Source organism: Cyrtonyx montezumae, unplaced genomic scaffold (genome assembly GCF_038088225.1).
Source record: "Cyrtonyx montezumae isolate F1298 unplaced genomic scaffold, pur_monq_1.0 scaffold_30, whole genome shotgun sequence".
NCBI lineage: Eukaryota > Metazoa > Chordata > Aves > Galliformes > Odontophoridae > Cyrtonyx > Cyrtonyx montezumae.
The window spans coordinates 10,368,950-10,610,443 of record NW_027072035.1 but is presented as its reverse complement, the minus strand read 5'-3'; the positions used below and the strand labels follow the sequence as shown (position 1 = coordinate 10,610,443).

At 40.6% G+C, this 241,494-nt stretch overlaps 2 protein-coding genes and 1 long non-coding RNA gene across 4 annotated transcripts; 2 read left to right on the top strand and 1 right to left on the bottom strand.

The window, feature by feature from the left end:
• Positions 1 to 6,662: 6,662 nt before the first annotated feature.
• LOC136053533 (uncharacterized) lies at positions 6,663 to 235,889 on the bottom strand. Its single transcript, XR_010622656.1, has 2 exons — positions 235,718 to 235,889; positions 6,663 to 7,536 (listed from the first exon to the last, which is right to left on the bottom strand). It is a non-coding gene; the product is annotated as an uncharacterized LOC136053533 (long non-coding RNA).
• Positions 50,700 to 81,510, top strand: YTHDC2 (YTH N6-methyladenosine RNA binding protein C2). The gene is made up of 26 exons (XM_065744258.1): positions 50,700 to 50,774; positions 52,209 to 52,311; positions 54,007 to 54,163; positions 55,673 to 55,780; positions 56,389 to 56,537; positions 57,628 to 57,763; positions 58,111 to 58,237; positions 59,252 to 59,317; positions 60,608 to 60,786; positions 60,963 to 61,059; positions 61,148 to 61,232; positions 61,337 to 61,417; positions 62,125 to 62,207; positions 63,261 to 63,366; positions 63,476 to 63,595; positions 63,913 to 64,185; positions 64,638 to 64,764; positions 65,297 to 65,502; positions 66,024 to 66,201; positions 71,484 to 71,629; positions 72,221 to 72,504; positions 72,940 to 73,114; positions 74,181 to 74,384; positions 78,439 to 78,621; positions 80,094 to 80,197; positions 80,335 to 81,510. Exons 2-25 carry the CDS (start codon positions 52,261 to 52,263, stop codon positions 80,181 to 80,183), a joined length of 3,411 nt encoding a protein of 1,136 aa, XP_065600330.1. The 5' UTR covers positions 50,700 to 50,774; positions 52,209 to 52,260; the 3' UTR covers positions 80,184 to 80,197; positions 80,335 to 81,510.
• Positions 117,800 to 187,840, top strand: SHB (SH2 domain containing adaptor protein B). Of its 2 annotated transcripts, none has more exons than XM_065744268.1 (6): positions 117,800 to 118,489; positions 139,219 to 139,336; positions 159,177 to 159,392; positions 166,332 to 166,500; positions 170,846 to 170,965; positions 184,831 to 187,840. In XM_065744268.1, exons 1-6 carry the CDS (start codon positions 117,932 to 117,934, stop codon positions 185,012 to 185,014), a joined length of 1,365 nt encoding a protein of 454 aa, XP_065600340.1. In that variant the 5' UTR covers positions 117,800 to 117,931; the 3' UTR covers positions 185,015 to 187,840. The 2 variants fall into 2 exon arrangements, with proteins under 2 accessions (XP_065600340.1, XP_065600339.1); XM_065744267.1 differs by lacking the exon at positions 184,831 to 187,840 and adding an exon at positions 171,521 to 171,629 and having other exon boundaries at positions 117,815 to 118,489.
• Positions 235,890 to 241,494: the final 5,605 nt, after the last annotated feature.

Here is a 241,494-nt window from a genome sequence, read left to right as displayed (position 1 = left end):
GTAAGCAAAACATGGGTTTTGTATTTGTATAAAAGGGGAGAAGTAAGAAGTTCTCTCATCTTTATTGTAAATGAGGGTTCATAGAAGCTCACCATTATTAACCATATCTACAGGTCAACAGAGAACAAGTAGAAAAGCTGGTAAGACAAAACTGGCTGTGACTAGAGCTGCAGGTTAATCTTTTTGCCACAGTGGAATGCATTAATGTTGCTTTAGCAGACTAATCCTAGGTCTCATGTTCATCTTAATGTTGGCAAGCAGGTAATATTAACTCTATATTCTGTACAGATACGTGCAGTGACGACAGCCCAGTGTACAAGATAAGCTGCTTTCCATCTCAGACAACAGAATAAAAACAAAAATGTTGGGAAAAGTGAAAAGACAATGGCTCTTGCATCAGGACCAGAGATCTCTTAACTACATCAAACAAAAAGAGATGCATAAACAGCTTCTTAGAAGTAGAAAAGTTGAGGAGAACAGTATACAATGTACCTGCAACTAAGTTATATTCCAAGGTTTGATTTTCAGCACCTATGCCATCGAAACATCTACTTAAACACTCTAAGATACCTCTTTCTTATAGCACCTGGTTGGTATGTACTTGTTCCCATTATACAATCACAATTGCAGAACTATGTTAAAACCCATCATTCTGTGCACTTCATCTTCTTCTATACTTGTAAAGAATATTGTTCAACTGTTTCATAAAAGATCCAGTTAAAAGCATCACCAAAAATACCTACTAAAAAGCTGCTTGAACACACATACCTTGTGCTGAAACTCATCACTCTGGGCTGATAGAAGTTGTATAAAGATTCAAACAGAACAAAATAACAACAAAACAAAACAAAAAGAAACCTCAGGATAGAGTTGTTAGAAGGGGGATATAACATTTATCATCTAACATGCAGAAGGTAATGGTGTTAATATGCTACGGAGAGGAATTTTCAAGAAAGTATATCATTTGTTTTTGCTCAGCTGTATATTAAGATCCAGTAACTACATATTAAAATAGATGATTCCTGACAGATCTAACCTATAAGCTCAATTTTTAACTTGAAAAAGGTTAAACTGAGCACTACTAGAAGGATACAGAAGCCAGGATTCTATGAACATGTTGCATAATCCTATTTCACTTACGCCTGCTTCAAACAAACAAACTCTATTACAATGCATGCTCGAGATCAAAGATAAACAGCTTCTACATTCCCAAACATTAAAAATGTCCATCAAACAAAGCTGCCTGGCCTTCTGACAAGCCTAAATCTACATTCCCATAATCACTTTTTATTTTAATGGCATTCTCAGATGTTATGTTTAGCTTGGTGGAACAGAAACAACATCCACCTTGGAAGCAAAGGCACAAAAGGCGTGGTTATCTTAGGCACAGAGCTTTTATGAAAAGCAGGCTCCATTGTCTCCATGACCAAAATACTGTTCAACTTCAAGCTTCCCTAGATTCCAGATGAATTCATAATTACCCTTTATTTTTATGCTAACACATTTTATCAGAATAAAACAAAATTGTAATAACAGTTGCATATAGGATGCAAAACATGAATATTTTTAAAGAGAGGCAGGGCAGAGATCCATCCCGTTACTTAGTACTATGCATCAGTACCCAAATAGAGAATACATTCCCTGACAAAATAACCTGAGAAAAGTCAATCTGGACGCAACTAATTTAACTGTTTTATCCAGCAAAGCACATACAGCAGTGAACAAATTCTCTGAAACACAAGGAATGTAGGTGTTTCTCATCCAATTTAGTCTCATGAAAAGGCACTAGAAGGGCATTATTCTTCCATTCAGATAGATGTTCTTTGAGAAAAAAGGATACCTGACATATTGATGTCTGAAATTCCCTGGACGCAAGTGAAGGGGTAGGGAAGCTGAAGGAAATGAGCTTTCCAAACTGAGGAACATGTATGCTTAATTTAAAAACAAGGATAACTTGGAAAAGAACAAAAAGGAGAAGACTTCACCAGGAAAGGATGTATAAATGAGTTACCAATCTGTAAAAGCTTTAGAAATGAAACGGTACACTTAACAGTATGGTCTCATTAACTGGGATGTGAAACTAAAGTAATTTATAAACCGGATGTGAAATTACTTCTCGTGGTACAGGTATGTCTTCAAAGTTCCTTGACACTTCTCCTTGAAAAAAGAAAATTCCCAAAAGAAATACCTGAATAAATGCAATAAAGCATTTAATTTAAGCTGATGGCTACACATAAAACAAGTGAGAAAATGTTTCACCATTAGGATTGCTGTAAAAGTAGATCCTGACTAAATAAAAAAGGCTCTCAAGTCACACATCTCTGCTGCAAAGTCCTCTTTTCTCCCTCACCTACAGAAGTAATTCTGCATTCTTTGGCAACTTTCCTGTACTTTAAAGCGTTAATTTGTAAAGATATGTCCACAAGATTAGTTCAAAAGTGACAATAATGAAGCTTAACAAAAGTACAGTGCACATACAAAGGTTTACAGCTAGGGGATGGTGCAGGGGAGAACTCCATGGTCTTTTAAGTAGTAACATTTTTACTCAATGCTATCACTCTCTTAAGCTGTGCCAAATAAAAAACTGATAAAGAGAAGCAGATTCCTGTTACCAGTCGATAGTCATAGCATAACAGTAAGGAAAATCATTTAGTTACATAGGCACATCTTCTGCTCGATGCATAATATAAGACATCATGTCATAAAGGCATTGCAAGGAATCATTTAATGCTCAATAACATGACAGCAGTATTGAATTTACATGCAGATCACTTAATTTACATTTTACATGCATTTCACAAGCATACAAATGGCTATTTGTGATATAGAATGAAAAAAATAATGAAGAATGAAATAAATAATCAAGTAGATATCCAGAACTGCACTACAGTCTGAAAGGAATATAACACGCAATGACAATCTTAAATATGATGATGTTCTACAGACAAATGATTGTAATTATTTCAGGTTTGCCTAACTATGACACAGATCTTGCAGGTAGGAAAGGAAAAGCCACCTGTCCCTGAAAAAATTAATACCAATTTAAGCAATGTTATCACTCAGCATAAGCTATGTAAAGTAAAAAGAACAACTTTCTCAAAGCAATTGCTCTAGCTGTCATAACTTACAGCTCAATGATCCTGATGTAGAATTAGCAATGTGAACAACTACTGAGTCTGACAAAGAATAAAATCCATTTGCAGAACACAGTACCTTCTGAAGACAGAGACATTAGGTTCTCATCTGCTAGTGATCATGCTGAGACAGTAATGTCAATACAATTACGTATAGCTTTGCTATGAATATTCACAGTATGCCCAAAGGTGTGAAATTATACCATCATGGCAAATCAAACCATCCCAGTTGGTTTCACTTATGTAAATGCAGCTATTTGGGATAACAAATACATTCATCTTACCAACACTGATCTTCTGCGACAGAAACAAAACACTAAGCACACAGAAATGCATGAGCACTTGTACGTATACATTCAACACAAAGAAAAAATGTACCAAATTTATCTGTTTTCATCGTGCACAGGGGACAACACAGAAAGAGAAATGAACATCTCCAAACCGTATTCCTTCAGCTTATTAAAATCCACTGGAACTCTAAATATCAAACGTGTATCATATTGAAATGTTGCCCCCTATGAAATTTCCTGGGAACAACACTTTATCCCTTTGACATTAGACATCTGGACTCTTAGAGGTCTTTTCCAACCTTGGTGATCCTATGATTCTAAGATCTCCTGCAACGAAGTGCTGCTCCTCCTGATAGCAGCACAGGAAACAAATCAGGACTGCATGGCTTCGAGCAATTGATCAGACATGATACCACCAGATCAGTTATTTCTCTAGTTACAGAACTATCCACGCCAGTGATTCTCATTCAACTTTGCAGATTCAAATACAAACAAGAAACGAATTGGTAAACACACACTCTTTTGACAGAAATAATTTGAAATGCTTGATTTCTTTGCAATCCATGAAATATACTTAAGTTTGTATCTGAGCGCAATTAAAAAGGAGCTCATAGATGACTGGAAGACATATGAGGATTCTTGTGAAAAGTAACTGCAGTAGTATTTAACCTAATGGCATACACAGGTACATCATTAGTAATTGGTGATGGGTCATGTGAAAGGTAAACCTGTTAGTCATAAAAATTGGTCACCAGGTAAAAAACATAAAGAGAAATGTGTTCTTACTATTCAGGTGTAACAAAGATGAATCTGAAAAAACCTGAAAGTTAGACATCCTATAAAAACAACAGAATAAATTATTCAGGTAAGCTGAATGGGAATATGTGCTAATAATCCAAAACACTGCAAAATGAAAAGAAATGAAAAGATATAAACAAATACAATTAAGATAAGCTTTGAAATTCTATTTTTTTATTTCAATCTCTCTTTTGGAGGAAAAGGGTTAATGCTGCTGAGCAGTTATACTTTTACAAAGCTCAGCAGAGCTGTATTCGGTCTTTAAAAAACGCATTTAAAAATTCACCTTGTAAAAACTAAGCAAAGTGACAGCGGACTATTGTTCACTTAGCTTTTGTAAATGGAAAACTTTAATATGCCCTTTGTATTTAATGAAGAGTATCGTCTATGCTTTATGAGTGCACAAAGAATTTATTTAGCCCTACTGAGTAGTTTTAAATTGAAAGGATTTAAGTAACAAGAAGAAGTGCTTCAGCAGGGGAAACACTTAAGTTGTTGAGAGAAAAAAAGCCTACAATCTCTAACCAGAAAGCATCCACATTCAGAGACATAATTTTTTTCAGAGCTCCAACTCTAAACAGCTACAAATAAATGTAAAAAAAATTCCCTTCAAGAGAGTGTCCATATGGCCTGTGTAGATGCACTGGGGAGAAGTTGAACTATCTAGTAGTGTTCATAAGAGCAGGATGACACATAAAGGCTCTGCTCTGCTTCTTCATAATCATTCTGAAGATTAAAAATCTCTGACTAACTTTAGGAGCATTTAAAACACCTGACAGTAGTACCTATACATCATCTGTTCTAAAATTGTTGCTCTTCTATAACACACTTTTACAAACAGAAATACCATCAACTGCCAAGCAGCAGAAAAGCAGTTACTAAAGACCCATTAGAGATATTTTAAGTAACCCTAGTTAGAGTACAAAGCAGTTTGTGCAGCTCCAGAACAAATAAAAAGGTTCCCTAGATTAAACCCACAAAAATGTGAAAGTTGAAATATGTGAATTCTGAAAATGAATATAAGAGAGCTGTGAAGTTTGTCACTGTGTTACATAAAGTAGGTAAAACAATTTGAGAAAAAGGAACTAACCATAACAAATAACATCTCTAAGGCAATGCGCCCCTCATTACAAGTATAAATTCAGACTGCAGGAAACAAGCCTGTCATTATTCATAGTGTAAATTAAATAAATTGATATAGTGAAAAAGAGTAAATATTCTCTCAATTTTCAATCATCCCTCTTCATTGTAATAAACCCAAAGCAAAAATTTGCATGTGACTCGTGACACCAGCAGGAGTCAAAAGGAGATGCTGTGAACACTGTATTCAGCTACATATAAATGAGAGGTGTCTGATTGTACTGTAGTTTCAAAGACCACAGAAAGAATATTAAAAAACATAAGTGTGACAGATCCTTCCTGAAAACAAAGAATAGGTGCCTCTCAAAACCATAGCATAGAAGGAATTAAGAGATGGCAATAAAGAGCAAGCTATTGAATTTGGAGAACTTCATTTCTTCTGAGCCTTCACATTTTTATAGTTAAAGTATCCGTCTGTCAGAGAAATGCAGTACTGCAGAATCATAGGATTATTAAGGTTGGAAAAGACCCCTAAGATCATCTGATCCAATCCCCAACTCATCTCCACTATGCTCACTAATGATGTCCTTCAATGCCATATCCACATGGCTCTTGTGCTCCTCCAGGGACTATGACACCACCAACTTCCCTAGGCAGCCCATTCCAATGCCTGACCACTCTTCTGGAGAAGAAATTTTTCCTAACATCCAACCTGAACCTCCCGTGGCACAATGTAAGATCATTCTCTCTAGTCCTATCTCTAGTTATGCAAAAGAAGAGGCCAACATCCACCATACCACAACCTCCTTTCAGGTGGTTGTATAGAGTGATAAGGTCTTCCCTGGGCCTATGAAGCTATGGAAATATGTATAACTGAGCACTGATTAATTATATTCCTTAGACCGACACTTGCATCTTTTTAATGAACAGTCTCAAGTACATCTTTCAGTGAGGTGAAGTACTAATTTTACCAGGAAGTATAGTTTCATTTTAATTTAGAGGTATTATCATGCAAACCAGAGAATAGGGAAAAATAGAGCTGAGAAAGACATTAAAAAAAAAAGTGCCTCATAATTTAGAAACCATTCAGAAATCCATTTCAGTAGTTTAGACCACACTTCTATATTTGATTATTACAATGCTATTCAAGTCAGGGTCAAATGCATTACTAGAGATGTATGACATGTACTATTCCTCCAAAATCTACTGCTCTGTTAAAGCAGGTATAAAATTGACTGGATATTATTGTTCTCAAATGAATCCAGATTGCCTCTCTTAGTCAGAATTGTGCACATCTCCAGAAACATATCAGGATGTATAAACAGTACTACCAGCTGGGCCAGATTTTCTATCTTATTCCTTTTATGAATCATGTGTCTGCTTTTTCTGCTTTCTACAGATTTCATATGTTTCTGTCCAGTTTTCATTAACCAGTTTACAATTAACTACAACTGATCCTATGCTTTTATGCTCTAGGAAGCATAGGACATGATTCCATTAACTGTCAACATCCCTGAATTTTTTTTTTGTCTTTTAGGTATATCTGAATGTCTACAAAATATTGTCGATATCTGAACATCTACAATAGCTCCTCTCAGTTTAATGCTGTCACTGGCAGGAATGGGTAGGAAGTTTTCACACGTGCCTCTTCTTTTGTTAAACTGCATCAATTAAGAAGTTGAACTTGGCTCCTCACTGACTATTATCCTTTTTAAATCAATTGTATGAGATCTGGAAATATTATTCACCACCACTTGCTAAAATCACATCAACTTTCTTGAAAATGAAATGCACCAGAAGCCTGACATTGTTTCCATGACAGTTCAAAGGCTGAATTAATACACTTTCTTACAGAATAACAAGAAAAAATAATCTACAGAACTTGAGAGGAAAAATGTACTTACAGTGTTGGCAAGTTCCAAGTAACTTCCTCCAACAGAGCTGATATAATTTGAGGCCTGAGCTAGAAGCTTCTGCAGAGAAGCTTGTTTATTCACACTGCTTCCACCATTCTCCAGTATCTTCTGTAGTGTAAAATTACTCTGGAGGTCTGGACTCTGAAGGTCCCTTGCTCCTGAACCATACTCCCAGCTTTCTCTGGCTCCTGAGAAGGCACCTAAAAATGAAGAAGTTAAAAACTGTTCTAGTATGGACTATGTATAGAGAAGAATCAGCCAGCTTGCCTTCCCAGAAAGAAAACAAGCAAACAGCTCTTCCACCTCATCTTACATATGCTGACAGTACTAGAGAGCACAGAATATACGCTGTATCACACGATCCAGAAGAAAAAAATGAAAGCATCTGGCAAGCAATATTCAGTAAAGGGTAAAAAAAAAAAAAAAAAAGGTAAATAGTGGAATTTACAATAGCTATGGACCATAGAATGAAGAAGTGTCAGCAACTCTGTCATGTTTAAAAACAGCATTAGAGAACAAAAGAGAAAAAATATAATTCTTAATTTTTAATAGAATAACAACACAAAATATAAATACTCTATTTGCACAGTCAATGACCTTGTTATGTTAGCACTACCTTCTTATTATTCCAGGCTTACCTGTTACATTTCATGTCACAAGACATTTCATTAATAATCAGTGCGAGACAATGATCATGTATCTAGTGACAAACAATGAATGCTTAAGAGAATCTTAAAATGGCTTGGGTTGCAAGTGACCTTTAAGACCATCTAGTTTCAGCCACCCCGCTATAGCCAAGGACACCTCCCACTAGACTAGACTGCTTACAGCCCCATCCAGCCTGGACCTAAGTGCAATGAGGGAGGGAGCATCCACAACCTCTCTGGTCAACCTGTTCCAGTGTCTCACCATCCTCACAGTAAAGAATTTCTTCCTAAAATCCAGTCTAAATCTACCCCCTTCCAGTTTAAAACCAATTCCCATTGTACCGTCACTACCTGCCCTTCTAAAAAGTCCCTCCCTGGCTTCCCTGTAGGCTCCCTTCAGGCACTAGAAGGCTGATGTAAAACAACATGAAACAAAGAAAGAATTAGACTTTATGCTAATATAATTAACATGATTCATTATCACAGGTGCAGGTAACAATAACAAATAAATTCAATTACTGTTACATTGAAAGTATGCAAATACTCTAAATTATTTAGCTACATTTGGCAAGATGTCCAACACAGCTGAACTGAGACACCGTTACCAATAGCTCATTACAAGTACAGTGCTACACTTCTCTGCCCTCTTGTGGCTATTGTACACAGTATAGCAGAAAAGTCTGCAACTAACAGAACAGATGCCTCAAGAGCCTGAGTGAGTCAGGGAATCAGTTCTGTTATCTCCAAGGTACGAATACAGGAGACAGACATCAAATTGACAGCATGTTGTATCACACTTGTTTTTACTGAGGTAAATATGGCAATAACAGAGTATGTGCACTGTAAATTTCTGTTAGTTAAAGGACAATGACCTGATGAAGAGCTCTCATATTCAGTGAATTAACATTATTAGCACTGTCGAAGATCCCAATGGCATTCATGTATCACACTGCCTGCAACTGAATACCCTGATGGATAAGGCTCATAGGAACAACAAATATATATATACATATATTTTGTATATATATGTATGTATATATTTACAGTATCATTACTGTAATTTTAACCCATTTTTCTTAACAGCTTAAACCTGTACTCCTGACTCAAAAGATCAACTCCAAAAACTGTATTCTATCTTACTCAGGATTCAGTAGGTTTGATGCCTCACCAACTGCAAAGCTCTCAGTAATGTCACACACAGCTGTGTTCTGGCACTGGCATCAATTCAGTGTGCCGATCTCAAAGCAAATGGCATTCTTTCTCCTAAAAATTAGTATTTTATGTATAGAACTAGTCTCATACATGTCAATGGAGAACCAGGAGTCTACTAAGACTACAGCAATGCTTTTTTGGTTTGGTGAAGAATGACTTTATCAGACGATGGTGGTGGACCTACAGCTCTTCCGCTCACAGAGTAAAGTATCAAGATATTACGAACCTGAAGGATCCAGTATATCAGGAAATGTGACATGTTGTGAGATTATTCTGAAACAGCTTCTCCAACATGTCTAGTTTGCAAATGATAAACATGAAGATAGGTGCCAATGTTTCCAGACACCAGTGGTGTGCCCCAGGGCTCAGTACTGGGGCTGCTTCTATTTAACATCTTTACTAACAGTCTTCCACTTCCATTTCATATTCAAAATTCTGACCAACTTACCAAATCTTTCTCTATTCAAAAAGTATTGTCTACCTTCCAGCACTCCCTCCCAATGTGGTGTCATCTGTAAACTTACTGAGGGTGCATTCAGTTCCCTCATCAAGATCATCAATAAAGATGTTGCCAGTATCCAGTCCACTGGGACATCCCCTGTTAGCCAGGGCTGAGGAAGGATGATGCAGAGCGATTTGGCAACCACATCCACCAACTGTCTCAGCAGTCTAGGATGCAATCCATGTGGCCCCATGGACTTGTGACCATGCAGCCTTCAGAGCAGGTCCGAAACCATCTCATCATGGATTAAGCAGGACTTATTCTGTTCCCCATCCCTATCTTCCTGTGCAGGGGGCTGTGCGCCCAGGCAGCATTAAAGACTGAGAAAAAGAAAGCATTAAGTACCTCCACCTCGTCCTCATCCTTGGCCTCTGTGTTCCCCTCTGCATCCTATAAGGTATGGAGATTCTCCTTACCCTTCCTCTTACAGTTGATGTATTTATAGAAATATTTATTGTTATCTTCCACCTTAGTGGCCAAGTTCAGTTCCAGCCGGGCTTTGGCCTTTCTAACTTTCTCCATGCGCAGCTTCACTACATATTTGTAATTCTCTTTAAGTTGCTTGCCCCTCTCTTCCAAAGACCATAAACTTTCCTTTTGTTCCTGAGCTCTAGAACTAGTTCAGGTCCTGTAACATTTTCACTTTCTACCACTGCATTTTTTCAGATCAGCACAAAATCTCATTTCAGGGTCACAGCAGTATCCTCAACATTAAAAAAACTCAGAATTCTGTCCTTCTATAATCACTGTAAGATATAACAACAGGGTAAACATGGGAAATAATTAATAGTACGTTTTAAGAAATAAAATTGCTCACGACTTAACTTTCACTCTCAGCTCCTCAAGTAATGCTAGCATCTCTTTCTTCAGCCTTCAGGTTTTTATTTTTTTCCTACTGTATTACATGTTTTTCTAAGCAGATCTTTACCAAGTATAAAAACTATCCAAGATGTCAATAATGAAACTGAATGCCTACTAGGAGAATTTGAAAGATAACAGAAATATTAAGCCCATTTGTGGAGTAATGTATTCCAAAGTTTCAGAGCAGCTGTTTTCTTTGCTTCATTCTATATTCATCAGATTCAGTTCAAATCGGGTTAACTCACAGTTGAAGAACTGACTGACAGTTTTAAGAATGGCAACATTAATTTTCCCCTTTTAATGTCCATGCAGAACACATGCAAATGGAAATGCCTTCTGTGGCTGCTCAATGATCAGAAACAACCAGTTTTTTATTAATGGTAGATTATTTGGTTAATGATTTCTTTTTTATAAGAAAAAGTTACATATACTCTGTTGCTTTGCACAAAGGTAGTTAATATAAGTATATAAAATCAACTCTATGTGACCTGTTAGGCCAAACTGATATCAAAGAATAAGTACATATGTGTTTTTATGTATGTACTTACATTATAATATATACATATGTACTTATACTTTGGCCTAACAGGTAGTCATGGCTGTTTCAGATAAAAAGACCAATGGTAAAATTCCATTTATTAAATCTCAAGAAGAATCTGCAGCACACCTTCAAGATGTTAGCTCTGTAGCTTTTAACTAAATGTAGCATAACTAAGTGTAGTCACTGCACCAGTTTCATAAAACCACTCTGTTGGCAATAACATGAAACACAGAATTAACGCAAAGTAGAAATGAGCCACTCTTACCTATAAGGTTAATTTGAGGCAGAAATTCTGTTTCACCTTTGATTTATTTTTAGGTTTGATCCATAATTACCATATCAGATTTTCAGTAAAGAGAACAGAGGCTATGTTCATTAGGCTATTAATTCATATGACTATGAATTAATTACTGATGACTAACCAACAGCTAAGGATTGTGGACTCTAGTATTTATAACTATTATCGAGAATATGAAATTATATCAGTAAGTATACGCAGCTCACAGTGGGACAGGAAATTCTACACTTGTCTAAAGAACAAGTTTACTAATAAACATTAATAAATAAATACAATAAATATGAACAAATATTTCTTATTCACCCTCACAAAACAACAAGTACTAGAAATAGGTCATCTTTATCATGAAAAAAAAAGAAAAAAACAGGAAATTGCAGATTACCTGGAAAGAGGTAGCAAATGTGTGCAAAATCTAATTCCAGCTTTTACTTAAAACATGTAAAACTATTAACATCTAACAACCTGACAGAAGCCACAGCTGTTCAAGTCATTTCCTGCTCTAGATCATGAGAGGCATAGGTCAGCTATACTACAGGGGCTCCTTTGACAAGCAATTCATTTTCATCTCTGGACACACTATTCACACAGACTTAATATAACTGTGGCTTTTCAGTCTCTTTAACTGGAACAGTTCCCACAAATCTGGTCAGTAGCTGACGTTCTTCCTGAATTTCCTACGGAAGTGTTATATTAAAAAGTCATGTTAGAATACAATCATTGCAAGTCTCCAGCAGCATTTTCAGAAGTTATTCATATTTAACGATTTTTAAGCAATGTTCAAAGAACATTAAACTAACGAAGTTCACATTCAGTTTCATCTAGGTTATCACTTGCAAATTAAAGCACCCACTGACTTTAATAGTGTGAGTACTGTAATAACGATGTAAGAGAATGTATCCATATGCTGTCCAGTTACTGCAGATTCTTAAAAGACTCTGCAAGAGTCAATGCAGGATGAGTACAGAAACCATAAAGTCTCCAGAGGCTTCATCAGCACAAAGCAGAAAAGAACAAGGCAGGAAATTTGAAATAATTCAAGACATACTTTTAAAGAATACATATGAAGAAAAATATTCATTCATTCAACAACTTTAAAACGTATTAAATTATTTTCATACCACCAGAAGACGCTAGAAAATAGGAAAAAAGGAGCAGAGACTGAACTGGGTGCATTACCAGATTTGAATGCTTGTCATACGAGTTTGGGACAGCCATTACTAAGATTTCTTTTTGGCATACGTTATGAGACTGTAATAATACAAACCTTGGTAAAATTTAGGCCTAATCTTTTAATTACTGTAAATCGTAATTGAGCGAATCTGTTCAAGAAACAAGGATTTAAAACCCAAGTTGACAGTAAATGTCTAGCAGACAAATAGTGGACAGCAAACACAGAAAATGGAGCAGCAACAGCACTAAAAAACAACCAGTATAAGCAAGGAGGTAAAGATAATTTAACATATGAGCTAAGGAATACACACCATCCTAATCAAATAAAAAAGATATTTGGGGTCATCTTGATTTTGAGGTGGTGTCTGATAAAGCTGCTGGAGGCGATTTAAGAAAGAAATATGATGAGATTTAATAAAAGCAAGTGTAGAGCCTTGAATCTGGGAGGGAATGTATCAATTCGGATTGGGGGATGACCTAATGGACAGGAGGCTGTGCTGGGAAGGATCTGGGTATCCTGATGGCCACAAGCCAGCAGCATGCCCTGGAGGCCAAGAAGGCCAAGGGCATCCTGCAGTGCATTAAAAGGAGGGTAGTCAGCAGGTTAAGGAAGGTGATCCTAAGAACCAACACACACAGCTTCCTGTTCTTGGAAGCTGACTACTGCAAATGAATTAAAGGTCAGTAACATGAAGACCCAGAATAATGAGAAACAAACTGTTCAGAAATATATGTGAAGTATCTGAGGATAAAAAAAGAACAAAACGCATTTCTAACTTAATTTAGGACACATACAAAAAAAAAAGACAACTGAAATCAACAGAAAGCAAGGCTATGTTTTTTTTTTTGCTGTTCACAGGACTGTGTTTAGCCAAAACATCAAAATGAATACAATTAGTTGCTACAACTTGAGCTTGCCATAATTTAAGTTTCCTTTCAAACACTGTTGTGGTTTGAAACATCGCACAGATAAGTTTGATTTTTACCTTTAAGACACATGTTTAACTCATTTAAGCGAGAAGCCAAATCCATTAAAATGCAAAATCTGTGATGAAAAATGCATCTTCACATTCTGGCACAAATTTTCTCTTTGAACCCACAATAGGTTTGAATTCCTTTTGCAAATTGTTTAACTTTTTTAGCAACCTAGTCACCTTCCTTCGGAAACATAAATGAAGTCCCCTTAATCAGCATCCATACTTTTAAGGAAGTCCTGGATTGGCAATAATTCAGTTCCTTGGGCTATATGAAATTCACAGCTTTGCTGACTGTTTGCATGACATTATCCATGCAGTGACATTTCCGCATACGCTGCAATGCCAGGGGCAATTGCATCATCTTCTATTAATTTTGTAAGTCCCACTTTTTTACCAGTCACTTCCAGGGCGCCATCAGTAGCAACTACCAGATATCAGGAGAAATTGTATCTGCCACACTTTCCAAACACTGCTTAATAAATTCAGCATCAGTCAACGGTTTTGATTGTTTTGCAGTCAGATTTTCTACCATGTAACTACGTTTTAAAATAGAGTCCGTTGAGTTTCAATTTTAAAAGATTTTGTTGAGATCAACTTTTTTGTCTTTACAAAGCATTCACTGATATACACTGAATTTGTTAGTATGTTTCTGCATGTAATGTCATTTCAGATTGTTATCTTTGAAAGCTGACTTGCTTCTTTTTTTCTAACAAGAGGCACAAGCACATGCTACACAAAATACATGTGGGGTTTGATGAGAGTGAATGTGTGTGACAGATGTGAGAGGAAAACTCAGCACTCCCCTGCAGCCTTGCTTACCCATTTCCAGCCCAGAATGTACTGATAGCACAAAGCTGTTAGGTAGTTGTGAGCAATGGGTGAGTGCGTAGGGACAGGCTGCTTGGCAGGGCTGAGCCACCACTGTGATGGCATGAGGTGGGGGGAGCTGCCGTACAGCTCTGCTGGGGTGCACGTGGCCCACAGGACTGCAAGATAGAAATATAACCACAACTCTTGTCTTTTCAGGAAAGGTTGTCATCTTGAGTAACTGGCTTTTAGAAGAGGATATTCTTCACACATTTGTAAACACCTCAAATGACACGGATGCAACAGTTATGACAACACTTTAACATATGACAAATTTATGCCAAAGCATGTTCTGAAAACTCTACGGAGAAAATTCTGATGCCAAAAAGAACTGGTAGCAACAACCTCAGAGTTTATTGCGCGTTAAACATCAGCAGGACATTTAGAAGACATACCTACCTAAACTGTTATTGCTGCTAGTTGGCCAGGAAGCTATCCTATCTCTTAACTTTTTCTTTTTACAAGAGTCATCAGATTTCACAGAAAGCTCTACTTCCTCCTTCCTGATTTCTTGCACCAGTTGCATGCGACACTGACTAAAATCCTGGAAGGAAATTTTTCCATTTTCATCTGCTCCCAGCTGGTGCATGATCTCAGCGACAGACTCCTCCATATTCAGCTGGCGGCACATCATCAGCAAGTCATTCCTAAGGATATTTTTAGAGAGAAAATGAGGGTAAGGGAGGGAGAAAAGTGCAAGAAAGATTGGAAAAATGGGAACGGAGAAGAAAAAACAAGAACAATTTAGTTCAGAAGGAATACTGTGTCTAATTTTGAAATACATAAATATACAGACATTTAAACCCAATAAGACAACTACTGTTTTCTATCAATCTATGACCTGAAGTTGCAAAGAAATCTTAAGAAAAAAACCGTCAGTGAGACCATGGAAAAGCAGAAAGATTTCTCCTTGAGGATTAATCTTTACTTTCAACACCTCCACTACCCAGAGACACAAATGGGAGCTGAATCATGTTGCTGATCTTGAGACTAAGGTGACATAGTAAGAAATTAAATCATCATATTTCAGCTGGATCAGTGGCAGCTCTGATTTCCATTTTATTCAGGATAAGCCAAGGAAATCTTTTCAGCTGCTAAACAGCAGCTAAGTTAAAGAGGAGAAAGATATTAAGGGACAAAGAAAAGAGTATTTGGAATAACTATTTTTAAGACTGCCTCCAAATATTATGACTGCAAAATGCTCTCAAGATGTTTGCTTCGTCTAACTGTTAAAGGAAACTCAAATCAGAGAGGAGGGCAGCACTACACAAAACACTCTGACACTAAGTGTGAGCAGCTAAAAGACAACTGCAAACAAGTCAATGGGGTAGATACTGAAAGCATACAATATACTTACAAATGTGCTGTTAGGATAAATAAAAATAAATACATACAAACAAGGAACAAACCGCCAGCAACACTATGGTCAATATTATTTTCTATTTTGTGTGAAGAATGAAAGAATCTCAAGAACACACTGTAGGCTTAACTTGAAGTTAAACACCCTCAGCAGAACATGTTCTATTTGTTCCTCATTATAAAATTGCATTAAGAATATGTTTGCTGGAAGAATTTTCCATAGAAGCAGTTGGTAGAAACCACAGTATGAATTCAAAGTTGATGACTAAATGAAGACAAATAAGTGGACTTATCAGACAAACATCTGACATTCTCTAACAATGGCCTTCAGAAAATGGAGGCTCTTTTTGAAGAGATGGACATATTATCCTTTCTTAAAATGTAAACCACAAAAAAAGCCACTACCATTCTTGTGCAAACACAACTTACTCAGCAAGCTTGAATCACTTTCCTGAGCATTCCCTGCTACAACTTCTCCAGCAACTGAAGGAAGACATATATATGTCAAATAACAATTGCATTCTACATGAAATGTGAGTGACAATCCAGATCTCAATTAGCTGCCCTTCACTATCAAAAACTTGGTGCCTCATTCTCTCCATTTTCAAAGGTTAAAAAAAATTACTACTTTGGCAGTTTCACCTTTTGCTATTTCTTTCCTTTCATCATTTTCTTAAATACTTTTTGTTTTAGATTGTGAAAAGTTCCTGCACGAACTGCTTCATTAAAGACATTTAATGCAATTGCCTGTAATATGTCAGCGCCTGTCTATTCTACAGACCAAAGCCATTTGCTGGGTGGAACATGGCAAGAGCATCCCCAAAAGATTTTTTGGCAGAGATTTTTACAGTGAAAGCGAACCGTAAAAACAACACAACAACAAACGCTATGAGCATGTATTTTAGCATATATTGCCACGTAGAACAATAAATTATTATAAGACAATTAAATTACGTGCACCAACCCTAAGTGACTTGGATTTTTAGTTAAAATTTTGGTCAGTTTTGTTCTTAGCATTTAACCTGGACAATGAATAAATAAGTAAATAAATAACAACTACCATGGCTCTTTTCCTTTATTTTAAACATTAGGATAACAATACAAACCAATCTCACAAGGATGTTGCAAAGAAAGATGACCAAGCATTTTCACAGGGGATACAACTAAGCTATGTCTGTATTAAAAATTTAAACCAGAGCTAGCCTGAATTCAGATGCCAACAGCTGAACCTGAAGTTAACCTCCAACTTTAACATCAGTGGTGATGTGGTGGCATTGACACAACTGTTTTAGCCACCTCTTCAATTATAGTAACAAATATATTAATAGACATTTATAAAGGAACTTTTCATGCACTTCAGACTATATGTTCTCTTAGACCAAATAAGGGGTTGTGCCCCTCATGGACAGAGTTCGGGGACGGTTTGGACAATGCTCTCAGAAGTACAGCTTGAATTTTGAGGTCAAGAGCTGGATTCGATGGTCCTTATGGGTACATTCCAACTTGAAATTATTCTGACTCTATAGTATCAGCTCCTAAAATGCTTTTACGGTAATTATGCAAGGAAACAATTTATCTTTGCTTATGCAACCTGCAGTTGCACAAGTGAGTTTGAAGATTAGAAGTCAAAAGCAAAGATTATCTTCTTAGAGGCAGACAAAGCTTAAAAAAAAAAAAAACAGAAGAAAATCTGTTCCATGCGTTTGCGTTATGATCTGCTTCTGAACATGTTCACACGTTCTGTAGACAGACAGATCTATCTTAATTATTAATTTTGAAAAGACTGATTTGGAAATGTCTCTCCAATAGAGTATTCGTAACATCTTTGGGAAGTGAAGCAATAAGAAGCTTTCAGTATAAAAAATATACTGGAGTTAGATGACTTTTTCCTCTGGTAATGATATATTTGATTATTTTTCTGGTGTAGCCATGAATTTTCAAAGCCTCCTCTGCTGGACATCTACCAGACTGCTGTGTTTCTAGGCCTCACACAGTGCCCCAACAGCCCTGACTCCCTCCCATGGAATTACACCAGTTCACAAGCACTGTCTTTTCTGTGAGCAACTGTGCACAAGCGACCCTGGAAACACTCCAAGAATTTTTTTCCCCCTTAAGATTCATGTCTGCTATTCACCTGCTACCAGAGACTACTTACCTAAAATACCTGATCTTGCTTTTCAGTTAAGGAACTACGGGCTCTAGCAACAAAGAAAACCCTCATTTAAACAGCTGCTGCCATGTTACTAAGAATATGAACAGAAGTCCCTCAGTTCAACTGAGCATACAATGTTAGGAGTTCAGCCTCTGCAGATTTCAGATGTCACTGCCCTCATGCAGGAGGAAAACAATGAAGAAGGATCAGCCTCTTCACATAGTTTAGGAACACTCTAATCCAAGAATTTCATCTTGTGGGATTTGGTTAGCAAAGGCAACAGTAATACTAAATTCCCAAAATGCACTGCACACAGAATTCAAAGGTTGATGCTATTTGAGATCACACTTAAAAGTAGGCTTCATGCAAAATAAAAATGTACTTTTTGCCTTATTTTCTTCATCAATCTTTAGACGTAGGTCAAACAAATACTTATGCAATATACCTCACTTATTCCTGCAAACAAAAGGTTTCTTGCCATTCACAGATGTTTTCTGCCCTGAAAATCAGCTTCCTACCAGGTGAGACATAGCTCTCTACTCTGAAATTCAGTTTTTCTAGTCATCTTTACTGTCCATCACTCAGTACCCAAAGTAGCCTGTCTCCAGCTTCCTTTGCTCTGTTTCTGCTTTCCCACACCAAGAAGCAAGAGTTGTAGAAGCTGTCTTTGTCAAAAGAGGTAATCCCACTCCACCAGATGTCTACCCAGAGCTTCTTCCGTGCTCTTCTACTAAGGCTGTCTCATCAGGCAGCTAAAACAGCATAGAACTGATCATGGTAGCAAGAGTATTTTTTTTTACTTAGTTCCACGTAGCAGTTTACTAGAAGAAAGAAAGCCAGCACCACTCCCTTCAGAGGTGAAGTAGTCCCTTGATTACCAGTATCATCAGACAGTTGCCTCATTTCCTTAACCTACAATTCGGTGTCCAACCAGAGGAGTCAAATGCATCTTCACCTGCAGAACCTGGAGCAGCTCCTTTACGTCTGAAGATCCTCAGCTGACACAGCAATTCCGTCAAATTGACCAACACACGAACCTAACACAAATCCATTTTTTAGACCTTTCCAAGATAGGACAGTGGTTGGCAACCTTGCCTGTGGCAGAAGAGTTGGAACTACAGGATCTTCAAGGCCCTCTTAACCATTCTGTAATTACAACAGCTGCCTTCCAGTTCACTTGTTATATTGACAGAAAACAAACAAGTAAACAAACAAAAACAGATAAAAATCTCAACCTCATTCTTACAACTACAAATATCCAACTGATAGAATTATAGTATCACACAGAGACTGCAGCATTTTGGGTGTAAAGTAAGAGACAAGAGCCACCAACAATTGTAAAACAAAGTAAGTCTTCAGTAAGATCCTCCAGAAGGTTCACGGAGGGTCAACTGAAGTTCAGAGAGGTATCAGAGTAACCTCTATCAGAATTTTAGATGGAAAAAGAACTGGCTAGATAGCATCACTTGAAGCAGGTTGTATGAAATACTCATTTCTTAATCTGTGCCTAAAGAAGTAGGTCATTACAACTACAAAGCCTTCCAACACATACAGACCACAAAGAGAATGCTCCAAGCCTCTCAGGTCTACAAGAACACAGAACAGCATACAAAACCTAAACAGTGAGTAGCAGACAGATCAGGTGCCTTTCAGCTTACACAGCCTTTAAAAGGAGCAAAACTTCTTAAGCAGATTTGCCATGGTATTTGCTAACCTTTCTAAACAACTGCACAGCTCTCCAGTTGCTCAAATGAGAAAAACTCCTATCTTAGTGTCACAAACTCAGAAATGAGAGAGAACGAAGGAGCACAGCACTGAGCACATCATGCCAGCATTTTTTAAGGAGAGAACTTACTAATCTGTGCACGAGAAGCACAGTAACACTTTAAACTATTTTAAAGAACAACTAACTATTCCTGTATTTTCAAACATGGTTTATTCTCCTAGGCTGGGCAGAGGGCAGGGTACCAGAGCATGCAGTTGGTGATAGAAAATCAAGTGGAAAGAGAAACTTCAGAAGGAGAAAAAGGAGATATGGCAGTTTGGCGGGAAGAACTAAGTCCTGCTGAAGGAAATGGGATGAAAAGGCAAAGGAAAGCATGAAGTGCTGGTCAACTGAATGAGCTTTATGCTATTAAAACGTCACCCTACAGCAATACAACAGATAATGACACCTTGGAAGGACGGCAAAGAAAACTTTGGAACAAGTATACCTGTATCATTCATAACAGATGGGAATCTAAGCTGCTGTGAGAGCCTCCACAACCTTGCACATCACAGTCCTCCCCTGCAAGATTTTTTAACCTAAAACTTCCCAGCAGCAATTGAGTACATTACTTCAGAAAGGAAGCTAACAGTTTGTTTCCTTTAAAACCATCACCTGATGTCCTGTCTTCTGTTGAATAAACAACTGTAGTTTCTGCATGTCCAGTCAATGCAATGAACTTTTTGGTCTCTAATTGATCAACAACTTGATGAATGATGACATGTAAAACTAGACACACACCAAAAGCACATACTGAAGAAAACAACAAACAACCCACTCATACGAAAATGAGCAGAAAAGTTTAAAGCAAAAGTCATTTGTTTTAACAGGATCATATCACTAATTCAGATTTAATTAAGCTTACTCATTATCTTATCATCTGGATCATTAATTGTTAACAGTACTGATATGCCCTAGGCCATCCTTCCAATTCCAATTTGATACAATCTTCTGTGTGTAAAACACACTATTGGCATCTGATGACTCTGGATCCGTTGGGAGTCATAAAACACCAAAAGATAGAATGCATCTGCTGTTGAATGCCTTCTACTGAAGGATACTCTAGCATCCTTTCACTATTAACTGTTCCTACTAGATTTTTATAAAGCTCAAATGGGTTCTAAACAGATCTATACTCAGCCACTTACAGCCTATATTCAGACCGATCCCTATCTCAACATAATTTTAAAGAAAAAACTATATTTTGTCTTTCCCTAGTTTCTGTTACTTTTACCTATTGGAAGATCTCAGCAAAGAAAATATCAACACACAAAATAATTCTGAGACCGTATTTAAGAACCTTGCATCACATTTTTTCAGGTAAAACTAATTGAAACATAAATCCAAGTACTCTCTTTTTTATTTCCCCATTACAGAATGAGTTGCAGGGCCCACTGAAGGTCACCTAGTCCAACTCCCCTGTAGTGAACAGGGTCACCTACATCTCAGCCAGGTGCTCAGAGTCCCATCCAGCCAGACCTTGGATGTCTGCAGAGAAGAGGCATACACCACCTCTGTGGGCAACCTGAGAAATGCAGAAAGGACACGCACTGTCCAGAGCAGGGCACCACAGACAGATAATATCTTGTCAGCATGTTAAAATTATTTCTGTTCCAATAAGTTTTGTCAACTATAATACACTTTGGTAACTTTTTCTGTGAGTCTGGCAGATGGCTGCAGATGACACCTTACAAGGTATTAAGTATCAGGCCTATCTGCAAGATGTGGTGAAGAAAATCCTTTAGTATGCAATTCCTCAGCCTTACTTTAGGAGCATCCCTCATATTACTTATGTTGACTGTTGAGCTATTCAGAAAAGACTTCTAACATCTGCCACACAACCTACATCCTTGTGCTGGAAAAAGGACACTGTAAGTAATATATCTACCTAAAAGAGACTCTGAAATTATTCTGTGGTTGCACTAAATTACAGAGCAAGATAAAATTTTTCTTGAGATTATACTCTAATATTTTGGGGAAGACAATACCAGGAACTGCATAGAATATGTTGAAGAATTATCTGTTTGTAAAAGAACATATGACCAGTAGCTCAGCACAAGCTCAAAAATGGAGTAGCAGTTTGTATGTGGGCACAGAAATACACCTAAAATTTCTTATTCCTAACTTTGATTGACAAAACTGAAGTAAGCAGCAACGTTCACCATTTTTACATTTCACGGGTCAGTCCCTGGGCCCATCCCAAGGACTCAGGGTTAGGGAAGGCCCAGGACACATGGCATCCCAGAGCAGGTTGAGGGAACTGCCTTTGCTTAGCTTTGAGAAGGCTCATGGAGGACCACTCACATGTATTAAAGGCATTTAAGTTTCTGAAGAAGATGTTACCTAGTTCAATTCCTGTAAAAACCTGCATTTTCATTTGGTTTCACTTTCATTACTGACAACCATAAAAGCTACAGTATTAATCTTAAAGACAAAGCAAAAATTATTATTATTATTTAAAGGCAGCACATATTCTACTCTGTATCTTCCCCAGTGCATCAAACCTCTGAAGCTGAATACAGTTTTAATCACAGTATCAGATTCTGAAGCTTCTCAAACAAAATAAAAGCTTAACAAATCAATACAATTAGTGTTATTTATTTATTTATTTATCCATTCCATTTAACAGCTTTTTGTCAACACCACCACAATCCAGCTATGGCTGCACACAAAGTTTTGCTCTGAACACTTTAAGGCTGCTTTCTGCTCCCATTGAGGCTGATCCAACTAATGCTGAGTGTTCAAAATCCCATCTTAATCATGAACTCCTTTGCATGTATTTTTATTTGTAGAAGTATTTGTCTTGTTGAAGTATCAAAAAGTTGCCAAGCACTTGAATGATGTTAAAAAAATAACAGTTCCTACTTGTCCCATAAAGACAAAAATAACTACAAACTAGTAAGTTAGAACTCCTGTGTTTTCCTAATACTTTTTTGTACAGGATGTTGCAAAACTTCAGTCTGCACTGCATCAAACACAGTGCGTGGAGACTGACAGAGGCACTTCATGCGCAATCATTCAGATTTTTCTTTGTTATAACTATCAACAGAATACACTTAAAGAAGTACACACTCATATCACCCTAGCCATTTGGAAGAAAAATAACCAGTACGTTAGGTGAGAGCTGGAAAATTAGAGTCATCCTCCTCTGATGCACAATAAAGCATTTACACAGCTGAGACACCATATAACTTCATTAAGAAATGCAAACAGCTCTTTTCCTCATGCAATACGAACTAAGTAAACACAGGTACAAAATGTCTGCCTTTGGTTCAAGAAGAAAAATCTCTTCCCTTACCATTTAGAAATAGGAAAGAAAAATATCTTGTAAACAAACTACTACACGTGGATGACTTCAAAAGCTTCAGCCCTGTAAGAAAATCTGAAGGGATACTAGATTTAAAAGATACAACAACTTACAACAAACAACAGCTAAAAACCTACAAATTTAAACCCTCCTGTACTGAAAATAAAGTTCTGAAGAGGCTCAAACAAGTAAGAGGCTATAAATCAGCTGCACTCTTTGACAAAGAAGACAATTTTACAGTGTTTTTCATCGACTTCAACAGATGCCCAGGCATTTATTGTAGTGTTTAACTGGCTGTAAAGGGCACGTCTTGTATGCAGAAGTCAACCTACTATTTGAATGGGGGCTTCAAGGAAAGCAACAAAGATTCTGCTGCCCTCAGACTGAAAACACTACGATTTCCACCAGTAAAAGATAGTCCACAGAAGAATGGCATTAAGTTTAATGCAAAATAAGTTTAATTCACTTAAAGTCAGTAAATTTAAAGAAATTGCAATTACCAAACACTGACTGCAAACAATGATAAAAACTATGCTCTGTGTTCACAGAGACACGCTGTGCTAATGAACCAGAAGGAACCTTCTGCAAGACTGTGGTGGCACATAGTATAAACATACCCTCAAAATCATTGAGCAAGTCTGCTTGCGCGTACCCATTGTCATAGATCACAAGAGAAACAGACAGACTAAAGCAAGGAGCACGTCACGTTTATTCTGGCTAAACAAGTCCAGAAGAGCAGGTGACTTTTACTTGCGTAAGAAAAATGACTTGTTAAATATTCACTCACTACTTTCTCTGAAATATGGAAATTTAAGGGGAGACAGTAACGTATGACACTGTGTCCTGGTCAAAGTGATGGCAATTTTGCATTGAAGGAACTAATCCCTTCTGAAGCAAGATGCTAGGAAGTCTCAACAACAGACCTACTACATCCAAAAGGGCTTCCTACTACTATCTTCTGGGCTGTATTTCTGTTTGCTGCTGAAATTAGTGTTCCTCCTCAGATGTGCCCCAGAATTCTCAATGCTCTCAACAGTGTAGCTCAACCAACACTCAGATACACTTACTGTGAAATACACATAATACTAAGGTTATGTAAATGAAAGTTAGAAAATGTTAAGAAAAGTTCAACAGAAAGCTGAGTGGTTTGTATCACAGAAGCATCTCTCAACTGTCCATATGAAGCACAATGACAAAGCTCTCACAGTAAGTGCTATAAAAGACACATACACAAAACTCAATAGAGTTTACATTAAAGAAAAGCATCAAATTGCAGATGAGAGAACATGATGAGAGGAGGCAGCTCGTGCTTGAAGTGAACATAAGTTTTCTGACATCAGAATAATTTCCATGAGGACAGTAAACAAATGTAAAGACAAGTGATCTTAATATAGTGGTTGGAAGGCATACATTTTCTTTGTTTACATTTCAGAGCCACAACTGTCAAAATAATTACTAGTTCAGGGGGGAAAAAAAAGAGTGTTTGGGGAGCTGTTTAGATAAAAGATATCATGACCCCTAGGTTTTATTTCTAAAGTGACTGCCAGCTGTTAGAGATTCTCAGCAACTTTCTGGTTCCAAAGAGACAACAGAGGGGACTGAAGTTTACTTAGCCTTTCTGTAGGGGTCACACTCTCAGGTTTCAGGTTAGATGACAAACTCAAAAATTCCCTCACTCTGACTCAGCTCTCTGTAGAGGCTCAGTCACTGCATCTAGCACAGGTTTCAGTGTGAAAATGCAAGTTACCATCACCTTTTAATAGCTCTTACAGTTGGAAACCCCAATGTTTTTTAAATCACTGAGCAAGGGACCTCAGTGGGGCCTTCTAGTACTAGAAGGAAGCTAATAAACAGGTAGGGGAGAGCTTTTTTACAGTCGTGCACTGACAGAGCGGGGTTTGGGGGGGGGGGGAAGGGGGAAGTGGGAAGGGGAGAGGGGAACGGCTTTAAACTGAAAGAGTGAAGACTTAGCTGTTAGGAGGAAGTTGTTTACTCGGAGGGTGGTGAAGTGAAGCACAGGCTGACCAAAGAAACTGTAGATGCCCCATCCCTGGAGGTGCCCAAGGCCAGGCTGGATGAGGCCATGGGCAGCCTGATTTGGTGGGTGGCAGTAGTCGGAATTTGGGCTCCTTCAAATACAAGCCATTCTATGACTCTATGGGATAGCAGAGGACTAGTTCCAGAAGTATCCTTACAAAGTGCCCAACAATGATCAACACATGCTGCCAATAATCCCAGACTTTTGAACATTTCACTACAGCTTACACCCAGCCACCTACTGAAACTGTATGAACTCAGCACTACCCAAAGAAATGTATCAGCTCGGGTAAGAGCTTTGAAACTAACACAAGACCAGTGCGGGAACTTACATGAAGCCGCAAAGCGAGACTATTGGTAAAAACAGGGAAACGAGGTAGCCTGGAAAGGCACCCGCGAAGGACATATACCGAGCGCTCAACAGAAACGTCACGACCGCTCGCAGCTCTATCTGTGCTCACAAAACCACCTGCTCGCTGACGGCTGAGGCGCACGAGTTTCGCAGCCCCAACCTCAGCAGCCGCCGCTGTGTCGCTCCCGCAGCCCCGAGCAGGGCAGCTCCCAGGCGCGGCCGAGCCCACGGCCACGCGGGGACGGCGGAGGAGCTCGCCCACCGCCCTCGGGAGGCAGCGAGCTGCCGGCGGGGAGCAGGGGGCGGTCTGGGTCCGGCCTGGCGCCGAGGACGCTCGCCCCGCCGCCTCCCACCGCTCCGCAAAGTTGCGAGAAGTTGAGGTGGCACTTTGCGAGGCGGCTGTCCGCCGCTACCTGCTGATGAAGCCGTCCCCGTCGCCGTCGCACGTCTGGAAAAGGCGCCTCATCCTCTCCTCCTCGCCAGTGCTGGAGGTATCGCTGCTGCTGCTCCCGGCGCCGCTCACCTCTGCTGCGGCAGCTGCCGCCATCATGCTCACGGCTCCGGAGGAGGAGGCACGGCCGCCTCGAGCTCCCGACGTTCCCGATTCCGCCGCGCCTGCAAAGCGAGGGCGGCGGCACAAAGCCGACGCGGGAGAGGGAGGGGGGGAGGTGGGAAACGAGGGGGGGGGGGGGGCAGGGAGCCCCGGGGCGCGGCCCCGCTGCACGCCGACCGCCGCGCGCTCCCGACCCTGCGCGCTCCTTCCGCGCTCCCACGGAACACGGGCGCGTGCCCGCGGGGGGCAGGGGCAACGCGGCCCCGCCGAAGCACCGCCCCCGGCCCGGCCGGCACACAGCGGGAGCGGCGGGGAAGGTGCCCGGCTGGAGGGGGCTTCCCTTCTCCTGCCTCCTTCCACCGGGTTCTGCCCCACTGCCGAAAGTCGCGGTGGTCTGTGAGCCGAGTGGGCGGCCTTGAGAAGTGAATGTCTGCCCTGTTCGTTAGGATTATGCGCTGCCCTGGGGACCAACAAGTGCTGTGAAAAAACTGGTCCTGGGGTGGGTAGTGTAATTTTATAGGATCACGGAATATTTCAAGATGGAAGCGACCCCGAGGATCACTGGAGTTCGACCACTGGCTCCACGCAGCACCGTCCTGTATTCAGTCTCCATGTCTGGAAGCACTGCTCAGATACTTCCAGAACTGCAGAACTCAAGGCCGTGCCCGCTGCCCTTGGGCAGTGATGGTGAAGAGCCTTCCCCCAGTTCCCCCAACCTGATGCAGCTCCATGCTGTTCCCTTGGGTCCTGTCCATGCCCTTCTGCTCTCAGTGAGAGCCTGCCCTCAGCTCCTTTGCTGTGCGCTGAGCAAACCCAGAGACCTCAGATGCTCCTCACACATTGTCCTTCAGACACACTTCCCCAGCTCCATGTCCCTTCTTTGGACACTCTTAATAGCTTTATGTCTTTCTTAGACCGTTACTCCCAAACCTGCACCCAGTTCTTGTGCTGCACAGCAGTGAAGACATCAAGGCCCTGGAGTAGGCAGCAAAGCTGATAAGGGGTCTGGAGCACAGCACTTAGGAAGAGTGGCTGAGGGAGCTGGGATTGTTCAGTCTGGAGGAGGCTCAGGTTTGGCCTTATTGCTCTGTGTAACTAACTGAAGGGAGGTTTGCAGTGAGCTGTGTTTTGGCTTTTTCTCTCATGTAACTAGTGATAGGACTAGAGGGAATGGCTTCAAGCTGCACCAAGGGACGTTCAGGCTGGATGTTAGGAAATAGTACTACTCAAAAAAGTTGTCAGGCACCAGAATGTGCTGCCCGGGGAGGTGGTGGAGACAACAACCCTGGAGGTGTAAAGGAGCATTTAGCCCTTGTGTTGAGGGACATGGTTTAGTGAGAACTACTGGTGATAGGTGGACTGTTGGACTGCATGATCTTGTAGGTTGTTTCCAGCCTTGGTGATTCTGTGAATGCTGTTGCCAATTGCCCAGCCCTCCAGTTTGACAAGATCTCTTTGTCATCAAGATGTCATAAGAGAGTCAGTAGCTCATCCCAAGTTAGTGTTATCCACAAACCTACTTAGTGTGCCTTCAAGTCCTGCGTCCAAGTCAATTACTGGACGTAAAATTTCTGTTCTGCCCTTGCTATTTGCTGTCACAAGACAGGCCCAGCTCCGTACTTCGTTAGTGACACAGCTTTGTTTGACTTTGGCCAGCCTGTAAACACTGAGGCTAGATGTACTACAGTAAAACATGGTGTTTTCAGCACCGCTGTGTTCACGCATTTGGTTTGGTGGGGTGTTGAACAACAGGTGGGAGCATTCTGGCTCTGTCTGACACATGCAAATCCTTTCCACTCATCTCATTTTACGTGTAAAGGAGGTGGTTTGTTTTTCTGCTCCAACAATCAATCGGACAGGCCTCAGTGCCCTGATCCTTAGAAAAAAAACCTCCAATTTTTCAAACTTATTCTTTGCATAGACCACTCCTAATGTTTTTGCATCCTTTGCACTTAAAAAAAAAAATTTCTTTACAGAATTATTGTCACCATATTAAAAATCCTTTTCATCTCACATATACAGAATAGCTTCTTCATCTTCTTGAATATTTTTAGCACTCCTTTTGATGCCTAAGTAAGTTTTAATTGGTCCTTTTTTTTCTTACTCATGTAAAAAGAACTGCTGCATCAACATTACATACAAGGGCAATGTTATCTTTTATCCCTGGAAATAGGTATTTTGAAGCAGTCTGGAACAGCATTTGCTTATTTCCCAGTAGCATTACATCTCCCAGTTGTGATTCTTGTGATTAATAAGGTCAGCTAAGTCTTCTATTTTTATGTGAGTGAAAAACAATTCTTGTCATTAAGGGCATGCTTTTCTTTCACACTTTGAAATGCCATTTTGCGGTCTTTAAAAACATTCCTTTCTTCACTGACAGTGGCTTGTGAATAAGGAAAGTCAGCAAAGCTGTCAAACTCCTCACACGGTTCCTTTCAAGTATAATGACTTAGGGCAGTAGTTCCACTGCTATTATGTTGTACCTTAAGGAAGTCATTGCAAGGGAGAGTGGTGTAGCTACAACTACTTTCTAAGCACAAACATGAATGCACTCACTGTCACATTCTCATTATCTGAGATTTTCCAGTTTCTGTTGCTCGCGTGGGCCTCACTGGATGACCAGAACACCTGGATATTCAGCCAAGCTTCTGTCCAATACATTTCTATACTCCTCCAGGGGAATGAAAGAAGGAAATATTGCAAGTATCCTCTTTCTTTCAGCTGGTAGGATGTACTTGGTAGTTGGGCCCTGGACAGCAAGATTCTGCCTAAGCCTCAACCAATAAATGACAATGGAGCAAGGAAGACAAGCAGCTTTATGATTAATGTGTTTGGATTTTTTTTTAATTTTTAATTTTTTTTTTTAATCTGTGGCAGCACTTCAGGCCACATTTATAAACTCAGTTCTTTTTAAGAATTACCGATTTATTACTTAGGCATAAAATGACGACAGAAAAATGCTGTGCAGGAATGCCAGGTTTGGCACACTTGGATCAGATATCCCAAAACCTTTACAATTTCTGATTTCTTTGTGTTTGATGTACCATTACCTCTGCCAAATGAAGAAAAGACACCAAATTATGAGATGACAGTAAATGTAACATGCTAGGAATGTATTATAAATATTAAGAGAACAATTCCATTTTAAAACAGTGAATAAAAGATAACCATGCAATGGTCCAAACAACATGTTTGTTGAAACTGCTACTCTGTTGAGCTTCCATGTGCCTATTTTGTAGGCATGTGGTTTGGCTAATATTTCACAATTTCAATTTTTTTCCTGTTATCCTATATAGGATGTATATGTTGTCTGTATATATATGCAGAACATCCCAGAATACACAACTGCTGTGTCACAACCGCTCAGCACACTCTGCTGCTGACCAACAATGCTTTCTCACTGTGCTCTCCTATATACACATAGTGATATAAAATACATAATACCACACAAGAAATACCAGCTTTTTCATAAATGTTTACTGTGCAGAAAAAAAACAAAAACAAATACATTCCAGCAGTGAATGCTCACAATGGCAAGCTGAATAGTTCATCATCCCTTGGTCTACACCTCAAGCTGATTATTCTGGAGTTGAGTCTGGGTGCTTTTGAAGACCAGCACACCTTTGCAGACAAGCTGAGGTACAGCTGGAAGGCCTGTGGAAAGAAGAGTTGGGAGCAATAGGTGCTCTCTAGGGGACAAGGGGAGGGCCAGGGTCTGTTCCATCACCGTAGCTAGCACCAGGGCATCCAGGGGCATCAGAGCAGCCACAAAAGCCCAGTTGGGACATGGTCCATTGGGTGAGCTCAGTGGGCAGGCCCCATAGCCAGGCAGGACTGTGGGGAGCTGGAGCCCAGCCTAGTTGCAGCCTCACTAGAGCAGGAGCTGATGGTCCTGGTATGGAGGTGGGGCCTGATCAGGTCCAGGATACCCAAGTGGGTCAGGCAGAGCTGTTTGAGTCCTCAGGCCCTGACATTATCTCACCAAGAGGACACAATAAAATAATGTATGGGGGTTGTTCATGTGCTTTGCAGGTATTTAGGTCTGTCTGAAAAATGTATATTAGCTTTTACAGTCAGCAGTCAGTTCCATATCATATGGCTTTGCACATATACATACCACATTACTAAGATGACGATGACGTCTGGGCACCTTAGCAAAATATGTCCCTGCCAATAACCTATGTAACAGCTAAGCAAACATTTTTCCCAGGTAAACCTGTATAACAGCTAAGCAAACATTTTTCCCAGGTAAACCTCTTTTTTTTTTTTTTTTTTAATTAGAGAGCAATAATATAAACTGTTTATCTATCAACTTCAATACAAATGTATTGACCAAATATGGGACCTGAACTACAGGTAGCATATGATCGTTGGGCTAGGGAGCACCACTCCATGGAACATCATGACCATCAGAGATCTCTTACAAAACCCAATATTAACACAGCACATGCTTAATATTCATTTTTAATACGTATATCAATTATCAGAATAGGTGAGCGCTTTGCAGACGTTGTACAAATATTCACACGATGAATGTGTATAATCTGTGTGCTTTCAATTCTGCATGTGCATACTAGGAGTGACCCCCTGTGCACCCAGTGCTGCCATAAGCCATGTCAGCTTTCTAACCTATCATTCAGGTTGGTGCATTTTATTCCCAGATTTCAGTGACGGTACAACTAACAGAATGTGGTTGAACACTGAATTTTCTTCAAAAATTGAAACAGGAGACACTGATAAAGCACTCAACATATTACTCCATGATATGTTCATAGAAGTAATCTATAGTTCAGAGTGATTTACTTAGGACAAAAAAAAATATGTAATCATTATAACTTTCTGTGTAAAGAAACTATGAATGTTTATTTGCTTGTTTGTTGTCTGGCTGGCTTTTTGAGCATGTATTTTACCATAAATACCTTCAGATTGTAAAACTGTTCGTTAGGAACTGAGTGTTTTTAGCTCTGGATACAACAGCTGTGTCACTGTAGCATTGCATCTCCTCATATCCTGAGTTGGGTCAAGTGTGGCATCGTGGTCATGCAACTGCACTGCTTTCTATGATAATACTTCTTTTTTATGCTTTCAGTCAGTGCAGATATACCAGCTGAGGTCAATACTAATTCCTCAGTACGCTCAATAGAAAAGTGGAACTTCACCTTCTACATTCATATTGTTATTCTGAGTATTTTATAAAGAAAAAATAAAATAAAATAAAATAAAATAAAATAAAATAAAATAAAATAAAATAAAATAAAATAAAATAAAATAAAATAAAATAAAATAAAATAAAATAAAATAAAATAAATAAAATAATGCTGTGGATCCTAAATGAAATGCAACTTAAATAAAGCCAAATGACTCAGAAAGAGGAGGTGAACAGGGGTTCATAGGTTCATAAGGTTGGAAAGGACCTACAAGATCACCTAGTCCAACCATCCTCCTGTCACTATCCCTACCCAACTACTAAATCAAATCCCTTAGCACCTCATCTAAACGCTTCTTGAACAGCGCTAGGGATGGTGCCTCAACCACCTCCCTAGGCAGGCCATTCCAGTGCCTGACCACTCTTTCAGAGAAAAAATGTTTCCTCAGATCTAATCTAAATCTTCCCTGGCGCAACTTGTGGCCATTCCCTCTCGTCCTGTCGTTATTTATCAGGGAGAAGAGGCCCACCCCCTCCTCACCACAACCCCCCTTCAGGAAGTGGTAGAGTGCAATAAGGTCTCCTCTGAGCCTCCTCTTCTCCAGACTAAACAATCCCAGCTCCCTCAGCCGCTCCTCATAAGACTTGTGCTCCAGACCCCTCACCAGTTTTGTTGCCCTTCTCTGAACACGCTCCAGGGCCTCAATGTCCTTCTTGTAGTGAGGGGCCCAAAACTGAACACAGTACTCGAGGTGCAGCCGTACCAGAGCTGAGTACAGGGGGATGATCACCTCCCTGCTCCTGCTGGCTACACTATTTCTAATACAGGCCAGGATGCTGTTGGCCTTCTTGGCCACCTGGGCACACTACCGGCTCATGTTGAGCCGAGCATCAACCAACACCCCCAGGTCCTTTTCCTCTCTACATTCTCCAAGCCATTCTGCCCCAAGCCTATAGCATTGCATGGGGTTATTGTGGCCAAAGTGCAGGACCCAGCACTTGGTCTTATTGAACCTCATCCCATTGAGCTCAGCCCAGCTGTTCAGCCTATCCAAATCCCTCTGAAGGGCCTCCCTACCCTCAGGCAGTTTGACACATCCTCCCAACTTGGTGTCATCTGCAAACTTACTGAGGGTACACTCAATCCCCTCGTCTAGGTCATCAATAAAGATATTAAACAACATGGGCCCCAATACTGACCCTTGGGGGACACCACTCGTAACAGGACGCCAGCTGGACTTAACTCCATGAACCACTACCCTCTGGGCACGGCCCTCCAGCCAGTTCTCCACCCAGAGAAGAGTGAACCTGTCCACACCACGGGCTGCCAGTTTCCTCAGGAGTATACTGTGGGAGACCGTGTCGAAGGCCTTGCTGAAGTCCAGGTAGACTAGATCAACAGCCTTTCCCTCATCTACCTGTCTGGTCACCCAGTCATAGAAGGAGATGAGGTTGGACAAGCATGACCTGTCCCCGGTGAACCCGTGCTGGCTGGGTCTGATCCCTTTATTGCCATGCACGTGTCGTGTGATTTCCCTCAAGATAATCTGCTCCATAACTTTCCCTGATACCGAGGTCAGGCTGACAGGCCTGTAGTTCCCCGGGTCTTCCTTACGGCCGTTCTTGTAGATGGGAGTCACATCGGCAAGCCTCCAATCTTGTGGGAGACATGATAGGGGGACATTGTAGGGGACATTATAGGATTGTCCTGAAACTCCTTTGGTTTCCAGGTCTTAAATTGGAGCAGCAATTTAGTTTTGGCAGGCAGATACAATTTCTGTGCATGTATAAGGTGAACTAAATCATTCAGTGCTATTACAAACTCAGATGTAAGTGGTTGAGCGAGCATCTTCAACAACATAGATTGCAAAGGCTTGTCACCTTATTTACATTATAGCCAATTAACTTGAATGTGAGCAGATGATATCACCCTATCTCTGAAGTCTCCTGCAATCCTTGTCCTGAAACCACTTTTGACAACTTGTTTTGGCAGTGAATGACAGCAGAATAATAAAAAAAAAAAATAACAATAGTAACTTGTAGAAGAGTGGCAATGAATCAAAACATTGTTTCCATGAATTTCTTAGAGAAATCCATGATGAGTTGCATTTTTTAGAGTCCACTGATACACATTTTGATTTAAATTTCTCCTTGATCTATGCTTTTTATGGCTCTCCTTTATCTAATAAGGAGTAAGTTCAAGATGCAGCCTTTCTATTCAGTTGAATTCTAATAAGATTTCTACGTCCTACTCTGATGCCTGTTTTCATTAAACTCTGTGGAATTTGGCATCTCAGACTTCTACCCCCTCTTGTGGTTTTGTGGTTTTGGTGGTGGTATTCCACATCAGAACATGATGCAAGCAGTTAAGGAGTTAAGGCTGTGTTGGGGAGAGGCAGAGGGTTGGAGTTCCAGACCATTGGGCAGCCGCATGGCCACCAATGGTGCAGTTTTTTCCTCCCTCTCTGCCTTCTTTTTTTTTTCGTTTTGTCCCTTGTCACAGACAACACCGTGACACCCCCTCACTCAGTTTTCATGTAAACTCACAAAGAGTTTCAAACATTGTTTGAGGAAAGACTAGAAGCAGACAGGTAGAAACAAATATTTATCTACACACAGATTGACAGGACACTGGTTTAACTGATGGACACACTTTCTCCCTTAATTAATTAACTGATTAAAACAGGGGATAAGGGCAATGGAAAAGACAGATGAACAAGAAATGCACAGTACATTGTACAAGGAGTAATAGTGACAGATTTACCTTGGAAGTCCACCAGGTGCCCACCATGCCACTTTCCCACTTGGACTCCTCAAACAACAGGTAGAAAATATGGAGTAAAAACTCGTGGTAAGAACAAACAGAACACTCACTAATTACCATCATGGGCAATGGGGATGTTGAGTTTAGTTAGTTGCCAATTAATGAGAGTAAGTCAGTGAGGACTGAAGTCAAACCAAAGATCTCATCCGCACACCCTATTCTTCCCAGGCTTAGCTTCAATTTCAGTCTCAGTTCTACCTTTTCTTGGACTGAATAGTGCAGGGAGTAGGAACAGTGGCTGCAGTCAGTCCATAGCACTTCGTTTCTGCCGCTCCTCCATGGTCACTCTCCATCCCTGCTCCGTGTTGGTCCCTCCTGCGCAATCTCTGTCTCCCGAACTGATTCTGAAGCTGCAGCTCTCCCAGCACTGCTCCAAAAGAGCTCTGTACCACGGGTCCCCTCTCCAGGCTCTTGCTCCACATGGGTCCCCACCAATGGCATCCTCCAGGCTTCATCCCCTGATGTACTGTGGGCTCCTCTGTGGCTGCACAGGGAGATCTGCCCCATACGGTGCCCACGTGCTGCAGGCAGACAGCCTGCTCCTCCACGGGCCTCTCCTGTGCTGCAGGGCACTGCAGCTGTGCCCCTGGAGCTCCTCCTGCCCTCCTCCTGCACTGACCTCGGTGCCCGTAGGGCCTCTTCTCACCCGTCTCCCCCAGCTGCTGTTGTGCAGAAATTTTCCAACTCTTAAATCTGCTCTCCTGGAGCACATCCAGTATTATCCATGGTTTGGTTCTGGCAGCAGTGGGTCCCTTCTGGAGTAGCTGGAACTGGCTCTGCTCTGACACGCTTGCCATGTAAACCTCATACTATAGAATAGATGGGAAGAAGGCAAAGCTCTCAAAACAGCAATAGAAATTACAGAGGATTATTAGTGTATACCATTTTGTGCAGTAAAGCATCAGAGGTCAAATTTCAGCAAATCATTTCTTAAACAAACATTTCTGATAATAATTTCAATTAGGCATACTGTCCTAAATATCTATAACAACATGACTCATTTTAATGGGACAATTAATTATGGCAACAGCCAATATCCATCTGGTTACACATTTTCTATGCTTAAAATAGAAATGTATCACTATTAAAATAGAAATGTATCACTGAGGTACCTATCAACCACAATAGCCCCTGCCCCCCAGCCAGGTGGGGAAAAGGGATAATAAAGTGTATTGGACTGTGTGGATTCGATGGCCTGACACATCAGAAGCACAAAAATATAAGGCACTGGTGGACACTGGTGCACAGTGCACTCTAATGCCTTTGAGTTATAAAAGGACAGAACTGATCCATATCTCTGGAGTGACTGGGGGCTCTCAGGAATTGTCTGTGTTGGAGGCAGAAATAAGCCTCACTGGTAATGACTGGCAGAAGCATCCTATAGTGACTGGACAGGGGGCTCCATGCATACTCGGTATAGACTATCTCACAAGGGGGCACTTTAAGGATCCCAAGGGGTATCAATGGACTTTTGGAATAGCTGCTGTGGACACAGACAACATTAAGCAGCTATCTGTTTTACCTGGCCTGTCAGAAGATCCGTCTGTTGTGGGGTTGCTACAAGTGGAGGAGCAACAGGTACCAATTGCTACAAAAACAGTGCACAGATGGCAGTACCGCACCAACAGGGATTCCTTGCTCCCCATTCATAACTTCATTTGTCAGCTAGAGAGCCAGGGAGTGATCAGCAAAACTCACTCACCTTTTAACAGCCCCATATGGCTGGTGCGTAAAGCCAGTGGAGAGTGGAGGCTGACGGTAGATTACCGTGGCCTGAATGAAGTCACACCCCCACTGAGTGCTGCTGTGCCAGGTATGTTGGAGCTGCAATATGAACTGGAGTCAAAAGCAGCCAAGTGGTATGCCACCACTGACATTGCTAATGCCTTCTTTTCAATTCCTCTGGCCACAGAATGCAGGCCGCAGTTTGCCTTCACCTGGAGGGGCATTCAGTACACCTGGAACTGTTTGTCCCAGAGGTGGAAGCACAGCCCAACCATTTGCCATGGGTTGGTCCAAACTGCATTGGAACAGGGCGGTGCTCCTGAGCACTTACAATACATTGATGATATCATTGTGTGGGGCAATACAGCAGGGGAAGTTTTTGAGAAAGGAGAGAGAATAATCCAGATCCTTCTGCAAGCTGGCTTTGCTATCAAGCAAAGTGAAAGGGCCTGCACAGGAAATTCAGTTCCCAGGTATAAAGTGGCAAGATGGACGTCGTCACATCCCTACAGATGTGATTAACAAAATCACTGCCATGTCTCCACCCACCAGTAAGACAGAGCCCCAAGCTTTTTTGGGTGTAGTGGGCTTTTGGAGAATGCATGTTCCAAACTACAGTCTCATTGTGAGCCCTCTCTATCGGGTGACGCAGAAGAATGATTTTGTGTGGGGCCCTGAGCAGCAGCAGGCTTTTGAGCAAATTAAGCAGGAGATAGCCCGTGCCGTGGCCCTGGGGCCAGTGCGGACGGGACAGGATGTAAATAACATCCTCTTCACTGCTGCTGAGAAGGAAGGTCCCACTTGGAGTTTGTGGCAAAGAGCTCCTGGAGACACCCAAGGCCGACCCCTTGGATTCTGGAGTCGGGCGTACAGGGGTCTGAGGAGCACTACACTCCAACTGAGAAGGAGATCTTAGCCGCGTACGAGGGGGTTCGAGCTGCTTCCGAAGTAATCGGTACTGAAACGCAGCTCCTCCTGGCACCTTGACTGCCAGTGCTGAGCTGGATGTTCAAAGGAAAGGTTCCCTCCACCCATCATGTTACTGATGCCACTTGGAGTAAGTGGATTGCGCTGATTACACAGTGAGCTCGGATGGGGAACCTCAGTCATCCAGGAATCCTAGAAGTGATCATGGACTGGCCTGAAGGTAAAAAGTTTGGAACAACACCAGCAGAGGAGGTATCATGTGCCAAAGAGGCCCCACCATATAATGAACTACCAGACAATGAAAAGAGATATGCCCTGTTCACAGATGGATCCTGTTGCATCGTGGGTAAGCACCGCAGATGGAAATCTGCTGTGTGGAGCCCCACACGACGAGTTGCTGAGGCCACTGAAGGAAAAGGAGAATCAAGTCAATTTGCAGAGGTAAAGGCTGTCCAGCTGGCCTTAGATATTGCTGAACGAGAGAGGTGGCCAGTGCTTTATGACTCATGGACGATGGCAAATGCTTTATGGGGGTGGTTACAGCAATGGGAACAAAATGACTGGCAGCCTATTTGGGCTGCTGAACTGTGGAAAAACATTGCTGCCCGAATAAAGAATATGGTTGTAAAGGTGCGCCATGTAGATGCTCATGTTCCTAAGAGCCAGGCAACTGAAGAACAACAAAATAACCATCAGGTAGATCGAGCTGCCAAAGTTAAGGTGGCTCAAGTAGACTTGGACTGGCAACGTAAGAGTGAATTATTTTTAGCTCGATGGGCCCATGAGACCTCGGGCCATCAAGGAAGAGATGCAACATATAAGTGGACTAGAGACTGAGGGGTGGACTTAACTATGGATGCCATTGCACAGGTTATCCATGACTGTGATACATGTGCCGCAATTAAACAAGCCAAGAGGATGAAACCTCTTTGGGGGGAAGGGAGATGGCAAAAGTATAAATATGGGGAAGCGTGGCAGGTTGATCAACAAAACCTGGTCGGTCAACACTCGAGGATCCATCAATCATGATGGTCCTGCCCTATCCAGCTCTCTACCTACTATAGAGGGAGATAAGGTCCCTGTAGTACATGTGAAGAACATGTTGGGAAAAGCAGTTTGGGTCCTTCCAGCTTCTGGAGAGGGAAAAACTCTCTGTAGAACTGTCTTTGCTCAGGGACCTGGTTCCACATGGTGGGTGATGCAGAAGAATGGGGATGTTCAGTGTGTATCACAATGGAATTTGATGTTGGGGGAGTGCAGTTGGTAATTCCATGTATATACATATATACATATATGTTGTGTGTGTGTGTATTTAATTCATGTTAATCATTGTTCTTCTATATATATCAAACATGATGTAGTGATGTGGAATAAGGGGTGGAATGTCATGGTTCTATGGTTTTTGGTACTGGTATTCCACATCATAACATCATGTAGTGCATTTAGAGTTAAAGAGTTAATGCTCCAGCTCCGTGGATCATCGATAGTTCCAGGTATACCTGTCTCAGAAGAGAAGAAGAACTACACTCCCCAGAGGACTTTGCGATGCTTTGTGTTCTTACGTGTTTCTGCTCAGAGGGAAAGATAAAAACTGTCTGCGGTCACGGGACGCTCTCTTTCCTTTGGGATGGACTCAGCAGTGGGTGCTCGCTGCCGTCCGCCTTCAGCATTAGCGTAAGGCCTTCGGTTTATCGGACACTCTCTCTTGCTCATTTTATTTGATTTATTAGCTTTAATTCCTATTATATTGTATTATATTGTGTTATTCTGCTTTCCGATGTCTTATTTAGTAAATTAGCTTTCCTCCTCAGATCGTTGCCACTCTTTTGTTTCTAGGCCCATCTCCCTTTTCCCTTTTCCCTTTCCCCCTTCCTCTTTCCTGGGGCATGGGTCCGTGGGTCCCCTGCACCAATTGTCACGGAACCGGGCCGAACCTGCCCATAAACCGTTGACAGCCATTTTTTCTAATAAAGGATTTAAATCCTTTTCTCTTTCACTAGCTTGAGCTTATAGGCTGATATTAGATCACCAGCAATCCTGGCATCATTTCTTTCAAGAGAGATGTCTTAACAATACTAACCACTAATATTTAAATATATATATAACAGAGAAAGACTGTAACTATTGTGACACAAAACATACATATAGCGCGTAAGCAATAACTTTATTTTGCAGTTGAATAGAGAGAGGATGTTCAGACTAGTGAAAACAAGACAGCAGATACTGCTACATAATAGAAGTGCTTCTGAGGAGGGCAAAATGAGAAGGCATAATTTTGTTTGAGCATGCAGATGGGTTTTAGCATAAAGATCTGCTTCCTCAGTGAGTCCCATTAAAAACAAACAACACAAAATAAATTAACAGGCATTCAGACATATGGTTTAGAAGGAAATAATTCTTATTTGAGGAATATTTGCTTTTTCTAAGCACTATCCAGAACTTATTTCTGAGGCTAACTGTGGAAGGAGATTTAAAAAAAAAAAGTCTTAAAAGTTCATAATTTTAATTTTAAGAGAATCCACAGCTAATATTTGTTGTTGTTGTTGTTTGTTTATTTTTAAGTATAATAAGGAAAATATATAAACTTCCATGTTTAAGAACCTAGACAGAATAACATTTTAAAAAGTGTTGTGTCTACATTTAGTATTGGTGTAAGGTCAAGCTAGGATGCCAGCCTGGGTGAAAAGCTACCTGAATCCAGATGAGCATTTCCTTCTCTCATAGGCACAGACCTTTCTGTAAAGATCCTTTCTTACAAGCCTGAGAGGAGAAAACATAATGGAAAGGTGGCCCTGTGTCTTGGATCACATTGCTCAGTGAGTAATATTCATGGAGAAGCAAGTATGATAAAATGACAGATTACTTCTAAAGTGAAGGGAGACTGTCAAAACTACACTTTGCAGTTACTGTGTCTCCTAGCCTATACAGAGATAAACTACAGAGGTGAAAACAGTGGTGATATCTATGTGGCACTGGGCTCCTTTTCTTATATGGTAAAACAGATGAAGCATTACACACTTAATGTATGCATAAATAAATAACATACACGTATTCACACACAAGTCATAACAAATTTATTTATTTATTTATTTTTCTCCCCACCCCTCAAGAATCCCTTTATCATCTGCTTTGATACTTAATTTGACTTCTCTGTTCTAGCTACCTCTTGAATGGAAACCATTTACAACACATTTGATTTTGTGCCTTCAAAATTCACAATGATTTATTGAAGATAATCATAATAAAAAATATGTTAAATTCTCACTAAAAAACCAACCAAAATTCAAGACTGTTAAATCTCATATAATAATTATTCTCACCCTGCAGATGCACATGTTCATTAATGAAGGGAAGATTGTGCTTCTGAGAATGCATGCTGTATGCTGCACCTCTGCTGCTGTGAAAAATCAGCCTCCTAAGTACCAGTAAGCACGATGCATTTCACCACATGCTTGTACCTTCTGTCCCTAGGTAGGTTGCCAGGCACACCCTGTGACACACTGATACAGACATGTTTGAGTACCCCCAGCTCCAGTGAGTATGCCCTGCTCACCCTGTCCAGAGTTGCTGCTTGCATGCAGGCCAGAGCTGGAGGGCAGCCTCAGGGTAGTCCACAAACATTTTTAGTGGTTTCAGAAGCGCATTTGCTGTTTTTGAGGAAGAGTCCAGTATGCACAGGATTTGAGCTTAAGGCACAGTTATGTTTTCAATCTATTTTCATGTACTCAGGTATCAACCACCTAAATATAATCAGCTATCAGTAAAGTCTTTATCCTGCTTTGCTGTAGTCTACTGTGTTCAGTAGATTTTGTAACCTAAATCCTGACTCCAGTTTGTATCAGAATTCTGGGGAGAATAACTGCCTGCATTTTTTTAGGCATATTTATAATGAAAACAAGGAGATAGTCTAAATCATGCTCAGTGCACCAGCACTCCACTCATCTTCACAATGTGTTGGGACACTATTAGTTCACTGAGTTAAGGTTTCCTTTATTTCACTAACTTTTTATGAATTCAGGTCTTAAACACATGGAGACAAATTAAACTCTAGCGTAATGCCACCAACATAACTACAATAGCTCTGAATTCAAGCTGCACTCCTTAAAATGCAGATTTATTTCCCTAGTTTTTACCCACAAGCTGTTAGCCTGTTTGTGGGTGTTTCTCAGAGGCAGCTCTTTGTAGTCCGTCCACTTCTTAAGATAGACGGAAACTTCCTCACCCCTCTTGCCCTGTCTATCCATTCTAAAAAGCTTGTAGCTTGCAGTCATAGTATTCCAGTTCTGTGATTCATTGCACCATGTTTCTTTGATAGCATTTTAGGTAATAACTTTAGGTGATTGCTTCCATCTCCCCCTGCCTTTTTCCCCATTGCTTACCAGTGGAAGGAAAGACCAATAATGGTAATTATTTCCAAGACCTTTAGAGAAGTCATGGCTGTCAGGTGAAGACCCTGCTGAGTGGAAAAAGAGAAACATTTTTAGAAAGGGTAGATAAGAAGACCCAAGAAGCAACAGGCTGGTAAGCATCACCTCTGTGCCTGGGAAGATCATGGAACTGGTGCTCCTGGATGCTCTGCCAAGATGAGGAGTTATTCTGTGACAAGCAGCATAGCTTCACCAAGGCCAGATCATAGCTGACCAATCTTGTACCCTTCTACAATGGAGCAGAGAAGGGAAGAACAACTGTTGTAATTTACTTGGGCTTCTGCAAGGCCTTTGACAAGGTCCCAAGACACATCCTTAGCCCTTAGTTGGAGAGAGATGAATTTGATGGGACAACTCACAGTTTCCTGATCATGGGAAGGTCTACATGACACCAGGTCTGCTGGAATGCACCTTTCTCAGAAAGGGAAAAGGATTTTTGTACTGGAGTTAGCAGGACTGATCAAGAGGGCTTTAAACTAGATTTGAAGAGGGAAAGAGATAAAACCTGGCCCCGTAGTTACAAACTATGGGATGACTCATCATAATCAGAGGGAATATCTGCTAGTGAGTTCCTTCAGCCTGCTCCACAAGGTGCTGGGTACAGCGAAGCACATCTGAAATGCTCCAACACCGATGCACACAGCAAGAGGAACAAGCAAGAAGAGCTAAAAGCCTTGGCTCAGACCCAGAGCCATGACAGCATTGAGGTGAAATCTGGTGGGATGAGTCTGATGACTGATTCGGAAGAAGCGGGCAGGAGAGGTGCAGGGCTGGCACTGAAGTGATGGAGGGGCTGGAGTGTACAGGTTCTTCTGAGTAGAGGCACTGGGGGCACCTTGCAGTGGCTTTCCAGTGAAAGCCACTGATACCCTGAACTGAAGGGGTAAAAAAGCCATGACAAGGGGGTCTACAGGAATGCTGGGGAGGGACTTTTTTTAGAAGAGCATTAGTGATAGGATGAGGGGAAACACTTCTTTCCCATTTTAACAAGATAGATTGCGTTGCTCAGTTTCAGAGAAGTATCGGTGCTGACAGCCCTTGGTAACACATCCCCCGCACCACATACCAGTGCACCTTTACTCCTGAAGGAGCACCTCAGACATTCTGCTCTCCCCGTCAACAAGCTCGCAGTGCTAGTGCACGTTGGGCGCCTCCAGGGGCCCAGCCAAAAGCCACCAGCGGCCTTTGCACGGTCTGAGGGAGGGTCCTCAGGGACAGAAAAGAGACACAGCACTGACAGGACGCGCAGCTCCCGCGCTCAAGCTGGGGGGCGGAACAGCTGCTCGGGCGCTTCCCGCCTCGCGCACCAACGTAACGGCTCCACCCGCGCTGGCGGCGTATCGGCGGCCGGCGGCGCTGCGTGCCATTTTTCCACCGTCGTCGTGCTCGCGTCGGCTCCTAGCGTCTCCCAGGCTCGTCTCCGCAGGCCATGTTCTTTAACAGCAGCGAATTCGCGCAGCAGCCTGACGCCCGCTCCTCCGCCTCCGCTTTCCCCTCCGCCGCTTCCTTTTCCACGCCTGCTTTCCCGTCCGTCGTTCCCTACTCTACCACGGGCCGCTGCCGCCGCAAGCCGCCGAAGGGCGTCTGTGTCGAAGAGCACTTCGAGATCGCGTTGAATCTGGCCCTGGAGCGATTTTTGTGTAGCGATGACCAAGGTGGGGCAGCTGCAGGGCAGGGGGTGGCCGCGGGGCGCGGGCCCAGGACACAGGGCTGTGGGGATCCTTTACGTCGTGCCCATCTGCCGCGGTGCTGCGGTGGGAAGTGGGGGTGGGTGGTTGGAGGCGGGGGGAGGTAGAGAGCGGGCTCTCCGCTGGGGGACGAAAACACGAGGGGCTCCGGGAGCTTGTGACTTTGAGTAGCACGTGTTTGTTTTCCTCCTTATCTTTGCAGAGGTGTCATTCCCTTCGTGTTTCACTTCTAACCACAGAGCCTTCGCTCACCGACTGTGTCAGTCATTTGGTTTGATATCAGAAAGTAAAGGGTGAGTTGGCATCTGCTTTTGCTTGCAGCAAATGTGTGGAAACTTAGCTATACGATGCTACCTGTAATCTGGTGTATCCTCCATTATATAGGAAGTAGTAAGTCTGGAAGGAAGTATGCAGTAAATATCTTAGACAGAGTACAAAGTTAACGAAACTCATGGCGTGCTTTCTTTGGGGTGCCTTGTCCTGTTACTGTATTGCAGATTTCACGAGTCCATAATGCCTTCACCCAGGGGCTGCTCTGTGTCTTCAGAGTTTTGAATAGAGCCAGACTACGTTTTAGATAAAATGCAGCATAGAACAGTCCTCCAAAATAGAAGAAGAGGCTCATAGGAAGACGTTAGAGTGTGTTTTTTTTTTTTGTTCCCTCTCCTTTTGTCCTCTGTGATCCTTTGAAACGAATTGATATTTGTTGACTCCATGAGTTTATATGTAAAAGCTGAAAATCTAATTGCTAGAGAAGTTAAGGCAGAAAAGCAATAGAAAAGGGAAAGATACAGGAAGAACCTGTGTAGGTAGAATAGCATATCTGACGTCCATGTGTGCAAACTGTTGTGAAACCATGGTATTGTTGGCCGTTACTTGCTTTTGTGGTGTTGCATGATCCTTCTTCAAGGAGTACAAAATGCTGATTCTTGGAGTTATGTCAGGTTGAACAGACTTAACTTTTGGAAGATTAATTTATTGCTAATTAGTAAGACAGTGAGGCAGTGAGAACTAAAACTAGAAGTTGTTTTCCCTTACCTCAGTCTTCCCAGACTCAACTTCAGTGTTGGTCTCAATTCTTCCTTTTCACCACAAGCAAATCATGAATAGAGAATAAAGGCTGCTTTGCCTCTGCTACTACTTCATGGTTGCTCACTGCTGCTTCATACGGGGTCCCTCCCATTGGGTTGCCATCCTTACTAAGCTGATCCTGTGTAGCCTTTCCTAGGCTGCAGCTCCTCAAGCATGTAGGCTCATTCTTGGACTTCCAGAGGATGGGCTTTGGACTGTTCAGGTCACTGGTAGGGAGGATCCTTGGGATTCAGTCCCAAAGGACAAAGGAGTTCCGGGCAGGCTGGTTGATCCTGGAGAAGGAAGTCATAAGTGAGCAGGAACAGGCTGCAAGATGAGCCAGCGGGGAGGAAGACTTTTCCTGAGGCTCCAGGAGAAAAAAAGAGTCTGCCTCCTGTGGAAGAAGGGAAGGGCAACTCTGGGAGAGTACAAAGAAGTTGTTAGGATGTGCAGGGAGAAAACTAGAAAGGTGAAATCCCAGCTTGAACTCATATTTGCCATTGGGGTGAAAGAGAACAAAACAACTTCTTTACAGATACATTGAGGAGGGCTAAGGAGAAATATCTGTCCTTTACTGGATGCAGAAGGGAATGTGAGGGTAAGGAAAGGATTGAGGTTCTTAATCTCTTCTTTTTATCTTTGTATAAGTCAGAACAGTTATCCACATGGTACTGCACTCTCTGACCTGAAAGTCTCTGTTGAGGAACAGAATAAATTCTCCACAATTCAGGTGGCTAGTTAGAGACCAGCTATTCTACCTGGACTATTGAAAGTCCATGAGGCTGGATGGGATCCACCTGAGGGAGCTGACAGAGGTGATTGCCAAGCTGCTTTCCATCATCTGTCAGTGTTCCTGGTCAACCAAATTGGTCCCAGAGGACTGGAAGCTTGCCAGCGTGACTCTCATGTACAAGAAGTGCTGCAAGGAGGATCAGACCATTTAGTGTGACTCAGTGCCAGGAAAGGAGATGGAGCAGATTGTATGCCATGTGTGGGACAGCTGAGAGATCAGGCCTATCCATCTTGGGTTCATGAAAGGCATATCTTTGTCTGATCTGATCTCCTTTTATGATTGAGTGACCCACTTGGTGAGTGAGAGAAAAGCTGTTGATGTAGTTTGCCTAGGCTTCAGCGAAGTGTTTTATATGGTATTCTTCTTCCCTCAGTATTCTTGTGGAGAACATGGGCAGGTACACTCTACTGGGTAAAGAACTGTCTGGATGGCCGGGCTCAGAGCGTGGTAAACGGAGTTAAATCCAGCTGACAACCGGTCATGAGTGGTGTTCCCTAGGGGTTGGTACTGGGATGTGTCCTATTTGGTGTCTTTGTTGTTGACGTGGATGAGGGCATTGAATGCACCCTCAGTATGTTTGCAGGTAACACCAGATAGGGTGTGAGTGTTGATCTGCCTGGGAGTAGGAAGGCCCTACAGAGGGATCTGGATAGGCTGGAGAGCTGGGCTGAAGTTTGTGGGATGTAGATCAAGTGCTGGGTCCTGCAGGCAGCGCTACAGGGTTGGGGCAGAGTGGCTGGAAGGCTCTGAGGAGGTAACAGATCTGGGGGTACTGGTTGATGCTTGGCTGAACATGAGCCAGCAGTATGTCCAGGTGATGAAGAAAACCAATGGCGTCCTGGCTTGTATCAGGATGTCAGCAGGATGTCAGCGGGAGCAGGGAAGTGATTGTCCCCCTGTAACCAGCACTGGTGAGGCTACGCCTTGTGTTCAGTTTTGAGCCCCTTGCTACAAGAAAGACAAGGAGGCACTGGAACATCTTCAGAGAAGGGCATTGAGGCTGGTGAGGGATCTGGAGTATAAGTCTTAAGAGGAAAGTCTGAGAGAGCTGGAATTGTGCAGTCCGGAGAAGGGGAGGCTCAAGGGAGATGTTGTCATTCCCTACAACTGCCTGAAGGGAGATTGTGGTGAGGTGGAGTTTGGCCTCTTCTCTCACGTAACCAGTGATAGGAGTAGAGGGAGTAGCCTCAAATTGTGCCAGGTAGTTTCAGTTTGGATGTTAGGAAAACAACTTCCCTGAAAAAGTGGTCAGGTGCTGGATTGTGCTGCCCATGGAGGTGGTGGAGTCACTGGTTTTGGAGGTGGTCAAGAGACATTTAAGTGTTGTATTGAAGGACATGACTTAGTGGGAAATACTGGTGATAGGTAGGTGGTTGGACTGAATGATTTTGGAGGTCTTTCCCAACCTTGGTGATTCTATGGTTCTGTGAGTTGGTTGCACATAGCTCAGCTGCAGACTGCAGGAGACAGTGGAATGCTGTGAGGTGAGGGCGCAGTGCAGTGCTGACTGCTTGTACTGCCACAAACACTCAGCTGAATTGAAATCTCTGTGTGTTGTGTGCTGTATGTGATTGTGCCAGTTAGCGAATGAAACTCAGTGATTTCAGATTTCAGCCTGCCTACCTGTGTTTCTGCATGGCTGTGAAGATGCACATTTTCTTATTAAGCAGATATGTAAATTTTCTTATTTAATTATTCAAATTAAACTTGTGTTATTTCATGAAATAAGTTAAGATGTTCACTGCAGAAGTATCTGGAGTACTTGTGCAGTGCTGACAGCTTCTGTAATTTTCAAGAGGCTCACAAAAAGTGTGAAATAATTTGTAATACGTTTTTATTTAGTTTTGTGATATGTATTTGATGTCTCTTTCTGCTGTCCCTGACCACGTGGGGGCAGTAATAATCACCTAAACAAGCGTGTGTCAGTTTGCTAATCCAGTCGTACTGAGGGTGGATTAACAGTGGGCACACATACCTGCGTTTATTCACTTCTCAGAATTAGTAAATTTGCTGAATTGTTTATGTAGCAGATACTTTATGTGAATGTACATCTAAAACACAAGTGAAATACAAGGAAGAAAACTGTATATTTCAAAAGCTTAAGCTTAATACCTGTTTCAAATTAGAAATAATTTCAAAACTAGTTTCATGTTTCTGTTACTCTTTTTTGTTTTAATGAAAATAGTGTGTGTAATAAAAAAGGCACAGAACAATCCTCTTCTCTCAGTGCAGCCCAGGCAAGCTAGAAGACTAGACATACATATTCCTGAACATGAGAGGAATGGCATGGGGTTACGTATGGAGGTTACACTGGTGAGGATGGAGTTACTGTTTGCCACAGCCATGTTGTGCTCTGCTCCTCATGTTGTGGCTGGCACAGGATTGGCCTGTGCTGCTGCTGGGCTGTTCTGGCAGCTCACAGTCTCTCTCCAGTGTGCCCAAAGCCTGCAGGCTGAGGGGGGGTAGCAGGGGGTGCAAAGAGGTCAACAGGACATGGAGGGGTTTTTGGGGAGGGCTTGCAGTGCATATTAAGGCCCTGCTGTCCAAGATGTGGCCAGACATGGCTTGCTGATGTAAAGTAGAGGATGTGTGTTTTCTCTCTTGGCTTTTCTTCTAATTAAATATCCCTCTTGTTCTTTTGAGTATGGAGAGTGAGAGCAATTTAGATTGAGAGAGGAAGAGAGTGGTGAGCTTTAACTTGCCATCAGTGTGAAACCACTGCAGATGCCTTTTATATTTACTGGATGTTAAGTTACTTAAAAAAAATGTTTTTCTGAATGTGTTTAAGGCTGCTTGTTGCTCTCTGCTCAGTGATTTTATTTTTAACCTCTAAGTCTCTTACATGCTTCTGTAAATCAGTTCTGTGTGATACCTCTCAGTATTGATCGATACAGTGATTGATGGGGCTTGCTATCCTATAGAAAGTGAATATAGTGTTCAGCATTTAAGAGAAAGTGAGAACAGTGCTATGTTATGGAGGCTGTGAGGTTGTGCTGCGCATAGGTATCCCAATTGCAGTATGGTGCACTGACTTATGGTAGTAGTGAGTAGTTCTGATGTTGCATACTGGGAACCCTTCTCTTAGATGTGTCGTAATGCAGAAGATACTGTTTGGAAATTTCTGTTCATCATGTTTTACTTGGTACTAATCTGACAGCTGTTTTGAAACACTTGTAGTCGAAGATCTTTACATAGAGGTGAATAAATTACTTACATATTTTTTTCTCTTTCAGAAAAGGATCAAAACGATACCTAACTGTCAGGAAAAAGGATGGATCGGAAGTAATTCATTCAGAGATGACTTGTTGTTTGACTTCCAGAACGAAACAGGCTATTTGCAATTTAATTTATAGGTTACCTCTCACAAAGAGAGAACAAATAGAACTTCTGCCAAGGACTCAGCGAAGAAATGCGTGTATTATTGAAACTGGTATGTGCTGTGTTTGAGTATCAATACTGCTTAGGAAAGAAAACCACAGAAGATAACAAACACCAACCCAACCGTACTGATTTCCACCTCACTTTGACTACCAGCTGGTGAGCTTCCAGCCCAGATGAAGCTGCTAATTTTTTTTCATCTTTAATTCTTATTATAGCATGTTTTCAAACTGGTTTCACAAGGAAGTGTAACTTAGGCATTCATACCGCTCGTATTTTTGTCTTGCCTATGCCAGGTTACATCTGAATATAGCTAGTTCAACATAAATCTACTTGAAAGGACATTTTTCATATGGGGGAGATTCAACATATCCTGTAAGGTGGTGCTGAAGAGAAAGATGCTTGTCAAGGTCACTGTAAGAACACTGTGAGAATATAAGGCTGTTTGTTCTGCTTATAGAAATACATGTTCTTGATAAAATACGAGGTTTCTGTTTCTTTCATCTTTTAGCAGTAGGCATGATCCCTCAGAGCTTACTGTCCAGACTTCTTGATTTCCAGAGCATGAAAGAGTTCATTTGAAGACATACTTGTGATGCACTATTTGCTTAAATGTAATGCTTTGAATAAGATGTTGCCTTAACTGTTTGGTATAAAGGTTTCCTTGTGTTTCCATGCAGAAAGATTGGTGCATTGCACAGGAAACATTTCTACCAGTGTTCTTGTTTTCACTGAGTATTTCAGGTTCATGACGGTTCACACTCTGAGTGCTTCCTTTTCTAGTTCTCTTCATATGGTTTCAATTCTCCAGTAGATTACTTCTTCAGGTTTTTAGGTCTTTTAAACTATTAGGCTATGTCTCTCTTGGTAAGGCAGTACTTCTTGAAATTAAATATATACACCTGTTAATCGCGTTATGTATATGTCATTGAATTTGCAACAAACTTTTCATTCTTAAAAAAAGAAAGGGATTTTAGAATAGCATTTGTGTGCCTGACTTTGAAATAGTTCCGAAGGCTTGCAGCTTCTCTGAATACTTAACCCTTGCTTTCTAGTATGTGGTATTGTGCTGTATAGACCTAGGGGTCTACGTCAGTCTTACAGACTAGAACATCATGTAAAATAAGACCTTCTGAGATGAGGTAATAGAAGATGAAGGACAGTGTGAAAGAGCAGATATGAATCACAGTAAAGTTTTGGCTTTTTTTTTTCCTTAACTCTTAACAGAATTTTAAGGAGTTGAAAGGGAGCTCTGGAGGTCATGTAGTCTAACACTGCTTGTAAAGCACCCCACTTTTTAATCCACCCTGTGACACCATTGGCCTTGTTGGCCACAGGGACAATCTACTGGCTTATGGTTGACTTGTCCACCAGGACACATCCCTGTCCTCTGCAGATCTTCTTTCCAGCATTTATGCTCCTGACTTGTACTGGTGCATACAGTCGTGCTTCCCCAGGTACAGGACTCCACACTTGCCTATGTTGAGCTTAAGGTTCCTTTCTGCCCAACTTTCCAGCATGTCCAGGTCAGCACAGCCTTCTGGCGTGTAAGCCGTATGAAGCTTTGCATCATCAGACTTGCTAAGAGTGTGTTTTATCACTTTATCCAGAACATTAATAAAAGGCATTGAACAAGATCCAGGATCCCCCATAGCTGTACTGAGAAAACTCTCATTTTCCAGTTTGAGATATCTTGAGTTCTGTTTAAAACTCTACAGTGAATATTTCTAGGCAAACTGTGGATGTGTAAATGTGGTCAAAAGACAAGAAAATAAACCAGTGTTTTTTTCTTTTGTTGTTGTTTGGCTTTTTTTTACTTTCTGTTTCTCCTTTTGTTTCTCTTTTAGGGCTTTTTTTTTTTTTTTAACTCAGAGTAGTGCAATGGGGAAGTCTGGTTTTGTTCATAATATGTTGGGAAGTAGTAATTCCTTTGAACAATACTTATTTCAAACAGCATAACAGAGCACTACTATGAATGTTTCTTTTGAATATATGATGGGTTCACCTGTTTATCTGTAGGGGGTAAATACCAAGTCAGGAATGTTCATTTTTGTGTGTGATAGTTAAATGATGCTTTAATTACTTAATTTTGTAGCAATTCCTTTGTACCTATAGGTAAATTGTCATGTGTTCTCTACAGAAAACAAAGAAGCAGTGGAGAGTTTTGGACAGCTTGGCTATGGTATTCCTCAAGTCCCACTGGAAAGGGGGAAGTCAGAGTATGACTCTTTTAGGCAATCATTGCCTGTTTTTGAAAAGGAGGAGGAAATTATCAAAATAATAAAGGAAAATAAAGTTGCTCTCATTATAGGAGAGACTGGATCAGGAAAAACTACTCAAGTATGTTTTTTAATAAGAAAAGTAAAAGATGTTAGTGTTTATATGAAATTAATGTGATCTTAGAAAATGTTTATGTAACAAGGGTTTTCATGATGCTAATTTTTAGACTTTTGATTCCCTATATAGTAAGGTGATGTATTTCAAATGTGAAGAAGCAATTAATACACAAAGCCAGCAGATACTTATTAAAAAATGTAAAAGATTCTGCATAATCTTCTGATTAATACTAGCTTTTAATTAAAATAATTTGAAGTATTTAATATAGTGGAGCTATTATTGTGTTTGTTGGTTTTTTTTTCTTCTAAAGCTAGTTTTTGTTTTATTGTCAGGAGTAGAATATTGTGAAATGAAAGTTTTGCAATCTGTATAATATTGAGATAGAATTAAGTTGCTTTGCTGTTTTAAAATTAACAAACACCTATAACTTCATCAGACTACCAAGTACTCAGAAACTTTTTTTTTTCTCACAGATTCCTCAGTTCATTCTTGATGACTGTTACAAAAATGGAATTCCCTGTCGTATATTTTGCGCCCAGCCAAGACATTTGGCAGTTATTGCCATGGCTGAAAGAGTGGCAGCAGAAAGAAGAGAACAGGTTGGCCAGATTGTTGGTTATCAGATCCGATTAGAAAGCAGGTACTAACAACATATTGTTAAGGCAGCTGATCTTGTGTTCGTATGTATGTTAAAGCTACAGGATTTTGGGGTTTACAACATAGAAAACGGGATAAATTATAGGTAGGATATGTTGCTTCAGGCAATTGAATATTTGCAGGTGACAGATTTTCTTCCACAAGTTGCAGTATAAAATAGTATGCTTTCTTCTGTAAATGAGTCAGAGGCATATTCATTTGATTTCTACTTGTGGGGAGAGAGAAATCTCTTGTATTGTTTTCAGATCAACTATACGTTTTCCTCTCCTTTTTTCTCCCCACTCATAGATTGAAAAGTTCCATAAGCTTTTACAATATTTAAGGGAACTAGAGTGCTTTAACAGGAACTTTATGGTGACAGTTTGTAGCAGCTGTTAACACAAAGGGTATGTCTGGCTCTGTTGCATATATGAATGAAGATAACACACAGGTAATGAAAATAAAGAAGAATTTGAGTATGTCTATGAAAGCTTTGAAGCCTAATAAGAGCTCTAAAGAGCTAGAGTAGGGAGTATCACGGTAGCTGAATAAGAACGAACTATGGGCCGGATCAAGATAGAGCTATTGGAGGCAGTGTGGAAAGTCTTCCTAAAGAAGGAGTAAATAAGGTTCTTGAGAGAGAGATCAGTGTTTACGACACTGGTTTAAAAGAATAAAATAAAATAATAATTAAAAAAACCCCAATAATACAAGTGTCACATTGTTTTGATCTTACTGAGTGTTAGATAGCAGTCCTGATTTCCAGAAGAGGCTACTGAAGAGTAATCCATCTTGGATATGTGCCTTAAAAATTCAGTAGGAAGTAAGAGAATTTTTGAAAGGAGGGATGAATTCTAAACTTGGAAAGTGTGTGATACGTGTGCTTTCAGGAAAAGAACTGTGGAATATGATAATAAAGAAGTTTTGAGAACTGTCAGTACTGGAGAAGGTAGTGGCAATAACTGATTCTACTTGCACATCTAATTCCCACGGTTTCTAAAACAGTAGCTTTTAACATATTGTGAAACTCTTCAAGGAAAAATTGATGCATTTGGAAAGGATCAACTGATTTTAGGCACGTGCAAATAATACTGTCCCAAGTACATGCTGAGAAACTGAAAACTATTTCTGTAAAGTAATCTCTGAGAGTCTTCCATACTGAGGCTCTCAAAGATTTTTAATTGCTGATATATTTATTTAAACATGAATTCAGTTTCTGAAGTGTTGGAATATAAGCACTGGAATTCTGTAGGTGTTCTCTGCCAGTAAAGGTAGTATAAAGACATACAGTATGGTTGAATTACTTGGTGAGATAACTATAATCTGATTCTAGTTCTGGTGGGTAGCTCTTCAATCCTTTAGTTTTTCTTAAGCAATGAGAAGGTAAAATGCATCTGAATAGTGCAAGTCTGACGTACCTTTACGAACTGTTCAATAGGACTTCTCCAAGGACACTGTTAACGTTTTGCACTAATGACATACTACTTCACATGCTGATGGCAGGAGAGAGTGCTCTATCAACAGTAACACATGTTATTGTGGTAAGAATTCTGCTGTATTTCTTGTGAAGTTTGTTTTCTTAACTAACTAAGCATATGAAGTATTTTTGTTTGGGCTGCATCTGGAAAAACATTTTTTCCTTACTTACTGAGTTTTTACTCTTTGAATGTGTACTCTGGTAAAATTATATTTATGCTTGTGATAGCATTACATTCTGGGATGACGAAGCAGTTGTGAAGGACAGAGGTGTAGACATTTCCTCAGGTGTTTCTTTTTTTGTCCAAAAGCAGGGAAGCTTTAGGCATATGTGTATATGATTCATTGTGAGTCTGTCAGAATTTCTTATATCATGTACTTACTTTTGTAGGACCAGCGTAACAGTCCACTTGTTAGCACAAAGGCTTTCAAAATAAGTAGTCTAATTCCTGTCATGGAGACTAAGAACACGGTGGAACTAGAGTATATAATCACCTTGAAAAATTTTTCCACTGCTGAAAACATAAAAATCAAAATAATTCTAAGAGCTCGCCCGTTTGCTGAGAAGTGTAAGAATATTCCATGTTCTTGCTTTCGCCTTTGTCAGCGGTTTGTGGGCAGTTTCGGCCTGGTTCTGCAGCAATTGGTGCGGAGGACTCACGCCCCAGGAAAGAGGAAGGGAGAAAGGGAAAAGGGAGATGGGCCTAGAAACAAAACAGTGGCAACAATCTGAGGAGGAAAGCTAATTTACTAAATAAGACATCGGAAAGCAGAATAACACAATATAATAGAATATAATTGGAATTAGAGCTAATAAATCAAATAAAATGAGCAAGAGAGAGTGTCCGATAAACCGAAGGCCTTACGCTAATGCTGAAGGCGGACGGCAGCGAGCACCCACTGCTGAGTCCATCCCAAAGGAAAGAGAGTGTCCCATGACCGCAGACAGTTTTTATCTTTCCCTCTGAGCGGAAACACGTAAGAACGCAAAGCATCGCAAAGTCCTCTGGGGAATGGAGTTCTTCTCTTCTGAGACAGGCATATCCATAACCATAGATGATCCACGGAGCTGGAGTACCAACTCCTCAACTCCCAACACACCACACAATGCCACGATGTTGAATATCAATAATAGAATAGAAATTGCAAAACCATGACAACCTTAAAAAGTGTTTGGCTTCCTGCTTGATAAATTCATAATGTGAAAGGAAACAAAACACCAAATAAATAATTGCTTCAATCTTTCATATGCTTTAACTGATGTTAAGCTTTGTACATGACTTAATGGACCTAAGGAACTAAATTTATTTTATCATGTGATATTATATATTCCTTTAAGTGCTTCAACTCTGAAGAGTTTATTAAAATAAGATTTGTGGAAACTGTGGTTCCTGTCAATATCTTGGAGATTATAATTGTTCAAAGAATTAGAAATTTCAGAAATGTACTTCTTAGAATCATAGGATGGTTTTGGTTGGGAGAGACCTTGAAGATCATCTAGGATCAGTCAGCCTCTGAAGTCAAGTTATCTCATTCCTTATCTGTTAACAGCACAGACTGCTCTAGTATCTTTCTGAAACTTCAGAAGTTTTTTATGTGAATACTTTTTTCTTTTTTTTCAAAGTGCTTAGTTAAGGTAAGTTGGAATTCTGTGTTTTAATGCATCTTCAGTGTATCTATGAAAAAATAAGTTTTTAGTTTTGAAAAAGTTCATATTTGTGAATGTTTATCTGTTGGTTTCTTTTTTCCTCTTGTTTTAGGATGAAGTACATGAGAGGGATAGACTGAGTGATTTCTTGTTAATAAAACTGAGAGATATATTGCAAAACTACACTGATTTAAAGCTGATCATTTCTAGTGCTGCTCTCGATACAGATCTCTTTATTCAGTATTTTGGAAGTTGCCCAGTGATACACAGTAAGTATTTGTGAACTCTTAAATTAGAGTATACCTGTATACCACTGTAAATACCACTTAATCTGATCAGGGTGATGTGAACACTGCGTGGAAATTAGAAAAATGCTTGTTCTTGTTGCTTATTTTAATTTTACAGTTGTAGGGTTTTTTCTTTTTTTTCTTTTTTTTTGACATGTTTGTAACTATTTGAGAATGATGTGTTCTGTTGCTAGAAACTTTTTAAGTGCCTTGTCTCCTGATATTGAGCTCAAGAAAAGAAGTTATTAATGTACTGAATTCCAATATGAGAAAATCAGTACCTTAAGACCTTCGGGTCTGCAAGAGAGTGATAAACATTAACTAATTCTAGTAAGTGTTAGTTTTTCAGGCCTCAGAGGTTGCTGTTTGTTACTGGATAAAACACTGGTGATTGTACTTAGTCGTTTCAGAAATACAGACTCAGGCAGTTTGCTTTTTTCATATTTTAATTATGTGATTATTTTTCAAAGGAAATTGTCAACTGTTAATCCAGGTAAAATTTGAGAAAAGATGTGATATTTTATGTTCAGGCTTAATAATTTATAGTTAGATTTCATTCAAGTATTAGAAGTTACCTTTATTTTAATAATTGATTTGACTGATCTTTAACAAACATAAGGTGTAGATTTTTTTTGTGGTTGTTTTCTTTTTTTTTTTTCCCCACATTTCTGGCTTGCAGGTCTCCTACATGAGTGACCTGCTTCTTTTGACTTTTCAGCAATGATGTCTTAAGTATTACACGTCAGTATATATAAGTAATTTTTCCTAAAGAAGAGGGAGGCTCGGGGTAGTTTAAACTCATCTATAACAAATGTCTACTTTAGGGACCAGAAATCTAGATAATTTTTATTCCTGTGAAAAAAGATTCTGTCACATCTGTTAGAATGATTTAGAAAACAGTGATATTGAAAAAGAAATTTGAATAGATTCTTAGGAGATAAAGACCATTTGCAGTTTCTGGCTTGTCAGTCCTTATTTGGCAGAGTAGGCCTGAAGTAAGTGAAGAAACTCAGTTCATCTCATGTACTCGTCTTGAGCAGAGCATTTTTATACAAAATGGCAAACTTCTTGTGGAGTATTGCATTAACAGTATTATGTTATGTTTGTAATCCAGGTGGCAGTCTTACACAGTGGATTCTTTAAACAAAAATACTACTTTCTCATTTTGATAAGACTTTAATGTATAGACTGTCAAACATTGGAGTTCTTCCCATAATGCGTAGGTAACATTGAAGAGGTTTATGATAAACAATGTGCATAACTGACATTTCCCTTTTAAATCATGTTTTTGTTTTGTGGCTCAGCAGTCTTGAGAAGGCATACTCTCAGATATTCTTACAAGATTTTTTTAAGGAAGGTAATTCCTTGAACTATTTTCTTTTAACTTTTTAATTTATTTTTTTTTATATTTACAAAAGTCATTTCTTAATTAAGAATTGTCAGTGGAACTAGGGGATATCTTAACACGTCGAGAGTTGTCTGTGCTTGCAGTAAAAGGAAGACCATTTGAAGTTAAAGAGATGTTTTTGGAGGACATTTTACGAAGCACTGGATATATAAACAAAAAGATGGTAAAATACATGAAGGAGAAACAGCGAGGTTGGTATACTTCTTGGTTGTGAGAGTGGGCAATGAGGCTCACTGAGTATTTGAACAACTAAATAGGATGATTCTGTATTTAAAATCTGGAATGATAAGTGAGACATGATAATGACAAGTACCTTTAAACTTGTAACGTTCACGTTATTGAAGTCGATCGATTTAAAAAAAAAAAAAAAAAAAAAGGCATGCTTTTTGTTTTCAGTTGATAAACATTTTGTTAATATCATGGCATAGATTTGGATGTTATTCTGTGTGTTGCCTCCATGGAAAAAATACAGAACAAGATGATACGATGTGTTGACATAGAGATACAGATTAAATTGCAGCCATTAAACAGTGCAGGATTTTGTACATCTTGCACAGAAACAGTTCCTGTTAGTAGCACCTGGATGGTGCTTCTTACTGTGCTCTTAGAGCAGACATTTGCAGTCATGCACTTCGTGTGCCCTTACAGAATTTATATTGGACTGGTACCAACTTCTTGATTCAGTAAAATAAAATGCTATAGGTAAACTTGTGATTTGAAGTAACTATTTTTGTAACTGAAAGCAGTAGATGATTAAAGTGATCATAAGACTGTTCTGAAAATATTTTACACCTTCTAGAAGAAGAACAGCGAAGTGCTCTTACTGAGTGGTGCTCTGCTGGGGAAAACAGCAGCAGCCCACAGTCAAGGAGAAAAAAGTCTGTTGCAAGTGTATCTGAAGAAAATAATGTGCTGGGTAGCAGCGGTGAAACAGTATTTGATAATCTGGTAAGCTTTTCCTTTGTTGGAAGAAATGTTACAGATTTATGTAGTTAACCTTTTAAAAACTGTTTTCTAAAGATATTGGGAAAAGATGGTTTGAGACCATCTAAGAATTCTGCGTGTGCACAGGTCTGTGGTATCTGGTAAGGTGCATGTGAAGGTACTGAGGAAACTGGAAATTGCTGAGCATCATCTTTGACATGCCATGACAGTCTTGTGAAGTTCTCAGTGACTCAGCCTTTTCTCTCATGTGGGTAGTGATAGGACTAGAGGGAATGGCTTCAAGCTGTGCCTGGGGAGATTCAGGCTGGATGTTAGGAAATACTGCTACTCTGAAAGAGTGGTCAGGCACTGACTGACCTGTCCAGGGAGGAGATGGTGGAAGCACCGACCCTGGAGGTGTTCAGGGTACATTTGGACACTGTGTTGAGAGACATGGTTTAGTGAGAACTATTGGTGATGGATGAGTGGTTGGACTTGGATGATCTTACAGGTCTTTTCCAAACTTGGTGATTCTGTGACTGGACAAGAGGAAACATAACTCCCATTATTAAAAAGATAAAGAAGAAAGGTGTGTGGAACCACAGGCCACTCCTGTGCCTGATAAGATCATAGAACATATCCTTCTGTAAACTGCTATAGCATATGAAAAACAGATTACTAGCGTCAGTCAGCATGTATTCTCTAAGGGCATGAGGGTGAATCATGGGTATGTGAAGTGGATTAATTGGATGCTCAGAATAGGGATTGTCTGGATTATTGAATTCAGATAGTTACAGTCAGTGACTTGACCTTCAGGTGCAGACCAGTGATGAGTACTGACCCTCAGGGGCCTGTATTGGGGCTGGTATTATTTGTAACCATGTATGTTAATGTTAAGCGCATTTCAGCAAGTTTGTGGGTGGGTGGCACAAAGCTGAGTGATGCAGTCGACATGCTCGAGTGAAGGTACCATAAATGCATTAACTGATAACTTAATTCTGTATTTCTAGTTGTTTAAAAACTAGATTTCTTAGTACCTCATCTGTGAGAATGAAGGCAAAAGAACTTCTTGAAGAGATTCATCGTTTTAATCTTGTTCTTTTTTTCTCTTCAGGTTGAAAAAGATTCAGGTTGTCCTGAACCATGGCTAATAGAAGAAATGGATTTGTGTCTCTCTAACATCTGGTTGCATAAAGATACTGATTCCTTTGCTCAGGTGTTCCATTTAATTTTAACCAAAAACGTCAGTGGTAAGTTGCTTTTGTTCATCTTGTTACATAAGGAAAAAAGAAATCACAAAGTGATTTTTCTATGACTTTCTATCTTTTTTTTTAAGTGTTAATTTCTATTTCTTATGTTTGCCTTTTTGAACAGTCAGTATGTTGAATAGTTAATGAATTGAGTACTTGTTACTGTTCTTGTTGGGAAGTATTGACAGAGAGGTTAATGCTATTTTACAGACATTATACGTTCATGTGAATTGACTGTTAGGTGAAGAAACAAAATTTTGTTGGTCAAGATTTTGAAGGCATATTTGTGTTTTGTTTAGATTAAAAAAATGTGTATTTAGTTTTTGCTGATGTGTTTTGCTTCTCAGTTGATTATAGGCATAGTGAAACCAGTGCAACTGCACTAATGATTGCTTCAGGGAGAGGCTTTACAAGTCAAGTAGAGCAACTGATCCGTATGGGAGCAAACATCCACTGCAAATCACCCAATGGCTGGTAAAATAAAAACAGATTTTGAGAAACTTATTTCCAAGTATAAAAATGAGAACTTGGGAGATGTAACAGAATTAATTTCCTGATTTATCAGAATGCTGTAGGAGGTAGCAAGTTTTAATAGTCCAAGTAATTTAGAATTTATTTCATCAGATTATTTTCCATGAATTCTACATTAATTCTCAAGCAGTCTTAAAAATTGGTTGTATGCTTCTACTTTCAAGGATGCTGATGTAATGTATGATTAGGAAAAGATGAGGATCTTTCTTGAAAGACTTAGACTATAAATGCTTGATTATTCAAATCTATATGACAGTGAACTGTGCAGACTTTTAAATGATATACTGTGGGGTGAAGGTCTTTGCAATGTATGGCTGCAGGTATGTCATAGCATGTATGAAAATCCCTGTTAATATCTAAAAGTTCAGATTTTTTTGACCATGAGTTTATCTTGGGAAAACAGGGAGCTACTGTAAATCATAATGTGTAGTGTGGAAGGATAAGAGTTAGGATTCCAGGTGTCTGTTATTTGGAGAACCAGAGAGGTAATGCAGTTTGAAAGGAAAGCAGAATGCTTTGCTTTGTGAAGAGAGTGGTTCTTGTAAAGTATTAAAAAGCTCAGCATCTTCACATGTTTTGGAGAAAAACATCTGGAGCATGAATTCTCAAGATGATTTAAAGGAGTTAATAAATGAACCTAAAAAAGGCACGGCTTAGGTGTGTGCATTGTTTTTTGAAGGAATGATGCATTCTTCTTCCTCTTGGTGTGTTTGCATGTACTGCTGTGAAGAGGTAGTGTTCATACTTGGTAAAGATTTGCAGCCATTTAAAAATCATGTAGCTATTTATTACTTTTTTTTTTTTGCATTTGGGAAGATTGAGATCTAGCAGTAATGGCACTACTTAAATGGTAATGATAGAACAGTGCAGTGTGTCATCTGTCATCTTGCATGAGGTGCTGACCTTCCATATCTTTTGAAGAGATAAATAGTAAAGACTATTATGCAATTCTTTCAGGATGGCTTTAGACTGGGCTAAGCACTTTGGACAGACAGAGGTTGTTGACCTGTTGGAATCTTATGGGTAAGCTGTGACTGCTTTTCTAAAACAGTTGTTTAGCATGCTATGTGGACATCTGTGTCTTGCCACCTTTTAGTCAGAATGATTTTTAGTTAGAACAATTTGGAAGTGTATTTTAAAAATATATATATGTTCAACATTATAGTGATTTTTTTTTCTATACAGCTCCTATGATAAATGTGGTGTACGAACCTTTTTCTATCATTAGCATTTGTTGCCCTATGTCAGAGATTTCTGAATCTAGTCAGGATGTGGCCATGGTAACTTATATAGGTCACACTGAAAGAAATGCCTCCTACTTATTTCTGTGGAATAGAAATGGGAATATGGAATAGAGATAGGAAGAGCTCAAAAACACTGTCTGATAGAGCAAGTTCTTAGCTACAAAAGCACTATTCTTTCTGCATAATAACCATTATTAGCTGGTTCATGTGAATGGGCTGATCAAGATACTCCTCTTTTTGAGGTGTGGTGGCTATGAATGGTTATCCAGAACCTGGCTCTTTTTTTATTTATTTACTTTTTACATCACTATAGCCACTGCTGAAATGCACCACCGACTGCCTCACTTTACTGTAAACACCCACTGTTTGATTTTCATCAATGTTCAGCAAGCCAGTGGGTGCCAGTTTTTCTTCACCAAATAATTCAGTATCACAACCTTGGATCAGGTGCCATTTTGTCTTTCTTTCTTCTGCCGTCTGACTTCTGCCATCAAGACTTTCTTTCTTCTGCCATCTGCTATGCAGCAGCAGAATATAATGGAATATTGATGGTGATGTTCAACCTCTGCTGCTGTACTACCGACATATGCCTCTGATGACACTGGCCAACATAATAAAATTGGAGGCTTTTCTTTTGGAGCAGCCCTTGTATATGCAGGAGATACTGATTCTGTTCTGTGTTTTCAAAATAGTCATCTGAAATGAAAGTAGTGCAAATCTATAGTGTTTTCTTTTGTGTTCTTGATTCAGTATATACCTACATTAAAGTAACTCTGTAGAAGTAACATACAGCCAGGGCATTCAAGAACTGATGGTAGGGAAGTGTTTGGGAAGTACTCTTAATGTATATTTCATGTTTTTCTCAGTTTTGCTTGTGGTCATGTTTTGATGGAGTGCAGGGAAGTTAACAGCTCAAATGAATAATATTGTGAATTTGATATTCTACTGCAGTTCGGACTTAAAATTTGGTTTCACGTAATTTTCATAGTTTTGATCTAAACTTGAAATGATAGCTGAATATAAACCTGAAGGAAACAACCTTAACTCTGGATGGACTTGTATGTTGTAGTGCTTCAGTGGAATTTGGAAATCTGACTGGGAGTTCCCTGGTCCTAACAAGTGATAATGACCTTGGAGCAAAGGACCAAGAATTGTTGAAAGCTTATCAGTACAGTTTGGATGATGAAGAGGTGGATCTGGACTTGATTATGCACTTACTTTATGATATATGCAATAGTTCTGATGAGGGTAGGTATATGTACGCAGTCCCCCATATTGCTGAAGATTCAACTTCTGATTGTTTTTTTCAGTTTTACCAAAAAAGGAAGACTTTCTGGGTAGTAGTATGCGTGGTACTAAGTTGTACTTTTGTATATTTGAAGTGAGTGTCTGGTTTAATGTTGTAAATTAATTTTCTTTTTTAGGAGCAATTTTAATATTTCTTCCTGGATATGATGAAATTATTAGGTTGAGGAACTGTATTACTTTTGATAACGAGAGATTTGTTGGTAATGCCCACAGGTAAAACTTCTAGTTTCAGTGATTGTCTTAAGGTTTTTATTTTTTTTCCTTTAAATACATTTAAAAATTACTCTTTGCTTTATATTAGATACCAAGTGTTCGCGCTTCATTCAAATATGCAGACTCTGGATCAGGAGAGTGTGCTTAAAACTCCACCTGGCATCCGCAAAATAGTAAGTATCGGATGACTTCTTCAGATATTAATCAGTGTAGTCTTTCCTTTTGCAGTTACTATAGTGTTGGTTTGTGTTTGTGTTGTTTTTTTTTTTACTTGCAGATTCTTTCCACTAATGTTGCAGAAACCAGTATAACAATCAGTGATGTTGTATTTGTTATTGATTCGGGAAAGATGAAAGAGGTATGACTGGGCTAAACTTTCTTCGGGAAGTAAACTTCTAAGATTATTTTATAATACTAACACAAAGCTGAAATTTTTGAGTAGTAGTCATTTTTTATTAGCAATCTGAAAACCTGGTATATGTAAAGTAACAAAACTTGCTAAAAAGTTTCAATAGCCCTTTATGACAAATCATAAAGATGAAAAAAAATGTTTTATGACAGCCAGCTGTATAGAAACATTGGAAAAGCCATTGCAGAATATGAAATTAACTCTGCATTTCTGTTTGTATTTTTAAAAAAGTCCATTACTTTAGGCCCTCAACTTCTGGAGAGTTAGAAAATACTGGGAGTTCCCTATGTTGTTTTATGTATCTGGACTGATGTAGGAAGGCAAGGACATGATTTCCAAGTGAGGAAATAAGCAAAGCTTAATTGTGTGTAATAACGTATTTTTTGCTTTCTTTGATAGTGCTAATTGCAACTCATCATTTATTGACTTAACCTAGAAAGTTTCTGATTTAGAAAACTGTGTAGCACAAAGATATTGCTGAAGAGGTAGCATAAATTCACCTACAACAAAGTACCTGAACATAAGTTTTTGCTAGGAGGTATTGTTGTTTAGTATTATTTTTAAGAGAGCATCTGTTGATGATCTAAGTCATTAGTATTTCTTCTTCCATGTACCCTACTAAATCTTGTTTTTATTTCCTCGCTTTTCTTTTCTAGAAGTCTTTTGATGCACTGAGTTGTGTTACAGTGTTAAAAACTGTGTGGATTTCAAAAGCCAGTGCTATGCAGAGAAGGGGGAGGTAAATACTTCATACTTGCAAACATCCAGCAGCCTGTACATGAGATAAAGTACAAAACGTAAGAGGAGAAGTGCTGGATATTGTAATTACTCTACTCTGGTATAGTGTTTGACAATGTCCAGTACTGATTCTTTGCGGAAAAAGCAAAGATTGGCATATACTTCCTTAGACTAACTTCCCAACAGAAATGTGATCTGGGAATTTCCCAAAGCCTTATGGTAGGTTTGTTTTCTCTCTTTGAAAATATTTGTTAGCCTTTCACCCATGTAACGCCAGCACCCACTAGACCCTATAGATTTTATACAGCTTACCTTTCTGTGGGAAAAGGGCTGCCTGTTGCCAGTTTTTTGTGCTGCTTCATCACTCTATTAGAGACATTGAGCAGTAACTCCTGTATCACTTTCTCCAAAGAATTCCTGACTTTTGCTCTTCCCAGTGCTGGGTGAGAGCTAAGTGCAACTAATAACAGTGTTTGCTGCTACACTACTGGTATTAGTCTGCAGGAATCTCAGTGTGCTTGTGAGTGTTTGCTGTTTGTCCCTTCACTCAGTTGTTCAGTCCTGATTCTAATTTTTCTCCTGAATTGACTCCCATTTACTTGGGGCGTATTGTAGGGGTCTCTCCTATATTCATTTCTGAGATGAAAAAATGAATATTTTCCTTGTAGCAAAAACAATGTGATCTGGATTGACCTTGGGTTAGCAAAACAGACAAACAAAAAACACTTAAGAGGTTTAGGGAGCACTTACCTTACTTATATTTTTGTTTCTCCAAATCGTTCAGTGTTAGGGTAAAATTATAATAAATTCCTGTCATGTCAAAAGTAGTTCATGTTCTAGAAGCCTCTTGCTTCATATGTGGGATTTAGGCTAAATGACAGTCTTTTTCTTGCATATGCTTCTGTTCTATATTTGTGTATATATATGTGGGATGTTTTTGCATGTGTATGTATGTTTTGTGGGGGAGTTGTTACTTTTTTGTGTGAATGCGCATTTTTTCTTTATTTTAAACAAAGATGTTGTAATTAACACCTTCCTGTATTTTATATTCAAGAGCTGGGCGCTGTCAGCCTGGAGTCTGTTTCCATCTCTTCAGCAGGATCCAATTTCAGAATATGTTGGAATTTCAGACTCCAGAACTTGGAAGAATGCCACTTCAGGCATGTGTTGTCTTATAAATTACAGCTTTAATATATTAACATCGAACCATGTTAGCAATTACAGTGTTTTCTTGTTCAATCTTAATGTTTTTTAATTCTTAATTTGTAGGAGCTTTGTTTACACACAAAACTGCTGGCTCCAGTTGAGTGCCCAGTTGCTGACTTTCTCAAGAAAGCTCCCAATCCTCCACCGGCTTTTATTGTGACGAATGCATTACAAATGCTCAAGGTCAGCATATGTACAGTTTAGATGGAAATGTATTTGTTTCTATGTATTTGGTGTGGTAATGTATTATTGAGTTTCATGTTTCTTGAGACCATTTAGTTACTTAAGGATGCTTTGTGTTTTTGGCTGTATTCATTTTTGTAATGCTCTCATGTTAAAGGAAAAGAATGCTTAAAAATGTGGTCTCAAACTTCATACGGAGTTTGACTTACATTCTTAGTAGTCAGAACAAGGCTATTTCATGTCTTGTTTTCACATCCTTTCTATTTTTGCTGTAAATTATTTTTATTTATACTCTCCTCTCCCCCATTTATTATCAGAAAATAGATGCCATGGATGTTTGGGAAGACCTCACTGAACTTGGTTATCATCTTGCTAAATTAGATGTGGAGCCACACCTTGGTAAAATGGTGCTGTGTGCCATTGTTTTGAAGTGCCTGGATCCTGTTCTCACTATTGCTAGCGCTCTTGCATATCGAGACCCTTTTGTACTACCTGCTCTGGCCTCTCAAAAGTGTGCAGCTGTGGTGTACAGGAAAGAATTAGCTGAAGGAACATTTAGTGACCATATGGTGCTTCTCAGGGCTTTCCAGGTATTACTTTGTCTTCAGAAGGGTACTAATTGCTGTTAAATAATAATAGCTTATGTACTGAAGTAAATGATATACTTGTAACATTGGATATAAAATGATTGAGTAGAACAAGCCCTTAGAGAATAAAGGTTCTTCTTGTGTAGTAGCTTTCCTGTATATTGATCTCGTTAGTAACATAAGGAAACATGGTTTTCAGCTTTTCACTTTATATTTTCTAACCTAAACTCTGTTATCATTTTAGTAGGATAGAAAACAATTTGAAGATACACTACGTTAATTTAGAGAACTGGGTAAACAAAATTTAGTACTTGACTAGAGAAATGGTTTGATACATTTCAGTTTGTGAATTGTTTTTGGCCTCATTTTATCAGCACAAATATCACTGTTCTTAAGTGCAATTTCTTGTCTTCAGATTTGCCTGTAGATTTGTTTAACTGAAAAATGCTTTGTAGGCATGGCAGAAGGCACAGAGAGATGGCTGGGAGAGGGACTTTTGTGAAAGGAGCTTTCTCTCTCAAGCTGCAATGGAAATCATCCTAGGAATGAGAGCACAGCTACTTGGTCAGCTTAGAGCTTTAGGTAAGTAGCTCAGATTTTTTTACCATAACCTGAATTCAGCCTAGTGTATATAGATAGAGTGTATATAGATTGCTACAACACTAATATTCATTAATGTTTTTCTTTCCTATTCTGAAATGGACGCATACATTCTAAGCATGGTGAAGATGCTAGAGTGAGGAATTGTGGCTGGTAACAGAATCAGATGCTAATCTAAGTGAAAATAGCGGAAATACCCTTATAGGTCCACATTCCACTGGCTTTCATAATAAATGTGATGACTTTCATATGTGAAATGTTGCCTTGGATTTTTGTCCTACGGCTGTATTTCTGTTTGAGATGCCTTCGTTGTAAGAATGAAATGCATTTTGTGTTAGTATAAAACATCAATAAATATTTCAGTCAGGTTTTTTTTTTTTTGTGCTATTAAGGTTGGCAATGTGAAAAATGCAGCAAATACATAGTTTAATTCACATTTTTCTTTAAATTCCTTTTCATGAACAAAAATATGAATATACAGTGTAATGTATTTTTTTCTTTTTGTCCTCTACAGGGTTTATTGTAGCCAGAGGAGGAGGTGCTCATATTCGAGATGTTAATGCTAACTCTGAAAACTGGGCTGTCGTTAAAGCTGCTATAGTGGCTGGAATGTATCCCAATCTAGTGCATGTGGACAGGAAAAAGCTGATTTTGACAGGACCGAAAGAGAAAGTGCAGTTTCATCCTACATCTGTTCTTAGTCAGGCTCAGTATGAAATGGTAAAATCTGTTACTATTTTTTGTGAACTGCAGATTCAGAGATATTCTGTCAAACTTAGGAAAGTTTTAGAAATGTCTATCTAAATTTGTCAGTACTTTCAAGAAACTTTCATGTGTCTGTTTTTAGACACTGTGTTTTTTAGAAAATATTCTTCCTGCCAGGTGATAAAATAAAGTCCTGGTTTAATTACAGGATATTTTTTCACCAGAAGTTAATACACTTAACCTTCCAGGTGGAGCAAGATAATACGGCATTAAAAAACCACCCTACTTAGGAGCTAGTTTTAGAGATGCAGTAATCTCTGATCATAGCAGCAAGAAGTTCTGCTGTAATGCTTTTTAGATGCATGGGGAAAAAACATTTAGCTTCAAAGATAATAGAATGTTCTTCTGAAGTATGATTGAGTTTTGCTGTGTATCTGTTTGCATATTTAAATGTATAAAATGATAAATATCTTTATATTTATTTTAGTTACTAATAGAAGTTAAAACAGCCTAGTCTCTCAATTGCTCTTGTGCAGATTCCGCCATCAAATGGGCAAGCTGCAGCTCTTCAGGCACTCCCTACTGACTGGCTTGTATATGACGAAATGACAAGAGCTCACAGGATAGCAAATATCAGATGTTGTTCAGTTGTAACACCTGTCACTGTGGCACTCTTTTGTGGACCAGCTAGGTTACCACCTAATGCTTTGCAAGGTATTTGAGGTTTTGGATTTGGAATGTTTCAGTTCGATACGTAGTAATATGTGACATAAAAGGCTTAAGCATTTCACAAGGTTGGACTAGATGATCTTGTAGGTCCTTTCCAACCTTATGAACCTATGAACAAGAATATGTAATACATGTGTTAGTGAGTTCTTAAAGCTACAGAGCTTTACAGTGCCTGTAATTAATGAAGAATAGTTTTCTGGCTCTGTAAGTGGTGTCTCTGTAAATTTTCTGAATCTGTAAGATTTTAAAAGAACGGTAAGTGCTACATCTTGATTAATTGGAATGTAACTTTTTAGGAACTTAATTCTTCAGTGTACTGTCAGAAATGACCACCATCCTGACCTTATATTCTGCTGTAGGTAAAGATTATGAAACAAGGATTGGGTTCTTTGTTGTTAGCCTACAGAGCTGTGCTCATTAAGAAAAGAAAGAGTTGATTTCTTTGCTGATGTTAATTGATCACACCTCAGAAACTCCAGTTCCCCTATTATGCATTATTTCCATCAGTTGTCACCCTTTCTGAAGAATTACTTTTTTTTTTTTCAAGTATTGTTTCATCTACCCCATGTTTGTAACTTGACTTGTAACTGATTACATGGGTACTGTCCACACATTAAGCTGAAGTCTCAGGCCTCCCTGATACAATGCTGTTGAAGAATAACAAAGATCTTCTCACTGCTCTATCATTTAAGAAAACATACCATATGAACCACTTCACTGGACAGAAGCAGGTTTGCTTTCATTTGTCTGTGATCAGTTAACCAGAAAAGATTTTGAACACAGGCACTGTTAAGTTTTAGATAATATTTGAGTAATTACTTCTAAGTTACGCTAGTCTGAGAGCAGTTCAGTGCCATGTTGTGTTATGAAAGGTAGAGAAGTAGGCTTACAGAATATTTTTCTCTAAGATTTGAAGGCTTATGATGTAAATGGGGAAGCAGTGGAGGAACGATGCCACTCTAGGGAGCAATGGGGAGAAAGCCTCAGATTTGTCTCATAGGTTTTTGGGAGGCCTCCTCCAAGAAGGTAATGTGGCCAAAAGCCCAGCTGAAGTTCCTCTGTACCAATGTATACAGCATTGTATAAGCAGGAGGAATTGGAAATGGTGGTGCAATTGGAAAACTGTGATCTTCCTGCTACCACAGAAACATGGTGAGATGACTCACATAACTGGAATGCTATGACTGGGGGCTCTAAGCTTTTTAGAAATGAATGACAAGGTAGGAGAGGTGGGGGAGTTTCCTTCTATGTTAAAAAGTAGATAGATTGTGAAGAGCTGCCTTTGAGATACAGTCATAAAGAGATTGAGAGCTTGTGTGTTAAAATTAGGGACTGGACAAGTAAAACACCATCGGTGGCTGGGGTCTGCTGCAGGCCATCTCTGATCAGGGGAGCCTGTTCACAAGGGTTTCTTACTTCAGCCTCAAGAGGCATTGTGCTCACAGGCTCTCATCCTGTTTGGGAGAGATTTCAACCACCCAGATATCTGTTGGGGAAGTAACACAGCAAGCTGCACATGATCCAGGAGATACTAGATTGTTGATAGCTTTCTGGGTCCAGGTATTGGGTAGGCCCACCAGAGGTGTGAAAGCCTGGACCACAGTGACTGTGTCCTGGTCAAGTCTGTGATCTTGAGGAACGTGGGCCTGCTAAAGGGCAGATTTTTCTGAAAGGAGATGTTAAGGCACATAGGGAGATGATCTGACACAGCCAGCGCAGCTTCCCCAAGGGCAGATTGTACGTAACCAGTCTGGTGGCCTTCTGTAGTGGACTGACCGCATTGGTGGACAATGGAAGGGCAGCTAATGTAGTCTACCTGGACTTGTGCAAGGCCTCTGGCAAGATTGCATACCACATCCTCATTTGTAAATTGAAGAGATATGGATATGATGTCTGAACTATTAGGTGAATAAAGAATTAGTTAGATGGTTGTAACCAGAGGATTACTGTCAGTGGCTCTGTGTCCAGGTGGAGGCTGTTGATGAATGGTGTCCTCCAGGGGTCTATCTTGGAGCTGGTGCACTGACTCTGGGATTGGGTCAGATTTAGTAATGACATCAAGCTGAGTGGTGGAGCTGACACAGCAGAAGGAAGGAATGCCGTCCAGAGGGACCTGGACAGGCTTGGAAACTGGGCATAAAAGAACCTCATGATGTTTAACAAGGCCAGGTGCAAGATGTTGCAGTCCTAGATATGAGTACAGACAGGGAGAAGAACTCATGGGGAACAGACCTGCAGAGAAGACCTTTGGTGTTTTGATGGACCAAAAGCTGGATGTGATCCAGCAGTCTGCTCTTGCAGCCCTTAAGGCCAACAGTATCCTGGGCTGCATCAAAAGAGGGGTAGCCAGCAGGGTGTGAGGTAGGTGATTGTACCCCTCTACTCTGCTCCTGTGAGGTCTTATCTGGAGAACTGTGTCTGAGCTTGGGGCCTCAGTACAGGAAGGATGCAGAGCTGTTGGTGTGGGTCCAGAGGAGGGCAACAGAAATGATCAAAGGACTGAAGCAGCTATTCTGTAAAGAAAAGTTTAGGAAGTTAGGCTTGTTTAGCCTGGAGAAGAGAAGGCTCTAGGGACACCTCGTTGTGCCCTTCCAGAGCTTGAGGGGTGCTTATAAGCAGGAGGGGACCAACTTTTTGTGCTGTCCAGTGGTGATAAAACAAGAAACAATGTCTTTAAACTGGAAGAGAGATCTAGGTTAGATGTTGGGAGGAAGTATTTTTCACTCAGATAGTGTTGTGGCTCCGGGGACGGGTTGCCCAGAGAAGCTGTGGATGCTTCATTGCAGGAGGCATTAGGGTCAGGTTGGATGGGGCAGCCTGATGGTGGTTGGCAGCCTTGGACCACTGTAGGGGATTTGGAACTAGATGAGCATTAATGTCCCTTCCAACCTAAGCCATTCTATGATAACTACTCATTGTTACCTGAACTAAATAAGATTAAATAAATAAGATTAGACAGCTACTTTATACTTTGATAATAATTAATTCTCCATTACTTTGTTAGTTTATTTCTAGTTAATTAAAAACAAACTAGCAAGAAATATAGATTCTGTAGTGGCCCAGGTGAGTTTGCTTCTTGCTGCTAGTTCTGCTTCCTTTGGTGTAACCACCCTCATAGGACAGTTGCCACCACCCAGGAGTCAGTGTGGAGGCAGAGCTCTGTCCTGTCGTTCAGCAGTGTCTGAAGCCAGTTGGATGCCCCCCTCATTTCTGCTATTTGGCTTCATTCACCTTTTAAGTTCTGCAGCTCGTTTTGCAGGATTCCATACAGCAGCTTTCCACTTCTGATGCTTTCCCACAATGTGACTGGACTCATCAGTGAACAAAGCATATTTCTTCTTACTTCGTGGCATTTTATTGTATGGTGGAGCCTCTTGGCACATCACCTCCTTTTCTGACAATAGTCTGAAATCTTTGCCTTCCAGCTAGTCCTTAATCACTTCTAAGATTCCTAGATGACTGGAATTCCTGATTTGAGCTTGTGTTTCATGCAGCCCACTTAACTCCATGTAGCATCAGTTGCATGAAGAGACACTATTGAACATCCAATCTAACACAGACAGTCAGGATGCCAGAGGGGTGCTGTGCTTGAAGTGGTTGCACTTCCAAAGCAGCTTTGACCCCTTCGTATGCTGCATAAAAAAAACATGATTTTCCTAACTTGAAAATCTGACACTGTTTTAATCCCCTGAGTTAGTTTACGAGAAATGCTATGGGTGGCTGGGTATGACTACTGCTTTCTAGAAAGAAGACTCTAATTGGGTAGGCTTTGATAGACAGGATTAACAAGGTGGATCTGGACGTGATATGATACAAAATTAGCTTCTTTACAAACCCTAAGATGGTGGACATAACCAGAGGTACGCATCTAGTATATCCTACTCTTTCCCCAGATAAATAACAAGCTTTAGAAATGATTGGAAGCTTTTCTGAACTATGTCTGTGGTAGTTGTCCCTAGATTGTAGAAGATGTTTCTCTGTTTCTGCTCTCTTTTTCTTGCTCCCCTCCTCCTGCCCCTCAACAGTACTTAAAACTTACGTGGTAAATCCAGGAGCAAAAATCAGTCTTGCTAACTGTTGAAGGCAGGACCAACATGGGCGAACCACTTCAGGGTGACAGTAAGCGTTTTATTTGGACTCAAAAGAACTTGACTGAGATGCTGGGAATTGCAGTACTGTGCACAGAGGACACTTTGATATAGTAGTTCTTTGTTGGATGAATGGTGTAAAATTCTGAGAATTAGTTACAGCTTTTTTAAGTAATCTTTCTGTAATAATCAATATTGATTTTTCTGTTAGAAAGGCAGGACAGTATTGTTACATTATTTAAATTCATATATACAAACAGATTGATATCCTAAAATTGTATTTGCATAGTCCTGACTCTCACAAATTATGATCAAGTATAATTAGCAATGGAGTAAGAAATGCAAATATTACGAAATGTCTAATGTCAATATTGGCACTAAAAAGTGTAGTATGTATACTTTTTTCCTCTACAGACCACTTTATTTGACAGTTTGAGTCAGTTTATTTGAACTAAATAACAGTTTAGAAAACAGTATGACAAAATTGTTTGATTGCTTCTAGCAGGAATATACATTTCAAATATTAGAAGATATATTCGACTTTTAATGGCAATTAGCAAGAAGTAACTGAAAGTACAAAAAAAATTGTTTGTTTTCATTTCAGTTCAATGCTATAGGAAAAGAAGTTAATCTGTTTTCCTGCCTGTTCCTTAGAATTTCTAATTTGAATCAGAATAAGAGTCTATTTTAAGCTTTCTTGTCTTGCTCCTTGCCCATTACCCTTAGAAAATAGTTCTTTAATAGAAACTAGGAGTCACTTCTAGAAATAAGAATCTAACTTAATAGTGCATATATAAACACAGTGATATCTATTTATACTTACTTAGATCTGCTGTTGTACCAGGAAGTAAAGGATAGAGTAGTGCGTGGTTTTGCAAAGAGCTTCAGGCCAAAAGTTTGTGTGGTAGCCTTCGTCAGTATTGAACTGTTATGTGGCTTGAGTCATGAATGCAGGTGCTTACATAGCAGCAGGACCCGTAGGAATTCTGGGTACTGGGGTTCTACTGAAGCAGAAACACAGATGGGTGGACTCGACACTTGAGATGTATAAGCAAACAGCAAGTGAATGTCATTTTAAAATGTCTCTTTGAAAAGTAACAGTGTTTGATTTTGAAGGAAAATTGTGTTATTTCATGAATGTGTTCTTGACTAGTTTACATCTAAGTGATGATTGTACAGAAACGTTAATGTTTTTTTTTTATATGTTTAATTCAGGAAATAAGGAATCCAATGATGATGACAGTGATAGTGAGATAGAGGACAACATATATAATAAGGCACTACTGAAGCTAGATGAATGGCTCCATTTCAAACTGGACCCTGATGTAAGTAGTGCGTAGAGAGGCTCAGACTATTTTTAGAAGTTGGAGTTATTTATGGATTATGAAGCACTCAGAACATTCAGATTCAGCAGTAATGCTGTCTCTTACAAAAGTGTCCAAAACTGTTTAGAGACAATATGGAAATTAAATTATGGTCTTCTAAAATATGTTTTTTGAATTGGTCTGCATAAGAAGTTGATACCCCTCAGAAATTAAACTCTTCCTTAAAAATCATGTAATGCTTTCTTTCCTCTCTTCTGTCTGTTTCAATACACTTAATACATATATGACGTAAAAAAAAAAGTGAAAAATAATTTCGGAGTTTACTGTGTAATTCTGAATTTCTTACAGTGCTGTTCAAATAAAAAAGTGCTAATGATGACTTCAAAGCACCTTTTTTCTTCCATTTATAATAACTTAGCAGCTTTCATTAAGTCTTTTTTTCCTGCTTAGCTGGTGGATTAATATTGCCCTTTGGCTTGCTCTCTGTTCATTCTAGAATACCAGATGCTGCCTGATAAGGCACCATACCTGTGTGATTTAACTTCCATTATTGTTTAATAATTTACATTATTGTTTAATAATCCATTACAGGTTGCTGGTATGCTGATGCAACTCAGACTGAAATGGCATAGCTTACTTTTGCACCGTATGCGAGCTCCTTCTAAGCCATGGTCTCGAGCTGATGAAGTAACTTTAAGTACAGTTGTATCAGTTCTGAGTACTGAAGAACAGCTTGCAGGTTTGCTGCAGCCTACAGGAGTTGGTCAGAAGCCAAGGCCTGTTTCTTATAATGCACTTCCTTCAGCACCTACCTGGAGATCAGCCAACAGCTCAGCAGAAGCTGAATTATTTGATGGGTCCTCTAATGCTGAAAAGTAAGCTTCTGAAAACTTACAGAAAACATAGGGTTCTTTTAGCTATAAAAGCTCCAATTGAATTTTCCCTAGTGATTAAAAAGGGAAAAAAAGTATATATAGACAGATGAGAGAACTGGTGCGTTTCTGTATTGCTTTGTAGCTATGATTTAACTGATAAGTATTGCATGTGTATTCCCACTGTATGACGGAGCAGTCAAGAATGTTCATGAACTGTGATCACAGACAGGAAGTAGTATAAGAGGTTTGACCTTTGCGTTCTAAACTGTTGCACGATGAGTGTGTGTTTCTTAGATTTAAAGTGCTTGATATAGTTTGTAATTTCTGTAATGTGTATAGTTATGTGATACACTGATGTACATACGAAAATATTTCTGCCACTACTTGTCAAATTCTTGTATGTTAACACCACTTAGTACCTGTGTCTACTTCTAGAGTTCTAAGGAAGTCTGCACCTCCAGCATTTCATCAGCCATGGAAATCCAAAGAAAAAAATACTTTGCCCTCCAAAAGGACATCAGATAACAAGTCAGGTCAATCATCAGTGAAACCTGTGGACAGCAGTTGCTGTCCTAACCCATGTGCTAGTCCTTCTCTGGTGTCTGGAAAGGTAGTTTTGTTAAGTTTTACCTACACTAATATAAACAGAATTTCAGAAGTAAATTCACTGATACATTTCAACAACTGCTTTGCATTGCATAGATAAATTAAGATCCTTGTGTTTTGATTTCTAACAGCTGCATAACTTACTTATTTTGGGGGCTTAAAACCTAGGCTAAGTATCCTCATTATTCTAGTTAAATACAGTTAAAGTGTTATTTGTATACTGCTGAAGTCAAGTCTGCAAAATAGGAAAGCTGTGGTAAAGCTATCCAAAGTAGGATAGCTTTTTTAAACTATATATAATAAGCTGAGAATGTGTTCTAGATCATTCTCTGAACTAGTACATAATAGAGATCAGAGAATTTTATAATATAAATCTGCATTTTTTGTTCTTGCTTTGATTTCTGCCTCCTTCTGTTTCTGTTATAGCATACATCAAGATACTGATCTTTTCTTGTTTGTTTTTGTTGTTGTTACCTGCTTTATTTTTACTGGTTTTTTTACCTGCTTTCCTTTTACTGTTTTTTTTTTCTTTTAATGACAATCTCTTTAAGAAAGTACGTGTTTTTTATTGAGGCTGCTGCAGTAATTCTCCCAGTATGCTTAAATAGTAAGCCAAAGTATAATAATAAACCAATTGCTAAGAAGAAAACCTATTCCTCTAGACGTTGACACAATGGCATTGGAGGGTTTAATAATCTTTAAGTCTATAGAATTTTAATCAGAGAGAGACTGTGTTCCCTGAAGTACTTCAGGCAGCAGTCAAGAGGATTCATTTCTAGAAGGACACGCTCAAGGTGTGTCAAACTGCAAAGAATTATAGTTAATCACTAGACTATATTGTCACGTTGTGCCTTGCTTATTTGCTGTTTCTCATGAATAATTGGGTCAGGAAGTGGTTCAAAAATGTTAAATAGTTCTGAAATGCATTTAAAAACCAATCCATATAGAACTAACTCAGTTGTAAGTTTGTAGTACAGTCTGGGGGTGGAGAACAGCAATACAATCAAAAGATTTGTCTTCATGTAGTAAAAGCTGAAAATTAAATCTTGTTCATTACTTAATTTTTCCAGGATTGTGAAACTCCTCCACCAAGACTGAATATGCCAGTTCGGTACTTTATAATGAAGTGCAGGACTTGGCAGAACCTTCATGCTTCTCAGCAGAAAGGTGTATGGTCTACTACACCAAGTAATGAACAAAAACTAAATAGAGCTTTTTGTGAGAGCAGCTTGGTTTACTTAATATTTTCTGTTCAAAGATCTGGATGTTTTCAGGTGAGTCCCTACTTAATACCAGTTCTTAGGAGAGTGCAGCTGATGACTATAGTGTGAAGATTTTTGCTTAGGATGTTTGACTTTCTAGTTAGTGAAGTGTAAAAGCAAATTAATATGATGGCTAAGGAAAGAGTTCTTTGTTTTTCTACGTAATGTGCCTTCTCAGGCAACTCACTTTGTCACTCAAATAATGAAGACTGAATTGCGTTCAGACATCTTCTGTCAGATTATTTTTAATGAATTAATTTTGTTAATGACAGTGGCAGATCTGGGAGACTCACAAATGTCTTCATGACAGACTTGAATAAAATCTGCCTTAGCAGTAATTTCTAAAATGTGGGAGACTACGAAGTTGTATTACAGTTCTTGAACAGCTTTGTCTTGACTTCACAAATCTTTAGGTCAGAGAACGTGGCCCTTGTGACCTGTAAAGAATATGCTGTAATGTAAATTCTAGTTTAGAAAGATACTTCTTAACGTAGTGCCTGATTGGAAGTTAAAGACCTGACCTCACTAAGTAAAGCTGTGTGTTAGCTGCACTGTAAAAAGGGCTAAACTCAACTGTCCCAGGTTGCAAAAGCTTAGTTTATCTTTTTTTACATAAAACTATTTATAAAAGTTAGTCTAATGAACAAGTCTAAATAAATGCAGCTGTCTTGGTGATGCCATGTGAGGATTTGGCAAATGCAGGCGTACCACTGGGAAGAAATTTTGGCACATTGTTTGGCACTGAAAGCGATCTGTTGTCTTGGTGCTCTCCAAAAAGGAAATGGAAAAAAAGATATACTGAAATCTGGAGTGTAGGTGGTTGATGATGTTGCCTTGCCTCCAGTTTTCACAATATGCTGAACATTGAGAATGTGAGACATTTGCTATTAATGTTTCCTTGCATCAGGGCTCTCTTTAATTTCCACCTTTTTTTTTTTTTTAATTTCCATTCCATGTACTGATTTTCATTTAAGTCTGCCTTGAGCTAAATGTGTCTCAGTTGTGTGCCTGCTGACCTAACGCTGGTAGATAAGCTCCAATGTACAGCTCTCTCACTCTCCCTCCTCAGGGAACATAGGGAGACAAACGTAACTTATTGTTTGTTACTGACAGAGTAGTACAGGGAGGACTAAAAGCAAACTAAAATCTCCACCTTACCTGCTGTCATCTGACTCTTCCCCCTGAGCACTGCAGGTTCATTCTCTTCCCCTGCTGTACGTGGGGTTCCTCTCACAGGATTATGTCCTTCCTAAGCTGGTCCTGAGTGAGTTTCCCACAGGCTGCAGCTTTCCAGGCACTGTGCTGACATGGTTCCCTGCCATGGGGCCCATCCTTGGGAGAGCAGTGCTCTATCATCAGGCCTCACAGGCAGCAGTGTGGAAGAAGAAACCTGCAGAATGTGTGAAAATGAATCTGGCCACTTGGGAGGAATGTAAGAATATCATCAGGGTATCCATGGATGCAGCGAGAAAGGCTAAGGCCCACTTGGAGTTAAATTTAGTGAGGGAGGTCAAGGAAAACAAGAAGGGCTTCCTTAAGTATGTAAATATCAGAGGGATGACAAGATTTGAAAATGTGAATGATGTGAGTGCCCTGGTAACAGAGAACACTGAGAAGGCAGTCAATGAATGCCTTCTTTGCACCTGCCTTTTGTCCTCGTCATTCCCAGATCCTGGAGCTGAGAGGGAGCTTAGAGAAAGGAGGAATTCCCCCTTGTCAGGGAGGTTCTGGACAGAGATCATTGAGGGGGACTCCGTGCACACAAATGCACATGTCCAATTGGGATGCTCCCATGAGTTCTAAGGGAGCTGGCAGCAGTGACTGCTCAGCCACTCTATGATCTTTGAAAGGTCTTGGAGAATGGGAGAGGTGTATGTGGAATGGAAGAAAAACAGTGTTAGTCCATCTTCAAAAAGGGACAAGGAGAAAGAGCTGGGAAACTACAGCTTGACCTCTGTACTGGGGAAGGTCATGGAGCAGATAATCTTGAGTGCAGTTGCACAGCAAATGCACAACAAGGAGGGGTCAGGCCTAGTCAGCATGGGTTCATGAATGGCAGATCCCACTTGACCAGCCTTGTCTTGAGGGCTGTGAACATAGTCTGCTCAGACTTTTGTAAAGCCTTTGATCTATTTGTCAAAATATTCTCCTGGAGAAGTCAGCAACCCATGGCTTGAACAGATGTACTGTCTTGGCTGGCTAAAAACCTGTCTGGATGGCTGGGTACAGAGGGTGGAGGTGAATGGAGTTGAATCCTCCTGGTTACTAGTCAGTTGTATTCTGCGGGGGTTACTGTTGGGGCTGGCTGTGTTTAATGTCTTTGTTGATGCACTGGGTGAGAGGATTGAGTAATCCCTTAGTAAGTTTGCAAATTATATCAAGTTGGGAGGAAATGTTGATCTGCCTGAGTGTAGGAAAAGCCCTACAGGGGGGATCTGGATGGGCTGAGTCAGAGGGCTGAGGCCAGCTGAATAACCTTGTAATTAGATAAGTGCCGAGTCCTGCATTTTGATTACATCTGGAGTTCTGTGTCCACTTCTGGGCTCCTTGGTTCAAGAAAGGCAGCTGACTTCTAGAGAGCATCCAACAGATGGACACAAAAATGATGTGCCTGGAGCATCTCTCACATGAGGAAAGACAGAGACCTGAGATACCAGCCCAGAGAGGATTGAGGAGGGATCTTAGTGCTTAAAAGTATCTAAAGTGTGGGTGTTAAGTAGATGGGGGCCAGGCCCTTTTTGTTGGTGCCCAGTAACAGGGCAAGGGGTGATGGGCACAAGGTGGAACACAGGAAGTCCTTTCTGAACATGAGAAAAAGCTTCTCTGCTCGAAGGGTGACAGAACACTAGAATGAGCTGTCCAGAGAGGTTGTGCACTCTTCTCTAGGGATGTTCAGAATTCTCCTGGATGCTTTCCTGTGTAATCTACTCTAGGGAACCTGCTTTAGTAGGAGAGTTGGACTAAATGATTTTCGGAGGTCCTTTCCAACCTCTATGAATCTGATTCATGGCCCTTTCTTGGGTTTCAGGGAGCTGCTGTGCCATGCCTGGAGTGCCCTCCCCTTCTTTTGCGCAGATCTCAGTACCAGCAGGGCCATTTTTTTTTTCCCATTTATCACTCTCCTCTCCCAGCTGCTGTTGTGCTGTAGTGTTCCCCCTCTTAAATCTGATCTTCTCAGAGCACAGCCAGTGTCTCCCATGGCTCAGCCCTGGCAGCAGCATATCTCTTTTGGAGCAGCTGGAGCTGGTTCTGCTCTGACATGGGGCACTGCTGGGCTCTGCTCGCAGAAGCTTCCGTGTTCCCTGCTGCCAGAATCCTTCCAGGTAAATACAATTCAGTGTCTTAAAGCAGTAGTGTATGCTGGTAACTCAGTGGTCCAAGAAGAGCAGAGCATCATGACTTGCAGAAAAAATGCCAGAATAGATGAGCTTGGATGTGTTTTTTTTGTTGTTGTTCTTGTTGTTGTTTTGACTTCTGTTTGTTTTTGCAGGGGTGAGATAATTAGGGGTGTCCTGCTTAAATAGCTTGGAAGAAATCTTCTATTTATGTTTTCTTTCTTATCCTATCTGAATGATTGTTTTATTTTTGGAATTTACTCCCACTTCTTTGGAGGAGAAGAAAACTAAAGCAGCTCGGACTTCTGTCTTTGACAAACGGGTATCTTCTATGTGAAAATTCAGCAGAGAAGGTGGGAATGAAAATGCAAAAACATCTACAGTGAGCAGAATAGCTAATGGACTGTTAGGTAACAGTGTTAGTCTTGATCAGATACACAGAAGTGCTTTTACAGCATATTTACAACTTCTTACAAAGCTGAGTCCTTCGGTGGCAATCATGACTGATACGAGACTTTTCTCAGATTTTAGAAAGCATCTTAGATCAAGAAAAATGGAAGATAATTTTCTAGATGTAAACATTTTAAACATCCAGCTTCTTGAGGGAGAGTGTGAGAATCACCCTAAAACTAATTCGAATGTTTAGTTTCAGGTCCAATCATGATTTAATTCTAAGGTGAGTCACTGTTCTTTGACTGTGTTTTTCCTTCGTGTTTCGATTTCTGTTCCAGGGATTTGGTAGAATGTCTTCAGAGATAAAATATGAGCAAAATCAGTGCTTGGGATCTACTGGTTTAGAAGGTGTATTTAAGGTGGAATGGATCCGAAAAGAGAGCATTCCTTTCTATTTCACACGCCATTTGCTGAACCCTTGGAATGACAATAAGAAAGTACAGATAAGCAGAGATGGCCAGGTAACGTTACTGTCATATGGAGTATTATAGAGTATTCTTCACTTGATAGAACTGTTTTTATTCTACCTTCTTTAGAATTCATGTCTTTCAGCTGTCCTCATGTGTCTGTTAATCTGAATTTCAGTTCATCAGTGCATGCTGCACATTATGCTAATGCGTTGCGTATGTTGAATTAGTAGATATTTTGGTGTAAAAAAAGGAAAAGGAACTCTTACTTCGAAGAGGTCTGCACTGCAACTTCAGAGCAGTAAGACTAAGTTATGTCTTAGAAGCTGAGTCATTATTGCTTCAGTGCGAATGGTATTTATGCTTTTAACAGTACTGTGTACTCTACACAGAAAGTCTTTGCAAAATTACCTTATTCCTTCCTATATCGTATTTACTGTTAGAATTTAGATCTTAAAATTTGTCTGTAATAACTGTTAACACTTCAGAGAATTGAGCTGTTGTTAGTGTAGAGAGTCTTTGTATATTCATCCATTCTTTGAAAGTGACATAACCTTTGGATTTGAGCTAGAACACTTTTTCTGAAATTGCTTCATTTTCTGAGTAGGTTCAAATGCCCTTGTGAAATCAAAGCAGTTTCCAGTATGCATTCAAAAAAGTGCAGAGCTGGATGCTTCCAGAAATAAAAGCTTTCAGTAGTTTGTAATTTTGCCTCTGGAACTCTTCAAACTTTTTTTCCAAGATAGTCTCCAAGTAAGGATTCAGAACCATAACTTTGAGTTTCTATTGAAGACTAAAGTAAATCTTGAGACAGAATGAAGTTTAGTATGGTTCTCCAACCTGTTAAAGCCAAAAGCAGCTACAAAAAGCTGGAAGAGAACAGACACAGGGACAGAACTACACGCTCTGGTAGTTTGTGTCCACCCAGTCCTCTCTACAAAGGTAGCAAAATTCTGTTCTGAGCATTAACTTATTTTGTCGTCTTAATGCTTCCTACAATGTCTCCAATTATTAAGACTAAGGAAAGTAACATACCGGAAGCACTTGACAGTGTTGGATTTTACCTGTACTTCAGTAGAAAATAGTAATTCAGACCTGATGAGTCTTCAGGATCTTTACACAACTGACATCTGTTTCTGTCCATGATTCTATGAAGAGCCACTCGTTTGCCATCACATTTTACTGAATTAAGCTTAAAATCTAGAGAGAAATAATCTTTCTAAAGCTAAGAGAGGCACAAGGTATCTGATTCATACATTCTTGTGTATAGTGGTGGTTTGTTCAGTTAGAATGAAACTGACATCTCACTGTGGATGGAAAAAAGCTCAGACAGACTGAGCTGACCTTTCAGTCCTATTTAAAACAAACAAAAAACCTGTGCAGAAAGTTCTCATATATCTCTCAATAGCAAAAAGAATGAGCTCTTTCAGAAGAACTGAAAGAACTTACCTTTATTTGCCTTGTTACGGGTAGTTTCTTTGTGTTCAATACAGTACAAATTTCTCTAATTCTCTGCTTATTTCTAGGAGCTAGAACCGCAAGTTGGAGAGCAGTTGCTACAGCTCTGGTGTCATATTCATTCTGCAGGAAAAACCTTCACTGACAGTGTAAAGTAATAAAGTAAGAGAAGGTGTTTAATATATTTCTTGCTTTTTGTGATAGAGGAAAAGCTGTGTATATGCAGTATATCTGTGCAGCATTTGTCTGTGCAGCTTGTTAAGAAATAAGTAGTTAGTAAACGTTATTTTCTTGCTTTTTTCTTCCAAGCCCTGGTTGTCAAAATATTGCTTAGAACCAGCAATGTGCCTACAATATGAAGATGAGGAAGGAGATGATGCAGCAAGCTCCGAAAGTGTTAGTGATGCTGCGCAGCTAGCAGTGGAAGAGTAAAAGGAAGTTGATGTTACCATAACACTGTTCACCAGCCTGGTTTCAAGTGATTTTTTTTCTAAAGTAAGATATTCAATGTGCAGTTAATTTTTGGGAATGTGGTTTCAAAACTAAATTTGGAACTGTACACCATGGACTGGATTTTAAGTAGCTCAGTAAGTACAGTTTAAACTGTTTAAGTACACAGTTACATTCAAAGCTTTTTCAACATGTGGTAAATAAACCAATGTAATATTAATTAGTCTTGGCAGGTTGCTGAAATGAAACGAATTTCACTTACTGAAATGAATACAAGATTCCATTAAGTATCAGTTGAAATTCAATGTTACAAACCAGTATGTATTCAGACAAACAATTGAGTAGTTGGATAAAGTAGAAGTTCATTTAAATTAAATAAAGGGAGCGTGACACTGCTTTGAGAGAGGACTTGTTCAGTGTCTGCTCTTAGTTTCTTGTTCTATGCCTTTTAAAGATGAGCATAGTTTAGTGTTCTCAATTGCTTGGTAGTAAGTGTATTTCTAATAGGGCAATAACGTGGGCATTCTTAGAAGATAATTTTGGTTCATTTGAAAACAAAAAAACAAACCAAAGTTTGCCAGTATAGCTTTCTTTGTTTTACTGATCTTCTCTGTACAGGTTAACTTGTTTTCTAAGATTGTTGTAAATTCAGTCTGTTTGCTGTCAGCACAGTGTTTGTAGTTGAATAAACCCAGAGACTTTTCTGCCTCTGAGCCTGCTCTTACGTTCTTGATATTTACTGAGTGTTCATGCAGAGTTCAGAATACTCCATTCATTCTTGCTTGCTGTGTAGTCTGCTGTGCACACCCAATTAGTTTTGACTTCAGAAATCTAACTGGATCCTTGTAAAGCTAGTATTGTCTGACAGGGTTTTTCTGGAGACACATACATGATGAGGCTCATGCCACGTTCTACGGTATTACCGTGCTGCAGCGTGCTAAACAAGGTGGACTTGTATTCCCTTGTATAGTGTTTTGGAGCCCTGTGCACACCAGGATTAGAACTGGACAGGCAGCAGGGATGTGACTGGTCAGCAAACCACAGTATTGCCACTTTTGGCATGACAGTAAAAATGGCAGTCTGGACAGGGAGTTTGACATTTGTTTGGAAGTCATTTGTCCAGAGAAGAGGCCATTTCTTGCTTTCCGCCTGCCTGATAGCCACGGTCATGCAAGTCTTCATGTGCACAGCTATTAAAACATGCCCATTCTTAGTGCATCACTGCACTTCCCTGTCTTTAGCACACAGATAATTTTACTACTGATCTGTATTTATTCCTGTGCTATTATTTAGAGAGAGTTGTTTGTCTGTAAAGATTTTGGTCTATATATGTTACCATAATCCTGGGACTTGTCAAAGCTGCTTTAAGGCATTGCAGTCCCAGCCCACAGTGATGGTACCGGGTTTTTTTTGTTTGTATTTCCCACTTCACATCCTTTGTTGTGGGTTCCCTATTGTGATGAATAGTTTACATGAGAAATTACATGAGAAATTTATTTAAACATTAGCCAAATGGGGAGGTAGGATATCATAGCTGTTTTTCTCAGCTGCAAGCATGGTTGACTGTATAATCTTTCATTACTTAATAATTACTGTTTAGAATAGGACTTAAATTCTGGAAAGGTTGGTAATTACTTCATCAGAGAGCACTATCCAAATACTTCCAGAACTCTTGATGCTTGGGACCCTGCCCTCTGCCCTGGTTGGACAGTTACATGCCCACTGTCCTCAGGAACCTTCCTGTAACAGCCCCTGACCCTTGATGCATCTCCACACCGTTCCTTTGCGTCCTGTTGCTGTCTCCAGAAAGCAGAGCTCAGCACTGTCTCCCTTGCTGTCAGTATATACACATAAATAGATTTACATGTTCAGGCTAAAATGAGAAATAGATGGGCTTGTTTACATTTGAATTATAAAGTATCAACATATGTGGAACTCCTTAGTATAATAAAAGCCTTAAAACTGAGACTGTCCAAGTATGTGGTAGGGTACTGAGATAAGTGTCAGAAAGAATCTGTGTACCAGAATTAAAAAGCATTTTTACAACCTTAATCCTCACTTTAGGACTCTTAAGTCAACCAAGTGGATAAGACTTCCAGAGACTCTTCAACCCTTTTGGATTTCACACAGTAATTAAAGTGAAGGAAACAAGGCTGGGGAATAAAGTATAGGTTTAAGGAATTTTCATCACTTAACACAAATCTAGCAAACAATTTAAAGTGTGCTTCTGTGAGAAGCATGTTCTTGTATTAAATGAAGTTTCTGACTTGTGTGAAAAGATGAAAGTGTGAAAAGTTCAAGGGGAATGATTTGCTAATACTAAAAATTTATAGAGCAGATACATTAAAATTAATAGTCTAATTATAAGTATTAGGATCATAGCAAATGTGAGGAAATGAAGTATCCGATCAAAAGCTTGAAACAGGAGCAGACCAAATTGTTAAGAGCAGCTGAAATTCCATTTTTTTCCGGCAAGATACTAAAATACTTTAGGCTTTTAAGCAGTCTTTTTACTTACATGTGGGAGCACTTGAGGCCATGTAATGTATACTGGTAGTATACTTATTTCTCATAGTCTTACGTCAGCTTTATTTCCCTGCAGCAGGATGATTTGCTGGTGGACAGACTTAGCAAACTTATTTACAGCCTCCTTCTAATTCCTAAGTGTTCATGTTGTCATGCTGAAAGTCTGGTGATAACAGTGCAAGATGCTTTTATTTATTTATTTTTACGAAGAACTCAGGGTAAAGAAGAATGTCTGTTGTTGGCTTTCACAAAGATCCAACATGTCGGAGTTATTCATTGTGTGCTCAATAGCTGAGTTTGTGCAAAGGAGTGTGTCACAGAGTTACTAAGATGAATTGAATAATGATTCATGTGGAATATTGTCTACCTTGTTAATTCAGTATCATCTTTGCTTCTTGCCAGAACTGAGCAGATCTGTCTCTGCTGAGCAAGAGATAAGGACAATTTACGTCCATTCAGAGAAGGGCTGTTGAGAATCCAGCCTTACCCATTCCTGGCTGGACCCACAGTGGTGAAGGACACTGCAGCAGGGAAGGAGCCCTGCACAGGCGGTCTGTGCCCTGAGCCCCTTGTTCCCCTGCTCTCACATTGCCTTGTCCTGTGACCCCAGTCCTATCCTTTCCTCCTGAGAGTCCCCGGGGCTCAGCTGGCAATCACAGGGACAGCTGTGTGCATAGGCGAGCTGGAAAGAACGGAAGCTTCCCCACTGCAGCATGTGATCTTGCTGTTCAAGGCCCCATTCCAGGTCTCTAGAGCAGGTATACTTAGGGATCATCCCTTTGTCCTGGAAATGGAGATTCCCCATGGGGAAAAGTTCACCACATCCCAGTCTTCCACCCATAGACCCTGCTGTCCACCTAGCACTGGAGAGAGACCAGATGTCTATAGCATGACCTGCCTGCTGACTGTAGTTTCTGTTGTTCCTGGTGGAAAAGAAACCACAGTGTCTCAGAACTCCACCCTCAGTTTAAAGTCCTCAACTCTTGTGTCCTCGACTTTACAGGTAGCCAGAATCTCCCAGGGAGAGATGTGGTGATGAGGTGGGAGTCGGCCTCTTCTCCCACATAACTTGTGACAGATCTAGAGGGAATGGCCTCAAGTTGCACCAGGCAAGATTCAGGTTGGGTGTTAGCAAATACTTCCAGAGAGGGAGTGGTCAGGCACTGGAAAGGGCCACCCAGGGAGGTGTGGGAGTCACTGTCCCTGGAGGTGTTCAAGGAACATTTGGATGTTGTACTGAGGGACATAGTTTGGTGGGAAATGTGGGTAATAGGTGGATGGTTGGTTGGTCTTTTCCAACCTTGGTGACTCTATATTCTGCCATTCCATACCTCATCCAAAAGAGAAAATCACAAATGGCAATATGTTGATGTTGCATTGGATAGTACTGCTGGCAAACAAGTAATAGAGGAAGGTGAAGGTGGCGCACAAGCCAGTTATCCTAGAAAAGCACAACATGGAGCAAAAATTGTGTGTAGATTCTTACACTGTGTGGGCTGGTGCCACACAGTGGCTCAATGAGTGGGAAGTCCTGAACTGGGAATGGATCCCCAGTTTGGAGGAAGAAGGACTGGCAATTTTCAGTAGTTGTAGCCAGGAAAATACCTTATAGGATGGGGTAGGTAAAAGCCCATGCTAAGGATAATCAGCCAGCTGCAAAATAGAATCAAAGGTTCTATTACCAACTGTTACCACATATGGAGCTGAAACAGACTTAAAAAATGAATGGAGTTGGGACAGTACTAACACTCCAAGCTCGAGGAAGTGCAGGAAGAGAAACAAAGGTAGGGAGCCAGATAGTCAGTGGGTCTGCCCATCAGAAGGCAACTCAAGTGCCTGCAAATAGGCTCAAATTAAAAAATAAATAAAAGTCATGCCACGGAAACATTGGTCTCTTGGTACAGTTCTACTTTGGTACGACCTGTTTTTGTAGTTTGCCTCTGGGCTCACCATGACGTGGGACTATCATTTAATTTTAAAATAAGCACTGTGGAATACAGAAAACGCCCTGCCTACATTCACTTCTCCCAGTAATCCCAAGGTTGTAAGCGATAAAAAAGCTCTGTCCCCATATATTAATGAGATTGGACGGTATGCTACAGACCAACAACAGGTGTCCTGTCTTCCTCTTAGAAGTGAAGCGTGCAGTTCTTTAGTCTCGTTCCACAACAGCATCTCCTCAACTAGAATGTGACTTCAGTCTCCCCTTGTAGAGAAGGCTGTAAGCCCTTCATGAAAAGGCCCTAGGATCCTAGTGTGCCCGGGCAAAGTTCCTGTAGTGCAGGAAGCTGTCCTGGATCCACTCTGCCTTTGATTGCATTTATACTGGAGTACAGCCTGCAGAAAGAGTGGCAGCCCAACACCCTGCTGCAGTGGGTTGAACGCAGGAATACAGCAGTCTCATCTGCAACTTAGAATCTCTGGAAGGTAAATATCTGGAAATAAATAATGCTAACACTGCTTAGGTATTTTGCAAGTGTTTCTCAGTGCATCCTGAAATACCAGCTGCAAGATTCTGTTAAATACACCTGACTTGTTCCCACTTGAAAGAACAATTACAGCATATACTTTGCAGATGTGACAATACACAGGCATTAAGGAACCTGCAAAAGAAGCTGAGCGCATACAGAGGGATGTTTTAATTGTCAGACTTGGTTTCCAGCAAATAGGGATTATAGATCTCCTGAACTAAAGTTACAGTTTTATTTTCAGCTCAGTCAGTGCTGAAATGGGAAACTGGCTGCAAATGCATGTTGAATTACAGTGAGTTCTGAGATGGGTTTGATTTGTGCCGGATTTATCCGGAGGCTTTTTGCATTTGTGGAACGTTTTTGTTCTTCTTCCCGTGACCCTGAGACAGAGGAGTGTTTCTTGATGGTGCAGGTAGTTCCAGGAAACACCAAGGCCATAACAGCAGACAAGTTTTGTGTAAGCTCAAATGACAGGCCCGTAAACCAGCGCCTTCTTGGTACTGAGACACGATTTGTTCCGTTGTCGACCAGCAGGTGGAAGCAAGCAATGGCACATGCATCTGCATAACTGTAGCACCAGCCAAATGTAATCATTCTGTCTGTAATCAGGAGAGGAAATGACGCCACCGCGCAGGGCTCTTTGTTCTTCAGGTGCTTTCTGCTGCGTATTTCCATTAACCATTTCTGAGCGAATCTCTCTGTTGCTTTCTATACGACCTGCTCTGCTTTCTTCTTTTCTGTTTGCCTTTTCATTAGCTGCAAAAATGAAGAGCAGCAACAGCTTTAACCTGCTTCCCTCTCTAGCAGCTCAAGATAGGTGTCCATCAGCATGAGGAATCGCATGTGTAAGTACGGTGTGGAAGGTTGGACTTGGTGATACTGGAGGTCTTTTCCAACACAGATGATTCTATTGTGTGTGCATGTGTCTGCAGATGAGATGACGGCAGCAGTTAGCTTCTGAAGGGGCTAGGGTAGTCCCAGCCTCCTGGACAGACTGTAGGGATGGAGTTAAATTCCTTCATTGAAGTCTGTGTGGTACTGCTTTAGATTCCTGACCAAAACTGCACTCACAATACACCAATGTTCTGTCTGTTGTCAAACTGTGCTTGCACAGTGTCGCAGCCTTCTCTGTTTCTCAGCCTGCTCACTGCAGCAAAGTATCTGGGGATGAGCAAGGAGGGAACACTTGGCAGAATTAAACCATCCAAAGAGATACTCTATATCATATAGCGTCATGCGCAGTAATAAATCTGGAGGGGAATTTTTCCTGTGGACAGGGTTGTTCTTAACAGCCACACTCATACATGTATTAGTTCAATGATAAGGCTCAAGTATAACGTAAGACATTCTGGAATTATTTATCAGTTTGTGGAGAGCGTGATGAGATGGTGCCTCCTTGTGGCCCCACGTCTTGCAGACTTAGCAACAGGCCATCTGACGATCACAGTACTTCTTGAAAAGCCTACCAATTCCCATTGAGTTTTTCCAAGAGCATAACAAAAAAATAAAAATTAAAAAAAAAAATTGCATGTGACATGATGAAGTCCCATTGTTACAAAACCTTTGCAAGTAGCTTAGAAATAACGGATACAACAGATGTCTTTAGATGATATTTTGAGCTTTCACTTTAACCGTATTTAACAGTTCCAGCTCAGTGATGACAAGTTGAAGGCTATATCACTTTCTAGCTGTTAATAAACAGGAAAATTTCCCAGCTTTTTCCTTAAAAAGCCTAAAAACCATCTTGTTTCTCCAAGTTGGAGATTGGGACATGGTTGGGAGGAGGAGGATGCAACTAACCAGAAGGGGCAAGGAAGCTCTGGGAAACAAGCTGTCTGCTTCGGCTGCAAGAGGCCTCACACTCACACATTCTTGTCCTGATGGGGAATTTCAGCCACCGAGAAAACAACATGGCAAGCTGCAAGCAACCCAGGAGACTCATGGATATGTGGAGGATAACTTCCTGGTCCAAGTATTAGACAAACTGACCAGAAGAAAAGTGTTTCTGGGCCTGGTGCTCACGTTAATCATAACATTAATGAGTTTAAGACTGGAGGGACCTCGGGCTGTGGCAACTATGCCTTTGTTGAGCTTGTGATCTTGAGGAATATGGGCCTGGCAAAGGCACAAAATTCCAGGAGAGCAAAATTCCAGCTCTTTAAGGAATTGCTGAATGAGTTCTCCTGGGAAACTGACCGTAAGGACAAAGGAGCAGAGCAGAGCTGTGAGCTCTTTAAGATACCTTTCTGAGTGCACAGGAGCCCTCCATCCTCCAGCAGAAGAAATCAAGCAGAGGAGACAGGAAACCAGGATGGCTGAGCAAGGACTGCTGGTCAAACTGAGGGAAAAAAGGGCCTGAAGGTGGTTTTCAAGTTTAACAAAACTGTGAAAAATATTTTCTGAACTTGAGAAGAAATATAAATCCTTGAGGAAAAAAAAAACATAATGACATAGCTAGCAGTTTTTAATTCCCCAGGAACATTGTATGGAGCAGACACCATTCCTGCATGGCCACTGGACTGAAACAGAGATGTAAAATATTATCATGTAGGTAAAAGCATACCAGAATAACTGCAGTAGTACACAATCAGGTTTATGAACCATCAAGTGGCTCTGGAGGAAACTCTTCTTTTGAGGTGATATCGTATCAAAAGTACATGGGAGTGTGACACATTTCAATCAGTTAAGGGGATCCAGTGGGAAGAACATTCTGCAAGTAACCTGGAGCTTTCTGCTCCATCCCTGCGCTAGCCAACACAGGCACTCGTTCTTGTCTTAGATCCCCTCAATGCTGGTGTGTGGTTATAGTTTGTGGCAGGTCTGTAATTGTGAGTTAAACAACGTGGGTTCATACAGACAGGGAGACTGAAGCCTGCAGCATGTTTTTTTACTCTGAGTGTGACTGAAATTTGCATAGGTTCCAGTGCTGGGGTTCAGGCTGCAGTAGATGGGTCTTTTCCTTTCACTAAAGCAATAAGACAGAATGAGTTCACAGTCTCAACTTGGCAAATCCAGCTCCTTTGATAAGCTAATGTGTTTAAGGCTTTTTCTCACATACTAGGGATAAAGAATAGTTTTAACACAAAATCAGGCATTCGCAAAGGTTTGGCACTGCAGGTGCATTTGTAACATCAGGCTCTTAATTCATATCCTGTCTTATTCTGTGGCCAAAGTAAATAGCTTGCTAATCATCACTGTCTGTCTGCTGGTTCTTCATCTCTTCCATAACACAGAATCACTTCTCTTGTATGAACAGTACCAACACAATGTAGGAGCCACATTTCACTGCAAGAGACTTCCAATATTATCCACAGCAATTGAAAGAGAGGTACTCTGTTTCTCTTACTCTCCACTTCTCCCCTGAAAAGGTGGTTGCAGGTTGTCAAAGAACAATAGTTCTTCAGTGGTTACAAAACGTCAGAAGAGGGGGAACACCTCAGTGTCAGAAATTGATAACTTAATGCACCATGGTCAGCCAGCTTCAGATAAATTCTCAGAATAAGTAGCACATATAGGCCTCTAGAGGAAATGCGGTAGTTGAGCATCCATTCTCGACCTCAGCTGTATGACATCTTGTCCTGTGAATAGTTGGATATGAAAAACAGAAACAGTCACAGGAGTAGTGACTGCAGTTGAGGACTCCCCTCTAGTGTTAGCTTCTCAAACACTAGAATTTGGAATTAAGAGTCACAGAATCATTACGGTTGGAAATGACAGCTATGATCATCCAGTTCAACCATTCACCTACCACCAATATTGCCCACTAAACCGTGTCCCCAAGTACTGTATCTACCTTTTTGTCAAAAATTCCCAGGGACAGTGACTCTACCACTGCCCTGGGCAGCTTCTGTACCTAAGTGCTCTTTCTGAGAAGAAATTCTTCCTAATATGGCACCTAAACATTGCCTCGGCACAACTTCAGGCCAACCTCCCACCTCAGCACAGCCTTGCTTTAAGCAGCTGTAGAGAGCAGTAAAATCTCCCTTGAGCCTCCTCTTCTCCAGACTAAACAATCCCATCCCCCTCAGCTGTTCCTCATAAGACTTGTGCTCCAGAACCCTCACAGCTTTGTTGCCCTTCTCTGAACATGCTCCAGGACCTCAAAGTCTTTCTTATAGTTTCTTATAGCCTAAGACTGAACACAGTTTATGCCACTTTATTTATGCTTTCTTGCTTTCTCTAGATAGCAGAGAATGTATTTTTAAAGAAAAGAGGGTAAATTGGAAAGTAGTGTAGCTTTGCTCATAATTACTGTTGATAATTAACATTTCAGTTACTGTAATTTAGAGTTCATTTGTTTAACATAACTGCAGTACCCTGTGCTGTTTTAAGTTTCAATATTTCAGGATTTAGTAACAGTGCTTTGTGGATATCCATGGCAACATTTCTAGTTAGCAGGAGTTGAAATCCCCCACACTTACTTCCTCTCTTAGACCTCATTAACTGAGGGGCTTCCAGGCTCCATGCTGCGCCTCAGTAGGTCCTGATGTCTCGCAGTAAGGCCTGCAAGCTGTTGCCATCTCTTACAGTTTCTTCCCACTTGCAGCAGCAAGAGGGATGGGTGGTGAACGAGCATACCAACAGAGCTCCTTAATACTGTTTTCTCCCGATGCAGCACAGCACACAGAGATCCTATGCTATGCCTGATTCAGTTCTGAAGGATCCATGCTATAGGACATTTTCCTCCTGACCTGTCATTTTCAGAGTGAACTGCTGTATCCAAAGTACTGTCATAACACAGTAAGAATTTTAGCTTATCTAAATACTCTTATGGCCATCAGCAAAAGATAGAATCATAGGATTGTTTGAGTTGGAAGGGACCATTAAAGGCCATCTGTTTCAGCTCCCCTGCAATGAACAGGGATGTGTACAGCCCAATTGTGTTGCTCAGCGCCTTCTCCAACCTTACCTTGAACGTCTCCAGGGTTGGGGCAAGCACCATGTCTCTGGGCAGCCTGTTCCAGTACAAGTTTGCTACGCCAGGGAGTCAAAACTGTGAGCTGCTGATCTAAGCACCCTCGTATTACACGCAGAGCTTCCTCATGAATTCATTTCCATTTGAAACAATGTCTAAAAAGAAAGCAAGCAAAAAGAAACCAGGCTTCGCCAACTTGCAAGCAGGAAGGTGTCAGGAGAGATGTAATGGAGTAGTTTCAATTAGTTACACGTTCTCACAGTTAAGATGGCTTGTCTTCAACTTCTAATTGATAATTGTCTTCTAATTTCCACTATTTCAGCTTCCATATGTTCTCCTTTTGATTTGGTCTTTAGGATAAAGACAAAGTCCAGCTATCTTGGTGGCAGAGAAAGTGATTTCTGGCTCTCCAAAAAAGACCCATTTTCCACATAAATAAAAAGCAATCCGAATAAGTTGAATGTTGCTCTGTCTCACATCCACTTCCAAGTTCTGCTCAGGTCATGCAGAACAACATAAGTGACAAACTGAGCCCTATAGCTAAGACCAGTTAAGTTCTCTGGGCTTATTAATTATCTATTTATTTCGCTGTGATCTGACAGAACTTCACAAGTTAGCATACAAAATATATTTTCCAAGATAGTTTAAATGAGAAAACAAACAAACAAACAAACAAAAAAGCAAATAAACAAACTTGTATTGTTGAAATTATGATCACACTGTGATAAGGCCTACAAAAAACCATAGTTTTAGTTTAAATGGCTTTAGTCCATAAGAAACTGTTACATATTCTACTGAAATGTGATTACTGTTGCTGCTGCTGTCTTTGCCTTGTAATTGTGTGATATATTAAGCTTCACAAATATCAAGATGAGGTATTTTCTTTTAGTATTCTTTCTATCTCAATGCTTTTCTTTCTCAGTGGAAAGTTCACTGACATAACAGAACCAGAAATTTACTAAATTATCTATATAGTTAAAAAATATATATCTACTTTCAAATCACTCTTTTCCCTGGCACATATGATGGGAAAGAAGCAGCTAAGAAGACAACCTCAGAAAGTTTAACTTTGTGGCAGTTCTCTATCTAGTATACCAACTGGTCTTTTTTGCTTTGTACCTGCCTAGCATGAGCAGAGAAACCACATGCTTTTGGCAGACCAGTTTTTGTCAGTCATGTACCCTGTGCTGTCTGCTGTCTGGGTGAGATCATCTGACAAATTGTTTAAACTGATTTTTTTCTGTGGATTCATTTGTAACTGAGGTGAGGGGAATGTAGATCTGGGACTTTAATTTTTGATTGTACCTACAGTAATAGTCTTTATAAAGTATAGTTTTGTCTTTTAATATGATTGTCCTTTAAGCATGGGTCATTCAGGTCGCCAGTGTGAATCAGTGTGCTAGAAAAATTAAGATGAATATGTAGAAAAATAAAAATCAGTCTGTTTCTTTGTAACAGAGGAAAACACAATTCAAAGGTGCTTTAAACATATTAATTTATCTGTAGCAATATTTATTCAGATTCTTTCATATTTTTGTTCTTAAATCCAACTACTTTGACAAGGTTTGCTGTGCTAGAGGTATAAGGGGACTGCGTTATGTATTAAATTCTTCTGCTGTAATCTTGTGTCTGCACTATGACAAGTATTATAATCTTTGACATACTTCATTTACCTCGAAAAGCAGAAGGGAAGTGCCAGAGCAAACACACAGTTTCATATAACATGATACATAGAAACATTAGCGATGATGTTTGTTAACTGTGACTTACAAGTGAACAGAATTACTTCTCTTGAACACTGCTATGCACTCTTTGAAAATTATCAGTAAACATTTTGTAACGTATTTATTTTCACTGATCTAATAGAGTATATCAGTGAAGCTCCCAAACAAACACTGAACATTTCTGACAGCAGAACATCTTTCTCCTTAAATGTATGCATCTCTGGTCGCTACAGAAAGCAAGTATCTTCAGGCATCATCATGTGTGACTTTGCTGCATTTCAGCTACTGCAGATTAATAATTCTATGGAGGGAAAACTACGAAAAAAAGGAGATAAGTGCTGAGAGCTGCACAGGGAGCATTTAGGCAGAAGTGGGAAGAGATGGCGTATTCCACAGACATCAGATTCCCCATACTATCTTAGCTCAGGTTGTTACTTATAAATGAGACACACAGTCCTTCCTGCTATTGCTAGCCTGTCTTCCACTCTGCCTAGATTTAGAAAAAGATAAAGCAGACTTCAGAGAGGAACAGAGTCTGGACTTGAACGTGGTCGTGTCTTCACAGCCTCTACCAGCTCTATAGGCAAGCCAACCCACAGTAGAACTGCTTTCTAGGGAAAGCATTTCTTACAAATGGGCTTTAAAATGAATCCTGCATGACTAACCTCATGTCCCATGCTTGGGACACGCCATGTTACTCTGAAATAAGCGATGACAAGATCTTCATTTGCATTTTCTGATAGCTATGTTGCCATCATTATGCCTGGGCTTGCTAAAAGATGGAGTCCAATCCCATCCAAGCTTAGAATCTATTTTCACTGCATGCTCTGAAACCTGCTGTCCAGATGTTCAACAGAGGAGGCTGTCAGCCTTGGAATGTCTCTTTTGGCAAGACAGTGCAACCATCCATTAAGCCATGCTTACCATGAAGTTAAATTCCCTGAGGAAGCTGGCAGAAGGTTTGGAAAGGATGCTTTGGTTCTGCAGTGCAACCTGTCACATTCAGTGCTGAAGAAGCCTGAAGTTGCTGTGCAGGTCTCAGGCTAAGCTGTAAGTAGAGCTGTCATCTTTAAACAAGATAATAAAGAAAATACTAGAGGGATAAAGTGGCCAGTCCAGAATGAACCTGGTTGAGAGAAGGAGAGAAATTCAACAAGCTTTTGCAAGATATAGGAAGGTTCTCTCATACTGTACATCTCGTGTACAGTTAATATTATCTCTCACCCTGAGCAGCCACATGAGGTGAGTGTCTTATGCCAGGACAGATGTCTTTGCCATCTCAAATACCACCACTGCATAAGCAAATGGAGAAAGTTGCAGCACTCAGAAGTGGCCTAGCTGGTGAGCTCTGGAGACTCCTGATTCAGCCTCGCAGTAATCTTCTCACTGGCTTACATATTTAATAAAACTGGGACATAACTGGTTTAGGTCCATCATGACATCCTCTGTCATGATGGACCTAAACCAGAAATTCCCATTCCCGCGGCTTTGTGTTGCAGAAGCAGTGGAGAGGTAACTTTTACCTATGATAAGTCTTTGCTAAAGAAAGTGCCAGTCTGGGGCAGAGGAAAGTATAGGAGAAGGAAGAGAACTTCTGTCAGCTGAGATGATACTCATGGACTTGCTCACTACAGTCCACTTCTGTGAAGATACACTGGCAGTAGCAAGATATTTGCTCTCTCCTTCTACCTGGATCTGTTTTCATTTACTAGAATATTTGGTACAACATGACTCATGAGATGAGCAAAGACCGAGGAATGAGAACACCCAGACCTCGCAGCTCCACACGCCCATGCAGTCAAAAAAATGTGATAGATTAATCCATGTAAGGAGATTTTCAGTCAGGAAGGAGCAGTGCTGCTCTTCTCCATGCTTCCACACGTGATGTACGACAGAACAACTTCAGAATTCCTAGTCCACAGTGAGGCTGGCAGATGCACTTTCTCCAGGACAGCAACTTCTTATTCCATATTGATGGTATGAGTCCTTGGAGCTGTTGCTGATTCATGCTTCAGATGCAGATCTTTGCAATGCATGACAATGATAATGAATGCTATTGATGGACTCTGGTGGGACAGAAATAAAAATCCTTTGTGCACCGAGAAATACAATCTGCCCAAAAATAGATGAAGCTATAGATGTAGATATCTATTTCATAGTTCTTTCGTCTGGAGTAGTCCAGATATTTCTGATTAATACCCATCAGCAAGGATCCACCTTCAAGAGAGGAGTCAGACTGTGTGGCAAAAGTGTCTGGGGGATTTCTTTTCACATCGCTTTTTGCTGGTCTGGGGTTTTCGTAATGAGAATGGCCAGGACCATATCTTGAAGCAGCTAAACAGCTGAGGGCACTATGGCCTCTGTTTGGAAGGTCATCCCTGGTTTGTGAAAGACAAGGCAGCTGTCATCCCAAAGGGGACATGTTTGCTCTTTGATTTCACATTGCTAAGTAGGATAACAAAAGTTTGTGGGTTGCTTGGAAATGGATAATGAGACAGGATGTCAAAAGGCCTCTTTTCCCACAGGTAATCTGTTTATAAGTACATTAAAATCAAATTATATATTTCGTAAAACAAGCATGAAAATACACAGACTGCAGACAGACTTCATATATTATTTGCCTGATAACTCTTCTCAGAATAAGGTAAAAAATGGACCTACTTTTTAAAAAGGCATCTCACTACATTCTATCATAATCAGCTGTGACCAATTAAATACAAACTGAGCATTTTTTAAGAGAAGACCCTGTAAGCTTTCACAAAGGATGCTGGCCTTTCCTATTCTGAAATGCATTTAAGAGGTGAATTAGTAGTACATGTACTTCTCCAAACAGTAGCAGTCAAAGTTCATGCCCTGTCTTTGGCATACAAATAAGTAAAACTTTTACAGAATTCTTCTGTTGTTTATCAGAACTGAATGTCATGGATATCATTTTCTGCATTTGTGTTGAAGACAAGAGAAACAGCATTATCAAAAAGTTCAGGATGAGAAGCATCATGGTCTCTTAAGAAACCATGTCATTCAGTTAGGCTCTGTTACATTCTGTGTAGGCTATGTCATTAACAATTTTAGCAACAATTTCCTTTCCCCACATAATACTTGGGATGCAATCTGAGAGATAAGTATTAACTCTGCTATTTCAGTTGGGATGGTACCTTTGGTTTATGTGCAGTTTGTTTTTCAGAGATGGCCAAGGGTGTGGGAACAACTAAATGTTGTGAAAGCATATTTTCTACTTGCTCTTCCTAAGGTCCTGAAATCCATCCCAAAGAATGCAGCAAGCACAAGCAGAACTCTATAGGATGATTCTCTAGTCCTAGTATCATAAGAAAACAAACAAACAAACAAGCAAAAGCCAGAATACCCTAAAGCTAGCTTTTAATTAGGAAGACATGGGAGGGAGAGTATGACCAGCAGTAAAGAGATGAAGTGGTGGACCTGATAGCCAAGCAAAGGAGCAAAGAATGTGGGGTGATGTAAACAGGTAGAACTTTAAAGTCAGTAAAACAAAGTTGAATGGGACGCACTTGAGGCAATATACGCATAAATAAGGAAGTGGTTGCCAAGCGCCATTTTGGGAAAAAACTCCTGCCTTTTCTGGGAAATCAACATCAGTGTGTGCCTCTCTGAAGTTTCTGTACATTAATGCATGTGGTACAGGAAATAAATAATAGAAGGAGTTAGAAGGAGTAAAGAAAGGAGAATTTAGAAGTTTTTGTGCAGCCACAGGGTTGTAATGTCTTTGGGTTTTCTCAAAAGTACATGTGGATATCTCACATGCCTTGGAGAAATACAACAAATGGATAAAAATAATAAAGTCATAGAATCACCAAGGTTGGAAAAGACCTCCAAGGTCAACCAGTCCAATCATCAATCTATCACCAATAGTTCTCTCTAAATCACGTCCCTCAGTACAACACATAAATGTTTCTTGAACACCTCCAGGGATGGTGAGTCTATCACATCCCTGGGCAGCCCATTCAGAGCCTGACCACACTCTCAGACAAGAAGTTTCTCCTAATGCCCAACCTGAATCTCCCCCGGAGCAACCTGAGGCCATTCTTTCTCATCCTATTGCTAGTTACATGGGAGAAGTGATTGACCCCCACCTCAGCACAACCTCCTTTCAGGTGGTTGTAGAGTAGTCATCCCTGAGCCTCCTCTCCTCCAGATTAAGTAATAACAGTTCCCTCAGTCTCTCTTCTTAAGATGTGCTCCAAACCCCTCGCCAGCTTCGTTGCCCTTCTCTGAACATGCTCCAGGGCCTCAATGTCTTTCTTATAGTGAGGGGCCCAAAACTGAACAGAGTATTCAAGTTGCGGCCTCACCAGGGCTGATTACAGAGGAATGATTACTATTTCTGATACAAGCCAGGATGCCATTGGCCTTCTTGGCTGCTTGGGCATGCTGACAGCTCATGTGAAGCCAAGTGTTGGCCAACACCCTGAGGTCCATTTCTTCTATACTGTCTTCTAGCCACTCTGCTCCAGGCCCATAGAGTTTCTGTGGGTTGTTGTGATGAAAGCATAGAATCCAGCATTTGGTCTTGTGTCTCGTTGAACTTCATCCATTGGCCTCAGTCCAGCTATCCAGCCTGTCCATATTGTTCTGTAGGGCCTTCCTACTCCCAGGCAGACTGACACTTCCTGCCAACTTGTGTAATCAGCAGACATACTGAGGGTGCACTCAGCACCTTCATCCAGGTCATCAATAAAGATACTGAACAGGACAGGCCTCAGTATTGACCCGAGGGAGACACCACTCTTGACCAGTCACCAGCTCCATTCACCACCACCCTCTGGGCCTGGCCATCCAGACAGCTCTTTATCCAGCAAAAGTTGTACTTGCCCAAGCCACAGGCTGCCAGCTTTTCCAGGAGAATACCGCGGGAGACAGTTTCAAATGCTTTGCTGAAGTCTAGGTAGACTATGTCAACAGAATATGTCATTCACCAGGCAAGTCACTTGATTATACAAGATCTGGATGGTCAAGCAGATACTGCCTTTCATGAACCCATGCTAGCTGGGCCTGACCCCTGGTTGTCCTGCACATGCTGTGTTATCTCCCTCAAGATGATCTGCTCCATAAACTTACCTAGCGCTGAGGTTAGGCTGACAGGCCTGTAGTTCCCTGGAGGCTCCTTATGATCCATTGATGTTGACAAGATGTTTACATCTCTTTCTTTCTGACCGCATCATTTCCTAGTACCAAACAGTTCCTGTATTAAATCACATGCCATCTCTGCAAAAATCACTGTATATTTCTTTTGCACATCAGAATGAATAATCAAGATGGCTGAGCAGCAATAACACTAGACAGTGCACATTCTCTCATCTTAAACAGACCTTCAAAGCACAAAATAGTTGTAGAAGGAGGGAACAAAGATGCACAGCTCAGGACATGACACAATTTCATTTACACACACTGCACAGTTCCTTTGGTTTCAGATTGTTCACAACGTATAAATCAGAGTCATAGCTACATGTGCACATGGGAAGGAGATCAACAGAGAATAGTTATCTGCTCCCTGATGAGTTCTGAACAGAAGCAAATGGTGTACCTCTAATGAAAGTGAGACATGGAAGAGGGAAGCCAACAGCTGAGAGAATGGTGTCTGTAGCTACAGGAAATATCTGCTCAGGAAAGAATACTTACGGAAGTGACCAAAATCTTTGGTTTATCATGCAGAAAATTCCCCAGATTTAGGAAAAAGGAGATTAAAAAGGGCTCTGCTAGACTCTTCCAAATCCTGGGATGCTCCCAAACTTTTCTGTCCCATCCACCATTGTGGTTATCAAGGAAAAGCACAAAGAGTAATATAAAAAATTGGTTGACTCCCAGACATGTAACAGGGTGATTCATAACAACAAAGCTCTCCAACCAGAACCAATGGGAATTCACTGTTCTACCAAGTAGCCACAGGAGCCAAAGGGCTTCTAAATAAAGATGAAAAGAACCTTTTCTCTGCCTTACAGATAGATAGATAGATTTTGCTAATTTCCTTTCTAAATGTGGATCCTAACATATACATTTGTAATAATTAAACAACCTAATGATTTAAACTTTGCTCACAAAAATCCTTTCTTCTGCACAATTATGCTGGAAAGCATAATTCATATCAAAAGTTGCAGTGGAACTTCTGCATATCTATATTAGATATTTTCTTTACTCTTTGTAGCCAAATTGATCCCTAGATCCGTTGAATCACAGAACAGTTTGGGTTGAAAGTGACCTCTGGAGATCATCCAGTCCAACCCTCCTGCCATGGGCAGGGACATCTTTCATGAAATTAAGTTATTCAAAGCCCCATCCAATCTGTCCCTGAACACCTCTAGTAAGAGTGTATCCATGGTTTTTCTTGCTGACCTTTTTACTGCCTCAGTACTGTCAATGTAAAATAAATATTTATCTAAAGTAAATCTACCCTCTTTTCATTTTAAATCATTAGTCCTCATCCTGTGTTTATAGATTCTCGTAAAACTGCCTCACTATCTTTGTTACAAGCTCCCCTGATGTATTAAAAAGCTGCAACAAGGCCCCCACAGCCTTCTTCAAGCTAAACAAGCCCAGATCCCTCATCCTCACAGAAGAGGTGCTCCAGCCATCTGATCATCTTTGTGGACTGCCTCTGGACCCACTCCAACAGTTCCAAGTCCCAGGCCTTGCCACCATACTCCACGTGGTGCTTCAAGAGGGCAGAATGAAGGGAGAGCATCAGCTCCCTCAGCTTGCTTGACACTCCCCTTTCTGATGTTATTCTAGCCTGCAAGTGCACATTGCTGGCTCATATACTATATTTCATCCATGTGCCCTCAATTACTTCCATACCAATACTTCCCTCAATGAGTTTATCACCCAGCCTATACTGATACTGGGTACTGCCCCTACCCAGGTTCAAATGCCCAGTGTGTTGCAATCTTGAGATCTCTTAAAGATCCACTTTGCAAGAAACAAACCACCAGCCCAACAGTCTCTAACTCATTAGTTTCTGGTGCTGAAGTCCCTGCCATTGTGAGTCAATTCATCTGGATAGACAAGACCACCCCGCCTCAGCTTCATCGGGAGTAATAAGGTGCATTCAACATTGTTCAAGAAATGTAATTTTTATTAATTTTTACTCTCTAGAAGCAAAAAGGATGGAAAAGAGATTCAGCTACAAGTCATATTTTTGGCCAGTAAAATTATTTAAATTCTTTTTGAAGACCAAATGCAGGAAATCCTTAAATAGGTGTACCTGCTCATTCTGAGTCTATTTATGCCCTTATCTGTGTAGACAAAGTGGAGATACCTTTGTTGTACTGAAGTGCAAGCACATTCAGACAACTTTCAGATGCACATACTTGAAATTCAGTTTTGCTAATTGACAGATCAAGAATAAATAGGAAGTACCGGATTTTGGATTAGAGAGGGGAAAAATCAAGTGTAACATTGCTCCAGTACAGATAAATCAGGAGACAAACACTCAGAAACTTCCATTTGAATCTGTTTCCCTCTGAGGTCACTCTTTTAGTCTGAAAATGTAATTTCCCTCTCCATGAATAACAATGTGCAAGGGAGAATCTCAACAGAGTGAGTCCAATTCATTGCTTTCTGTGGCCTCAATATTCTACAGGATATGAAAATGCTCTAGTTAAGTAGTGTTGACTATTTTCACAAGTTCAAAAAGGAGAGGAATGATGTTGTTTTACCTATTTCATTTGTCCCTCCCACCCCAGTCTTTACAACACACATGTCTCTTCCAGGCCTCAGTATGGCTGGAAAAAAAAAAACAAACCAACAAACAAAAAAACCCCCCAACAACCTAAGAACAAAACAAACAAACAAAAAAAAAACAACAAAATGTGATCTGTTTCAACTACTTTGAATTCTCCTGCCACTCTGCAGACCTACAGGGTAAAGCAGATGTTTGTGTCTAAAGAAATCTAGAGGTCAGCTGCCACAGTCCCTGAGGAAGGATACAAATTACACAGTGCATGTAAAAGGGTTCGCGCTGGGAACTCTGGACCACTGTGGGATCAAGGTATGGCATTTGGCTTTGATGTCTACCAAAGGACAAGTGACAAAACCATCTGAAGACACACGTATCTCAGACAGAAGGAATACATTGCAAATGTACAAATACTTCGCCCTCTACATAGATATGTTCCAGGTAGCAAGTTCTCTATTGCTTTGACATTCAAATTCCTGTTAAGACTCTCCTAGCATGCAAGAATTACAAAGATCAGACAGGGTGTTAAGGCAATCTCTTATCTGACACTGAACATTTTCAGCTTCCATTGAGGGAAGTGAATCATCCTGCTTTTATGCATAATGGCAATGATCTGTAGTGACCCTGGATATTTTGACAACTCTGCCTTAAGGAAATACCTTTTTATGTGTTCCATCAAAGTCATACCTGTATTAACCATATACCTGGAAACACTTCACTGTGACTATGGACCAGAGGGAACAGCTATGGGAAATGAAGGCTGAGGAGATGTCTCTGCAGTTGGGATAAAGAACCATAGTCCTCATTCTGCATCCTCGCAGTTGCTTCAGGACTGGGTGACATCACAAGCATCACAACAGCTTGGACAAAGGACATAAGCTCTATCTGTCTTCTTCCAAAATCCAGTAGTCTTCTACTCTGTGTTATGCTTCTGAGAGGCAGGAATGCAACTTGAAGGACCCTGTCACTCAAGTCAGAAAGCCTGTATTCTGCCTACTCCAGATGACTGTGACTTGTCCCTGCATGCAAATCAAGTTCTAATAGATAGTTGTTGAGTTGTTCCTAGTCTTGCTTCAGATTAAGTTTAAAAGTGAGTTAAAAGTTTAAAAGGTTAAAATTTCAGGAGTAATTTCATCCTTCTGAAGGATGTTTCATAATGAAACAGGCAGGCTACATGGCAAATCTGTCACTTGGTGAAGATGAAATTCAAACTGTAATTGTTCAGCAGCATTAACTTGTGACCAGCAGATGATCAGGCACAGAGAACAAGAAGGCCTGGCTGCAGGGTGAGTTAAACTGATGGGGAGTAGCAATGCTGGGACAGAACAGCTCCAAGCAAGGAGTGAAGTTTCCCTTGCTGCTAAGATGAAAAATGACACATCTCTGTCCTATGGAGGTCATGCACTCAAAGCCACTTTTGGGCAGCAGAGCTGGTCTGGACGGATGTTGTGTCTGTGTCCATGTTCATGACTGATGCTGGGGAAAGCACATATAAGGGATCAGCTCATGGCATATCTTTGCAGATTCAATGCATTGCTCAATAAATGTCATTATACTAAAGCAAAAATGTATCTAAATCTTTAAGGAGTACAATAAAAATTTCCCAGTAGTTTGGACTCCGAAATGGGATTGCTGCAGTTTTGTAAGGGCTCCAAAACTGGAAGGATTGGGCTCTGAAAGCTTGTCACTTTCACCTAAACCATGGTGGCCACTTGCAAATTGACCTCAATCAGATGTCTAAACATTGTCATTCTGAGTGTGTCATCTTACGTTCTCAGGATGGTTAGATGCCTGTTTTTGTAGATAGTCAGGAGTGACTGTTGAAAAAAAAACAAAAAACCAACAACAGAAAAAAAACAAGCTACTGATATAACTAATTCATCTGTGTAATATTCCTGTAACAACACTATATAGCATTTCCCTAACACAATTTCCAGAAAAATTCATGCAGCTCTTAAAAATAAAATGTCATTATGCCTATCACTTTCCCTCCAGTGGGACTGCAAAGATGAAAAACTTATCTTTGACTGCATGGAAGTTAAAGGTGCTTAACTTATGCCTTTTAAAGAATCTCTATTCAAGCTGCTTCTTGTATATTTCATGAATGGGAAACACTACGTACCTGGACACTTCAGGCATGCTTCTCAAAATCTTTGACATTTGGTTTTCAAGCCAAAACCAGACAGATAAGTCTTGTAAAATACGAGTTTTAATTAAATACACAAAGACACTCCATACATCTGCAAGGAGCTTTTTCAGAACACATCACTGAAGTGTATTACTCTAAGACTGGAGACAGATCTGCTTGAAGGTATACCTGTGAAAACAAACTTTGGCTGCATTGCAAGGGATGTTATTAGGTGTTTGTAATTACTAATACTTCAGTAAAGTGTGAGGGTGTGTTCTGCTGGCTCTGTGCTTCCTGGAGTTAAAGGATCACATCACCTAAAGACACAACACAGTGTGTGTCACCTGTGACAGCAGAGATGAATGATCTGTATGAACTTCCTTTGATCAAACCTCGACAACAATACAACCTACAACTCTGCAAACAGACTTCGATGACCCTATTGATATCACCATAATCTGTTGATGTGATTGTTTATGGAAACCGTAGCTTTGTTTGCTCTAGGGTTATGCATTGTGTTTTTATTGTTACTGATCATAAACTCACCTGTCAGAATTTTTATATGATCGTATCTCAAGAATGAAGGATTATGAGGATATATGGCTCATAAACCTGTTGATTTGACACTTAATACATTAAGATATTCTTTTCCCTGGCACCTCAGTGCATTCAAAATTCTTTTGTAATGATTTGCACAACTTACTCAATGTAATAAATGAAACACAAAATGCTCTGTGCAAAATCTACCTCTTGCTTGATAAACAGGCTTCCACTAGTTTGCTCGAGCATTTTCTCCGCTCTTAATAGTATCAGAGCTAGAGATGGGTTAACACTGTTTCAGGCTTATTTAGGCAATGAAACAAGAACCTGAAGAAACCCTGAAAAACAAAGTTAGATTACCTCAAGGTGTATGTGTATTAGTTCATAGCACTTGCTGCAAATATGGAGATCATGATCAGAGAATAGAAATGGACACACATAAAATCTGAGGTAAACTTCAAACGCTGTATTAAATATCTTTAAAAAAAGGGTTTTGTTTTTTTGTTGAAGAGACCAGAAATAGAAGGACTGTTAAGAAAAAACTCTTAAGATAGCACTGAAGTGTTCTTAGTTGGGATTATTAACTTTGGAGATCATATATATGTATATGTTCACTTGATTTTGTCTTGTAGCAAACTGGTATAAGAAAGTATAAGTGAGATACAGTGCAATTAAAGGCAATGATGCTGATTATATTAAGGGATAAGGAAGAAGAAAATGAAGAAGTGCTTGGACTAATGACTGTAAGTGATTATTAGATCTAGTGTCAAGAACTCATGATGGGATAGCATGTACCACATGGCGATCAGTCCTCGATTTCCAGGACTCGTGAGCAGGGTCTCTGTAGCCCTTTTGCCATACTCTAGATATTTAGAGATGGTGTGAAATTGAATGATACTCTCTTCCTGACACCATAGGTCAGTGTAGGAAAGCAACTGGCTGAATACACAAGATTACAATGAGAGAGATCTCTTTGGTACTTGTATTCAATGGAAGCATAAGCAGTCGGTCTATGTTATAATCAGTAGAGAATTCATGGCAATTAAGAATCATAATGCCTGTTCCATACTTTGACATAAGCAGGTTCATGGAACACAGATCCTTGGATCTCTTAAATAATAACCATCTGGACTCAGAATTGTGAATTCAAAGAACATTAACCTCTGACACTATAACTAATGATCTGAGTCAGAGTAAAAGGCAAAGTGGTATTTCATAATGAAAAGAATTCTAAAAAGGTAATTAACAAATTGGTTATCGTGTTTAAGGTTCTCCCAAGTTACTGTCTTGGAAGACAAATACACCTGTATTACTTCCTGTTCATTTTGGCGGCAAGAGTTGTCCCTCAAAGCAGGATTCAGTTACTGGAGACTCACCCAGAACATGACACTTTTTCTATGAGTCAGAGTAGGGAGGCCTGTGCTGGAAACCTCTGTGGGAAACCAGAATCCACCCCCATTCTGTAAACCTCTAAAAACTCCCTTTGTTCCTGATACTAAGTAGAGACAAGGTCAGCTACTACTGCTGTGCAATTAGACCTTTTGGGTATGCAGTCAGTCAGCTTTGTAGTGGCCTGAGAGCACAAGACTTTTGCCGTAGAAAAAGACAAACAAAAAAAACCACAAAAATCAGTCTGAATACTGTGGCCAGAGGGACTTTTCAGAGACACACAGTAGGGCTATGATTTTGGGATTCCAGGTCTGCCTCCTGCTCCCTTGTCCCTGCTCCCTCATCTGATGCAGCGTGGCCTTCTGCAACGTCCATCATCCATGTTCATCTTTGTTTGGGGAGGGTGAATGGAGAGAAACCAGGATGCCTTTTTTGGTTAGAGGGAACAGGTAAACTAAAATGAAATAATTTGTAAATTAGCCATGGCATTTAAAATATATGTTTAGTGGTATTGTGTTTAAAATAAACAGTAACAACATGTGGCAAATCTGGGTTAAATACCCTGCATTGAGACCAATATAAAAATGTTCTGACTCGAGGTATAGGAGTAAATTATTAAAGGAACAGAGTTTTTCTTCTTGTACTGCAGCATACATACAAGTCACTGAACAATTTCCTTCCCTGGAATATGAATTTCAGGTGTTTGCAATGGATGTGTTTATGTTTTCTTTGAAGGAATTTAAATATTGCAGAATGTCTTGGTACAGTCTGGTTACAGACCATTCTCCTCTTTTGTACAAGCTGAAGTAGAAAGATACTTTGCTAAATATAAGCATAGGAAAATGTTGACACTGAGAAGTAACACCAACTTAGTGCAGATTTCTGTTCCTGCAAGTCTGGGAAAGATGACAGAGAAGTTGTGAATCATGAACTGAAGAAAGGCTTGAAGAACAGCACTTTGACATCAGTGGATGTTTCTCCCAGTGACTAAAAACACAGACAGTATCTACAGTATCACAGGCCACTGCCAGTCAGAACTTGTTCACCCCTCAGAAGATCACCTGGCCACACAAATGCATTGCAAATCCCTGTCAGTACAAAGGAAGTACTAGGTCAATATCAGTAGAAATGATACCCTTCCTCCTTAGATCCACAATGAGGAAGAAATCAACAACAAAGTCTGCATGCCTGTCTCCTGCCAGGTCTACAGGCAAATGCGTAACCAACATAAAAATTAAACTGGAGAATCTGTAATTGTCTTTCTGTGGTTACTGAAATTACATGCAAGTGTGATGGCACAAGACCTCTTGAAGTCATTAATCCATCCTTCTACTTGAAGAGAGGTAGTGCTAAAATAAGGAGCAATAACTGAATATGCCACTTGCATTGTAATGTTGAGTAATGCTAGAATTAAAGTTTCGTGCAGAAACTTAATTTAACTACTTTCTTATAGGTGTTATAATTCAGCCTTTAATTGCAGAATTTTATTGTGTTTCCATAGAACTCAGACTCAATTACTGCACCAGCTGGATGGAGTGCATGTTGGGAGCCCATGCTCACTATTTACATCCTTTCTTGTTCCCAGCATGGAACAAGGCTTCATCTTGTACCTGCTGTACAGTCCAGCTCCAAAGACAAGATTATAGAATGTCTTTACATTATTCCTTTTTGTCCAAGTAGTTGCTGCTTGTGTATTTCAGAAGCATCTATACATAATTACTTGTGCAATTGCTGAGACTGAATTCAGCATGCTACACTATCTACTTCAACTTTTTAGAGGATTGTAAATGTTTATGGGTGGATGTGTTCATTTCCTGGAGTCTCTGGATTTAAACTCTGCCTCTTTAGCTCCTTGGAGCATTATTAAAGCAATACATAGAATCGCAGAACCATAAGAGTTGGAAAGGACCTCTGGAGGTCACCCAGTCCAACATCCCTGCTAAAGCAATTGGTCAAGACATGTTAAACTCTTCTTGTTCAGAACTTTTTATGTTTCTGTTCTAACTCCCTGCTGATAAGCTTATACTGAAAAAAAAACCCAGTAAAAATGGGTTATTAATAATTTATGAAGAGAATTTTCCTGACATTCTTATTGGAGAATGTAGAGACTCCTATAAAGTGTTTTTTTTTCTTCATCATTATATTGAAAAAGTAATTAGGTATTCTAAGCCTAATGTGTAAAAGGGTCAAAAGCAATGGAGAATTTTTTTTTTAATTTAATTTTTCACATTGATTCAAATTGTCACTTCTACACATTCTAAAAACAATGTGTGGAACCATTTAAACAAGATGTGTTTCCCCATTAACAAAGCAGTTTATACCATAAAATAGAAACAGGGAGAAGTAGGGGAATATTTCACTAATTCCTTTTTTTTGTTGTCAGAATTCTTTGAAAATCCACTTCAATGTTTTTAAAATTACACCTTCTGAACAATGAACCTAAAGCAGTGCATCAGTACCACTGCCAATAGGATGCACAAAGGACAACCACAGAACAGGATGTTTTGCAGGTGAAAGAAAAGCTACTTTTATGTTAAAATTGTTCCTTTCTCTTCACAGTGAAATGAATTTTTTAGCACACATGATCCCAAGTCAAATTAGAAAACTCCACCTTGTTGCTAAATCTAAATGCAAATTTTCCATCTAGATACTTCATGAATATTCAAAAATAGCCATTTTCTTCCAAGTCTGTTTTTTCCATTCTAGTCCTCTGTGAAATGTGATAGTTTCTTCCCTGATTGACCATGGTTTGTCATACCCTAAGGCTAGATATAGCCAAGGCAGACATGGTATGGCCAGCATAGGCAGGATTGCCAGCTTTGGTAGATAACAGATGTTTATCCATCACAGAGACAGTGAAACAGGACTTCTCTGCCTACACTGCATGCCACTTTAAAAATAATCAGAAAGAGTTTTTTAATACTGAGCATCTGACTAACCTTCAGTGAACTGCCTAAATCCAAGTTACGAAATTTAGCTTGTTGCTGAATGAAGTTGTGTTGTTAATGAAACCGTGTCATCCTATCCGGGGAAGTCAGTGGTTCCTGATGATCTGAAACGTGCTTGGATGGAATTAATTTGCTGCTTTTCTCTTTTCCCTACCAAAATCTTGCATGGATGCCTGTTTTTCCACAGTTTCAGATCCGTGTCCACTCAGGTCTTTCTTGTGATTCTACAGATCTTTCCAGTCATAACTGACAATAAAATCTGAGAATCCCCTTTCCCAGTTCATATCAAATTATTGACTTAGATAACCTGTGACTTGAACCTTATCTTCTATCAGTACAGGCAGGACAGGCTCAAGATTTGTGATTTTCAAGAGGAATAAGCATCACTGAGAGAATTTCACATTTTGTTGAACCATCTTCAAACTAAGTCATCTTATGTGTGAATCTGAGTCTGGTTTTACACTCTTTACTGATTTGCTCACAAACTATTAGAATCACATTTTATTTGCCTCAGTGATCCCCTCTCTTCTTTCTCATCTACCCACAGTCTCCCCATTGGGCCCAAACAGCCACCAGTATGCTCAAATATTTACTTAATTCACAGATACTACAGGTACTTGACAGAATCTGAGTGCTGTGCAGAAGCAGAACATCTGAAAGGTATAAACAAACACAGTCTACACACTTCACTGAAATTTAAAACCTTCTGCCAGTACCAACAGAGTAAGATTCTTCCAAATTGCTGTTCAATTTCTGTGGTCAATCAACAAACGAAAGCTCTGTATTTTCCCACTTTGCAATGGATGTGGAGTGAGTTTTCTGCCACTTAATTCTTACTATTCCTGAGGTACAGAGGAATTATTTCTCTAGCATTGTTTTCTATATGACAGCAGCTTTCCTAATGCTGTCAGCCATAGAGCATCTGGCCTTTTGCATTTTCCCAGTGCGTTATTAAGAGTGCTTTATTTCTGCTGAAAAGAGCCACCTCTTCCACAGGGCTTTGAACTCTTGATAGGATCTTGTGTCAGTGTGTTATCTAATACACCTTTCCAGAAAGTATGCATTTTCCACTGTGCTAGTTATCTTCATGCGTAATATTCAATCTTTCAGGATGGTTACAAAGTCATAAACAAGTCAAACATGATCTGTTGATCTTTGATTTCTCTGTCTTTTTGCTCTATTCTGTTAATGCACATTTCCACGTGATACCACCCTTTGGCAAGGTACAGAGAGCCTTTCAGAAAACATTGTATTCTAAGAGTTAATGATCTTGATCACGTCATGATTGCTCTAATGGCCCTTAAACTTAAGAGTGAGTAACAAGGTAGTCATCATAAGAGAACCTGTGCTGGTTAACGTTATAAAAGAGATAACACTCAAGATCTGTGGTTTTGTATTTTTACAGAAGATAAAAGATACAATGGTATGGGAAGGGGAAGGAACATCTCCAGGACAGAACTTGCACAGCATGCCTTGGGAAAATCCATTTGGGATCTGTCCAATGCCACATGAAAGCAAGGCTCCCAGCATCTGAAAGGACTTAAGATTGACTCACTATTTATTGTTCTCTTTTTATGCCATCTTATTAAAACTGCTGTTTTATTACTCCATTTTTTTTTGTTTACCCTTCATTATTAATGTACAGAAAGAACCATGCACTGTGCCTGCTGCCCCACTTTCTCAGTGTAAAGCATCTAGCTCATATTGTATTTCTGCTCCTGTGCTAGCCACTGTTCTGCTGAAGGAAAACTTTGGTGAGGATATAGCACAAAGAATGTGTGTTACATTTTGTTTTGTACTTGCTCTACATGTGGCAAAAATAAAACCTCTTTCGGCCATTGTTGTCACAATACATGTAAGTTCATATAATGTGATTAATTCTAAGCCTCATATTAGCACTCAATCCCACTGTCTTCAGACAATGTCAGAAAAGTCAAAATTCAGATCCCTTGCTAGTCCAGTGTAGCACTAAGTGAGAACGGGGCTCTGTATATCAGTCTTCCAAGAACACTGCAGAAATGTAGGCTGTTAAGTCAGCAAGTCTTATATTTACATTTTGCTGAAGAAAAGCACAGTGAAAGTGAGAAGGGTGGAATTTCATGTCTGATGCTTCAAAATACTCAGTAATATCTATCAAAATCAGTGTGTATCTCCATGCAAAGTAATGTTAGCAATTCAGACTGAACTGTCCTTTCTAGGATGGATTTTATATAAATATATATTTCTATACTCTGTAACTCTTGAACTGTATCTGTCAATTCATTGTGAAAAGACAGCAACAGCTGTTCTTTGAGTTTTAGTGCAGTTAAAGGTCTGAAATGACTCTCAGCTACTCATAAGTGGTGACAATCTATTACTTCCCACTCCTGCTATCTTAAGGTTCTCTTTTCAACTATAGAGATCCTTCAGTGGGTCTACTTCACATTTGGCTGGAAGTAAATGGACTTGCCTTATTTAACCTTATTAACCATTTGATAGCAAAACTTGCACACCAGTGACTGGGGAAGATATGTTCTCTCCCTGCAAAGGTGAGCAACACAACGCTCTGTAACATAAGGAGCAATAGTACCTATACACTTTTGCTTTCTCTAGTTCCCTTGCTGCTTGACTAGGGCAGGCACTGTTAACTGTAAACAAAAGACTCTGGGTTTTACTCAGTGCTCTTCCTGAAGAACCAGAAATTCCTGGCAGTGAATGCTAGAATCCCATGTTCTTGTATTCCATAACTGGTCTTTTGAGGTAAATGCTGTGGTTAATAACCAGTTGGTGTTGTTTTAGACCACAAGAAAATCTCACTGAGTTGATTGCATCTCAAATTTGATTTCATTAAGATTGGTGCTTCTATAAGCTGAATGGTCTGATGCTGGTTTAATAGTCTTTATTTCCTAAAGCATGTAAAAACCTGTCCATATAATATGGTTTTAGAATCATAGAATTGTTTGAGCTGGGAAGCACCTTCACAGGTTACCTAATTCACCTTCCCTGCAATGAACAGTGAAATCTACAGCTAGCTCAGGTTTCTCAGAGCCCATCCAGCCTGAATATGTCCAGGGATGGGGTATCCACCACCTCTCTGGACAACCTGTCCCAGTGCCTCATCACACCTATTGTAAGAAATGTCTTCCTTATCTCCACTTTAAATTTTCCCTTCTTTTGTTTGAAAGCATATCCCCTTGTTCTATCACAACAGACCCTGCTATAGAGTCTGTCCCCTTCCTTTTGATAGCTTTCCTTTAGATACTGACAGGCTGCTATCAGGTCTCCTTGGAGCTTTCTCTTCTCCAGCTTCAACAGCCCCAGGTTTCTCAGCCTGTCCTCACAGTGGAGGTATTCCATCTCTGGGATCATTTTTGTGGCCTTCCTCTGGATGTGCTCCAAGAGGTTCGCATGTCTTCTGTATTGAGGACTCCATATCTGGAAGATGTTCTCCAAGTGAGTTCTCACCAATGCAGAGGAGAGGGGCAGGATCACTTCCCTTGTCCTCCTGGCCACACTTCTTTTGATGCAGTCCAGGGTATGGCTGGAATTCTGGGTTGCAAGGGCACATCGCTGGCTTATGTCCAGCTTCCATCCACCAGTACCATCAGGTCCTTTTTAGTAGGGCTGTGCTCTATTCTCATAAACACCATCTTACACTGATGGTGGGAGTTTCTGTGATACAGATGTAGACCTTGTACTTTGATTTCTTGAACCTCAGGAGGTTCAACTCAACTCTCTTCTTGAGCCTCTCTAAGTCTCTCTGGATTGCATCCCATCTCCTGGGTGTGTCAGCTATACCACATAGCCTGACATCATCTGTAAACTTGCTGAGGGTGCATTCTGTCCCTCTGTCAGTGTCAATTATGAAGAGCTAAATAGTGCTGGTCCCAGTGCTGACCATCATCATCTGGGTAATACCTCATAATCAGCTCCCCATCCATCCTGTCCAATCCAAGTCTTTCCAGTTTGGAGAGAAGATCTTATGGGGGACCATGTCAAAGGCATTACTGAAGTCCAGATAGATGTATCAGTGGCTCTTCCCTTGTGCACTGATGCATGTACACCATCACAAAAAGCAACAAGTTTGGAAAGTCAGGACCTGCCCTTGGTGAAGTCATGCTGATTATCCCATGTCATGTCCCTCTCTTCCATGTGCCTTAGCATAGCTAAGATCTTCCCCAGCACAGAGGTAAGGCAGACATCATTCTTTTCATCATTCACTTGTGCTGATGAGAAACAGGTCCAGTACTATATATCCCCTGGAGAGCCTGTGTATTACCTGGTTCAGGAAGTTGTCCTTGACACATTCCATAAGCCTCCTGGATCACCTACAGGTCACTATAATGCTTTTCCAGCAGATGCAAGGTAGTTGAAGTCCACCAGTAGGAACAGAGCCTGCAGATGTCATGCCTCCTGTAGCTGGAGGAAAAAGGCTTCATCAACAGGCTCCTCTTGATCAGGTGGCCTGTAGTAGATCCCAACCACAAGGCTCCCCTTGTTGTCTCTGTCTCTCTCACTCATGGGGTTTTGATATGCTCACGGCCATTCTCCAGAGATAGCTCTTTGCTATTAATTCCTCCCTTGATGTTGAGGGCAATGCCTCCTGTCCTTGTTCCTTGCCTGTCCCTTCTGAACAGCTTGTAGCCATTAATTGCTACATTGCATTAATGAGAATCATCCCACTAGTCTCAGAAACATCACGGTTTTCCAATAGCATAGTCCTTCCAACACCTCCTGTTTGTTTCTCAAGCTGCATGCATTGGTATAGAAGCATTTTAGCTGGACAGATGATTTCATCACCTTCACAGAGGGTAAATTCTTGACTCCTTTGAAGTGTTTACCTTTAGTCTCCCTGTTGCCTTCATCGTCATAAGATGCAGCATGTTGAGGGCCGTGCTATCACCTTGTTCCTCTAACATAGCTACACTACCCCACACCTTGTCATGGGCAGTCTTGCCATCACCTTCCCCCTTCAAATCTGTTTTAAAGCCCTGTCAGTGAGCCCTGGATCAGAATTATTTTCCCTATTTGTTCAGTACAGGCTGCACATGAGCAAGTTGCTGACTTCCCTGGATCAGACCTTGCTTCTTCACATGGTCGTTGGAAGAATTCTGTTCCACCAACTGGGCAGTCTGGCCTTGTGCAGTGGCCTTTTGTTGGAAGAACACTGATTAACCTAGTGAATTTATTGCTGTAACATGTTTTGTCCTGTTTCTTCAGGTTTACTGTCACGTTTTCCTTCCTCCTATGGTGGTACTGCAAACTGTTTTGATCACTTAATAGTCTAAATTTATATTCTTTTCTTTAATCTTAGCAGCACATTTTGACCTCTGAATTCTTTCTCTTCCTTTGTTCTCCCCATGGCTTCTCATTTGTATCATTGCATCAGATTACCATGGCTCCACTGCCCCTTTTATGTTGTGAGGGAATAGCTCTTATTATTACTATCCTTCCCTCCAAAAACACTGGAGGCTGATGACTACAATTCATTCCATAACATACAATTCATAAACCATGCATATGAATGAGAAAATTAACCTACTTAATATTACTATATACATTTTCTAACAAAAATGAGAGTTAACTAAAAAAATGATGAATACGAAGTACAGACAAGAATATCTATCATTAAAACATTTCAGTTCAAACAATTCATATGCCACAACGAAAATCTGTATTTTGGTGTTAGTGATCACTCTGCCTCTGCAATACTCTACTAGATGTTGTCAGAACTAATGTTGTCAGAATTTAGTAGTAAACACATCTGTAGTGGTTTAGAGTCTCAGCTGATGTCATGGAGTGTTAGTGTTCAATCTGTGCAGAAACCATACACCCTTGTTTAGAATGGGAGATGTCAACAAATCTTGTTTCCTTTGCCTCCTTTTTTCTCTTTCATTTCTTTTTTCTTTTTTTTTTTTTTTCCCCCGAAGAGTTGTAAGGGAGAGGGCGAAGCTCAAGGCAGAGCAGCGTGGAAGAATGGAGACTATTCTTTTCTTGCCTTAGCCTAGACTGATATGTATTATGTAAGGCATACAGAGGAAATAATCAAAATACATCATAGCTGTTTTATCCTAGAACTAAAGCCTGGAAAAACAGTAGTTAGCAATTTTGAGCTACTATTTAGTTCTTGTTTCTTTCTGTCATCGGAAGGGTACACTGTACCCTTCAGATACAGCAAAGTCTGAACCTTGTCATTCCTACTGTGGTATGAGCAGAAGCCTTTTTCAGATGAATGCTGCATGGGAAAGCCAGTATACCAAGGCAAAACAAGGTCCCATTTGCATTGTAAGCACAAAAGTGCTCCAGTAGAGATGATGTACTGGCTTTTGTAGTTCACCGGACTGCTGAGAGTTCTGGTTTGAAAACAATATGATTAGGAACAGCAAAGTATCTTCAAAACTTGAAATGTATCACTTCAATATGAACATACACAGAGCCCTTGGATAAATTTAAGAAGAAGATTAGGGAAGTGAAGCCATGCCTCACTACTGTTAGAATTCAATGAAAATGTGAAACTGATAGATAGAGCATGACCTGACTTTAGGATATAGTTAGGATTTCAAAAGGCTCCTGATACTGTTTCTCGCAAGAGTCTTATCAGAGAATTGAAGAAATGAAAGACTAATAGCAAAATCCTGTGAGAGATTAAAAACTGGTTAAGAGATTGGAAATGAAGGAACAAACGGCCAATGACTGCTTCTGAAGAACATTAGCAAGAGAATGACTGTGGGACCCATGTTAAGATTGCTGATGTTTGCTAATAATAACTGGGAATGGAGTCTGAATTCTGAGCTGGTAAAAAATACATATGACTTAAATATATGTAGGTTTCTTACAGATAGTGAAGACTTGGAGAATCTGTCAAGAGGTTCTAAGAAAACTCTTCTAAGAGTTTAGTAAGAAGCACTGACAAAACACATATAGACAACTGCAAAGCAGCAAACAACGGGAAGACTGTGGAGTGGTACAACAGCTTTGAGTTCAGAATGAATAACAATCTCAGTAGAGCAGCCATCAAACATATCCATCAGGAAAATCCTCCTGTTGTGCCAGCAGAGGCTTTCAGGTCAGAACATGTTTTGTCTTATGCAGCACAGGAGCACGGGAGCTGGAGAGTATGTAGAAAGGAGAGCAGATTCATGGATGCACTGAATAATTTTGGTTGGACAGAATCTTCTGAACTCAGGTCCAAACTCCCAGTGAAAGACAGGCCAGCATAAATCTGCATGTTCAGGGCCTTGTCCAGCTGAGATCTGAGCTACACACTGTGGAGATCACAGTGCCACTTTGGGCCCCCGCAGTAGTGCCTAACTTTTCATCACTAGTAGAAAGTCCCTTTACTGCCATAAAGATACGAAAAGCACTGAGCCTCAAAGCAGAAACCAGAAATTCTGAGATTATAGCACATTGCAACACAAAGCAGGGAAAAAAATCCTTGCAACAAAATGACTGCATATCTAGCTGAGCCAGCCAATGCTCAGCCTCACAGGCTGAATGAAGATCCCAGGCAGATTTTACAATCCATTAAGAACTTTCTGCTGCTGCAGCTACATCTCTGTCAGACCTAACCATTTTCTGATGAGTTGCTGGTGTTGGAAAGCTCAATTCCTATGATCTAGACTGCCTACATCCAGAGCAAACCTATGATGCAGCCCACATTGTTACCCAGGGCCAGAAATCCTCAGAATGCTTGCAAATGCACAATGTCCTGTTGCTAGCTGGTGTTATGAGTAGTTCTCTCTACAGGGCACCTGTAAGTGACAGAAAAACTTCAAAATCTGACCTTATCCATAAGACAAAAGAAAAGATCATTGGACATGAACTGCACTACCTTTTGGGAGGAAAGAGGTTATCAGAAAGGAAAAATATGAGAGGAAAAGCAACTCCATTCCAGCACGAGCACTCCCACCTACGCAGAAGTGAACTACTTGCTGTAGGTGGTCACTTTGGAAAGCAGAAAAATCAGATTTTCACGCTTAGACACATACAGGAAGGAAAATAGTTAGAATTTTGATAGGCTGTGGGTCACAAACTAATCTGGAATCATTACATACCTGTGATGTAATATGCACAATTAAGAGAAATCTGAAAGCATTATGGATACTACACACCCCTTCTGAAGTATGCAACATTAGCCATCAAGAAAGAAGCATATCAATAAGGAGAACATTTTCTGTTTTACAATGGCATTTCTTAATGTGTTGAATGCTTGTGATTTTGCCTAGCCCAAAGCTGCAAAAAATGGAATAATTTCTACTTTCCATCCCTTCTGTGAGAATTTGTTTGAAGAGCTAATCAATACAGAAAAATGTTGGACTTGTTTTCTTAGAGAATGGTGAAATTATACATGGCAAGACTGTTTGCATGTTTATTAATCCAGAAAGTTATTTGCTATGTATGGCACTTGTTCTTTTTCCTCTTTATCTTAATTTGAAATGCAATTAAAATATACAGCAAGACTTATTACACATGGAAACCAGACACGTGAGGGGAAATGAATGTTTTGTAAATTCCCAAGATGTTGCTCCTTAACTTCACAATTTAACTAAATAAATATAATTAGCAGTGTGCACACTCAGCACAAATGCAAAATAATATACGCTTGCATGTAATAATATATATGTATCAAATGCCAGCTCTTCTTTTGGTCTTGTTGGCAATAAGAATCTCAGTATTACTCATTCTCTAAGTAGGAACAAATTACAAACCTCTCCTAGTGCTTCTACTTCAAGAGATGAAGAGCTAAACAGGATCAGAACTACTGACACTTCTTTCCCACATCTGGCATAAAAAAAAAAAAAAAAAAAAAAAAAACCAAAGCAAAAAACAAAAATGTCAGAAACTAACCAGCCATAATTCATAACTCCATTCCAAGCTCTGAAGGGATGAAGCCTGGTTCCACCACAGATCCACATGACATAGAGCAGCAATTAGTAGTGCTGCAGGAGCAACTGCATGAGCATGGGCCTGGAAAGCAGCCAGGGGTGCTGTGGTCCTTACAGGCTCAGGATGGTGCCAGCTGGAGGCTGGTATGTTCAACAAGGGATAGAAAATTAATCTCATTTTTCTGCTATGCTATCTTGCAGATTCTTCTATTTTCATTTATGCCAGTTAGCACCCAGTTTGGGGTTGTTCGGCGCTTACCCAGGCTCCCTGACTTTCCTATATTCACATATTGATGAGATTCAAAGGTAGATAAATTAAGTGTGCCGCTGGAGTATTAGGAAAGCTGCCCTGCATTGGTAGCATTTTGCTCACCTATCTGTCTGCAAAGGTTAAGTTTAAAATGCAGTTCTTCATACATCCATAAGAGATGGCTATGGGACTAAGCTTGGGGTACTCTCAGGGCTTTCCTGCCTTTCCCATCCCCCCTTCTGGAGTCAAATTCTTGGTGGAAAGACTGGTAGAACAGGAATTAGGGAGTAATTAGGAAGCTAGTGTTCTAAACAGTGAGGTCCTTGGAGTTTCAAAGAAATTGAAGCTCATCTCCCTTCTGGACAGAAACTCACACTTGCCTAAGGGCCATTCCTAGAAATAGCGGTTCTGGGAGACTCGCAGACCTCTGAAGTTCCCTGGCTGTAACTAGGTAAGAAGCTGGACACCTTTCAGGGTTCATTCCAGTCAGGAAGGCTGCTCTACGAAAATCTACGGTCATTTTAACCCTGTGTTGACAATGGAGGAGCTCTGCTCTCAGGAAGTCACTATACAACATTCAGTCTAGGTGATCAAACCCAATAAATTTTCTGACATTCAAAAGAGAATGAGACTTCTCATACTGTGTGAATGTGTCAAGAATAAGGTTAAAATGGCCCACAAAACCAGAGGAAAAAGTTCATGTGAAAATCCAATCCATCTCTAATATAGTTGTGAACACAACTGACTTTGTTCTGCCTTCAGAAATCATGACTGGATGCGGATATGCCAAATGTATTATGGGTATGATTCTGAGGTTGGACTTTAATAATGCAAAAATGCAATTACTACACAGATGACTTGTAATCCCAGGCAGATAGAGTTTTCTCTTTCTCCTGCTTTATGGATATTAAGTACAAGATAAAAAGAGGGCCAGTGACTAACAGCAATAGTGTAGAACATGACATCATCTCCCTGCATAAAACTGTCTTTCCCAACTTTGGAAGGGGCTCTAGTTTCAAGCCACTCTTCTGTGCAGAATGCAAGTTAAGACCTCTGTGCTAAGTACTTGTCCACGGTTCCCCATTAGACTGGGAAGGTCTTCCTCAGAGCTTTGTCCTCTGTCAAAAGAAAAGAAATCCTGAGCTGCAGACCCTGCATTCATGGGCTCAGTAAAGCAACAAGGAGGTGGTTCCCCACATCAAAGTATAGGTCTGAAAACCCTGTCATAAATTTGATCTGAGTTGAAGAGATGATAATGGTGATCCTAGGAGGAAAAGAACAAACTTCTTAGTGCTTGTGTTGGTGGTCTGAATCCTGGCTGATGGAAGCCTCACAAAGATGTAATTAGTGGGGACTTGACCATTTTGTAAGCTGAATCATTTCTCCTCAGGAAGAGTGGTGAGGCTGCGGCAGAGGCTGTCCGGGGAGGAGGCGGGGTCCCGTCCCAGGAGATGCTCAAGAGCCGTGTGGATGCGGCACCGAGGGACGTGGTAAGCAGGCAGGGCGGGGACGGGCTGACGGCTGGACTCGGTGCTCTTAGAGGTGTTCTCCTCAATATTTCCATGCCTCTATAACCCTTACGAGTCCCTTCCAAACGGGAATATTCTCCAGTAACAGCGAACGCCGGAAGCTGCGCCTGTCCCACCCGCCGCTGCGTCGACACAGCGCCGCGACCGCGCCCCTCCCACGGTGTCGGGCCGCCCCGCCCCGCCCCTTCCCCGCTGCCCCGCCCCGCGCAGCCGCGTCCCTCGCCGCGCTGCGTGCTGAGGTCAGGCCGGGCCGCGGTGTAGGTGCGGCGGCGGTGCTCGCGAGGGCGGCTGCGTCCTGCGGGGAGCCGGGGCGACTCGGTGGCGGGGAAGCCGCCGGTGCGCGGAGCGGGGCGACCGGCCCGCCCCGCCGCCCAGCTGCTCCATGCGGGCGGCGGCGAGCGGGGCCGGCGCGCAAGGCGGCGGGGGTAGCTCTAGACGCTGAGGGGCCGCGCCCGGAGGGGACGATGGCTAAATGGCTGAATAAGTACTTCAGCCTGGGCAACAACAAGACCAAGAGCCCCCCGCAGCCTCCGCGGCCCGACTACAGGGAGAAGCGCAACGGTGCCGGCGGCGCGCCCCGCCCCGACGGGCCGCCGCACCTCCACCGCCACCAGCACCACACTTCGCCCGGCTTCCCGCACCGCCACCTGCGCGACGACACCAGCGAGCTGCTCCGCGCCTACCGCGCGCAGAAGGACCGCGACTTCGAGGACCCCTACAGCGGGCCCGGCTCCTCCTTGCGCAAGCTGCGCGCCCTGTGCCGGCCCGAGCCCTGCGCGCTCGACGAACCGAGCCCGGCCGCTCCCCGCGCCTTCTCCTCTGCCTCGTGCGGTGCCGCCGCTTCCGCGCCCGCCAGTTCCCCGCTGCTCGCCCGCAGCCAGAGCGAGCGGCGGCCCGGCACGCCGCCCGAGGTGCGATACATCTCCCCCCGGCACCGCTTGATCCGCGTGGAGATCGGCGACGGCGGCAAGTTCGGCCGCGGCGGCGAGCAGCTGGCGGCCTCCGCACCCGCCAGAGAGAAGGTGAGCGCCGGGCCCGGCCCTGCCCTCCGGGGCCGGCTGTGGGAATGGGGCCGGGGAGGCGTTCGTCTCAGTGGAGGAGGCCTTTGTGCGTGGTGCAGATCGTTGCGTGCAGGGCTGGCACCTCGGTGGTGGTGCCCGCGGATGCCTACCCCGCTGAAAAGCGCTGGGGCATGTCATGGAGCTTCAAGAGTCACTAAGGTTCTTACTAATATCCAGCCTGAAACCTGTCTTCTGCTGGTGCTCCGGTTTGTCTCAGAGTAGGTGTGTTGTGGAGGAACGTGGAGTGTGTTGCCTGTTCCTTGTATGTGCTATGATTACAATTGCACTGTATCAGCTCAGCTCCTGGGGTGACAAGGTGACAACAGGCCTGAGCCAAGGGCATGTGAGGGCTGCTTGGTCTACTGGTGCTGCAGTGTGAGTAGCAGGGAGTGTGCCTAGTGTGGTGGTGGTGGTTTTTGCTTTCTCTTCTCCTGCAGTCACTCTGGAGCCCCTTGACAGTTTTGTGCAGGACAGACTGTGTACCAGCACTGTGCTTGCTTCGGTGTGTGGGGACTGATAGTCGGTCAGAGCAGGGTACAGGCTGTTCTACGGTCTGTTTGAGAAGCAACTGTGTATTGGAAGGGGTTTTCTTTGTGTTAATAATCCTCTGCAAATCTGCGTACTTCAGTGCTTGCTACAGGCTTTGGCTGTAAGTGCTGAAGGAGACATGCTCTGCAGGGCGATATTTACTCATCAACCTTCTTACATCTGTATTTAGCATATGCGTACAGGAAGAATTTATATCAAAACAACGGTGTCCTTCTTGCTTTTACTGGAAAAATTGTCATTCTCTAACCACTTCACCTCCTTGCTCAGTGCTGAAGGTGACGTTGTTTAAAGTCCTGTGTTACAACAGCACAGTGCTTCCCTACACATCTGTGTCTCCAGCCAACAGCCAAAGCAAGCTCTGCAGCCACTGGCTTGGCTGAAAATGATCTCCTGTCTTTTAGTGGTGGTTCTCTACAAATATTTACAAAAACACTGTAGAAGCAGTGCTGGGAAGGTTCCAGGCTCAGGAACTCGGGTCACAGGGGGGGAGGCTTAGCAGAGACTACAGCTGCTTTTACTTTAAGTTTGCTTTTGTGTGTGTGTGTTGGAAATCAGCTTTTCTGCAGAGTAATAGTCTCATCACAGGAATTCTAAGCATGTGCTGAGCTTATCAGTTTAAATGAACTGTGAGTGCGTGTTTCAAGTATGAAGCAGGGTTGAACTGAGTGGCAACGCATTTTCATGACAACTTGATATATTGTATCCTGTCCAGGTGGAATTCCCAATATATCAGCTTGTCATGATAATGACAAGAGATTAAAACACTAGCATTTAATACACAGTCTGTCATTTTACACGTAGCTCCTGACGGGAAACAACTTCTTTCTCGGAAGTGAATCATCATTAAAGTTACAGTCTCAGTGTATTCACTCCTCTGTCAATTACCTGTGTTCTGACCAAGTGCTCTCAGGCAAATACTTTCAACAGCCTCATGCTGTAGGGAAAATAACTGCTTAGGGCAAAATGATTCCAAGTGCAACTGCTGTTTTCTAACATAGGACAGGATTTATTACTGTTAATATTTTAAGCCCACTGACACAATTTGCAAAATGGAAATGATATCTGTTTCAAGTAACCCTCCTTGCTAGCTTCTGTTATTATAAGTGTGTGCTGCTGGTTCTAAAATTCACTTTGAATGAGCAGCCTGCACTTTTGTAATATAGGATATTTCCCCAGAAGTACAGAATACTCATGCTACAACCATATTCCTTCTGGTTTTGAGAGAGAGAGAAGTATACATGACAAGCAGGAAGCCTTCTCTTTCTGAAGAGGAGGGTGTGCTTATCCTCACCTTGCTGTAAGTTTTTTCTCGTGTTCCAATGGAACTTCCTGTGTTGGTGTTTGTGCTCATAGACCTTTGTCCTGTCACTGGAATGAAAAGAGCCTGCCCCCCATTGGCTTGACTCTTGTCCACTAGATATTGATAAACATTGATAGATGCCCTCTCAGTCTTCTCCAGACTGAACAGTCCCAGGTTTCTTGGCCTTTCCTCAGAAGTAGCCTTCCATTGGATGGACTCTCTCTAGAAGTTCCCCGTCTCAAACTAGGGAGCTCAGAACTGGACACAGTACTCCAGGCTCACAGGGCAGAGTAGAGCAGGAGGATCTCTTCCCTTGACCTGCTGGTTGTATTCTTTGTAATGCACCTCAGGACACCATTGGCCTTCTTGGCCACAGGGGCACACTGCTGGCTGATGGGCAACCTGTTGTCCACAGGGACGCCCAGGTCCTTTTCTACAGAGTTCCTAATCTGTACTGATGCGTGGAGTTGTTTCTTGCAGTCTGTGAGACTCTGCACTTGTCCTTGCTAAAGCTCATGAGATTCCTTTCTACCCAACTCACCTGTGTGTCAAGGTCTTGTTGAATGGTAACACAGTCTTCTTGCCTGTCAGTCACTCCTCCCAGCTTTGTTTAATCAGCAAACTTGCTGAGGGTGCATTCTTTCCCTTCATCCTGGTCATTGTTGAAGATATTGAACAAGACAGAACACAGTACTGACCCCTGGGAAACACTGCTACTTACAGGCCTGCAGCCAGACCGTGTGCTACTGATTACAGCCTTCTGAACTCTAGCAGTTATCCAGTTCTCAGTCTACCTCACTGTCCACTCATCTATCTCATACTTCCTAAGTTTATCTTACAAGAGTGTTATGGGAGACAGTGTTCAATGCACTGCTGAATTCAACATACACAACATCTGGTGCTCTCCCATTATCCACACAGATAGCTGTGGCTACCTATTTGGTCAAGCATGATTTCCCCTTTGCGAATCTGTGTTGACTACTCCTGACAACCTCCCTTTCTTCCTCTTGCTTGGAGATGGTATCCAGGACAAGCTGTTCATCACTTTCCCAGGGTTGGAGGTGAGGCTGACTGGCCTGTATTTTCCCTGGTCATCCTTCTTGCTCTTTTTGAAGACTGGAATGATAATGGCTTCCCCCAGTACTTGGGCAAATCTCTGTTACCTTCCAAAGATAATAGAAAGTGGCTTAAGTCACTTCTTAACTCCCTCAGCACTTGTGTATGCATCCTGTTGGAGTTCATGGATTTGTACGTGTTGAGTTTTCCTAGATGACCTATGACCAGATTCTCCTTGACCAAGGGGAGTAGCATAGCTTAAGGATGTGTGTTACGAATGAAAGAAAATAAAATTGATATATAGGTCTTTTATCACAGAAGGATATTAGAGTGTAATAATCCAGGAGTGTTCATTGAAGTCTTGTGGTCTGTTCCAGCACTTCTAATCTTTGTTTTATTCTTTTTGAATATATGACAATAATGCTGTGCTTTCTTTTACAGAGAACTATAGTTTCCCACATATTCAGTGAGTGGTTTTTCAAGCTTTGTTTCTGATACCTAGTTAGAACTGCTGTGTGTTAAACTTGTGAGAGATACTGGAATGGGGATCTAGGAAGGTACCTCTTCAGTGTGGTTACATGTAAAGGACAAATGATAAAGTGTAAATAACAGCAGACTAGATAGTACAAATTCCCAGGAAAATGATAGACCAGATAATCTGGGTAGCAGAGGAGATGCATACTAAAAGTATTGGGAGGCCTGCCTGCATCTGGCAAGATTGCAAACAGGTTGGGAAAGTAACTGCAGAGATGTAACTCATTTGGGGTTCAAGTGCCTTTGATAAGCATAGGTAAGAATGCTGACCAAAGTCAGATTGGTAGCAGACCATGCACCTGCAATAGTGAGCAATCTTCACAAGAAATGCGGACGGGAGGCAGTCATCGTTGGCAGGTATCTTTGAAGTCAAATGGTTTGTGGACTTCTTTACATAGGTAGTACAGTCAGGCAGGTTTGGGGGCTTTAGCATCAACGAGTACCTGAAAGCAAGGGAGATCAGACTAGGTTATAATCTGTGGCAGATTCATCTCAGTTCCTCCAGTATGGGTGATAAGAAATGTCTGGCCTCCATCTTCATTGCAGGCTGGGGAGAAGTTGAATACTTAGTTCTTCTGCAGCAGAAAAATGTGCTTAGGTGAGTTGGAATGGTGTGTCCACATTCAGGAGCTGCTAGGTTTGCCCATCTGTGCAAGAACAGAAGTGAGACTCTGCTTGCCATCAGCTCAGTGGACAAACCTGTTAGTGAGGAGTGAGCTGAAGTCCTCCTGAGTTACTCTTTTCTGGTGTAAATCCATGAAATTAGTAATAGATAAGGGTATAAAAGGTTGTTCTGTGTATTTTCTTACCTAAATACTTTCCTATCTGACTTTGAAACTCAAGAACTATTCAGATAGCAGCTGCATTACACTCTGTTTCAATAAGTTCTTAGTGCTTAAGAGCTGGAGTTGCCATGTACTTGGCTTGTAAAATATGATTATTTTATAATAATGAGCAACTCTCTGAATGCTGCAGAGACAGAACTGTGTAGCAGATCTTGATAGTGTGTGTAGGGGACTTTGCAAATTGCAAGACCCATTTGTGCAGAAGTGGGTATAACTGATCCTCTAGAAAATAGCTCTGCCTCTGTGGAGTTGATCTTGCGAGAGAGCCTGTAAATGTTGTGTGGCAGCAGCAGTCAGGCAGGAAACCATTCAAGACAGTGTAGCTATTGACTTGATTTCCAGAAGTCTGAAGGCTTACGTGAATCCTGCATTTGTGTAGGAAGGGAAAACTTAGTTTCCATGGAATTTACCTCAGAAGTGTGTGGTATGGAGATTGAATGCTAGCTAAGTGTGAGGGCTAAAGCCGTATTTTGCGTCAAAGAGATGCCTTTCTTACATTGCATTAGGCTGTGGAAATGCTGTTTGAGCTTTCCAATATTAACATATGTGCATGATTAAAACCTCTTAGAAAATGTTGAGATGTTTGTCTTATTTTTGTATGCAGAAGGTCTAAGCTGTCTTTGGTCTTGCAATTGGGAACAAGTCAGCTGTATTTAACAGTGTCTTACAGCTGGTATTTCAAGATACCTAAGCAGCGTTAGGGTTATTTGTTTCCACGTATATACTTTCTAGAGCTTCTGAGTTACTGGTGAGACCTTGCTGTATTCCAGTGTTTAATCCATTGCAGCAGGCTGTCAGGCTGCCATTCTTTCCAACTGGCTGTGCTCTGAAACATACCTTCTCTCTTTAATGCAGTATGTGTTGCCATATGGCTCTGACTTGAAGCCACAGGTCTGGAAGAGAAGATAGCAGTGGCTGCTGGTCTTTGCGAACCTTCAAGAGTGGCTTGTGCAAGCCCATACAAACTGTATTGTTTTCCACACATCTCATGATACTATTATGGCAGTAAGCAGTAAGACTCTGCTAGAGATATATTCTTCCAGAAACATGAGCATCATGATCAAGGGATTATCAAAGTCTTATGGTAAGATACTTAGTTGTTATCTGAACCTGTAGAGTGCTAGAAATGTTAAGTCTGTTCCAAGTGTTGTGGTAGCCTGTTTGGTTAGAAGTAGCCCTGGCTTCTCGGTTGCATTGCACAGCTGAGAACCATCTCAGCTCTGGAAATGATCCACATTTTCATCTCTTGGACAAAGAGAGCTGAAGCAGAAAAAGGCTAAGCTGAAGGGAGCTTGAAGCTGTTGGAAACGTGGAGGTGGGAGAAGGGTGTGGTGATTTTCTGAAAGAGTGTGTTATGTATACCTTTTCAGCGTTAACTGCAAACTTGATTCAAACAAAATAGCTGACTTGCCCTTTTTCTGAACCCCTTACTGAATCATTTACTGGAAGACTGTACCTGTATGTGTTCCCTGTGGCCTCATTCTGAAAAAGGCTAATGTTACAGCAGCGGACCTTTGTCCAGTTTTCACCCCCCTACTGTGCAACCTCAGTATTAAATGTTTATGAGCCATGCTTACCTGATGCCCAGAAAGCAGAAACACATGCCTGCAGTGCTCTTCTGTGTGTGCTCTCCCTTGCTTCATAAGGGAGCATGCAAGACTCGTGTGTATGCTGGAATGTTATTCCAAGTTCATTATGTCTGTTCTACCTGGAGATAGTGGCTCTGAGTTGTCACAGAATCATGTGCTTAATTTCTGCACTCATGAAAAGAGGCAAACTGCTTATTCCTTTTGGACTGAGAGGATGAGGCAGAATGTTAATTATGAGGTTGAGGCTACGTTCTAGGCAAAAACTCAGGACAAAATTGTTTTCTAAACCTGCTTGTGTCTATTTTTCCTAGAATTGTCCAGTGTAAGCTTTTTGATTACATCTTTAGTCACAGACAGTTCTGTCTTGATGTTATGTGCCTATGCTCTTGCCAGACAACAGGAATTAGCCTGTGTGCTTTTCTGTTCCTCCAGACTGTGTCCTGTGGCCTGAGAGGTGGTCAGTATGTGTTCTGGAGCAGTTAATGTCTGGTGCTTTAATTTTTGTTTCCCCATCTATATTCAAAGTCACATTTTTCAAATGGTTACCAAAATATGTGAGGTTGGCACCAGGGCCTCATCCTTTATTGCAGGAAACAGAATTATAGAACATATTTGGTTGGAAGGAATATCTGAAGAGCAACCTGTCCAACAGTTCTCCTGCTGTGGCTCTGTCCTCTTTGCACCCTCCCTTTGTAGGTATACATACACTGATATTCCCTGAGCCTTCTCTCTTCCAGGCTGAACAGTTACTTAGTCTTCTTAGTGGCCCTTTGCTGGTCTCTCTTCAGTATGTCCATGACTGTTCTCTACTGGAGAGCCTGGCTGGACACAGTTCTTCAGGAGTGGCCTTATCAGGGATGAGTGGAAAGGAGAGCTCGTTTCCCTTGTCCTTTTGGTAGTTGCTTCTTGCAGCCCAGGGTGTTATTAGCCTTCTGTGTGTCAAGGACTCTTTGCTGGTTGATATTCAACTTCATGTCCTTCAAGATGCCCAGGTTCTTCCCTGCCAAGCCTTTCTTCACGTGTGTGCCTCTAGGCGGGTCTTGGTGCCTGGAGCTGTTCCTTCCCAAGGGTGAGGCTCTGAGCATCTTCTTCTTGAACTTGATGTTCTTCCATTCAGCTCATTTCTCCAGCCTGTTGATGTCCCTCTGGATGGCAGCACAACTCTCTAGTATGCTGGCCTCTCCTCCCAGTTGAATCTGCAGACTTGCTGAGGATATACTGCCCTATCATCCAGATCATTAATGGAAATATTAGACAGAACTGAACCCCACATTGACCCCCACCTTATGGCCATACTTAGTGACCCATAGCTAGGGTGTAATACTACTGATCACCATTGTCTAGGCTTGACCATTCACTCCAATGTTAGCTCATCCATTTCTTCATCAGCTTCTTCATGAGAGTCTTACTGAAGGCAGTCTCAGAGGTCTTACTGAAGTTTAGGCACTTTTCTCCTCATTTACGTTACAAGCCAGTCATTTTGTCTTCTTGACCGTAGTGTTTTATTTCTAGCTGGAAAAAAAAAAAAAAAGCCAGTAGAACCACTCACAGCTGCTGTGGCCTGCGAGTACTTAGGATGCTTTCTCTGGAGGGATGGAAGCCCGTGTAATGTGAATAACTTGTTAATCTTTAACTCTTTAAAAAATAGCTGTGGTCTGTTTGGCATGAGTGAAAAATACCTGCTAAACTGCTTTGTTTTCTGTAGCCAAATCCCAGACTTTGAAGTCAAACAGTAATGCTTGCATTTTCCCCATGTGATTTTGCAGAAATACCTGAAATTGGATTGCCAGTGACTACAGTAATCTCAAAGGTATTAAACCATTCCATGGGCTTCATGCATGGGAGGGGAGTGATGGTGACCATTGAGGAGCTTCAGCCAATTATTATGTGCAGTTATCAAGGACTGTGCACTAAATGCTGCTGAGGGGCTACAAAGAGGAGCATCTTTGAAAGATTACTAAGATCTCTGCTCTTCTGAGATGTTTCAGGATGTATTTTTTATTCTTGCATGATTTTTGTTTTTTTGAGGTTATTTTTCTACTTTTTTTAAAAATAGAATGACTCTTCAAAGGAAAGTCACAGTAAGTGTGCCTGACATAGTTTTAAAGATCCAACATGCACTGTCTGAATGAGATATGAATGGCCCAGAGATGTGTTACCTACTCTTGAGTGTAGTTTCTATGCTTTGACATTGTAGAGATTGGTAAGTGTTGCACTACAGTAGATTGTTCCTCAAGTGATGTTTTAGTGTCCCTTTAAGTCAAGTAGAAAGCATTTGTCCCGCTTGCTTCTCTCTTGCCTGCCATCCTGAGATGTCTGTGTTAAATAAATAACCTGGTTAGCCACAGTGCTTGATACAATTGTCCAGTGGTCAGTGTAAAACTTGAAATTCATTTGAGAAGCTGTGCTGTGGCTAACAGACATGAAGAAGCAATGCAGAGTTACTGAGACTGCAGCAGCAGTGAAGAAGGCAAGCTGGATAATTTGCCAAATCCTGAAGAAAAATTTTGTATCGGGAGGATTAGGCAAATAATTTAGAGGTGGATAAGGATTGAAAGCTATGAGCTACCATATGCTCCAGGATCATGGTTAAATAGTTGAGATCTGCCCCGAGTACTTACTGCATTATGTCTTGGGAAGAAAACATTGTCCCCAGGGCACTGGACAAACACTTCTAATTTTTTCCACCCACACTCTTGTCATGAAGCTCAAATGGAAAATTCTAGTGGGAGAGTTAGAGAGGTCTTTGGCTGTAGGCTGCACCTCCTGCACAATCCAACACTGGAAATGAATGGATGACTGATCTGGCCTGTTCATCATTGTGATGCTAAGTGTATTGAAAGGTAAATTGATGAGTCTCGTAGTCTGGGTTGGCTGAAGTGCAAGTACACAGGTGTTGTTGAAATGTTTCCAGCTGGCTTTCAAAGGGTGATGGAGAGCTTTGGAGGAAACACAGGTGCTGCTGAGTTAGACTTGCTTCACTGTGCTGTTCTAAAAGGGTTCTTTGGATACTGAACAGTGAAATGATACATAAGGCAATACCGGATTTACAGTTATTTATTGAAGGAATAAAAGACTAGTTTTACCAGTAATAATTGAAGAGCACAATCAGATAACAAGTAGGAAAAGTAAAACATTAAGCAATTGCTAAAGCTCAGGTTGATGAGATCTCTCACCTTGGGAGACTAGCAGCCAAATCAGGCTGTATGTGAGGCATACCAGCTTCACGCATGTCCGTCAGGACATGTCCTTTGCTGGTAGCCCTTCCAGTCCAGCCACCGATGGACCACAGTGAGTGATCTCTCTAACCAAATATTCATTGTTTGTTCAGACAGGGAGACCTTTTTGCTCATTGGTTAATTCTGTAATCTATTTCTACCAAGAGAATGAACGTACTGCTTTGAGAGTCTGCCTTGGTTCAGGTTGCTGCACCCAGTTTAAACGGAACAGTGTGATCTGTAAAGAGGAATGAGAAGGCAAATGTGAGGGTGTAAGCAGATTCCGTTGGCACCGGAGTTTGCCGCCATCACTGTGTTACTGAGAAAACTGGAGGAGAGGGTGGCAGCACATGGGGCATTATTGTTCACTGTTTGGCACGAAGTTTGGAGGAGCTTTATGGCAGCGGGCCACTGTTGCTGGCTTGTGATGTGTTGTGTGATCTAGTCTGTTGGAGGAGCATAGCTCCTTATGCTGGAGGAAAGGTGCAGAGGGCCACAGGCTGCTGTGATGGCAGATGGCTGTGAGGTGAGAGGCTTTGCTTGGGAAGTGGCTGTCTGCATGCAAGGCAGAATGGTGTGACAGGGTCCTGGCTGTGTTTCCTTGGCAAGGTGTTTGCTTGGAGCTACGCCTGGACTTCTGCAAGCCATCGGGAGGGCCCAGCTCCTTCTCTGCTACAGAAAGAAAAGCCCTGCAGTCCTTCTGCAGCTCAGAGGGTTGCTGCCACGCACCAGGAAAGGGTCGAGAGGTGAGCCTAAAAACAAAACAGCAACAATCTGGAGAATAACTGATTTACTAAATAAGATATTGGAATGTAAAATAACACAATATAATACAATATAATTGGACCTGAAACTAATAAATCAAATAAAGTGAGAGAGAGTGTCCAAAACTGAAGGCCTTATGCTAAAGCTGAAGGCAAGACAGCTAGGAAGCTCCACTGCTGAGATGACCAGCAAAAGGAAGCAGTCTCGGGACTCACATGCAGTTTTATCTTTTCCTCTGAGTGGTAAACAGGAATGCAAAGTCCTCTGGGGTATGTAGTTCTCTTCCGAGAGCCAGGTACCTGGAAATTTGGCAGTCCACAAAACTGGAGCATTAACTTTTTGACTCCCAGATCCTCACACGCTGTTATGATGTGGAATACCGATAACAAAAAAATCATAAAGCCGTGACAATTTGTTAATTCTTATTCTATCTTGTTGCCAGCCGCTTGCCATCTTGCTGTTCCTAAGATGTCTCCTTACTCTTCTTATTGTATTGTCATGCTGATTGTCTCCAAGGCCTCTTCCATTCTGTCCAAAGGATGCACAGGAAGGGGAGTGTGTGTGGGGGGTTGTGTGTCAGGTCTTCAGTCAGGCAAGTTCCAACTTGCCTTCACTTCCTTGGGCATGTTATGCAACAAAATATTCCATTATATTCATACTGGCTAAATTTAAAGTGTTACTAGCTATACCTGTATATTGCTAATTATTTTGCAATCTTCTAATTTCTGTGATGTTAGATTGCAGCAGAGACCATGAAATACAGTGCTTACTCTTATGCAGGAAAAACATTCTATTTCCACAGTTAGCGTCTTACTTTGGCTGCATAAAGCCACCACTTAATTTTTCTGTCTGGTGATTGCCGTGATGATGTGCGCTGAAAAAGCCAGCTGGGGGAGAGAGTGAAGAAACTTACTGCTGATGGATATCTTTGCTAATTCAGTAGTGATGACTTTGACTTCATCCTAGAAGTTGACTAATGCATGGAGACAGAAGAGGAAGCTACATGCTGTAAATGCAGTGCCTTGCTCTCCCACTCTCTGTAGATCTCTCTTGGCAGACAGGGGGTCCTGAAACATTCCCTAGAAGTTCACTTTCCTTCTGTTCCAAGCCTTAGCTTACCAAAAATTTTAGAGGAATGAATAATGTTAATAAGAACGATGAGAGCTGTCCCTGTGGTTACACTTCTGTCATTGTGCTTGTAATGTGAGATTAGTAACTCTATTGAAGCTGATCAAATTAATAAATGTAGCAGTCAAGGAGAAGGCTAGCTGTTTGACTTCAAACTGTAGTAATGCAGTTTGCATACGACTAAATGCGTCTAGTAGATAGTGAAAGAAAATCTTCCAGAAAGAAAATCTTTCCAAAATGAGAGCAGAGCAGGAACTGGGGGCACATGTCTAGAACAGTGCATCAGAGTAGTGCTTCCGCTCCTTCCATCTTCAAGGAAAAAAACATCTGTGAATGGAATCCAAATACATACATAGTAACATCGTCTGCTGCATCCATCTTATGTCTGATCTAAAACTGTTGCTGCAGTCTGTCAATTACTCTTGTATTCTTCATTTGTTTTGTCTGAAATGTAGGTTTCCATGTGACAAGTATTAAAATAATGTGTAGTGTTTTGATATTTAAAAAGAGGCTCAAGGGAGACTTGCTGTTCTCTACAACTTACTGAAGGGACACTGTGGAGAGATGGGAAGCAGCCTTTTCTCACAGGCAGCAGTGTCAGGGAGTATATTTAAGCTACACTAGAGGTTCAGGTTGGATATTGGGAAAAACTTCTCAGAGAGAGTGATGAGGCACTGGCACAGGCTGCCAAGTGAGGTGGTGGAGTCACTGTTCCTGGAGGTGTTGAAGACCTCAGGTGAATGAGGCACTGAGGGACGGTGGTTAGTGGGCATTGTGGGGATGGGCTAACAGTTGGACTCGGTGATCTTTGAGATCTTTTTCAACCAAAATGATTCTATGATTCTGTCATAGATACATATATGTAAACGTGATGTGTATTATATAGCTACAATCACTGTGTGTTATTTTGTGTGCATACATGTACGTTCTGCATAGAAAGAGGTTATGGAACTTCCATCCTTAGAACATTTTAAAACTTGTAGGCAGTATCCTGTACAGTGAGCCTATGTTTTGAGCAGGATATTGATTTGTCTTCTAAGTTCTCCTAGAACACAAGTCTTTGTTCTTGTGTCTAAGTCAGATGTTCAAAAACTGCCCTGCATTCTGAGTACTGCCAGCATGTTAATGTAGCATATTCCTGAAAGAAGAGTAGTGTAGGATCTAAGATAAGGCTCTGTCAAGGTGAAATGTTTTCCCCATTCTGCAGCTGAGTCTTGGCGGCAGGTAGATGTAGACTACACCAACTTTGGTCTCTTTCTTGTGCAGAACAAAAAGGAGTGAATAGGGCTTTGTTCAAATCAAGTGTGTACAGTTGGGCATGGCTAGGTGAGTCACTAGGGGAGAACGGTATTGTGAGGATACCAAAGCAGGGCAAGAAGGAAAGAATTGTGATTGCTTCTGTTGATTGTCTTCTGAACTTCCAGGTGGGTGTGTGCAGGAGTTAAGTACATGTTGAGCGTCCCAGTATTTCCGCACTAACATCCACTGAGGCAACAGCATTTCACAACTCTGTTTCTACAGTTAAGCCACCATAAGTCCAGTATCCTTAGTGTTGTCTGGCAGCACAGATACTATCTTTGGTCTTCTCTTAGGCTGCTTAGATAAGGAAAGAGGTCTGCAGTACAGTTACTTGCACATGCAGCTTTAGGGAAACTTGCAGATGGCTATGACTGTTCTGTAATGCGGTGCCTGTCCTACCCCTAGATGCAGAGCTGTGGTGACTATTGCATGGAACAAAGATTAGGGTTTGAAATTTTTATTATTTTTTTTCTTCTTTGCTACATTGTGTCAGTGCAGCTGTATCCTCTCTGAGTGTCAGGCACTGCTGTCACAGTGGTGAAGAAATGCAAGACCTGATAGCTGAAAAGGTGCATGATGGGATCTCGTGACACAGGAGAGGGACTGCAGTCCGCATCTCCCTGGATATGTCTCTCTTTCCATAGATGTTTCAGCAGAACAGTCCATTAACGTGGAAATGGATGTAAGCTGTGATTTTATGACAGCTGCACACATTGTGCATGAAATGTGGAAAATTCTTATTTAAGAATCCTCATAACAGTAGTGTATGATATATAAGTTTATTTTGCTTCTATTCTGTGTGGGATTTTTTTTTTTAGGATTTTTCTTTTACCTGATATTCTAAAGGAAGCAAGACACGTTAAGCTTTGTCTGTCCACCCTTAGTATCTTCTGGATCTATTGGTTGATACTGGAAGCTGTATTTTCAAATTTAAAATAGAGAATGGCTGAAGGTGGAACCCTTTCCCTACTGAAGGGGAAGCAGATAGAACTCTTAAGCTTTTAGCAGCAGTTTTTGGGCCTGTGATGCCCTGTATGAAGTAGAGACATATGCCATATGAGCAGCCTGGTGTAGTTGGAAGGTGGATGGCAGAGGGTTGGAACTAGGTGATCTGTCTTTAGAGTCCCTTCCAACCCAGCCATGCTGTGATCCTGTATGAGGGAACTGCAGGCACTGCAGTGTACTGAAGGCATAGAGAAAAAATATGAGCAGACAAGAAGGTGAGCTGTTGTTAATATCTCAGATTGTTAGTGGTTGGGTTCTGTTAGCATGAGGTGGAGGCTAATGCATTTGCTTAAGATTTGGAAATTGCAAACAGCTGTTTCCTGTGAGAACAGAGCCTTACAGATACCAGTAAGTGTTATTAAACACTTTTTTCAATGCCTTACCCACTGTCTAAGGGTATCTGTCAAATTACTCTCTGTCTAGATTACTGTCACAGTAATTTAGGAGCTACCTTCCTGAATTTGAGCTTCAGTTACATTTTTAATCAAGAAATGCATTTCCCTTGAGAGATCATAGCTATGAATAAGGCCTTTGACCTCTTTCAGGGGCAGAGTTGAGAAAGGTCTTTCCAGTGTGTAAGATGAAGATTAGAAGAAATCACCCTGTACATACACAGCACCATCTGTGGAGCATTCTCCTGGAATCATGGCCTGAATTTCTGATTCCTCAGAGCAATATTCAGAATCCTTCTTTACTGTTCCTGATCTAAAGTCCAGGATGGAGGAGATCCATCTGCTGTCCCTTCTTGGAATTTGACTCCAGATAAATCAACGTGTGTATAAATTTTCCAAGTCTGTGAGCTTTATTATGGAAAATAAATAAATAAATAAGCAGTATGGAAGCCATGGGGAGGATTACTTGAGTATATTCTTGACATTGGTGCTTTTTAGAAGAAAAAATAAATGTAAGTTCTTTGTTAGTTTGGAGAACAAATCTGGATAAAATTTTAAGTATACAGGCTGAAGTCCTAGGTCTCAACAGAGACCTTTCTGATGTGTAATTGCCTTGGGCATTATATGCAAGTATTATTTTTAGGGAAACGTCTGTTTGGGATATGTTTGGGATGTGAGACCTGGAAATCTCTTTAGGACGAAGAGAAATCTGGTTATGTCAAAAATATCACATGATAGTTAAAAGAAGCAAACAAACAGCAAAGCAGCATGTAGTACAGAGTGATTTCTACTGTGCCTAATAACTGGTCTTTTGTGACTAAGTTCTCAGAGAAGATGAATTTTCATTGCATTCTGTTAAGGGTGTTAACTGTGGTGTTCTCTGATGCAACGTGAGTGGGCTCATTGTAAATGAGAGCTCCTTCAGTAGCTGCTGCCAGCTGCATGTTCTTGTCTGTGATATTAGTAGCCTTAATTGCCAGTCACAAAAGCTGAAAAAGACAGGCTGTGCAGTCTGTCATTTTTCTGGCGGGGGATTTAATTACAAAACAACGGTGAATTTCCCCCCCAAAAGGATCTTTAGTAGTAAGTCTCCGAAGGTTTGGCTACCACAGGAGGTTTTTAGTGTTTTTAATGAGATAAGGATATCTGCAAAATCGTGCATTAGGCCTGTTCTTTGTTTTCTTCCACTGATTTCTTATGCAAGTCATGCTTTTTCTGTATACAAAAATGCAATTAAACTTGCGTGTAACTTAATGACATATGTAGGACTTGCATAGTGTTGTAAGACTGTGGGTGAGAAAGACAATGACGCTTGCAGCTTAGTTAATATACAATAGGATTAAAACTGAATTTCAACTTGTATTTTAATTTTGAGTTTTGTTCTTGAAAACATCTTGTATTTGCTAATTGGCTTCTTAACTGGTGCTGTTGCTTGGAATTTGCTTACCTAGCAACTGAGCCATGCTCATTTTCTTTTGCCTTTTAAAAGACTACCTGCCCCGGAGAATTCCTGGGAGCATTCCCTAATTTCTTGTTGATGTTTTTGATCTAGTAAGTTCAAATATAAGATTCACTTAATTTTATATAATTGGGTTCTATTTATATTTTAGAGTTTCTCTTGCTTGTATTTATTCATACCTTGAGTGTTACTGGATCTGCATAGTAGGAAATGATATTTCTTGTTCTTCTTTTCCTGTTGAGGAATTCTTGAATGTGTCTTGGATTTCCTTCATATGATTTATATTCATTTGTTCTAGTTGGATTTCTTTCTGAGATATTATTGGCTGTGCTTCTGGATTTTCTTTTTCAGTTTACTTTTTTTTTCCTCCTATAACCATTCCTCCAAAAACAACACTGATGCACTTTCATTGGAAAGAAATACTAATGCAATCATGTAAGTTCATGTATGTGTAAATGGATTACTTAGCAAGAGCACTCAGTGGAAAAGTAGTTTATTTGAAAAATTGAAAGACAAAGCTTTTTTTTCTTTGTTTTGTTTGTTTTTTCTTGGACAGGTCAGTAAGATGGGTTTTGTGGGTGTCTGTACCTCTTTGGTCTGCCTGCTCAGTTAAGTGATGGGATTGTACTTTGACAAATTCTATCGAGGTTTCAGAATCTGCAGTTTAATGGGCTCAGAGTTGGAGCTTGTTCACTGCATAGTGTCTGGTATACAGACTTCACAGATCCTTTAGTGACAGGCTTTGGGTAGTGACAGACTCAGCCCAGTTCTACATTGTGCTGTTAAAATTCATGGTCTTCCTTTGTGGTGGAGGAGCCAGTCCCTAGTGTATCAGGGTCCAAGCTGTTATACTGCAAACATAATTTCCGTTTTAAAGACAAAGATTGTGTACTGAGTTAAGTTTGAAGTTCATCAGAGATCCTGAATTATGCTGTACGGATGGGATCCCACCCTTTGGTTTGAGTAGTTGTGATAATTGCCAGAGTTCCTCCTTGTGCACAGAGCTCTGAGCCTCCAGAATGGTGAGGATTCACAGTGCTCACAGCATGTACAGATTCTTTTCACTAGGGAAACCTGGTTAGACTTTCAGCCACTGATACAGTTAATGATTCTGCTGGCATTGATTTGGGAAAACCGGAAAGTGTTGAGACAGATGAGTACCTGCAAAATAAGGCGCATGCCTGAGGATCTCCTGTTGCTGTCAGGTGTGTGTTGAAATGCTTCTACCTTCTATTCTGGGTGAGAATATAGTTTTATTGAGGTTTTTAAGTGTGTTTCTTTTTCTGTGAACTTTAGCTTGAAGATGGAGCAGAAAGTTTTTGCTTTAACTCTGTAGAAGAAAGGTGATGGTGCTGGCTTTGTGACTTGGGGCTGGATGAGCCAACATGTAGTGGGTTTGGAAAGTGGTCACCCAAACCAGTTCACTCAGGGTCCTAGCTGCTGTAGTTTATCACCCCTTTCCCACAGTACTTGGAATTTGTTTGCTCATCCTGTGTCTTGTTTCCACAGTTGAAACCCCTGGGAGAAGTGACACCCGTCCTTATGATGCAGTAGTGTCAGTGTGAACGTGTTTCAGGGCAGAAATGTGATGGGGTAGCAAAATGGATGCTATTCAGAAGTCTTGTTATTTTTGTGACTCAAAGGAAGTTTTTGTAGCTCTGGCTTACAATGTCATACCTTTATTCATACCTTTATTGATGCAGGTAGTGACAACAGTCAGAATAGCTTGGGCACTTGAGGCAAAGTGAAATGTATGTCAACAGCTTCATTGTGTCACATGCTGGAACAGGTGTGCTTTGATTTCTGCAACAGACCTGACTGTATAGGGAAACATAAATTCAAGTTATTTTAATTTCTGTTCAGAATGGCAGCTCAGATACATTTTTATAAGCCACTGAAATCTGTGTTTAAGGTGGGCCTTTGGCTTGGTGAGTTGTGTGTTTCTGTTTTTTTGTTTGGTTGGTTGCCTGCAAATTGTTCTTAACCACATTTTGCAAGATACATGGGAATTAAGGCTTTCTGTATTTGAGAAGAGCTGGAAATCTGACAGTGACATGACTGTCTATTGACAATAGGGTGACTTAAAACTTGCATCTTCAGCGAGTCTGGCAAGAAGAGTCAGAAGGCTGCAGCTCTCATGGTTTGTTACGTATATTCTTGTTCAACATCACTGCACATTTTCACTGGGGACATGAGATGTCTAACTTTTGCTGTGTGGTGCTAGGATAATCTGTGCACCAAAGTGGACTAGTCTGCTGGTTGTAATAGGCAGAGATCTTAACTTCTCCCTGTTTTTCTTGACTGTGGATTGTGTATCTAAAGTGGAATCATCAAAATTTTTCTGTAGTTCATGGTTTCACCATTGAACAATATGGAGCTTAGGTTAATTCTTGGTATATGCAACAAACTGAGACATTTGGAATCCTCATGGCTGCCTAATGCCATCTGACAAAGGGAAGAGGCAAGTTATCGGTGTCCCACTGAGATCAGACCCTGTGTGGGAATGCCCTGCCTATCTTTTTGCTTATAGAACTCCAGTGTGTTGCCGCTTCCCTGTGTCTGTGGCAGGTAGAAAAGGTACAGCATCAACTTGTGAGTATCTGGACCAGTTGATACTTCTGGGAGAAGTGTCTTGGTAGCTGATGGCTGGCATCCGTTCTCTTTTCTCTCCTGTCACTGTTCCTCAGTCACTAACATGAAGGATCAATCTGGAAGCCAGTCCAACAAGTTTAGCCACTTGCCTTGGAAGTGCACTTACCACAGATGTGGATGTGTGTGTGTGTGTGTGTGTGTGTAGGTCACAGGCCCTGTGCTGGCTTTGGTCCCTGAACCACAGAAAACAAATGATAGACTGGGACCACTTTGATGGGCAGTAGAAAGGTTGGGAGAGAAACCCATGCCATGGCTGTCTCCATTTGAAACACTGATGAATATCAGTGAATATGGAGGCACTTGATTATTGTATGGAAGGGCCTCTTCCCACATACCTGTGCTGCGTAGGATGGCAGCATCTTCCCTGCATAGCATAGAGATTATTCAGATCATGGTCTGCAGAGCTTCACTGCACAGTAAGGGGTATCCGTGGTGAACGCTAGCTGGTAAACAAAACTTGCATGATGGGCTGAAAAGAGACTGGCATTATAATGGAGCTAGCAAATACATTAATTTTTTATAGAAGTGTAAAATTGGTAGCTGTTGGCAAGTGTGGAAAAAAAAAATGTTGTTATTGGTCAGCTGCCTTATCTAGGCTGAGAATTTGTACATTTTAATATAAATGGAAACTGTAACAGTCACATAGAAAACTTCCTTACAGCTCCTGTCTGTAGAGAGTTACCTTTAAAAAAGAGAAGCACAGATGCGCAGCTTGAGGATGGGGAAGCAGACTGCTATTCCTGTGCTTTAGAGCAAGGTGGAAATTTGTTTGTGTTTTTCTGGGGGGCCTTTTGAAGAGGAGTTTGCTCAATCTGATAATTGTTATAGGTGATCTGGTTGAAAATGTGGTTTTAATTTGCTGTACACAATTGCTTAGTGCTTTGATGATATTATTCCTCAGGATGGGAGGAGTTACGCTGCTGTTCAAGCTAGAGGAGATTTTCACACTGGGGAATATGGTAGCAGATGTATTTCTAGCCTAAGCCTGATTTGGGACAGATTCATGGATACTGTATTAATAGTAAAAATATATATATAATAATGAAATAATGTGGATTTGGTCTTTTTTATTTTTTACAAATCTTCTAATTGTTAGAAAGCAGATTTTGTTTTGTTAGATCTCTTCTGAATCCCAAGTTATTTTCTGAAGTCTTTGTGTTCACATTAGGTATCGTGAGCTCTTGACTGCTACCATTATGCTTAAAGCAAATCAGTCTTGATTTTTACCTCATTTGACAGCATTTTGTCTGTATAATTTTCCTTTTTCCTAATTTGCCAAAAATATACTGGGAGAAATATCAATTAAATGTCTGTAAGACTGCTTTTGCTTCGCATTTTGATATAGTTATGCTAAGGATGGGCAGATATTGCATGTTGACATTTGTAATAGGAGAGCAGCAGGGAGCCCATACTACAATCAGCTCTTGACAGGATTGCATCAGAAGCGTAAATGAATGGGCATTTCAGCTGCAGGGCTTTTAGAGATAAACCTCGCCTTTTGAGGAGCAGAAATTAGTGCTGCATGATGCACATTGTTGCCTTTGTCTTAAGTCTGTGCAGCAGCTGACAGGTCTCTGATTTGCAGCTGATTTGCTGCTTGGGCATATGTCGCTGATGATGGGGGGAGGGGGCTTTTCTCCTTGGGGTTTTGCAACAATGAGACCATCATTTTGGTTCCTACCAGAGAGATAACAATTTTTTCCTCCCTCTATTACCTTGTCAGTTTGGTGCTTTCATCAAACAGATTTCCAAGCCCTTTCAACTCTGAGTGGTGGAAAACACACTTGATTTCTAATTGAAATGTCAGTCCAAGACTGTTTGGTAACCCAGCTGTTAGCCTGTAACTGGAGGACAGCTAAGCCTTGCTCTGACATTTATGCCTTTCTGGTCAGTGATAATAAATGCATCTTCAAAAATCTCCCGCTGGGACATGCGTGAAAATGGTGTTTTTATTCGATCTGGTGGGATATTCTGGCAGGAGGAGTTAGAACAGATGCAGCTTCAGTCTCGGAGCTGGCAGTGAACCTCTAGTTCTTTGTTTAAAAAATTGGAACTGTTGGCATAGCAGTCTGCTTTCTGTCCCAGTGTTACTGGTCTTAAAGATGTAAAACTGGTGGGACAGGAGGAGTCATGGTGGAAAAATCCCTCTGAAGGAGAGCTCCATTCAGGACAGAATTCTTCAGGCTTCCTGTGCTCTGAACGGGAGACAGGGCAGGGTGGGATGCATCTCAACAAAGCCCTTGCACGGTTCTGTGGGGTTCTGGCACTGAGTGCCAGAAACCTGCTGCTGCTTTCTCAGCTTCAGACTCCTTTTCCTGTCCTGATGTACACCTGCATGCTCTACTATAACTCCCATATGAAGGTTTCTTTCATTGCTCCTATGTCGGCTTCTGGAAACCAGTACTGTCTCAGTGCCTTCAGTAACAGAGAGGAATAATTCCTATCAGCAGAAAAGCTGTTCAGCAATATTATTAATTGTACCTTATCAAGCTAAAAAAACAGTGGCAGTGAAGTACATGCAGGTGAAACTATGTTTTTGTTGCACCAAATATTAGCGAAAATCTCTGTTAAGAATGCACTGGATTGTATATGCTGAGTGGTTAGATCCTTCTGGTTTGCCCATCCCAATTATTCTGTATCTTCTGCTAATTAGAATACTTTTGACACGCATCTTGTTTCTATGAGGTCTCTGAGAAGAAAAGAAGCAAGTGTATTTCACCACCATTTAGTCAATGATCCACAGCAGTTCTGACCTCTGATCAAAGGTTCAGAGGACTCTGAAGATGGCATATGATGCAACTGTATGAAACTTAAGATTTTTTGCTGTTAAGATGTTACTGCATTCTGGTTTGCATGTCTGGCTTGGGATTCTAGTAACATTTACTTTGCTGTCCTTTAGGTCTTGATAGCTGATGACTATTCAGATCCATTTGATGCCAAAAGTGAATTGAACAATATGGTAAAAGGGGAGAACACTGGCTATATGGAACCATATGAAGCACAGAGAATAATGACAGGTAAGAAAAGAAAATTGCATGTGAGATTTAACTGCATGGCAGTTCACTGGGATGTTACAACTGCTGTGAAACCAAAATGTCTTGTGACGTGCAAAACTGTTTTGTTTCTGAAAGTGTCAGCTAGTCAACAGTAACTGCTGTGAAAGCTTTTCATGTGCTTGCACCTGCCTTGATATCTAAAAGTAGTACTCTGGAGCTGGCTGTCAAATATAGATGGTTTGTACTGTCGTGAAGTGAAATGAAAAAGTGCTGTAGGAATTTGGAGCTATCCCTTTGTCCTCTCATCGTGCCTGTTTTTTTTATGCATGTTTCTCTGATATGATCTGCATCCATCCTGTTCGTTGGCTGTGCAGTCTGAAAACTTCTGAGGTCGGCAGACATAACTTTTTTTTTTAACTTAAGATGATTTGACTTAGTACATACCTTTGTACAGATTGGTTGAGTGTTTCTCGTATTTCTACTGCAGGTCTTTCTACTGTCATTGTGAGGTAAAAGTCACACCTGTGCCCTGATGGATGAGTTCATTATACGCTTTCCTTTTCTGTTGGACAGCTTCTATTTTGAGCCCTCACGAAAGATTAACCCATGGGGAAAGATGAGAGTGTTAGATGTAGATAGCCTTTTTTTTCATGCAGATATTCCTATTTTTCCCTTCTTAAATAGGATTTCTGTTGAGGATTTCTCAGGAAATTTCTTGTGGACTGTATTGTTTGAAGGTTTTCTGTATCTGATAGAGGGATGGGGCAGTCTTAGTCCTTGTTGTACATCTGTTTGTTCTAGCTGAGCAATCTCAGAAAAACAAATTGGTTCTGATGATTTCTTGCTGCTTCCACAGCAGTGTTATCAACAATACTGTCTTCTCAAATTTGCGATTTTGTTGATTGGAGGAAAGCAAGCCCTGTGCCAAAGTTTGTGAAGATTTGGAAGAAAAGCTTGACCTGAGGCTTAGGCAGAGCATGCTGAGAACCAATTCATGTTTGTAGTAAGTTATCTCACGGCAGCCATTCATATCTGGTGGCCCAAGCTGTTACTTGCAAATGTATGTCACACCCATACAGAGACTGGGAGAAAATCCCTGGGAATCTAGTTTCTGTGTGCTTAAAGTGTGGTTGCATATTTGCCATGTCCCTGTTCTGTCTTGGGATTTGTTGCTCTAATGTAAATAGAAATGTATCAAGTAGGTTCTACAGTCTAAGAATCTGACATACTGTACCCTGAATGGAGTAGGATTCTGCCTGCTATTGTGCATGCCTGGAAACAAGTACAGATAGCCAAGATGTTCTGATTTCTAAGGATTCTGAGTAGAGTTTGGACTAGAGAGAGAAGTTACCTGCTAAAAAGATACTAGCCTTACTAATACTACCTGAATAACCTCATCCCAGCAAGATGTAGATGAAGACCTGAAGATAAGAGAAGAAACGATCTAAGATAACATCACTGAGTGGAATTCCTTGTAAAGCTGCTACCCCAGATGCTTATTTGCTTCCAGGCTGACAGCTAAATAACTGTTCCCTCTGCAATAGCAGTATAAAACCTTTCTGTTCCCTTGCAATGGCTGGACTGTCTCTCCACAGACACTGTACATTTCCACTATTTTCTTATGCTTTCTAAAAAAAAAAGAAAACTATGCTTTCACTGCTTAGTTTTCCCTTAGCATCAGTTGAGAGCTGTCTTCTACTGTAATTATGAGTCCCATTGTAGGAAGAGGTGAAGGGGACTGTGCTTAGATAGCAAGTACTGTTGTTTGGATCAGACCTGGGAGATGATTCGTGGTTAGGAGGGAGTTCCCCAGAGGAACTGTGGCTGCAGCTGCTGCATTTCAGCAGGAGTGAGTGACTGAGACCCTGCTGGGCCAGTGCAGTAATGCCAGAGACATCTAGTTTTTTTGGATGTCATCCATTCTTCTCAGGCCGCGATGGGGAGATTTAAAAGTCTCAGGTGAGTATCTTCTCCTATCAGTCTTTACTGGTTGTCAAATGATAGAGAGTTCTGTTTATTTTCCATAGTAATCTTGTACCTAACTGAAGAGAAATTTGGGTGACTTTTTTTCCCTATCAAGATTCTGTATGTTTGTATCACCATGTGAGCTTCCCTGTAGGGAGCTGGAAAGGGATAGTGGCTTTCCTCCATCTCCTGATGACTACATGTGGTGACTCAGCTCTTCCAGGTATCTGTACTTCTCGGGGGAATTAGTCAGCTCTTCAGACCATATGCAACACTTCCAACCAAATGCCAAATCAAGGCAACACAGCTATCTTTTTGTTGGACTACAGAGCACATAAAAAGCTCACACTGTATGGGTAATTTAGATCATTGCTTAGATGGAGTTTGTACTTAGATCAGCCTTTTAAGGTATGATAAGTAATGACGGCAACAATGACAATTGACAAGAATGAGACAAAAGGGCAGCAGATGCAGTTTATTTAATTTACTGTTTGGCTTTGAAGGGAGCTTCTTACCTCCAGTGTATGATTCTTGAGTATTCAGTGCCTGACATGACAAGTGCTGTCATATAAAAAAAACCAGCATATTTTAACAACTCTAAAACTGAGGATAGTTCTTCTCAAACTGATTGGGAACCAATTTATCCAGAATGTGTGGGGTTCTTTTTGCTAGAGAGTAAGAAGTATTATCAGAGAATGGAAGGCTGTGTAAAAGCACACTTGGAGAAGTGTGTTGGCAGCTGAAAACTACTGTCCTTTCCAGATCAGGAGCAGGTTTTAGTCTGCACCTGAGTAGGAAGTGAAGGAAGATTTGAGCAAGCAAAACCTTTGAGCATGGATCTTGGTTTGGAATTTGAGGAAAGCATCAAGTGCATCAGTGCTCTCATTTCTTAGAGGTCTTAAAAGGGCCTCAGGTCTGTGCTCTCCTTAGCAATTTGAATGTGCTCCTTGTTTTTACTTTGCTTTTTCAGACATTGCTTAGTACTGGTCCAGGGGCTTCAGTCCCTGCCTAGGGCTCTGGCCTCTCTCATGCATCTGCCCCAGGGAGATGGAGTAGACAGGGAAGAAAACTCACCTCTTGTATTTCAGACTGCTAAAGATTACGATGGGTGGCATTTCTGAAAATAGTCACCTTTTTCTGAGATGTAACTTGCCTTGTATTCCAAGTGGAGAAAATGCTATGTTGTGAACAGGCTTTATAGAAGCCCATCACAGTGCAACTGGTAAAATACACAACGGGTCTATCTTCTTTGGAGGGATTCCAGGCCAGGTTGGATGGGGTACTGGGCAGCTTGATCCAGCGCATATCAACCCTCCCCACAGCAGAGGACTGGGGCAAGATAACCTAATGGCTTAGGTCCAACCTAAGCCATTCTGTGATTCAGATAGGGATAATTTCAGAGGCAACTCAAGGTTATTTCAGGAAAATTAAAAGCAGAGGTTTGATACTGGGGAGTAGGAATTTCAGTAGTGTATTTCTTGTAAGAGGATACTTGCACAGTTGTCATGGAACCGGGTGTGTTGGATCTTGTAGGTAGGATATGCTGACTCACCAGATGTGTGGAAGTGTCAATGTGCATGCTTTTGAGTCAGTCCTGAATCAGCACAGTAGTATGCTGCCAATATCCCTTGAATACTGGAAGTTGTAATTAAGTTCCAGAAGGACTTCTGCATGTCATCTGAAAGGACTGTGTCCTTCCCCATGCAGGTGCAATGTCTACAATACAGGTTGACTAGATCAACTTCTGTATATACTCTAGGAATAGCTGACAGCTACAGGAGACAGTTGTGTATGCTAGACCTAAAGATCTGGAAAGGCTTTCCAAGAATGCTGTAGAGCATTTGGTTCAGTTGCCTGTTGTCATCTTACAATCTTGCCTGTGTTTTTTAACATGTTCTTCAAGCTGGGTGATGGTACATCTATACCATCAGTAAATCTTCGCAGGTGAACATAAACTAAGGCCAGCTCTAGACAGGGAAGGACAGAGTCTCCATCCAGAGATGTGCAAATTGCACCAACAGTTAGCTGCTTTTGATGTTAAACAAGAATAGCAGGAATACTAAAGAGGATTTCAAGTAAAAATTCACTGCTTTGTCCACAGGCTCAGAGCATTAGCATCCTCCTCCCTCTCTTTTTTCTGTAAATTTGTTGTCCTGTTTCTATTCATGGCATTCTGACTATGCATCAGAAGAACAGTGAGCAAGTTTGACTTTTCTGACACACAGGGTTTTTGTGTTTTGGGTCTTTCCCTAGCTGCAGAAAGCATACAGCCAGTTCTAGAACAGAAAACGCCTTTGTACACTTCATTGCTTTTTTTTTTTTAGGTACTGCAGTAAAAGTCCATGCGTGAATCATGGCAGCACCTCCAATGCATGACAGACAACCTAGGAAGAGCAAGTTCATCTGTGTTAACTGAGAGCTCCCCATGGGCATGCTGGGAGCAGTAGGACTGTCTTCCTTCAGGCTATCACAGAAATGCTGGGAATGTACAGAAAACAGCATTCCCATGAACCTGCATCTACTTCAGAAGGCCCTGAATGTCAGTTTCCCTTGTAACTAAAGAGGCTGGGTTTTTTTTGTTCAGACATGTAGCTTCATCTGAATAGTCACTACAGTGCATTGGTGGTGAGTCAGGTCTTGTAAAATCCTTCTTCCTTTACCAGGTTGCCTCTGGCATGTTGTTTGCTGGCGCCAAGTTTCCAGCTGCAATTAATGCAAGAAAGAACAGTGATAATTGCTTTGATAAATATTAGCCTGGATATAGTAGTGTGTATAGCATGAAATGTTCAGAATCTGTCCTGTTCAAGGTGGCTGAACTGAATAAACCAACCCGTGATCTTTCAGCACTGTAATGACCCCGCAGTTTAAGATTTGCTATATTTGCATTTGCTTGAATACTAGAAATAACTCTAGCCAGCATATAAGAGTTAGTATGCCTATCCATTAAGCTTTACTGTTTATGTAGTTTTGAAAAAAAATCGAGTTTGTTCTCTTGCATCTACATTTGTTTGTGCTGCAGTTGTAGATTCTGCTTGAAGGTTTAACATTGTTCTTTTCATAGCTAGAAGTTGGCACCACATTGGAATTTAATCCATCACTGACCCATCTTATATAGTATTGTGGATTCCTCGCTAGGACTTGCATGTGTATTGTTCTGTTGCCAAATGGAGTGACTGCATGCTGGTTGTTCTGGCACAGCAAGATTTGTTTCCTCAAGTACAGGGTGGGAAAAAGTGCAAGATAACTTCACTCTTGAAATTTGATGTGTATGTTCTCTCAGCTCTTCTTTTGCAGTGGTATCAGGTGAAGTTTGAAGTTCAGTAGCATACAAACAAAACTTGACTAGTAACAAGACGGTTTTATTTATGTTAGCCCTGTAAAGGACCACACTGGAAATATTAAGAGAACTAAAGTTAGATACCTCCTGTGCTTCAGAATCTATTTAAAGCTGTTTCTTTCTTTGTTAGAAATATCCTAACTATCCCATTGTTATTTTGTAGTTGAGAGCAATACAAAAGTAGATTTCTTTTTTTTCCACTAGGCCTGATGTGAGTGAGTTGAGGCAGGACAGAAATAATGCTGGGGCTGCTTTGATCTAAGTCTTTACTTCCTCTCTGAGCAAAGCAGCAAATCTCACATGTGATGTGAAACTACATCACTGCAGATGTGTGATCAGTGGCCACTATGAACACTTTGCACTCGCTGGTGACTGTGAGGAGATAAAGCAAGAAATTCTTAAATTGGAAGGGAATGCAGTGCATTGTGGTTGCTATAATTAGCTGAATAACGGGGTGGAAACCAGCTGTACATAAAATGAATAGCAGCATTTCTCTATATTTAACTCTATCTCCTTCTCTTAAATTTAAAGCATTCTCCCTAATGTTTAACATGGTGTTGGCTTGCTGCTTAGGGTAGTGCATACTGGCTTACAAATATTGAAAATAAGAAGTCTCCTTCATATTCTCTGCAGCTGAGTAAATGTAAAATACATGTTTTGGCCTTTCCCTAAAAAGTAAATCTTCCCCCCCCCCCCCCCCCCAGTCTTGGTTTGGAATTGGAAAGACAGGTCTTGCTTATTGACACACCATTCATTGGTTTTAAAGGCAAGAGCTCAGCACTGGAGTCAGAATTGCAAAGTTACCAATTACTGTGGTAATTTCTGGCTGCTAATGTAGACCAGAGAATGTTAAGCTGATGCACAGAATTCTGTTGTCTTATCTTTGGTAGAAAAATATTCTATGCGAAATGGGTTTAAGCTAAGGCTGAAATATTTTTTTTTCTTCTTCTGTTCATAAAACTTTAATCTTCATAGGACTAGATGTAACCTGGAAATGGACTAAATGGTAAAATTTGAATCACAAGTTTTACTTCAGAGATGTTAATTGTTCTGGGTAAATGTTTTGGTGGGGGGTTCTGTCATTCTCATCAAGATGACTTTTTTACTTTTGAAGTAAAAATGAATTTCTATCCTTATCTCAGCTGACAGTGCTGAAGAAAAATGTACCACTGGAAGTCCTTTGTATTTGTTTATTTATTGTTAACTGGTGAAGGTTTCTGTTCTCTGAAGTACTTCACAATAATTTTCATATATTCTTTTTCCAATTACTGTTTTTCCACTACATTATACTGAAATGGTAAGCTAGTTCAAAGTAAAACATGTTGATACAGTAAGTAGTGGTACAGCAGGTGGTGAAACAAAAGCAGTACTGAAAGGAGAAAGATGCCTCTTCAACTGCAGTATTTCGTCTAGCTTGCTGGATAGAATTTTTTTTTTTGCCTGCTGGCTTTTCAGTTGAACTCGGAAAGTCACAAAACATGAGTGAAATCTTAAGTAAATGGAATCTGTTGCTGAAATCAGCTGTTAAATTGATAGCTGCAGTTTCTTCTGCATCTTTTTAGGCTTGGGTTTTTTTTAGTCCAAAACAGAGGAGATTTTCTTATCTTTAAAAGTAAATCAAGATTGAAAATTCAGACAGTTCTGTCTGCTTGTTAGAGGCTGAACATCTTTCCTTATCAATTTGCCGGCCTTTTTCTATGACACAACAGTGTCATGAAATAAAGCTGCAATAGGAACTGGTCAAAAACTCAGCTTTTGTGCTCTGTGCATTTTATGTAGATTGACAGCGCAACAAAGAGCATCTTACTTTCTCTGGTTTCTGGCTGTGAAGCATTCTTGAAAGGTGTCTTTTGAAGGATCTTAAGTTCCTATACAAACTCAGCTGTTTGTTGACTTTATGCTTGCTGATGTGATTTGAGGCTGTTCTCTGCAGAAGCAGCCTGCCCTTTCTAGTAGGGGCAGCTAAGCCTCTTCTGGTTTTGGTCTGTGCTGATGTGCTGATTTGTTTCTGTTGTGCTTCCACAAAGAGCTAGTAAATGGTGTGGTATGCTTATGCTTTGTGTGTGACCGTGATGTGTTACTATGTGACTGGATTTCTTGAGCTGTATCAATGTATTCAAAAAGAACATGGAAGAATTCAAGTTTGCATTGAGGTTTTTTTTTGTTCTGCCTTGCTCATTGTCATGAATTACTGGAAAGGAGTTGAGTTTGCACACAGCTTGGCATCTTGAAGCAGGATGTAGGTATGCAAAACACTTGCTCTTGTAATTAAGAACAAACCAGGCAAACTGCGGGGAAATAAGGCTTGCCTTTCGGAATTCTGGACTTGTTCTGAATTCTGCATTCATTTTCTGTGAAGTAGGTAACTTTGAAAGATGTGTGAAAAAGCACTGGATATTGCAGCTCTATAGCGGTAGTTCTCCTTCCTGTGGTTTGTCAAAGTGTTGCACTTGTCTAGAACTAGCTGCAAGGCAGTTAAGTGTGATGGCAGAGCTGAGCCCTCTTAAGTTTTCCCAATGTCCTGGAGGCCGCTGGTAGGCAAGAAAATGTCTGTGTTGCTGTCTCAATTAAAATGAAAAGAGATGAAGAAGAGAAGGGAAGAAAAATATCTTTCAGATCTACCATTGCTTTTGTGTATCCTATCTGCTCCTTTCCCTAGGCTGTACCGCTGAGAAAACTTGGATTTATAGTGGAATAAGTAGATCAACAGACAGCTCATCCTAATCTCTCTTTTAAGTATCCTTGTGTGTCTTTCTTTAAAAGCAGAACATAGCACCCAGAAACAAACACAAGTTTTTGCATACTGGAAAACAAGTGAACTGGAGAAAACATCAGAAAGTGTTGACTCAGTAATATGCAGCAGGATCCTGGCTGGAATGTGTTTTAAAATATGGCATTTTCTGACTTGACCTCAGTGGAAAATACCAGATGTTGCTCTTTATGATTTGTGGTGCTTCTGTTGCAAGGAGGGACGAAAATTGATTAATGTTGTTTATATGACAGTAGTTTGGTTCTCCTAAGAATAGAGTCTGTTCTTAATGATGCTTTACTGAATGCTAGCCAGATTTATTTGCTGTTGTTCGATATTTGTGCAAGTACAAATGCTCTTGGATAATAATGTGGAAGACTGTATGTCTTAGTGTTTTGTCAATAGCTACAGACATTCATACAGAGCATGTCAGGTTCTGTACTGTTGCATGCAAGTGTCACCCCAAGGGGAAAAAAGCAATGCTGCATTACTAACAGATTTCTTTGTAAGAAGGCTTTCAACTAAAAATCATCATCTAATCATGGTTTGTCTGAGTAGCCTAGCAACTACAGTAAAGTTGCAAACAGCTGCAAGGTATTGAACCAAGAGTGCCTGGACAGTTCTGTGTAAAGCACTTGAAGCTTATAAATGCTGGGGACTGGTTGCACTTCCCATCCATCTCTTGCTGACTTGATGAGTGGAAGAATCATAGACCAAGGAGGTCTGTGAAATTTTTTTCTCAGTAATTTCAGTGTTCACATCCCTTTCACTTTTCTATGCTAGCAAGTCATCTGTCTTCCACTTCATTCAAGGCCTTTAATTGCAATAGACAAAAATCTGTGATGGAATATGGGAACAATTCTACCTCATGTGGAGGTAGTATTCTAAGTCAAACTGTCTGCAGAACTGAACAGCAAATCTAGCCCTTCCTTCATGGTGTGCATTAATGGCTGTTACTGTACGCACATGCACGACTGTGGTGGAGATTGAGCTTACTAAATCTACAGCCTTAACATTTTGAGCTGTATCTGATGGCTTGTACTTCCAACAGATGATGCGTCATCTTTTATTACAACTCCTTGGGTACTGATCAGAACTCTTGAATTGTACTGGTAGCTCAATTTGAATGACAGGACAAGGACTTGCAGCTAGGATGATATTCTCCTTGGAAAAGCAAACAAAGTGGGCAAAACTGTTTCTGTGCCTGATCCATGTGTTTTGCAGTTTTCAGGATTGGAAATAATAACTGGCAAACAGTCACTGTGGCTTTTTCTTGCAGTGAATAGGAAAAAAATAAGCAGTTTAGGAGGTTATGGATGACTTGAGTTCTGATAGTGCTTGTTATTGCTAGAATCCTCATCAGAAGGAGAGATCTCTTGGTTTGGATATAACTTCCAAAGCTTTGATTTCTTTTTGTTTTAATGCTTTTTTTTTAATGAAAAATTACTAACAAGGAGGACATAATTTTAATTGGATGTTAGTCATCTGAGAAGATTCAGGCTGTGTATTTGAGCTTTCAGTTTTGTTTTTTAATCACAACTAGCACAATTGTTTATAAGGAGGATATTTTGTTGGGAAAAAAAAGTGCAGTTCACATTTCAGTGTAGCTTTTGACTGTGTAGCCACCTGTCTTTGGAAGTAATCAACTCCAGGTGTTCTTAAGCAGAAAGAATTCTCCCTACACCGTATTCTCTACAGCTAATGTTGGCAGATGGCTAAAATAAAATGAGAACATACTTCATCATTCTGGGAGCAACCCTTGTCTGGCTTTTGTTAAACCAGAGATGGCAGCCGTTTTAGTTAAGTGCCTTAGTTACTGCCTTAGTCTGCCATGTATTTTATTCTTGTGAACAATTTTGTCCTCATTCTGTATCACTGGGCATTCAGGTTCACAAGGAGGTCTCTGTCTTTCACAGAGTTCCCTGAGTAAGGCTAAGTTTAAAGTTATTTACATCTAGGGAAGCTGTCAGGGAACAAGTTACATATTTTGTCATGAATTTAATTATTTTTTTTTTTCATGTGTGGATATCCAAGTGCAGGGTTCTGTACCTGGATCCAGGCAATCCCAGGCACAAATACAGGCCGAGTGCAGAATGGAGAGCAGCCCTGTGAAGAAGGACTTGAGAGTTCTGGTGGATTGAAAGCTGGACATGAGCCAGCAGTGTGTGTCTGCAGCTTGGAAGGCCAACAGTATCCTGGGCTGCATCAACAGGATGGCAGCAGAGAGAGGGAGGGGATTGTCCTGCTCTGCTCTGCCCTTTGAGGCATCATCTGGAGTACTGCATCCAGGCCTGTGTCCCCCTGAACAGGAAAGACGTGGAGCTGTTGGAGTGGGTCCAGAGGCAGCCACAAATATGATGAGAGGGCTGGAGCATCTCTGCTGCAAAGAAATGATGAAAGAACTGGGCTACCTATTCAGCTTGGAAAATGGAAGGCTGTGGGGAGCCCTGAGAGTGTATGTAAAGGAGCCAGCTGAAAAGCCAGAGAAGGACTTTGTGAAGTCATGTAGTGATAGGTTGCCCAGAGAAGTGGATGCCCCATTTCTGGAAGCATTCATGGCCAGGTTGGATGGGGGGCCCTGGGCAGACTAACCTAGTAGGTGGCAACCCTAGCCCCCAGCAGAAAGTTGGCACTGGATGATCTTTAAGATCCCTTACAACCCAAGCCATTCTGTGATTCCATGATCCCTTGCAAAATCACCTGGAATGTATAAATGTAGATAGGTATTTATAACCACATTTATAACCACTAAAAAGTGTATTGCTCAGTCTCATTCTATGTTTTGAGTAAACTGTCTGCCCATCAAAGTCTCTATTGATGAGTTTCAAGAAAATATCTTAGTTCAATAAAGCTCATTGCTTTCATATATATTATGAATGGATCTTCCTTCCACTCCACATTTCTCTCAAGGTGATTTCTGACAGGGGGAAATCCTCTCTGTGGGGATAGAGGGTGGGGAGTCGTGAGCATTAGTTGCAGCCATGAGTATAATAGCTGATCTAAGTTCAGGAAATTATAGGCATGTTTGCTGAGACATTCTCTGTCCTCATACTGGGCTGTGTTAGTGTTTTTTAAATAGCCACTGCACTGGTATCAAAATTTCATTCAGTGAATTGGTTATATTTGTGCTGATTGTTTTTTGGGGGAGGATACTGTCATTTTTTTCGTGAAATAGTGAGAATCATTGTGCTAGTGGGTGTATATGAGAATACCAGTGCTCTGTTCCCAAGAGGGCTTACATTGCTACTTGACACAGGAGATGCATCCTCTCATGTGTGGCTTGAAGTTTCTGAGTATGGAATGGCAATCTGAGTTTTGATTTAAGCAGTCTCTGTTTTGCTTTATTGCCACTTGAATTGTCCCATTTAGCTTTATGGAACAGTGATCCTTAATTCCTGCAGTTCAGTGGTTCTGATCAGAAAAGGTCAGTAAATCTTACAAACACAAATGTAATGCTGTGATGCAGCTGGCTGTAGCAACATCCAGAGCTGACTGTTGACCAAGCACCAGTAAATGAAGAGAAACTTATAGTTTTCTTTTTATTCCCTCTTCCAAAAAATGTAAAAAAAACATCCTTTCTTCTCTATGAGGTCTTTCTGAGAAGAGCATATGTAATGAGTAACTGCCTAAGCTACATCAAAGTATCTCTTATACAAACAAAGTCTGCAGAATTTGAGTTTTACAGTGTCAGAAATAACATTAAATCACTTCTCATTTAAAAGAAAATTTTAGGTTTGGGAGGAGGACTTAAGAGAATAAATTCCTGCCTTCAGAGAACTGAAGAAATTAAACTTCTGCCACTTTATCTGCTGTAAGAGAAATATGACTCCAAAAGCAGTTTCATGTCCTTTGGAAACAGTACTGCTGTTCTTACAGTCCACCAGGATTTAGTTGTCTTAGGTGTTTTGTCTTTTAATCAGTATCCCTCTACTGCCTTGGATACCCTCAGAAGAAAAACATGTCCTTTGTGCCATCTTTGGCAGGGTATGTTTTGCTATTTTATTTCAATGCATACCTTCTGTGAAAGATAGGAATCTGTTCTGTTGCTTGTTTATTGATACTTAATCATAAAGGGACTTCTTCCCTCCTTCCTTGCTCTGATGGCAGTTAGGCTCTTTATCATAACTGCTGGAATGAAAAGTTGCTTTGTTTTGTCGGATAATGAGTCATACATGGAGTTCAGTAGGGTTTCCTAGTGTAGGCTGTTTCAAGCCATTACTTTTCACATCAGTAGATTATGCCAATCTTTCAAACCAAGACTGGCCAGTAAAGGTCTGTTCATTCCTGGAAAGTGGCTCACTTCTGAGTCACTTGGCTTGCCTTTAGACAGGAAAAGGAGGGAAGATGTTGCAATATCCAGCTTTTCCTGCAGGGTTTTCTGGAATGGTGATAGTTGGGAGGTGGTTGCTGTAGTCTTAAGTAGAACTGCCCTTACTGTATTGGGATGTTGTTGATGTTCTGTTCTGTCCAATAGCTGGAGACATCTGGCTGGACCTGGAAGCACAGCAGAAAGCAGTTTGCATTCTGGTGTTTTGAGGTGAGGAAATTTGAGCAGAGGTCAATTTTAGCTTACGTTGTGAATAGACTGCTGAGATGATGAGAACTCAACAGCATGAGCTCTGAAGTGTTTCCAGATGATCTTACTGAGGTAGGTGTGAAAAGAAATATTTATGGTGAGGCTTGAAAAAAAGAGGCCTGCTGGCCTGTTCATGGAGAAGGAAAGGAAACATTAGTGAGAGCAAACCTTCTCATGTCAGCATGATCTTTGCATTAGATCTGATGCCTCTGGGAAAATGGCAAGTTATTGGTTGATGTGTTGCCTAGTGTAAACATATGCCCAATGCATACAGCTCTGTAACCTCCAGTGAGGTTGCATGCCAGGTGAGTAGCTTTCCATTGGGAAACTCAAAAGAAGTGTGGAGAGGACGTAAGTTTAGCCCAGTACAGTAAGAACTGTTCCCTTATGATGAAAAGAGAGGGACTTCAGATCAGGCATGGCTTTCTATGTACAGATCTGTCCCTCTGTGCACAGATCTGGCCCTGATGTGACCTTTACCTGCCAGAGACAGTCATACTTTTAAGATAATGTCAGATTAAATGCATCAGATATTCATCAGTACCCTCATTGAGAGCTTGAGACTTCTCAAGTTTCTTTCTGCTCCCATTGATAACTTCAATTTTTAGTGGCGGGGGAGAATACAAGTGGTACAAGTGGCTATTGTATTCAAACAGGCTTGAGTTATGTATTCAGGTACTATTATTTTAAGTGTGATGATCTTTCATTAATTCCAGGCTTGTTGATAGAAACCAGTGTGGTACAGCAGGTCCTCCAATCCTCCAAACACCGAACAAGTTGGTATTATGGAGCTTTTGAGTATAAAAAATTTGAATCCACATTTTAAAATATGTCCTCTTCCTAACTCCTCTCTGACTATCCTAGCTGAAGACAGGTTAGCCTTTTCCCCAACTACTCTAACGTTCCCTTGCTTTATAGGTCATTGTGTTTCTACACTGAAAGAACAAGATGTAAAGATTGGACTCTAACTAATTATTGTTGTTTGCTTTTAATTAAAGTTTCAGACTATTTTGGTGAATAAATGTTTTTGGTTTTTTTTTCTGTATGCCTTGAAAACTGGAAGCCAGAAAGATCTGTAATTTCCAGATGTAATTGCTACAATGCTAAGGCCCCTGCCACTGGAGTTACTTAGAAGATTTAAGTCTTGCAAATCTACTAAGCATCACAGCAGTATTACCTCTATGTTGGTTGTGATTTATGTTGTGTAGTTGGTGGCAAGTTGCTCTCTTCATGTGTGTGAGCAGGAAGCCAAATCTTGGTCACTGAGATTAAAGCTATTTAAATGCTGACATTTGGGAAGAGTGGAGCAGCTATCCAGAAAAGACCTGAGTTCAGTGACAGGGAGAGATAAATATTTAAATATCTTGTATGGAACAGAGCTGTTTACAGAAAGTTCCATACCGCTCCAGCACAATGTTTAAATATTTAATTATGTATATTAAGTAAATGAACTTAATATACTGCTATGTTTACTTCGCATGGCTTGGTATCTGATAAAAGTTACGTGCATTCATGAATGACTTTGAAAAATCATTGTGCTTTCATTCAACTGACAGCTGTTGGTTGTGGTACAGAGTATTGCATAGTATTGTTACCTTTGGAATAAGACAATGCTCTATCCACCAGTCTGATCTGCATGGATCTCAGTACTGTTGAATGGAGATGGGTGCAACTATAAGTGCTGGGCAGAGTCCCTGCAACAGCTTTATGTTTTTGTCCTGCTCTCAGGCTTATCAAGTACAGGGGATGATGACAGCCATGGTACTTTGCTTAAAAGTCAGTACCTGTTCAGAAGCTGGCCCTGAGTGTCAATGCCATTTCCAGCATGCTGCCTTCATTGTCAGGTCTGGCATACCAGGGTAGGACTTCAGTAGAGCACCAAGGAGCCATTTGGGCTGTTATTTTAAATACTACATCAGTCTTAAAATCTTTAGCTGAAGTGGAGAAGGATCTGTTCTATTGTATTTACAGCTGATATTTACGGATCAGTGCACTGTAATCTGACATACTAGTGAGACAGAACAGCCTTATTGTACTGCAGTTGTTCAGTCTACAAGTCAGTGTGTCTGTATCTAATTACACTGTCTCTTTCTTAAAAAACATGAAGGAATTACTTTCTGTTATCAGAAAGATAAGAAAACTCACATCTGTGTTATCTCAGATGCTGTGAAGTCCTAGCATATATATAAAAAAAAAAGTGGCTCACATGGAACTGTAGGGTTGAAAAAATTGGGAGACTCATCTGGTTTACTGCTTTGCCTCTTTCAGGCTAGAACTAGGTTTAGGTCAGTATGAGAATTTTGGCCAAAGCCCAGAATTCTGTGTGCTAATGCCGTTTCTGTCCTCTTTTTAAATAGCCCTAATGGTCTGCAGGGATGTTACTAATCTTACTGAGCAGGAGCCTTCGTTTTTGCATATTGGATGTAGGCAGTCAAGATGTTTCTACTTCAGTGCAGGAATGTGATGCTTTTCTGCCATCTCTTTTCAGTCTGCCCAACAGTTTTTAGCTCACTGCCTTTTGCAACACAAGAAAACAAAAATTTTTTCCCACATGCTTTATTTCATGGAACTTTCTCCTTACTCAACTGTTGCAGATGGCCTCCTATGCTTTGCTTTTATGTTGCATCCTGATAAATGTTACAAAGTGGTGAAATGGTGTATCAGGTTGCTTTGTGTTTAGTACTGCCTAATGACACAAGCACGCTTGGGTCAGGAAAATAGTTGTGTTATTATTGTCAGAAATTCTTATTTTAAGACTGACTGCTGCAAAATTCTTTCTCCTCTTATTAGTAGGCACTTTAGTTTGAGATGCAAGAAGTAGCCATTGGCTTCTGTATACTGTAGGAGAATCTGGTGGTTCTGTTGTGTCCGCCTTGGACAGAGACCTTAGGTTCTCATATTTTGTAAACAAGTAGTACTGCCTTCAGAATTCACTTTTGTTGTCTGCATAGATATTTTCTTGATAGCATATCCCAATTCTTTCCAAGGTCACCTCAGGAATACTGCACATCAGTGAGTAATGCTTTTGATTTAAAATTTTAGATTTACAGTTGCTGCTGGAAAGGTTACCATGAGGCTATCTATAAGTCCAGTGGAGCTCAAGGTCTACTCTGAATGTGCATTTTTGCTGAAAATGCTCACCAGTTGGAAAGAAGAATGTCTAATTCAGTCATGTATCACAGAATCTTCTGCTCCTAGGCATCTCAATTTCTGTATTTTGTTGGTCAGGTTCTCTGGTTTACAAAGGAGTCCAGACTCCTGGGGCCTAACTGTGTTACTACTGATAGTTTAAGAGGGTAACAGTTACTGGGATGTCTTCTAGTCTGATATCAAAATTAGCTCTTTAAAAACAGTTGTTTTTCTTATACTGACTTTATTAATAAAGAACATAATTCTGTAAAAATGTACTTTTCTGTATCATATAGTTCAAATAATTAATAAATCAGAATTTCAAGATACTAAAATGTGAACTGAGAACAGCTTGTACAAATCTTCACTGTATTTTTTAATGTGTTTTTTTGTTGCCCTTGCTGTTTGACCTTTTTAAAGGCCCCAAACCAGTGTGCTAAAACTGTTTTGGTCTCTGCCACTCCTGTGATTATTTTGGTACTTAGAGCTGTCACTGATAGAGACTGTTAATTCTTGAATAGTCAAGTCTGCACTGAGCTATCAGTGTCTTACTTCTGCCTGTGTTATGGTATCAACTGTGGGGTTTTTTTAATTTTTTTATGTAACTTTCAGTAGAATTACTTCATAAATATACTTCTCGTCTACTATGTAAAAGATGGATCTTCAGTCTATAAGAAGCAGTGGAAAGTGTGTATCTATATATACACCTGTATATACTCTTCCATTTCTTTTCCCTCCTGAGATTAGTCTTTCCTAAGGAAAATTTTCTGCTTTATGATAAAAAAAAAAAAATTTCATTGTAGTTTCTGTCTACAAGGAATGAAATAGCAGTCTGTGGCTTTCTGTTAAGAGATATCTTTTCTGTGCAGACTGATGCTCTAATTCTCTGAGTAAACAACAAATGTTGATAATGGGCTTCTGTTTTCACATAACCTTATATGCTAGTAGTTGTTGGTGTCTTTGGCACTTAAAATGAATATAAATTATATGACTTGGTGGAATTCTGGTTTCTTTTTGCAATTATGCAAACTTCCTGGGATGGTAGTGGATGGCTTCATGGTACTGGAACACAGACAGACATGTAACATTAGTGATTTAGAAGCACTATGATATTTATTTGTCTTTGATCCAGGAGAATTCAGGAGAGTATCAACCATGTGTTCTTCCTAATGCAGCATTCTTATTTTCAGTGCAGCATTTTAGAAAGATAGTTGAAACAAGGACTGTGTTTTACTTCTGTTGAGTTGAAAGCACGTTTCTTTTCAAATAATGTACCCTTTGGAATACCCTTTTATAGATTTTCCCTGTATTGGAATGTGTTAATGTAGTTTTAATTTGTAACTCGAAATTATCCTAATCTGTCTTGTTTATATTTAATTTACATCTTTGGCTGTGGTATAGATTTCATCAGATTTTTAATACATTTATAATACACAAAGCTTTTTTTTTCTCAAGTGAAAAGGGTGTTGTCCTCTTATAGACATTTCACAGCATTTTTATAATAGTCTGGAACAATTATTCTGTCTTCTTAGTGACTGATGAATTGATGAAGTGCATCATTTATACATTAAAAAGTTCTCTCTACTTTTCCCTGAGTCATTTTTTTCTTCTTGAGAGAAGAGTCAGTAGAACAGGTTGCCTACAATTATGTCTAGTCAGGACTCTTGTATCTCCATTGTAGGTATCTCTGCAGCCTCTTCAGACCACCTGTTTCATGTTTGACAGTAAAAAATAAAAGAAATAAAAAAAATACTTTGTTTAGATTAAATTTAATGTATTTTGATATATGCTTTCTCCCTCTTGCCTTGTCACATGGCTCTGCCAAAAGGAGTTTTTCTGTCTTTACTCTGTGCCTTGAAGTATTTATATACCTGAAGATCCTTTCTAATAGATCCTTTCTTACCTTTTCAGGATGAACAGTCTCATGTCTTACAGCCTTTTCTTGTTGATGTGTTCCAGTCCCATCATCATCATCTTTCTTGCCTGATATTGAACACTCTGCAGTATGTCTGTCTTTCTTACACCAGATGGCCTGGAGCTGGACATAGTTCTCTAGCTATGGCCTTGCTTGCACTTAGTAGAGAGAAGATACCACCCCTTCGTGCCTACTGGCAGTAGGTTCATAGGTTCATTAGGTTGGAAAGGACCTACAAGATCATCTAGTCCAACCATAGTACTTTGCCTAATGCAGCCAAGGACATATAGCCACTGCTTATCCTTATCTGCCAAGCTACTCATCTTACTACGAAAGGCTATCAACCTGTTTAAGCAGCTTTCGTTTTGTAAATCCATGCTGAGTACATGGAGTCACCTTTCACTTGTCTGGAAGTGGCTTCCAAGATTTGTTACTATAACACCTTTCCTAGAACTGAGGTGGGACTGATAGGCCTACCATGTCTTCCTTCTTGTAGATTGGAGTTGCCGTTTGCTTTCTTTCAGTTTCTTTCTTCAATATCTCAAGTTTACCACAGTCACTCAGCAGACAGTAGAGACTGTTCTCGCCATGATATCAGTCAGCACTCGTAGTATAACATATCACCTCCCATAGATTTATTCACATCTAGTTAGTTTAAATGCTTATATTCTGATTCTGATGGTTGTCCACCAGGATGGTGCCTTGGTCCATCCTTTCCCTCTGTTCTCAGGGGTCTGAGATTTCTGGGCCTGGCGTCTTAACCAGTGAAGACTGAGGAGAAGTCTTCGTCTTGTTTTTCTAGGGCCCCTGCCATGTTTAGCTGTGGCCCATGTCTTTCCTAGCCTTCCCATTGGTGCTGATTTACTTTTTTCTTGACCTCACAGGAGTAAATTCCAAGTAACCTCTAGCATTTCTAACTTTGTTTTGGCACAGTCAGACACTGTCTCCATATTCCTCCTGGGTCATCTAATCTTCCTTCCACCTCTTGTACACTTCACAAGTGGTCTGACTTGCACATATAACATTCACCTTAATGGTTTAATGTAATGATGTTCCTGAAGACTTGTATTAAAGACATGCATTTTCTAGGCAAAACAGAAGAAAACCTGTCTTCAGGATGGAATTAAACTCGTTGCCAAAGCTTGAAAACCTTCTTCTGTGTTGTTTCTACACAGGGTTAATTGGAGAAATGCCCCCAAAGAGTAGACAGAGTGACTGTCTTTTTCTAGACAAGGCTTTGTAATCTCCCACAGACAGATAAGCCAGAATCATAGTGCACTGTTCCTTTCTGTGTAGCTTATCGTGCTTATTTTTTTAACAAAGTCTATATTAACTTAAAGGAATACATACTGTTTGAGAACTGTAGCTGGCAGTTTCCCTAGGGGTTCTGATCTTCATCAGTGATCTGGATGAAACATGAAGTTGCACCTGAACATGAGGAAAAACTTCTTTACTGGGAAGGTGTCAGAGCACTGGAAAAAAGTTGCCCAGAGAGGCTGTGGATTCTCCTTCTCTGGAGATATTAAAAACTCTGCTGGATGCTTTGCTGTGTGACCTAGGGAGCCTGAGCAGAGGGTTGGACTCGGTGATCTCCAGAGGTCCCTTCCAGCCCCCATGTTTCTGTGATTTTATTCCTAAATACAATGTAAACTAAGATCTAATTATCACTGCTTCCATTTCATATTCTTAATCTCCATTTCATATTCTTACTGTAGTCCCAGTTCATATTTTCTGATACTTTGCATTCCCTAGACATTTTTATCAGCATATTTAACTATACTTTGAAATTCATTTTGGTTGGTCTTTGTATCTGAATTATCTCGTCTTGAAGACTTTACCACATATACAAGTTTTAGTGTTCTTGAGGATTTACGTTCAATTGCTTGTAAATGTACCTTTCACAGACTGACAGGTATGGTATGTTTTCTGTAATCTGGCTCTATCTATATTGGGGTGTGTTGGTATAGAAGCATAACACTGTCCATGCTATGGTCATTAGCTAGAGCAAGCTTTTGCTTCCAGACAGTTAACCAAATGTAGCAGTGGAATTTAGAAGTCTTGTAGCAGCTTGCAATCTGTATAATTAAGTAGAAATTAAGAAGTACATGGAAGTTGAATGCTCTAAAATTAACAGTGATAATAAGGTATTGTGGGTAGTGACACTGATGCAATTGTATTTCTTGACAACAGAGTTTCAGAAGCAGGAAGGCATGAAGACCCATCAGAAAAACATGCAGCTCTATGACACACCCTATGAACCAGAAGGCAGTGGTGTGGAATCTGATTCTGAAAGCGTGGTGAGTCAACGTTTACGAGAAAGCAAATTGCCACAGGATGATGACAGGCCTGCAGATGAATATGATCAGCCGTGGGAGTGGAATAAAGTCACTATCCCAGCTCTGGCAGGTAGGATTCTTAGATTCTGACCAGAAAATTCTCTCTTACAGCATTTGTTCTTCCTTTTGGGAGGGTTAGAATATTTTTGTTCTTTTGGGGTCAGAGGGAGGGGAGAAATCTCTGAAAAACAAATATGCGTAGTCTGAAATCTTCAGAAATGTGCAACGTTGCTTTTTTTTTTGGTGCTTCACCTATTGTCAACTGTGTGAACACTTAGTTAATGTTAATAAACATCTTGTTTCTCCCATCACTCAATCTTACCCATATTGCAATGAATGTCATGCAGACAGTGTTTACTGTTGAGTTAATCTATGATGAGAGAGTAGCTTTGCAAGGTCCTTACATTGTGGGCCAGTTCTTAAAGGGCTGGGACAAAAAGCTATGTAAAATAAGCAATGACATGCTTCTCCTCACAGGTGTTTTTTGATAGCTGTTATTTTCAATCTAATAGCAAGCATTTCTATGGATCTGAATTGCAGAACTTCTTAGTCACAGGTCTTGCAGAAAATGACTTGCTCTCCCTGCAGATGTCTGTGCTTCTTGTTGGTTATGTCCTCCTTCTTCTCTTCTGTTCCTTTGTGGAAATAGCTGAAGCAGCTTCATTCACTGATGTGATTCTGAAGGCCAGAAGCTTTTTCACTGGTAGAATCTCTATGCTTGCAGTAAGGAGGGGGAGCAGTAGATGTCATCTGCCTTGAATTTAGCCTTCAACACATTGTACTATGGCATTCTTGTTACCTAGTTTGAAATGCTGTATCCTAAGTAGGTAGGTAACAAGATGAGTTCCAGAACATCTGATACTTCCAGGCTATTGGCTACCAAAGGGTAGTGCTTAGTGATTTATACTCTTTTTGGACTCTGCATAAATGTGATTTCACAGGGGACCAATTCTGGAATCATTCCTGTTCAATGTCTTTGTCAGTAATCTTGTCAAGGGGAGGGAATGCACATTATCAAGTTTGGAATTACATCAAATGAGGGAGGTTCTGGGGGAATAGAACAGGCTGAAGAAATGGTCTGACAGCAAGCTTGTAAAATCCAACCAGAACAAACTTAAAAGGCAACTTAAAAGTTAAATAAGGCAAGAGTCTGACTTGATACGCAGAAGAAATTTTTTCCCCTTTAAGGACTGCCAAGCATTGGAGCTGACTGCCTAAGGAGATTTTGCAATCTTCATCTTCAGATATTTTTTATCCAGTATGAACGGATGGCTGAATAACGTTGTGAATTACCTGATCTGATCACATACTAGAGCCTGCCTTGACCAAGTTGGGCTAAGATGGTTGATGGTTGGACTAGATGATCTTGTAGGTCCTTTCCAACCTTATGGACCTATGAGCCTATAAGCACCTCCCAAGTTCTCTTTATACTTGAATTATTCCATGATTCTGCAATTCTGCGTACCATAATATTACCATGCTCCATAAATGGGGAATGACTTGTCTCCACAGCTCTACTGGGCTACTGTTGTATACGGCCTGTTGTGATACTGCCCTTGCTGGGAGTTTCTAACCTGATTGCCTGTTAGGTAGGTGGAGATGAAGGATACAAATGCATTTCTTTTGTAGCACAGTATAATCAAACTGTGGAGGTGCGTTGTGAGAGTGATGCTACCCCTATCCTTAGTTTATTTGTATGTCTTTATTTTGCAGTTGGTGTTAGATTTTTTCCAAACCAAGCTGATACCTGAACAGTCTATCCTGACAAGAGGAGATAGAAGCAAGTGACCTAGATGAACCTGAAGCAGCTGCTTAAAAATTAGCCTATTGCTGGAGTTCTATAGAAAAAAAAAGGAGGCCAGAGAAAGCTGATTTCTGCTTTCTAGCAGCGTGTTTCGCTTTGGCACATCAGATGTAAATAACCTTATGTGGATTCCAAAGTCAGTCACTTACATTAAGTATATGCTAATACTTGTTCAGAACCTGGATGTAATCCACCATCCAGTTCTGCTGCATGCTATGCAGTACAGTCTCTCTCTCTCTTTACACAGCATGAACTCTAACTCAGAATCTTAACCTGTTTATGTGACTTTGAGTAGAATGCACAGTTCTGGTCCTGAGTCCTGCTGTGTTGGCAGCAGGCTTCAGTTCAGGCTTGTCCAAGCTGACTCATCCCCTTTGTTAGGCCAGTTAAAATGTTTGCAAGAATTGTGCTTGGAGACTTGTCTGGCTGTGAGATCCTGGCTACAATTCTTGATCTGTGGTGTGTCGGGATAGGTTGGTCAGGTTGACCATATTCTAAGGAGAGGGCCCTTTTTCTGGTCTGCAGTGACAACAGATTGCTGTTGAAGAGTTCCTGCAAATAAACTGAACAGTTACTTCTGGCTGGATGAGTTATCTGAGAGATGTCCAAGTTTTTGCCATTTTGTCTAGTATTTGTTTGGCTGGAGGCATAATCAGTCATTCTTACCACTTGGGACTAGAGGTACTTTTGAGCAAAGAATATTTTATTTGAATAAAGCTCTTGGACTTTGATTTTGTTGTTGTTGTTGTTGGAGAGAAACCAATGCTTGTGTATGTGACACAAATCCTTAAATGTAGAATTCTTTGCATCTGTCTAACTCTACAGCTTCTTTTTGCAACATAGTGTAGTATAGTTTTTGCTTTGTGAGCTGAGCTTTTGGTCATGTAGTATTTTTGATAATTTTCCAATTAGCAAGAATAATGTCACTCAGTGATCTTCCAGCACTAGGATAGTAATTGTGTGTACCCAGAAGTCATTTTTCTTTCAATGTATATACAATAGCTAAGACAGAAACTTCATTGTTTGGTGACACTGAGATAGAACCTAAACATTTACTGTTCAACTCTGTGGGGCCAGGGCACATCTGTCTGCAGCGAGATCACACTTCATAGATTTCTCAATTAGTAATACAGTGGGCGCAGAAGGGAGATTGCTGGCTTCAAAAGTTATTGTACCCAGTGTCATGTGTGTGTGTGGAAATCTCAGGCCTTACTCTTTGTGTGTGGTGCATATCATAAGAAAGTGCTGAGTTTTAATTAAATCTAGAAAATAAAAGTATTCATTTCTATTGCATTTCTTATTTTTCAGTACTTCATGTTTGTGAAGTCATTGAGTCCTCTAATCATTTTCATGACCACCTTTTTTGATCCTTAATATTAGAGTGAATTCTGAAATAGTCTCTTTTGAGTGTTGATTTTAAAATATAACTTAGCATTGTCAATTCTTTCTTCATCATGTACTTCTTAATTTGTATATACGTGAATGTAAATTAACAAGGCACAATCTATCCAATATTACTAAGTTTTCTGATTTGCCTGTGAGTAAACATTCTTCTAAGGCATTAGGTAGTAAACTTTGATGAGAGCATACTAAATTAAAACATTGCTTCACAAAATTAACAGATTAAGAAGAAATTTAATTAAGAACTGTTATGATATGGTTGGATTCCTTATGGGCTCACATCAACATGCAGAGTTCTGTTTTACAGTGGTAGGGAAATATGCTTTTAGATGAATAAGATTTCTGCAATGGGGTGTGTCATTCATTATACATCACTATGTCTTAGGTACCTGGCTATTTGTTACAAAGCATTGTTTTAGGACTGTCTGCAGGCTGCTGTATAACCAGTTCTTTCTCTACTTAACTCTAATTCCTTGGATTTATAAATATTTAAAATAAGAAGAGATTCAACACCTAAGATTGAAACAATGAAATGGTTGCACTGGAGAAGTACTGACCCTATGATGAGGTGTGTGATTTGCTTTTCTGACTTTCTACATACCATGATTCTGTAATATAGCTGGCTAAACAGACTGGATGGGTTTTGCTTAATTCTGAGCTCAGGTGGATTTCTCTGAATAGCACAACGTTGACCTAAGTGGTATTAGAAATTCTTGCAAGGAGCAAGTCCCACTTCACAGACCCACAACTACCTGGAGCTGTGGAAGTTGTGAACCTGCAGGAACCTCCTGCTAAAACCTTGCGGTGATGAGAATTTCATCTGCAGGGAACAGCATGCGTTTGTGATGTGAAGATCGCGCACAATGAGCTTTATGCAGCAAACATTTTAAATTTGTTAGGAGGTGGATCTAGGAAAGAAGCCAAAATGGCAAGAAACACTAGAATTACCACGAAGTCAACTACTCGTGCAAGCCTTTTTAGGAAGACGTTTCTATGTCTGGCATGACTTCAAGATTTATTGCTGAAGCATGGAGAGAAACTGTCTGTCTCCAGCCTGGAGTCTGAGATGTGCCAAACTGAAGGTGTGCACAGGCTGTGATGGCTGAGCAGCAGGAGCAGGCCTGCAGTGATGCTCTTCAGCACCAGCTGGGCCTGGTGTGGCTGAGGCCTGAGGAGACAGCAGTGTTCAGCCTTCCTCAGGGCTGCAGCTGTTACTTGCAGTACTGAAATAAGTGGCTGTATGGAATGGAGTGCAGCATTTTGGCTGTCTGCAGCTTGAGTTCTTTCACAAACAGGTTTGGTTTTGTTTCATTGGAGGCAGTACAGAGAAGAAAGTAGGAAAGAAATAATGGCTTGAGCTGAAATGTGTTTTTAAAGGTGTTTATGAGATGTGGGGCAGGTCTTGTTGGACCTCCTGTTGAGCTAGGCAAACTAGTTTGCCCAGAAGAGCTGAGCCTGGCAAATTAACAGGAACAAAGTAGCTTTCTGGTATGTAAGTCTGCCTGAAAAAGGAGATAGCAAAACCAGAGAGTTGGTTTGAGAACTTCAAACTCACACTGATTCCTGCTTGGATGTGAGAGAAAACAGGCCATTCCATGGGGACACATGGGGAGAACAGACCTCTGGGAAAAGGAAGTGCACTCAAGGTCTGTAGAGCCCATCTCAGGATCACTTACTAAAATAAGTAACCCTCCGATATGCAGCAGGCCTTCCAGTAGTAGTTTTCACCACGTAGCACTGATCACAGAGCCCTTGAGGGAGGATCTTCAGATTCCAATCTTAGCCGCATGTGCTGGATGCAATTGCTAGTGCCAAGGATCCTGGTAAACATAAAGCAAGGCAACCCAGGCACACCAGCCCTGGAGGGATGAGCTACCAGCTACAGAGAGAAGAAGGGAGCCCACATGGACAGTGAAGAAAGGTAGGGGATGCATTCAGTTTCATAACTGATGACCACATAAACACAAATATTATGGTAATAAGAAACTTTTCACTCCTAGCTGCGTGGAGTTTAACTTCTTCACAGATATACTGCAGCTTTGCTGGTGAGTGGATTTATAGTGCCCTAAAAATTCATCCTGATAAGAGCATCACATGGGTTGTTGCCTGATTGAGTTATCACACTTGCCCGTTTTGTCTGCCTGGATATTTCTTTAGACAGCTTCTTCCTGCCAGTTTAGTTCAGAAAAAAAGAAATAGGGCAGGAGTCCAGAGACATGTCTGAGCTTTTCAGACAAAAACATTAAAAACATTTGAAATATAACTTTTTCTGTCCTATTTTTGCCAAACAAATCCCGTTTTTAACCACCATAACTTTGTAAAGATTTTGCTGCTACTTTTAAGAGCTAAAGTTTTATTTTGTTGTATGAACTAACTTCTGGTGTTGGGAAGATGCTGGTCAATCAGTAGTTGATAACATTAAGATCGCCTACTTTTACAGAGTTCCCGAATTACAGTGTCTGGGTGTTTCTTGAAGCTGAAACAACAGTGCTGTTAGTGTGTCACTTGCAAGTACACACATGCAGTATTTTTTGTTACATTTGAATGTACATTTCAAAATGTAACCATATTTTGCCATGTATAGCTCAGAATATGAATTAGTACATCTGTCCAATTTTGATAATATTTAGTGCCTAATTTCTCAAAGAGGGGCAATTTAGTAGTATTCTAAGACATGTGGGAAGCATATAAAATTAACCAAAGCAAAATGTTCCAAAAGGTTTTTCATGTCCAACACATTTGCATTCTGTGTGCATTGTATTATTGAAAATTACAGCTTTTTCCTGTTGCCCAATTGCTTTAAGGCAGTAATTATTACCAGACGTATGCCTAACTGTGTGTTACAAGCTGAGATCTGAATGCACATGATCTGCAACACGCTGCGGTAGTGAATCTCTGTAATTGTCTTCTCAACATTTTCATTTTCTCGAATGCTGCTGTTGAAATTCATAAAAAAGCTGGCTGCTGTACGTGCACTGTCATATTTCTCTGCTGATACAGTGAGGTTTGTTCAACCTGTTCCCCACTACGTGATTTTTGGAAACAATAATCCATCTAAGTCTGGTTACTTTACAATGAAGAGGCAAACCTCAGAAGACAGTGTCTACAAAGTGTAGATAGCTCCTTTCACTGCTTCTGTCAGTATTTGATCCCTCAGTCCTTTGAAGTTAAAGATACGTTGAATCTCTTAAGTGTGTTTTTTATAGGAACCTGTGCTTCATTAAATAACCATATTGCTTTTCTTTGTATAATACAGTTTGTGAGAGAAATGTAAGAAATGCAATTTTTCCTTTTCATCACTTCGTACTCTAGTCTTTCAATACTAAAACCTTGTGGCAATGTTGTAAAAGAAAACATTTTTAATTGATTGTAGATGGGTGTCACCTGTCTGAAAGTGCACCAGGATCACTGTGTGGATGATTCCATATAACCTTGGCCAAGCTGAGTTTGTGATGTTTTGTCTTGCCTATTCTGTAGCAGTTGAGTGAAAGCCTGTGCTAATTACTGCAAGGAGTACTCCAATATAATCTACTGGGAAAGACAACACCAAGTGTTAACATAAGCACTGGTAATTTTATCAGGGTTTAGAAGTGTGTGCATTTTGTTACTGGAAAGGCAAGACTTTTAGGACTGTATTTTGTGGTGTTAGAAACATTTCTGGATGATGAATATTACTTTGTAGAGAAACTGTTCTAATGGATGCATGCTCATTCTCCTTTTGAATTGTTTAACTTCTCCAAATGCTATAGCCATGCTGTTCCTTGTTAAACTTGACTGGAGAAGTAACTTTTGTATATCTTGCAGCCCAATTTAATGGAAGTGAGAAACGACAAGCATCTCCTTCCTCAAGTGACCAGCGCAGGCAATTAAGAGCACCTGGAAGAGGCTTTAAACCAATCAAACATGGCAGTCCAGAATTTTGTGGGATTCTAGGAGAAAGAATAGATCCAACTGTTCCACTGGAAAAGCAGATGTAAGTAACACCAGTAATTTCACTTTAGCTCTTTGCTTTCCTGCTTACAGGAGCAGCAGATGTCCTAGACTCAGTGTCCAGCTCTGCTTCTTCTGCATCCCCTCTGTTAGTGCATTCAGAAAACTGCTCGTTTCAATTCTGCAAAGTGTAAATTTATTTCTGTGGGAAATAATATAAAGTTAAATAGGAACTTCTCATTTCAGGAACAGTCAATTTCCTTTTGTAAGTTATATGCAGTTATTCTACTTAAAACCATACTTATTTTATTGCATTAAGAAAAGCAGGTATATTTCATGTACATACAAATTGTGCTTTGAAGCTTTGTAAATTCTGAGTTTATATTGCTGCATATCATGTTTCTAGTATCTCAGGAAATGCCTTGCATTTGTCCATAATACTGCTGTAGGGAGAATTTTGATGAGACAAGTAACAAAGCTTAAATAAAAGAGCCTGTTTCTGCTCTGTTGTGTCAGATCTGAGGGCGGTATTTAGAAGCAGTATTGTCAGCTCGAAATTCAGGTTCGGGGGGAATTCTGTGGGTTTAATCTATTATTTGCTAAGATGGCCTCTGTCCTGCATCATTACTGTTCCTCAGACTGTTCAGACAGACTGACAGGTGTGGAGGAGTGACCCAAAAGTATAGCCCCATGAGAGGGGACGGAAACTCCTGATTCATGAAGAAATAAAAAATCTTCCTGTGGAGCAATTTATACAGATTACACTGAAATTTGTGAGCAATAAATTGCTCCAAATTCTACCACTTCCTGAAGGGGAGTTGTGGTGAGGAGGGGTTGGGCCTCTTCTCCCTGATAAATAATGACAGGACGAGAGGGAATGGCCACAAGTTGCATCGGGGAAGACCTGAGGAAACATTTTTTCTCTGAAAGAGTGGTCAGGCACTGGAATGGCCTGCCTAGGGAGGTGGTTGAGGCACCATCCCTAGTGCTGTTCAAGAAGCGTTTAGATGAGGTGCTAAGGGATTTGATTTAGTAGTTGGGTAGGGATAGTGTTAGGAGGATGGTTGGACTAGATGATCTTGTAGGTCCTTTCCAACCTTATGAACCTATGAATAAGTTTTCCCACAGGTTCAGAGAGTGAAGTCAGAGATTTATGTTTATAATCCCTTAAGGGAGTCCCATTCTAGACACAGAATTTATTTTCAAATGAAAGGGAGGCCATAGCTTAGCATGAGTGTGAATATGCTCTGTGTCGGAATACTTCGTTCCTGAATGGTAGTGATCTTTGTAAGATGCAAGTCTGAGTCCTTTTTATACTTCCAGTTCTTCAAATGGAGATAATCTCTGTCAGTTGAATCTGAGAGATGGTGATTCCAACAGTTCCTTTTTCTTTGATGTACTATTTTTACATATGTTACTTACATCAGTATTTGGGGCCTGAAGATTGAAACAGCGAATATTACAGTCCATGTGGTATCATTTTCCACCTAGTCAGCCTCAGCCTTTGAGGCACCTGCTTGTTGATAAGAGGGTAGACTTACCTGGAACAGATGGAATAGCAGTTGCTATTGGGAGATCACTTACTTATGGTACAGAAAAAGTACTAATGGCTACAGATTTGGCTGTAAAACTTGGTCCTCATACTTGAATTGTTCCAGTCCACAGTGAAAAAAAAAATGCTCAAAATATTGTGGAAAGTTGAACATCTGTCATTTAACTTTATGCTCCTAAGTAGATTATTGTCACAGATATACACAATAGAGCTGCAATTTATATTATATAGCAGCTGTAATCTGCAGAGTTAGTTTTATTTCCTTTAATCATTTAAGTGTTAATCATACCAGATTGTTTTTGATTCTTTGTTCTGCAGGAGCAAAACTGAAATGAATGGCCAGTTGACAATAATTGGTCCAAAAATGGAAGAGATTGGATCTATTGGACTTTAGATTATTCGTAATAATTCAAAGTGCTCAATTTTTACTGTTGTGAGACTTCTTAAAAGCACTGTTCCATCCTTTCTTTAAGAATTGTTTTCTTTTTGTAGAGAAAAGCACAAGATCTGGAGGCATTAAAGCATGCAAATTAAGAGAACTTTTAATGTAATTTGGGAGTTTCCTAAACAGGCAGAAAGTCCAAGATGTAATATTATATAAAGAAATGACTTTCAGTTTCTTGTGACTAAGGAGTCCATAACCGTAAATAGCTACTTACAGATGCAGAGGAGTTGAATGAATTTGTTCAGCTTCCTCATTGTAACAGTGAAAGAGGAAAGTGTGCGTTCCATGCATTCTATTGAAAGTGAATCCCTCCCTTCTGTGCACACAGTCTGACTTCCTGTTTTGCCCTAACCAATTCAGAAACGGAATTGGATCGTGCATTTTGTGAGCTGTAATAACTGATCACACCTACTGCATGACTGATGCATCTGTTGTCTCTGCAGTGGAACTGTGGTCATATAGTGTCTGTAAGGTGGTCATTTATGAAATAAAGCAAATCAGTAAGACCATCTATAAACTACAGTCAGGATGCTTTCTGTTTGCCTTAGAAAGTGTGTGATTGTGTTTGAATTCTGCTTCCAAGTTTGTACTGTATGCTGCTGTTTTCCAGGATACCTCAGAAGATATATATGTCTTCAGGCTGTCCTGTGCTTTTGCATTGGTGTGTTTTACAAGTTATTTTACAGTTTTGTACTCACATAATTCACAGCTGAATCTTTGAACTTTCTGTACAAATATCCATATGTTGACATCTTAAAAAATAGACACGCCCAGGGCAAACAGCCACAATATAGTTGAAACTGCAGTTTAGGCAGGAACTTTAAACTTATTATAGCACTATGCTTATCTTTAGCTAGCTGTAACAGGAGCAAGCCAAATGTCCCATTTACACGGGCATATGATTCACAAGCAATTACACTTCTCAGCACTGCTGTTGACTCTCAGCTGTAGCCAGAACAGCTTCCAGACATCATTTCTGAATCAGATGTTCTCCCATCAGCAGCTGACTTGAAATTTTGCTGTATTTTTTTCTGACTGTTATGAGCATCAGGTTGTTTTTGTTATTGTTTTTTTTTTTCCCTGAAATCAACTCTGTGATTGTTCTCTATGAACCTCTCTGCCAAGTGGGAAACAGGCAGCCCAAAGAATGCGTCAGATACTTCCCTCTGAATATCAGGTACCTCCATGATTTGGGCTAGGTATCATTTTATTTTGGCTGTATTTGGTCCTTTAGGAGAAAAGAAAGAAGTACAATTCTTAAATAATTGAAATGTTTTTTATGCTCTCTCAAATGCATTTTCTGATTGACAGTATTACTATTCTTCCTTACATTCAGAAGACAATTTAGTCTTAAAACTGCTCCTTGAAAAGTTTTCTTCAGCAGTAAATAACAGGTGAAGTGCCTGAAAACAGAAGCATCACAAACAGCACTGAAACAGAGATATGATGGAGCTCCTAGGGTACCCCTTTCTAGTCTGTCTTGTATACGCTGCAGTATAACCTTACTTCTAGCTTTCTTTGCAGACTGTGTTTGTTTGTAGCCATACACATGATTATTTTTTTCTTTTGAACACCAATTTTCATTTAGCATTCATTCATAAGATTTGATGGTGGAGCTGACATTGGCTCAGCATAGCTAAAAGTGTGGTTTCTGACAGAAGAACCCATTTGTTTATTTATATTTCAGTTGGAGCATCTGTCAGAGTAAGATAAACAGGGAAATAAATACAGAACAAAGAGAAAGGAAACTTTTGCACAGGGCCAGTCTTTGTTCCTGGTAATGACAAGGAAAGAACATTCCAGATGCATGCATTATCCTGCTCAGGCAGGTGGGGAGGTGTTGTACTGTAGTGCTTCAGAGTGCATCCAGTACTTGCAGGAAGGGGGAGATCTGCCTCAGAGATGCAGTCAACCCTATGGAGGGCCAGGCTCATTATCTCACTGAAGAATATTTTGGGAAGGATCAAAGCACTTACTACTGGGTTGCAAATTTTTACTTGCTGATACAGAGCAGCAGGTACTGAGGAGATTGTTTGCAGTGGTCAGTTTAGTAAAGGATCCACTTCATTTCTCCCCATTCACTTTCTTTTCCTATGTAGAAGACTACACCTACTCCACTATTGCTCAAAACTGGGGTTAAGTTCACCAATTCTATCACATGCTGTCCTGATCTGACTTTTTTTCTTCAGCTGAAACAAACTGCCAAACTGCAAGCCTTCACAGGTGGCAGTGTTAATTTTAGATAAAGCAAGCATTGTATTTTTTTTATCTGCATTGTATTAGGTCTTAAAGATATCCATATGATGCTAACTGCTCTTTGTACCTTAAAGAAATAAAGTAGTAAAGTACTATAAGTTGGGAGACTTTATTAATCTCTCTGATTTTTTCTAGATGGTATCATGGAGCAATCAGTCGGACCGATGCAGAAAACCTTTTACGTTTATGTAAAGAGTGTAGCTACCTTGTAAGAAACAGTCAAACAAGCAAGCACGACTATTCTCTTTCACTGAAGTAAGTACTTACAATTAAAACATAGTAATTATTATTTAAAATCCTTAACTTCTGTGGTGCAAGAAGGGAAAATTATTCAGTCTGTTACTGCACTAATTCAGCTCCAGATGGCACCTGGAGAGTTTGAGACTGTCAGCCTACATGATGTACAGTGGCAGTTGCTGAATTAAGACCTTGTAATTTGGGTATGGTAGGAGGTTTTTAGTCTTCCTTTGGTGCCCATTAAACTAAATAAACTTGGATTTTTTTTCTGGTTCTGATTTGAAATGCTTTGCTTCTTCTGCTTCAGGTTGAATAAATATTTGAAGAGGAGCAAGCTTACTCCTTTTGTAAAAGGCACTTGATTTATGCATGGAAGGAAGGCATTTTGTTGCAGAGCTCAACGGTATTGGTTCGGTTATTGGAAGTAATGAGCCAGATCAAGGGGAAGATCTACAGAATTAGGAAATAAATATTGTTCCAATTCCAGTACTGGTTTTTGCATCACTTCCCTTGGCTGGGCAGAGTACATTACAGATCATTGCTTCAACATATGCTCATTTGCATATCCAGCAGATGAAGTTCTCACATTCCCAGGTTTTCCATGCAGGAGAACAGGAAGGCACCTGACCCTTCTTATTAGCTGTACAGAGACAAAGAAAATTGTCTACTTGCTTTTCTTGATCCAAGATAGGCTCTGACATGGAACTGATTTTCCTAGGTAGGAAAAGCAGACCTTGTTTCCTTCTTGGTGTTTTTTTGAGGATTTTTTTGGTTGGTTTTGTTTTTAAACCAGCATTACTCCTGACAGCATAACTTATAAATGGTTTACTTAAAGAGCTGTTCTTCAAGCACGTTTTACTGCTGCAGTAATGGTAGTACTTGATGGTAAAGCTTTCAGATACAGTACAGAGTTTTGTATGTCCTTAGGTTAATTAGAAATAAAGGGCAGTATCTGTTCTAGCCCCACTTTACCTGGATGGTCTAAGCAGTAGATATCAAATCGGTTTTCTGTCTTTATTTTAGACATAGTAGAAGTGCATGTGTTAACCTAGTTTTTAGATTCTGTTCTCATGTTTTGTAGGATTCATTAAAACCTCAACTCCTTTGTTATAGTTGTGACCTCTGTACAGTAGAGGTCTGCCTTGAGCTAGGAAAGACCTGTTTGAGAGATATAGTTCAGTTCATTTTGTCACTTTTGTCTTCTGATCTGTGCATTCTCTGATGCAGTTTTTCTCTAGCTACTTTCAGGCAACAGCTTGATAGCATATGCTTCAGATATATGTAGGGCTTAACTTTTCATATTCTGTATGTCTTAAAATACAAATTTTATTATTGAAGAATGCCATAGTGTTTCACTTAATTCTTACCTTTGAACAATGACTTGATATTTAACAAGAGGTAAGCTCTAAGGAAAAAAAAGTTAAATTCTTGTGAATCTGCTGCAGTGTTTAGTTATCCTTACTTCTCCTGGTGTTCTTTATTTTTCTTTGTGTTTCAAAAATTTTTACACCTGAATGCTGATCCCTAATGGTCTTTCAGTGTGTTGCATTTCAGAATCTTCTAAACTAGATTTGTCTCGTGACACTTAGCTTAAGTTTCCTCAGCATTTGATTTATGAATTTCTGACGTCCTTCAACCTGTGTTTTCTGGAATATAAAACAAGTTTTCAGTATGTTTCAGCTCTTCTTCTGTACATTTGTCAAAACCACTACCAAGCTCACCTGTTGATGTAACTGTGTGCCACTTCCCTGTGGTGATGATTATTCTCCCATAGCACCTCTAGTGCTTACATCATTCTCTCAAGCCCATGGTATTTCACTTAGAATTCATGTGCTATCCATTAACCAGTCAGCAGTTTCCTTTTTTTTCTAGGAACTTTTGTGATGTCCTGCAAATGCCACCATTGTTTTCTCTCAAAATATCTAGTTAAATAAAAAATCTTGTCATTTAGCAATGTATTAGTTATCATGCAAACCTCCTTCCTCTTCTAGCAACCTGCTTCTGTTTTGCTTTCCATCTTGCTGACCATTACCATTTGGAAACTACTCACAAAGTTAATATTTGATACTGGTGTTTCCAAACACCTTATTCCTACTCACTGCTATAGAATTCTCCTCCATTCAGTACTCTCCATGTGTAATTCATTGTACTTTTTGAGTTCTTTTCCAAAGAGGATTATTTAAAAAAAAAAAATCCAGCTTGTGGACATTAAAGCTTCTGAGAGTTTTGGTAATGGAAGAGAATTCTTGTTCGTTAAGCTCAGAAAGTGGCGTTCTCAGTTTTCAGATTAATTAAAATCTTTGTGAGGAGATGTTTCAACCAATCAGGCTGGTGTATGACTATGTTTAGATATAGGAAATGAGCCTTTCAAAGTACCAAGCACATGCTGCTATGTGGGGCTCTGATTCCTTTGCTCAGAGGTAACTAATCAGTATGTGATGAGGTTATTTTGCACCGAGTATCCTGAAATAGAGCCAGGAATCTCTTCATGCATTTAATTCTCATGAGGTCTTATATATACTCACTGGCAGGTCTTGTGGGATCTCCTGCTTCCTTCATTAAAATGTAAAATACAGTGTATGTACTCATTTCTAAACTATGCTATTTTTCACCTGAATTTCCTCTGAATTTGACTCTAGCTATATGTTTCCTTTACAGTATGTGTTGTTATCTCTGTGGGGAGCTTTAGTCTCCAACTCCTTTTACATTCTGGTATGTGGGTTGTTTTTTTTTTTTTTTTTTTAATTTTGTTTGTTTGTTTTTTGCATTGCTCTGTATTTCCAGAATACAGAGCAATGTAATGTGTAATTAATCTGTATTTCAATCACAGTTCTGGGCATTACTGCAGATACTGTTTTTCTGGATATCCTTCCAATTGATAGAACTAAATCCTTTGAGTATTAAATGAAGTGACATCATGTACTGCTGGTGTACCTGATGTCACAGTGGGAGTGACAGCTTAAGGAGTCCTGTGTCTTGCCCTGTGGGACATTAAGAGAAATCTCAAGCCTCTGTCCTTACACAATGTCATTGACTTAAGTGATGGGCTACGAAGTTTTCCAGTAGGGCTGCCAGTGTTCAGATGGTTTTGCATTCTTCCCAGTGCTCCAGTTTTCGGTGAGATTTATGAGATGATTTGTTTCACCTCCCATTTTCATCAGGACAGATGTGTGGTTTGTATGGAAGTGCTCAGAAGAAGATGCAGGGGATAATTGGTAGGATTAACCACAGGCATAATGGCACTCAGCCATCCTCTTCTCAGTCTGTACTGGGGAAGTATATAACCTAGTTTATACTAGGTAAAATTACTTCTCTTTGAAGAAAAGAGCCTCTGGAACATTCCAGTGCAAACTGAAGTTGCTGGATGATATTACTGGCAGGCAGGCAGTTGATTTTCATCATCATCAATAGGATATGAGGCTGGCTTTTACATCAGAAGGAAAAAAGAGATGAAGGAGCTGCAGGATTTTGGCTGCTGGTGTGATAATGGATGGAACTGTATTTAGGTGCCTAATAACAGTGTCTTCTGTAATGTGAGCCCCAACTTTGTTATAATGTACCTCTTGTACACAGAACAAGACTCATGTTGTACTAATTCATTGCCCTCCTCACTGCATCATCAAGACTGGGAGGAGAGGGTTTGCTCTCTTTTTGTGTAGCAGTCTTGGTGGTGTTTGAAGTCTTGTGTGGGAGACCTGTACGGACAGGATTTGGACATTGCTGCTAAATGTACATAGTAAAACGAAGTTTACAACAGTTTCAGTGTCAAACTTCTGTTTTATTTTATGACGTATTTATGATGAAGTGTAAGGGTGTTTTGCAGTCTGACAGTACACTGTGAAGATATATGGTAGTTCTGAGGGAAACAAGTAAAACTGTAGCACAAAAATAACACTCACCAGCTATGTGCAATTTGCTCTCATTATAAATTTGCGGTCATGTCATTGTTTTGTTTACCTACAATAATTGCATTAAGATGTGGTTCTTGAATTGTATCTCTAGAGTTGGTAGGTGCCATGGTAGAAAAAATAAGCTGCACTCTGTAAGTAGTTCTGTGCTGGTTGGACTCCACTTCTGCTTAAAAACATGCTCTGCATACTTCCTGTATCTTCCTCTGGTATGTCTGCATGATGTCCTTGTTTTGTGTAAAGGATAAGGCTGGTGTTTCCAGGGAATGACCTACCAGGAAGCTGTCAGTGACACAAACTCAAGCGTATCCTAATGTGAAAGAGCTGTCTATGAAGGTGACTGCAGTTTTAACTATTTCCTGTCATGATTTCAGTAAATTGACTGCTATGGAAATTGAACACACTTATAGGAGGTTGTGTTAAGATATAGGTAGTGTCCTTATGACCCACAGTCTGGTGATTCTGCTACAGTCATCCTGTCTTGTGGGAGAGGCTGCTAGGTTTTTGATGTCTGTTTCTCAGAGGCTTTTTGAACAGAAGTGTGTAGTTTTCCTGCTTCCCAAAGACTATGTCACTGTCATGCCTGTGGTATAGTTATAGTAACTATACTTTCTATTTATTTAGTTAGTTCTATATATTTGTTAGTTCTATTAGGTTCTATTTATTTAGTTATTTTTCTGTGTAAGATGCTTGCTGGATAATGTTATGCTCCACTCCTTCCTTTTTATTCTTTCTTGTCAGAGCATATTCTATACCTTGAAAACTAAGTGCCCTGATTGCCAGCCCTGTAGTGTTATGTTTTGCAGGAATAGCTGAGGTTTTTATTTCAGGCTGTAGAGGAGATGTCATTTTTTCCCTGGCATACGAAGAGAGGAGTTTCCTTTACTGCAGTATGCCATTGCCTGCATCAGAATTTACTTGGAAAAGTCACTGGAGACAAACTCTTTGGAAATACTTTATAAAATTTTGGGAATATTCCATGAAGTTTGATGACCTTGTTCCTGAGAAAGAAAGAAAAAGAGTTTACATTTATGTTTGCCCGGTCGATGGTGTTAAGTAACTGCGCTGTGTTCAACTAGAACAGATATCCAATAAGAGAATAATCTTGCTGGTAAATTTAAAAAGCAGCATTTGTGTAGTGTTGTCATGGTTGCAGTGAAGAAGCATGTGAATGTATCCTTTTCCAAATATATCAGTGCTGGAATAGGAAACTGCACTAAATAAAAGCTGTAAACAGAGTGAGAACTCAGTAGGTTATTGCCATTGTCAGCTAAACACTTCTCTAATAATTCAGTTGTAATTTGATTGAAATTATTGCTGTCTGACTGGCATTGAGTGCTAAAATAGTACATTTAGAAAGCAAATATTGTCATCTTCTTTTAGAAACACTAAAGACTTTTCTTCCAGTAGTAGCAAACTGTAGCATGGTATTGTCATAGGTTGACTGAGGCTTGTGTGGAGCATCAGTATCCTTTTCACAGGCCAGACTAGATATGTAAAACAAGGAATTATTAATTTTGTTCTTGTGGCATCTTAGTGTTGCTGTAACTATAAGAAATTTGAGGAAAGAATTACTGCTGTGAGGAGCACTTAGCTACCCATAGTCAGCATCCTCCCATTGGGGGTGGTCCATTCAGGATCCTGGCTGAGGTTTTTCTCACTTAACACAGACTTAACTAGCACAAGTATGACAAACCCAAGTAGCTGTGGTTAACAAAAGCAGTGGAATGCAGCAGCAGGCACAGCGCTTCAGAGGCTTCTGGAGCTCTTCTTGATGGGTATGATGTGTGGACACTGACAGCTCAGAGGTGATCTCCCCAGAATAGTAGATCAGGAACAGAAGCAAGGTGATATGCTTTGGACTGTCCATGATCCACTGGAATATGAAAGGGTAGTTAGTCTCCAACAGACCCTTAGAGCAAATGAGAGTCAATATACACGATAGTTTTTGTTGGGAAGAGGTGAGAGGCAGGCAGGATGTCTGTTTACCCACAGGAGTGACTCCATGAAATGAAGGAGTACATATATTGAAGTATCCATGAGGGAGAAGTAGCATCCATAGGGAAAATTTATACAAATGCACACACGTGCACGAGTAAACTCACAGTTCATCCATGTTCTGTGTAGAAGCACTTGGCTATTTAATGCCAACTCCTGTCAAATCCTCTAATTTGTGTTGAGAGCAAGCTCTTCTGTGAATGTGGATTACTTTCAGGTTTCATTATATATATGGAGGTTAACTGTAAAAACAAGTTCCAACATTAAGCTTATGGAACTGCGCTACTAGTGTTTTCCTTCAAGATGTGTGGAAATCGCTAGCGTATTATGGGGCAAATAACAAAATGGTCCTTGTGTAATAAAATCAGTCACATTACAAAGTAGAAAGATGGAGATTTAGTTTACTTTTGTGAAAAAAGTCACCCTATGGAAAAAGATTCTGAGAAGTTTGCTGACTGCCAGCTACAGGTGGACAAAATTAGAGAACCTGAAACAGATGTTTCTACACTACAGTTCCAAGCCTATTTAAGTGGTAGAGGAGAAAAGGAGGAGGAGTACTCCAGGTGAGGCCTCACCAGCCAAGAGCAGAGGAGCAGGATCACCTCCCTTACCCTGCTGACCACGCTGCTCTTGATTCAGCCCGGGATGCAGTTGGCTTTCTGGGTTGTGAGGGCACATCGCTGGCATAGGTCCAGCGGCCATCCATCAGTACCTGCAGGTCCTTTTCAGCAGGGCTGCCTGCGTCTCTCTGAATGGCATCCCCTCTCAGGTGTGTCCATAACCTTGCAGAGGGTACACTCCATCCCGCTGTGATGAAGATGTTAAATGGCACTTGTCCCAGTGCTGAGCACTGAGGGGCACCTCTTGTCACTGTTACTTGTGTTCTCTGTGTTCCTTTGGGGTTGTAGATGCTTGGCCCTCTCATACCCCCTCACTCATTCCTTAAACCCAGATTTAATTGCATAAGGCTAAGTGAAAACTTGAAATCTGTACTCCTGATAACTGTGTCACTGCTGCCAATGAAATACCCAGCTGCAAGCTTCTTCATTTAAGGACTGCTTTTTACTAGCAAGTAGGGTGGTGGAATAAGTGGAGGGAGAGGTATAGAAGAAAGAGGAGAGCTATCATGCTCGTGTTTCAGGTGTATAGCCATGAATTCAATGCACGTCAAGCTCTTGTAGATGTAGATGCTCTGTGGAATTTAACAGTAGAAAAATCTCAATTTGTATACTGCCTTAAGTTTCAGTCTAGCTCAGTGAAATTCAGCCACCTGCTGGGCTGTAATAGCTAAAGCAGAAGCAAAAGGACAAAAGAGGGACTCCATTTATAGAACACTGTACTAGTGAGGTTGTATCTGGTGTGACGCCTCCTATAAAAAAAAAAGAAAAGTCAAAAATGGAGCAGGTCCAGAGGCAGGGCCACTGGAAAGGTTGGTGGATGTGACTTCATGGCACTGAGCCTGGCCACTCTGCTCTAGAGAAAGTGAGGTGGTGAGAGTTGGAATGCCTTACCAGGGAAGTTACTGAGAATAAGGCTGTTTGTTGGACAGCGAGTCACAAGCTGCAGCAAGGAGTTGTCATTGGAACTTCTTCCCTGAGAGAACAATGCAGCCCTGGGACCGGGCTTGGATAGGACAGGAGATGTTTATCCTCACAGGTGTTCTGAAACTGCACGTACAAAGCACTCAGCAACCTGGTAGGCAGGTCCTGCTGGGGACATGGAGTTGGACTGGATGGAAACAGACATGTGGTGGTGTATAGATGTACTTTAAGCCCTAGCTGGAATAGAATTAAAATTACAACAATTAACAACTATTATAATTCTTAATTAAAATGGTTAACACATTTAGCAGTCATCTTTTAACTATGTTACAGTGGTAAAAAAAAAATAAAAAAACATTTCCTGGTATTTGGGCATTGATTTGCCTTAGGAAGTAAAGGTTACAAGTTTGACACTGAGTGGCATGTGCTGGCAGAGATGAAAGGTAACTACTTTCTCTAAAAATGGTAGAGGAAAGATCCTGTATGGGTTGGTTTACCTGGAGCCTTTGTTACTGTGCATTTCTACAGACTTCCACATAGTTATTTAGAATGCGTGAAAACAGCTGGCAGATTTAGATGGCTAACTTCTGTCCAAATACTACTAATAAAGAATGTAGGAAAAGGGAAATCCAGTGATGTAAAAGTTGTTGAAGTATGCTTGCCTGATGGGTGGTAAAGGCTCATTTTCTCTGGAATGAATTGGTGGGTAATTTCAAAATTAACAGTACCTCTGTCTGTGTTTATTCACTGTAATAAAGATTCCCAGCTTGATGTCCTGAAGACGACAACATGTGATTTTGATCCTCCTGAAATGTACTCTAATTTAAATTCATCTCAAAACACTGAGCAAAATTTCCTCTAGCACTGTTTATTTGCTGGCTTTGAGACTTTTGTGGCCATAACAAGTACACAATTCTCAGCTCTGCACAAAATTTTATCAGAACCTCCAAGATGCTCTGCTACAGTTCAAGTGATTTTTGAGTTGCTTGTTTTTTTGGCAGTTTTCTGTGGTTCCTAGTGCTGTTCTTTAATTCCTTCAGTCAGAGTCCTCTTTGGCCAAGGCCCTCTGCAGTGCTGTGCACTGTGCCTGCACTTCATTTCCTGACTTACTTTTCAGTTGGGAAATACGGCTACTTTTAAGTTTTAGATTATTTCAAAAGCAAGTGAATGTGCATAGTGTAGGAAAGAACAGGAATGATCTTTACTTTCTCTTTTGTCGGATGATTTCTGTGCAATTGTTGCCTGGGAGAGAAACATTGGGAGATAAAAGAGCTGAATTCAATTGTCACCTATGGAGGATGTTGTTTACTAAAACTCTGATCCTGTCAGCTTAAAAATAGACTTGTGGTTTTCCTCAAATGACAGAGGAGAGTGAAAGCAGAGTTTTCTGTCATGTATGAAAATGCAGGATTGATCTGTAGAGGAGGTCCTGTTTTCCAAGACTGAGAACATAAGCTCTGGGGTGGGTTCTGTTTTTTTTCTTTTGTATTAATTCTGGGCTCAATATGTTTTTGTTAATTTAAAACATGTAGCATCATTTTCACAAGTAGTAGTTGTGAAATAAGAAAGTCCGAATTCTTTTCATTCTTTATAGCTTAGAGAGGTAAGGGGGTATGTTCATAGCTCTCTAAATAAAATAAAAGTGCATTTTTAAGTACTTTTATTCATTTTCACTCTGCTGTCAGCCTGAACAGAAATTACAAGGAGCTGGCTCTTAGCATACGAGTTTTTTGTCACTTCTACAGAAGTCCAACAGGCTAAACATCCTTCCTGCTTTCTAAGCAGCCTATTAGCATCGGTTATAGAGAACAGAGCCAGGGCACAACAATGCTCTTCTGCAAAGTACTGTTTTGCATGGTGCTGCTGAGGAACACTAGCCCTTCTGGTAGAGAAAGTGACACATACTTGTACAATAGAGATAGTGGCTGTTGGACACAGAATGCCAATGCTGTGTGTTCTATGTTTGAAAAAGCAGAGCTTTTTCAATAGACGGGAGAAATTTGATCATCTCCAGTAAAGGACTTGTTTAATTGATCACTCATATGGGGAAAAAAGAAAAGCAAGTTTGTTTTTTGTTTGTTTCAGAGGAGACTTGAATTCATTTCTTTGTTGCTGTAAGTTGCCATGAAACATTGTCAGTTTTGTTCAAAGTGGCAGCATGAAACAACACACCTTTCCAGCATTGCTAGAGTGCTTTTTCTGATTGTGCTGCAATGTTGTTGCTTTTTTTCTTTGCCAAAGTGGAATTCCTTGATGCAGGAAATCTGTTCTGACAAGACGGCACTTTCTATGGCAAAACCAGCATTCAGAAGGCTTGACCAATTTTCCTGATTGTGAATATAAATAACGTTTCATAGTTGTTAACATTTTCTGGGAAAAATAATAATGCTAGGTTTAGTGTCTAATTAATATTTCTGAGACGTTCTTTTGCTAGAGTTGAGGCGTAAGATCAAACAAAGCATGATCTGATGAGCTGTCTGCACAATCCCTTTTCCCATCCTCACTGTATTTTGAAAACTGAAGGAAATTGTGTGGGAAAGCTCTAATTCAAAGTCGCTTGGTTTTATGGTTGAGTTGCAACAACAAGGTGTGATTATTAGTCATGTATCATGCATTGTGTCTTTATAAAAACCTGCCCTTGAGAGTCTAAAGCAGTTTGGTGCAGGGATCAGTATCTAGGAGTTCTCCAGTTCTGCATTCGAAACTCATGGGAATGGTTGAAATAAGGTAGGAATTAGTATTTTCTGTAGTGTCACTGTCTTGACACTGTCTTTGTTTTATCACCCTCAGCTGAACAAAAACCCAGGAGAAACTTTGAGAAATCATATAGCAACATTTGGAAGTCACAGAGTAACCATTTGTTACGTGACTTAAAGATTTCAGCATCTTTTCTTGCAAAGTGATTATGTCAGATCTACTTAAGACACTGGGTTTCATCAATGTTCACATATTCAGTTTGGGATTGTCTTTTCGGTTCTTTTTCTTGGATGTCAGGCCTGGAAGACCAGGAAGGTTCTAATAGCTGTCGTTGCTGAAACAGTTGAGTAATCCAGAATCCAAAAACATGACAATACATCATCAAGGGCATGTTTTGCTTGTGCTTGTAAAATTCAGGTGGATGCAAATGACATTGCAGAAAACTAAGCAGAAACTGATTTACAGCCACTTCAATTGTAGGCTTTTCCCTCACCTGTACCTTACATTTCAGTAATGTCTGTGCTTACTAAGATCAAGTCATAAATTGAAAGGATTTGGAGGAGAAGATAATGGAGGAGTATTGCTTTAAAGATTCTTTCTGAACAATATTCCTGTAATTTTAGTCACTGGTCTAGCAGAAGCAGTGTTGTAAAACAAGTGTAGACATATTCTGTCCATGCCAGTTGCTAATGGACCCTAATTTTCTTTAAGTTGAGGCATGTCAGAAGAGGGGAGCCTGTAAGGCAGACTTTACGAACAAATGGGGAAAGGTTTACAGTACAGGATCTCTAATAGCAGTGTAACTGGTTTGAAATCCTTGGCACTTTGAAGAGCTTAATTCAAGGACATGGTTCCAGCATGCTAACCGAACACGGAATTGAGTGGCTCAGCTGGAAAGAATCTACAGAGATCTTTGAATCCACCTGTCTCACCACTTCCTTCCAAGTGAATTCCTTCTTCATTCTAGAAGATTGGAAATGTCTGTCTCAGTATTTCTGGCTGCAGCTAGTGATGTCTCGGTTTACTTGGAACAAGGAAAGCAGATAACAGATTCAAAGTGTAACTTTAAACTTAAAAGGTGGCAAGAAGGGAGGGAGGAAGGTACTGAAAGCACAAAATTCAGCTTCTAGTAATCTTTGCTTTCATCTGCCGGTAATCTTGGAATAATGCTCAGCTTAAAAGAGTTCTGGACATCCAAAAAAAGCAGCTCACTCCATCATTAGCAATGTGCTGATGACAGTTGCATACAAACACGAGCAATCAGCAAAATCAGTTCATTGTTTGAATGCTGATCTTTTCTCTTAGTCCTTTCTCTTTTGTGAGCATACCTCCTTGACATTGCAAAGCTTTGAGATCTGTTTCATGTGGCTGCTAGTTGCCACCTCTGCTCCATGTTGCCCATAGAGAAGAACCTCAGAAATCTACTTCTGGGGGTTTTCCATTCAGGTGGGGTCTTAGTAAAAAATGTCCTACTCTTGGTAGTACTCAAAAGTGTAGAAATACCAGGGAGGAAATAGAATGGATGTGAGAAGGATTTCTTATTTTGATTTTTTGTTTCTTTTTTGGGGGTGGGAGCTATTTATTTCACAAGAAACTACAATAGAATCTACTCCCATTTCAAACCTATTAAGGGAAAACCTGCTGAGGGAGAACTCCAGCATCTAAACACCAAAAACTTGTTGTGTCTTCTCTTCAACAGAGGGAGGAGGGGGAACCAGTACGCAGGTGGCAAATCCAACTTTTCAGCAGTCAGAATGTTAGGTTTCCTACCAGTTTTCTAAAAAATATCTTTAAAAGAAAACTAGTGTTTAGTGAGACCTGTCAGAGAGCTTACTGAATAATTAGAGGAGATGGCTAAGAATAAAAATAACCGAAGATAACAGTGAACACAGATTTTCATCTCCATGTGACCAGCTGAAAGTTGAATCATCTGGGAAGTTCCACAAAGATCCTCTATAGCAATTGGTTTTAATAGAAGAGCCTTGGGCAAATAAAATCCCTGGGTGTTAGCCTCATGGAATTTATCTTTCAATGGCTAAGTGATGCCATTGTCAAAGAGGGCTGTGACAATGAAGTGGTGATATAAGTGATGATCCAGTGACTGCAGGGAAAGGTCCTTCGATCATCAACTTAATCCTTCTAACCCCCACAAGTCATTTTGCTTCATTACTGATTTTTAACAATTGCAGGTCTACGTATCTCAAAAATTATAGTGCAATCTGATTGAAAAGGGAGGGTGTGTGTTGGCATACTGATGAGTTAGGGTAGAAGGCTCAGAGAACAGTGACAGATTTCTGATCCTATAAATATGAATTGCATGTAGCTTACATTAAGGGGACTGCTCTTTCTGTAGGATGAAAGTGGTTCCTCTACCTCCAGTCGTATCGCTTTTGTATGAAAGGTTTCTCAGTCATCCTACTATGAAAAGAATTGATTTAGGGTGAGTGTGGCTTGTATCTGTCATGAAAAATTCATTGAGCAATTACTAGAAAAAGTAAGAGCTGTAGAGGTGCATATTAGCTGCAGGCAGTGTGTACCAGCAGCTGCAAAATTACATAATGTATTATTAAATATCTTGCTTTTTAGGAGTGGAGGTTTTGTTACTAGGGCCAATTTCATTAGCAGTATTTCATAGCCCTTTTGATCAAAAATTGCTTTTTGTTATAGTAATGAATGATATCTAGCGTTGGCTTGAATTCCTTGTTTCCTTTTAAACAGTGCATACACTAATGAGATGCATTAGTGCTGGGGAGTTCTCTGTGATTGCTGTTTGCTCTGCAAACGTCTTATCAAAAAAAGAGAAATTGACAAGAAAATTTTTCTTTGGATGAGAACACAGGAGCTTCTGGTGCAGCATCATGGAGCTGTGATGAAATAACATGATAACGGAACTATTAGTTCATGCCATACCTCAGCTGCTTTGCAGTGGAGGGGAAAGCCAGCAGCACAAATCTTCCCTTGTTTGTAAGCAAATGGTCGGAAGCTCTGACCGTTTCACCAGAACGCTGCTCAAGTCAATTCAGGTCATGTGTCTTTGCAGACTCCTTGTAGAACTGCCTGTGGTGGTAGAATTTTGCCCAGTGCATTGATAGTTAATTACTGTAATGTTTAAGCACAAGCATTTGGTTAGTTTGCTTTAAGAATGTAAAAAAAAAAAAAAAAAAATCGTCAACGAAGTCATGTACTGACTTGTGCCTGCAGAAAGGCTGCAGGCTAGCAGCCAGAGCTGAGCACAATGCAGATGAAATTTAAGCCATTAATCTCAGTGAAGGGCTGTTCTGAGCATTTTCCACCAGCTGAGGGCAGCAGGTCTGCCTGTACAAGGCCACATTCCTGGCAATTGGTCTAGCGTAGTAGACGTGTGCCCTGCACAGAGGTCTCCCCAGGATGAGATCTGTCGCATCTGAGTGAGGCTCATAGCCTGCACCTTTTGTCCAGAAATGATGGGTGGTTTCATGAAAAGTAAATGCTCACAGCAGATTGGGAGGGAAGGGGAAAGAAACTGTCCTCTTGCATCCCTCTGGGTCAGCTCCAGGACAAAACATCCTTGAGTTGCCTTTGTGCTGGATTGCTTCTGGAGGTTTGCAGCTGATAGTCACTATGTGTTGGAGTAGTTTGGGCCTGTTGCTTACAAAATGTCTTGTTCTCCCACATTCCTCTGCATTGTGAATTGAGTCTGTTGTGATGTTGTCCTTCTCCCCATACAAAATCATGAACTAACACTTTGCTTTTCTTGCAGGAGCAGTCAAGGTTTTATGCACATGAAACTGACAAAAGCCAAAGAAAAATACATCCTGGGTCAGAATAGTCCTCCCTTCGACAGTGTTCCTGAAGTCATCCATTACTACACCACAAAAAAGCTTCCTATCAAAGGAGCTGAACACTTGTCACTGCTCTACCCCGTGGCTGTGCGGACCCTCTAATATCCTAATCTCACCCCTTCCTGTGGATGGGAGGTGAGAGGTAAGCTGGGTTGCACTAAATCCATTGTCGGAGTCCAGCACTCGAGTCTGTAACGCAGAGCAACTGCCTTTAGAGTGGGGGATGTGGGCAATCTACAGAATTGTGTATGGGACTTTGTGTATGGTAATTTTATGCTGCAGCATGCCCCTAAAACTGTGCTTCTGTGTAAGAGAAAGAAATCTTACCTTAGTTCAAAGAGAACAGATAGCCTTCTCAGAGCTTCTCTGTGAATGCAGATACTTCCCACCAAAATGTTCTTTCTCTGTGGTTTAAACTGAATCATCAAGTTCTCCTCAACAGTAGAGCACCAGCAACATTTATTCTCTTGCTATCCTTATAAGCTTTCCCATGTGAAGAAGTAAACTGACCATGAGACAGCAGGCAAATCCTTGCAGCTCAGTGCAGTCACTTAGCTTGGTGCGTTTTGTTTTCTTAATGCCCAGAGTTTAAACCCCATTGTTTCTTGGGGTAGTCAAATATGGAAACCCTATTAGGCACAGTGATCTTAATGAGTAGTTTTGCGAGAGCACGTATGTCATGGTCAATTATTTATTAATAAGGGGATATAATTAAAAAGTAGTCTATTATATATTTTTATCCTTTTTTTTTTTTTTGGTACAATAATAAATCTATAAGGGTTACTGTCTTCATTTGCAAGTTTCATTCCTAGATGCAGGTGGTTAATGTTGTTTGGGGAAGTTGCACCCTGATGTTTTAAGTAGTTGAGAATGAGTCATTTTAATATGTGGGTTAGTATTTATGCATGAGGGTGGTCAAAGGCTTTTATAAGGCTTTTGTAGGCAAAATCTTCACTTGCTTATTTAATCTGGAACAAACAGTTGTCACACTGAGGTAGCACGCTTAGAAGTGTGTGTTACACTGCTGTTACACAAGCTGGCTTTCACAGCTGTGTGAATGAGAACAGTGGTATGTAGTAGAGCAGAAATACAGTTTTCCAGTGTACAAGATATTCTTAAAATGTGGTCCCTCAACACATGCCTTCTGGCCAGTGTTCCATTTTCCCCGTGAGCAGAAGTCCCTTTGCTGTATTTCGTACACTGCCAGGAAAAAAGCACTGCAGAAGCTGCTCTCTACCTCAGTCCTGCCAACTCAGTGCCCATCCACTTGAACGATATTTGGTACATGCTCTGTGTGCTCACTGAATGCGATAAGTGAAATGCTATAATTGTGCAGAAATTGGAACTGGGGATTCAATAGCCTGGTAGTCCTCACTTTGTGCCATCACCCACCTATATCTAGAGTGTTGTGCATTAACCTGTCAGCTGTTTTAGTAGCAAACTGGTTTCATGCAGTTTAGGTATTTTACAGACTGCCACAGGACTGTGAAATTGTGTGTTATTTAATTCAGCTTTTCTTTCCTTTCTTCTCTTTTATGTATGTATAGAAGTGCAAATCTGAAAAATGTAATGAAATAATCACTGCCTGTAAAAGTTGTGCTTCACTGTATTGTCTAATCTGATAAGAACCTGAAGGAAGTCACATACAGTGTCATCAGTGGTGAATGTTCTGCTGCCTGTCTTTTAAGCCTGCCTTGTTCTGTTTATGAAATCCAACACAGTCTGAGCAGGAGTGGACCACATGTACATGAGGAGCCCAGTGTCATTCTGTGTATTAACAGTAGTGGGTCAAGCTGTCCCTGTCTCAGATGGAATTCAAAGGCAGAGGTTCTTAACTCCTTTTCTGAGGGAAGGGTTGTACAATGACATTTACAAAGAGACAACATTCCTCTCCAAGGAACAGCTGCTCTGGTTTTTTTTGTTCTCACCTGTGTGCACTTTGCATTTCCCTAATGTCTTCATTCTCCTCATAAAATCACCCAATTGGCAGGAGCATAAAAGCACTTTAACATTATCATGTTGTTGCTGGTGCAGGACTACATGAAGGCAGATCTCTCACAGATGAGGAATCAGATTGCATCTGCTGCTGTCTATATTTTTATTTTTATTTTTTTGCCTGTGTTACTCTGACAGTGCCCTCATGCAGCCTGGGAGAAGGGGATGTATTATTGCCTTTTTCTTATGGTGAAGTGTGATTTTTTTTCAGAATCTGCCATTATTGCCGTCCTATGACTGTTTTTCTTTTGTTATGGTAAAACAAGCCCCTATACTCTCTAACAGTGATTAGCAGCAGAAAACAAAATAATTGTAAGCCAACACCTGACCCTTTCTTACCCACACTTTCTTTGGTTCACAGAGAGGACTGTTGTACTGATCTTTCCTTGACACAGGCTGATCAAAAGTCAGTTGAAGCCAGCAGTGCCACTTTATTGCCGTCTGCAGGTTTGGGGTTGGGATCCCAAGCCTAACACAAATCAGGTCAATATGCAACATACTGATATGTATACAGTTTATTATAGCTTCAAGGATCAGACCATGCTTCAGCAAAAGGAAATCATCTCAGAAAATGTTGGTTGTCAGTGGGTAGGTTTTTTTAATTATTTTTGAGAAAAAAAAACTTTTAGAAAGAAAATAGTAATTGCAGAATAAATAAAACCAGGATTTTGTTTGCACTGTAATGTTGTCCCTGTTTATTTAAGTGATTGTATGATATTTTTTCCAGTGAAGGAATATTCTTCCAGACCTTTTTAATGTACATTGAAAATGCAGTGTGTTGCAGTGTGTAGTATTGCATATAGGTGGAAGATCTCATAGTGATCGTGCCTATATAGCACATTAAAAGTTTATTTAAAAAAAAATTCTAAACATCTCCAATTTCTTCCTGTAATTGTCCATGTGTACTCAGATTGTCTTGAACAGAACAGCTGAAGTGGCTTTTCGAAACATCTTGTGTTTGTGTGTCTTAACTGTGTACTGAATATAATTGGTGGGCTATAGTCTGTTCTGGGAGTCTGGAAAATCAGATGCCTTGGTTCTGTCTTGAGTAAATCTCTGGATAGTATGCACCTTTGCAAGGGTGCAGCAAAAGCAGCACAGTTGGCATGTATGAATGAGATTGCTGTCTAATTGGTGGGGATGCTCAAGGAATCCAGTTATTGCTTCTTGTATACACTGCTGAATCATTTTTTGCAGTCTTTTAAAGAGGTGCTCATTAGGCCTTTATTTTGGTGAGTATTTCAGCATGGTGAAAGCTACTGAGCTGTAATGTGTAATGGGAATGGGAGTTTTATTGTCCAGGATTGCACTTCACATTTCCTTCCATAACTGGAAAAATTATTACAGTTCGTCTAAGTTCAGCCTTCACAGTGGATTCTTATCCATGGATACAAAACACACACTTGGAGCTTCTCAAGGAACTTGGCCTGAATCCATGCTCTGAGGAAAAACAGTTGGAGAATGACACATTTACATACTGTTTCTCTGTATTGCAATGAGATTCGGGGTTTGCCCTTTCTGTTGCTGTCATTCTGCAGGTTGTCAACACAAACACTGTATGGCAACATCAGCAAATGCCACCTTTTACACCACTAAGGTGTGAATCCAAGTTCACCTTTCTGATTACGCTCTGGGGTAACTCTTCCTCAGTAGCTGGATGGCAGGGAAGAACCTGCCTTAATCCTCTGCTGCTACTGCCTGTTATTCATGCTGTCCTTGAGTTGGGGCATTTCTGAGCTGTGCAACAGAAATGACACAGACCTTTCTGAGCAAGGGAAGAAGAGGCTGAGCAGTAGAGTGCCTCCTGTGTTTTGATGTGGTCTTTCTCTTGTAATTATGTGCAATGTTTACACACAAAATACTACAGGTGGCTTCTTCTTCATTATTCTGAGCTGAGTCCCTTGTGAGAAGGATGTCACAGCAGACTAGCTGTTGGATCCTGTAGTTAGTTCATTTCTTTCTTTCACTGTCTTTGTTTCACTTATTACTGCTAGCAGTTCCAAGATATAAGCACATTAGCTTAATTGCAGCTTTGCAGAGCAGCTTTGGGAGATTGATACTGATTGAGGGATGGGCACCTCCCTGTCATCATTTTACCAGCAGAAAGGGGCTGCTAACCTGTCAGCTAGAAGTCAATGTGCACAGGGCCTGTAGATCAGAAGTTTATTCAAGGTAAATCAAATGACTCTCTTAGGTCTGTCTCTCAGGAGTCCTGGACAAGTTCTTTCTTCTGGTCATAGAGTCATGAATTAGTTTGGGGTTGGAAGGGACCTGAAAGATCTTCGAATTCCAATACCCCTGCCACAGATAGGGTTGACAACCACTAGATCACGTACTGATCAGTCTGTCTAGGGCCCCATCCAACCTAGCCTTAACCACCTCCAGGGTTGGGACATCCACAACCTCTCTGGGCAATGTATTCCAGTACCTCACCACTCTGTAAGCAAAAAACTTTCCCCTAAAGCTTCTCTCTTTTAGTTTAAAACATTTTTTCTTTGTTCTATCCATGTTTTTGAGGGGATTGTAGTTGTTGATAAACTGGAGGGAAATTCAGAGGGAATTTGATGGGCATGGGGAATGGGCCAGCGTGAACCTCCTGAAGTTCAGAAAAGTCAGTTCCATGTTTGGATGGAATGATCTCTTGCAAGAGGACAACTTGGAGGATGACCAGTGGGAGAGGAGTGAACAAGGAGCTGAACAGAGGTCAGCAGTCTGCCTTTGCAGGCATGAGAGCCTGCTACAGTCAATGCAGTGTAGTGAAAGCATCACCGACAAGTGGAAGTGCAGAGCACTGGTGAGGCTGCATCTGGATACTGTCTTTTTGGGGTGCCCTCAGCTACAAGAAGAGGTCTCAATAAGCTGAAGCAAATTTGTAGCAGGTCCACAAAAATAGTCTCGGGTTCAGAGCACATGTGAGAGGACAAGCTGAGGGAGCCAGGCTTCTTGTGTTGAGAAGGTGAAAGGTCAAGGGTCTGAGTACCAGGCCTACACGGAGAGGAACGTTGCTGCTGCTTCTCATTTGTTAATATGCATCATCACAAGCTGTGTATGGATTGAGCCCTCCCACCTGCATTGCTGTTCAGTTTCCTCAGTGGAAACACTGGAAGCTATCATGGGAGCCCACTGATAGTGTTCCCAAGTACTGCAAACTCAGTATGATAGTCTGGGTGTAGAAAGGGAGTATTTTCAGAGTGACTGTTCTGTGAAAACTGGAAATGTGCCATGGTAAAGGTGTGAAGGACCTTTAAAAAGGACAGACTTGAGAGTTCAGTGAAGCAAGAGCCAAGCGTTAGGTGCTGAGAGAGTTTGGATGCACTGATCAGGTATCAAGCATTCTCTATCCAGTCTGATACAGGTATTGCCCAGAATCAGTCACAAGAGACCTGGGAGAGGCCTCAAATAGATCTCAAAAAACCCCTAGTGAGAAATGGAAAAGACCCTCACAAGCTTATCCACAAGCTGTAGTTCCAACATGGAACACACCTGAATTTTTTCCCATATGATTTCTCACACAGGGAAAGAAAATTGTCTTAGGAACTGCTGAGACGGATCCTGGTTGGTGACTCAACGTATTGGCTTCTTGCATCTTATCTTGCTATCACTCAGCTCGCAGATCACTTTCTCTTGCCTTTCCTTACTGCTTAACATCTGCAATAGCTATTTGCATGACTAGGACAAGAATATCACTGAGAAGTCACCTGCAAACCACCTGCACACAGGAACACTTAGTTCCTCAGTCACCTCTGTATTTCATGTAGCTGGGATACTAGAGACCTTCCAGTACCAACAGGATGCCCCCAAAATTGTGTGTGTTAATAAAGCTCTACTTATAACCAGAACTCTGTGACCAGTCCTCATTTTACTAAGGCTCTCTTCAAGAACTTAACCTGTCCCCATAACAGCAGTTGATGGAATTTGGCACAGTGAATGAGATCCTTGGGTCATAGTGATGGCAAGTTCCTCTGATAAATGGGACACACTGTGAAAGTTCTATGGAAAATGGATGGCAAGATCCTGAATCTGATATGGAATGGCTAAGAGCACTAAGGTGTGATCATGAAGCCATGTGGAAGGATGTGTGTAAAAGGACAAAGAAGGAAGGAGTTTGCTGTTCATTGGTTGCAGTTTGGAAAATAGAGAAGTAATGGGCTGAAAGGTTAGAGGAAGAGAACAGAACTTTGCAAGGAGAATTAGCAACAAAAGGTGTAAAATTGTGCGTAGACAAATTAAATAAAACCTGATGGCATATATGAAAAAAAAATAATATACCTGTATATTAAAAAAGTGCCATAAATTACAGAAAAGGGAAGGAAACACCGTGCAAAACTGTTGCAACATGACATGTACCTCCTGTAAAAGTTTGCACAGCTCTGTATTACAATGGTTGGGATAGTATCAAGTATCAAGCCAACGGCTTGATTTTACCATTTCATCAGTATCAAGCCCAAGGTGATAAACCTATTCCATTGGATGTTCCTGCTGCATTCCTGTTTGAGAGTTGTGTGGTAAGAAGCCACAGAGACGGCAAAACTTGTTTTTATGCAGCTATGCCAGTAGTTTTATGCAAGTATGCCAGCTCCCAAGAGCTCTGTAAGACCATTGAAGACAGTCACATGAGAACTAAGTCCTGACCTTCCCATTCATAGGGAATGGGTGGTTTTACTTAATCTACTCAATCCTAATCAGAGGTTGAACAAAAGCTCAACAAAAGCCAGTGGGCTAATTTAAACAAAATTATATTGCTAAGGGATTGCTTAATCAAAATGAAAAGGAGTGAGACAAGTAGAACAAATCACAGTAGAATCATAGAAGTGCTTTAGGTTGGAGGGAACGTTAATAATCATCTAGTTCCAACTCCCTGTGATGGGCAGGGCTCCGGCCCACCAGCTCAGGCTGCCCAGGGCCCCATCCAGCCTGGCCTTGAGTGCCTCCAGGGATGTGGCACCACAGCTTCTCTGGGCAGCTGTGCCAGGGCTTCACCAACCTCTGAGCACAGAATATCCTCCTAACGTCTTAACTCCCTTTTTTGAGTTCAAAGCCATTCCCCCTTGTCCAGTCACTGTCTGCCCCTGTAAAAAGTTGGTCCCCTCCTGCTTATAAGCTCCCTTTAAATACTGGAAGACTGCAAGAAGTTTCCCCAGAGCATTCTCCAGGGGGATCTATTTCCATCTTCTGAGTCTTAGTGAACAATAAATTAGCAGCTGATTTCTTCATAGATACCAGACCAAAACATTCATGATTAAGGTAGAACGATGCCCTGTACTCAGCTCTTCAGAATGACGCATTTACTGCCCTAATGAAATATCAGTTGATATTGAGAAAACTAAATATACTGTATACAAATTAAAAAAAATGAATCTGAGCATGGACAAAACCATGCTTCACCTTTAAAAGAATTAATGTAAATAAATCATAATTCCATCGTTCTACTATCCTATTCTGTCTACACCTCGCAGTGAGATAACAGGTTTTATGACAAGAACACAATCTTAGCACCACTATCTCATCTAATTTGGGTCACATAGCTGCCAAGGTTCCCAAAATAAACACATCCCCTATATAGAAAGGTGTTTAGGGTGCTTTATACCAATCTCAGGGAGATGGTAAATCTCACTACTAATCATACTCTGCCTATCCCTCTGCCTATTTTTAAAGTCAATATAGAAGGCCAAGAGCTACCCCTAGGGGTAGCCCAAAAGTCTACCATTAAGCAGTGTGTGCTTAAAATACATCATTGCACTATTCTTCGCGAAAATTATTGTTCAAGAGGGACTCTCATTGGGATGTGACTGTCTCAAGAGCATGAAAGAGACATGCCGTCTTCTATTCCTGTTCAAGATGCTTCCCTTTCAACACTGATGATACTTTAGAAGTACAGTTTACAGATGCAAGTGTCTGTCCAATAAGAATTGTTTTGTTCAATTGATCTGTAGATATTTCTGCTGATGGAAAAGCAAAAATAATGGGCTGAAATACTGGCTGTTACCCAATTTTTTGAAGCTGGAGCCAGCAGTGTTTATACTGATTCTGGTGACGTATGGAGCCACCCAGTGGCTTGGAAATTGCAAGTGGTGGTAGGGAAAAGAGGAGTTAAGATATGCTTGTACTGGAAGAAACTACACCCTTCAGCTGTACTCTAGCACATCTTGCTCCCTATGCATTTCAGTCCAGAAGTTTTATTGTAGAATTGGTCATAGCACTGGTCCCAGGATGTACCCTTTGTGGAAACCACTAATCACTGGCCTCTACCTGAGGATAGTCAGTACTCCGACTGCAACCATCCAACCAGTACTTTAAACATGGAATACTCCACCTATCTCTCCAATTCAGCGATAAGGGCTTCGTGTGGGACCATGCCCAAGGCCTTGCGTAAATCCAGGTAGATAATATCTCTACATCATAGGCCACGAGATTGGTCAGGCACAATTTGCCCTTGGTGAAGCCATGATGACTGTCTTGGATCACCTTGTCTTGCACGTACCACATTATATCTTCCATGATAATCTGCTCCATGATCTTCCCAGGTGAAGACTTGAGCCTATCATTCCCTAGGTCTTCCTTTCTCCCTTTTGTAAAAAAAAAAAAAAAAAAAGAAAAGATGTTTCCCTTTTTTCAGTCACTGGGTACTTTGTCTGACAGCCATGACTTTTCAAACATGGTGGAGAGTGGCTTGGCAGTGTCATCAGCCAGTTTCTTCAGAACCCCATGATGCACATCGTCTGGCCCCATAGGCTTGTACACATTCAGTCTTGTGAGGCAGTCTTGATATTGTTCTTTACGTACAGTGGGAAGAATTTTGATCCCTGAACCTCTACCTAGAGATTCAGGGACATGAGAGGCATGGGATTCATGACTGTCAGTAATGGCTGAAGCAAAGAACTCATAGAGTACTCCTTCAGCCTTCTCCATGTCTGTGGAAGCCAGTTCTCCCCTCTCATTTACCAGAGGAGATATAATCTGCTTGGCCTGTCTCTTCTGACCAGTGTACCTTTAGAATTCTTTCTTATCACTTCTCACATCTGTTACCAAGTTCAGTTCCATCTTCACCTTGATTTTCCTGATCCCATCCTTACACATCCAAACAGCATTCCTATATTCCTTGAGGCTACCCATCCCTGCTTCCACAGCTTGTATTTTATCTTTCTGTCCCTTGGTCTGACCAGCAGTCCTTGCCCAGCCATGCTGGCTTCCTGCCTTCTCTGTGAGATGTCTTATTCTGGGAAATGGAGAGCATCCTTAAAGTGCTGCCAGCTCTGTTAGTTTCTTAGTCCCTAAGGACAGTTTCCCAAGGGGTCTCATCCAACAATTTCTTAAATAGCTGGAATTCCATTCTCCTCAAGTTCAGGGTCCTGATTCCCTTCTTTGACAGGCCCATGATCCTTAAGATCACAAACAAAGCCAGCAGATTGTGGCTGTAGCCCAGACTGCCCCTGATTTTAACCTCTTTAATGTTCTCTGCAGTGATGAGCACTAGATCTAGAATGCTTCAGATCTGGTTGATTTGTCCAATTCCTGGACAAGGAATTTATTCTTATCAGACTCTTGGAGACTCCTGGAGTCTGTTACCCTTCTATCTTTTTAAACAGACATTATTCCGTAAGCAAAAAGTGAAAAATAATCAGTCCCATGGTAAGATTCAACCAATTTATACTTGCATTGTTTTTAGATTTGGGTATTAGGAGACTCAAAATAGCTACTGTAAATTTTTCCGCTTCTTTGATGTTATATAAAATGCTTTAAAATATTCACCATCTAATATTAACTGATTTTCATGATTAGCCATTCAGAATTGTTGGATTCCAGGTTATCTTTTAGCATAACTAGGGGGCATACATGTGCTGTTGTTATAGCTGCTGGAAATACTTTTGGCTTTTGGTTTTGTTATTGTATTTTTTGTTTTTATCGTTTCAAATCTTTTTGTATATCAACTACTCAAATCAGTATTTTATACACTGTTCTCCTCTCAAGTAAACAGCTTTGACCAACATACAGACCACTGTCACCAGTAAGTCTTTATGACCCCATAACTAATCTGTAGGCTGTGATAAAAAAACAAAAAACAGGCTGATCATGTATCATTCCTCTCCATTCTGCTTGTTCTCGGCATTGTGAACAGAGCATTTGCCCATTAATATTGTCATCAGGATGTGGTGACACCTATCACAGAGCAAGAACACTTCCAGTCAACAGTGTGATAAGGTTTACCCACTGTCATTTTGAAAACCTCGTTCACCAGGTTGCTGTGGAAGGGGAAGTGTACAGTGCATGGGACTTTGCCTATGACATCAAGCTGCTGCAATTCTCTGTGGGACTCAGTGGAACTGCTGCTGAATGGCAAACTGTGATACCCTGGTGACCAGGGACAACTCCACTGATGTGTGCTTTTCCCAAGGAATGAGTGACTCGTGCTCTTTCAGGTAAGTTCTAAGTCTAGATTATGACTACTGCACTGTGTGCCAAGTATTGAAAGCTGACTGATCTGCAGCAGATTCAAAATGCAAAGTGACTAAAACTTCTAAATGAAGAAGTTGTATGAATGAATAAAAATTCAGTGTAACAATAAGCTATGGTGACTTCTAAAGATTCTAGATAATACTGAGCTATGTTGATTGCTACAATGCTTATGTGATCATAAAGCTCTAATTATAACCACAACTCAATGGCCAGAACTGGTTCCATCAAGGATGCCTAAAAAAAACCCTGCCTATCTCTGTCACACTGAGTGGCAGACAGTTACACAAAAGAGAGCTTGGAGTAATCCAGGAACTCTGGGACCAGTGGGTGCTCAAAATGATGCTGTGAGGTCAGTGGGGTTCCAAAATAATATTCATACTGAACATCTGTGTGCATTGGCAGAAGCAGGAAAGACCCACATGTGCAACAGAAGGCCCTGCATTGCCCTGCAATGCCTTTCTGGTATATGCAGGAAAGCTCCAAGCTGCATGCCACGTGAACATATGGGGCTGTTCTGTGCAAAGGTAGGAGTCAACATGATCCTCTCACTGTGACATTCTAGATGTTGAAGGTACATTTTTTTCTTTTCGTGAAGGCCCAGGGGCCTCCAAATGTCTCTCTAGCACTCTCGGGCTTCTGAGTATGAGCCAGATGGCTTCAGCCTGGCTTTCTGTTGTCTTAGTTCTCCAGATGCTTTGTTATTCACTCATGGGACCTTCCAGTGCCTTACTGGTTAGTCAGCTGCTGAACGCTTTTCTGCTGTAGCTCAGGGACCTCTGAGAACCTTTCCAAGTACCTCAAGGGGAGTCCAAGTGGCTTATGTTACAGGTTCTGCTTTATCACATAGGTTCATAGGTTGGACCAGATGACCAGTAAGAGGTCTCATCCAATCTCAACCACTCTGTAGTTCCATGGTTCTTTCTCTTTCCTACTTTCCTGCAGGAGGGATGTTGTTGTTGTTGCTGTTTGTTTTGTTTGTTTTGTTTTGGTCACTGTGAAAGACAAGTTTTTTTGTTTTGAAGAGGAAGAGAATCAAGCGACCTATTTTGAGTTTAAATCAAAAGGCTCAATTGTTTCATGTAATTTTTTTATACATTACATTATACTCCTGGAAAATACAAAACACAAAAACTATATTCTTTAAGTTTTGGAACATCATCTGAGCTATTACAAGTACATTCAGAAATACCATAGGCTTGAGGAATTTTAACATATCTATGAATGTCCTGAGTACTTTTGATTCTGTGATGACTGCAGATGTTAAGTTTGAATGAAACTTTTTTGCAGCTTTGAAACAAACTGAGTTTCTAAAGATCTAAGGACCTCTTGAGGAACACACAAGCAGTGTGCTTAAATATGTAATCTTTGTTCATGCTGAAGTGGTTCCAAATTTATCATACCATAGAATCACAGAATTATTTGGGTTGGAAGGGACATTAAAAAGCATCTAGTTACAACCTGCTGCTGTGGGCAGTGCTGCTGCCCACCAGCTCAGGCCGACCAGAGCCCCATCCAACCTGGCCTTGAGCAGCTCCAGGGATGTGGCACCCACAGCATCTCCGGACACAGGTAGAGATGAATGTTGTCTCTTAATCAGTTTAAATAATGCATTCTTCTCTGCCAGGAAGCTCTGAAAGGAAAATGTTGTGTCTCTTTGCATGTCCTTCCATGAGACAGGCCATACACATCTTTCCTGATGGTGAAGATGAGAGTACTTGTTATTTGACTTGTCTGTATCATGATTCAGAAGCTCTCATTCTGATTTTTTCATTGGATCAATGGTGATGACTCCTGGAAACTATAAAGCACAGTTCCTATTTTATGGAGGGTATAAGAACAAGACTTTTGCAAGGGGAAGATCCAGAGAAGCTGCCTCCAAGATGAGAGGGTGTATCACTTCTTGCAGCCTCACTTCTTCAAGTTACGTAGTAACTTTGTCAAAGCAATCTACTTCAAGTATCTCACAGTGAGGAGGACATGCAGGTACAGCGCTGTGCTGCTACCTGTGGGAGGTGAAGATATTCACAATTTAGGTGCAAACAGTCTAGCTAAGGAAAAAGAAAGCTCCTAAGATCTGATACAAAATATCAGTAACTTTGCAATATGTCTTCTTTCAATGACAAGAGATTCACCTGCAGCTTGTTTTCAGTGTCATGACGAGTGAATTCTAGCTAAGTTTTACCCTAGTAATTTCCACTCATATACTAAAATCTATGCCTGAACTGACATGGTGCTGGAGGAAGAGCCTGAAAGCTATAGACGATTAGGCTTTCAATGCTCTGCAGATATTTACAGCAGTTTGGGCAGTAATTCACAGTGTGGCATTTTTCACAGTGACACTCAGGTGCTGATGTGAAGTCTGAGCCACCTGTAGGGAACAACCTGAGCACACTGTTTCAGGTCTCTGCTGTTCATATGCCCATTAACTGTCGGAAGATTAGGGAGATTTGCTGCAAAAGAATAAAAATTAAAAAAAAAAAAAAAAAAGAAACAGATATCAGTGCCACATCCAAACGATTCTGGAACACCTCCAGAGACAGTGACTCTACCACTCTTTTTGACAAGCTGCTTCTCACAATATCCAATCCAACCTGTACCTCCCCTGGTGTAACTTGAGGCCATTCCCTCTCATTCTACCACTGTTAGCTGGGAGAAGAAGCCGACCCCCACAGCTGGAAAAGTCCTCCTGAATTTCACTATGTAAACTGAGAATCTGAAGAGGAGTGTGCTCTGAATCCATGAAGATCTTATGAACTGCAGCAGCTGAACAGAAGATGACTATTAACTATTTTTCGTAAAATTAAATCTTGAGAACTGGTGATGAATGATCACAGAGGACATGTACAAGTATGGGTGAAAAAGTGTGGAAGCACACTTTTTAATTTGGAAGTAGAGTATTGTAGGAGCTAGGGATCAACACTGAAACATCAGAGGAATACTATAAGTAAGGGAGAACTATATGTCTACATACAAGCTCAGGGTACCTCCTAATAGCTGATGGACAAGGCCTGGAACTAATTGCAAGCTGAATGATCACTATGTATTTTTCCTTTTTATGACAGGTATCACTGAAGCATTGGTTCAATTCAGCAACTTGTGAACATTCTTAATATATTTTTAATCCTAATGCAATTGGAACAGATTTGCTTGTAGGCCATTCAAACCTGCATTACCCTCATAATCGCAGATCTTGCTTTTCTGCTCTCTGTTCTTTCAAATCTTCATTTTCTGGGTCCCTCCTGTCCTCTCTTTCCTTTTTTTTTTTTTTTTTTTTAATTTGAATTGCTTGAGCAAGTGGACAACACCCTTACAACATTCAAGTTCTCAAAGAGATATCATTCTGACTGAGACTCCAAGGAATAATTGATTTCATTGTCATCAAAGAAGCAGTTCCCAGTGACTTCCAGCACAACAAAATTTTTATCTGAAGTTATGATTCTTGCTTGGTCACCTCATTGAATAACAGTTCTCGTTCATTTTTTCCAGCTTTTAATATCCAGAATTAGGTCTTGTTCTACCTATGTTTGATAAACAAGTTTATGAAACTGTAAGAGATTATGATTGCATTTCCTCTTAGAGTTTCATGGTGTTGCTGTTCCCACTATCTTTTGATTTTTGTTTATTTTATTTTTATTGAAGGCCAGGTTTTATTCCTTCCCTTTTCTTTTCTGTTCTTGCTTCCATTCTGTCAGAACATTTCATCTCTCCACCAGAAGTTATTTTCTCGTTACCTATGTGCTTCGTTCTCACACCTCCAAGACAACACATCTGCAATTCTTCCCTGTTGCCAATGAAGAAGTTGTGTCAGTTGTTGCCAGCTCAAAAACCACTTAGTTCTCCTAACCTGCCTTGTAACCATATGTTCATTTTAGAAGAAGCAAAATTACCTCAAAGGATAGAGATACGGATCTATTTGTGCTAACAGGGCAGATTGAGGTTGGCAGAAAGATTCAGTTAGACTTCAGGCACTTTGAATCATGGCCATTTCTTGGCCATGCACAGCATTTGTATAAGTCCAGGAACATTAAGAGGTGGTTGTAAGAACAAGAAGAGGAGCATCAGAATTCAGGTTTCTGCTTCTTCCCTAGAGTTATCTTGAGTTCCTCCTCCTAGTTAATCATTATAATCAGAATTTAACTTTTCAGTTTTGTTGATTTGTATGTAATTACTTTATCTTATTCATTTGCAGTAGCAACTAGAAAATCCAGCAAGAGTTGGAAGTTTCCTGTATTGTGTGCTGTATATAATGCACAATGAAATAGTCCTGACCACAGAAATCTGTAAGTTTCAGTTACACACAAAAGGCGGCAGTACTGACACTGCCTTTTTATGCAGATCTTTGCATCACAGAAATTTGAAGGCACAAGGGACTTGTATTTAGGCATCCTCTAAAGAACCTAAGCATCTTAATCTAAACTTCATTCACAGAATCTTTCTGCGTTTCTATAAAGAGAAACAGGCACTGTCTGGAGAAACACTCATCCTGTTGGATATTTTACTTGACATGCCTGCCTCTACGAAGTATATGGACAAACTACATGGTAGCTTGAAAATAGGGTCTTAATTCCGATATTTAAATTATCTGTGGAAAGCAAGGTTGTATGAATCTGTATGCAACGGTGCTGACCTGTGATAGAACATCTCTATCCAGATTTATGCAAATTCTGGGATGAGAATGTGGATATTTATTTGATGGTACAAGTTGGTACCAAGACATAAAAACAGATCATTGGGGCACTAATTGCTCAAGCAGTCTCATAAGTAAATTGAGAATAATAATATTAAAAAGCTTCAGCTGATTAAGTCCAAATGATATAGAGAAATGTTGTGCAAGGAAAATCAAAGAGGCTTGGTTTTGCATTCCAGCAATCAATGGCACTGTATGGTTCATCAACCACAGTAAATGGAGCCCAAGATCAAGAGCAAATATCTGGCTGTAAATGGACCCTTACATTGAGCACTGACTCATGCGTGGCATAGACTCCTCAGAGAACTGATTCACAGAGTGCCTGGTGTATTTTTAACCTGAACCACATAAAGCATGCCACATCCATGCATACTTCACTTCTTTTCCTCTGGTTTGGACAAATCTGTAGTTGCTGCTATTTATTATAAAATAGTCACTAGTATTACAGTATTATGTAAGAGACTCAGTAACTTTTATTTTAAAAGTCCACAAAGTCCAATTAACTGGGATTTAGAAGGTTTACTAGGAAGTCTGATTCACAGGACAAGCTAATAATGCCAGGATTAAGCAGTATAACAGCAAAACACCTGGCAGAAGTCATCAGTTTACATCGGCTGATATAATTGTCAGTGAACTGAGATTAAAGTGCATGTTACAAACTCTTCTGGGATATTTTGTTCTGATAAACCTATGGAGGTTTATCAAAACATGAGATGTAATAAAAAAGACATGCTAACAAATCTCAAGAGCCTCCTACATTATCAGGGTTTTTTGCATTGAACTGGCACAGCTTGCAGCATCTTTAAAAGCAACATTTTTTAGTTGGAGATAATTTTTGGAGGAAAGATAACCATTGTGCAGGAGACAAAACCAGGCATTTTAGAGTCGTGCTGCATTGTGTTCATTGTTGTGTTTGGTTCAACACGGACTGTGGACACAGCCCTAATGACCCCTTTTCAGAGCTACAGTTTGTCCTTGATGACAAGCACCATTTCATCTGACATTGCACCACAGTGTGAATGAATACATAACTTTGAAAGAGCCTGTCTTCTTCCTTTAACCAAAATTGGGCAGGAATAAGTTTTAGAAAAACATAGAGAACACAGTTTAAAGAATGAAATGAGTTGAGTTGAACCAAATGGGTAGTGAGTGTTGGATCCCACTGTCTCTTTTCTCTACTGCTGCAGCAGAAGGATTTGCTGTTTAGCAGTGAGGATGAAGTGTGCAAACTGAGAGGAAGCAAGGTCTGCTTTCTGGGCTTGTGCTACCTTTTCAGGTCTTACCCAAAAGTCTTTGTTACTGTAAGTCTAATGGGTGAAAGAGCTGAATGTTTCCTTATATAGACAGCAAACTTTACACCTGACTTCAAGCAGTTCAGAGAATTGGAACATTTAGAAATAAAAAAGAACATTCCTGGAATGTCTGCCTCAGGCCTGAACCTCTAAGTTAGAGATATTTAGTGACTTTGCTGCAGCTACTTCAATAGATTTGTAGTATCCTTGTTAGACTGAATTCAGCACTGCAACCTCATTAAAGCTCTCATATGTTCATCATTCTTTATTGCCTCTACCTCTGATATCTTGTTCTAAAATGAAGATATGACTAATTGTCTCATAGGTGGTACACTAGTTCCCATTGAAGACAAAATGCTAATGCAAAGGTCATATTTCTCATTTGACCAACTTAGTGGCAGGAAACCAGATCATCACAGGAAATGTGAAGTCCCATCTCTAGAATGCAGGTTTTTGTTATTATCCCATTGGAATCCTATGGAAATTCTGCTAAATGTGAAAGACTGTACAAAAATAGTTAAAAGGAGAACATTTAGAAAAGTTGTTGAACAGAGCGTTCAGTTCTGTCTGTTCTGTTTCACCTTCTGTCTAACCCAAGATGACATGCAAATTGGTGAGCATATACTTGCCTCTCATAGGGCTGAAGAGACCAGAACTCTCTGCAGAGGACCATAGCTTCCTGGTAATGTACCTGACCTCTGTGGTGCATCCAAGAATTGTGAATTCTTTGTGAAGATAGTTGTATTTTTGTAGGAGACAATACTGAGGCTGGTTGTCAGTAGGAATTGTGAATTAGCAGATGGCCAGCTATCTAAAATGTTCTGCAAGTACGTCCATCCACTTATCAAACTCTGACAGCTTCGCTGTCTTACTACCATCTAAGTGTTGTTTTTGTCACATAGTTTTCCTCCTAGTTTGAAATATGCATACCTTTTGAGAAAAAACATCATGCTATATTAAAAACAACTGTTTATTTTTATGACCACAGTTTATGGCATTTTATGAGCAGATAAACCAAAATGATGCAAATGCAGCATTCTTTTTGCTAACACAATGTGGCTGAAAATTATACAAGTAATAGCACTTTGTTGTTCCCTAGTTGTGTGCTACATATCCCCTGCTTTTAGAAGTAAAGCTTTACCTTTGCTCATATATATTTTGTAGTAGAGATTTCACAACAGCAGAAATAGATTCCTACCTGTTAGAAGGTATTGTTGTATGAGTGATGACAGATATGGGTTTAAGAATTATTCCCACAGATCTTTTCCCTGGTTGGGAAATGGTGAGATAAAAACAACAGGACACAAACAGATGGCTGTTCCCTCACTAGTGTAAAGATACTCAAGAGTATCTGCCCAGCTCCTTGCAGTGTTCAGTGCCTGAAGCACATCTTATCTGCACTTAATCTGTACTTCTCACTAGATTACCATCCCAGAGGCCATTCTCCAGTTTAATCTGTCTCACTGGTATGTCAGTAATCCTTACCAGTCTCATATTTCTAGAGTGTGTCTCCTGTTAGTGAGTCCTGTTAAACTGGAAAATGATATTGTTCAAGAACAGTTATTCAGCTGCAAATAGGTGTTTTTTTACTGTTTGAAAGACAGAGCCCACAAGTGTGAAGTTCACATAACTATGCGTTCATCTTGTTGTTGCCTTCAATGCTAATTTTTCTGCACAGGGAAGCCTATTGATCTTGGCCCATTTCTCACTAGACAGCCTGAAAACAAGCTCCTAAGTTAGAATTTAGCCTTGTACTGCCTATTCATCACAAATGCATTGGAGTCAGCACTGTATTGAAATAGAACTTTGTGGCCAAGAGAGCCAATGGTAACCTGGGGTGCATTATAAGTAGCATGCCAGCAAGTTGTGAGAAGTGATCCTCTCCACATGCTGTGCCCTGGTGAGATGATATTCAGACTCTGTGTCCAGTTCTGGGCTCCCCAGTTCAAAAAAAGTTAGGGATCTCATCGAAGGAGTCCAGCAGAAGGCCACAGATTTGATTAAGTGTCTGGAGCATCCTTTGTGTGAGGAAAAGGTGAGTGACCTGGATCTATTCAGCCTGGGAAAAAGAAGACTAAGGGGATATATGATTAATATTTATAAATATATAAAGGGAAGTGGGATGCAAACAGATGAGGCCTGGCTCTTCTCAGAGTTACATAGTGATAGAACAAGGAGGTGTGGCCTTGATCTCTTGAGGTCCCTTCCAACCCCTGCCATTCTGTGATTCTGTGATTATCACAGTTTATTACCTCTCTGTATGAGCATTCTCTTTAGCCCTGCTCACCTTCTGGTCCCAGCACGACTCTCTGGCTTCATTCTCTGCTTATATAAACTCCAGCTCTACTCATTTTGCAGCACATCAGCCTTCTCCCACATCTACTTTCAGTCTCTTAACAAGACAAGTGGAAAAACTTTCCCAGACAAGAAAGCCAGTAAGATGTCTAATGACACAGAGAGAGAAATTAGGAAAATATGAGCCACAACTATGTTTGTTAAAATGAAAAAAAAAAAAAAAAGAACAAAACCATGCAGCAGGAATGGTGCAGTTGGTTGTGCAGTGATAAGAGAACCACATAACTGTTTCACTTTCCTGCACTGAATGGCATATTGTAGAGAATGACAGTGGATTCAATCTTACTTCAGTAAGAAAGATGTACACCTGGTTGTGGTACAGACTCAAATATAATGTGACACTTTTCATTGTCTTCTAAGAAACAAATCCTGTCTGTAGAAGCTACTCTGGAAAACTACAGCTGAGTACAGAAGGCATAAAAATGTTGTCACTCCTGATGTCACCTTGAGAAATAAGCTGTTGTGGATGAAGAACAGCTTCCAGTATGCGTTGTCACCCATACCAATCTGTGTCTGTGTAGATACACACTGCTTCAAACAGTATTTGAAAGCAGGACATGTTAAGGCATGTGCACCTCCTGTTTATGCAGATGATCCTTTTCCTTGCAGTAAGAATGCTGAGTAGGTCTCCATGCAAAGGATTTACTGTCTCTGTAAATGTCTCTGGACATTACCACAATTCCCCATTATAACAACTCATCTGCTTGCCTCTTTAAGGTCCTTCAGTACCTTCCACCCCAAAATATGTGCTACCTTAGAACATCTACTGTGCTCCATGACCTACTCAGTCTGCAAATTGCTGGGTAGCCTTTAATCCAGGCCCTTACTGCTGCCCTCAAGGCACCTGGATAGACAGTTCTATCTTTTCCTTACCTGATACTGCAAGATGCAGAGACCTTTGTGGAACTGGAGGTAAAAGACCCTGGTAGGCAAATTTGGAGTAAGGAAATAAGGTAAGGTATGAATGAGGTATGATTTAAGAGAGTTCTTGCTTTTCTCACAATGGCTACAAAGCCAGGAATGTGATAATTATGCCTTAGCTTGGTCTGGGTGAGACTAGTGACAGATTCACAGTGAAACATATCCAGAACAAAAAACATAGATTTTGATTCCTTTGTTTCAAGAGGATGTAAAAGGAGAAGATACATTTGACAAATATAAGTACAGGTCCCTAATAGTGGGGCTGACACCTACTCCCCTTGAGAGAATGGCCAAAAGGACAACTCGGCAAAGCAGAGACCTTGGAAATCAGCCTGCTCCAGCAGGAATTAGACAGCTCCAGTCTACTCAGTAGCCCATAGAATAATTGTTTTCACCTAGAATATTCCACCTTTTACATATTTACCCTTTTTCCATTTTACAGGTACATTAAACTGAGAGAGAAATAGGACCTAATCAGAGACTCAAGGCTTGGCTTTGTGTTTTATAGAAAACAATTGCATAAATATTTCTGAAATCTTCCTATTTTATGCATTTGTGTAACTTCAAACAAATGAGATGACACTTCCACACAGGAGGTATTTCTTCGTGAGAAACTCAGCCTTCGATGTCCAACTATCTGCCATTTATCTTATTTTGCTAATAGTAAGACTAAAAAAGGGCTTCAGCTACCTTATTAGATGACAAGAGAATGTAAAGTCTGCATGGGAAGAGGCAGGCTAGTGTACTGCCATTAATACAAATAAGCAGGGAGGAAACTGATTAAATAAAAAAAAAAAAGAATAAAAGGTGCTGAGAGAATTGTGAGCATGAGAGCTAGTAGGTGTCCTCCCTGGGTAATCAATGAGCTAGGACTGTTCTTGAACAAAGAGGCCTCTTTGGAAAAGCATGCCATAGAAAATTAGTCACCAAAGGAACCGTGAGATGCTGTGGCTGTAGCAGAAAAACAAAATTTTTCTTTCCAGAAAGACAGAAGCATTGTGCAAGTGGAGTACCACCAGTTAACACAGACTGCATGGGAGTCATGCCCCTGAAAATGAAATATTCCAGAGTTTCTTTACACCAGAGAGCAAGCTTTACCTTCATAATTAACATGAGTAACTCTGTTCTCAAAGATAGAAGGACTATGTGGAGAGCAATATCTGAAATATCTCAGGCTGAACTAAACCTTGAAAACTGTATTAAAATACAGTTTAACCTCAAAATGAGGAAAAAGAAGAATAGATAGAAATGGATAGATCACAATAATGAGAATTACAATAGATCACAAAAATTAAAGAATTTAGTGGTTTATAGAGAAGATACTCAGCATCTGATTCTTTGGGAATTAAAGAATTCTGCTGTACTTTATTTTTGGCATGGGGTCATCCTGTCACCTCCTCTCCCTTTGAGTCTCTTAAATCCATACTTCAGTGCTTAAGCAATTTAATTTCTGTTGAAGTGACATCCTAACCCTCACTGGCAACAAGCAGCTGATCATAACTTATTTCCACTGCTTTCTTCCTTTGTAGTAGGAACCCCTTTCTGAAAACTTGAACAAATTGGTGGTTTTTGAGTGTCAGATGGTGGACCATGAAGGTCTGGTCTCAAGAAAATACTCCTGCTAACAAAGGATAAAAGAGCAAGGAGGCTACATTTTCCTGAAGACATTTTCAGAGTTCTGGAGGACTTTGAAGTTTAGAAATATACAGTCTCAAACTAATTGATTTTCAATTGCCTCTTGGTTTGCACTGTGCTTTCTCTACTCGGTTGCAAGCCATAAATGTCCTATATCTTATGGGGAGTAGTTTCATTGTGTACTATTTTCATGAGTTAAGTAACTAATCATTGGAAGAGAAAGAAAAGCCAGGATATATGTATACCACAGTTGATATTTTCTAAAAAACTGACCCTCACATCTTTTGCATGAGAAATCCAAGTATGGAAAGACTATGCTCTAGGTCATTCACAGTGTTTGACATGAAGTTTTATGTATCCTTACAGATAGACCTTTCTTTTAGTGCTCCAGTTCTGTTACACCTTTGAATTCAAGGTGCAGTTTTACTTCGTGCAGAGGACATGAATCACAGCCCTAGTAGTTGCTATGGTATAGTTTCTAATATGTAATTATGACAGAGTAAAGAGAAACTAGCACATAAAACATAGATTATAAGCTTTCTTTTCCCTAGAAATTATTCTCCCTAAGATACTGATACTGATAGTGGTAGTTCTATTCCAAACACTGCCAAAAATGGACAAACCGATTATTTTACTAGGATATGTTGGGAATATTCCACTGACTGTGATGAAACTACATTTATGAATACTGGCCAAAACTTGTCTTATTGTAGACTAAGTAAGTTGAAGCATAAATAGGAATGCAAAAGAAAAACATAGTATAGAGATGGTATTATAAGGAATCTCAAAATGTCAAGAGGTGTTTGCTGATGCTTGCTCTTAGGGATGTGAAAGAAGTGTTCCTGCCTCCATAGAGGCTGTGTTTTGCTGGCTGGTGAGCAGTCATACAAGTGAACTGAACATCAAAGACCGGTGATGCAGTAGGCTGGGCTTTATATTTGCACATGGAAATCAGGAAAATGCAGTGACAGAAAATGATTCAAAGAGATTTTCTTATTATCTGTAATTTTAGTAGAGTTCCCTGATGTTTCCTGTCTACACCCAGGTCATCAGTGTTACAGCACTGACCTCATAGAGGTAGATGTATGGTATTAAGGGCCTCTACAGGCCTTCTATATGAATCTCAAATCTGAAGGTTTTTTTCTGCAGCCTATTATATGAGCCACAGTGTTGATCCCTTTGGAGGTTTTTCCTTCCTCCTTCCTCTTCCCTTTATAAAGGCATGGTGCCTCACATCCTAGCAAAATAAAATCTTTCATTCACCTGAAAGCATAAAGCTGAGTTCAGCACAGAACATGAGACTGTTCAGAACAAAATGAACATCTGGGCGCCCTTGTTGAGGTGAAGCATTATCATATTGGCCTTGCCATGAAGCATCTGTAGAGGTCTCCATTTCCTACCGAACAATATCTACCAGTGACTGAATTACACTCAGAATTAATAGGCATTTTGAAATAAATGTTTCCTCCTTCTGTTTTTCAACAGAGGCCTAGATGCTTGCTTTCTCTTTCTGCGCTATTCAAACTGCCATCATAAGAAGCTCTTCATATTACTCCATTTGGTCATTATTCACCACTTCTCCTTGTCCCTTGCAGGTTTTGCAGAAGACAAAGACAGCTCATTAAGAGCACCTGAACAGCTCAGTATAAGGGAGAGATGGACAGCAGCAGCCAAAGTATTTATATACCTTAATAAAGCTTATTAATATTCTTGCACAGAAAATCAACACCTTCTAAGGAAAAAAGCAATCTCTCCATTAAGTTCCTATAGCACTCTATTGTGTTTATTATTATATGTTATATATTATTTTTTACTTGGTTTTATTCTGTGCTTATTATTATTATTATTTTATTATTATCCTTGGTGTCATTCAGCACTGATCCTTTTAAGCAGCTTATTCACAAGAGGCCAGGAGAGCTGTATCCACTTTTCAATCCACCAGAGAGCCCAGCTTCACACTGCCTTTCAGTCGGGAGCAATTGTCTTCCCAGTGGCCAAATACCATTAGATCTAAATGGTGCTGTTTCCATACCTCTTCTGCAAAGGTGTGAGTTACTGCAGAAGGCAAGAGACCTAGCACAGGATTTGGGAAGGATTTTGTGTCTTCAGTTTGCAGCTTATGAACAGTCATGATGGAATGCATGAAGTTTGAAGTTTCTTCTTATGTTCTTGTGAACAGATTCTATTTTAAATCACTATGTATTCCTCAGTCTCTATGAACAACAACAAAAATAAATAAATAAATAAACACAAAAACACCCCTCAAACTAAAACCATGATTCCTGGGCACTGAAAAATGAGTTAGCCTTATATGCGATATTACTTCTCTGTCAGGCATGAGGTATTTCTGAGTGACTGTGACAACTGTCTGTAAGCCACAGTGTTTACCGCTATCTCTGCCTACTTTACTGCCTACAACCAACTGCTGGGAGAAGCTGCAGTCCAACTAGGAGAGAAAGAGAATGAAAATTGCAGTAGGGATTCCATCACAAAGAAGGAACAGGGGCTGACTTAACTACAGCTAGTCAGTCTTTACTAACAGAACATCTGGTTACAGCCCCTCTTGACAAGAGTATTAGCATATTTGAACACTGCCTGGGCTAATCTGACACCAGATCTGCTTTTTACCTAGAAAAAAAGTGTCTTAGTTCAGAACCTACTGAGGAAGGCAATGCTGAGATTCCTTCTTAGCATTACTGTGTCATTTTTGCTCTGGTAGCTTAAGGTGCTAATTCAGTTTTAACTTTCATTCTCTGCACTTCTTCACTCTTCCCCATGTTGATTTACAGCTTAAATTTTTTACTTTCTATCCAAGCAAAACAGAAGTTTTACAGTTACACAAATTCACTTTCCACTCAGGTTAACTACTGTGATTTGAATAACAAGAATGAGGTCCAGCTCACCAATGTAGTATACCACTTACTTGGGGGATCAGTTATGTCTTCATGTGTGGTCTCAGAAAACTGCTTCCAGCAGGAACTGTGTCACTGCTAGGACAGCAAACAACTTACTGGTGTGGACTGCACTCAGAGCTGATTTATCCAGTCACTTATCACATGCACTTCTGTGAGTTCTCCATAAGGAAAAATAGCCTTGGACACAAATCAGCATATCCCAAGATAGACGTAGAAGTCAAACAATTGAATTTCACTGCAGCGGTGAGTTTTCCTTCCTGGGGTATAATGAATTTAACATATTTAATAACATAAGAATTAAAAACACCCTGTACATAAGAATTTAGCAACATCAGCTAAGTGCTCACCCTCCGTCACAGAGGAACAGGCTGTGAAGAGCCATTGGTAACTGCCCTGAACCCAGATGAGGCTGGAAGGAATTAAAAGAGCTAAGACAACTTGTGCAATAGGATGTCAACTGCAGACAGAGTTAGCAAGGTGGAAGTAACATGACCTGTGAGGAAAAACTAGCAAGAGAAGTTGTGGGCATTTTCTACAGGCAGCCAGGCAGCCAGCACTTCTAACACAGTAGGAAATATCAAGGGAGCAGATATGAGATGTGGGCTGATTAAGGGCATGAACACATTCATTCAGATAAAGTTCTATCTCCATATCTTGTGCCATTTTATCACTATCTAGCTCAGTTGATTCTGCAGAATGGGAGCAACTCAGGGGAAAAGACATAACATATAATCTTGGAAAACACTTCTTTAGCAGATGTCAGAAAGCATAGGACAGTTTGTTTAACCTAGATGAACACAGTAAGGTAAGTATCACAGAAACATAAAGTACTGAAAGTCTAGAACGTTGTGCTCCTTGCAGGAGTTCACAGCCATGGCAGACAATGACAGGCAGGCAAATTCAACAGCAAAGTGATGAGAAATCAGTGCACCTTCTCATGTGAACATTCAAGAGAGAAAACTAACTGGAAAAAAATAAAAGTAACTTTAAAAATTTAACTTCATTAATTTAAACACATTTTTTCTCCCATTAAAAATTAAGATATTGTTGGTTTGTTTACTTATTAGGAATGATGGGCTCCTTAATTTAAAAAAAATGATTACAAATAGTTTTTCTCAAGTCTTGTCATACACAATTTTGGTGACGTTCAGCATAATGGTGATAAAATAATCACCAATAAACCTTGGTGATTCTATGTTTCTATAAATGAGGAAACTGACAGAAAACACAATAAACAAGATAAAAATAAATGCTTCCTTTGGTGTTGTCAACAAAGATTATCGAGATGAGGAGCTGAAGAAGATTCTAATGTTTTTATAAGAAAAAAAATGATATAATCTAGGTAGCACAGTTAACTATACTACAAAATGCAAAGCAGTGTAAGAAAGTTGAGAACATTGTCATCATAGTGGCAGATCACACCATGTTGCTGATGCTGGTACAAAATGATGGGTTAGATGAATAGAGTCTAAGCAAGCACAGCAATTCTACTATTCCTGTGTCACCCAGACTGTGCTGAGCAGTCGGTTTACAGATTACAGCTGGAGGTTAGATGAGTTCAGCAGAGTGACAGAAGTAGTAACAAGGCTAGAAGATGTAAGTGCAGAAGCAAGAAGTATTTCTATGAGAATTTTTTATTCTGGCTAGTGATCTACAGATATTTCATTTCATTCAGTCAGTTCTGAACAGATGATATTTTAACATTTTTCAAGAAACATCAGCTTAAAAATCACTGTGTATGTGGATTTGCTTTCATAGATGCATAGAATCACCAAGGTGGGAAAAGACCTTTACGATCACCCAGTCCAACTACCACTAATACTTCCCACTGAACCATGTCCCTCAGTGCAACATCTAAAAGCTTCTTGAGCACCTCCAGGGATGGCAATTCAACCACCTCCCTGGGCAGCCCATTCCAGCACATAACCAGTCTTGTGAAGAAAAAAATAACATCCAACCTGAACCTGCCCTGGTGCAATTTGTGGCCATTCGCTTTCATCCTGTTGCTAGTTTTGCCTGAAAAGAGGCTGACCCCCACCTTGTCACAGCCTCCATTCAGGTCATTGTAGAGAGTGATAAGACCTCCTCCCCAGTACCTCCTCTTCTCCAGACTGAACAATCCTGGTTCCCTCAGCTGTTCCTCATAGGGTCTGTGCTCCAGACCCCTTACAGCTTGGTTGCCCCTCTCTGAACACACTCCAGGACCTCAATGTCTTTCTTGCAGTGAGAGGCCCAGAAGTGAACACAGTACTCGAGGTGCAGCCTCATCTGAGCTGAGTGTAGAGAGATGATCACTTTCCTACTCCTGCTGGCATCATTAGTTCTGATACAAGCCAGGATGCCATCGGCCTTCTTTGTCATCTGGGCATGCTGCTGGCTCATGTTCAGACAGCTGTCATCTAGCACCCCCAGATCCTTTTCTGCCATGATGCTTGCCAGCCACTCTGCCCAAAACCCATAGCTTTGCATGGGAGTGTTATGGCCAAAGTGCAGGACCCAGCACTTGGTCTTGATGAAGTTCATCCCACTGGCCTCAGCAAAGCTTCCCAGCCTGTCCGGATACCTCTCAAAGCCCTTCCTATTCTCAGGCAGACCAACCCTTCCTGCAAACATGGTGTCACCTACAAACTTACTAAGGGTGTTCTCAGTCCCCTCGTCCAGGTCATCAATAAAGATATAAAACATGACGGGCCCAGTACTGATCCCTGTGGTATGGGGGCTATCCTTTTCATGTTGAAATATATATTTTTTTATTTTGTTCCATGAGGATTTTTGTCTCTCTCTTCCTTTCCTCTTTCCCATTCTCACTGGCAGTGAGGGTAAGCAAAAATGGGGCTGTGAGGTGGTGAGCTATCTAACTGGGTAAACTTGCAACATCTCCCCATTTTGCTTGAGCTGCTGATATGTTTCATAATCTCATTCAGTGTTTTTCTTGTTTCTCTGACAAATCTTTTTCTCTCTTTGAAGACTCAGGAGCGCTATTAAGTAACAGTTTATTTCCTCGGTTTGTTTTTCGTCTTCTGTTTGAATAAATGTCCACAGACTGGAAATTTTTCCATTTTCTGCTCGGGGGAAAGATGAAAACTGATCATGTGTCATGAGGCACAAGCTCTTCCCTTTTGGATCGACCCAGCAGTGGGTGCTCCCTAGCCACCTTGCTTTCAGTATTAGCATAAGGCCTTCAGCTTTCAGAATCTCTCTCTCTCTCATTTCATTTGATTTATTATCTTTAATTTCAATTATATTGTATTATACTGTGTTATTTTGCAATCTGATATCTTATTTAGTAAATAAGCTTTCCTCCTGAGATTGTTGCCATTGTTTTATTTTTAGGCCCATCTCCCTTTTCCTTTTCCCTTTTCCCCCTTTCCCAGGGCATGGGTCTGTGGGTCCTTCCACCACAATCATTACAGAACCAGGACAAACCAGCCCATAAACCACTGACAGTGTGAATCTGTGATAACAACTTTTTAAATTAGTTGAACTGCTTAGGTGTTATGGTTTTATGATTTTTGTTGTATTACTGATATTTCACATCATAACATCGTGTGGTGTATTGGGAGTTAAAGAGTTACTGCTCCAGCTCTGTGGATCATCGATAGTTCTGGGTGTACCTGTCTCAGAAGAGAAGAAGAACTACATTCCCCAGAGGACTGTGCGATGCTTTGCATTTTTACATATTTCCGCCCAGAGGGAAAGATAAAAACTGTCTGTGGTCACAGGACTCTCTCTTCCCTTCGGGACCGAGCTCGGCAGTGGGTGTTTGTTGCAGCCATCCGCCTTCAGCGTTAGCGTAAGGCCTTCGGTGTATCAGACACTCTCTCTCTTGCTCGTTTTATTTGATTCATTTGCCTCAATTCCAATTATATTATACTATATTGTGTTATTTTCCTTTCTGATATCTTATTTAGTAAATTAGCTTTCCTCCTCAGATCGTTGCCGCTGTTTTGTTCTTAGGCCCATCTCCCTTCTTCTTTTTCCCTTTTCCCCTTCCCCGGGGTGTGGGCCCGTGGGTCCCCTGCTTCAATTGTCACGATACCGGGTCAAACTGTCCTGCAAACCGATGACATTAGGCTATTAGCAGCTGAAGATATGACATTTTATGCCTTGCAGTATCTGTGGAAGGTCTGTAAACATGCCTGAAACCATTCATTTGCTAGTACTATCATCTCCCTGGTCTGGATTTCTGCTTAGTAACAACAGCCCTTCAGGTCAGAGGGTACCAAGTAATACTACAGGGCTCTAGCATTACAAGAGCAGCTGGTACAGCTTTAAATAACTTTGCAAGCCTCCAGAATCCTTAACTATGCTCTCTGTTTTAGAAACAGCCTGCAGTAAGGCAGAACAACTGAGTGCATATGCAACTCCCCATCCTTTGCATGCACCCGCTAAACTTCTGCTCCACATTTCACTACATATGAGACATACTGATATGGACAAGAGCTCTCCTCTCTTTGTGACCAGGATTAAAAAGCTTCATCTCTTGTAAGGTTTTGACAACGTGGATTTAGTGTGGGCCTGGGAAGGCACAGGACTCTGCGTTTGCAGGGCACAGCATAGAATCATAGAATCATCAGATGGCTAAGGTTGAAAAGGGTCTTAAAGATCCTCTAGATCCAACCCCTCTGCCATGGACAAGCTTGTCACTCATCAGATCAGGCTGCCCAGGCCCCCATCAAATCTGGCCATGAATGCTTCCAGGGATCATCCAATAAACTCTTTATCCTCTGAATAGTCCAGTCTTCAAATCTTAATTTCTCCAATTTGGGGATAATGATGAGGTTGGGACCATATCACAGGCCTTGCACACATTCACGTAGATGGCATCAGTTGCTTTTCCATTGTCTACCAGTGCCATCACTCCAGCATAGAAAGCCACCAGATGGGTCAGGCATGATCTGCCCTTGGTGAAGCCATGCTAGCTGTCCTGGAGCACCTCCTCATCTCTTATGTGCCTTAACATCTCTTCAACAAGGATCTGCTCTGTGAACTGATAATATACAGAAGTGAAGTTAATTGGCCTGTAATTCCTCAGCTCTTCCTTTCTCTCTCTTGAATATGGGAGTGATGTTTCCCTTTTTCCAGTCACTGGGGACTTTGATTGACAGCCACAACTTTTTAAATATAATGGAGTGCAGCTTGGCAATCACATCAGCCATTTCCTTCAGAACCCTGTGATGTGTGTTGTTTGGTCCCATAGGCTCATACGAATCTGGTCTTATGAGGCAGTCTTGAACTTGCTGTTTTCTTACAGCGTGGGGAGTTTTGTTCCTCTGACCCCTGCTTAGAAGATCAGGTCATGAAATGCATGGGATGCCCGACTGTCACTGAAGATTTGAGGCAAAGAGCTTATTGAATACCTCACCTTTCCTCATGGTTGTTGAAGCCAGTTATCCTTTCTCATTTATCAGAGGAGGTGCATTTGCCTTTGTCTGTCTCTTCTGATTAGTGTGCCTAAAGAAACTACTTCTGTAGAATCCCTTCTTGTTATTTTTCACATCTCTCACCATATTCAGTTCATTTACACCTTGGCTTTCCTGATCCCATCTCTGCATGTCCAGACTGCATCTCTGTATTCTTCCTATCTATGCTTTCACTACCTGTGTGTTTCCTTCTTAACCATGAATTTGACCAGCAGGTCCTTATTCAGCCATGCCATTTTCCTACCTCCCTTGCATGATTGTATAATCTCTTTACAGTTTGGGAGGGACAGTGCTGTCTTTGAGTGCAGCACTGTGTTTGGCCTTCAGTGGTAGAGAACAGAGTGAGTTTGTTTGTCACAGAGCTGGTGCTACCTAATTTATTGTCCTTGACTGCAGAGTCATGATTGTTCAGGCAGGAAACACTACTACACTTAAGATTTCAAAACTGGGATGAAATCTTGCAGCTTTGTGAGTTGCTTTTATGTGCCTCAACCAATGGTGAACTGCTTGCTTAGCTAATAAAGTAGTAGGGATTTTTTATTTATGTCAGAGTGGCCCAAAATTTCATGGGCTCCGAATTTCAGAGATCTTGAGTGCTCCTAATTTTAGGATGAAAGCAGGACAAGATGAACAGATTGTAGTGCAGATTAGTTGCTTTTTTTTTCCTTGAAGACACTCAGTTGAACAGTATCCAGTGCTTCAGGCATGACAAAGCAGGAGATCCAATTTGCCTTTCTAAGTGCCCGTTTGCATTTCTATCAGTGAGGTATTTCAAATGCTGATCATGCACATCTGCTGTCAACAACAAATTCCTGGCTAACATGAAAATCTGCAGGCACACTGAACTACTTTCCTTAAAACAAAAAATAAGAAAGTAAGAAATTAGAGCAAGAGGAAAGGTGTGTATACTTCCAAAAGCTAATCAGATTTTTGTGCTGGTTGAAAAGCCAGGCTGGCAAAACAAGTTATTTTTCCTTTTAAAAATGGAGATCTAAAAATCAAAAGTACTTTCTGACCAGCCTGCATTCACTTTTTAATTTGTAAAGCAAGCAGGCAAATTTCCATTAGCCAAGATGATTTTCTACACAATCAGCCATGATTCTTGTCTCTTGAAATGACTAAACATCTACATATTGTTATGGTTTTGTGATTTTTTGTTGTATTGTTGATATTCCACATCATAACATCATGTGGAGTATTGGGAGTTAAGGAGTTAATGCTCCAGCTCTGTGGATCATCGATAGTTCTGGGTGTACCTGTCTCAGAAGAGAAGAAGAACTCCATTCCCCAGAGGACTGTGCGATGCTTTGCATTTTTACATATTTCCGCCCAGAGGGAAAGATAAAAACTGTCTGTGGTCACGGGACTCTCTCTTCCCTTCGGGACTGAGCTCGGCAGTGGGTGTTTGTTGCAGCCATTCGCCTTCAGCGTTAGCGTAAGGCCTTCGGTTTATCGGACACTCTCTCTCTTGCTCGTTTTATTTGATTCATTTGCCTCAATTCCAATTATATTATATTATATTGTGTTATTTTTTCCTTTCTGATATCTAATTAGTAAATTAGCTTTCCTCCTCAGATCGTTGCCGCTGTTTTGTTCCTAGGCCCATCTCCCTTCTTCTTTTTCCCTTTTCCCCTTCCCCGGGGTGTGGGCCCGTGGGTCCCCTGCCTCAATTGTCACGGTACCGGGTCAAACTGTCCCGCAAACCGGTGACACATATCTAATCAATTTTAACTTTGTACTGGCTGCAGAATGTGAGTCACTTCTTTCCTATACTGACAAAAACCCTGTTCTTCATTTACCACCTTTCAACTTCTATCTTCCCTACTGCTTGCTTGTGAAGAGGCAATGAGGCCTCTGTTTGGAAAATAGGCCTTTCAGTATCCAAGAAAAGACCCTCCCAGTTTCTGGGAAGTGCTTGCTTCAAGCTATTTAGAAGGCAATGGACTTGAAGAAATGCAGGTGAGTGTCAGGTGCGTTCACGAGAGTATGTAGCACCTCTGATCTTGACTTGCAGCAAAGTGCAATCCAAAGTATGGCAAACCAAAACAGTGTTGGCTTTCATGGGCTAGAGCTTACCCATCTCTGACCTTGAAGAAATAAAAGATATCAACAAAAAGAAGTACCTTATAAATGCCTTGAATTTGTCACTGTTATGATTTTACTTGTTGAGATTTTCTGCTTTCTCATGAGTAAGTATCACTAAGGTAACAGTGTCCCATCCTGCCTGGGCAATGCTTTTGGTATGCTCTTGCACTGGTGGAAGAAAGGGCAGAAAGTAAGGGAAAAAGAAGCATCCTGTTAATGAGAGCAGCTGCAGGTAATGGACAAGCTCAACTTGGCAAACTGAATGAAAGGTGCTTATAGATGGTAAGAAATATCACCTGCTTGACTATGGGCTACAGTCAAATATGACATTTCTTTCCATTTCATAAACAAGGAGCAACAACAACAACAAAAAAACCCAGCAACAGTCAAATACAACATCTAACCAACATTAAGAGACTGTCAGTAGTTGATATTTGGATTAAAGGTGGTCAGAAAATATAAAAGAACTGTAGAAGATGAGTTTTTAAGAATATCCCAGAAAAATACCATGCTCTTTTATGAGGAAGTAAAGAAAGAGGATGAAAGTGAATCTGGGTGGAAATTTTCTTTCAAAGCTTTTTACTGAAAGTTTCGTTAAACCAAAAATTTTGTCAAGCCTTTGTAAATTGTATTGAAATTTTCAACAAAGCTTTACTTACACTTTTGTGCAAAACCAAACTATCCTGTTTTTTTTCCCCTTTTATTGGCAAATAGGTTGAAAAAGTCACGTCTAGTGGCTTATATAAAATAATAAAATTTGTTAGGAGATAAATGCTAAGGTAAAAACTGGATGGGAGAGTGGGGTGGAAAGCTGCCATTTTAGGTTGAGAGGTCATTTTAAAATATCTGCCTTCCTTAGGACATAGCAGTTCCAAGCTTCTCAGCACTAAAGGGAAATTTTAGAATTTTGATGTCAACAACACCTTCTTCAGTCAGTGCAAACAGGAACTTTTTATTCTCTAAATTGTGGAATATTGAATGCTTGCTATACTGGTTGCCCAAGGCATGGACACAATACTTTGGAAGGGGCCTCTCACAAGAGCAGAATAGAGGGAGACATCCACCTCCCTCACCCTGCTGGCCACTTCTGTGTAGATACAACCCAGGATACAGCTGGCCTTCCAGGCTACCAGGGCACACTGCTGGCTCATCTCCAGCTTTTCTCCAACCAGAATCCCCATGTCCTTCTCTGCAGGTCTTCTCTCAAGGAGTTCTCCTCCTAGTACAGTACAGTAACAGTACGGTACTCCTGTTCTGTTATCTGGAATTGTCTCTACTGGAGTGCAACATCTTGCACTTGGTTCTGTAAATCCTCATTAGATTCTCATGTGCCCACTTTTTGACTTTGTCCACATCCCTATGGACAGCATCCCTTCTTTCCTCACCTACACCACTCAGGTTGGTGTTATCAGCAAACTTGCTGAGGGTACTCCCAATCCCACTATGTCATTCATAAAAATGTTGAAGAGCATCGATTCCAAGATGAACTCCTGCAAGACACCACTCCTGACTCGCCTCCACCTGGACATAGAGACACTGACCACAACCATCCAACCAACACTTTACCCACCAAAGAATCCAGCTTTCAAATATTTCTTTAGAGATAAAGATACGGTGTGGGACCATATCACAGGCCTTGAACAAATTTAAGTTGATGGCATCAGTTGCTTTTCCATTGTCTACCAGTGCCATCACTCCAGCATAGAAAGCCACCAGATGGGTCAGGCATGATCTGCCCTTGGTGAAGCCATGCTAGCTGTCCTGGAGCACCTCCTCATCTCTTATGTGCCTTAACATCTCTTCAACAAGGATCTGCTCTGTGAACTGATAATATACAGAAGTGAAGTTAATTGGCCTGTAATTCCTCAGCTCTTCCTTTCTCTCTCTTGAATATGGGAGTGATGTTTCCCTTTTTCCAGTCACTGGGGACTTTGATTGACAGCCACAACTTTTTAAATATAATGGAGAGCAGCTTGGCAATCACATCAGCCATTTCCTTCAGTGCCTTGGGATGCCTGTTGTCTCACTCCACAGATTTGTACACATTTGGCCTAATGAGGTAGTCTTGGACTTGCTCCATGCTGGAAGGGATTTTGCTCTGCTTAGAAGTTCAGAGGCACAAGAAGAGTGAGAAGTCTGACTGACAGTGAATACTGAGGTGAAGAACCTGTTAAGTAGCTCAGCCTTGTCCACATCTGTACTATTTGTCAGAGGGGGAACACACTTTGCAAAGACCTGTTTCTTCAAGCCACTCTATCTAAAGAAACTTCATTTTTTTCTATATCCCTCGCCAAGTTTAATGCCCCTTGCACCTTGACTTTCCTGATTCTATCCTTGCACATCCAGATAGCGTCCCTATATTCTTTGAGGCCACTCATCCCTGCTTCCACTGCTTATATTTTACCTTTTTGTCCCTCAGTCAGACCTGCAGTCCTTGCACAGTCATGCTGGTTTTCTTCCTTCTCTGTGGAATTCCCTCTGTCCTATTCTGGGGAATGGAGAGCTCTTGTACTCTCAGAATGGCATCCTTAAAGTGCTGCCAGCTCTGTTAGTTTCTTAGTCTCTAAAGACATTTTCCCAGGGGATCTCATCCAACAATTCCTTAAACATCTAGAATTTAATTCCTCAGAAATTCAGGCTCCTGATTTCCCTCTTTGCCAGGTCCATGTTCCTTAAGATCACAAACTCAACTAGCACATAGTGGCTACGGCCCACACTGTCACTAGTCATAATCCCCTAAATGCTGGTGAGCACCAGATCCAGCAACACTTCACCTTCTGACACATTACCTTTTGGCAGGAGCCCTCCCAAAAACCTCTGGGAAAAATCTGAGGTTTTCTCCACTGCTTCCCAAACTAACAGTGGTTGTGACTGTTCTCTGTTACTCAGCAGTACCTCCTCCTCTCCCATCAAATCTAGTTTAAAGTGCTGGTGATGACCCCTGACAGCTTGCTGCCTGGTGTATTCTTGCTCTTCCTGGTCAGTAGTGTCCCACCTCATGTCAACACTCCCAGTGTACCGAAGGTGTGTCTTAGATCACAGAAATAAAATCTCTGAGTGTGACTTCATCCATGCAGCCATACTTTCAACTGGCCTGTTCTCCTCCATCTGCCTAGATCTCAGTCTCCAAATGGGGTGACTCAGTAGAATGCTACCTGCACTCCCAGTCCTTTAAGCATGTTCCCAAAGGAAATAAAGACTTTTTTGATATTTTTTAATTTCCTAGTCCCAGCCTCAGGCAATCCAACTTGAAAGTCCAGGAAGGGATACAAATCCTCTGCCTTTATCATACCTGATATCCTCTTTCTAATATCTTGAATATGAGCCCCTAGCAGGCAACAGACCTCTCTAGGGAGGTGATCTGGATGTCAGATGGGTCCCTCAGTGCCCCTCAGTAGAGTCTCCAAATATTAAGAATCTTCGTCTTTTTTCAGTGTCACTGGTTGTGACTCAGGTTCTCAGTTGGACCTTCTTAATCTGATGCTTGTGTCTTCAAAGACAAGTTTAATCATTGCTTATTGATTAAGAGTTCCTCTACTAATTCACTTCAGTGGTTTCAAGAATGGCCATGATTTAGATGCAAGTACGTATGTGCTGTATCTTACACAGAGATTTGCGCAAAGGATGGTTCTTACTGTGCACATCAGATTTGCCTTCCTGATGATGTTATGCACTTCTGTAAGCAATTAATGATACAGATCTCATGATCTATGGATAGTTCCCACAGACATTTTCTTCAGTTTGATCCAAACCTGGCCTGACCTCTGTTTCTTCACAACACTGTTGGCAGAGCAAATCAGACTGCTCTTGACTGATAGATGTTTATCTGTACACAGTCTCCTTTGAGGGCTATGCTGCCAGCATGTCTTTCAAGGAATGTCTTTTCAGGGCTGACTAACAATCACTGTTACTTTGTCACATTGGAGAACATTTTATCTTGAATTTTAGACTGAACAAAAATGTTATTTGCCATCTGTGTTGGTATCTAACCTAATGTAGATGAATGGCAAGACATGCTAGTCACAGTACTCTGGGTCTTGGCAGTATAATACAGCACCATAATACAGCAGCAGTTTTCTTTATTTGTTTTACTGCCTTTCCAGCTTCAAACACTGAAAATATTTAAGCCAAAGATTCCTTTTATAAAAATGGTTTTGCTATCATTTTAAAATAGTGAAAATCAAGTTACTCTGAATGAAGCATAAATCCTAGGAATTACTTTAAATTTTGCTTTTTATTAATTAAGCTGAGAAGACCTACAGAGACCTGTTGTAGAAGCTGAAGGATCAGTTTTTGTAGAGCAGTAAAGAGGCTATTCCAGGTTATCTTTGTAACACTGGAATAATCATCCCATTTACTCATGCTCATTATATACAGGTGTAACAGCCCCCCAGACAGTTGTTTGATGCTCTTCTCCCCTCTCTCCCGTCTCCCAGGTGGTACACAACAGGATGTGCCAAGCCATAATTTACTGGGAAGCACCATGGCTCTCTCACTCCCTCCTCATTCCCATACCACCCTCGAGTCTGTCCTCAGTGACATACTGCAGACTTCATAGAAGGGCTGGCTCTGCCAGTCCTCGCTCTCAAGGCAAGTGATAGAGCTCTCCCCAGCCACCCTGCTTGCACTAAGCTGTGTTTTATATTGAGGGGAAAATAAGAAAAACAATTGAGGTGGATATGCATTAAAATAGCTGTTTTATTGTTGGTTTTTTATGTTGTTGTTTGTATGTTTTCAGCAAGTTGAGCATGTTTGCAGATGTCAGAATGGGGCAGAATGAAACTTCAGTTATGTCGTTCCTTTCTCTGACATCTTTCTCAACTAGAACAACTGCTATCAACAATATAGTGTGGTACTTCACTATTAAAGTGTTCTTTAATGCCTTCTCCAATTTAAGCCATCCTATGTTATGTAGAAGGCCTCATTTCCCAGATGTCCATACTCTCCATTATCTCAGGACCTCTGACAGCCATACCCAGACTTGTTTCTCCTTTGGTTCATCTATGTTTCTTTCCCTTCTGCAGTGTCAGGGAAGTTCAGTATGAAGAGACTCTTCCTGAAAAGGAGGAAGAAGTTCAGGTGCATAAATGTAAGCATCTAGTAACTTTCTGTTTGCGTGTGTTGACTTTTCATTCACCTTCAGATATTTCAGGTGTTGTTATGAAATGTGGGGTATTCTTATAGATCTTGATCTTGCCTGCCAACTCTTTGTCCATGTCTCAGATTCCCCAAAGCCTTGAAAAACAACTCTACATTAATGTAAAAAGAATCATTTATACTGGATCAGACACTATAATGTCCTGCCTGTGAATCATTTCCCTTTCCTTCACACTCCTCGCCTCCCTGCTACTTGCTCAGGGGTGGGTTTTGCAACACTGGCAGAATGGCAGTTTCCCAACAAGGCAAGACTTGAAGAACTCTGACTGCAGATCATCATCTCCTCCTCAAGCTTGAGGCAAAAGTCCATCTCACGTTAATGTAGGTAAAAGCTCAAGTAATATGTTGTGAAGCACCCCATGCAGATTTGATAACAGCCTTGGTTCTTTACAGTCTTTATTATCCACAACACTGAGCACGAATTTCAGTTTTCAGTGCACTCATGCAAAGACTCATTGACTCTAGGACCCTTTGGATCAAACTGTGAGTAACTGCTTTCTGTCAGCTTTTGTTTCTGCTAATAACACATAGAAAAGCGTGGATACTCTGTTGGTTTTTACTTAACTCAATCATAACAGTCCAGTTAGTTTAGTATGGTGCCAGAAATACTTCTGTCTTTTTTTCCCAGAGTTGAACAATCTGCAATGACACCCGGTTTCAAAGGGTACATACAATCATTGAGGCATTAGTTAATTGAATTGCAAGGACAATGCACCATAATTGCTTGCCTCTGCAAATTTTACAAATCAGCTTCATAATTATAATTGACATTGCCATGGAAAACAAAGATTGTTTACTGTGGATCTGGTGATTCTCAAATCACATAATGCTCTCCTTTAGAGAAAGCAGTATCATAAAAAGGCCTATGTTCTGCATACATAGTAATACTGTGTATCAAGCAGCATAATTTCAAAGAGATCAGTCTATCAGTTCTAGAGAAAGAAAACTCTTAGCCAAGGTAAATAGTTGACATAATAAATGTTTACAGGTTGTGCTTCAAATCTCATTGATGCCAATTACTCTCAGACTGTTAATATTCAAAACTGGTAGCATCTTGCACCTGAGTCAAATACAATAACTTCATAAATGTTTTACTGGAATATTTATTCTCTAAACTTCTTAATGTGTCTAATGGCTTTATTTTCTGAATTGCTACGGCACAAACACACACACACAAATGTACTTTCCATTCTGACACCTCATATGAACAGTCCTATGTGTTCAGTAGAATGTATCTATGCCTAATTTTCAGATTTTGCAAGTAAAATATGTGTATTTATGTATGCACCCACATCTCTGTGCTTCCATGTATGAAGTATTACACATTTTTTATACTGAAGTTTTAGAAATAAACATTTTTATTTTGCAGAAAACTTTTCTGATTTGTGATGAATCCTTCATGTCCCAAAACTAATACAAACACACACTCCAAATGTGCACTTGTCATTAAGTGTATATTTCATTAAACACTGCTTGTTTCACTAAGTTACACAGACTGGAAACTACTGATATTTTCCACTTGGAGAAATGTGTGCTTCATAAAAACAATTTACATAGGAAAAAAATTAGAAGGCTACACAGAAAGTATTCAATTCAATTCAACACAATCTTGTGTTTTCCTTATAAAGAGACCAAATCTTTCTCCTCTCACCTATGGTATGAGAAGTTTTTGCAATTTTTGACAGTCTTCTGAAGTAAAAATGGAGGTATGATCTTGATTTACAAATCCTTCCAATCATTAAAGAAACCCATTAGTGTGTTTGAGGAAAAACAGTACCCAAAAAAGGTTTCTTTAGTAGTCCTTTCAGTGAAAGCTCAGAAGTAACACAGCCCTCTCCCAAGCTGGGTCGTGATTGGGATAGAAAGTGGATGTTCAGGCCAGCCCTGGTGCTTAATGAGCACAAGCAGCAATGTGCATTATTCAGGAGCAAAGCAGCAACTGTGATCCAGAATTAGAATAAAGTGTATGGATGTGCGCTTAATTTCATAAATCAGGATTTAAAGTTGATCCTGAATTTAATTGTTTGCTCTGAAAGATGGTGGTTATCCACTGTAGTGCTTTACCTGTAAGATCCCCAAAAAGCAGAAATTCAGTGTTTTTTTAAGAAAGATAGAAAGTATGAATTAACTTAATGATGTATACTAGATTGTGTATGCACTTCAGTGAACAAGAAATCTTCATATTCCCCTGAATTTTCTGTTAGCACTATGGATAATGAAGTAAGAGTGTTTCAAAACACATCTTTGCTCTTATTCACTCTGAGGTGCAATAAAAGAGTGTGCCTGTTACTAATTAAGAGATATAACTAATATTTAAGATACATTATTAAGGTGTATACATTATTATTATCTAGGTGAAAACCCACAACCTAAAAGCTTACATAAATGCAACTGGAGACTGCTTAAATTAAAATTATTCACTATTTTATTTGTAAAGATTTAATAAACACTGATTAATTTCGCTTTTTCTTTTCTGAGTAGGCATTTCTTCTAATATATAAAATCATCCCAGTAAATACTTGAAGTTCTTCTGCTCCTGTTTGGCTTCCCTCACTGTACTTGTATTATTGTTTGAGAGAATTAAGGGAATGTTCAAAGGCAGAAAGTTCGTGCCCATCAATAGCTTCAGGAGTAGCACCAGAAATTACTGCCCTTCAAAATTATGTCTGTGAAAAAAGCATTGTGTTCAGATCATATTCCTTTTATTGCAGCTTGATGGAGAGTTGATCTGAAAGATCATCAGGAGTTAAAATGAATCAGGAGATTCTTAAGTCATTATAAGCCTAGCTCATGTTGGCCTTTTTAATGCAAAATAAGGTCTAGATTTAGGTTTATAATACGTCAGTCTACAGTGAAGCCACCCTTACTTGTAGGTATGATGTCATGCTCCAAGCCTGTGAAGTGCTGAAGGGATTTACTGGCAGAAAACCTGAAGGCAAAGGCTTACCTACAGGCGGCACAAGGTGCCAAAGAATATTTATTTGGGAATCTTTTACTTGCCTTTCCCACTTGTCTCCCCTAAAAAACCTCACTATATAAGTTTGTATAATCCCTGTTTTGTAATACTCTGTTAAGGTATTGCTTCCAGGAGAAAAAGCAGGCAGATCTACAGTTGAGATTGCCTTCAGTTCTGATCCCTGTCACTGCAATAGCTTCTCACAGCTGTTACATGGCTCCCCATGTGCAAGACCTCCAAGTAGACACAGCTGGGCATTAGGCTGCCTGCCTGGCATGTTAGTCCTTGCTTCTGTGCAGATGTAGAGATAATGTAATAGTAATCACCAGCTATACATTGAGGATGCCGTGCTTTCTGAATACCTAATTAATAAATGCAGGGAAAAAATAATCTGAAATAGTTCACAAGCCTTGGTCAGAAGCACAAATCAAAACATACTTCCAGGCAGACTGTTGAAGAGATGATGATTAGTTCAGCTTTGCTTTTCCAAACCAGCTGTCTTACTCCAGTCTCTGTTTTACTTTGACTTACTCCAGTCTCTGTTTTACAGCTTATTGTCTTTGCAAAGAGCTGCTGAATGTGTGTCTATGTTCAGCTGAGCTGAGCAGACTTGTTCTACCAGCTGGCACTTCTGCAGCGTAAACCAGACCCTGCCATGATGAGCTGTTGTTTTCTCTACAGCTATGCTTTTTTCCTTTGGTGCATTAATGACACCCAACTGGCCTGCATGTGCCTTGTGATCTCACTCAAGGTGATCTGTACTATTGCTTTTCCCAGTACTGCAGTCAGGCTGGCAGTCCTGTAGTTCCCTGGATCTGCCTTCCAATAATTCTAGTAGATGGATGTCACACTGACAAGTCTCCACTCATTTGGGACCTCTCTGGTTGACCAGGACTGATGATAAATGGTAGAAAGTGACTTGGTTTCTTCTGATCCTTCGAAATACTACAAGTAGTCTTTCATCACCTGTTAGTCCTTGGAAGAGTCATAGCAAGGAATACACATGTTGTTCCTACACATCAGAAAAAAAGTCATACTAGCCAGTAACGTAAATGCTGAAAAAGAGTGTGCAAGGAAGCAATATTGTCTGTACCAGGAACTGGTTTAATAAAGTAAAAAAACAGCAGCAGTCTTTCCACATTCTTTTCTGAGCACTATAAATTATATCACAGGAAAGTAAAACAGATGATGAAAGATTAATTAGATTCCAGGAAAATAGTAAGAATATAAGAGTACCTCTGGAAATAAACAGCTCGTGTGAGTGAGGGAAACTTCAAAATATGCACAGGCTTCTTACAGTTAGAACCATTTTTAATCACAAAAGACTCTACCATAACTTCCATAAAGCTCTCAGGTGCTCTCTCCTTTTTGCCACTTAGAATTCCTTGCATCACTGGCAAACTTAATTTTCCATATTTTACACTGAAATATTTCTTGTTGGAATCAGATTTACATTTTTTTCAGGTTCTGATTCAAGATTCTGAATTAAGAATAATTTGGACTGTATATGGCCCCACACGTTTTCAGCTATGGAAAGTCCCTTGGTCTCTGAAATTAAAATTCAGCATAATTCATTGAAAGTTTGAGTAAAAAATCCATCAAAATTAATAAATATAAAAAGTTTGGTTAGGCAGCTGAATGTGAGCAATAAACAACAGTAAACCTTTGGGTTTCCTCTAGTTACAAAATAAAGGATTTCAGACACTGAAACCAACATGAAAAAGGTAAAAAGTTGTTGGTGGGTTACAACAGTGGTGCAGACACACTTCAGATTTATTCTAATGTGCTCACTGGAACATGTGAGTGGATTCCAACTTTGCATTGTTCAAATACTAATCTAAGGGAGGAATTTATTTTGCTTCTAGTGAAATAATTCAGATGATAATTCATCTACTAGCTGCTAATGGCAAATGTCCCAGTCAGTGCTCCCCATGAAGTGGAACCCTGAAAAATCACAGCTGCCTTCTTACATTACTCTCTGAACAGCAGTCCCAGAAGTGTACTGTCAGGACGATGAGCAGGGATTGAGGTGTTTTCTCCAGCTGAAGTCAGGAGAAGAAGAAACTGGAGAGCTCGCTCTTCTTTAGAAGTAGTCTCTGACTTATTGGCTTCTTCTCTTACTATATACTAGCTTTCTCTCCACCAGTACACAGAAAGCCATCCACTGTTGAGGAGCTGATGACTGGATGTGAGACGATGGGGATATTGGTAAATCTGTCTGCTGTCTAGTTTTAGTCTCTGAGCAGGGTTCTAAGAAGAGTGCAGCTTTGATTCTCCTGCCTGATCAAGAGCCTACACCTGAGATACTGCAGAAAGCAGAGGATGTTGAAAACAGGATGAAGAGAAATTAGTGAGAATTCTTAGCTGCCAGAGAGAAGCCATCAATTGTATCGGTGTTGTTGTTGATATCACGAAGTTCAGGAAGCTTTCTTTTTCTTTCCTGGACCTTTAATCCCCATGGTATCTAATCTTTCCTCATCTGCAACACTGCTTATAATGTCTGCTAACACTGACATTCAGCAGCCTGCTTCAAGCCTCAGAAGAAAGGAAAATTCTTTCTGAGGATAGTCCAGTGATAAAAAAGCACCACTTACGTTTCAAACACTCTTCTAAGCCTTGTGGAAAAGTGAAGAAAATTTTATCTTCCGCCTTGTCTCTTGAAGCTAAGGGGAAAAAAAGTAGTGTGCAATATGAAATCCTAGACACACCAATAGGAGCCATGTATTTATAATAGCATTCCCTATAAAGGGCAGTCAATGGCTCTTTGGGGCACAGTTTACAAGTACATTTGTCTCAGCAAGTGCTGGGAAAAGATTCAAGTTAACTTGGCCTGAATTCTCCATTCAGAGCTCAGTTTCACACTGAGCCGTATTTGCCCATATGAGACATACGAGCCCTCAGACACTTTCTGTGAAGCCAGTGTCAGTTAACCAAGTCATTGAGGTAGGGCTTTCCTCAGGATACTCTCCTCTGATCTGGTACATGGAACAACTATCATCAGCATGTCTTGCAGATATGCCTGGCATGGGAGATTTGATAGGAATCATGCTAACTTGAACTACTTGGACAGTTATGTGTGTGTTTAATTCAAGGAGAGAGAAAGAATAGGACTGTGCAGTCTTCTGAATGAGAAGAACATCCCCAGACATGTCTGGCCTTGCTCTCTATGATGAGGAAGGTGACAAATGCAAGGTTGGTATCTATAGGCCCTTGCTCTGCACTTAACAAGATACTAGATTCAATGACATGCACATGACATTCTGTTTGGCCTTTACACAACTCTGCAGGCACAACCTTCACCTAGGTCAGTCTGGGCTATCACTGACCTGAAGAGCACCAGAAATTCTTATGGCTGTTATTAAAGAAGTACTACAATCTTCCTTAGTCCAGCCCTCAGTTCTTAATTTATTCAAGGGATTTCTTGAATCCAGTTCTCGCCTAACTGCTGCATAATGTTCCACAGGGTTTCATTCAAATATTCATGTGAACGGGCCTGTGAAATTGATGGGAAGCCACATCAAGATCTGTGGTGAGATTCTAGAAACAAAGAAAGGAGTATAGCAGAACAGTCAGAGGGAGATGATGCTTGCCAAGAGGAATGCAAATGTCTCCTGTGGTTGGCATTGTTTTGAACTGAGGTGAAGATGCTGAGAGCAAACAAATCTTTAATGAAAAACAGTCATTTACCTGCAGGGAAAGTGATTAAAGTCATCAAGACACGTTATGCAGAACAAGGAGAGACCTTTAAATATTTACAACACTCCCTCATAATGACCTGTTACAAAGTCTGAAATGAACACCCAAGAAAAGGAAGTATATTTCTTAGATCTCTGCAGTTTTCTTAAAGTAAAAAAGTCAAACTTGTCCTGTATTGCAGAGAACTTTAATGAATTTTAATACCTAAAGCATGTCCTTTTGCACCATCAAGCCATTAATTGATACAGTGAATTTGCTGATATTTTACACCAATGAAATAATGGAAGAGACAGTGAAAAATCAACACTACTATTTATCTCAGTTTAATTAATGAACATTTATCAAACACTATGCAAACTTTTTGATTGAAGAATAGCCTTCTTGCAGTTAAGCATGCATGATTATATATAGGTATATGTAAGCGATTTATGCCACATCAAAATGAATCACTCACAGCGATGTAGGAGGAGTAGCACTGAAGTTCTATTTTATTCTATCATCAAAAATTCGTGTCTTATTTTCAAAAGTAGAGTTTTCCCATACAGAAATGAAAAAGATCTATAGATACATATATAATCTCATCTAGGGACAGAAAGCATCTTTTGCAAAGGTGAAGGAGAATCATCTGAAAATTACATGCCCAGTTAAATCTCCAAAATTGTGTTAATAACCATCATAAAAACAGAATGTACTCTGGCAGCAAGTCAAAGGTAAGAAGACAGTCTGTTGGAAAATCTTTCTTCTCCTAGTATGGAAGAAACTCAGTAGAGAACTTTCATCATGCTGAGAGTATTGTGAGAGTTGATACCAAATCAGCCCTCTTCTGATCTGACACAGCTGTCTTTTATAGTTTAAACAGTGATCAATGAGAGATTATATCTTAATAGCATTGAAGTTTGATGTTATTAAGGATACTATTAAGAGGAAATGCAAGGTTTATTTTGTAGCAAGGAATTACTCAAATGGAGAGTGAGAATTTCCTATCGCCTCTGACAGACTGCTTTTCTTCTGAGCTTAGGAAAACTTGGGTTTGTATGTAGGTCTTCATATTTAGAAGTGGGCTTGTTTTTGCCTCAACCTCTTCTTATGTGAAAGATAGAGAGTCTGTGATGCCAGTACATGTAACAAATACCTTAAAGTTTCCCTAACACTCATGACAGTCAGCAAATCAGTTCTTTCCATAGAGGCTCAACAAGAGCTGAAAATGAAGCCAAGCCAAAAACATAACTAAAGAAGATTGCTTTATGTTGACTGCAATAGACTGTAAGTTAGGCACTAACCAGAAATTAGAACATTAGTACTAATGTTGAAAAAAATAAAGAGAAAAATTATACATTTGCACCTCCTCTTACAAATGATTCAGACATCTCTTCCTTGAACACATAATCTGAAGTTCATTAATATTAGCCAGGCTTTTTTGGGTATTATAAGAAGGTAAAAAATTAACTCTTGAGTTAAGAGTTGAAGTATAAAATGAAGATCCAAAACAGTAAAAATGTTTTAATTAAACAAAAGCAGAGACTCACAGGGAAACAGTTTCATAAAGTCTTACAATTCTGTTGACCCACACTCACAGCTTTTCTAGAGGTGGTTGTTCTTTTAGACTTGAGAAGAAGAAGAAAAACTTCAGTTGTCTTTTAAAAGATAACATTCAGAATGCTGTTAATGAGCTGAGTGCATCAGCATTGACTGCTAGATATCTGACCTGCAAAGAAATTCACCCACTGCAGTTGTTATTACTGTTGTTACACATTACCATTTTAAAGCTGGTCTCAGAGTTTGCATGTAGTTAAAGACCCACCACTTCCTAAATTTAGGATTGGAGATATTGCAAAAAGTATCTTTGGATTAGTGTTCTAATACTAATCTTATCTTTGCACAGTTGCTTTTGGATGCTATGTCTAAAAATCTTTGAGATCAGGTGTTCCTAGAAATAATCCAGAACTTCTATAATTTACTTCATCTGAAATTCCACAAAAAAGTTAGATCAACTTTTGTCCTTGGAATTCTTTGAGAGGGGGTAAATTACATTGTTTTAATATGGAAAATATCCCTTAAACATTTGATTTTATCCTATTCCGTCTGAAAGTTGTTACTTATTGTTCATTTTCTCTTAGAATATTTAAACCAGTTTAAAGTGTTGTAATTGGAATGGGGAAAAAAAGAAGCATGGAAGGCTTATTGCTGTTCACAGAAAAATGTAAGATTGGTCGCTCTTCTGAGGTGAGTCAGGTTTCACTCAAACCTAATCTACCCGTTTCTAAAGTTGGAAGGTACTACAAATAGAAAGCACTCATATGAAAGTGCTTAGCATAAGGAAGAAGAGAAGCAGCTTGAGGAAGGTTTGTTATAAAATCTCACATTTTGGCAGAAATCTTCGTAAACCTAAAAGGAATCTAGTGTGATACTGTTTTCAAAAATCTATCATCTCTAGAACTTATCTGGAAAATCACAGTATTGTTAGTGAGGATAACATGCAAATCTAGGATTTAATAAGGAATGGCTTGGTAAGCACTGGAATAGGCTCCCCAGGGAGGTGGTTGAGTCACAATCCCTGAATGTGTTTAAAATCCATCTGGATGTATTGCTCAGAGACATGATTTAGAGATGGGTTGTTGGAGTTAGGGTACTGTGGTTAGGCTGTAGTTGGACTTGATAATCTTGAAGGTCTTTTCCAACCTGAGCAATTCTGTGACTCTATGAATCTGTGATTCAGTACAGATTATGACATCAATTAGATTTTGTGAGAGCTTCTCAAGAGTTCATGCTTGGAGGGAAATGTCACAGGTAGGATACTAGAAGGCAAGGCTAAAAAAAGATTGGAAATGACAGTAAAAAAAAAAAAAAAAAACCCACGAAAGTCATACAGCATAGTGAGTGTTTCCATGATGTTCTGTGACTTTCCCTGGGGTAATGTGGCCAATAGCCAGAAGGGAATCTTATCTAATATTTTCCATCATGAGAAAGTCATAACCAAGGAACTTCATGACTACCTCATTGACATGAAACAGGAAAGAAACTCTGAAACTCTCCCATGAAAGAGAACCAACAGATGAGCCAGTGAAGGAAGGCAAAGATACATGTCTACTAGTGAAAGCATTGCTATATTTAGGGCAAAGACAATATCACCTGTCATGCAGTTAACAATAAAGCAAGGTAAGAGGACAACTGGTTAGACATCTTGGAGCATGAGTGTGGTATAAGTGAGAGTAATAGAGATATTGTGGCAATATAGTTACTAACACATTTCTTTCTGGGAGCTCAGTTATGTCTATTTTCATGGATGTACAAGTCAAGATAGTTCATAAAGTCAGCTACTTCCCTCACATGGGCATAGCTTGTCAAATTTTCTTCGGTGTAGTTTCTTCAAACCTCACTGCACTGCTAAAATTGCACAGATAGGCAGATGTTGGAAGAGCTGCTGAAGAAGCCAAGTAAGCCCTCTAGCTATTAAGATCTGTTGTTCTTGCATGATCTTATATCAGAAAGAAAATATATTTGGATCTGCCTAAAGCATATGTAATTTGCCAGGGAAAGCCCACTTCATGAATATCCCATGAATATCACCTAGCTGTTTCAGCCATGAAGTCAGCAGCCCACACAGAATTATCCTTCTGGATGGAAAGCACTTTCTCAGTGCAGGGAACACTGCCCAATTTTTGACTATTGCTGTTCTAAAAGCTACCATTCATAGGAAAGTGCTCTTGTGCCATCACCATTAGGGGATAGACTTTTCTAAAGGCATCTGCTTTCCTGATGCAGTGGTATTTTTGAGGGATGTTTTCTTGCCAATAAATGCTTGTTGTGTGGGTTTCTTATCGTTTGATAAGCTGTGGAGTTCATCCAAGTGTTTTGGGATAGACACCATCTTCTGGACTATATTAGGGTGGCTGAAGATATTATCATGTCTAACTCAACAGAAAGAGCTTCCTAATCACGTTCAAGTTGAGTCATCCAACCACCTCAAACCACCTTTTCTGTGCAGCAGAGTTGTTCTATCAAGAGCAGCAAACAGACAAGTGCTGCCACAGGCACTTCCTGGAAGAGCCTTGGCAGAGGCAGTCATAAGGATATGGAGACAGAGACTGGAAACAAAACTGAGATCAGCTGATATTTCTGGCAAACATCTGATCATAGCTTCAGTTCCTTTGTTTTCAAATCAAAACAATTGAGTAAGAACAGTTTCAGTGCTATGCCCATATCTGAATAACAGACCTCTGGTAGTCCTATGCACATATCTATTGTATGCTCTGAGAACTGAGGAGCATCCTTGATGCAGATTGCACAGAAAATCTGTAACAGAGACAAAAATTGAAGTTTGATCTTCTGTTAATAGGGAGGAGCAAAAACACTGATGGACCAAACCTCTGCCTAGCTGGAAGCAATTGCCATGAACACATGGAAAACTCTTAGAAATATGAAACAAATCTCATTTCCATCAGAGTAAAAGGGAGAGAAGTATTTCAAACCCCCAGAGGCTTCACGTAATGTGAACATGGCCCCAGCTCAGAAGCTGAAGCAGGAGATGAGTGGGGGACAGGTCCCAGAGTAGACATCCCACAGGTGGTTGACAGTGACCTTAGCCTTGCTGAGGTCCTGTTCTCACCCTGGAAATATGGCCCAGGTGAGGAAGTACTGTGACATAGTAACAGGGATAGAAGAACCTGAGTGATGCCATTTGTAAACAGAACTCACAATCGTGCATCAACCACTATACCAACACAACTAGGAACTTCCACTATGGAAGTTCTCATAAATTTTGATAGCCTTCAGTTGGACTAAGCGTAACCCATTTTTATACAAATCTCCTTGTATCTGATGATATCAGAGGTGTGTTTCAGTTTACAATTGCAGGTCTCGGCTAGTGGTGAAAGCTGGGTCTTTTATTAGGTTGATTCACAGGCATCCAAGATATTTTTCCTTCCACTGCACATAATTATCCTACTGTTTACTTGTTGTTTGAATGCCGACCCTTTCTGTAGTATGAGTTTCAGATTTCATTGAGGATTCAGCTGCAAGGGGCATGAAGGAAAGGCCTCACCCAAGGACTTTAGAAATAAACTAAAATATTTTTGTTGCCTTCAGCTATCTATGTGTCAGACCTTTTTTTTTTTACAAGGATCTGGGTCTTAATAGTTTAAAGGCATGGTAAAATCCATTTCCACAAGGCCCAAAGGCCAGCTCCATCTCATCAGCCTGAGAATTCACTGGCACTTACAGTCTTTTTGTTTTGTTGTTTTTTTAAATCACAGTAATAGCAAAATATTGCAAAGAATGTTGTTTTGTCAGAAGCAGTTGTCCTTTCACTAACTACTACAAAAAGTGACACACAACACCCACTTTGCCCTCACAGCTCTTACAAAGGGTGATAGAGTTCATTGACGATGTACAAGATTCAGAAGTTCCTACAAATAGAAACTCAAGCAGCACTGTGAGAAGTACCTATATGCAGATCTGATCTTGTACCTTGTTATATTCACTCTGATTTTCACTCATAATTCATAGTCTTGGTCTTCCAATTGAGCACTTTCTGTCTCTCAAGACACTGTCCTATTGGTAGAAACTTTTTTCAGTGAGTAATCAGTTGTTGTCTCAGCTGGGCATAGGACACACAGTAGCCATTTCAACTTACATTAAGAACTGATTGACAGACATGCATTATTCCTTTATTTTTAATGACCCAAAATTGCAATGATATAAAGCCAGAGATAGGGCTGGGAAAAGACATGTTTTTTTCATTCCAGGACAGTAGTTGAATCTGGCCCATTATGTTTTTCCAATGAATATTAAGTCATGATCATGCTGAGTTTCAGCGCAAGATCTCTGTTTCAGATGATTCACTTTCCTTTGTTTTCCTACATCATATTATGCAGCCAGTCTAAGTGGCTAAAAAAGAGACTGGTGTAGGTGCAAATGCATGCAGACACAGTGTGCCTTAATGACGGAGCAAAAAGATATGTCTTCATCTGGAGGAGATTCCGAACAATATTATGACATTGAGAATAAAATGTTCCCAAACCTACTGGAGACAAAATGTTCGTGTTCTATTAAATGTATGAAAGCTAAGAAAGAAATGAACTTTCAGGTACAATTTGTCATCTTTTATACTTGACTCAGTAACTGCTGTCTTCATTTACATGTCCCTCTGCTTCCAGCAGGAGCAAATGTGAGAAGAGGTGGCTTTATGAAGTTCAAGTTAGACTGTTTGAGTTTGTAACATTTTCTCATGTCTTCCTAGCAAAAGTATCTGAATGTCTTGTCAACCGGTTTTTTCCAAGAGCCATCCCCTGAACCTTACAGCCCTCAAACTACATGCAACATTGTTAAAGCAATAACAAATGCACAGTTAGGAACAGGGTAAAAATGGACATGCCAACAATGACTCAGTTACTACCCAGAACACCTTCAGCATAGCTTTTGATCTGTGTTTCTCAGCATGACTTTTATCTAAATCAAATGTAATCCTTACTCAGTGGGTTTTTGATTTGAATGCTGATTATGCAATTGCAGAACAGGGACGTGGTTACGAGTTTGCAGAGTCATTTGTTTGACTCATTGCCTTATTTTGTGTGTTACTGTTGAAAAAAAAAGAAAAAAAAAAGAGAAATCAATCCCATGTAACTGGGCCCATCAAGCTCACCATCCACCAGACAACAGCGAGGAGAATTTTAAATTATGTCATATTTATTTCCCAGGAATGGATACTTCTAATCCATTTTATGTGTATGTATTTATGTGTCATTTTCTGGATTTCCTGTAGGAAGTGTTGCTTTCCTGCTTTATTTGATTTCTTCAGAAATAAATATTCCCTGTTTATTTCTATGTACATCTGATAACTGGGTTGTTCACTGGACTATTCTTTCAAAAGTTAATTCTGGATGGCTAAACATACAAATAAGTTATTTTAATATATCTTGAATATTTGAGAAAATATTGTTTGTCAAATTTCTATCTTACTTTGCTGATAACATTAATAGGAGCTCTCTTGCACCCTGGACCTGTGGCATTTTGCCTTGCATACTCTCCCTGTTACAGTCAATGGGACCAGTGCTCCTATTTCCTCATTCCCTGAGTGCTTCTTTCTGCCTAACAAGGTTCAACTACTGACGACAACTGTATCTGCTACATGCACTTGGAACTTCTGTGAAGAAACAAAGTGAGCCAGATGCAATGCTGGAGTAAGGAAGGCATGCTGCCTTGTTCTTAAGAGGGAGAGACCTGTTGTTATAGCAACGATTCATAGATCCATAGATACATTAGGTTGGAAAGGACCTACAAGATCATCCAGTCTAACCATCCTCCTATCACCATCCCTACCCACTGAACTACTAAATCAAATCCCTTAGCACCTCATCTAAACGCTTCTTGAACAGCGCTAGGGACGGTGCCTCAACCACCTCCCTAGGCAGGCCATTCCAGTGCCTGACCACTCTTTCAGAGAAAAAATGTTTCCTCAGGTCTAATCTAAATCTTCCCCGGCGCAACTTGTGGCCATTCCCTCTCGTCCTGTCGTTATTTAGCAGGGAGAAGAGGCCCACCCCCTCCTCACCACAACCCCCCTTCAGGAAGTGGTAGAGTGCAATAAGGTCTCCTCTGAGCCTCCTCTTCTCCAGACTAAACAATCCCAGCTCCCTCAGCCGCTCCTCAGAAGACTTGTGCTCCAGACCCCTCACCAGTTTTGTTGCCCTTCTCTGAACACGCTCCAGGGCCTCAATGTCCTTCTTGTAGTGAGGGGCCCAAAACTGAACACAGTACTCAAGGTGCGGCCGTACCAGAGCTGAGTATAGGGGGATGATCACCTCCCTGCTCCTGCTGGCTACACTATTTCTAATACAGGCCAGGATGCTGTTGGCCTTCTTGGCCAGCTGGGCACAATGCTGGCTCATGTTAAGCCAAGCATCAACAATCACCCCCAGGTTCTTTTCCTCTATACATTCTTCAAGCCATTCTGCCCCAAGCCTATAGCATTGCATGGGGTTATTGTGGCCAAAGTGCAGGACACGGCACTTGTTCTTATTGAACCTCATCCCATTGAGCTCAGCCCAGCTATTCAGCCTATCCAGATCCCTCTGAAGGGCCTCCCTACCCTCAGGCAGATTGACACATCCTCCCAGCTTGGTGTCATCTGCAAACTTACTGAGGGTACACTCAATCCCCTCATCTAGGTCATCAATAAAGATATTAAACAAGATGGGCCCCAATACCGACCCTTGGGGGACACCACTCGTAACAAGACGCCAGCTGGACTTAACTCCATTAACCACTACCCTCTGGGCACGGCCCTCCAGCCAGTTCTCCACCCAGAGAAGAGTGAACCTGTCCACACCACAGGCTGCCAGTTTCCTCAGGAGAATACTGTGGGAGAACATGTTGAAGACCTTGCTGAAGTCCAGGTAGACTAGATCAACAGCCTTTCCCTCATCTACCTGTCTGGTCACCCAGTCATAGAAGGAGATGAGGTTGGACAAGCACGACCTGCCCTTTGTGAACCCGTGCTGGCTGGGTCTGATCCCCTTGTTGCCATGCACGTGCCGTGTGATCTCCCTCAAGATCATCTGTTCCATAACTTTCCTTGATACCAAGGTCAGGCTGACAGGCCTGTAGTTCCCCGGGTCTTCCTTACGGCCTTTCTTGTAGATGGGAGTCACATCGGCAAGCCTCCAATCTTGTGGGACCTCTCCAGATAACCAGGAATGCTGATAAATGGTAGAAAGTGGCTTGGCAATCACCTCTGCCAGCTTCCTCAGCACCCTTGGGTGGATCCCCTCTGGTCCCATGGACTTGTGGCAGTTCAGATGGAGGAGCAGGTCTCTGACCATCTCTGCTTGGGTCACAGGGGGTGTATTATGCGCTCTGTCACGGACTTCCAGGTCAGGGCAAGTACCCTGAGGATAACTGCTCTGTCTATTAAAGACAGATGTGAAGATGGCACTGAGAACCACAGCCTTTTTCCTTATCCTCTGTGGTTACTTTCTCTGCCCCATCAAGTAAAGGAGAAAAGTTCTCCTTAGTTCTTCTCTTGCTGTTAATATATTTGTAAAAGGATTTTCTGTTCTCCTTTACAGCAGTAGCCAGTCTAAGTTTGAGCTGGGGTTTTGCATTCCTGACTTCCTGCCTGCAAATCTTGGCCAGTTCTCTGTAGTCTCCCCAAGTAGCCTGTTCCATCTTCCAGAGGACATAGACTCTCTTTTTCTCCCAGAATCTCAACAGAAGTTCCCGGTTCATCCACACTGGTCTTCTTCCCCTCCGACTCGACTTACGGGACTCCGGGACAGCCTGCTCCTGTGCCTTTAAGATTTCCATCTTGAGGAGCATCCAGGCTTCCTGAACCTCTTTACATCTCAGGAGCAAGTCCCAAGGGACCCTTGCAACAAGCATCCTGAACAGGTCAAAGTCTGCCCTCCGGAAGTCCAAGGTAGCAGTTTTGCTAGTCACCCTCTTGACATCACCAAGAATAGCAAACTCCACCATTTCGTGGTCACTCTGGCCAAGACAATCTCCAACCTTCACATCTCCAACTAGTCCTTCCCTGTTAGTGAAGAGCAGGTCTAGCAAGGCATCTCCCCTGGTAGGATCTTGCACCAACTGTTTCAGGATGCAATCATCCACACACTCTAGAAATCTCATGGACTGCTTCCTCTGCGCAGTATTATATTTCCAGCATATGTCAGGGAAGTTGAAGTCCCCCATGACAACAAGTGCTGGTCATTGTGCAACATCTACAAGTTGCTTGTAGAACACCTCATCTATCTCTTCATCCTGACTAGGTGGTCTATAACAGACCCCCACCACGATGTCACCCCTACAGACCACCCCCTGATCCTTATCCATAGACACTCTACTTTATCATTTCCAACATCAAGCTCTTCAACATCAAAACACTCTTTGATATAGAGGGCTATGCCACCACCCTTTTTTCCCTGTCTATCCCTTCTGAAGAGCTTGTAGCCATCAATCCCAGTACTCCAGTCGTGGGAGGGGTCCCACCATGTTTCTGTAATAGCCACAAGGTCATAGTTAGCCTGCCTCACAATGGCTTCAAGCTCTTCTTGTTTCTTGCCCATGCTGCGTGCATTGGTATAGATGCACTTCAGCTGAGATATCTGCCTCACCCCTTTCTCCAGCACAGCCTCCTTAGGCTCTTTACTGGAGAGCCCTATTTTATCCCCTTCCCCCGTCACAGCTAGTTTAAAGCTCTCTCACTGAGTCCAGCTAGCTCCTGTGCTAGGATTCGTTTCCCGCTTTGAGATAGGTGCATTCCATCAACAGATAACAGGCCAGGAGCCGAGTAAACTGACCCATGGTCAAAAATCCTAAAGTGTCTGTCTCTACACCAACCTCTCAGCCAGTTATTCATCACCTGTGTTTTCCTAGCGCATTCTGTGTCCTTCACCGCCCTAGAGGGTATGGAAGCAAACACCACTTGTGCTCCCACCCCTTGAACTAATCGCCCTAATCCCCTGAAATGTCTTTTCATAGTTCATAGTTATTTCATTGCAGTCTGCCTGAACTATGAGTAACGGGTAGTAGTCAGTGGGGTGTATCAAATCCAGGAGTCTTCTAGCTATGTCCCTGACCCGGGCCCCGGTGAGACAGCACACTTCCCTGAGGCTTGGTTCCAGCCCCATTCCAGTAAATGGGGCCCTCAATTCCCTTGAGAAAGGAGCCGCCCACTATGATCACCTTTCTTTCTTTCTTGGTAGCAGCAGTCTCAATGCACAGAGTTGACTGCCTTGCCATTGACCTCCTGGGGGAATCTTTCTGCACCTCCCCCCTTATCTCCTCTTCAACGTTCAACGCTGCAGACTTATTGCTTAGGGGGACCTGGGGACACAAGGTAGGCAGAGGGGGAGATTGCCCACGGTACCGAGTAGGGACTCTCTGCCAGCCCTCCCTATCCCTCAGATATCCCCCTTCTGCCCTACGGGGACAGGTCAGAGAGTCCAACACCAATTGCGGGGGATCTCCCCAGTGCCTTTCTCTCTGGCGCTCTAGGGAGCTACTCCACCAGTCAATCTCCCGCTCACAGTCCCTGATGGCCCTCAGTCTCTCAACCTTCTCTTTCAGTTCAGCCACCATGCTAAGCAGATCTTCCACCTGCTCACACCTTGCACAGGAGAACTGCTTGCCACCCTCCTCCAGCCGCAGCAGGCTCTGGCACTCCTTGCAACCAGAGACCTGTGTAGCCACGCTTCTAGGCAGACCTTCTGTCTGGGTCGCCACAGCCTTTTTAATGCAAGCCCTCCGTCTAGTAGAGACCATGGCACAAAAAATAAAAATAAATAAATAAATATTAAAAATAAATCAATAAAAATAGTTTAAAGTAATGATATTTATAGTTATGAATGATGATAATAAAATAGAAATAAATACATTTAATAATAATAATAATAATGAACTGGAAAAAAACCACAAACAAACAAACAAACACTGCAGACACAGAGACCAGCAATAAATAGGATGGATTTGCAAGAGAGGAGGGACAGTAACCCTGCACCCTGCCAGGGTGTTATTGTAGGCTAGTTAAAGACTCATCTGTCATTGCATGACCATCTTTTCTGCTCTGAGGAATGAACTGAGAAGTGCAGCAGCCATTCTCTTTCACTATACCAATAATATTTTTTCTAAGGTAATAAAAATCAGTTCACTCTTATCCACATGGAATGTTCTTTGCTGAAGATATTTCCAGATTCCTTTTTTTATCTTTTTCATATTTTTTTAATTCATAAATTACCTGTTTATGGGAACTCTCTTGGGTGTCTGCGTGTTACAATTTTTGCAAATTCCACTCACAAGGAAGCACTGGAGAATCAGATATTGCTGTCACTCAGGATGGTACTGCTTCATCTGGGTCATAAATACTCTCCTCAGTCCTGTGACTCCTCAGAGAGCTTCTGCTGCAGTAAACAGAACATTGGTATGTTTGAAGAGCATTGAGTTGCAGACATTAGGGTTCTTGTCTAAAAATCAAGGAGGTATTTGGTGCCGTTCTTTTCTCTTCTTGACAAGGGATCTAAAAATATCACACCATCTGAAGACTAATTGTGAGTCTTGGCACTTAGCTTCATAATAAACTCCTTGGTTCACTGTACCTCACTTCAATGCAGAAATCTTAGTACAGCACGGGAAGGTACTGTGAGACACACTTTGTATATTTTTATACATGTGTATTTGTATATTATTAGCAATCACTGTGTCCTCAGAGTGTGTGTTGCAATATTCTGTGCATGTACTTTTAACAAAGGGTTTTTTTCACAGGAATCTGCCATTACAGACATCTGATGTTAATTACTTTTCATGTCAAAGCAAACAGAACACCTTACAACAAAGATAGCAGCTGAGCTTGCCCTCCACTGTGAACCTTCTCAAAGCAGAAGGTGAAACCTGGAAAGAGATCAGTTCTTCAGCAGAGTTTTGCATAAAAAAGCAAAATATCCCTCCTGATGTGTCTGTTTCCTCTATGTCATAGGCTGCTACTGATTTTTTAGTTTGAAGGCCAAAGGAGGGACATTCTTTGGGAGGGATGGCTGATATAAAAGAAAATATTTGACTTCCTGAAAAAGTGAAAGCATATGAAGACTTTCTGGTGTCATTCACATGTTACTGAATGATAGGTGTCAACATCAATCGTGTAGTTTATTAAATCAGTGAAAACCTTTGCTACCCATGCATCTATGTTCTTTCCTCCATACAGCTTTCTATGTTGTTTGCTTTGTTCACTTCCAAAATATACTTGTGCAAATCAGAATCTAGAGAACAAGTTGAAATGTCCTTCCACTTTTTTGTCTGTGTTGGTTTAACCACAGCAGAGTCTAATGTGAAGAATCAACACAGGCATAGAAACAAGTCCCACAAACAAAGTGACACAAAATGTGCATATTTGCTCTAAGATCTCTGCATATTATCTGTTTTGGCAAACAAAGACCTTCATCTTCCAGAGGAATGTACATATGGTCAATGCCCAAAGTACTGAACATAAAATGCAAAGAAAAATCTTGATTCTGGAAGCTC

Coding starts and splice junctions, on each gene's coding strand:
- YTHDC2 (XM_065744258.1), top strand. CDS start 52,261: ATGCTGATGGCAGGAGAGAGTGCTCTATCAACAGTAACACATGTTATT. Junction 60,787..60,962: donor ATGCAATAGTTCTGATGAGG/GTAGGTATATGT, acceptor TTTCTTTTTTAG/GAGCAATTTTAATATTTCTT. Junction 62,208..63,260: donor GCTATGCAGAGAAGGGGGAG/GTAAATACTTCA, acceptor TTTATATTCAAG/AGCTGGGCGCTGTCAGCCTG.
- SHB (XM_065744268.1), top strand. CDS start 117,932: ATGGCTAAATGGCTGAATAAGTACTTCAGCCTGGGCAACAACAAGACC. Junction 139,337..159,176: donor AGCACAGAGAATAATGACAG/GTAAGAAAAGAA, acceptor TCTTGACAACAG/AGTTTCAGAAGCAGGAAGGC. Junction 166,501..170,845: donor GTTCCACTGGAAAAGCAGAT/GTAAGTAACACC, acceptor GATTTTTTCTAG/ATGGTATCATGGAGCAATCA.